This window comes from Eublepharis macularius, chromosome 18 (assembly GCF_028583425.1).
Source record: "Eublepharis macularius isolate TG4126 chromosome 18, MPM_Emac_v1.0, whole genome shotgun sequence".
In the NCBI taxonomy this organism is placed as follows: domain Eukaryota; kingdom Metazoa; phylum Chordata; class Lepidosauria; order Squamata; family Eublepharidae; genus Eublepharis; species Eublepharis macularius.
In genome coordinates this window covers 34,582,952-34,850,124 of record NC_072807.1, presented here as the reverse complement: position 1 = coordinate 34,850,124, position 267,173 = coordinate 34,582,952, and the positions used below count along the sequence as shown (strand labels likewise).

At 44.2% G+C, this 267,173-nt stretch overlaps 4 protein-coding genes across 4 annotated transcripts; 2 read left to right on the top strand and 2 right to left on the bottom strand.

The window, feature by feature from the left end:
* Window positions 1-24,378: 24,378 nt before the first annotated feature.
* TSPAN3 (tetraspanin 3) lies at window positions 24,379-49,764 on the top strand. Its single transcript, XM_055002971.1, has 7 exons — window positions 24,379-24,529; window positions 38,964-39,155; window positions 40,651-40,725; window positions 42,103-42,204; window positions 43,173-43,325; window positions 43,766-43,849; window positions 48,876-49,764. Exons 1-7 carry the CDS (start codon window positions 24,467-24,469, stop codon window positions 48,966-48,968), a joined length of 762 nt encoding a protein of 253 aa, XP_054858946.1. The 5' UTR covers window positions 24,379-24,466; the 3' UTR covers window positions 48,969-49,764.
* A 4,317-nt stretch (window positions 49,765-54,081) lies between these two features.
* PSTPIP1 (proline-serine-threonine phosphatase interacting protein 1) lies at window positions 54,082-94,182 on the bottom strand. Its single transcript, XM_055002680.1, has 15 exons — window positions 94,014-94,182; window positions 86,291-86,391; window positions 83,795-83,869; window positions 71,251-71,285; window positions 70,631-70,737; window positions 66,301-66,363; window positions 64,469-64,567; window positions 63,593-63,638; window positions 61,946-62,025; window positions 60,499-60,597; window positions 59,761-59,857; window positions 58,413-58,500; window positions 57,270-57,340; window positions 56,697-56,794; window positions 54,082-55,258 (listed from the first exon to the last, which is right to left on the bottom strand). The coding sequence occupies exons 1-15, from the start codon at window positions 94,044-94,046 to the stop codon at window positions 55,127-55,129; spliced, it is 1,224 nt and encodes a 407-aa protein (XP_054858655.1). The 5' UTR covers window positions 94,047-94,182; the 3' UTR covers window positions 54,082-55,126.
* Window positions 94,183-97,204: 3,022 nt separating this feature from the next.
* RCN2 (reticulocalbin 2) lies at window positions 97,205-109,817 on the bottom strand. Its single transcript, XM_055002124.1, has 7 exons — window positions 109,551-109,817; window positions 108,157-108,262; window positions 107,173-107,369; window positions 103,442-103,555; window positions 102,200-102,296; window positions 100,991-101,133; window positions 97,205-98,032 (listed from the first exon to the last, which is right to left on the bottom strand). Exons 1-7 carry the CDS (start codon window positions 109,695-109,697, stop codon window positions 97,880-97,882), a joined length of 957 nt encoding a protein of 318 aa, XP_054858099.1. The 5' UTR covers window positions 109,698-109,817; the 3' UTR covers window positions 97,205-97,879.
* A 2,525-nt stretch (window positions 109,818-112,342) lies between these two features.
* On the top strand, window positions 112,343-263,875 carry SCAPER (S-phase cyclin A associated protein in the ER). The gene is made up of 32 exons (XM_055002805.1): window positions 112,343-112,405; window positions 118,130-118,205; window positions 119,808-119,925; window positions 120,642-120,712; window positions 126,364-126,540; window positions 134,959-135,059; window positions 136,439-136,555; window positions 137,565-137,725; window positions 144,050-144,312; window positions 145,844-146,071; window positions 146,642-146,803; window positions 147,848-147,923; window positions 148,089-148,206; window positions 151,200-151,311; window positions 152,480-152,620; window positions 156,809-156,964; window positions 157,749-157,891; window positions 160,770-160,851; window positions 161,707-161,859; window positions 162,867-162,974; window positions 174,083-174,219; window positions 181,915-181,980; window positions 184,692-184,803; window positions 203,968-204,083; window positions 213,355-213,478; window positions 227,353-227,582; window positions 234,136-234,291; window positions 240,514-240,751; window positions 243,844-243,993; window positions 258,677-258,868; window positions 261,962-262,013; window positions 263,077-263,875. The coding sequence occupies exons 1-32, from the start codon at window positions 112,350-112,352 to the stop codon at window positions 263,178-263,180; spliced, it is 4,296 nt and encodes a 1,431-aa protein (XP_054858780.1). The 5' UTR covers window positions 112,343-112,349; the 3' UTR covers window positions 263,181-263,875.
* Window positions 263,876-267,173: the final 3,298 nt, after the last annotated feature.

The following is a 267,173-nucleotide window of genomic DNA, read 5'->3' as shown; positions in this document are numbered from 1 at the left end:
GACAACTTAATGCCCACTCAGAGCAGTTTACAAAGTATGCTATTATTATCCCCACAACAATAATCACCCTGTGAGGTGGGTGGGGCTGAGAGAGCTCTGAGAGAGCTGTGACTGACCCAAGGTCACCCAGCTGGCTTCAAGTGGCGGAGTGGGGAATGAAACCCGGCTCTCCAGATTAGAGTCCTCCTGCTCTTAACCACTACACCGAACTTGCCATATTATCTTCCTCAGTAGAATTACCCCACCCTGAGCTTATGTTCCCTGCACCTGAGCTGCTTCTGGTTCTGATGCCCACCTGGGGGGCTGTAAAATTAATTCACATTACCAGGGGAGAGTCAAGCACCACCCCTCTCCCTGCCTCCATGTTCTCTGACCTAAGGTTGGGAACACTACGTTTGACACTCCTCACGTCTCCCTTCGCTTTCAACTATATCCCACGAGCATCACCCACTTCTCAGGCTGAGTCAGTTGCCCTGTTGTCCAGCCATCGGCCTGTGACCACTTCCAGCATTCGCAGGATTCATGTCTCTTTAGATCCCTTTCCTCAAAGTATACGGCTGCATGAAAGGTAAATGAAAGATGATGAGATAATATGTATCCTCTCCAATCAGAGTGATCCAATGCCAGTGACAGCAATATAAAATGGCTCACTCAACTGCAATTACTCTGCTCTTCTGGGGGCTGCTGCCTGCTTGCTGACAAGTTGCACTTGCAAACGGGTCAGTGAAATCGGGCAGTTTCTTCTGGAACTTTCCTTGGGGTGTTTTTTCTGAGATTTGCCAAACCCTTCCTTCCTTCACTACTTTTTTTCCTTTTAGGCTTACAGTCTAAATAAACATAAGGGGGGAAACCTGCATTTCTGGATCAATTAGAGTCGCTCTAGGAGAAAATGGATGTCTGAAAAGCAGGATATAAATGTAATAGACTTCAAAGAGGGCCATAAAAGGAAGAGCCACTGCACTTAAAGGAATGAGTGTATCAAAGAGTAAAAGGAGCCCCAACATTGCAGAAGTGTCTGTTATAACAATTGTACCTACATTAGCACAATAAGCCAACACAAATGGCTAATGGGCCATGAAATCAGAGGACAAAAGTTCTAGGATAATTATGTCTGCATAATGTCACAAGGATTAGTGCCAAAATGCATCTAGGTCCAGTTTTCTTGGGGTTCAACAGAAGGCCGGTCCATATATCAGCTTCAGAGAAGAATTTATTCATGAGCCATAAGCATTTTTCCAAACAGAAGATGCAACGTGTATATCCAAGTGGTCGCTGGCTGTTTCTCCTGTATCTTTTTTCTTGTGGGCTCAGTTCTTGAGCCAGGATTCACCGGTAGAATTAACTCCCATTTTCCACAGAAAATCAGACAGTGCCCAGCCAGGGCAAAAAAGATGGCTGACACACAAAGGTGGGTGCATGAATTTTTTACCACTTCAGTGTAGCTTGCCACCTTTCATCCTCAGTATGGGGAAAACAGTGTTTAGGATTGCCAGCGTAACATTCTCCTGTATACCCCAAAGCATTACAAAATAGACGTGCATGCAGACATTTACTGAGGGTTATTAGACAGAAGAATCCTGCAGAGTATATTGGATTCGACCCCTTGGTCGACCCCTTTCTGATTTTAATGACAAATGTTCAGGGGAAATGGAGAGCTTCGAAAGGAGGACTAGACAGATTCACAGAGGATAGCTTTATCGACTGCTATTTGCCATGACAACTAAACAGAAGCAGGTTCGCAGTCAGCATCTCTCTGAATCTTAGTTGCTGGCAGGGTAGTGTTTTACCTGCTCGTTGGCTTCCTGGGGGCATCTCTCTGACCACTGTAGGATACAACATACTGGATTTAAATACTCCTTTGGACAAGTCCAGCCGGGCTCATGTTCCTGTGGGAGCCGTATTCTTATCTGCTGGCCTCCTTCCCTGAAAGGCAGTTGCAAGTAATTCTGGCCCAGTTGACCTAAGTGCTATTTTGTTGGCATAGGAAGTTCACGGCAACAGTGCCAGGAGAACCAGTTCTCCCTTTTTTGGGTTACTGAAGGACTATTAATCATTGGACCAAAAAGGGTACTGATTTAATCAATCTGTATGGTAATGGAAGTCTCTTGGTCTGTGGTGTTCACTGAAAGGAAGATTTGTACGAAGACAAGAAAGGAAGCAGAACCTTGCCCTGTGGCTCCGTGGTAGTGAATGCAATTTGATTCAATCCATTCAAGTCTTTTCCTTCAATTATCCTACTTCCTATTATCTAGTAGCAACCAATTTGGATAACGTAGACTTCCCCAGTCCGATCCCCACCTTGAGCAGGCATAAAGAAGACCTATATGACCTGTGTTTGTAGTTTATGATGCCACCAGACAACACCAAAATAGTGGGAACTATTTTTCTGCTGTTTCAGCATCAGGTTCTTTGATAATGTCGTGTAGAAACCAAGATCAGGATTGGATCAACAAAGTCCCATACCACCATACTGAATGCGCTAACAGCGCTCTGGAGCAGCCAAGTGTTGTTCTCAATTTTCTTTTGAAAAAAAATCACAGCTGGCCACATCCACTTAGGTGTCAGTCTGTGGAAATCTGACAAAATGGCGGGTGGGGGAGGGGCGATTGGCAATGCATCTGACGAAAAGAACTGTGATTCTCGAAAGCTTATGCTACAGTAAAGTTAGTTAGTCTCAAAGGTGCTACCGGACTCTTTTTGATTTTACTATTTGCTATGGTACTGTCCAGAATTCTTCTGCCTAGTTCTGTGTAATGTCTTTCACGCAAACAAAGCAAAATCAAAAAGAGTCCAGTAGCACCTTTAAGACTAACCAATTTTATTTTAGCATAAGCTTTCGAGAATCAAGTTCTCTTCGTCAGATGCCTGATACAGAGACTGGTCAAACACAGAAGAGCAGAGGGAAGAGGCAATTAGGGGGGGAGAGGGAGGGAGCAACCAAAACATTCCTTTGCTAGTATATGTAAACATCTCCTTTTGGTGTGTGTATCAGTTGGCTTCAAAGGAGTTTGCCCTGTTAGTTTGTAGAAGCCAAACAGCTAGACCATCCAATTCCAATGCAGTATGGGCCTTCGATAACCACAGCTCTCCCTGCCAGATGCATCTGACAAAGAGATCTGTGGTTCCCGAAAGCCCACGCCAGGTACCACTGAGCTCCCCCAGACCCCACCTCTGTAAAGGAAATCTGTTACCTGTGGTAATGTGATAACCATTCATAGTCCCTATTCAGTCCCAGCTTGACAGAGTCAAATTTGCATATGAATTCCAGTTCATCTACGGTCTTCCAGTGCAGTCCCACATGGGGACTGCGCACGCGCAGGCCTGCCGATCCGGACATTTCCAAGCTCAAAAAATTCACCACCAGGGGGCGCTCTCGCCTCCCACCGCGCAAGCGCGGCAATTTCCCGCCGAAAAACGGCTCCCAAGAGGCAGAGCGTCCCCCCACATACCCTCAGTTCCTTTTTCGCCGCCGATCGAGAAGGTTCTTTCCAGCTCTTCGCTATGTCGGACACTGCCCTCTTCAAGAGATGTGAGTCATGCGATAGAAAAATGACTCGGTCTGATGGCCACGCTCATTGTTTGTACTGCCTGGGGGAAACCCATAATACGCAGGCTTGCAAACACTGCCGAGCCTTCACCTCCAAGGCTAGGGCGGAGAGAGCAGGCCGGCTGCATGCTTCTCTTTGGAAGCGGGCAATGGAAGTCCACGATCCACCGGGCGCGACTGGTGATTCGATTAGGCCCGGCCCGAGTTCTGCGGCCCATAGATCTGGCCCGGGTTCCACATCTTCGAGAACTTCGCGTTCCCGTCCCTCTCCCAGCCACTCGGAACCGAGGGCTTCTGAGCCCCCGACCACGTCATCCCGGAGCGCGTCGGAACCGGCAGCTTCTGGTCGGAGATCGTCGGGCTCGAAGGCGAGTCGGAACCGTCGACCCTCGACTTCATCTGTGGCCTCGGCGCCATCGGCACATAAACCCTCGGAGCGACACCGACCTCCTTCGGTTCCGAAAACGGTTCCAACATCCGCGCCGGCTGTGCCTTTGTCGGTTCCGAGAGCATCGGAACCATCCTCGACGTCGAAGGCTCCGGAACCGACTATTGAAAAGAAAAAGAAGAAGCGGAAACACTCTTCTAAAAAGGACACGGCAGTCTTGGAAAGTCTTATTGTGCCTCCTACCGCTCCCTCGTCGGAACCGTTGCAAGCGGTTCCGACTGAGGACCGACGTGCGGATTCGGCTGATCGTGGCTCGCCCAGAGGTTCCATTCGGCGTTCCAGTCCGGTGGGTGATGTTATCGTTTTAGACAAACCCTCCACTCCGACGGGGCGCCCGAGGTCGACTTCGAGAGAGGCACGATCATCTGCTTCATCGGGCAGTCGCAGGGGTCGACCCCACAGGCGCAGTCCACGTTCCTATCGAAGTCGGTCGCGGGACGATCGCCTCAGCGATGATCCGGCTGGATCGTATTACAGTGAGAGAGCCTCCCCAATCTCGGACCGACCTTATCAGGAGAGCCCCAGGTCGCCTTCGTGGAGGTCTTATGGGGACTATCGCAGAACACCTCTCCCTTCTGATACCGACTTCCATAGGTCTCGTCGGCATTATAGTGATTCACCAATCTCTGATTCGCCTGACAGAGAAATTGGCCCCACTGATGAGGCTTCTCCTACGGATGATTTCAGGGCGTATAATGACCTGTTACAGCGCATGGCCAAAGCTCTGGACCTTGAAGTTTCTGCAACCGAGTCCAAATTTACGGACAAAATTTTACAGCACATCTACTCAGGATCCACTCCGACAGTGGCTTTTCCTTTGATTGATGGATTTGTGGATTTGTGGAAGGGCCTTCAGTCTAAACCGGCCTCTACGCCCGCCACTAATCGTAAGGTTGAAAATCTCTATCGTCTTAGAGATGACGCTCATCCTTTTCTATCGACACATCCACCTCCATCATCTCTAGTTACTGAAGAGATGCAAACTAGACCTAGACAAGGTTCTGTTTCCACACCAGTCGATAAGGACAGCCGAAAGATTGATGCTTTAGGTAGAAAATTCTATACTTCGGCTGCCTTTGGGATCAAGATAGCAAACTATGCAGCGATGATGGCCGCATACCAATTGTTGCTTTGGAAGAAAGTAGCTGCCTTCGTACCAAAGCTCCCAGAAGATCAGAGAATCTTCCTGCGGGTAATACAGGAGGAGGCGGTACGGCTGTCTCGCCACCAGATCAATGCAAGCAGAAGCATGGCGGACACATCGGCCAGGTCACTCCTCTCGGCAGTAGTTTTGCGTCGTCACGCCTGGTTGAGGACCACGGCGCTGCCTCCTGAGACTAGGAATAGAGTAGAAGATCTCCCCTTTGAAGGAACGTTACTGTTTTCTGAAAAAACGGATGAGTTCCTTTCAAAGAAGAGGACGGACCGCCTGACTGCACGTTCGTACGGTGTGCTCCACCAGAATCCTCAGCAGGCCTCTCGTCCATATTATAGGCCTTTTCAACGAAATCGGCAGCAAAGATACCAACCATACTTCGGGTATGCGTACCAATCCCGCAGAAATTATCAAAGTCCTCAGCCTTCCTTTTACCGGCGCCGGCAAAATCAGAGGGGTAGAGCCAGTTCACAACAGCGACAGGCTAAAGACCTACCTCAAGCAAATAAACAATTCTGACAGTTACAGAGCCCTGACCCCATTTTCGGGACCAGGCTGAGCACTTACAAGGCTGCATGGTGTTCTATTTGTTCGGACAGTTGGGTTTTATCAATAGTTGAAAAAGGTTATAAAGTTGAATTTTTGGATTTACCTTCCTTGAGTCTCCCTGTGTTTATTTCTCAACCACCTTCACAAGAGGTGTTATCTGAGATTTCTGCATTGTTGATTAAAGGGGCTATTGAGGAAGTCCCTGGCACATCATCCTGGTTGGGGTTTTATTCTCCCCTTTTTATGGTTGAGAAAAAGGATGGAGGTCTCCGGCCTATCCTAGATCTCAGAAAACTAAATAAGCTGGTTCGAATTAGGAAGTTTAAGATGGTAACATTACAGACGGTCTTAACACTGTTACCCTCGTATTCATGGTTTGCCGTCCTTGACCTCAAGGACGCTTATTTTCACATTTCAATTTTTTCCGATCACAAGAGGTACCTCCGGTTTACGTGTGGTACCAAGGTTTTTTCAATACAGGGTCTTGCCCTTCGGTTTGGCTACCGCACCGAGGGTATTTACAAAATGCATGGCAGTTGTGGTGGCCCATTTGAGACTCCAGGGATGTTGCATTTTCCCGTATTTAGACGATTGGTTATTGGTGGGACACTCCCCTGAAGAGGTCGATAGGCAGATCGCCCTCACCTTATCTGTATGTCTTCAGTTGGGTCTTGTTGTCAACCAGAAGAAATCTAAATTGACCCCGGTAAGGTCCCTCCTTTTTATAGGAGTGGTACTAGATGGTGTTAGGAACATGGGTTTCCTGCCTGAGGAGAGGGCATCAAAGATTAAGACCCTTGTTCGTAAATTGAGGAGATGCCGTTACCAGCCGGCACGGTTCCTTCAAGGTTTGTTGGGATGTATGGCGTCCACGACGGCTGTGGTCCCCCTTGCCAGGCTTTTTATGAGAGACCTACAGACGTGGTTCAATTCTGTTTACTCCCCTGAACGGGATTCCCAGGACAGGAAATTTTCCGTCCCCAGACAGGTTCTGCGGTCGCTGGATTGGTGGTTGTCTGACGCCAATCTTATGAAGGGTGTTGAGTTTGGTTATAAACAACCTCAAATCGCTATTACAACGGATGCCTCACTGTTGGGGTGGGGTGCTCATTGTGAGGGATTGTATGCTCATGGGGTATGGTCTGAACTAGAACGTATTGAGCATATTAATCTGCTTGAGTTGAGAGCGATCTTACTCGCTTTGATTTCCTTTTCAGATACGGTACAGAACAAGTCCGTCCAGATCTTGACGGACAATACGACAGCAATGTTTTACGTGAACAAACAGGGGGGCACGGCGTCCATGTCCCTGTGTGCAGAGGCAAAGAAGTTGTGGACTTGGGCCATAGAACATTCGGTGTGGCTCCAGGCAATGCACATACCAGGGGCCGAGAATTCTATGGCGGATCATCTGAGCAGATTGGACAGGGACAATCACGAGTGGTCCCTGCAGGACAAATATCTGCTCGCTGTTTTCTCCCGATGGGGGTTCCCGGAAGTGGATCTCTTCGCCTCGGAAGAGAATTGCAAAGTCCAAAAGTATTGCTCCAGGGGAGGAGTAGGCCTAGGGTCTCGTGGGGACGCATTTCAACTTGGGTGGTCGGGTCCCCTGATGTATGCATTCCCCCCGTTTCCGCTGTTGACCAGAGTCGTCAGCAAGATTCAGAGAGACGGAGCATCGATCATACTGATAGCCCCCTTTTGGCCACGCCAACCGTGGTTTCACGCCCTCTGGAGGCTCCAGGCACAGTGGATTCAGTTACCGGCGGTGCCGGACCTGCTGATTTGGAGGGGAGTGTTACATCACGATATCGAGAGGCTCAAGCTCACAGCTTGGCTGATCACACAAGGCCCTTTTTTTCGGTTGATGTAACTAATGTTTTAGAGAACGCTAGGCGCTTTTCCACCAGACAGTCATATGTGTTTAAGTGGGAAAAGTTTTCTTTGTGGTGTCAACAAAAGGGATCGCATCCATTTCAGGCTTCGTTGCCGGAAATATTAGATTTTTTGTGGGAGGTCAAACAGAGGGGTTTGGCTAATAGCTCCGTAAAAGTCTATTTGGCGGCTATCTCAGCCTTTCATCCTCCCATTGATCAGAGATCGGTTTTTTTTCATCCGATTGCGAAGATGTTCCTGAAGGGTCTGAATAACCTCTTCCCCCCAGTGACAGCTATCGTTCCCCAGTGGTCATTGCCTCTGGTGTTGTCTCGTTTGATGGGAAAACCGTTTGAGCCCTTGGCCACTTGTCCTCTTCGACTTTTGTCTCAGAAGGTCGTTTTTCTGGTGGCTATCACCTCGGCCAGGAGGGTGGGGGAATTGGCAGCTTTGTCTCATGAACCCCCTTACCTAAAGGTCCATAAAGAGAAGGTTGTTTTGAGAACGAAGGTGGAGTTTTTGCCAAAGGTGGTATCAAGGTTTCATCTTTCCCAAGATATTACTTTACCGGTGTTTTTCCCTGACCAATCTACGGAAGCTGATAGGGCGTTGCATTCCTTGGATGTTCGCAGGGCACTCCTGTTTTATCTGGACAGGGTGAAACCATTTAGGCGTGACTCTAATTTATTTGTGTGTTACGCAGGGCCCAATAAGGGTAAGAAAGCGTCATCTTGCACCATTTCTCGTTGGGTGGTTCAAACAATTGGGACCTGCTATGCTGCAGCAAATCAACCTTGCCCTCTGGGTGTACGTGCTCACTCTACTAGGGCGCAGGCGTCTTCTGCGGCCCTGCTGAGGGGAGTCCCTCTCCATGATATTTGCAGGGCAGCAACGTGGGCCTCGGCTGACACGTTTATAAAGCACTACGCTTTGGATATCCTGGATAGGAAGGAGTCTTTAGTGGGAACTGCAGTGTTGCAATCCATGTTTTTGTGAATTTCATTAACAATAAATAAATAAATAACTGAATAGATTAATAAAGGACATGATTACAGTGTCTAATTGTGTTTTTTCTTAGGTAATGCCACCTCCCTGGCGTTAAGCTTTGTAATCTTCCCATGTGGGACTGCACTGGAAGACCGTAGATGAAAAACAGGTTTTTACTTACCATAACTGTTGTTCATCTAGGTCTTCCGTGCAGGCACACATGCCCTCCCTCCTTCCCCGCTGAGTCTTTTGGTATTTTTTCCTTGTAGACAGCGGCGAGAAAGGAACTGAGGGTATGTGGGGGGACGCTCTGCCTCTTGGGAGCCGTTTTTCGGCGGGAAATTGCCGCGCTTGCGCGGTGGGAGGCGAGAGCGCCCCCTGGTGGTGAATTTTTTGAGCTTGGAAATGTCCGGATCGGCAGGCCTGCGCGTGCGCAGTCCCCATGTGTGCCTGCACGGAAGACCTAGATGAACAACAGTTATGGTAAGTAAAAACCTGTTTTTCAGCAGCCTCCCGTTGGATTTTGTTTTTGAAAGGTTTCTGTTGAACTACAGTGACCTTTAAGTCTTTGATGGAATGTCCTGGTAGGTTGAAGTGTTCTCCCACTGGTTTCTGGACGTTTCCATTTCTAATGTCAGATTTGTGTCCATTTATTCTTTTGCGTAGAGGTTGGCTGGTTTGTCCAATGTACAGAGCAGAAGGACATTGTTGGCACATGAGGGCATATATCAGATTGGAGGATGAGCAGCTGTAAGAGCCAGAGACAGTGTAGTTGATGCCATTGGGTCCTGTAATTGTATTCCCTGGGTAGATATAGGGGCAGAGCTGGCATCTGGGTCTGTTGCAGGGCCTGGTACCTGTGCTGGTGACTCTGCTGGCTGATTCATGGTTGTGAGTGAGAAGTCGTTTAAGGTTGGGGGGCTGTCTGTAGGCAAGGAAAGGTCTTCCACCCAGGGCTTCTGAGAGAGAGGTATCATTTTCCAGGATGGGTTGTAGCTCACTGATGATACGTTGGATGGGTTTGAGCTGGGAGCTATAGGTGACAACCAGTGGTGTTCTGTTGTTAGTTCCTTTAGGTTTGTCCTGGAGTAGGCTGTTTCTGGGTACTAGTCTGGCCCTGTTGATTTGTTTCTTCACTTCATTTGGTGGGTACTGTAGTCCCAAAAATGCTTGTTGTAAATCTCTTAAGTGTGAGTCTCGGTCGAGAGCATCGGAGCAGATACGGTTGTAACGTAAGGCTTGGCTGTAGACAATAGACCGAGTGGTATGTTTAGGGTGGTAGCTGGAGGCATGTAGATATGAGTATCGGTCTGTTGGTTTCCGGTATAAAGTGGTATTTATTCGTCCATTATGTAGTTGTACAGTGGTGTCCAGGAAGTGTACCTGTTGTGTAGAGTGGTCCAGGCTTAGGTTGATAGTAGGGTGAAAGTTTGCATCTCTGCATCTGCAAACAAAGCAGAGATTGAGAATATGCAAGCTGACCTTTGCCAGGAAGATGCTATATGCATTTCTCAAGGTCATACAAGCGCTAAAATTCTCCAAAAGGGGCTGTGGATCACTGGTGGTGAAGAAAAGTTGAAAGCAAGACGGTCTCTGGTTCATTCCCTCACAGTGTGCATCAAATAAGTGCTATTAGGCAAGCCACAGGCACGCATGAAACTTCCTTATATGGAATCAAAGCCTTGGTCCGTCAAGGTCAGAACTCTCTACTTAGACTGGTGGCAGCTGTCTGGGGTCTTAGATTGAGGTCTTTCACTTCACCTAACACTTGATCTTTTTAACTTGAAGACACCAGAGGTTGAAACTGGGACTTTCTGCAGGCTGAGCAGATGCTTTACCACTGAGTCATGGTCATGGCCCCTCCCCATAGACCTTTCCCTTTCCTCTTCACACTCAGTACTGAGCTATGTGGACCTGCGTCAATTTAGTCCATTTTTATCCTGTCCTTCCTTGAATGAGCTCAGAGAATAGAACGTGGTTATCTTTCCCCTGTACCCTGGGTTCCATCTCTTCATAGGACAAATACATAAGAACAAGGGATTGACGCAAAAATATGCTGAGCAACTCCATGCTGTGGCCCGAAGCTCATTACTGAGCTACCTGATAGCCTGCAGTAGAGAAAAGAATTCAGTTTGGTCAGGCCTCTGACTACTACCTTATCTCATTCAGTTCTGAAATCCTGCTTCTCCACTGGTTACTGATGAATATCACAGAATTATGCAGCTGGTAGGAACCAACAAGTCATTTTGTCCATGCACCTAAATGAAGGAAGGCGTTAGATGTGTCCAGTGCAAATTGGCCTCTTCTCTGAATTCTAGTGTACTCAGATTGCAAGTTTTTGCTCCTGATGTTTCTGGCATCTGTAAAATACAAAACGCTGGTGGACAATGACAAAAGGCATAAGATGAGAAACTAGTCAAGCAGATTGGATTAATAACAACAACAACAACTGCATTTATACACTGCTCTTCTAGACACATTAGTGCCTCACCCAGAGTGGTGAACAAGTTAATGTTATTATTACCCCACAATACAGCTGGGGAGCTGGAGCTGAGAGCAGTGGCTTACCCAAGGCCACCTACTGAGCTCATGGCAGTAGTGGGAGTCGAACCAGCAGAATGCTGATTCACAACCCAACCACTCACTATGATATAATAACTGTGCTTTTATACTGCTCTTCTAAACACATTAGTGCCTCACCCAGAGCGGTGAACAAGTTAGTGCTATTGTTATCCCCACAACACAGCTGGGGAGCTGGGGCTGAGAGGAGCGGCTTACCCAAGGTCACCTACTGAGCTCGTGGCAGTAGTGGGATTTGAACCAGCAGAGTGCTGATTTGGAGCCGAACAACTTAACCACTGTGCTACAGCAGCTAAAGGACACTGATCCCCTGTTTCCAAAGACAGAGGAATGTATCCATCCCTCTTGACATAAAACAAGTTGCATCTGTGTTTAATTCACAATTATCCTTTTAAACTTTGCTGCTCTGTTTACTTGGTTTGAGAAACACCCACGGAGCAGGACAACAGGCTATAATTAATCAGTGCCATGTTTTGAGGTTTTAACTAATGACTGAAGGCTTGTAAACCTTTTCCTAACATTTCAGGGGAGGAGGGTGTTGTTTGATATATCCACCCAACAGTGCATCTATTAAAATAATACGTTACGTTCTTAATTTGTGGTGTTTCTTCCTTTTAGGAATCCACGGGGCATGCCTCGGATATAATGTGTGGAAGAAAGATATCCCGCCTTAGTCCCAATCCGACACAAAGGTTAAACCCATTGATCTGAAAGGGTTTAAGCATGGGTAAACGACTGGGCTCTTAGCCAAGAGGTTTTTCAATTCCCCTTTGCTCCAAGTGCATCATTAGCTTGCCATCTAGGGGTCACAGTGAGAAAAACAATGGCTCTGGTCAATTTTTTTTAGTAAGGATGGACCAGGCTAGCCCGATCTTGTCAGATCGCAGAAGCTAAGCAGGGTTGACCTTGGTTAGTACTTGGATGGGAGACCACCAAGGAAGTCCAGGATTGGACTTGTCATAAGTTGTCCATTTCCACCGCCAGACAGGCTGTGTTTTCTGTGCAACAGCAAACAAAGAATTTCTCCTTATTGCTTCATGGCTCCGTCCTGATCCAAGGGCAGCAGCGTGTTAGCATTCCAAGTGTTCGAATGGAGAAGAAGCTTTCATTGCGAGTGGTTGAGCCTGTTTTGCGAAGCGCAAAATTCCCCCCTCCATAGAAGTCACCCAAACGTTGAACTAGATGAGACCAAAAAAAGCTGCTAATTCCTAAAGAAAACTCTGTATGCTTCTCTCTCTTTTTAAAATGGTGTTTGTGTGACTACGCACCTGTTCTTCAGCATAAATACTTATTAAGTCTTGAATGTTTTAAATAATATGAGGGCTTCCCAAGTGGTATTTTTGCATCTTCGAGCATCCCAGGGTTTGGGCTATAAATGTTGTTCTCCCTACATCAATGGCGGAAAGTGAGGATGGGGCCAGTACAGAGTAGGGGGTAAGAAAGATGCCAAAATAGTTCCTCCCAGCATCCACTTCAAGTCCCCCAAGGGTGCACTGGTCAAAAAATTCATTATTTCATTACATTTCTATTCCTCCCTCCCCGCGAACGGGCTCAGGGCAGATTACATCAGTTAAAAAACATAATCAGCAATATAAGGAGGACTTACAAATTCATAAAAGCATATTAAGATTACAGTTTACATATAAATAATTTAAAAGGTATCAAGAGGGCAGCAACCACAGTATAACTTAACTTATCTTTGCTCAGTTAAAACAGATTTCTAAAACAGAATGGTGGTAAAAACATCTAGAGGGGGGCATTCATTTATCGACTTTACTTTCATCCCCAGCTACATCTGGTGCCTCCGCCTTCCAGTAAACTGCCTCTGGCTTCTTGACGATTCTCTAGGAGAAAGAAGGCAGTTTGCTTTCTAGAAAAATAAAGCACCTTCAAGCCTAATGATATTTTATTTCAGCATGGACTTCCGTGAGTCCCAGTTCACTTCTCCGGACAGATACATAAATGGAAAAAATCGTACTGGGAAATGGCACGGGGGGCTCCCCTTTTGCTTTCTTGACAAGCGACGCTTGCTCCTCCAAGAAGCATTTAGATCCAGGAATGCTGAGCGCTTAGCCTCACACCTTTCCACCGGGCATGAAATCCATTAAGTCAAATCCTTTACACTTAACAAGGCAGCACTACAATTTCTTCAACCAAAGTCCCAAAGATTCAAAACACAAAAAATCTTGTTCCTCTGCACTGATTAGGTTGCTGGTTTGGCTGGTTTTCCACGTGTGGGACATCCTTGAAGGTCTGATCCGACAATTATGCAAAATCTTATCAACTGGCTGTTTTGTGCAAAGGTCTGTTCAACAACGACTGCTGCAGTGAAAGAATGAAGAGTCCAGTAGCACCTTTAAGACTAACCAACTTTATAGTAGCATAAGCTTTCGAGAACCACAGCTCTCTTCGTCAGATGCACCTGACGAAGAGAGCTGTGGTTCTCGAAAGCTTATGCTACTATAAAATTGGTTAGTCTATACTATTTTGCAACTACAGAGTAATACGGCTAACTCCTCTGGATCAGTGAAAGAGTGGAATCTCTCCGGTTTTAACATTTATTGGTATCGAAAGACATGTACTACGCTTAGCAGTTACCTTTTTTAAACGTACACGTAGCCAAGATCTTTTGGTTCTTGTAACTGATCAGAGCTCTAATCAAGGACTGTAACTTTTAATGCTGGTTTTCTCGGGTTACAGGAACCTTTGGCAGGGGGAGAAGACCGCTATGCTTAGAGGCAGATCTGGGGAAATGGTATGAAAGCCTGCTTCCCATTCATCTCAATGGGCTTGTTCAGAAATTCGTGACAAATTGGGCCCTGGGCCACTCATCGTGACCTGCTAATGGAATGGCATCAAATCGTCTTCCTTCAATAGCTCATCTCTTTGTTAAGATTTAAATTCTTTTTCCCTGCCACCCTTTGACTATGACAGTGCCCCATCCCTGTTTAATTAAATGTCGGCTTCCTATTGCCGCTAATCAGATTATCCAATAATACCTGCTCAAAGCAGTCAGAACTGATTAAAATAAAGACTGGCCACTGTATTTTTTTCTTCCTCTCTCTCTGTATAAATCATTTGATTCCTGAGGCTTGGATTGAAATAAATTGGAGATCAAATTACCTGGTGAATTAATTAAATCAGGAGAAAAATCTTGCCAGGTCTTTCAGACAGAGGTTGCTGGCTATTACTGTGAATTCAAGGCCCATAGAAGAAGAGTGTTTTTTTTTTAAATCACCACTGCACATGGGAATGGACTAACTTGCCCTAATGGCTGAACATAAGGTCTGCTAGATTGGACCAAAGATCCATTCTATCCAACATCCCAGCCAGTCGTGCACATTGGGTGTGGGGCCCTTCCATTCCCACGCTGAACCTTGTCTTACTGAAACCACGACAGGAGGAAGGTCCCTATGATCTTGGGAAAGGCAAAGCTTTCCGAGATCCTTTAACTGAAGATATAGAAGAGGGAGGCCTTTCCAATCCATTTTAGATTTTCAAGAAGGAGAGAGAATGTTCTTCAGAGACATGAAGGGGGCAATGGATCTTTAAAAAGATAGGTGAAAAATAACCAAAGAACAGGATATGGGAATAACAGATACTCTGGGATAAACAGAAAAACCAAAACAAACTTTCCTATTATTTCTTAAACTTGATGGTTTCAGAGAGTGTTATTTGCTCAGGCCACACACACAGTTTGCCTGCTTTAGATAGAATGGACGGTTTTCTCTCAGACGCACAGAGTTCAGATTTCCACCCCAGGTTACATTTCTTTTTAGAAATTCAGAGACACTCTCAGGCTGCACACAGCTTGCCTGTTCTGCCCAGACTGAAGGTTCTTTCACAAACATACACAGTTCAGGCTTTCACACAGTTTGCCTAATTGAACTAGAATGAGAATCCTTTCAGGCTTCCACACAGATTTGCTTTGCCCAGACTCAGTATTGCTCTCAGAAGTGCTTAGACTTGCTCAGGCTGCACACAGCTTGCCTGTCAAAACCCTGACTAAAAGTTCTCTCTCTGCTCAGTAACTAAAAGCAGCAGTTCACTTTGCCCACCCTCTCAGTCATCAACCCATCATCTCACTCACTCATCCCTCTCTTTTACCCCACTCTTCCTCTGTACCACACCAAGCATTCAAAGACATACACCTACACTTAAAATCATTACAGAGACCAATAAGATCTTGCATGAAGATCTGAGTGAGTGAGACTGTGCCTAAGTAAAGTAACTTTAAAAACAAACAACAGAGAGATGCCTTGGTAGGAACAGGGACTGTAGACTATACTACTGAGTACTGGCTGCTGATGTAGATATGCACCTACTAGTACTTACTTCTGCTGGAAATTGGTTAATGCTTTGTTTCAGATAGATTTCATCTCTGTGCTCAGCTTTATGCTTGTTTATGCCACCATTCCCTATTGTATCTGTTTTCCGGAATGTCCTGTTGTTCATTATTTTACTTTGCTCAGTGAATGTCCTAGCTGTTGATTATACTGTATTTTCACTTGCGCTGTGTAATCCACCTTGGATCTCAGTGAGAAAGGCAGACATTCCCAAGATCCCCCTCTGTCCCCTCTTCCAAAATCCATGTTAGCATCATAAAAACTCCTATGTTTTGTTGTTAGCTCATATGGTGACTGACCCCAGGTCACCCAGCTGGCTTCAAGCAGAGGAGTGGGGAATCAAACCTGCCTCTCCAGATTAGAATCCTGCCACTTTTAATCACTCATAGCGTCATGAGTTTGCAATCCATGCGGGGAACAGGGCTGGCAGAACTCTTGGAAAACTGGGCTCTTAGGTTGTTCTGTTTGCTTCCTCTTTGTGATAAATGTTAATTACATAACTAGGCAGACTAGGGTTTTTTTCCTCCCCCTGTAGCTATTTGGCGCCCTCCCCAAATGCATAAAACTGCATTGGAACGTATCCCTTTGTGTGAGAAAAGTAATCCAGCAAAGTGCAGAGAGTGGATTATTCCCTCTGGGACATTTCCAGTGCAGTCAAGGGCCTTTAAAGAGCTGTAAGTGAGGCAAGAGGGAAATCTGGGCATTGCAAAGTTGTGACCTGGTTTCCTCCATTCTTGCTTTCATGCACTGCTTCAACTCTGCCCCCCCTCCCCCACGGCAGAATTATCATAATGGAACAGCAGGCTCCCAGTTTTTCTGATCCAGGGGTCCCATCAGAAACAAAGCAAGCTTGGAAAATTACCTCCCAGAATACAAATCAGCCCCAAACACCACAACGGCATTCTTTATGACATGCGATGGGGATGCAGCTTGAGATGATACAGCCAAAATGGCAAAGTGGGCTATTTATAACCCAAGCCTATGCACGTGGGCAAGGAATTGGGCCCTGCCATATCTACTTTGCTCCCAAATCACTGTAGCGTAGCGTCATGCCACACCAACACTCCTTGTCTAATTTCTATTTGTATCTTGGAGAAGTAAAAAAGCTCAGGAAGGGATGCTAGAAGCAGAGTTTCAGGGGAGGGGCCATGGCTCGTGTTTTATAGGCATCGAGTTGCCAACGTCCAGATGGGGCCTGGAGATCTCCCGGAATTACACCTGATCTCCAGCCTGCAAAGATCAGTTCCCCCCGGGAGGAAATGGTAACTGGTATAAGTTGAGGAGAAATGGAAGGCCTTGAGTGGTACACAGACATCCCCTCTGAGCTCCCTCTCCTTCCCAAACTCCACCCTCCCGGGGCAATGCCTCCAGATCTTTAAGAATTCCCCAAGTCAGTGTTGGCAACCCTATACATGCAGCTCTCAGATGCAATCTCTGGAATCTCCAATTTAAAGAATAGCAGGTATTGGGGGAGACTTTTCTCTACCCGAGACCCTGAAAAGTCACTGCCAGAGATAATGCTAAGCTAGAGGGACTGTAGCTCAGTGGCAGAGCATCTGCTTTGCACGTAGAAGGTCCTGGGTTCAATTCCCACAATCTCCAGTAAAAAGACCTCAAGGAGCAAGTATGAGAGGGACCGTTCTGGAGAGCTGCTGCCCATCAAGATTAGACCAGTACTAGGCAAGACAGACCAATGTTTGGATGTGACATAAAGCAGCTCAATGTGTTTACCTTGTTGACCACAAATATTCCTCTGTGCGTTTACCTCTCGCTTCTGTTAGGGTAGGTGCTCAAAATCTCACATGGCCTCCCTCTGAGCATCAAAGGATTGCAGATCAGGGATCTTTCTAGCAGGCAGTGGAACAGGATGCCTCTCTGGGGTCTCTCAACAAGGATTTTGGAGAGCCGGGTTTGATTCCCCACTCCTCCGCTTGAAGCCAGCTGGGTGGCCTTGGGCTAGTCACAGTTCTCTGGAGCCCTCTTGGCCCCGCCCACCTCACAGGGTGTTTGTTGTGGGGATAATAACATACTTTGTAAACCGCTCTGAGTGGGCATTAAGTTGTCCTGAAGGGTGGTATATAAATCGAATGTTGTTGTTGTTGTTGTTATTCCAGGCTATATTGCTAGTGGTCTTCCTCAAGCCCTCTGGTGGCGCATGGACCCCGCAATGCCTGCTAGAACAAGAGGGGATTTTTTTTTTCCATCTGAATTTTTAAAGAAATCCTTTACTGTTTCTCGTATACGAAAGAGCAACCACAATAAATCTATGCACATCACTTGTTTTCAAGGCACCCACCCCATAAATGAAAGCTGGTGTGCCCCCCCCACTCCTTTTTTAAAAAATTAGAAATACGTTCCAAATTCCCCAGGGTGGTGAGTTTGGATAAAATAGCCTCCATTTATCATGCAACTGGAAATGAGAATGGTGAAAAATTATCTTCATGTCGCTTTTGGATACGTAGAAGTGTGATGGATTTTGCAGCAGTTACGGTGAACTTTCAGTGTAAGGTCACATGCCTAGTTAATAGTTCAAAATCGCTTTTCCTGTACAAAATTGCCTCCTGTTAGCTTGGGACAGCTCTGAATCCTAAGAATTTGTCTTTCTTTATATACCTGCCACTCAGTCTGCAGACCTCATCCTAGCTCTGTACTCATTGACAAAGCTAGCACTTCGACTATGTCCAGATTAGAGATGGTGACAAACGGGGAAAAAACCGAACCATGCGGTTCGTGGTTCGTCAAATTTCATGAACCACAAACCATGAACTTTCATGAACCTGCCCCGGTTCGCGAACCGGTTTGTTTGGTTTGTGAAAACGTCACATTCAGGTCAGAAAGTCACCACTTCCGGGTCAGCAGGTCACTTCTGGGCCAGCAGGAGTTCAATTCCGGGTCAGCAGAAGGTCTGCAGGAAGTCCATCTCCTGTTGCCTAGGAAACTGATTGATTGGCACCAGGCTGTCTGCAGTGACAAACCAAAAAACGAACCAGCCTAAAAGTTCGTGGCGGTTCATCTGAAATGGGATCTGATGAACCGTGGTTTGCGAACCACAAACCAGCCTGATTCATCAATTTTGGTTCGTATTTCGGTTTGTGCCCATCTCTAGTCCAGATATAACAACGAACCGAGGTTTTGCTATTACCAAAACAGGCCACTTTGCTATAAAGCTCTTGCCGTTTTCTCCCTCCGCAGTTAAATGTAACCTGCCCAGTTCCTTCAAGGCAAATGCCTCTGAACTGTTGCCATTCCATTCAGTTGCTAGTTTGAGTGTGTCATCATTTTACGTCTGTATCGAACAGTGAAGCAGGTGGCTCATGCTAAACGCAAAAGCAGCAAATCCAGGTCACCCACAATCAAGAAACAGGTTTTGTCATTCCTGGGAAGGGGGACTCGCCAGCTATGCAGAAAAATATGACATTGTAAATTAACCAAAAGAACAGGGACAAAAGACTTTTCTTTCGAGAAATACCCAAGCTGTGCCATTCTGTGGTACTTTCGGGAATATCCTGTAGATGGCAGCAAATAGAACAAGTTTCCTTGTGAAATTCAGCCGTCTACTTCCAAACCACCCCTTGGAATTCCTTGCCTGAACTCCTGCAAGTGCCCCACTTTAGGGTTTCTCACGATTGTCCTGTAGGCCTTGTCCAAACCATGGAGAAGCCAGATTCAGTGAGCAATCTTTTCTATGGCTTCCTACAGAATCAGTTTCTCAACTGCTGTAAGTATCTGGTGGATAGCTGTGTTAGACTGTAGCAGCAGAACAAAATGGGGGTCCAGCAGCACCTTGAAAACCAACACAATTTCCCAAGGTATAAGCTTTTGTGAGTCAAAGCTCATTTCATTCCCTGGAAAACTGTGTTAGTCTTCAAGGTGTTACTGGACTCTGTAGCTGTTATGATAATAGCTACTCAGGCTGGCAGGTTTCTATGGGCCCTTGGGTACGTGGTATGCCAACGATTCCCTAAATCACAGTTCTCTTCACTTACTGCTTTTACACACATTGCTGCCAGCAGTTCTAAAAGCAGCACGGAGCAGAGAGGACTCCATTCCACTCCTTATCAGTTCCTGGTGGTGATGCCTGGAGGAATTAGGGCAGTCAACAGTTCTCGCATGCTGTGCTTCCTTGATTTATGCCAGGAATTAGATCACCTAAGCATCTCCCACTGGTAGCCAGTCTTATACCCGGCTGTGGGTGCCTCACCATGCCCACACCTGATGTCAGCATTGCTCCAGAATGGCATCTTGACATCTGTAATGATGAGGGGGGAAAGGAGGACTGAGAGGTGGGCTGCTGGAGAAGAATGCCCTTTCTCCTAATTTTTAACTTCTACTGGACAAGTAACCACTGTATCGTAATGCTTAGACTGTCAGACTAGAATCTGGGAGACCCAGATTTGAATACCTACTCTGCCGTGGAAGCTTGCTAGGTGACCTTGAGTCAGTCACTCTCTCTCAGCCCAGCCTACCTCACAAGGTTGTTGTGAGGATAAAATGGAGGAGATTAGAATGATATCAGCTGTTTTGACTACCCATTGGGAAGAAAGCTAGGGTCTAAATAAAGTAAAGGGTCACATACAGGTAAAGGGAGTTGCGAAACTTTCTGAACCACATGATTACACAACTACTGGTCTACTCAAAAGCAGGAAAAATGAAAATGTTCTGGAACCTCATAGGGCGGGACAAATGATTAAAAGAAAAATGGATTCTAAAAAGGAAGAAATTATAGGCCATGGAGGAAGGAGCAGGTAGTCTTTTTTTAAAGCTACGCAATAAGTAATGAATAGGTGTGCCTTACGTGTATATATGTTTAAAATAATTTTTAAATATGCATCAAGCCTCGGAAAGGGGAACATGTTACTGATCAGCTACAATGTCAGTAACTGCAGTTGTCTCCTTTCTCTGAAGCAAAACATGTTAATAAGCGAGGCGCACAACTCCTTTTTAAGAAACACTGCCCCAGGCTGGGGCGAAGGAAGAAGTGCTGTTACTCACTGTTGGAGAGGTTGGAGGCACGGCTGAGACTGCTTTACTCATGTCTGTGGCAAGGATGCTGCTTGTATCACAGGGAGTGAGTTTGGACTTTTTTGGCAGGTTACTTAAAGCTTAGAGAAATCTGCAAAAATAGTTTGATCAGTAACCATAGTAGGATGGGAGAAAAGAGGCAATAATGCCTAATCTTTGAACATCTGTCTTATTATTCTTGCACCCTTCCCTCCCAGAAACTGAGGGGAAGTCTATGTGGTTCTCCCCTCTGCTATTTCATCTGCACAACAACCCTGTGAGGTGGGTTAGTTTGAAAGGGAGTGACTAACCCAAGGTCACCCACAGGGGATTTGAACCCAGCTCTTCTCAGATCTAAGTCAGCACTCTGACTGCTGTATCTGTACATGTTTTGCCCAACGTTACAAAGCCTGAAGCCAAACAAGCTTGGCAGCTGAGGGAATGAAAACTAATGTCCCTAGACTCACACGGAGCTGTTTTATACTGAGTCAGCCCACTGGCCTACGTAACTATGTCTCCTCTGGAGGGTGGTGCCAGGAGTCAGATCTTTCTGTACCCATGTTTCCTAAGATCTTTTCATTGGAGGCGCCAGAGATTAGTCCTGGGATCTCGTGCCTGCAAAGCACGTGCTCTGCTGTTGTGTTATAACCGTACTTTAATCATTAAACCTGGCATGCCCAAGGATTTGTGGCCGAATCAGGCAATTTATGGTGTTAAATATTTAAAACGAAAACAGGCTGTGAAATAGTCCCAGGCTTGTATATGGGAAGGCAGCTTGTGAAGCAGACTGCTGAGCCAGACAATTCCACACACAGACACCCACTTACACTCCACACCTAGGATTGCCAGCCTCCAGGTGGTGGCTGGAGATCTCCCAGAATTACACCTGCTCTCCAGGCAACAGAGATCAGTTCCCCTGGAGAAAATGGCTGCCGTCAGGGGTGATCTCTATGACATTATACCCTGCTAATGCCCCTCTCCCCCCAAACCTTGCCCTTTCCAAGCTCAGCCTCCCAAATCTCCAGGAATTTCACAGTCTGAAGCTGGCGACCCTATCCACGCCGCAGCCCTTTTCCCAACACAAATGGTGAACCTGTGTGTGTTCCACGGTGAAAGGGCAGCATACCCCCAAAAGTTCCAGGTCTGTGTAATTTGAAACAACATGAATCATTTATCTTTCTGTTTTAATTGGGTGAGTAAAAGTTGTATTAATCACTATGACCATTACAAATATTTTTAACCAGAAACCAATTTGTATGACGTAATGAAGGTTGAACTCATTAGGTCCCTGTGGCAGGAATCTTTACAGCAACCCAAGACAAATGTTTTAATTCTAACAATCATTTCTTTTTTTTCCCCGGTAGCCTATTGCCTCTAGAATCAGATCTGGAAGGATCTAAAAGTGAGCAGAAGTAAGAGAGGGGCTGTATAAAACACCCATTGGACCCTAGAGAGTAGTATATTGACACAGCTCGTAAAAAAGGATTCAGAAAACTCAAGATACTTCTTACCGAAAAACAAGAGAGGCTGAGAGACATTAATTCTGAGTATTTATTAGTCAAAGTGTCCCAGTTATATCAGAGAGACACTCAAATTTAGGCTGAGTAAAGACCCTAAAAAAAAAGAGAAGATTCTCAAAAGGAAATTGCTAGTTCTTGGAATCACAGATGAAACAGAAGTCTTCTCAACTAAAACACGAGTACTTTCCTCATTGGGCTGCCAGTCAAAAAACGTATTTCAGATCCATCTCAGTCACAAGAATGTGCAAGGGTGAAGCTGGCCTCAAAATGACTATGCTTGGAAAAGTAGGTCACTAAGAATCATAGACTCATAGGGTTGGAAGGGACTTCTAGGGTCATCTAGTCCAACCCCTGCACGATACAGGAAATTCACAACTACTTCCCCTCCCCACACTCCCAGTGACCCCTGCTCCATGACCAGATGGCAAAACCCCATCAAGATCCTTAGCCAAAAAGGCCTGGGGAAATAACAACAACAACATTCGATTTATATACTGATTTAAATAATTGTTACCTGACCTCAAGGTGGCAATCGGTCTCACCCTGGGCATGTAGGAAGGGGCCACGAGAACTAAGCACTGATGTAACCCTTCCTGCCCTCCCTCTCATCAGCTGCCTAGGTTCACAGAATAAGCATTGCTGCATTGCAATCGGTGTCCTCTTCTACAAGTAGGAAACATCCACTTTGTACATTTCCTGATGTGTCAATTTTGTCTGTACACGATCATAAAAATATCCTAACAATATCAAAATGCACGTCCCTATCAAGAAGCATCTCTAAAAGTACCCCAAATACAAATTATGCATTTCCTTTATATCATATAACCCAAAAAGCATGCAGACACCAAGAAGCCTTTGAAAATATTAACCACAGGGCTGGGCTGGTGAGGCAATGTTCTTACTGACTTTGACTAGCCAAAGGCAGGGAGGATCAGTCCATGCATGGCTGTATGCCATGCTGACTAAATGGAACCTCCATGTTCAGAAGCAGGGTATCTCAGAATATATGAGTTACTCGGAGGACAACAGCTGGGGAGAGGCTTTTGCCTCTGTAGCCCAGTTCAAACGATTGGCCACTGTGGGAAACAGGATGCTGGACTGAATAGCCCTTTGGTCTGATTTGGGAAGGTTACTGTTACAACAGAAATACTAACTCAGACAAAACAGAGGGGGGGGGACCCCTCAAAAGGTCCAAGGTAATGGGGTCTGGGGGGGGAGTTGTTTTTTTAAATTTATTTAACATAAATAAATTCTATTTAATAGGTCCCAACACTTAAAAGCAACAACGAATTTCTCTGAAGGGGTTTGCAAGTTGTATGGTCCTAAAGGAAAGAATAACTACTACTAATCTCAGCATGGACTAATTTCCTTGAAAATCTTGTTGGTCTCTAAGGTGCCACTGGACTCCAATCGTGCAGTTTTAACTTCCCTGACCGACCTTGGTCCAATCACACTGCCAGCCAGCCTACCCCACAGGATTATTGTGAAGATTAAATGGACGGTTGCCAACTCTGGGTTGGGAAATTCCTGGAGATTTAGGGGTGGAGCCTGGGGAAGTGAGGGACCTCAGTAGGGTTGCCTACCTCCAGGTGGTGGCTGGAAATCTCCTGGAATGACAACTGATCTCCAGGTCACAGAGATCAGTTTCCCTGGCAAAAGTGGCTTCTTTGGAGGATGGAGTCTACGTATGGTTGCCAGCTCCAAGTTGGGAAATTCCTGGAGATCTGGGGGGGGGGAGGGGTGAAACCTGGAGAAAGTGGGGTTTGGGGAGGGAAAGGACCTTGGCATGGCATAATTCCATAGAGTCCACCCCCCAAAGTAGGCACTGTCTCCAAGTGAACTGATCTCTGTGGCCTGGAGACCTGTTGCAATTCCAAGCGATATCCAGCCACTACCTGGAGGCTGGCAACCCTAAGTCTATGGTATTGTCCCCTGCTGAAGTCCCTCCTCCCCAAGCTCTACCCCCAAATCTCCAGGAATTTCCCAACTTGGAGCTGGCAACTCTAGACCTCAGTGAGGCATAATGCTATAAAGTCCTTCCCTTCAAAGCAGCCATTTTTTCCCCAGGGGAACTGATCTCGGTGGCTGTAGGGACATCTCCAGGAGGTTGGCCACTATAGGAGCAGGATGGAAGCCTCCTCGGGAGAGAAAGGCGAAGCACAAGCGCAGCAACTCCACACAACGGACTCCCCCAGGGCCATCCCGCCGCCTTCCCTTCCCTTCCCTGACAGGACCAGCCCGCCGCCATCTTGGCGGCCGCCCCCCTCGGGCCGGCGAGCCAATCAGCGTCCTCCCTCGCAGGCGTGACGCGACGGCGGCCATCTTAGGCGCCGGGCCGGCCGGGCCTCCTCCCTCCTCCCCGCCGCCGTCGTCGTCGCGAGGGGCGGAGCCGCGGGGCGTCGGGCCGGCTGGCGCGGCGGCGGCTGAGGCGGAGGCAGGGCCGGGCGGGCAGCGGCGATGGGGCAGTGCGGCATCACCTCCTCCAAGACCGTCCTCGTCTTCCTCAACCTCATTTTCTGGGTGAGGCCGCGGGGGTGCGCGCGGGGGGAGAGAAGGAGGCGGTGCGCATGCTCGGAACCCCCCCCCCAGTCTCTTCCCACCCACTCCCCTTCAGGGAGGGGGGTGGGGAGAAAGGGGGGCTCCCCTGATTTGGGGGGGGGCTTCCAGTGTTTTTAAATGACCCCTAGGTCTTCTCCCACCCCTGTTTTCTTTTTGCAGTGACCCCCCCCAGTTACTTGTATGGCTTCCTGGTTATTATGGGGGGGGGAGGTGTACTGATATCTCCATTCACTCTGCTTGACTCCCCCCCCCCCCAAGTACATGTATGGCTTCCTGGTTATTGGGGGGGGATGTACTGAAGTCTCCATTCACTTAGCTTGATTTCTTCCCCCCCCCCCAATTGCTTGTATGGCTTCTGGTTCTTAAAATTAGGGGGGAATGGACTGAGCCCACCCCCAAGTACGTATATGGTTTTCTGCTTTTATAAAATTTGGGAGAGGGGCTGGACTGAGGCCCCCATTCACTTAGCTTAACCCCCGCCCCCCCAATTGCTTGTCTAGTTTCCTGGTTCTTAAAATTATGAAGGAATGGACTGATGTGCCCCGTCACTTGGCTAGATTTACACCACCACTACCCCAAGTCCATATATGGCTTTCTGGTTTTATAAAATGGGGGGGGGGAGACTGAGGCCCCATTCGCTTGGCTTGACCTCCACCGCTTAGTAGTATGGGTTCCTTGTTATTGAGGGGGGGCATGGACTGACACATCCTTTCACTTGATTTGGGTTTGCCTCCCTCAGTAAACACACCCACATTTCGTTCGCCCACAATAGAAGTGCCCTTGTTCTTTTTGTGGGTCACTAATGGGAAGGAGTTGTAGCTCCCCTCCCTTTCTTCTCCTCTCAACATCACTGAAGCTGTTTTTCTTCTCCCCCACCCTGCTATTGTTGAGTGATGTGTTAAACTCCCCCCTATGCACACACACACAGAAATTATTATGGATGGGTTTGAATTTTTTGTTTTAATTTTTCCCCACCCAAATTATTGGGTACAGAACTGACACTCCCTCCCTTCTCTGTTCTACCTCCTCCCTCCACATTAAAACTTTTTTTTTCTTTCAGGAGGAGACTGAAGCTTTTTTTTCTTGTTATGGCGAGAACTGAAGCTTTTCCTCCTCAAAAGCTCCAGCTTGGTGGGGGAGGCAAGGGGAGAGTTGGGGCAGATTTTGTGGGGTTCTCTCTTGCAGATAGAGCATAGTAGGGTTGGGAAGGGGGTTGGGATGTTTCTCCCCTCACCCCCTTCTGTTTTGATACCTCTTACAGCTCCCCCCTGCCCCCCAGCTCAGACTGTATACATTAATGCTGCAGCTGATTTTTAAAGCCATAGTCGATCAATGCAATGAAGTCAGTATGAGCAGCCGGGGCCTCTGTAGCAGTCTTGGGGGCAGGCCTCTGGTGGTGCATTGGAAGACCAAGGTGTTGTTGTAGCATCAGTCCCGCTCATTCACACAACAGACACATGCCAGCCTGCGGTTGTGTCCTTGTCGCATGCTCTGGTGACCCAGATTTGGCAAAAGGAGGGTGGGTGGGCTGGGAGAACAAATCTCAGGGCATTTTTCCCCACATGCGCATAAAGAACACCAGGCAAGCTTTGAAGCTGTCCCTTGTCAATGCGGGATAGCATCTGTTTTGAAATGGATTCTGGATTCTGGCCAGTGTAGGGAAGCCGTTCGAGTTGCAGGTTCATTGATGTGCAAAAAGGTATTTTGCTTTCTGTAAGCAGCCCATGAGAGCCGCCGTCAGGGATGACCTAATCCACAGTGATGCGCTTTGATGTGTCACGTCGCTGAGAACATCGGCATCATCCCTTTTAAAAAATTTTATTCCCCCCCCCCCTCTTAGCTTTGTATCCTGCCTCACTTCCCAAAACTCCCTGGTCTGTGCGTTGGAGGGAAGAGCACAGTTTCCGTCGTGGTGAAACTCAAGCTGCGAAGGCATTCAGACTACTTTATAGCAGTGCATGGGTTTGGCTCACTCTTTAAAGCCGATAAAACCCTCCCAGGCTTTTAATCTGGTGCCCAAATGTGTGTGTGCATATTTGGGGGAAGGGCAGAGAAAGACTGGAGTATTTTGGCTAAGTGAGGATTGGGTGTTTTAAGCCGGGGAGGAGGTCACAGGAGCACGGTCATAACCAAAACAGCTGCGTATAGTGTGACACCCCCCCCTCCACCTACTGCTACAAACTTTTGAGGAGTTGCTGCAAACAGCTCAAGGTGCCTCAAACTGTATTCCCTTGTTGTGCAGCTTTAACACTTCAAGTGTGTTGCCTTGTTCAAAATTGCACAATGAGAGTATTTACTATGTCGCTGCGGGAAGGAGAGAATGCAGTGGTGGGGAGTAGCCAGGTTTTGGAGGCCCATGCGGGGCTCCCACTCTCTCCACAATTTTGCTTTTGCCTACCGTTCCAATATTTTTCCTAGTCACCACTGTATTTTGGCACTGCATAGCAGGTGCACCTCAAAGTAGAAAAATGTGGAGGGTGGAATTGGGTATGGTACCGATCCAAACATCGAAACTGGCCATGTGTCTGTTTATGTTTGCTTTGCATTACTGTTGATCTCGTATTCATAAATAGGACTCGGCTATAGTGGTTCACGTCTCTCCCAATTTTATTTTTTGTGGTTGTTATCCCAACTGTTAGAACAGTGTATGTAGGTTAGTAGAACAGCAGTTCAGCAAACGTTTTTGAAAGATGGATGAAGTGTAGCAGAAACCTTGCACGTCAGGTCACGTTAGAAGTAAAGGAAATGCAATCTAAGACGGCAGGTGGCTTGTACTGTACAGTCTTCCAGGGGTGGTAGCTTGAAGTTTAAGTTACTGTAACGCCAGACCCATCATCCCAGCTGTTCAAAAATGTTAGGCTTTGGGAAGGGGTGAGAGAGAAATGTGGTAACACAATATTATAAACAAAAATAACGTGACTATAAATAGTGCATTTTCAAGCTGCTAACTCAATCCCCACCACCATTCCAGGGTTACACAGTATGGAGATTTTCTTTTCCTCCAGCTACTATATGGCATGATACAAAAGGTGTCGCTATCTGAAATACCTGATTTTAGAGAGTCTGTTTTTTAAGTATCCTAAGCAGTTTAAATAGGTTATGGGTTGGAACGATGAATGGTAGTTTTGTAGCTTCTGTGTTCTTCAGTGGCCACAGCCCTTTCAGGAGGTGCAGAGAGAGTGATTCTAACATAAAAGAGCCCAGTAGCACCTTTGAGACTAACCAACTTATTAGTAGCATAAGCTTTCGAGAGAAACAGGTCTCTTCGTCAGATGCATAGATCCTCTGGATCTATGATTCTAACATGTTCGCTTCTGTAAAGTGGGACTCTTATAGTTATGCTAGTATACGTTGGGCCTATTCTGAAGTTACTCAAAGGGATAAATTGCTAGTCCCAGGGAAGAGTGGGGGCTAACATCTGTGCTGGGGAGATACTGCGTTCCAACAGATAAAGAGCAACCTGGTTCCAATAATGAGGCCCCCCCATCCCCCCCAAGGTCATAGTGCTATATTCTGGCCATGTTTCTCCCTGTAATCAATCTAAACAGTTGTTGTGACGAGCATGGAACTAGGTTATCAGAGTAACCGTAACAGACTATGCCTGTGTACAGTTCTGTTCGTGTTAGTGGGATTTTAATATTCTCTAACAACTTGCGACTGAGCCGTTTTCAGCTTCTCTGTGACAGCATGTCCTCTGGCTCATCGGCCGAGTATTCTAGATTAGATTTACGTGTTTTATGACAGCAGAAACATAGCAACAGAATGAAACACTTAAGCTGGAGTTTCACGTGGCACAGGAATTTAGTGTCTGGACTTTGGAGGTGATTCAGGGTCGAGCAGAAACGTATTTCACGTAGTCTTTTGAAGGAACGCCTTGGCGCAAAAATGCAAAATAGTTACAGTTAATTAACTATTAATCGTCTTAGCACGGCGTACGTGGTTTTCTCCCCTCTCTTTATCATTGCAACAACTCTGAGAGCTATTGACTAGTCCAAGATGAGCTACAGAGTTTCATGGCAGGATTTGAACCCAAGCCTCTTGATCTTGGTGCAGCACTGTCGCATCATGTTGGCTGTATGAGTTTAGGCTGCAGAGGGACACAAAACCAGGGTTGTGATTAGGAGTCCATGGCTGAAGCTAAGCATCAAACCCCAAATTCTTCCTTTTGGGCATCTGGAAGAAGAAGCGGCAGCTAAGTGAATGAGGACACAATGAGAGTCTTTCATAGAGACGTGCTGCTTTTGAGCGCCATGAGTTATGGCAAGAGCGCTGTGTATAGCCTTGGCTTTTCAAGCTAGCGCTGTTCTGAATGCGGAGGTCATGGCCCTGCCTAGTTCACTGTAGCAGTAATGGTGAGACTTAAGGCTGTGCCAGCCTGAAACCATTTAGAGCTAGTGGAAAACACAGCCTTTCAAAATGCTTATTGTTGCTGGCTTTTGAAGAAGGGTGCTGCCTGTTTTGTTAAGTTATTTGCAAGAGATTTAAGCCTTTGAGCTGAGGCTGTTGCCTGAAAAGTAGTGCTAATATTTATTCTGAAAGGGGGAAACGGAGGCCAATTCCAAAACTCTGATATTAACAAAGACCAAGCCCCCTCCACCCCAAAATATTGAGATTCGGGGTTACTTTTCTCTGCAGCTATAGAGTTGCTAGATCTTTAAAAATGAGCGCTGAAAGCCCCAGATGAGAAGGGGGGAAATCTATAAACTTATGCCCTTATGTGAGAATTTTTCTCCCAGTAACGCAAGAGGAAATCATTAGAGGCGAAATTGGCAAAACCTTTGCGTTCTCTAATTTCTGAATCTCTTTCCTGTCACAGGCCACTCAAAGCAGCTTACAAAGTTACAGATACGAAGCAGATTCCATGTAGGACTTGAAACATTCTGCACAGGCGTTCTGCTTTTGACTTCTTTGCTCTTTCCTCATTTCACTACAACACACTGAGCAGAGATGGGCTGAATCAGATACGGTTCGTTGGTACCTAAACCCTATGAATTATTCCAGCGTTTGGAACTGGAGAGCTGCAGCTAACATTTCCCTTTGAAGCGAAGGAGAGAACAAGTGTAATTTGAACGCCATTGGAAAGAAGTGAAACCCTCTGGGCAAAGAAGTGCACGTTAAAATGCACCAGTGAAGGCTTTCTGATCTGGGATTCTCTCCTCTCTTGACTCTACCCTTTGGGTATCTGTCTGGCTACCACAGCCTGGGATTTCTTAGCCGCTTCTTGGAAGGAGCTTTCAGTAGCAGGGCGTGAAACTTTTTTTGTTCATGTACAGCCCAAGGGATCTGGTAGCACTGAAGTCAGTTCAGGTTACAGAGCCATGTGATCCGGTTAGTTACAAGATAATGGGGGTATTGTTAGGCCTGTCTTTCTCTCCGTTCCTTTCGCTCCCCTTACCTTTCTTTTTAATTCTTTCCCCGTTCCTCTTCCACGCAGGCCGTAGTTATTTTTATCTCCGGCACGCCAGAGATCTTTATAGGATAAAGATGCCTTTGTCAACTATGCGGCTGGTAATTCTGATCTGTTTACTTGAGGCAAAATATTCCTTACTGGACTGTCGACGAAGTGCGAGGAAAGGCTACTGGGTTCCAGTGTAGAGTGGGAGTTGGTGAGTAGAGAGCTGCTCTCTTCTACTCTCCTTCCCTCCGTTTTTGAGGAGACCTTTTCATAGAATCACAAGAGTTGGAAGGGGCCTTACAGACCATCTAGCCCAACCCCCTGCCCAATGCAGGAACAGCCTAAAGCATCCCCGACAAGGATTCGTCCAGCCGCTCCTTGAAGACTGCCAACGAGGGGGAACCCACCACCTCTCTAGGCAGCAGATTCCTCTGCTGAATTATTCTTAACATGAAGAAGTTTTTCTTAAATGTCCAGCCGGTAACTTCCCTCCTGTAGTTTAAACTCATTGTTTCAAGTCCTGTTGTCAATAGGAACAGCCCCCTCCCCTCCCCTAAGTGACCGCCTTTCAAATACTTAAAGAGAGCAATCGCATCTCCCCCAAACCTTCTCTTCTCCAAACTAGGCATTCCCAAGTCTCTCTGTCCTTCGTCACAGGGCTTGGTCTCCAGGCCCCCGATCAGCCCCATTGCTCTCCTCTGCACCCGTTCCAGTTTATCCACATCGTTTTTGAAGTGAGGCCTCCAGAACTGCACACAATACTCCAGGTGGGGCCTGACCAACGCAGTACGCAGTGGGACAATGACATCCTGCGATGTGGATGTGACGCCTTTGTTGATACACCCCAAGATTGCATCCGCCTTTTTTGCTGCTGCATCACACTGACAGCTCATATTTTACTTCCTATCCACTCGTATCCCAAGATCTTTGGCGTAACATCCAAATCACAGGATGTCATTGTCTACAGGTGTCCTATTTGGACCCAGTGGGGTGCCATCTCGGTTCTCCTTCCCTTCTGCTGGGTGTTTGACCAAACGTAATGGATGTACCCTTCTATGCATATGAAGAGGTGAGCCCTTAGTCTCTAAGCTGCTACTGGATTTCTGGGCAGTATGGCCTAGAGTTAGGTTTAACTTTTCAGTGTTCTCACCTTCAGGCAGGGGAGAGTTCTACTTGACAGCCATTGTTAATGGCTGACTTGGAAGTTACTCGAAAGGCCTCCCAAGACTTCTGTCTGTTTGCAGGTTCCATGTTTTTTTCCTCTATGCTCACCTGCAAAATGCCTATATCACGTACACACTAAATCAGGGTTCATTTCGTAGAAAAAGAGCTGGAGGAACTCATTAGCATAACTCATTAGCATATGCCACTCCCCTTGACATCACCAGAAATGTGGCATTAGCACAACTGATTTGCATATGCCACACCCCCTATCACCTATCCTGGCTGTTTTGGATCCAATCCTGGCCATTCAGGGCCGAAATAGGACCCAAAATGGCAAAAAGGGGCCCAAAATGGTCAGAACTGGGCCACTGCTGAGCAGGAGAGTGATCCACCACCTGTCAGAGGCCCAATCCGGGCCATTTCAGCCCCAATCCAGGACTAAACAGGCCTAAAATGGCCAAGAGTCAGGTGGGTGGGGCCACCTGACATGTGACCTCTCTAGAGAACTGCCGGAACTGCGTTCCTGCACGTTCCCCCTCGAAATGAGCTCTGCACTAAATGGCTTTTAAAGGAACAAGCAAACCAGTTGTCTTAAGTAGCATTCATTTTTGCTCAGCCAACTTTTTCTTCACTAGCCTCTCCAGTGATTTACTGGTGTCTTTATAAAGTAAAGATGCATACTTTGGATCTCCCAACAGTTAAGGCGCAGCCGGATACGTTAAGCAATCCTGACTACGTGCTCTTAAGAACAGAAGTGCTTTATTCGGTCAGACCAGTTTCTCCCACCCACCATTGTGGCTGACCAATGGGCAATCTGCATCCTGCTAATCCTTGACCCCAGAGAACAGTCTTCTCATTCAAAGAGTATCTCCCTGGACTCTATTTTCAGAGCTTAATACTGCTGCAGTCAAATATTTTTGGACGACGGTAGTTTGCTGTACATGCTTAGCATTACATGAGAAGTTGATAACACTGCAAAAAGCTGTGATCAGATGTTATGGGTCAGTGGTGCAGAGATGGCTTATAGCTTCAGGAACGTTTAGGAGGGACCCGCGGGCAGGAAGGTGGAGACTTCATGTGCTTTCGCAATCCCACCCTCAGGTCTTCCCACTTCAAAAAGGGAAAACTGAAGAGGGCAGAAAGAAACAAAGAGTTCGCGATAGAGATCTTTTAAAAAAAGATTTGCTGCTGCCGCCGTTTGTGATCCAGATCTCTTCTAACACCCCCCCCCCCCCACACACACACACACACACCGCAGTGGCTACATCTGCTGACCTGCCCCAGTTCTCTTTTAACTGGGTAACCTGAATGAGGATAAATAGCCCTCTGGGCCCCACCACCTGTTGTTAGGACAGCCTTGGCTATGCTAGGGAAGGGTCAGTGGCAGCCGTCACACATATATTGCTAAGTGTTTTCCCAGCATGGCTTATTGGCCAGCGATTCCTGTTAGTCCGTTTATTGTTTCCTGAGTTTATGATCCACCTTTCTCACTGAGGTGGGTTGCACAGTGTAAGTTGATGTGATGATCGATAAGATGAGACATCTGATAAGCAAAGTTCTAGGATTACAGAAATTGGAAGCAAGCATACAGTCCGTTTCCCTTTATAGAAGCACCTTTCCAAACAATTCCGTTACAGTATAGCCTTATTACCTTTCGAGGAATCCCTCCTGAACTATTCTGTTTACATAATTTACGGAATGACAAACACGTAAGAGTCTTCCTGACCTCATTGGATGGGCCCTTTCACAAGGTGGGGGCCCAACAGAGAATGCACATGTTTGTCAATCTTGCCCATTTTCAGGATGGCACCCGCAGTTATCTAGGCGGAGCATAGGAGAAGAGGCAGTCCTGCAGATCTGAGGGCCAAGACCCTGCAGGGCCTTGTAGGTGATGGCCAGTAACCTGAATAGAACTTTATGACTGCCTATTTTCAAAGGAATTATGACAGACCTGGGACATTTTTTTTTCTTCAGCTCAAAGCAATACATTCCCGTTTCATAGTTTATGGCACTTTAGTGCCCTGACCTGGATAGCCCAGGTGAGCCTGATCTTTTCAGATCTCAGAAGCGAAGCAGGGTCGGCCTTGGTTAGTAATTGGATGGGAGACCTCCAACGAAGACCAGGGTTGCAGAGGCAGGCGATGGCAAACCACCTCTGATAGTTTCTTGCCAGGAAAACCCCACCAGCAGTCGCCATAGGGTCCAGTAGCACCTTAAAGACCAACTAGATTTCCAGGGTATGAGCTTTTGAGAGTCAAAGCACTCTTCATCAGATATGACTCTTGAAAGCTCATATTCTGGAAAATCTAGTTGGTCTTCAAGGTGCTACTGGACCCTAATCTTGCTATTCTACTACAGACCAACACGGCTTAATTTGCCCTTTGGCGTCTTAAAAGATATCTTACAGAATTCTTTATTCATGTATGCTGCCCCTAAATGTGACTGACCAACTTTAACTTCAGCTGTATTCTGGTTAGCTTTGAGGGAAGAGCTTTTAAAAAATTAAATGCTTCAATTGGAGGCTTCCTTTTCAAGCTGCCTCTCTCCGACTACATTAACAACTGGCATTGTTTCATTAAGCTAGTGTGAGAATGCAGCAAAATGCCTTGTGAAGTTGACAGCGTCTGTACTAATTTTATTGGCTGAGGTACGCGAACTACATGCCACCTGGCTTACTAGCACTGAAACTGGCCTCCTTCTAAGTGGCCTCCTTAACAGAGTAAGGGATGGACATATTCTGGAATTGGCATGTGGTATTTTGAGGGGCAGAGCTAACTTGTTTTTTTAAGACGTAGGCAGGTTTGGGGTTGGGGCAGCTGTAAATAAGCTGCCAGTATCTGTGGAAGCCTATGAATGAATATGAACAGCATCACAGTTCTAATACCAAAAATGGAATCGGGATCCTGCCCCTTTATCTACCCGCACACTATTTAGGAGCAAGTAACCTCTCCCTTATACTGTGCACACCTAATTGGGTTACTGAGCATTCGTAGTGGTCCAGTGGAGTCACAGCAGTGGCTCATATTGATGTGCCATGTCGGCTTCATCACTTCGCCCTCCTCTCCTCTCGCCCCCCTTCCTTTCGCTTTGCAGGGTTATGATGCCAGCTGCTGCTGGCTCCACTGACCTTAACACTAACTGTGGCTAGCTCAAACTTGAATTTGCAAACTCTGTTCTGACACTGATTGTGTTCCAGTGTTCAGCGAAACCATTCTTAGCTTTAAGGTCAGTGCACATATAACGCTGCAAATGGAAGGAGGAGGAACGTGTTCAAGGGGGAAAGAATGTGCAAGGTACTGCTGACCCCTTACCCTAGTTAGAAGGCCAGGCAAATGTTGCATCGGAGCTGGCAAAGTCTGCTGTTTGTGTTGCGTTTAGTGTAATTTTTAATTATCCTTGTTTGATCTGTCCCTGAGGTCTGTATCGCAAAGAGGTCTCCGACTCTCATTCCCATTTATACGTGCATAACATCGTTATAAATCAGTGATCTAGAATTTTTCATGAATTAACAAAGTCTCTTATAAACTGATCAGGTAAAGCTTTAACTATTTGACCTGGTTCTCTGTGGGTTAAAATGATCCGCTCAAGGAAAAAGTGAAGCGGCTTAATGTGCCATTAAAATATTGTAGGGGAAAAGGAGAGGCTGCCCATTAACCTAATTTTGGATTTTCCTTTATGCTTCTTTTCCGACAGGCATCTCGAATCCTTTGGTGTGGAAGATGACATCATTAGAAAGCTATTTCTGTGCTTCATTGCTAAGCAACAGTTAATAATTACAGTATTCCCCATCTCTTCTTGGGTGGTTCTCCGTATCCAAAATGTGCCCAATATAAAATGTCAGGCTCCACAATTGTGTTCGGATTTCCATTAAACACCTGTTCAATTATGTTCTTGTGGTGATGTTTCTACCTGCGGTTTATATTTTAATCTACGATCGTTTCCCCCTTACTGTTCTGCTAAGTATTCTGTCGGGCCGTTCCAACTTTCTAAATGTGATTGGCAGGTATTAGGCGTGCGGCAAACCTGTAGCCAACCTGGTGAAATTTGTCAGTCTGAAACTGTGCCCCAGAGCTTGGCCCTGTATGGGTGCCCAGTTGAAACCCAGGCCACCCGGGCAGACGCACTTGGCCTCTTCCCATTCACGTTGTTCTGATTAGTTGTGGCGTTTGTGCACCTAATATTGTGGATTCATACACTAAAGAGACCTTAGTGGTTACCTCTAATACTGATAATTTGTTAGCACCGTTACTGCTGAAATTTTGAATCCGAGAAGGGCAGTGGTGGCAGCATGCAGTACCACTTCGGACTGCAGGTGGAACAGACAACGTTTAAATGCTCCCTATATTCCTAATATAAGGAAAAATTTAATAGCAAATGTTCTGGCAGCAGGTAAATCAACAATAGCTGCGTATTGGAAAGAAAAGAAGAGCCCTACAATTTCAAACTGGTTAATGCGTGTTTGGGATCTATTTACCGTGGCAAAACTTATGGATTTTATAAAACAATTGGAGTTGCCCAATTATAACTCAGATTTTGTAGAACAGTAGAATATAGAAGACGATTCTATTTTAAAAAATCCAGTCAAAAGATTACTCCTCAATACTCACTTGTCTTTGAGAAGATACGATTTGCCATAAAGAACGTTACTTTGCTCTTACTATTATCATACTAATTTTGTTGTGTACAACAGCAAGTAATATGCGCACCATACTGTGGTTCTCAACTCTGTATATAGTTTATTATACTACTGATAATCATTCCGGTTGCTTTGTTATTTGTATTATCCTTAGCAAAACTAAATAAATATTATAAAAAAATGCTCCCTGTGGCAATAAAACATCGCCGCACCAGGAAACAAGGTGTTTCTCAGCCCCTCTTCCTTCATGCGTTCTTCTGGACACTCCCCCCCCCCCCACACACACACAAAGGAGCATTCAGAAACGTGATCCACCACCTCCATCCTACATTAGTATTGTCAATTCCACTGCTTCACTCTGCTGCATGTATATGACCCCCTCCATTTAAGGAGGTGAGGAGGGTCGACCTCCTATGGGTCAGATGATGTCCACTGGCTCGGCTCCCAGGCTGTTGCTAGTCTCCATCAACCACTGCCTTTAAGGCCTTATGCGGGGTGGGCCTATTGAATGCTCCCTCAGATCCGTGTGGATGAAACTCTCGTTGCAAGGACTTTGCCATAGCAGCCTGATATTCTGTACCCACTCCTCCCCTTGAAGCCAGCTGGGTGACCTTGGGCTAGTCACAGCTCTCTCAGAGCTCTCTCAGCCCCACCCGCCTCACAGGGTGTTTTGTTGTGGGGATAATAATGGCATACTTTGTAAACTGCTCTGAGTGGCCATTAAGTTGTCCTGAAGGACGGTATATAAATTGAATGTTGTTGTTGTTACCCTGACCTTGTGGGAGAGTCTGGCTAGAATGTCTCCTAGAGATGTTTAGGAAGAACGCACAACACATTTTTATGTAGACGAGGCTTCGAGAGCTGAGTTCTCACTTGTCCTGTTATAGGCTGGTTGCGAACGAGTGCATTTCGGATGGACGAATGGAAAGCGTGTGCTGAAAGCTTTAGGGCGGATGTCTTTGCCAAATAGGAAATACCCTGCGTGAGAATTAGACACATTGAGGAGGTGATGACATGCTAATTGCCGTAAACAACCTAGTACCGTTGGGTGCAGTTGCAGATGTGTAGCAGCACATACTTAGCAGCGTTAAGCTCGAATTCACACTGCCGAAGAATAGTATCTTGTAATAGGATCGCAGCACTTGAGCCAAATAAGTCCCGGTTATTTTAGGATTGGGTTCTGGTTTGGGGCTGTTCATTGTTTTTTTGCAATCTATATGGCTTGGGCTGAGATTAAAAACGGGCTTCCTGTCCACCTAGTTTCTCGCATCCTGGAGGGCCTGGGAGGAGTAGAAGCTGAGATCAACTTCTAATTGTAGCGTGCTGCATTCAGAGGCCCTGAGTCACATTCTCGTCCTTGTTTTCTGAAGCGCTGCTGCAGTCAGCTGCAGTCTCGATGCAGAAAATTTGACACTTGGAAGCACACAGCGTCTGCAATGCTTGGGACTCGAGTGCCTTGGCAGAGCCTGCACCTAGGGACCACTGCTTGTCTTGCTGGAGAGCCAAGAAGATGGAGTCAGGGCACAGATTAGGGAAACATACCCAGGGGTTGCGTTTAATCTGTTGAGTGCCTGTTGGTTTTAAATAGGGGCACGGATCTCAAAACCCTTCTGTGCAGTTCTCTTGTTTTGTTTTGACTTACCTTGTTTTTATGAAGAATTCAGCATAATTATTCTTGAACTGTGTATGGGTGGGTGAGCTAGCAGGGTTTTTCTGTGTAAGGTCCCACGGGTCCTGCTTTTTCCCGATAGTCCACAAAAGTTGGGATACATAAACCTCAGCTAAATCCATCTGAAAGTACAACTCCTTTCGTTCCTCTCAGTTTGGCCAAGCGATTGTTTATGCAGTGCCACACGCAGTGCCAATTAAAACAACTCAGTGCTGAGACTTGCTCCAGTACAGTCAGCATTCTTTGGGAAGATGCAAGTATCCTGTGAAAATATAGTTGCCTTGCTCCGCCTAGGCAAACTGGAGAAGGGTCTCCAGAATGATTTTCCAGAAGGTAAATAATGGCTGTTGATCTAGAAGTCTAGTCCAAAATCAGGAAACTTAAGGGATGACCTCATTCAACATGAAAATGACATAATTTCAAAAAGCAGATGTCCAGGACGGAGGCAATAAATTATATTCTTTTTCCTTGCACTTGATGCTCAAATTTCCATGGCTTGGAATTCTAGACGTGTAATTTGGCTTTAAAAATCAGCTGTAATCCCTTGCCCCCTGTTTTAAGTAGGGCAGAAGTGAACCAGGATGATTATTAGATTTCTATTCCATCTTTCTGTTAGCATGCTCAAGACGGCTAACGTACAAATGTGTATTTGTCTTATCCTCTCTGTTTCCAGGGCTAAAAATGGTGGGATCCTATCAGGGCTGCCAGTTGATGCCCCCTCCAGCCATGGTTTGCATTTAGGGGCCCAGTTACTTGCGTTCCAAACGCCGAGTACTTTGTATAGTTTGGCTCTCGGTAGTTGACATTCCAGTTGGATAAAACTGTCATGTACATGGTTAACTTTAGTAAAGAGTCCAGTAGCGCCTTTAAGACTAACCAACTTTATTGTAGCATAAGCTTTCGAGAACCACAGCTCTCTTCGTCATGCATCTAACAAAGAGAGCTATGGTTCTCAAAAGCTTGTGCTACAATAAAGTTGGTTAAAGGCACTACTGGACTCTAGTATTTTGCAACTACAGATTAACACGGCTAACTCCTCTGGATCGGTGGTTAACTTTGTATTTTCACTTTGTTTCTAAGTGGTACCAGCTGCTCAAAGGGAGGGTTGGTGGGTTTAGATCTTTCCTCTAGTAGAGTATATCTTATCACTGAGTGTTAGGGTGAAAAAATGTTAACGCCTTCCTTACTGTTATAAGTAATTTCGGTTAACGTTTGTGGCCTCAGAGTCGTTCAGCAGGAAAATGTAATTTGTGGCATTCGGCACCATTCCCACATTGATGTCTGCTCTGGTTCCTAGTTCCATTTACGCTTATCTGATTGCTGTCCTTCCGTTGTATCTTGGACCATACGAATATGAGGGAGCACCAAGCTGGTGCTATAACCTGTGTTTGAACGGGGGGAGGTTGAACTCGTAAGTGTCGAATAAAAACACGGAGACATGCAAACCAGACGAGGTACTTGGTTTCGTACAGGAACCCAAAAAAAACGGTCAGCGCGTGACACCGCTTTGATTTCGGTGTTGTCTCGACAGGCGGCGGCAGGCATCTTGTGCTATGTGGGCGCCTACGTCTTCATCACGTACGACGACTACGATCATTTCTTTGAAGACGTCTACACGCTTATCCCTGCCGTGGTTATCATAGCCGTGGGGACGCTTCTCTTCATAATCGGCCTCATCGGTTGCTGTGCCACGATCCGAGAGAGTCGCTGTGGGCTTGCCACTGTAAGTAGGCGCTGCTGTTTGGAGCCACCTTTCCATATCTTGCATCCACGCCGCGGTGTCCTGTGCATTCTTTCAAATTATCATGAATCGAAAATACTTGCGGGCATAATAATCTTTTCAACAAAGCCCGCTTGTGCCGGCTGAAAGACAGTTGGGTGAGCAAAACATTGAACTCCGTAGCATTTGCTGGTGCTTTAGCTGAAAAATGAATCTCCAGTTTCTGTGGTGCAGTGTAATCTTCTTGCCTCGAGCGCCCAGCGGCCTCAGTTTCTGAGGAAGGGGCAACAGCTTAGCCTCAGTTGCAGCCTCTAAGTAGTGGAAGCTAGGGGATGCGTTCCACAAACAGCTCTGTGTCTGCTCTAAGTGTCAAAGTACAACAGGGACTTGGGTTCAAATCCCCTTCCACCTTGAAGAACTCTCTCACGGCTTCATCTGCCTCTGAGGATGGCCGCAAGAATAAATCAGGAGGAAGGGAGAACGATGCACGTCATCCTCACCAGCTTGGAGGGTGGGTGGGATAATATTTGGGCAGATGGAACAGTGTAGGCCTTTTTCTCTCCAACCACCATCTTTGGCTAAGTGAATGAGGCCTTCTTGCAACCCGCAAGAGGACAGCCTGGCAGGAACAAAACATACACAGGACAACGTTTTCTTGCTGTGGTTAAGAACTTGGCTTCTCTGTACCTGCATTAAGGAGCAGCTTGATATTACCCCATTGTTCTCAGCTACCTATTGCAACCTGATACTATTCTTTAGCCAGACAAGGACGCTAGGGTTTTATTGGCTCGTTCTTCGTCTCTGTTGAAGCTTACACCATTCCCTTCCAAACAGGAGATAAAGGTGGATTGTTGTGTAGGCAGGAGTACCCAGGCCAACCCAGTTCAACTGACCTGAACAGGCCCCTACTTTGAAATTACCTGCTCATCGTGACCAAATGCTGCTTTTTGCCACTTCTATTAACAATTTAAATATTGATAATAAAAGTTTTCTTAACTCTTTTGCTCGAGCATTTAAACCACAGCAGGGGAAAAATTGATTACGGCAAAGCAGAGCTTGGTTGGTATTTGAGACGGTGAAATATGTCTCCTGTAATTTGAGCAACCAGTTCCAAGGGTCAGAGGTACGCTTCTGTTAAACATGTATAATAGGGTAATTTGGCTCCAACAATTCAGCTGCAAAATATTTTATTACACGTGCACAGATGTAACGTAAGTTTGCCGTGGAGTTGAACCTTGAAAGCAGTGCTTGAATCTTGACAGGGTCTTTTGATCTCTTTGAAGTGGAGCTCAAAGTAATCCAGCAGTAATTTGAGTCCACAAATTACTGCTAGATAAGATAATGTAACACGCTGGGATTCTATATTCCATGTTACTCGAAGATCTTCGTTAGGTTTATCCAGGCATAACCTATCGGTGTTAACAGTTATATTTATATCAGATCTTCACATTCCCTGACTACCTTTAAAATGGTGTCTTCTCTTTTTTTTTAAATATAGTTTGTGATCATCCTCCTGTTGGTTTTTGTCACAGAAGTTGTGGTCGTGGTTCTGGGCTACATCTACAGAGCGAAGGTAAATTTGGTCTCTTAGAAAACACTTAAAATGCAACTTGCTCGTAACTGTCCTTAGAGTTTTATAAAACTGTATACCCAGCAAGTGAAACTGGAGGAGGCTGTCGTATCGGAATGACAGAAGTAAAAATAACACAGCGCACTTGCGAAGGGAAGTAATTAGGAATCTTTAAAGAGATAAAGAGCTAGGAAGGAATAATATGGTGAGCCAAGAAGCTGGGTCACCGGCGGGTGACGGATTGCCACTTGAGACCTACCAACTATTTTTAAAACCGTTCTTTTTCTTGGCTTTCGCCCTGAGCTCCAAAACCGGGCGGTGCGGCATGTGCTTTACAAGGATGTCTCCAACCCCCCCCCCTGGTCCATGAGGAGATAGGATAGGACTCTTCTCTCTTTCTCTCCGTATGGTTTCTGATGACCTTCACCATGCCAGCCTGCTTATTCCTGGCAGAGATAAATAGTCAAGGTGAGAGGAGATGCTGTATTCTGATAAACCAGCTTTGGAAGGAAGGAGGACATACAACTGTTTTAAATCAGTGCCCATGGTTTGGGCACTCCTTCCTGTAAGTGGGGGCAAGCATACATGCCAGTAGCTTGGTTATGATCCTGCCATGCACAGAGTAAAGTACAAACAGCTTACTCCTCCCCCCCCCCCCCAGGTTCCGGAAGGCCGGAAGGGAGATGAAAAGAACGTCATCTCAATACTCTTTACAGACAGCCTCTTCCTTTCTCCTGCCCCCAGGATACCGGATGTTCAGTTCGCAGAGTTACCTTGTCCTAAGACGCGCTGGTGCTGCCATAACTTCCCAGCTAACCCCCTAGAACAGGGGTGGGCAATTGTTTTGGCTCGGGGGCCACTTTGTGGGAGCGGAGGTTAGCGGAGGGCCGCACCTTTTAAAATGATTGCATTCATTAGTTAACTTTGCATTTCAGAAAAGGTATAAATTGTATCATAAAAATCAATAAATATAAATTAAATAAAATAGTGGTAGTTTTATTCAATTTATTTATTGTGCTAATTTCATATCATCTAGAGCTGCAAGCACATTTAATTTTAGAATCAGTTTAATGAGACAAATGTACCCTATCACACTTTTCTACTGTCTTGGCGGGCCACAAAAAACTCTGTAGCGGGCCGCATGTGGCCCACGGGCCGCAATTTGCCCACCCCTGCCCTAGAATGATCATGTAGGCAAATAGCGGCAGTTTCCGTTCTCAAAGCAAGTGTGTGCTGTAAAGTATTTCATTGAATGAGCCTTTAAGGACCAGCTTACGTCAGGGCCGTTTTTTACATGCATGCTGTTTCGCAAAGTTACCTGTTGAAAACCAAATTGATGTATGCATTTTGGTTTTTGGGTTTTTTTCCCCCTCAAACCAGGTGGAAGATGAAGTCAATCATAGTATTAAAAAGGTGTATGATGCGTACAACGGGACAAACCCAGACGCCGCTAGCCGCGCTATTGACTATGTGCAGAGACAGGTGAGAGCTGCTGCTCTTCTGCCACCCGTATCTTTCTTCTAACTTCAAAGTCCCGATGGTTTGCTGAATACTCTTGAGAGAGGGGCTTCCTTATTCCCTGCAACAAGGCACCACCGGAAAATAAGGGGTCTCGCCATTCGGGTCTCTGGCCTGGATGGTGCTGAAGCCCCCCTACACCTGTTGGTGTGATCGCTTGGTTCGGGAGCCTTTGACATTCATACATTCCATTGATTCTCCATAAGGGTAACACCGAGGGAGGGTCACACAAAGACCATCCAGCTGATGCCCTGCTTTTTAAAGGGAGGGCATCAAAAAGTGAGAATAGGCTCTACTCTCCAAGTACTTCTTGAAGCTCATGTTGAAGCTCTTCTTTTGAGCTTTTTTTTGGTATGAATGGAGAAGGAGTTGCTTAGGGCTGGAAAGCAGTCTCGGCAAGGTCTGTGCAGCTGGGGTCTCCTCCAGGCGCAAACCATTTGGGTGGTGCGCAGTCCTGTGCCCCTGAAAGCCAGAGCCTTGGAGAGCAAAGCAGTGGCTCGTGGATTTAGTGTCTGCTGTCCAAGCCAAGACGGGGGAGGCAGTAATGCAGACAAGGCTTGCGAAGGGGGAGGTGGGACTTTGGCAGCACTCGGTGCAGAGCACTTTGGCGTGGGAAATTCCAAGGAATGTTGTGCAGCTGAAATTCAGAGGCGGCCCTCTTGCTTGCAGCGAGTTAATGCCTTTCTCTGTTTGTCGGGAAGCAGCAGAGGAGGGTGTAGAGGACAGGGAATGCTTGTTGCCTCCCTAAAGCCTGTTCAGGCGCTGGGGGAAAGAGGGACATCCTGTGAGGGTAATGCAGCAGTAACACCTGCTTAGCACGCCCCAAGGGTCTCCCTGGGTGTTGGAAGTGGCGGAGTGCGCCGGGGGGGGGTGAACGGTTTAACTTTTCGCAACGCTGACTATTATCCCCATTTTTTAATATATTTATGCAGCTGCACTGCTGCGGCATCCACGACTACACGGACTGGGAGACGACCAACTGGTTCAAAGAAACGAAAAACAACAGCGTGCCCCTGAGCTGCTGCAAGGCCACCGTCAGCAACTGCACGGGGATCCTGGCTCGTCCCACAGACCTTTACGGCGAGGTCGATACCTTTTTAGCATTCGGATTTGATGCATGCCAAGTACAGGCTAAGAGAACTCTGGGAGAGCTGTGGCTGACCCAAGGTTACCCAGCTGGCTTCAAGCAGAGGAGCGGGGAATCCAACCCGGCTCTCCAGATTAGAGTCCTGCTGCTCTTAACCGCTGCACCAAGCTGCATGTTTTGCAGAAAGCTTGAGGGAGTGGGCTCGAATCTGGGGTTGCCTTGGGAGAGGCCTGGCTAGTATGATTCCACATGGGAGGCAGAGTTTTGATCCTAGGTCTTCCTGACCTATACTCCAGTCTCTGCCCCATAGCGGTCAGTTGTAGCTGCTGCTTTGCCCCGTATCTCATCTTCTAGTTCGGTTTCCCTTCCAAAAACTTTCATAGGTTCTATGAATCTGAGTTGCCCTAAGCGGTGCTGCTGACGCGTGTTGTTTTTCAGGGGTGTGAGGTCCTGGTGGTGAAGAAACTGCAAGAGATCATGATGTATGTCATTTGGGCAGCGCTGGGCTTTGCTGCCATTCAGGTAGGTCTATAACTTTTTAAAACCAGAACAACCAGATGGTCTCTGGGCTACTGCGGTGTAGACACAGCTCTCTTTCCCCCCCCCCCCCCCAATTTGCTTTGCGCCATTTGACCCAGGAGCGTGCACCGGTCATAATACTTCACTTTGCAAACAATAGAAATGTCACTCCGGCTTCTCGGTTGCATCACCTGAATACACAAAGCGTGTGTTTCCGGAAGGGCGTTCTTGCCGCTTCTAGAAAGGCTACATAAACAGTGTGTTGGACAGAAGACAAGTTTCAGGGCAGGGCGTTGGCTAGTGCTGAAATATTGACCTAAGGTTTGAAGAATTCCACCCCTTTGTAGAACTGGTTTCATGTATAGCTGACGCACACCCCACCCAAAGACCATCTGTGGCAAATGGCGCAGAAGGAGTGTCCTCAGGAAAGGAAATGGGGCTGAAGGCAGCCCAGTAGGGTTTCGACGGGACAGGCAATTTCCATTTATTTATTTGAGGGATGCATATCCCACCTTTCTATCTCCTGATGTAATGCAGCTAATGTAAGCTAACCTAGCTGTTAAAATAATATGAGAAGCCATCAAAGCAGTTGCGTCAGAATAGACCAATAGTTAAATTTCAGATTTCCCTCTTTTGGACAGAGAAGAAGAACCTATGTGAGAAACTTTGGTCTCTGCGTCACTGATAACAAATAGATGCAGAGGAGTTAGCCGTGTTAGTCTGTAGTAGCAAAATCAAAAAGAGTCCAGTAGCACCTTTAAGACTAACCAACTTTATTGTAGCATAAGCTTTCGAGAATCACAGTTCTCTTCGTCAGATGCATGGAGGGCAAGAAGAAACGGAGTCTGAGTCAAATTTGACTCAGTCAAGCTGGGATTAAATAGAGACTATGAATGGTTATCTCATTATCAGAAGTAACTGACTTTCTTAACAGAAGCAAACTGATCTCCATATCAGAAGCTACTGTTTGCATCTACTCCGCCCTCCCCTCTCCACCTATATATCTGACCAGTTTCTTCTTGCCCTCCATGCATGATCTGATGAAGAGAACTGTGATTCTCGAAAGCTTATGCTACAATAAAGTTGGTTAGTCTTAAAGGTGCTACTGGACTGATGACAAAACCATTGAATCAAAAATTTTATATGTAGCCTTGTGAACTAAAAACTTGCCTTTAAAAAAACGTTTTAAAAATTTTCCTCTCTACTGGGTTGGCGGGGGGGGGGGGGATACCAGCCACCTGCCTGTGTTTGCGCAGTGTACCAAACCCAACACCCACACACCTTTTGCCTGACACTTGGTTCTGTTTCTAGAGGCAGTCTTCTCCTCAGAAGATCATGGTAACTGCTTTGGCTAGCTAGCTGCTCGTTTTACTCCCTTGCCACTCCAGATAGGGTGCAGAGAGCCAGTCTTCCCCCAGTGGTGGCTAATCAATAAAACCAGGTGGGGTCGCCATAAGTCTGCTGTGACTTGGGGGCGCCACACACGCACACCCCTGCCTTGTGACCTGAGATGGTCAGGTGATTGCAGATCACTGTCTTCCTTTGTGCCTTCCTGATGGGGCTGTTCGAGAAGGAAGCTAGAAGTATATGCACCAGCAAGTATCCCTTCACCGTCTTGATGTCTCCCTCCACAATGTTTCAAGAAGACAGAAAGGGACAGGTATTCGTAGCTGAGGACCTGAGTTATACCCCTCCAAGGCAGAAGTGAGTCAGTTGGCATTCTATAGAATATATAGTTAAATGAACAGTGGCTGAAACAGAAACAAACCTTGAAGTCAAATGGCTCCTTCTGATGGAAATCTGAATGTTTCTACAGCTACAGTTCCTCACTATTGAACTTTCTGATACGCCCCCACCTCAAAACATTCTGGGCTTGTGTTGCCTGCCTCCAGCACGTGTGCCCTTGCAATTGATTACGGCAAGCGTTTAGCCCAGTGTATTTGACCTGCTACCCACTTTGGTTAGTTCCGAGCAAGCCGGACTTTGGTATTTGCTCAGGTTTGAGTTGGCGAGGAAAAGAAACGACTAAGGCTAAGGTTGGGCCGACAACACCAACCGGAAAGCGTAGATCACCAAAGTAAAGAGAAGTTGAAAGGATAGCAGCTGCGCTTTAATTGGAGATAAATGTTTGAATTTCAATTCCGATACCGCTTCCTCCACTAACTGGTCAAACCTGTGAGGTTGTTTATCTTTCTGTACTCCCAAGAAAGCGTTTTTACTGAACTGGTATTGAAGAGCAGACCAGTAAAATCAATATTTTCAGAAGGGAGGGCGTTTGAAAATATTAAAAAGGTTGTTACCAGCCCAACAGTCATATTTATGCCGCGGCGACCCTCTGTCTGGCATCTGTACTGGTGCTTTCTTCTTAATCGATACAGAAAGGCTGTATTAAGAGCACTAGCAGCATAAACCAACATCGTGCTGCCAAGTGCAATCTTTTAGCTTGTTTGGGGTCACTTTAGACATACTATGTTTAGTTTTCCTTGTTCTTGTTGGGGTTAATGTGGCCTCTATGTCCTCCTGATGAAATTCTCAATTTTCAAAAAATGCCCCTGTATTTTCTCCCCTCCCGCTTCTGGACTTTGGTGCCTTATGAGTAGCTGCATAAATGCCTGTTCACCTGGATTCAGCCAGTTCAAGGCAACTGTAGTTTTTGGTCACCTCTAGGCTAGACTACTGTAACGCACTCTACGCAGGGCTTCCCTTGAATCTGATCCGGCGTTTGCAACTGATCCAAAATGCAGCGGTGCACGTCATCACTAGAGTGCCAAGAAGTGCACATATTTCACCGGTATTGCGCCAGCTGCATCGGTTACCAGTGGAGTACTGGATCAAATTCAAGGTTTTGGTATTAACCTATAAAGCCCTATGCAGATTGGGACCTGCGTATCTTCGGGACCGCCTCTCCCCGTGTGTGCCCCAGAGGACGCTTCGATCCGGTGAAAAACAACTATTAACGGTCCCTGGCCCCAGGGAAGCCCGCCTAGCGTCGACCAGAGCCAGGGCCTTTTCAGTCCTGGCTCCAAACTGGTGGAACGCTCTTGTCTAATGAGTCCAGGGCCTGGCGGGATCTGCTATCGTTCTTCTGGGCCTGTAAGACGGAGCTGTTCCGCCAGGCGTATGATTGATGCTGGGCCAGGCCCCTGCGGGCCGAATAGGGTAGAATGGGGCCCTCCCTATCAGAACATCCTCCTCCAAAGACATTTTTAAATGCTTAATTATCTTTAGTGACGGTGGAAGTGGTTTAACTGAATTATTTCAGTACCGCTCTGTATTTGTATTGTTAAATATTTATATTGTGTTTATTGTGTTTTAACTGTAAATTTTAATACGCATAAATATAATCCACCCTGAGCCTGCCAATGTGGGGAGGGCAGAATAGAAATCGAACCAAATAAATAAGTAAATGTGGATGTGCCATCCTTGAATACTAAGATGCCGTGGCCGTTGTGTGGCTGCCCGTGGCTCAGCGGAGGGAACGTAGCTCAACGGTGGGACATCCGCTTTGCGAGCAGAAGGTCTCTGGTTCAGCCCTTGCCACGTCTAGTGGGAAAAGGTCAGGTTGGTGTAACAATCCTCTGCCTCAGACCCTGGAGAGGCGCAGCCAGTCTGAATACACAGTGTCGAACTTTGATGGACCAGTGGTCTGATGCACTGTAAGACCAAGGAGGTTGGAACAACAGGAACAAAATAAAATGGTAGAAAATAACTAAAAATATGAATTAAAAACACTGGCATGAGGTTTAATTAGAAATACAGAAATCAGCTTAAAAACAGATGGTTCTACATATACGTACTAAAACTTTGCATATAAATAAAATCATTTAAGATAGAGGTATTATAGTACAACTCATCGCCATATGTACAGAACCAATAAAACGAGACCCATTTCAACCCAAAGGCCTTCCTCGGCAGTATGAAAATATCACAGAACACCATGAAAGATAGTCAGGGCAGCATATCGTATTAGGAGTTGTAATTCCTTTGCCTATAAATCTTTACATAGCCAGGTCAATAGATCCAGAGGAGTGAGCCATGTTAGTCTGTAGTAGCAAAATAGTAGAGTTCAGTGGCACCTTTAAGACTAACCAACTTTATTGTAGTATAAGCTTTCGAGAGCCACAGCGCTCTTCTTTACAATATAGCCAGGTCAAGAATATAAAATTCAAGGTGGGATACTGGATACCAACCAAAGCTGAGACAGGTTTTCATTTCTCCTCCATGCTGTTCTGGGGTAGAATTCTAAGGAATTCACTCCATGCTATTTTCAGTTTCATCTCAGCATTCATTGAGTCTTGTAGGTTTCATTTATATATTTTGTTGATGGGGTGTTGTCTGTGATTTTTTCATACCACTAAGGAGGGCCTTCGAGCAGAAACGCTTCTGGTTTTATTGGTTCTGTACATGTGGCAATGAGTTGTACTATTATTCCTGTATATTAGTAATTTTATTTTATTTATATGCAAGGTTTTAGTACGTATATGTAGAACGATACGATTTTAAATCTAATGTATGTATTTCTAATTAAACTTTATACTATCATTTTTGATTCATAACTCTAGTTCTTTTCTACCATTTTTTCCTGTTGTTCCAACCTCCGTGGTTGCCTTTGGTTTGCAGGGCTGTTGTTTTTCTCCCCTTTCTGTTGTCCCAACTCACTATGTTCACATCGAGGCTTGTGAGCATGCCAAGCAAAAGCCACTCTGCCATTTCGGCTCGTGGCAGCTCATCAAGATAGCTAACCCACAGCTGATACTTGAAGTCATGGCAGTTGCGGGAATAAACCCTTATTAATAAAGGGAGGAGCCATACAAAGACTTCGGTCGCTGAATGAAAGCCAAGAACAGCCAGGGCCGATTCTTGCGGGTGTGTTAATGCAGCCTGCGGAGTAGCTTGAGGAGCGATCTCACAGAGTCGTCCTGAAATGCCGGCAACATTCACGTTTCTGATCGACTTGCAGAAATACAGTACCTGGTACCCTCTGTACTTCTGCGCATGCTCAGTTTGGCTCTCTTCCTCTCCCCCACAGCTGTTGGGCATGCTGTGTGCCTGCATCGTGCTATGCCGGAGGAGTAAAGATCCTGCTTACGAGCTGCTCATCACTGGAGGGACCTACGCATAGAAGAAGCTGTGAACCCAAACTTGAATTTTGTTTCCTCCTCTTGGAAAGGTGGTTTGCTTGGGTCTGTTGCAAGCGACTTGCCATCGGCTTGGTTAAGCAATCCAGGACAGCGAGCGCATACACTGGTGACAGGCAAAGACGTGGCTTTCCCCTTATTACTATGACCCTCCCCCCCCATCTATTTTAGCCAGCTGTCCACATATCTGTATGTTTCAAGTAACCAAATAAACACTAATTTTGGAACTATTAACAAAAAAAACGAGCAGCGTGACGTGAGAGCTATAGAGTGTGTTAGCCTAAGCATGGTAAATTGCCTCTGGACACCGTCCTGGTTTTGATGGTTGCGTATGGAAACCTTCCAGTCTTTGCTGTATGGAATAATTGGCCAAAGTCGTACAAAAGAAGGTTGGCTGCTTTTTAATTTTGCAACAGCTCGCGTGTCCCACGTCTTGCCTGTTACCAGTGTTTGTCTTCACAAAGCACTAAGCGAAGCCCAGAACACTACAAAACTACTACTAACCAAAATTTTAGAATCTCACAAGCGCATCTTTTGACCTTCTTTTTAAAAAAAAAATCAAATGAGCAAATCTTCCAAAACGTCTTTTGTGTTTTCAATTACAGGCTGGCTTTTCAGGAGTATAATGTATGCACTACTGTTCTATAATGAATATTTTCATTTTTTTTCTATGAGAAGCTGTTTTACGTGTCGAGTGAACTGTTCTTGTAGAGTAGCAAGATAGTATGTGAAGGTGAATTGTGTAAATAGAAGACCTGATTAAATAAATCTTCTATACAACTCTCCAAACTAAACTATGGTTAACATATTTGGGGGGTACTTGTTCGTACATAGTTCTTGGCAAAATAAAGTGAGTTCCCTATTGGGGAGAGGCAGGCAATGGCAAACCCCCCTCTGTTAGTCTCTTACCATGAAAACCATACCAGGAGTCACCGTGAGTCAGCTATGGCAGTCTCCATATCTATTGGGGATCCTGCCACTAACTGTCACAGGTAAGTTTTCAACTGTTACCCACGTTGATTGATTTCCTAGATCTTTCCGTCAGCTCCCTGCTGATCTTTTAATCGGTTTTTATCTACCCCTTCCCCTAAAGAACTCGGATTTACATACATGAAATGCTCAGCAATCCACACCCATTTTGTCTTCATAATCACCATGTGAGCTAAGCTAGACCGCAACAGTGGCTGTCCCCAAAAGACTCGGCAAACTTGGTGGCAGAGTAGAGACTTGGGACACAGATGATTGAGGCCCTAGACCAGGGGTGGCCAAACTGTGGCTTGGGAGCTCTTCTAGATATACTGTGTGGCTCCCAGAGGTCTCTGAGTATCGCCGTGGCCATACATTTTATTTTAGACTAGTTTATTTCCCTCCCTTTCCTTCTGTCTTTCTCTCCCTCTTCCTTCCTTCCTTCCTTCAGATGTTTGAGAGCCGCAAGACATGATGCATTGAAGTGACTTCAGATGACTCAGAAAATATCTGGGGACTTTGGGGGTGAAGCCTAGCAAGGATGTGATGTCACTTTTGTGATGTCACTTCCAAGTCAAAGGTCAGGTGATGGCTCTTCCCAAGCACCACCCCTTCCTGTGATGTCACTTCAGTGCATCATGTCGTGTATTCTGTGTGGCTCTTACATTAAGCGAGTTCGGCCACCCCTGCCCTAGACTAGTCCTAGTCACCATGCAACACCAGTGTTGATAGGGATGGGTGGTTGGCAGAGTTGGCTTGATCTTCACAGAGGTGTGGAGGTGGGTGGGTGGGTGGAAGAAGTACTCCTGCCTACTGGGGGGACCAAAATTATTGTGCCAGTGAGTAGCAACCAGAGATAATTTCCTGGTAGATGTTTGAGAGCAGATGACAAATCCCAGTGTAAAACTTGGTCTGTGGACATTTGATACTCTGAGAAGCAGTACACCCTGAGTCATTCTGTGGCATAATCTTCAAATGGGGGGGGGAGATGGGTGCAGAGTAGCTATCAGCAAATTGCCTTCTAAGAATATTCATCTTGCTTTCTTCTACTCCTAACTTCGGAAGGCTTGTGTCCGGGGCTTTTTTTCAGCTGGAACGCAATGGAACGGAGTTCCAGAACCTCTTGAAAATGGTCACATGGCTGGTGGCCCCGCCCCCTGATCTCCAGACAGAGGGGAATTTAGAATCTAAACTTCCCTCTGTCTGGAGATCAGGGGGCGGGGCCACCAGCCGTGTGACCGTTTTCTCCGAGGGCAACCCGCTGAGTTCCACCACCCCCTTTTCCCAGAAAAAAAGCCCTGCTTGTGTTGCAGTACTGTTTGCTAGCTGTAGAAAAGATCAAGAGTCCAGTAGCACCTATGAGACTAACAAAATCTGTGCTAGGGTATAAGCTTTTGTGATTCACAGTATCTGGTGTATCTGAAGAAGTGAGCTGTGGCTAACGAAAGCTCATATCCTTCCGCAAATTTTGTTAGCCTTATAGTGCTACTGGATTTTTGCTCTTTTCTACTGTTACAGACACCCTGACCTGGATAGCCCAGGTGAGCCTGATCTCAGAAGCTAAGCAGGGCCAGCCTTGGTTAGTAATTGGATGGGAGGCCTCCAATGAAGACCAGGGTCGCAGAGGCAGGCAATGGCAAACCACCTCTGTGAGTCTCTTGCCATGAAAACCTCAGCAGCGGTCGCCATATGTCAGCTATGACTTGAGGGCACTCTCCACCACCACCATTGTTACAGACAGACTAACCCGGCTACCCATCTTGATCTGTTTGCTAGCTGTATGACTATCCATTGCAATAGTTCAGAGTTATTAAAATAGTGTGGGACGAAGGGTTTATGGGTTAGGAGCTATTAATTAATTTCCACTGATTCAAGAAGTGACTACATTTACATGGTGATAAAGGGGAGGAGTGTTGTGTGTGTCAAAGGTGAGCTTGTGATGGGAGATGAAAACATAAGATTCAGGAACGTATAATTCAGTAAATCGACCTGGCAGGACCACAGTCTTGCAATTCGGTCCTCATAAATTTGGGAACGGGGGGCTATGCACGATGCTGGAAGAGAGAGAAGATCAGAACAGAAAGTCGTAATCTGTCACAGTAAAAGTTCATTTTTTCCCCCAGCCTACCAATAGTATTCCTCTCTCTCTGCTAACCGGGTCTCCTACTCTAGAACAGATGGATAACTTCTAAAGACGCCCATTGCAATTGAACTATACATAGGTAAGAGATTTCATGTAGATTATGGTTCTCTGAAGGCTCATCAGATTGGTTTGCTCCTTACAGGAAACTTTGGGTCTGTTGAATGTCGGGAAAGGGTCGTGGCTCAGTGGCCGAACATCTGCTTTGTGTGCAGAAGGTCCCAAGTCCAGTCCCTGGCATCTCCAGCTTAAAAATCACTGAAAAGGCGTTTACCTGAGACCCTGGACAGCTGCTGCCAGTCAGAGTAGACAATAGTGACTCAGCTTCCTGCGTTCAAAATAGTAAAGAGTCCAGTAGCACCTTTAAGACTAACCAACTTTATTGTAGCGTAAGCTTTTGAGAGCCACAGCCCTCTTCGTCAGATAGCATCTGTGGAGCTGTGGTTCTCGAAAGCTTACGCTACAATAAAGTTGGTTGGTCTTAAAGGTGCTACAGTTTACTGTTTTACAACTACAAACTAACACAGCTAATTCCTGTGTTCTGCAGCTCTGCATGTATGGATGCCTGCTAAAGCATCTATAGCAGGCAAGAGCACCTTGGCGCACAAGCAGACACTGAAAAAGCTCCCTAAAACTGGCTTTGAAACTCACTGGCTTAATTTTTTTAAAATACCTGATTTGTTTGAGAATCTGTTCTCTCTGCAACTGAAGCAATAGGGGTGAATTTATACATTCAAATGATTTTGATCTGGAAAGCTGTGCTGACGGAATGCTCACTTGGACGGCAATGGGTCACCCAGCTCTGACCCAGTATCCATCAAGTACTGTCTGCTGCCCTGTGCTCTTGAAGCTGACCCAGGCCCCATTTCCCTCTCCCCCCTCCCCCCCCCCCCGGTCCTGTGCCAACAATTTTAGCACAAAATGTTGCAGATTTGCAGTAGGCGCCCATTGAAGCAAAAATCGCTGTCGAGGAGGCTAGGAGCACCTGCTGTTTCCCCATTCAGAGGTGACTGCTGTTCTCACATCCGCCAGCGCATTGCGCAGTCCCCCTTGAAAGCCGCTAGCTGGGAGAAGGTTAAAGGTCGCCGCTTTCCCAAGGCTCTTCTGCACCCTCCTCTGTCAAGCTCTGCGTCGCCACATCTTTCCTTGCCTGAATGCAGCTGGCAGATATTTGCTGCCTTGGGAGTAAGGAGGAAACATCCAATGCATGAACCTTGTTTCAAAGTGCAGTCCACGGCTCTGGCCCCGTCATCCATCAAATCAGATTACCAAAAGCCGACGAGAGCTTTCTTTCGGGTGTTTTTTCCCCCAATTGTCAAGAAATGGGCTCTAAAGGGACTTAAGTGTTGAGCTGAATTAGGGATTAAGCGGTAACAATAAATCTTCATCTCTAGAGCTCAGTGCCTAATAAAGAGCCAAAGCTTTTATTCCCAGGGTAGATCACGCCCCTTTTTTGCTGATGGAGGAATTGGCATGCATGCGTTTCAAAGACCCAGAATTGCAAAAAAAAAAAAAAAAACCCAACCCAAAAACTGGCTAGTTCACTCATGCAAAAAGAAAAGAGAGATAAAACTGATCCTCCGGCAGTTCTTGCAAAGTTCTCTGAAATGTCTCAGAAATCTGCAGTAACAAAACTGGCTCACCTGCGTAACGTCCATACAGTAGCTGCACAGCTACTGCACCATGTCTCACCAGGGAATGTGCAATATGGTTGTATGTGGGTTTAGCTCCAAGGTCTGTGAACTCACACGCTTCCTCTTGTGCAAGAGGTCAGACAGGGAGATCATCTACCTTCCTTGATTGTTCCCCTATGTAAAATTTTAGATTGTAATCTCTTTAGGGCAGAGACCCGTCTTTGTCCACTACAAAGCACCGTGCTCATTGATGGTACGGTAAAGGAAGAAGAACAGAGAGTGGGGTGGGGTGGGTCTGCAGGCCCAAAGGGGATGCCCGAGACTTTTTTCAGTACGACTGAAGCAACAAAATCCAGTGTTAATAGAGGTTTTATTCTGTAATATGTACAGCCAAATTAGGAATTAACGTATGCAAAAACGGCATCATAAGACTACATTTTTTCCTCCAGTTTGTTTTTTTCTCATAATCTGTTAGTGGGCCAGCAAGAAAAGCCCCCCCCCCCCTACTTTTGTCCCTTAAATGCCAAACGAGAGAATGGAATGGGGGAAGGGTGGGATGAAATTTGGATGAAAGTTGCATTTTGAGTCAGGTGGCAAGGGCCCCGTTCACCATACAGACAACTAACAGCCAAATGCTTGTAGCTCAGCGTGCATGGGTCGGAAGGAAATCAGATTATCCAAACCCTTTGGAGCCTTAGGGAAGATTCACGTGCATAACTGCAATTCAGCTTGGTTTCCAGCAAGGGGTTTTCCTGAGGGGGCCAGAGGAAACAGTCAAACTGGCATTCCCAAAACGCCTTGTGCTGCAGACATTTCATAGGCCCTGTCCATGTGTCGTATTCAGCCAGTGTTTAGATAATGTGTTAACTAGCCCTTACGAGTTCAAAGCATTGACGAGTGATTCTGATGGAGCCCGTTGTAAGGAAGGGTGCATCCGGAACAGATTGCTCGTTTCTTGGCTCTTCCACCTGCTTCTTGCTTTCAGATTCCCAGCGGCTGAGCTCCAGAAGAAGGGGTAGTATCCTGTAGCGACCCAAGTATTTTGTTCCCCTGGAAGAATGTTCTGCTCCGAACAGCTGGGAACTGGAATGTTAAATGTAGCTCCCTGTTGTGGTTCCATTGGCCAACAGCTGATCACAACGGCCCCTTTCGAGAGATTATAGAATTCCTTTGCAGTCCAAAGATCCTTGCCAGTGTGTAGAGGCACAAATGTGGCTCAGAGAAAGCCTGAATTTCCTTGTAGATCAACAAGCCAAGTACTTGATTCTGTTGCTGCACAAAACTGGCGCCTGGCTCTGTGCTAATGGGAAGAGTGCCAAGGCATTTCCCTAGAGTAAAAAGGTCGTGTTTTTGTTGGAGAGTGATTTAAAAAACCCAAGCCATGCAAAGAGTGCTGATCTCATCAAACTTTCTCCAAGTAGGACCCGGGCACAAACCCCTGCTGTCCTTTCTGTTCTGCCGTCCACCAGCCGTCTTCGCCTTCTTCGGTGACGACAACGACATCACCTGCTCGGATATCCAGTTCATCTTCGTTCTGGAAGGAGAACAGTTAAAGGAAAGGGAAATACAGATTAGCCCAAAGGAGGGGTGTTCTGTACCTGTCCCTCTTTTTATTATTTGATTGGGTCTCAAATGATTAAATACTGCCAAACTACTCCTCCGAGGTCATCAGTGTAACCAGTCCCCTTCCAGTGAAGCAACATCTATGCTGGAGTGGGAAATGTTTGGCCCTTAGGCAATGGGGTTCCTGCGAGAAAGACCTAGTGCAGTTTGCAGTTCTGCAGTAAGGCATGAACTGCAGTGAACAAGCAACTTTGGATTGCGCTTAAGCTGAGGACCAGTTCACCCCAAGCAAAAACAGTTTTACGGCGTCCACCTCCTGCCCCTGGCCTGCACCCCCCAGAACAGTTGGGGATGAGAAGGGAACAGAGCAAGAGTTCAAGTCGGAAAGAAGGGCAGAACTGCTTTGGAGGGGTGTCTTAAGCTTTGTTCTCAATAGCTGGAACTGATCTGCCTGTTTTTGGGCTCTGCTACAGATTGCAGGCGGCGGTTCACGATTGGATGCTCTTGTACGCAAAAGGGGGAAAAAATCCCTCCACAATAGCGAGCAAGTCAAGAGGAAGGATTTTAATTCAGTCTTCTCCCCGTTCTAATTTTCTGCATGTTGGTATCTTTTATGTAATTTTGGAGGAGAGTTAAATGATGAGAGCACCCCATGTGCAATCCGAAATGAGATTGTAATAGGAATATACTTGACTTGAAAAGATCTGTCCACCACCCTATATATATCTATAGATATGGATATATGGGCCATGTCTGAAATGAAGTAACTCTTCCATCGCCATCTGAGAAGTTTTTACTGTATGTAGTGTTTTAAATTTTATTGCAATGTTTTATCTGCTTTTATGTGTTTTTATGTAAATTAAAATGTTGTGCTCCACCCTGCGCCCGCTCAGTGGGGAGGGCGGACTAACAATCTAATATAATAAATAAATAATATCTATAAAGTGGACACAAGCCCAAAGCCTCATCAGTCCTGGCTAGCAGGGGGCTTGCTTGGCATTTTATACCACGTATCTCTGCTTTTAAACATGGACATTCGGTGTCTGGAGAGGGGGTTCCTGTGGTGGACAATGCTCCAAATACCCCCCACCTGAGTCGTGTGAAATTCAGTTTTCCTGCACGACCTTGAAACTCAGGCCTCTGCTAGCTCCACGCTGGTGCTGTCACTGGACTTTTCCATTAAGTGAGTCATAGATTTGTCTGTTCTGCACCTGGGGAGGGCAGCGTACATTCTCTTTTATGTCCCCATCTTGTATGTCCCCATCTGGATTGTGCGGCTCCATTTAATGCTTTTAGCACAGAAGCGATTTTATAAACCTTAAACATGCCTTCCTCCTAAACCTTTGGATCAACTATGCTGTCTTGTACAGCCAGCGGTAGAAATGACTCATTAGAAGTTTGGCTTTTACCTGAGCTGTGTAATCGTAGAGGACTCTATACTCCTGGGGAAGAGCAGCTTCTCCATCCTGGCCCGTGTGGACTGCTGCGTAAACACCGTCTGCTTTGTCTACGGAAACAAGAAAGGCAACTGCTTGAGGATGCAGAAGATCAGGCAAAATTGCTCAACTGCAATAGGATCTACTCGGGGTAAGGACGGTCGCAGCTGCCGGGAAGGAACATTTGGCAATATTCAAAAGCTGCACGCCTGGTACATAAAATTAAATCCATCCCTCTACGTTTAATACTCCTTTCATGAAGTTTATGTCTTTTAAAGGAAAACTGTACCTGCTCAAGAATCTGACGATTGACGAGATCACTCCATAAATTCTCAATACAACATCTCTCTGTCCCTGATAGTTTCGCTTTCTCCCTTTTAGAGCTCTTTGGATAACGGGGGGAAATATCCACCAGTTTATTCTTTTAATTACCTTGAGTGGCTGAATGGGCTATGTCCAGACTGAAGAACTAATTTTGCGTATAACCCAGAGTTTGTCCCGATAGCATTTTAAAAATGTAAGTCTGGCTTAAAAAAACACACATACCAAGGGGGGGAGCTGTAGGAATAATGCCGTCTGTGGCATTGCGGTTGTTTCCATGGAGCAAACCAGAGAATCTACAAATCAACGAGAAGGTGGTGAGCGGTCATAAAACACATTAGACACACAGTCAGACATACTGCCGACCTTGCCTAGAATTTCATCTTCCTGCGAGTCTTGTTTTTCATTATATATTGTTTCTGTAGCATTCAACATGTACAAAGTACTTGACAGTCATTCCATCCTGTGATATTAGTTAGGCTAAGGCTAAATTCATATGCTCATTTTCAGTAGCAAAGCCAGGCAAGACAGGCAAGTTTACCTCTGAAAAATCACAGCAGCTACATTTAAAAAAAAAAAAATTAAAAACGAAGCGAAAAAGGATCACAGATCTAACTTGTTCCATCCACAAAGCGCTAAGTGTGCATGTTTGAGTATCCTAAAACTTCTCTCTGGTCCTCTGCCACAGTTGCATGTATGCAGAGAATATCCTGAGACATTTTAGTTCCTGAACGGAACACCCAAATGGCATTGCATGCTGGAATGCAGGGTTTTTAAAAAAATTGTTATTTTATAGTCCCCCTTTCTCACTGAGACTCAAGGCAGATTACACAGCGAGAGTCAATACAGCCCATTACAAAGACATTTCAATAAACTGTAATAGGGTCTATAAATGCGAATTTGCAAAGCTTTAAAACTAGCAATAATCTACTCAAGGAAACTGCAGAGCGATCCAGCTCATTATGAGGCATAGAGACTTCTTTCCTTTGGGCCAAGAACAGCCCAATTGTTGACAGAGAGACCATCTGAGGATCTGGCTCCCCATTAATAGAAATTTTGAAATTTTAGGAAGTGCAGTTTAATATAATTTAAGTAGGCCATCTTTGTTCTGAATGTAGTTGTACTGGAAAGTTCAACATACCATAGTGGGTTTATGGTTCTGGAAGTCTTCATTTACTGTACCTGACCATGGGAACTTCTTCGATCCAGGGGTTAGAAGGGTATAATTCTTCTTAGGATTGTACGGTAAGTCTCTAGCCGCTGCCTAGAGGGAGTTTCTCCTGCCCAGAGAAGCAACGTGCTTTCCCTGTCCTGAACTACTGCATTGATCCCCCACCCCCGTTAAGATCCCGATGTTCTTTGCTTTACCTCTTCATCATTCCACAAGTTGGGATTGGACTGCTGCAGTTTTTAGTTGGAGTTACTCTTTCGTAATAGTTCTCATATCCGATTGCAACTGCATTGGGAAGAGAAAAATGCTGCTTAATAATAGCCCCCCTCCCCCCTAAACAAACTGACCACAACCATAATCTGTATTGTTTCCTCTAGAGCAGATACAATGGCTGTTTTCACATGCCTGTAAGCCTCTGGAAAATCGCGCAAACTCACGGCACAACAGTGTCTTCATAGTGCGATTTCCCTTCATGATCCCGTTTAATGGCGCGATTTCTGATATCACGCCATTAAATGGGATCATGATGGGAAATTGCACTATGAAGCTACCATTGTGCTGTGAGTTTTGCGCAATTTTCCAGAGGCCATGTTTTGGTACAAATCCAAAACATTTCAAGTGCTTCTTGCACAGGAGGTATTTCTTGCAGGCTGCGTAATGTCTTTCTATGTTGTCATCATCACAATGCCATCTACAGTTGTGATCCATGACTGATTTGAGAACAAATAGGTAGTCGGCTCAAGGTTGACTCCGCCTTCCATCCTTCCGAGGTTGGTAAAATGAGTCCCCAGTTTCCTGGGGGTAAAGTGTAGATGACTGGGGAAGGCAATGGCAAACCACCCCATAACAAAAAGTCTGCCAAGAAAACGTTGTGATACGACGTCCCCCCATGGGTCAGTAATGATTCAGTGCTTGCACAGGGGACTACTTTTACCTTTAGGATGTCCGTGAAATGCAAGAGCATTGCAAAGCAAAGAACATCTCTCGGGTTCCATCAAGGAAAGCAGCAAATAATTCGGTATATGCACAAATATTCGATCCAAAAGGAGCCTTGATCGATTGCAACAACTGGTTTACATCTGCGTACACTTGGATATGCATACAACATCCGTTCTTTCTTTGGTTACTGATGGTGCTAGCCCCCGTTCAGAAGAGAGTTTCTCTTCCATGGGTGAGAGGACAAGGCCTCTTCGAGGAAGGGGCCTGCCACCCACATGGATTTGTAAGTACATGCATTTAAAAAATTACAAACCCTTTTTTAAAAATCTGCTACACGGCTAATTGTGCGTACCAATTAAAGATTTGCAAACAAGTGGCCGCCCTGCCACTTGTTACACCCGTCGAAGGCTTAGAAAAGTGTAACTTTGCTTAGGGTGGCACTGAATCCGTTCAGTGTTGCAGCCCTAATTATTATTATGATTTTGTTCTTGACCATGCTAAACAACATCCCACATTTCAAGGGCTCTGCCCTTATTTCTAACCCTCATTCCAAAGTTCAAAATTGAAAATCAAGCCGAAAAAGGCCACTATTCTTGGCTTGGTTACCTGGCGGCTCCGTTCCGGTCGTCTTGCTCTGAACGAAGTAGTTCATATCTGATTCCACGTCGCATTTCTCCAAGCTCAGTCGAATCTCTTCATATACCTATGCAACAGAGGAAGGGAAATGTCAGTGGTGCAGATATTTAAAACACTGTTGATTACTGTTGAGGTCCATCAGTGGCTATTAGCCACAGGAGATAGATGGTATTCTCTTTGTGGGGAGGTGGTGCTCTGTTGTCTTGGTGCTGGAAGGAAGGCAGTGGGAGGGCTTCTGGTGTCCTGGCCTCACTGACAGTCCTTTAGATGGCACTGGATTTCTAGCCACTGTGTGTGACAGAATGTTGGACTGGATGGGCCACTGGCCTGATCCAACATGGCTTTGCTTATGTTCTTATGTTCTTATGTACCTTTCAAGCCGATCGCCTGGGTTTTCTTGCAAGGGGCTTTCAAAAAAGTTTCCTTTTAAAAATAAAACCGTTACTTAATTTTAAGTTGTGCTCCCTGCCCCCATACCTCCTTATTTAGAAGCTGAAGGACTCTGTCACTTTTTTAGCCTAGCAGAAAAGTGATTCAGGCCATTGCTATTGTCTATTCAGCTTGGCAAAAGCTCTCCAGTAGAGACCTTTCCCATCACCTGCAGCCTCATCCTTTTAAAATGGGAATGCCGGGGACTGAACTTGGAACCTTCTGGAGGCAAAGCAAATGCTCTACCACTGAGCCACAGCCCCTCATCATTCCACTAACCTCATCATCTTTCACACACTGCATGGAAAGCTGATTGCAATGAACCCACAGAGAATTCCGCAGAATTGTAATCCGGTCACATTCCTGGAGCTGGAAAGCCTAGATTAAATGTTAAAAAAAAACAGATTTCCTCATGGATGCAGAAGTCAAAGCTGCCCTTGTCTGCCACTGAGAGTCTCTCTGCACAAGATGCCTCGGTGTGTGTTCATCAAGTGTAAGGAGACACAATGTTAGCCGGGAAGCGTAGTTTAAAAAGACAGAGCAGACAGAGATCACTCCACAGAGGGATTGTTAATTTCATCTTTGCTTCCCTGAAGGCTCTGTCAATTTCACCTCTCCAGTCTAAAACTATGTGGGATGGCAACCAGAGGGCAGCAAGGAATGGAAATGGGCTGGAGCTGCCTTCCAGAGCCAGGCTTGGACCTGGAGAGGTTATAATGGACTGAAGTTTCCCTTCTGGCATTTCACAGCCCCTTCATACAGCTCCATTGTATAGCAAAGCCTTTGCCCTGCCACCGGCTCTGTCTTTTTAAACTACCCTTCCTGGCTACCATTGCATCTCCCAAAACGTATTCTTCACATGTCAGATGTCTCGTGTAGAGTGACTCAAGAATTCAATAAATACTTCGTCCTGACTTTCTTCGTTATTATTATCATCCCTATGGCAGAGTAACAGTGCAGTCTTAAATGCAGTTACACCCTTCTACGTCTATTGAAGGGCCCAACTCTGCTTAAGATCTTACTATACGAACAGGGAGAGTCATGAAGCCATGCAGGTAGGGGTGTGACACTGACAAACCCACACCAAGAGAAATGCTGTGTCTTAAAGCCATAAATGCCATCAAAAAGCAGAAATTGCGTTGAGCTCCTCCTTAACACTGAACCGAACTTACGGAATGTCTCCTAATACAGACATTTGCCTGTCAAGTTATAGCAGATGCTTTGGAGTATAGAGGATGGAGTGACCTTGTTACACAATGTAAGTCCTGGACCTTCGGAGAAGCTAAACACACCTGATGCCCAATGTGGACTCAGTCATCATTTTGAGATGACTAGGTGTGGATCAAACAGAGTTTCCCATGTCACCTACTGGAATTACATGCATATTTTTAAAAAACTGGCATACAGAATTTAAAAGAGTAGACTCATTTACCATTAAAATCTAAATGTTTGCTATTTGCCTGAGCTAGAGGGTAACTGGCTTGAGATTGCCCGTGGCAGTGTGGGGATTTGAACTGAGGTCTCTTAGATTTAGTCTCTTAGAACCTAGTCTGATACTATAACCACTGCACCATGTTGCCCCAGAAATGGTTTAAAAATGTGATCTGAACCTGCAGTGTCATAACTCCATGCTGAAATTTCATCAAACGTCCCTTGCTGCAAAACCAAATGGCCGTCCCTAACAAAGAAGCCCGCCCAAGTTGCTGGCCTGATTCGAACCCCTTACCTCACACGTGCTGATGTGCTCTTGCTCCCACGAAACCCTCGCTGCATCCAGCAACTCTATGTTCTGTTTGTATACTCTTTCTGTGTAAATAAAGATGTGAAAGGCGAAAGTTCGCCTATGAAATAGAAGTCTCAGCTTATGGTTAGGCGTACATATGAAGCAGATCTGAGTCAAAGTATCGTACATTGAAAAGGCCTGGAAGGGGTCATTTCGCTGGCAGGAATTTTGCCTACTTCCAAACTCTGAATCCAAGCCTTAGGAATATAATGGAGGAACTAACTGTATCTATATACTACTGGTAAAGATAGAATACACCCAGAAAAGGTCTATGGACTTCTGCTAGCTGGCTGAATCATGGTAGCATTTTACCAAAGGAAAGGTATACTTCTATATATCACCCATAGCCCACTGTGATGCTAAATGGCTAACAAGCGGCTTTCCCACATGCTCAATTTGTTCCTGATTTTCTTAGCAGCCCATCTCTAAGCATTGGTTTGGGTACAGTTCTTCCACATATCTGCCCTCCCACAGCATTTTTAGAGTTGTGGAGTCGGTTTATTTTGTTCTGCACGTGCCTTAGATAATCAGGATTTTTCAAGTGAGGTGCTGGCGTCATCAGTAATGTCGCAGCGCCCCTCCCCTTTTATTTTTGGTGCATGCTTATATCGATAGATGGATACAGGGGCTGCATTTTTGATAAGGAGCATATGGGGAAGTCTAAAAGGGAATCAGTTCTACCACCCATATCTAAGCCCCCCACCTCTGGTCCAAACCAGAGAGCCCTGGCTCAGGCTGACCCAGAGCCGAGAGACAGAGGCCATCTGTCGGGACAGAGACACCAGAGCAGCAGCAGCAACTGCTTTTCAAACCGTGCTGCTCTTTCCAGCTCCAGAAGTGGCAAAAAACACAACCCTCCTCTGAGACACCAGGACTTTTGCCATTTTTTTTAAAATCGTCATTTTCATATTGATAGATCGACTGAATGTTGTAATAAAAGGTGCAGCCGCTTCTTTGAATTCGCAGCTTTCACTGTAAAAAAAGTAAGTCTCTAGCCCCTTCTCTTGTGCAGATATAAGGGGAAAGGCTGAGAATTCAGAGAACCTGCTGCACCTATTATTACAATGGTGGGTCAGTATATCGATACATGATTGATTATTTTAAAAGGTCAAAACACAACCAGGAAGGAGGGAAGGGAAGGCAGGGGCAGGAGTGGTTCGATGATGATGATGAATGTCCACTTATCAAAAATGGGACTGGAGACGAGCGGGGCAAACAAAACCAAAACAAACATTACACATGAGAATAAAAATCGACTCAAGATCAACTTACAGAAAAAAAATTGTGATAAAAGTGGTCTCAAAAGAACTAGGGAAAAACCGAAAAACTCACAGTGAAAATTGAAGGCAAAAAAAAAACCTCCGGGGATAAATCAAGGGACCAGAAACAACAGAAAAACCCAGTGCACAAAACCAAAAACTCTTCCTAGTCTCTTAGAAAGCTCTGATGTTTTAAAATAAGTTTCTAGCCCTCATGTACATAAAGGCTTGAACACATGAAGGCAGTGGCATTTGAAAGGCACTGTAAACAAAGTTAAAATTGTACATGCTCTCCATTGAACCTCAATTTTATTGAACCATCAAGGGGTACCTGCTTCATTTGCGGCTTCTTTGCATTGCTTTGCTTTGGTCTGGCTCTGAAATACAAAGAGAAACCCATTACAGGATCCTGCCTGGAAATGCCCACAGCACCTATGAGCACGCTCGGTTCTGGGATGGCTTGGCATAGTGTCATCTCCTACTCCTACTTCTAACAGCAGCTGGAAGCTTTTCCTGACGTGAAGCAGTGGGTAAAACATCACCTGCTGAGTTTCTGCCTGTCACAGAACCTCAACTAGTAACAGTTCTCCCTCACAGCAAGTATGTATTAAATGAAAAGCTTTTAACTCTACAACGTTAACTGGAATAAGAAATCCAATGAGTACGTTTTAGGGTTTATCGTCATTGCAAAAGAAGTATTTTGCCTTCATTGAGGTGGTCGGCCTGTGTCTCTAGGTAATAACAACAACAGCGAACTTATATACCACTCTTCTAGACAGATTAACGGCCACTCAGATGGGAGAACAAAGTCAGTGTTGTTATTATACCCACAATACAGCAGGGGAGCTGCAGCTGAGAGGAGAGGCTGAGCTCACGGCCGTCATGATGGGATTCGAACCAGCAGAGTGCTGATTCCCAACCCAACCACTCAACCACTATGCTACAGGACTGAAAACTCCTTATTACAACAACAACAATCCCCTCTGCACAGAAAGCTAGCATGTCAGGGAGAAAGATGCTGGCCTAATATGCTGGTTTTCAATGTTTAGGAATATTTTTCCTGGGAGTCCTCACCTGCAGTCTTAAATGGTTCAACCCAGTCACGGGTTGTACTACTGCAGTGAGAATTAAGCCCTGGTGGCAGGGCTGAGCGCTGAGCTCTGCTTTTGCAGCCCCTTAAATAATTTGTGAGTGATTTGGGGGATACCTTTTCCGTTTGCTTCTGGTTGCCCACGGCGCTGATCCGTTCGAAGGCTTGCTCAGCCTCATCCGCGTCTTTGCACCTCTGCTCGTACGTCTTCTTGGACTGTCAACAGAGATACAAACGCAGGCAGTGTGATTGTAAGGCGGGAGAGTGGAGAAACTGAATTTCTGGGGAAAGGACGGTCTCAGCCGGGTAGCCTTCCTATGGCTCAAGTAGAGGCCATTGTCCAGCTCCGAGGCTTCGGTGTGGAGGACTCTTGGCCTGAGGCAGGAAGCTTCAGCATGCTTCCCTGGTGCTGCACTGCCCATTGGCTGCCGTTCAAAACTTCCCCCTGAACAAGGTAAGCACTTTCCTTTTTTATGTGTTACAGAAAAATGGAGCTGGAATTGCTGCTCTGGCTTGTGAAATGTCTGGAGATTTCGGGGTGGCGTTTGGCGAGGGGAGCAAACTCCACGGAGATGTGATGTGCCATCAAAGAAACACATCTGGGATGTCACTGCAACGTACGCACCACCAGTCCCTTCCACTGGTAGGCAGCAGAGAACCTCTGGATGTGATCACGTAACATCACATTTGTTTTACATGAGATTATTGGGGAGACGCATAAGGGCGATGACAGCCAGAGGCAACAAAAATGTCCCACGAGGCATTTACTGAAATCAGCCAGTGTTGTTTAGTGCAATAGAACTGGGAACATGTAGATTCAATCCCCAATCCATCCATGAATCTCTTTGGGTGCATTTGAGCCAGTCTTGCACTGTAACCTGACCCGCCTCACGAGGTTGTTGTAGAGAGCCATGTACATTGAACTTCTAGGAGATAAGGAGACTCTACATGAGATGCCTCAGGGTCAGAGGGGATGCTTGGCTGTTTCCTGCCCTCCCTTGGATGACCCCACAAGTAGCATAAGGAAGAGAGAAGGGTACTCTCAGCTGGGAAATCCAGATATTGCTACTCTTGCTTGCTTGCTTGCTTCTCTACTTACTGAGAATCTCTCTAAATGAGACGCCTCAGTGTGTGTTCATCAAGTGTAGGGAGACGCAACGTTAGCCGGGAAGCGTAGTTTAAAAAGACAGAGCAGGCAGAGATTGCTCCTCAGATGGTTTGTTAATTTCATCTTCATCTCCCCGAAGGCTCTGTCAATTTCACCTCTCCAGTCTAAAACTGTGTGGGATGGCAACCAGAGGGCAGCAAGGAATGGAAATGGGCTGGAGCTGCCTTCCGGAGCCAGGCTTGGACCTGGAAAGGTTAGAATGGACTGAAGTTTCCCTTCTGGCATTTCACAGCCCCTTCACACAGCTGCCGGGTACAGAAAAGCCTTCGCCCTGCCGCCAGCTCTGTCTTTTTAAACTACCCTTCCTGGCTACCATTGAATCTCCTGAAATGTGTTCTTCACGTGTCAGATATCTCGTGTAGAGAGACTCAAGAATTCAATAAATACTTGGTCCTGACTTTCTTCATTATTATTATCCTTATGACAGACTAACAGTGCAGTCTCAAATGCAGTTACACCCTTCTAAGTCTATTGAAGACAGTGAATTTAGAAGGGCTCAACTCTACTTACGATCTTACTATACAAGTCTTAAACAGTGTTTTGAATGGACTGTTAATTTTAACTAGATTTTTATCCCAGTTGTCTTCCAAGGAATGCAAGATGGTTTTTGTCCTCACAACAACCCTGTGAAGTAGATTCAACAGAGAGGCTGATGGCCCAAAGTTTCCCTGGAAATTTCATGGCAGAGTGGGGATTTCAACCAAGGTGTCCCCATTGCTAGTCGAGCACTCTAACCACCTCACTGGAGCTCAGATATCCACTTTCAAGCTCATAAACTTACCTCCATGGTTTTCTTGTACATCAAAAGCTTGTTTTTGTGTATTTTGTCCATGGTACTTTCGTACTATAAGGAACACAAAAGGCTTTTGTCATTTTGTTGGCCTTCTAGAGAGGAAACCAGAAACGCAGTTTTTCAAGCGTTTTTGTGAATGCAACATATAGTGGAATCCTAAGTAGAATTATTCCAGTCTAAGCCCACTGACTTCAATGGATTTAAAGTGGAGCAACTCTTCTTAGGATTTCACTGATACCTGCAAGAAAAGTTACTCTGTGTTGCTTTTATGAGATGTATATATTTATTAATAGTCCATCTTTGTCATTGAGACTCAAAGTGGATTACACAGAGAAAATTGATAGTCTATACAGAGAGACATCTAATAAGCTCAATGCAGGTCAATACGATCGATATTAGACGACCTCTAATGAGCAATGTAATAGAACTAGGATTAGAGACATCTGAGTGCCAGTGGCATATTGGGCATGGAACAGCATGGATATAATGAAGAAAAATAATATTGCATCAGTAGAAAACAATGTCAGTATCTGTATTGGGTTTACACTTCCAAAGCAATGCCATCTGTAAGGATTTAACTCTTATTTTAAATAAGGATTCGTTCCATGGTGACTAATATACCTCATATCCCTTCTGCAAAATTACAGGTTTGCTGGGGGGGGGGAAAGGTGCTGCCATTTTAATCAATGGGAAAACGCCTCTTCCTCACTTAATATTCAGTGAGATGCAAATATTCTGTATCTGAAGGCGGGCCAAAATGTCATTAAGAGATAGAATTCTTTGGAGGGTTTTCTACGTAGGGTGTTTCAAACTAATGAAATAATAACTAATGTCAAGAGGACTTGGGAACAGGGTTGGTCTTGTCTAATAGAGAGATGGAACTTTTCCCCCCCTTAAGGCAAACCATAAAATTAGGAAACAAGACAATTAAAACAGAGGCATAGAATCATAGAGTTGGAAGGGTCATCTAGTCCAACCCTCTGCAGAATTCAGGAAATTCACAACTCACACACACACACACACCCCTAGTGACCCCTGCTCCATGCCCAGAAGATGGCAAAAACCCCTCCAGGATCTCTGGAGTATAAGGCATGTCACAAGCAACGCAAAAAGGGGCTTACAAAAGTTAGAAAACAAATGCTGCGAAGCAAGATAATCCGAACAATAAACAGGGTAATAAACGACGACCATATTGCCTGTATAAAAATGCTCTCTTGAACAGTTCCATTTACTAAAGCTTTATGCCCGCTATAAAAATGCCTCCGTGAATAATTTTACATTATGCATTCTGTGGAACGATGGCTGGGTGGGAACTTTCCTGGCCTCCCCAGGCAAGCCGTGCCAGCAGGCAGGAGCTACAATAGAGAATACACACAGGAACACATGAAATTCCCTTATACTGAATCAGACCCTTTGTCCATCAAGGTTAGCAGGGCTTTTTTTCAGCGGGAATGTGGTGGAACGGAGTTCTGGCACCTCTTGAAAATGGTCACATGGCTGGTGGCCCCGCCCCCTGATCTCCAGACAGAGGGGAGCTTAGATGGCCCTCCGCGCCACTGGGGAGAAGAATATTTAGAGCAAACCAGCAGGAAGAGGAGAAAAGGGTTAAGTGGCTGCTTCTCCAGCAGGTCTTCTGGCCCCGATTCCAGCCTCCCCGACTGCTTTTCATCCATTGGCCTTTTAGACACGGAAATGCCTCCTTCCCTGATGTTTGGCCCTAACTCTCTTTGGAATCAGGGGAACAAGCTCCTTTCCATGTGATTCAGTAACCACCAATCTGAGATGATTTGGAAGCTCTTATTTGTACAGTGCCCCGGCCTGTCAATTTTTAAAAATAATAATAACTGTTCTTATATACCACTCCTCTAGACAGATTAGTGCCCCACTCAGAGCAGTGAACAGTGTTGTTATTGTCCCTACAATACAGCTGGGGAGCTGGGGCTGAGAGGAGCGGCTTCCCCAAGGCCACCTGCTGGGCTCACGGCAGTAGTGGGAGTCAAACCGACAGAATGCTGATTCGCAGCCCAACCACTTAACCACCACAATAGCCATACGCTAACAGTTGAGCTAGGCACAAATGGGACTTCTGGTGCATTTACTTCCTTTAATTATGCATCCCTCTTAAACCTTGCATTCCATTTTGGAATGCTGCGTTTTAAAGTGAAGCAAGATGGTAATGAAAAACAGAATAGCCGGAAGGAGGGGGAAAGATCCTTTCCCTGGTACATAAGCAGCTTTGTAGATTCCCATTATGGCCTTTGCTGCCTTGGATGACTCAAAAAGAGACTCGAGAGTGAATAATGTCTCTTGAAGCAGGCATAATGCTTCTGCAAGGCTGGCTGCACCTTTTTATGGGCCCTTGGGCACATCTCTCTCTCCCCTCCCAATTGTGGCTTCCTTCTCCACCAGTCACAAAGCTCTGCTGAGCTCCCTGCTCAAACTGCAGCTATGATGTGACAGAGAAGAGACCAACTCAGCTATCTCATGCCGCTTTTAGCCCCAATTGTGCCAGCTGGTCTAAAAGGGGTAGTGAAAGAGTCACACCCCCTGGGACACTGCCCAGAATAAATCTGGTTCAGGCCCGTCTCTTCCTTGGGAACAACCAGGGTTAGCCCATCAAACCCACCAGGAACTACCTGTTTGGCACCAAACTTGCATAGCGCTCCAAGTGGAACGCTATTAGAGTTTCTCCTATTTCACAACTGATTCTAGGTACCATTTTAACTGGGAGGCACTAGCCTCCCAGACTTGCCAATGGGGTTGGGGCAAGAAGGGTATAACTGGATAGAACTATTTGTTTCAAACTGTGGCATACTGGCCATATAAAAGATTTTTCTTGCCATGCATTTAGCCTGGTTAAAAATCAATAGCTGGCTTAGCAGCTATTCTAACATCATAGGTCTGCAGCACAGCATACTTTGACACCACTCCAAACTTTTTAAAAAGCACCTTTGCTCTCAATGCCTGCACACTTAACAACATTCGATTTATATACCGCCCTTCAGGACAACTTAATGCCCACTCAGAGCATTTTCCAAAGTATGTCATTATTATCCCCACAACAAAACACCCTGTGAGGTGGGTGGGGCTGAGAGAGCTCTGAGAGAGCAGTGACTGACCCAAAGTCACCCAGCTGGCTTCAAACGGAGGCGTGGGGAATCAAACCTGGCTCCCCAGATTAGAGTCCTGCCATTCTTAAGTGACTGACCCAAGGTCACCCAGCTGGCTTCAAGCGGAGGAGTGGGGAATCAAACCTGGCTCTCCAGATTAGAGTCCTGCCATTCTTAAGTGACTGACCCAAAGTCACCCAGCTGGCTTCAAACGGAGGCGTGGGGAATCAAACCTGGCTCTCCAGATTCGAGTCCTGCCATTCTTAAGTGACTGACCCAAGGTCACCCAGCTGGCTTCAAGCGGAGGAGTGGGGAATCAAATCTGGCTCTCCAGATTAGAGTCCTGCCATTCTTAAGTGACTGACCCAAGGTCACCCAGCCGGCTTCAAACGGAGGCGTGGGGAATCAAACCTGGCTCTCCAGATTCGAGTCCTGCCATTCTTAAGTGACTGACCCAAGGTCACCCAGCTGGCTTCAAGCGGAGGAGTGGGGAATCAAACCTGGCTCCCCAGATTCGAGTCCTGCCATTCTTAAGTGACTGACCCAAGGTCACCCAGCTGGCTTCAAGCGGAGGAGTGGGGAATCAAATCTGGCTCTCCAGATTAGAGTCCTGCCATTCTTAAGTGACTGACCCAAGGTCACCCAGCCGGCTTCAAACGGAGGCGTGGGGAATCAAACCTGGCTCCCCAGATTCGAGTCCTGCCATTCTTAAGTGACTGACCCAAGGTCACCCAGCCGGCTTCAAACGGAGGCGTGGGGAATCAAACCTGGCTCCCCAGATTCAAGTCCTGCCATTCTTAAGTGACTGACCCAAGGTCACCCAGCCGGCTTCAAACGGAGGCGTGGGGAATCAAACCTGGCTCCCCAGATTCGAGTCCTGCCATTCTTAAGTGACTGACCCAAGGTCACCCAGCTGGCTTCAAACGGAGGCGTGGGGAATCAAACCTGGCTCCCCAGACTCGAGTCCTGCCGTTCTTAAGTGACTGACCCAAGGACACCCAGCTGGCTTCAAGCGGAGGAGTGGGGAATCAAACCCGGCTCTCCAGGTTAGAGTCCCGCGCTCTTAACCACGACACCAAACTGCCTCTGCAGGAGGAGCAGCAACAAAGGTGAGTTTATAGGGATGTGTCGCCCCACCAGTGGGATTCTACAGCCCACGGTACGGGCCATTCTGCAATGCCGGTGTGACCGTTTCTTCTGTGCCTCACTTTTTTCCGTTGCTCCTTTTGTCTTTCTCGGAACTCTTCCAGGCCTTTCAGCTCGTCCCTCAGCATTGTGGCCAGCTGGATGTGAGAGTTTCCAACACTTTCGATTTCTATGGAAGATCAAAGAATCTGTTGAACAAACCTTTTGCGAAGGAACCAAGCTAGGACATCCCAGCGGGCAACAGTCATTTCTGTTGCCGTTGAAATTTTGCTTTCAGCAAGAGAGAGGGGTCATAGCTCTGTTGCATCTATTTGACTGAGAAAAAATGCATTTTGTATTAACCTTTTTAAAAAATGTTCCTTTTAATAGAGAGATGCGACATAGCAATGTGCGAGGCAGATTGCTCCATAAAAGTAGCTGGAAGCACAAACGATTCCCTTCATTGCGCCTCCACAATTGAGAAGCATTTGTGCCAGAGACCTGTGATAAAGGACTTGCTCTCTGATCTGTTACTCTGATCCTTCACATCCTGGCGACAGGTCAGATTCGAACGTGGGGCTCCCAGAACTGACTCTGACACTCTAACTGCTATACACACTGGCCATTTTCTGACCAGTTAGCTTTTTACTCAAGGCCAAGTATACACAAAAGTATACAAAACAAAGTTCACTAGAACACTTACGTTGCTTTAGAGTTTCAAATGAAGCCTTCAGGGTGCTGAAAAGGGGAGGGAAACAGAGACACTTATTAAAGCTTCAAATATAGTTGCAAAACATTTTCAGTCTAACAGTACAGGCTTCTCTCTCTCTCTCAATTTTAGTTCCACCTTCCTGAAAGCAGCAGCTCATAGCATTGTGTATAGTTCTCTCCTGCTTTATCCTCACAGCAACCGTGTAAGGTAGACTAATCTGAGAAATCAGGAACACCAAGCCAAGGCTGCCGAGTCTACTTCATGGCAGAGGGAGGACTTGAACCCATTTCTCCCCACTCGTAGTTTGACACCCTAACCACTGAAACCACATAGCCTTCCACTTTCATTACTGGGAACACTATGACACTATGATACCATAGAGCTAAACTGCCACCAGTACAATGGTTGCAAACCATACTTTTAACACGCCCGCAATGGGAATTTTGACTTGTTTTTTCCTAATATAAACATTAATATCCATGAAAAAAGAGAATCTGGAGGAAGACTGAGAGAGAGAGGAATTGCTCACCAAATGTACGTTGTTATTACGATCTTGTATCGATCTAGCTGCCTGATAACACCAGGCTCTTACGTATAACCTTAACAGTTCAGGCTAATTTGATCAGTTGCCTCGCCTAAAGGCTAACTAGCCTTACTTGATGTATTAAAATCTGCCTGGTGTTCTACACAGAATGCAGATGAAGAAGACTTACAATCAGGAGGACATGAAATACACACACACCAATTTTTTTAACATCCAACCTGAAGAAGAGTTCTGCAGAACCTGAAAGCTTGCATATGGTGTATTATTTAGGTTGGTCCTAGTAAAAGATGCTCTTGTTTTTTGCATCCTCCAATCTCTGTCTAGCCCTGCTGTATCTGACTGCTATTGTTAGGAGCAATTAAAATGCTTAGTGAAGTAGACTTCTCTGCCTGAGGTAGATGCGTCCCTGTTCATGTATTGTAGGAAAGGGGTCCCAGATGTTTCGCTAATGAGTTAGAAACCATAGATTTCACCATGATGTTGCCTTACATATTATCTGTTGCTTTAAATATGTACTCCTATATACTACCTGTGCTTTATGTTGTTTAATGTATGTCCTAGAGTTGATTATGTTCTGTTTCAGCAATTCCTCAGCCCCATACTGGATCCTTGCTAATAGTATGTCTTTGTAGACTTATATTCATTTACCCCATGGCAGTGACATTGGTTATGGAAATGTCCTTGACGCTGTATGGAAATGCCTGCCCTTGTCCTTGCCACTGATTGTACTTATCTCACTCTATGTAATCTGCCTTGAGTCTCAGTGAGAAAGGCGGAATATAAATGACATACATACATACATACATAAAATGATTCCAATCACATTTTATTCAACGGTATCGTCAAACCACCTTTCCCTTCTATGCCAGGATTTCCTCTGTGCTCAGCAGCTTTCTGACCATATCAGAGCATTGGAATATTACAAGAGCATCCGAATCGATCGTTTGAATAGCGTTTTCCCCTCTCCTGAAAAGAACTGCTCTAAAGATGTTTCTCTATCGCCCTCATGTGGCCCTATTTCAACATTATGGGATTTTTTCCCCTATTTGGAGCATTTAAAAACATTTTAACATTGGAATTCAAATTAAGTTGCAGTGCATGGCTCAGAAATGCCTGGTGGTACTCTTTCAAGATGAGAGAAGACAGCCGAGATGAATGGGAGAGGTGAGTTTTGCTCCAGATGTGCACACACCCCATTTTGACAACGGGAGGGAAATGCAAAAGAAAGGTATAAAATTTTTGAGGGTGGAAAAGGGACCGTTTCATCCCTTGACCAAGGCAACCACGTCAATAATAAGGCCAATAAGATAGGCAGGCACCTGATCCAAGTAACGAATATCTTCTCCAGATACATGAGATGGGCAATTGGCAAGTAGGTAAAAAGCAAAGGCAAAAAAGTTACCCCCTACCTACGCTCGCTCATTGCTCATCAACACAGCTCCTGTACTTATGTACATATATACGTTACTGTTCACACTCTTGGGAACAATGCTGTATTGTATGTAAGTTGTACACACATTTGTTGTGTGTACATGACTTCAGTCTTTAAGATGCAACAAGACAACTTGTTTTTCCTGCAATAGACTAGCACAGCTACCTCTATGGAATCTGTCGCACTTTGCAACTTGTCACGCAATCGGAAATGGTGACTTGAATTTTGCACTGGAATGATTCACATCCCGCCCCCCGCCCCCCTCCCCATCTTATTCTCTTAATCGCTTTTGTGGAGGGCAGAGAGGGAGAGAGATTCACCTGGCTGGGCCTAGTTTGGCAGGACTGGGGCGCTTGCCACCTTCCTCCAATCCCAGCTTGTTTCTCCTTTTCTCCATTTCTGCCCCTTCATCTAGTATCATTTTGTGAAAAACATTACGTGATGCAGAAACTGATGTCGGCTTTTGAATGAGAGCCGTGGTGCCTTATATCTCATAGCCTGTATCCAACAACCAAGAGCAAGTTTGGTTAGGATCAGGGGGTTGAATACACGCAAATAATCCCGACGGTGTTGATGTCCTCAGTCTCCAGAATGCAAGACAAAAAAAAAAAAGGATCCGAAGCTTAAACCCTCTGCTTCAACACAAACATGAAACCAATGTTGGCTCAAATTTCGTGCTACAAAGTAAAGACTGACCTGTCATTTCGTAATAGGCTGGAAGTGGTTGTCTGGAAGTCTGTGGCATCTCAGACCCTAGACCATCAATGTAACATGTCAGACACCACAGACTTCCTAAGAAAAATACAATCTATTGACAATCTTCCAGATAACCAGGGCTTTTTTTCACTGGGAACGTGGTGGAACGGAGTTCTGGCACCTCTTAAAAATGGTCACATGGCCAGTGGCCCCACCCCGATCTCCAGACAGAGGGGAGTTTAGATTGCCTTCCGCACCACCAAGCGACGCGGAGGGCAATCTAAACTCCCCTCTGTCTGCAGATCAGGGGGCGGGGCCACCAGCCATGTGACCATTTTCACCAAGGGCAATTTAAACTTTAAAAACTCCCCCCTTGTTCCAGCTGACCCAAAGTGACGTCATCGTGCAGTCTTGAGTTCCACCACTGAGTTCCACCACCTCTTTTCCCAGAAAAAAAGCCCTGCAGATATCACTGTTTTGGCCACCGTGGGTGCTGATTCTCTATACACCAACACCCCCCACCCCAAAGATGGATACAAAACATTAGGAACACCATCTTTGACAACACCACGGTTGGCCTTGCTACCAAACTCCGCAAGTTTGTCCTCACCCACAGCTGCTTCAGAGCTGGTGGTGATTTATTTCTTCAGATCAGTGGCATAGCCATGGGCACCCACATGGCACCACAATACACCAACACCTTTATGGCTGACTTGGAACAACGCTTTCTCAGCTCCCACGCGTTGACACGCCTCTTGTACCTGAGATTCATTGATGACATTTTTAGCATCTGGACATATGAGGGAAATGCACTGGAGGAATTCCACGAGGCTTTCAACAGCCCTGTGGCGCAGAGTGGTAAGCTGCAGTACTGCAGCCCAAGCTCTGCTCACAACCTGAGTTCGATCCTGGCGGAAGCCGGGTTCAAGTAGCCGGCTCAAGGTTGACTCAGCCTTCCATCTTTCCGAGGTTGCTAAAATGAGTATCCAGTTTCCTGGGGGTAAAATGTAGATGTCTGGGGAAGGCAACGGCAAACCACCCCGTAACAAAAGTCTGCCAAGAAAACGTCATGATGCGACGTCCCCCCATGGGCCAGTAATGACTCGGTGCTTGCACAGGGGACTACCTTTACCTTTTTTCAACAGCTTCCACCCCACCATCAACCAGACCATGAATCATTCCCCCCAGGAAGTACATTTTCTAGGCGCCACCATACAAATACATGACGGAAACGTAAGAACCACCCTGTACAGGAAAACTACCGATCAACAAACATGCCTCCACTTACCACCCTAACCACACCAAACAATCCATCGTTTGCAGCCAAGTTCTACATTACAATCGCATCTTTTCCAGTCCCTCTGGTAGAGACCCTCAACTGCAGGATCTACAAGAGAGATTTCTGGACGTGCAATACCCACCAGATGTCGTAAGAAAACAAATCAACAAGGCCAGAATGAAACCAAGGGATAACCTGCTACAAGATGGGCCCAAACAAAACAGCAACAGAACACCACTGGTAGTCACACACAGCTCCCAGTGCAAACCAGTTCAATGCATCATCTGTTACTTGCAACTTATGCTGGATAATGATACTCTTCTCTCACAAGCATTGGAAGACAGACCTTTTCTTGCCCCCAGACAGCACTCTAACCTTAAACAACTCCTCACTCACAATAATGTACTTCATAACACAGACACAGATTCTGGGACCAGGCCTACAATAAACCAAGATGCCAACTCTGTCCTTGAATTCTCTCTGACAATATAATCACTGAACCTAACAACACCAGTTGTAACATCTCAAGTCCATTCACTTGTTCCTCTTCCAATGTTACATATGATATCAAGAGTCAGCAATACACGTCTCTACACATGACAAGCAGGCCAGTCCCTACGCAAAAGGATGAATGGACGTGAACTTGACATTAAGAATCACGACATGCAAAAATCAGTGGGAGAACCTTTGGATCTGCCAGGATATTTCTTTGCTGACCTAAAAGTGGCTGTCCTCAAACAGAGATGCTTCAAGGGGAGATTACAACAGGAGATTGCCAAACTTGAGTTCCTTTGCTGGTTCAGAACAGGGAACTCCCTGGCTGAATAGAGAGATAAGGTTCATAGCTCACTCACTACAGATGCTAATTTCTGCTCTCATAGAATGGGAAGGGGCCTTACAGACCATCTAGTCCAACCCCCTGCCCAATGCAGGAACAGCCTAAAGCATCCCCGACAAAGATTCGTCCAGCCGCTCCTTGAAGACTGCCAATCAGGGGGAACCCACCACCTCTAGGCAGCAGATTCCACTGCTGGATTATTCTTAACATGAAGAAGTTTTTCCTAACATCCAGCTGGTACCTTCCCTCCTGTAGTTTAAACTCATTGTTTCAAGTCTTATCCCCAGCTTCTTTCTCTCCCCTAAATGACAGCCTTTTAAATACTTAAAGAGAGCAATCGCATCTCCCCCAAACCTCCTCTTCTCCAAACTGAACATTCCCAGGTCCCTCAATCTTTCCTCGTAGGGCTTGGTCTCCAGGCCCCCGATCAGCCCCATTGCTCTCCTCTGCACCCGTTCCAATTTGTCCACATCCTTTTTGAAGTGAGGCCTCCAGAACTGCACACAATACTCCAGGTGGGGCCTGACCAATGCAGTATACACTGGAGCAATGACATCCTGCAATGTGGATGTTATGCCTTTGTTGATACACCCCAAGACTGCATCCGCCTTTTTTGCTGCTGCATCACACTGACAGCTCATATTTAGCTTCCTATCCACTCGCATCCCAAGATCTTGTTCACACACACTGCTACCCGTCCAGTGTGCATGCTTTGTATTTTTGTTACTCAGGTGCAGAACTCGGCACTTAACCATATTAAATAGCATCTTATTCATCTGCCCACTTTTCCAGTGCGTTCAAATCTTGCTGAATTCTATCCCTGTCTTCAGGGGTGACTGCTACTCTTCCCAGTTTGGTGTCATCTGCAAATTTAATAATGATGATGATGATAACTGCGCTTATATACCGCTCTTCTAGACAGGTTAGTGCCTCACCCAGAGTGGTGAACAAGTTAGTATTATTATCCCCACAAGACAGCTGGGGAGCTGGGGCTGAGAGGAGGGGCTGACCCAAGGCCACCTACTGAACTCATGGCAGGAGTGGGATTCGAACCAGAAGAATGCTGATTCACAGCCGAACCACTTAACCACTGTGCTACAGCACATTAATGAGGAATCCATTTACACCCTCGCCCAGATCATTTATAAAAATATTGAGAAGCACTGGGCTCATAACCGAGCCCCGTGGCACTCCATTTCATACCTCCCTCCAATCAGACGTGATACTTTGACAACTACTCTTTGGGTGCGGTTTGTTCTGCCTGAATACCATTTATTTATTTGTTTGTTTGGTCGCTCATTCGCTTCATTTATACCCCACCCTTCTCCCCAATGGGGACCCAAAGCAACTCATGTCATTTCTCACAACAATCCTGTGAGGTAGGCTAGGCTGAGTGTGTGTGGCTGGCCCAAGGTCACCCAGCAAGCTTCCACGGCACAGGAGGGATTCGAATCCAGGTCTCCCAGCTCTGAGACTTTTATCACTGCACCATACCAGCCCCCTCCCACTGTGGTCTTCCTGATGGTGGACAGATCTACATACAGTGGCCTGCTGTTTTCTGAGCATTGGTCCCATGCTGCAGAGAGGGAATGGAAACAGCCTTCCTGGAATCGGCTGCCCCGTGCAAGTGGGCAAGGTTGGCTCTGATCTGAGAGAGGCAGGAACTTCTTCTTGTCACAGGCCTGTTCTTGAAAGAGAAGTTGCCAGTGCTTCCCTAGGCAACGGGGAACAAACAGTCCCGATTTTCTGCCTTGCTCGAAATTCTGCTAATTTTGCATCCTCACTGTTGCTGCTGACCACTTCCTGTGGTTCAGATGGTGAAGATTCCTCCCCCCCCCCCTCCCAAGTCCAGTTGGCAAAACTGGGAGGGGGGAAAATTGCTCCGGGTCAGCCAGAAATGTAGCCAGCATAGTATGGTGCAGTGAGGCCCAAGTTCGAAACCAGTTTCGTTCAAGATGCTCATTGGGTAACCTTGCGGTGAGGGCAATGTGAGGAAGGAAGAACCGTGGATGGAATCCCGAGCTCCTTGCAGAAAGGTTGGGATAAAAATGGGATGGATGGATGTTCATATCGTGCAATCGTAGCACAACTAGAAAACAATTTGTAGGTCACAACCTTCATCAAGGTTCGTGCTCTTTACTCGTGCATCCCGTGATGGTATGCAGAGACAGCATGCTGGCTTTTACATAGACGTGGTTTGGTTTCTCTCATTTCCCTAGTTCCACTCACAACCTCTGCATTTCACAAATGAAAGTTACCAGACCTCTCTAAAATTTGTAGGCGGGGCTTGCTTCCATTCATTTGCATTCCTTCTCACCTGAGATTGTTTTTCAATTTGATGCAAGATGCTTTAAGTCCCATTGATCCGGAGAACAGGAGAATAATTTTTTTTAAAAAACAGTGCTGCAAAGCAGTGAAGTAGGAAGCACAAAGCATGCTCAGTCAGAGAGCCAGTTTGGTGCAGTGGTTAAGAGCAGCAGAACTCTAATCTGGAGAGGCAGGTTTGATTCCCCACTCCTCTGCTTGAAGCCAGCTGAGTGACCTTGGGTCAGTCGCCGCTCTCTCAGAGCTCTCTCAGCCCCACCCACCTCACAGGGGGATTGTTGTGGGGATAATAATAACACACTTTGTAAACTGCTCTGAGTGGGCATTAAGTTGTCCTGAAGGGCGGTATATAAATCAAATGATGTTGTTGTTGTTGTTAGTCACCCTCTCCCACTGTCGCCCTGAGGAATGGAAAATGATAAAAGCCGATAGCTGGATGTTTTGGAGGCCCCACATACTTTGGCTGGTAAAGGCAGAACCACATTATGGTTTCTTCCGTGTTCATTTAAAACAAAATGTCTTTTTCCAAATGCGGCCTCGGGATTTGCTTTATCAAGGAGGAGAATAGCGTGGGGACAAATGGGGAAAACTTAACTCTTTCTTCCCCTGCATCTTTTTCTGGTTGGAAAAAAGGGCCACCGCAGAGCGTTTTTTACTCCCCCAGAGAAAAACTTTCCAGTCCCCATCTTTGAGGCCCTTTGCCTGGGAAGGAGTTGAAGATTTAGGCACGGAAAGCTTGAATGACAGGCTCTGTCACTCATAGTACTTTACAAGCTTTTTCCTATGTGGAAGTGATATCTGTGCAGGAAAATTGGTGCACACAAAGCCACCTTTGTTTGATCGAAATGTTCCCCTCTCTTGTTTAAAACCCAGGCAGTTTCCTTAGCAATTTGGTTTCATTTAAACTGTTATTCTTAGTTTAGATTTTGGGATAATTGTCATTCAAGTCACAGACCTTTATCGGTGCCGTTAAGTGAAAGTGACTACCCGCCCTCTTCCCTGCTTCATGGGTTCACTTATTCTAGTTCTTTTGAAACCTTAACACGACACTAACATCCATTTGGGGGTAATTTCTTCTTCAACCCCCCCACCCCAGACAATCCAAATCCAAAAACAAATAATAAGTTTGGGAATTGAGAAATCGGCTCCGCTCTCGTAGGCCATTTCTGCTCACGATTCAGATGAAAGTGTGTGTGTGTGTGTGTGTGTGTGTGTGTGTGTGTGTGTTTTCCACCATTGCTTGCAGGGAAGCACAAAGTGTGGTTTTCCTGTGAGAACATGCATCTTTGCAAATGTATCTTCCTGCACACTGGTCTTGAAAGAGCTCTTCAAGCTGAGGAAGCAAAAGGCAGGCAGCAAAACCGAGCTTCGTCCAACTGGGGCGATGAGGCTTCACCGGGGACAATTGCTAAATCGGGTTTAAATTGGATTCAGGTGGCGGATATTTGAGCCTTCCGTCATGGAGGAACTGCTGAGGAATCAGCATGTGCTTATAAGGTCAACCTAGGAGTGGGATGTTGTAGACCTGTTCCACTAGTGATGGTATTTTCACCTGGGGAGAAAGGCACTTTTTGCACCAGGGGAATATTCTTTGTGCCACAGGAAACCACCAGAATGGGTCAGCAGGATCCAACTAGGGTAGCCAGGCGGGGCGTACAGATCTCCCGGAATTACTACACTACAGAGATCAGAGTAATTCCCCTGGAAAAAATAGCTTCTTCGGAAGGTGGGATCTATAGCATTATTCCTCACCGGGGTCCCACCTAAGGACTCTTCCTCCCGCTTATGTGGCTCTTCCTCCACTTAACTTGGAGGAAAGCCTCCTTAGACTGGAGGAAAACTTCAAACTTGAGCCCAAAGACATCAATGTTTTAATAAGTGCCCGGAGAAGTGATCTCCAACTCTCGAAAGCTTGCACCTTGAAAATCTTGTTGGTTTTTAAGGTGCCACTGGACTCAAATCACGCTGTCCCACTGCAGACCAACACGGCTACCCACCTAAAAATATTTTAATAAATAAACTCAGCTCAGTGGAGTGGAGTGGCAGGATAAGGTTAGGAGCCACCCGAATAAGAGCCTCTATTTAACTCAGAACCCAGCCCTGTAGTTTATTTTGCATATTCATTAATCGCCCCCTCCTCCCCCCTTCTAGGGGGTCAATCTTCCACTAAACGGGAAATAGTTCAAGATTTCCCCCCATCCGTTGCGATGAGTCTATATAAAGCATAACACAGGAAGTCTTTACAAACCATGTTTCCCCCCCTGCTAGTGTGAGTCACAATTTCTGTCACTTTGAGAACTGTCAGTGAAATCCTGAGCGGAGTTATTCCAGTCTAAGCTCATTGAAATCAACGGGCTTAGACTGGAGGAACCCGGTTTAGGATTTCACTGTGTGTTCTGAACACGTTTGCTGCAGCCCAGAACGGTTGAGACAACCTTGGGTCATCTTCATTCTGTTCAGAGTTTAGGAATTTACACACGCCAGGGGGGCCCCTGAAAAGTATCAAGGGGAGGGATAACCAGTTTGGAATTCAAACCCCGCAGCTCAAAATCTCTAGAAATTCTCCATACTTGGAGGGGATTCAGCAGGCGAAGCCCCCAGTCCTTTTTTTTTCCTGTGACTGACTCTAACTTCTCTCCACATTACATAACTCCTGGAGAATATTAGGCCTCATCAAGCCATTTTAAGTAAGGTTTGGTGAGAGACACTGAGAGATCTCTGTCTTTTGGTGCTACACCTCTGAAGATGCCAGCCACAGCTGCTGGCGAAACGTCAGGAACTACAATGCCAAGACCACGGCCATACAGCCCGGAAAACCCACAACAACCATCGTTCTCCGGCCGTGAAAGCCTTCGACAATACATTTGGTGAGAACGTTGTGTTTTTCTGCATACTTGAGGAGCATCCCGCCCCAAATAGGTAGACCCCTTGCCTTTATAGACAAGGTTCAGTTTAGCAGCTTTCACCATCCACATAGAGACTAATACGTTTTCTTAGATATCGTGATCGCAGGCTCTTGGGTCAAACTTTTTGACCAGCTTTTGACCAAAACATGGGCCATTTGAGCCGAGATAATTGTTTTAATATCATTTTTAATCCTGAGTATTGGTGTGAACTACCCCTGGTGATTATTACTTAATAATTCCCAAGCAGTTTGGGAAGTGGCATTGTAAAAAGCTCATGGAGGCCTCAAGGGAGGGAGGGGGCACCATTTTTATTACAGTGAATAATGTTTTACTGCTGAAGGACAGCCTAGGTAATTTCTGATAATCGGAGTGTGGCTGCAAAGGTTGATTTTTTTCAGTTTTTTTTTAAATTAAAATTATCGGTATAGCTGGGGCTGAGAGGCTGACCCAAGGCCACCTACTGAGCTCGTGGCAGGAGTGGGTTCAAACCAGTAGAGAACCCAGGCTTTCAACCGAACCCAGTTAACCCAGCCACCTGGGTTAACTGGAAGGAAGCAAGGTTTTAGCCCCAGTTAAGCCACCTGGGTTAACTGGAAGGAAGGTTTTAGCCGGGATCACACAGGCGGCCTCCCAGCCCCCCACGCTGCCTTTTGCCTGTCCCACAAGACAGGGGGCGAGCAGCAAGCCAGCTGCCCCCTGTCCTGCGGGGCAGACAAAAGTGGCGCCAGGGGCAGACTCCCCCCCTGTCCCCCCTCGATCCGGCCCTGCCCAATGGCAGCAACTCTTCAGGGTCTCAGGTAAAGACAGATTTTACCCAGCTCCCGCTACCCAACATCTTATTCTCCTGAAGATGCTCGAGGATAACCTGGGACCTTCTGGACACCTTCCAGGTGCTGTTTGATTCTTTGCTCTGAGTGCAACATCCCAAGCGGTTGCAACGTTTTCAATTACTTCTGCGGGGGAGGATCTTTTAAAGCACTTTGAAAGGCAATAAGTTAATATGATGCCTTATTCGAACAAAAAGGTTGCCTCCTGTGCTTTTACGTTTCCTTTGCTACTTTTGACAGTCGAAGAGAGAGAAAAGTGACATTGAGAAAATCATGCCAAAGGCACCGTTAATTCAAAACTGGTCTACTTCGGAGTTCAGTAGACCCCCTTTTCATATTACGGTTTATATTCTCGGCCAGATTCAAGGGCATGGCTTTTCTGCCGACCTTTCCTTTCGCTGGGGGTGGGGTGGGTCAGAGGACTACAAAGGCCAGATGTCCCCATGATTGATCGATATGTGCCCTGAATGATGCCCCCAAGATTTATCTGATGTATAGCTTAAGGTGAAAAGATTAATAAATAGACCAGTCCGGAAGGATCCAATTAAGAAATTGGTTTGGGAATGGACTTGGGGAGGGGTGACCTGTTAGGTTTACAGGGCATTTTTTTTACCAAATGGCCTTGACTCCAAGCCTTAACTCCGGTGACCCCAAATCTCCATCCTTTTTTCTCTGATTACTCCATTTCTTATGATTACACTTTGCAACAGACGGCTTCATTACCACCCTCCCACTCCACAGCAGCATGTTTCGTGACCCCCCCTCCCCAAGCAAACGTCCTGGTCAAAACAAGCCTATGCCTTCTGTTTGTCCTGTCTGGGGCCTGCCTTGCAGAAAAGAAGTTCTTACTCACAAGTTCCCCTAACCTGGACAGGCCAGGTGAGCCTGATCTCGTCAGATCTCAGAAGCTAAGCAGGGTCAGCCTTGGTTAGTAATTGGATGGGAGACCTCCAACAAAGACCAGGATTGCAGAGGCAGGCAATGGCAAACCACCTCTTGTTAGTCTCTTGCCACGAAACCCCAGGGGTCACCACTGTAAGTCAGTTCTGACTTGAGGGCACTCTCCACCACCACCACTTGCAAGCTAACTGTCTCTTTACACAGGGCATCCTAGGATGTGAAATATCTCTGAAAATATGCCCATTTTGCCCTGCTCCCAGTTCTGGTTCCATCTTCTGATCTCTACAGAAGTCCCCGGTAACCTTTTTATAAAAGAAACACGATTCTATCGCTGTTCCGATTCCTACATCAGTCTGGAAAACTGAATTCGAACACGGCGTCCTACACAAGGTCCAAGCTTAGATTATTGAAATGCGCAAATTGTGGTTCGGTCAGTTTGCCATATGAGTTACACCAAGGTTCTGGCAATGGAAAGAAACATATTACATTTGATCTGGGAGACATATATCCCCCAAACCCTTGGAGATATGTGTCGGGGGGGGGGGGCAGTGAATGGCCATCACATTTTTCCAAAAAAAAAGCTAAGGGGGCTGTCACATGGCACAGCAGAGAACTGTGTAAGCCGCTGTGTAAGGAATGGAAGAGCTCTGAGCGGTGGCAAGATTGCAAACAGCACTGAGTTGATGCACCCATCGGAACTTATACTTTTGGCACGGACGATTCAGGGAATCTGTTGTTCGGATCAGCGGAAACCCCGCAACGCTTAAGTCACATCCAAAATGGCTTACTTGATTTCCGTTTGACCTCCCGCTTTTCGAGCAATCTGCACCAGCTCCTTCCCATACCGTTCTTCTGCTTGTGCCCTGTTGACAAAACGCTTTGATTTATTTCAAGTTCAACGTACGTGCTTTCACGTCCAGTCCTTTGAGGTTTGTACCGAGCATGATTGGGGAAAGCAGTGGAAACTCTCCCTCCCCCATAATTCTTACTGATTCTGGGGCCCTGGGCAAAAGTCAGGTTGGGACCCCGGAATCACTGCCACCACCCTCTTCTCCCACACCGAGCCATGTGTAAGTCTGCTTTGTGCATTCAAAACCGCTCGTACATTCAAGTCTTTAAGCTTGCTCTCATAATGCTGACATTGATAACATTTCAATGCATGGCAGACTAATGCACAACGGAGTTGACTTCCATTTAGGGTGAAGTAGATGCTTTAAAATGAGACTCCGGTAGTGTGGAGATGCCAAAGATTGAACTTTGGACAAAACTTATTCTACTGCAGGACCACGGCTAGATTCGCTTAGCAGGTGTCCCAAAATGAAAAACAGTATAGGGAAGGATGGTTGTTGTGGATTTTCCGGGCTGTATAGCTGTGGCCTTGGCATTGTAGTTCCTGACGTTTCGCCAGCAGCTGTAACTGGCATCTTCAGAGGTGTGGCACCAAAAGCATAAGCACAATTTCAACAGGAAAGAAGAGACTTTAAGAATGAATAAAGCATGGTTTCCAGTCCTGAAAAACACCAAACTAACAAAATACTCTACATCCTACAATAGCCCTGCAGAGAAGATTAGCATATCAAGCACCAATCCATATGCAAAAGAACCTCCTCAGGATACAGTGAAGCCTCCCTCCATTAGCATTTCACACCCTGGGAAACGCTTACAGGATGACTCAGCCCAAACCGACCTCCCAGAGTAGGTATAAATTACCTGCCAACATCTTCTCCACACTGTGACACTGAGAGATCTCTGTCTTTTGGTGCCACACCTTTGAAGATGCTAGTCACAGCTGCTGGCTAAACGTCAGGAACTACAATGCCCAGACCACGGCTATACAGCCCAGAAAATCTACAACAACCGTCGTTCTCTGGCTGTGAAAGCCTTCGACAGTATAGGGAAGGGGTTAGAAGGTTAGACCAAAATCTGGGAGACTCAGATTTGAATCCTTGCTCTGCCATGGAAGCTCGCTGGGTGACCTTGGGTGAGTCACACTTACACAGCCTAATCTACCTCACAAGGTTGTTGTAAGGATAAAAAGGAGGAGAGGAGGAAAACATGAGTTTGGGTCTCCATTGAGGAGAAAGGCGAGGTATAAATGAAATGAAATAAACACTCAAGAAGCATTCTCTTGCCCTGTGAGCCATATTAGTCAACCCAGTCTCTTTTCTTTCCCATCCCATTCCACCCTTCTTATCTCTCCAGCACCAATACAAAGGCATCATTTCCACTGATTGGGAGAAATCTTTGCTCACATCTTTTAAAATAGCTCCAGATCTAAGGCAAGGGGCTGTGTCACCTTTGACTGTATGGTGATTCATTTAGCTGTACAGTGTTTGTAATTTTTTTTTACCATAAAAGATTAGCTCAGAAAGGACAATGAACTAGGTACAGAGCCCTGGGAATGAGAGATTTGAATTTCTCTGGTTGTAAATTTGATTCATTGGCCGATCTGTGCAATTCAATACATGGTTATCTAACTATCCATTGAGGGAAGAGCAAGAGTTCACAGATGCTTCTCTTAACCATATGCTTTGGACAGGGCCAGTTATTCAGTCCTTATGGGAGGAAGCCATCATTCATATTGATTTTGTATTAGAATATGCATTTATTTTTGAGGATGTTCAAGGCTTTTTTTCTGGGAAAAGAGGTGGTGGAACTCAGTGGGTTGCCCTCGGAGAAAATGGTCACATGGCTGGTGGCCCCGCCCCCTGATCTCCAGACAGAGGGGAGTCCATGCTGCTCGGCAATCTAAACCCCCCTCTGTCTGGAGATCAAGGGGCGGGGCCACCAGCCATGTGACCATTTTCAAGAGGTGCCGGAACTCCGTTCTGCTGCATTCCAGCTGAAAAAAAGCCCTAAGGATGTTTATGTACTTTTAAACTATTTGCCTGTCCTTTGGAACTGATGATCAATGGAAATGGAACCCTTGTGCTCTTATAGTTGCTAAAAGACTTCAACATTGGGGAAAAGCCCACTTCCCATAACTTATTGGACTGAAGACCTTATAAACAGATCAATATTATTTATTCATTTATGTATTTGCCATATACGCTGCAGCGCCACCATATTTAGTGCTCAAGGCGGTTTACAATATTCAATAACACTGGGATGTATCACATATAGACAGCAATTGCACATGGACATTTTTAGATATTTTGAGACTTTTTATAGACGCTTATGTATAGATTTGGCAGCATTGTTTTTATTTTATTTTTGTTTTGGATTTTTTTGTTTTGCACGAATAATTTTTTTTAAAAAATTCGCAGACTTTCCTTTTTTATTACCTCTGTTTGATTAAGTCCTCCACATCCTTACACATCTTCCTCCCGTCGAGCAATCGCTGTAGAAGTGCATCGTATCCAGCGTGAATAGTGAATTCTTTGCACTGGGAAATGGAAATTTTGAATACCCATTAGCAAGCATAATCCCTGACTGTTATCAATGACAGCAGGATGGGGTGGGGTAGGGAGTTATGAACCTGTGTATGATGAAATTTCAAACAATTCTATCGCTACTGCAGAATATGGAGTCTTGAGTACGTTTCCTTCCAATGTTTAAGTTTCCAGACCTCCTGGCAGTGACTATTTATCAGGAGACATTCAAGCAATCCATTGTAAGTCCTGCCCATATGTGTGTCCTGCCCTATTCTTTACTGCAAGTGGAAGAATTTTGTGGAGTTATTCAAGCTCCCTGAGTAACATTCACAGAACTCACGAAGGCTTGTATGCGTCTTGTTCCAAATGCAAATCAAATTCTTTTCAAAGGAGTTTGCTCCCATGTAATAACAACTAATAATAATAACTGCACTTATATACCACTCTTCTAGACAGATTAGTGCCCCACCCAGAGCGGTGAACAAGTTAATTTTATTATACCCATAATACAGCTGGGGTTGAGAGGAGGGGCTGACCCAAGGCCACCTACTGAGCTCGTGGCAGGAGTGGGAGTCGAACCAGCAGAGTGCTGATTCACAGCCAAACCAGTTAACCACTGCGCTACAGCAGCTCTCAGATAAATATGCCCCTGAACTGGACTTTTATAGTTCAGTGCTATGGCAATTACAGATGTGTTGGTCTCAGAAAAGCCCTTTGGTTGTACAGTGGTGAAAATGGTATGGCTGATGGAAGGCAAACGGTGTCTACGTGCATAGGATCTTTGAAAATACACATCTGCCTATCCAGACAGCAGTATAATGCCCTTGGAATATGCTCTTTTCAAGGAGATCGGAGAAAAGCAGGTTTGGGAAAGAGTGTATTGAGGATGGGGAAAGGAAGATTGGAGTACAAAACCGTGTACAGTCCCCCCAAAAAACACTCCTGTTTGGACAGCAAAGAGGGGCAAAAACTCCCTGTGGGAGCAAGCTTTCACAAAATCTTAATGTAAATACATCAAGCACCCAAACGACAGAGTAGGAATTCTTTCCAAGTGATCTGATAGCAAATGACATTTATTCATCTGATACATGAGTAAGAGAGAGAACTGCTGGCATTTGTCCTTTTTAAAGGAGGTGCCTTCTCTCTTCCTTCCTTCCTTCCTTCCTTCCTTCCCTCCTTCCTTCCTTCCTATTTAACATCCGGCAAAGGAAAAATTCTGTGTAACTCCAAAACTTTAACTCAAACATCGTGAAGTTTGATTGATCCTAATAAAGGCATCGCTTTGCTGTCCCTCTCAGGATTTTCCCCATAGTTACAGAACTGGCTTGGGGATTTTGACATACATGCGTCTTGAGGGCACGTGGATTCTCTAATTCATCTCCCTCTCACCCTCCCTTTCACAGCCGTAATGGGGGTAGCTGAACCTCTGAGGCTTAAAATTTACTCTCATTCAAACCTCTGGAAACTGCAACATCCTGAGATCAACGGCGCTTTTCTCTCTGCTTTGTCACACACTACCTCCTGGCCTTTTCTCTCTAATAGGCAGGGCTTTTTTTCAGCGGGAACGCAGTGGAATGGAGTTCCGGCACCTCTTGAAAATGGTCACATGGCTGGTGGCCCCGCCCCCGATCTCCAGACAGAGGGGAGTTTAGATTGCCCCCTGTGCCACTTGAGCAGCGCGGAGGGCAATCTCAACTCCCCTCTGTCCGGAGATAAGGGGCGGGGCCACCAGCCATGTGACCATTTTCACCAAGGACAATTTAAACTTTAAAAAACTCCCCCCTTGTTCCAGCTGACCCACAGTGACATCATTGTGCGGTCCTGAGTTCTACCACTGAGTTCCTCCACTTCTTTTCCAAGAAAAAAAGCCCTACTAATAGGCATTCCAACCAACATGCAATGGGATGAAAGGAGGAACAGGGGAAAAAAAGAATTAACTGAATGGCCCGAGCTAGCCACAATACCCTAAAAATCCAAAATATATAGGTGCATGGATAGATATGGATTAGATTTCTTAAGAACAAATTAAGCCAGGAAGCTACACAGCCTGATTCACTACAAGGTTTCAAGACCGGCTCACTCATATCTTTTAAATTAAATTTAAATATTTACATAAATTTAAATACATACATTAAAGAATATTTGTTGTGTTTCCTTTTTCATTCCACCTAAAGGTGTTCCTGAGCAATAATTGTACATAATCTGAAATGTAATAAAAGATTCCCCTTTTCCTCCCACAATCCCATTTCCTTTAATGGCCCCCTTGGAGCCAGATGATTGGAAGAAATTTATTTCTGCTCTGCCTTGCCGCTAAAAAAAAAAAGTCTCCAGGGCAGCTTCCATATGTGATGCAAAATGACAATAATGTTAAACGAAAGAACAGCAGACCTGCATAAAACAGCACAAAGTAGGAGACAGACTAATGCCAATAAATGCACAGTGGAATTCTAAGCAGAGTTAACCCAGTCTAAGCCCACTGAAATCAACGGGCTTAGACTGGAGTAACTCTGCTTAGGATTTCACTGTTAAAATGGCCCTGAAGCAGAGTGGGGCGAGCAGCCCCATGGTACTAAAGCAGAGGTTTGGCCTCCCTTGTTCCTGGCAGCCCCTCGGCAGTGGCCCTCCGGGGCCCTGCCCTATAAATTGCATGGCCAGTTCACCCCTAAAAACATTAGATGTTATTCACTGCATGGATAAATAGGAAACACACAAGTAGATTTGAGAACCAGAAGCCAAGCTTCATACTCAAGAGGACGCTTCTAAGTAAGTCTGCGATACTAGACGCTTTTGGAAAATATTTATATGCTATCTGTTATGCCTGACAATAACAGAAAATTCATATACATAAAGAGGAGGGTGTCGCGACAGAAACAGTAAAACCCCAAAGTGCCAACCACAAAGCAACAAAAAACATTTAAAACTTTTTCTAACAATGTCGACGGTAGCAAATGAGAAAACAGCAGCCCGTAGGTGCCTGCAACTCCGTCTCTTTAAAGAAAAAATATAACTCGTCTACAGAAAGAGAGGGAAAGGAGATGCTCCAGTTGCCAGCCTCAAGTGGAGCAAAGAAGTCTCCCAAAATTACAGCTGATCTCCAGGCTTCAGAAATCGGTTCCCCTGGAGGAAAAGGCACCTTCGGAGGGTGGACTTTATAGCATCGCATCCCAACTGAGCTCCCTCCCTCCCAAACTCTGCCATCCCCCGGCAATGTCCCCAAATGTATAGTAATGTCCCAAGCTGCATTTGGCAACCCTAGGAGATGACATTCTGGCCTCCCTGGGGAGGGAGAGCCATGGAACGAGGGCCCACTGTAGAGGAGGCCCTGTCTCTAGTATTAACCAGCCACCATGCGAACTTCCAGCAAGCTACAGACTTGCCCCAAACACCCGTCTGATGCCAAGAAAGCAGTAGATTATGCCGGCCACCGTGCACACAGTTTCCTGTCAAGACAAAGCTAGTGCTCCAGGTGCATTTTGCAGCTCTGCAATCAAATCGTTGAGAGTGAAATCAAAAATAACAGGTCATAATGCAAACCTACGCTTGCCATCCCAGGTTGAATGCGGGAGATAATGGTGGCGGCTTGAGTGTCCGGCTGCTTCTAGTGTCACCCTTTGATCTCCAGCTGCATCACACACCCCTTAGAAGTGTTTTTTTTTCCAGTTGGCTGATTCATCGGATGGAAATCAAAGCCTGACGGCTGACCGTTATTTTCCCCAGGGAAATATCATTGCATTTGAGAATACGTGAAGCTGGTTTGGAATGAGTCAGACCCCCAGGCTATAGTGCTTTCATAGCCTGGATTCAGTCCCCAGTGTCTCTGTTTATGGGGTCTCTAATAGCAGTACTGGAACCTTGACTGGTGGCCAGTGTGGTGCAGTGGTTAGAGCAATGGACTGGGAGACGATGCAAGGCCAGCTGGACTTACCTTACAGGGTGTTGAAAGAACAAAATGGAGGAAGGGGAAACCCATGTATCCCACCCTTGAAAGAAGGATAGGATCAAAACTGCTTTCCAAGGAGATGCCGGAAATTCCACTTGGGACTTTCTACATTCTCAGGAAATGTGCTGGAGAAGATTTCTTCCCGAGACCTTGGAGAGCTCTTTTCGGCCCAGCTTTCAAGCAGAGAAAGTTTATTGATTTGGGGGATGAATCTAGAAGCAGGGAAACTCTGTTCCCCCTCTCAAATTGAGCCCCAGAACACGTGCATGGCCGGCCGGTTTTCACAATAGTTTCCCCACATTTGCGTGTCCCGAAATCATTCCAAGATTCAGCCGGTAAATGCTATCCAAGGATCGACTACCACCACCACCACTCCACCGCCATGTTCTCTTACCAAGAGCTTCCCAGAGAGAGAACCAAAACATTAGGTCTTCATAAGTAATTTTTTTTAAAAGCTATTGCAATATGAAAGTTTTCATGCACATTCTGTGGTCTGTTACACCCTTGCAAAGGAAGTGAAGTGGCTGTACTCCACGTCAGTTGTGCAGTGCAACTGAAATACTCGGGTTCTGGTAATTGCTACATCCTGCTATTGGCCAACTGATTCATTTCAGCAAACCGAGCCATCCACAAGTACATTAGCAGACCTCAATACTCTACAACAGTCTCCCTCCACTGTTCTGGAAAGCCAAGATGGTCTTTCTACTTGACCTGAAAGATGCACTAGAAAAGCTGGGCCATCCTGCAGTTATTATCAGTAAAATGAGCTTTGCTAGTGTGCAAAAAGAACACACACGCACACACACACAGCTGCCCGAGATCTGTCATCATGAATGCCTACAAATCAGTAACGAATTTCGCATATGATGGAAAGGGGGCAGCTATTCAAGAGACTCCCCAGAACTCTTCCTTCTTTGCTATCAATCCATCTTCCAGGCCTGTACTACACACAGCTGGAATACAATTTCAAATTTTGTGTGACATTTCATTTGGGAAGATTTTTTGAAAAAAACAGACACACACAAGAACTTTAAATCTTGATCAGTTTTGACCTAGAGAATCTTGGCAAACTGAAACATCCCATTAAAAACAGACAACCGAAAAAAGAGCAGAGATCTTAGCCTATATTTTCCTTGGGGGTAGCAAACAACTTTCTAGGAAAGTAGAGAGACAGAGGCGGGGTGTGTGTGTTTGAGTGGTTTACACCGAGGTAATTGTGCCACACACACACACACACACACACAACACACACACACACACACCACTTGTGCCTTCTCTGGGAGGGAAATGTTGAGGTCATTACTGCACATTCGCACCCAGCTCTCAGCTGTCACAGCTGGCTGGCCTTTGCAAAGAGGAGCCGTCCACTGCTATTTCCAGCGGTAGCTGCTCTAAATAGTTTCAGTGTTTTTTTTGGGGGGGGGACAACCACAACCACTGAGGACTACCAGATGAGGGGAAAGATGCAGAGGTGGCTGGGAGGGGAGGGAGCTTGAAGGTGGTTCTCCTCCATGGCTGTCAGCCCCACTGAGTTCAACTGCGCTGACTTCTGCATAAACATGTATAGGCTTGACCTGTAAGCTATGCTACATGCAAAAAGCAGGGAACATGCAGAGAAGAGGAAGGGGTTGGAAAAGATGGGTGATGGCAAAGGCAGCTATGGCACTTCTAAGAGGCCTTCCAAAATCAAAATAGTTTTACTTAACGGCAGAAAACCAAAAGGGGTAATGGGGTGAGGGGGCCTTAAGGTCCCAAAAGGTTGGTATGACAACTCAGAAAGCCTCATTAAATGATCACGCCTCATTAAATGAAGGAACAGGGCCTCCCCTGAAGGGATGGAGACACACATCTGAGAAGAGTGTTTCCATCGGACGTTTTCTGGGTGATCCCTTCTTCCTGCCTCATGCTTTGTCGTTTTTTTATATCTTTGTTTTTATTTTTTTATTTTTTATATTTATATTTTTATAAGTATATTTATATTTGTTTGCCTATGTTTTTATATCAGTAGAAAAGAGCAAGATACCTGGTACCTGAAGAAGTGAGCTGTGACTCACAAAAGCTCCTACCCTGCCACAAATTTTGTTAGTCTTCTAGGCGCTACTGGACTCTTTTGCTCTTTTCTACTGCTACAGACAGACTAACACAGCTACCTGTCTTGATCTATCTCCGTGTTTCTGTGGGTGTATTTTATCTTTGGTTTTAAAGATATGTTGTTGTTTGGTTTGTAATAGGTTGAGATGCATTTTTATTATGTATGTTTTTCCTCTGTTATACCCTATTTTTTTGCACAGAGGCGGGCAGAAAGGCAAGGTATGAAATTCTGTAAATTAAAAAAAAAGGCCCCCTAAGGGACATGGAGTCCAGAGCATGCAAAGCCTTTTTTGAGTCAAGACTTGGTACCTCTCTGGAACCAGCTGGCTGCCCATGCAGAAAACTTAATGCAAATTCTGACCCATCTTTCTTTTTTCTTAAGTGGGATGCTACATTCCACACCACCCAGAGCGGCTGAACCATCTTCAAGAACAGCCCCACAAGCAGCAGATTGTGGAGGTCCAGCCAGGACGATACCAAAGCAAGTCCACACTAAGAAACGGGGCCTCCGGTTTGGGTGCTGAACACAGAAGTGTGGTGAGCATCTCTCTTGGACAGGTGTTTCAGGCCCCCCCCCCCCAGGCCAAAAGCTGGCCTTTGTACAGTGCACCGTTCTCCTCCAGTGGCCCTTCCTGGTCGGGGCACTGGTGCTGAATGAATGAAGGCCCATGATCAGAGAGACAAGTGTGGCTCTGGTCCAATGCCTAAGAAGGAGGGATCAGGGAAGTTGCTTTCTGCTAACATAATCGTAATAATTTCAAGCGACTCAGGGGTGAGATGGAAAACCAGGGTGGGGCAATCTTACATGATCTCTTTTGAGTTTTGCATAAAACACATGGTTAGCATGCGAGTCTTTTTCAAGATCAAGGCTACACACCAGCAACAGTTTTATAGATGTGCTATAAAAACAGAAATGTAAAAGGTTAACACTGTTGTAATTGTAAAAACAGATCTATGTACCTGCATTTTGGAGAAATACCCCTTGAGAGTGGTTTTTATTTTTTATTATTAAATTTATAGTCCGCTCTCCCCGCAAGCGGGCTCAGGTTGGATGTTCATAGTAACCGTGAATTCTATGGAACCACTGGATTCTCTGGTGTTAAATAATAATAATAATATTTGATTTATATACTGCCCCTCAGGAAACTTCATGCCCACTCAGAGCGGTTTATGAAGTGCGTTATTATTATCCTCAAGACAATTACCCTGTGAGGTGGGTGGGTAGGGCTGAGAGAGCTCTGAGAGAGCTGTGACTGCCCCAAGGTCACCCAGCTGGCTTCAAGTGGGGGAGTGGGGAATCAAACCTGGCTCTCCAGATTAGAGTCCTGCCGCTCTTAACCGCTACACCAAACTGGCTCCCACCACCACCAACAGCAACAACACACACACAGATGAGCTTGAGTATTTGGGAGGACCAGGAGCGCTCAACAGGTGCATCCAGTTCTCCCAGCTGTCAGTTTGCAAGTGTGTGCCCCCCAAATACTCCCACTATAAGAAAAATCCCTGATCTTCAGCACCTGGGATTCATTGCATTCTTGAATTAAACGATAAAGCTTCACCTCTTATCCCTGTGAAGATTTAACACCAGAACTGAACACTTACCCAGAAGTTATCTTTAAACTGCAGCTGCGTCATGATGATAAGACTGGAGCAGTTTGCTTGGGAGCACACAAGTTTTCGAAGGAGGTGCGCTGCTTGCGCCCTGGAGCAGAAAGAGAAATGCTCTCCTTTTTTTTACAACTTGCAAAACAGCACTGGGCAGTTTGAGGAAGCCTGCTGTATGGTGGCTTTCTGAAAGAAAAAAGAAACAGAGGACCAAACTTCACACGTCTCCCCCCTTCCTCTTTCCCTCCTCTGGCCCCACCCCCAGATCTCTGCTCTCAACCCCATTTCAATTTCTGGCAACCAGTGAATATATTGAAATGAGGAAGCAACAGAGTTGTTGACGCCTTATCATTTAGGTGCAAATGAGACACACATTTTTAAAAACGACAAAACGGGGTGGTCTGTGCTCACGAAAGGAATGGGTCTGTCTTAAAGAAATGAAAGCACTGCAGAAAGAGAGCTGAGCTGGGTAGCACTGCTGTCAGCCGTGCAGCAGGTGTTGTTATCTTGATGCAAGGCATACTTGTGGTGTGTGTGTGTGTGTGATCTGTTGCTGTGGGAAGAAATCTCTTTCATACACACCACGTACAGGAAGCAGAGTTGCAGCGGCAACAGACAAATTTTCCAGCTCTCATCAAAATCAAGGAAACGTCTAGGATGCTTGCTCCGGCTTTGCCTGTCCCAGGCTCAGATTGGCCTGTGGTTTTCTGATGTTGCTGCATTCATTCGGCGCAATTGTGAATATGAATGAACAAGCAAGCACATGCCGAGCACTACCAGAATGCTAATGGAGCACCTTCCCCGATAGCCTGGCACCAGGCGTTTTAGAATGGGATGATTCAGAGCTGCCCAGCCAATGGACCGAGAGCTTCCACCCTCCTTCATTATGCGGTTTGCAAAGCTGAGGGACCATTGCCTGGCTACGTAGTCGAAGAACCAGAACTCTGGAATACATTGCAAACGTTTTCATTCCTCGCAGAAGTGGAAGGAAGTAAGGTGCTATTAGGAAGTGACCCCTTAAGCATTTTTACTCAATAAAAAGGACATTTAATTCACAGTACAGCCTACCAAACCCATTCTGAAGCTGAAGGAAACTCCTGAGTTAATTCACATTTTTATCCATCTCCTGCCTTTCTTGCTGCAACTTGAGGTTGCCAAGTGTTTGCACCAGAGAGGCCTGCCATATATCCATATAAGCAGAAGGCCAGAGGCGAAAGCCTCCCCCTTGTTTTTGCCCCCTTCACAGCTGGTATTGTAGTGCAGTGCCTCTGGCTAACAAAGTTTCACTTAGGTATTTTGGGGAAATAGCCACTTATAGAGATATCCTCCAGGAATTTGTCTCATCCTCCTTTTTAAAGCTAGTGGCAGTGAGTTCCACAGATGAATTATGCATTAATCTGAAGCCCTTTCTTTTGGTCAGTCCCGATTCCATCATCATCACTAACTCTCTGTAAGTCTGCCAGCCTGGAGGATCGACAGTTGTCCTGTGACTTACAAGAATGGGCTGCGTAAAATCAGCACAGTCAATAACCACACACTCCACTTCCTGTCTCACCCAGTGCCGTTTCAACAGAATCTTCCCCGCCCGTCAGAACGTTTAAAAGGTGACTTGATTCGGGAGGGAGGAGAAATGGATTCTCTCTTGCGTCTGAAAGCATGGAGTGAGGAAAAGAACTGGTTTGAAAGGGAGGAAATGGCTCCCACGCAAACACTGACTCCAGCAGCCATATGGTCTGACGGGATGGAGAAAATCAACCTGTTGTCTTGCTCACGATGAACTGGGGCAATATTCCCCCCCCCCATACACACACAAAATCACTCATACTTCCATAACATTCACATATTCCAAATCATACACCTTCAATCCTACCCGTCAACGCAACCCATCCGTAAACAACCAGAACATTTGGTTTGGAATCTGCAGCTCTGGCAGCAAAGCCTATTTCTTTCCTATATAATTCTAGACTTAGCCAGTGTCAAGGAACACCCCTCACCTTTTCAGCCTGAATGCTTGGAACTGCTTTAAAAATGGTTTTTAATAACTGTGTGTCATTGCCCTATATCGAGTTACAGTATTGGGTCATCTAGTTTTGTCTACTTCAATTGGAAGTGGTTGTCAAGCAGAAAAAAAGGGTTTTTCCAAATACCTGGGATCCTTTAACTCAGGGGGTTCCCGACCTTCCATAGCTTACATCCCACCTATCGCTCTTATCAAAGAACCTGGATCCTGCCCTGATAGAAACAAAAAGCCCACTTTTAAGGTGGGTGATTCGCAGCAGGTTCAGGCAGCAGGAGACAGCACATCACCCTTGCAGGGCTGAGTCTCTCTCTACACGAGACATCTTATGCAGGGGCGCTCAAGCGTAGGGAGATGCAATGCTAGCCGGGAAGCTATGTGGCCCCTTCTTACATGCCCAGGGTAAGCTCGATCGCCACCTTGGGGCAGGTAGCAATTTTCGCCAGGCCACTTTGGCTAGGGATCCTGATGGTGTTTTGCCATCTTCTGAGCATGGAGTAAGGGTGTGTGGTGGGCAGGTATTCGTGAATTTCCTGCACTGTGCAGGGGGTTGGACTAGATGACCCTAGAGGTCACTTCCAACCCTATGATTCTAAGCATAGTTTAAAAAGACAAAGCAGAAGCTCTGTCAATTTCACCTCTCTACACAAATGTAGTTTAAAAAGACAGCCTGCTGAGATCACTCCTCAGGGGAATTTCTTAATTTCATCTTCGCCTCCCCAAAGGGGAGGTGAAATTGACAAGAGCCTTCTGGAAGGCAAAGATGAAATTAACAAACCCCCTGAGGAGCAATCTCTGCTGGCTCGATCTTTTAAAACTATGCTTCCCGGCTAATATTGCATCTCCCTACACTTGAGCCTCCTCGTGTAAGAGGTCTTGTGTAGAGAGACTTTGAGAGCAAGCTGGACACAGGGACTGAGAGCAAGTCAGGTAATAGTTATGAAAACCCTGTGTCCCAATTACACAACTACTGCATCCTACCAGTGTTTGACATGCCACCAAATGAGAACCACAACTTTAACTGTAAATGCTAGGGGGTGGTACCAGGGCCTTCACAGCAGGCACTCTACCTCTAAGCTGAAGCCTAGACATCATGCTATACATTTTAGACAAGAACTTGTCCCCCATATCTACACACAAAGCCCTCTAAAGTAACATCCCACCATTTAAATACAATTTGAAAAACAGATTTAATAAATTCATACCAAGAAAGACACAAAGAGGAAAACCCACAGGGCATTTGGGGTTTTTAATCTGACAAGTAAATAAATGTTTTTACTTAAATACAATAGATTCTTTGATGCTATCTCATTACAATAATCACTATCTAGATGCAAAAATAAGATCTCTGGATCGTATAAACACCCTCTAGAGAAGTGATTTAATATACACGGAAGCCTTAGAGATAAGTTAAGGCTTTTACCCTGCCAAATAGTCCTACAAAAGAATGATTAAATCAGGTAACCAAACCAACTCTTCTTTATTTTTCCTCTTCACAAAATTCTAAAATCAACCATCACAAACCAGTAGTACTCCTCTATCTTACCATCAAGTCAAATCTTTGCATTTTCAAGGATGTTTCAAAAAGCAGTATTAAAGCAAGGATGGTTAAGAAGTTTTCCTCTTTTTTTTAAATACTAGTTCTGTGGCACCCAAGTTTTGAAAGGTTAAAGACATTCAAGGCAACACACAAGTTAAGAAAATAAACTCAAGAATGCAAAAGGAACTGCAGATTCCACTATATTACAGCCACAAAAGGTTTTCAATTTTTGTTTTTATTTTTTGCTGTTGAAGCTGAAAATCCAGTTCTGGAACAAAGAACAGTCACAGGTGAATCACTTGGAAATTAAAGTTCTTCATGGTAGAAACGGTCATCGTGGAGCTGCCTGCCATAATCTGTGGCTTCGCTGTTGAGAAATAAATCCTGGTTGCTGAGAATCTCTGCCTCAGAAAGCTTTTTGTTACCATCAGAGTCCATTTCTTCAATAAGGTGGGCAGCCTTTCGGAATAAAATAACAAAAGTTTAGTTTGGTTACATGTGACTAAAGACTGATTTTGGCACTTGTAAGAAATCTACCGATTATGGAGTTGAGGAACAGCACCGCCTTAAGTTAAAACCACAAATTCTGACAAGATGACAAGAAAACTGAGAGATCTGGACTCAGGGCAGTTCAACACAGACTGGGAGAAGCTGAAACAATACCTGGAGAAGAAATGGGAGGTGGGAGGAAAACTGTGGCAGTTTGAGAACTACTGAAGTATTGAAGTAGAGGGGGGAGACTTTACCGGGGGGAGAAGAGATAAATGTGAATTAATAAGCAGTCAGATTAATAGATTGACATATATATAGATATATATAGGTTAACAAACAGAACATAGAGAAAATAATTAATTATAAGGACTAAATATAAGGAGCGATTAACTAACAATATTTTCTTTTTTTTTCTGACAAGTTTTGTACCAAACTGAATGTCTGAAGATATAGATGGGTCAAATTGATTGACTACGTGAGGAGAGATATATAGTACTATTATAGAAAGATAGAATGAGTAATATATAGAGAGAATAAGTCAAATTGTTTGATATAAACGAATGTATGATCTATATGGTTTATGATATATAGAAATACCTGAAATTGAAAAATTGGGATAAATTGTTTATCTAAGATGGAAACAAAGGCTTACAGTTTGGGCATATAATGTTAAAAATAGTTAAGGATGTACTGCTTAGAATAATGGAGAATATATATTTGTTTTAGATAGAGGAAGCTAATAAAAGTAAGGGAAAGGGGACAAAGGGTTGGAAAGCTGTTGGAAGTCAACAAAAAGGGGGGGGGGAAAGGGAGGGGGTTAGAGATGAAAAAATTGGGGAAAATTGAATGTAAATGTGGAAATAATGGATTCTAACCCAATAAAAATTTTTCAAAAAAAAAAAAAAACCACAAATTCTATTCCCTTGTCATCCTTTATTATCCAGTACTAATTATACTGTCCACAATCCAATGCAAAGTTCTGCACTTATACACACTTTGTGTACAATTCTAGCCTGAATGTTAAAGAGTCTCATATTATTCCAACAGTATGTGCTTTCATATAAGTACGCCTAAAAGCACGGCCCCATCTTCTGTCACGGCAGAAAGGTGTGCACTTTTTCAAGTCACCATGTGGTTATTTTTAAAATTTCACTGCTTCACTGTTTTTCAACGGAATAAACTGCTTCTTTTGTTAATTAACATTTGGAAGAATAGTAAAGAGTCCAGTAGCACCTTTAAGACTAACCCACTTTAATGTAGCATAAGCTTTCGAGAACCACAGCTATCTTCGTCAGATGCATCTGACGAAGAGAGCTGTGGTTCTCGAAAGCTTACGCTACAATAAAATTGCTTAGTCTTAAAGGTGCTACTGGACTCTTTACTATTTTGCAACTACAGACTAACATGGCTAACTCCTCTGGATCTATGATTTGGAAGAATCACACAGCACTGATTAGTAATTACGTAATATTATACTCGTCTTCAAAATGCTTCTAGGAACCCCATTGATTTCTACAGAATTGCTCCTAAGGGGGCTCTGATGGCGGCGGCAGCCTGCACCCCCAACTAAGCTTCTAAAACAAAATATAAGCAGGGGGACAAATACAAACCAGGAAGCAGAGGAATCCAACTTCCTGTAGAAATGTACAAAAATTGCTTCTTTGCATTATTTTATTTATTTATTTATTTATTCGATTTATATACCGCCCATCCCCAGTGGCTCTGGGCGGTGAACAGTTAAAATCGATAAAAACAAAAACTAAAATCAATATACAAATAATAAAACAAATTAACAATTTATAACAATTTATAACAAATTATACAGCTTCACTGCCTTTTGAAACTGGAGCATGCAAACTGCACAGTTTTGCTTTTTCCTACGCACAGATTTCTGCTTTGCTTTTTATGGTAATATACACTGCACAACTGGGAGCGATCTTCATTTTCCTTCAAATACTCTTTAAGTGAACAATACCATCCCTGTAGGAGGTTATAAGCACACACTAAATGTCCTACACAGTTCAGATGAGTGTTCAATATAGATATCCAATGCCATATTTCTGACTGGTGATACTCGAAACAGCAAGAATAAAAAGTGGCCACAAACCAATGCAGTTCAGTTCAGAAGAAGAGCCTCTTGCAAAAAGAAATACCGGCGGACTGATTGACCCCTCCGTTCCGCGTATCAGTGCCTGCTCCCACCACAATTCCATCCTCAAAAATAATCACTGATATGATTTCCAACTGTTGTTCACCATAAATATAATAACATTCGATTTATATACCACCCTTCAGGATGACTTTACACCCACTCAGAGCAGTTTACAAAGTATATCATTGTTATCCCCACAACAAACACCCTGTGAGGTGGGTGGGGCTGAGAGAGCTCTGAAAGAGCTGTGACTGACCCAAGGTCACCCAGCTGGCTTCAAGCAGAGGAGTGGGGAATCAAATCCGGTTCTCCAGATTAGAGTCCTGCCGCTCTTAACCGCTACCCCCAAACTGGCCCTGAAATACTTATCCCAGAAGGAAAAATTGTCTTTAACATGCCATAAGACTATTTTCAACGTGCCTTCTGCTATTGCTACTCGGTCACTTTTCTACATTGCAAAGAGCAGAAAAAGAAATGAATACATCACTTCTGAATCCGTATCTGATGCTTGCTGTAATATTCAAAGATGCCAGTGTATGCCATTACATTAAAGTTAGAGCTTCCTGTTCCAGGTTTTCCAAAATCCCTTTATCTTGCTGAGATCCCATTATGAGTGGGATAAACTGGATAGTGGTACAGAAATCTAGAGTGATATATAATGAACAACCACTAGTAAATGTGCCAAAGTCTGCTGGCTCCTAAAAGGAGCTCAAATGCAACAAAGAACCGGATTCAGGTCGTCAGGTCAGTACTAAGTTCTTCAAAGCTCCTACCTCTTCCTGCGCAATACCCTCATTATTGGGTACCACCCAACTTAACAGCTCTTTCGAGTTGAGTTTTCCATCCCGATCTTTATCGTAATCGTTTTTGAATCGATCCTTCTCGACGAGTATCCATTCGGGATCTTCACTAGCCGCTAGGGGAGAAAATTACGCAGTTGAAGCCTTTTTTAGTTGTTGCTGTTTAACGTAGCTTTCATTTAGCTTTACAGACATCTATAAAAATATAAATTTTGAGTAGGAAATACAAGCTTTAAAGCATGTACGTTTCAAGCATATTGCCTGAGTTAACAGAAGAATTAATTTTAGCAATATATCAAGGCTGTGTTCGGATCTAAGCAAGGAAATGTGCCTAGCACAATCAAAGCAGCGGGCTTGGCTTTTCAGACCTAGAACCTACTGCAAGCGACGTCAGAATCACATGACAGGAAGAGGGGAGCTAGAGTTATGACCTCACTTGTGTCAAAGCCAGGCCAGCGGGCAGCAGACCAAGCAAGCTTGACAGAGGAAATACAAGCTGAACACCAAGAGGAACTGTTGGGAGGAACAAGCCAATGGTCGGAAACACAGAAAAATCCTACCCAACACTGAGTGGCCTTATGCTGAAAGAAACAGGAGCAGTGGTTATTCCAAAAGGCAGACAAAAAAAGGTGGTGGCTGTAGAGGGGTCCCAGATTTAGCAGGAGGGGCTCCCCACCCGAGAATCACAAACGATGGGTGGAAGACCACTGAGATGCAATAAAGAGGACCTGCTGGATCTCCAAAGCTTGAGGACTACGTCAAAATGACTGCCCTAAAGAGGAATTACACAGATCGCTGGTTAAATGCTCACAAGGTGAGGGGCAAGGAAGGAGAACAGCAGGAGAGACAGAGGCCTCAATCCAGGGAAGCACCCAGGTAGATTCCGGCAAGTAGCGTGGGCTCCCACTGCGACGGCTCAGCACTCAGATGGCAGCTTGAAGAACGAGGCAGTCAGGAGCCCTGATATTCATTAGCCTGGAGTGAAAACAATACACAAACTACAGGGAAAAGGCTGCCTAAGTGAAACGGCCGCTGTCGAGGGGGCAGAAAGCAAAAAAAGCAAAGGTCACAGTGCAGCCACTTACATTACTGAACTGCAAAGTTCAAAAGAGCTCAAAAGAGACATACTTGGACAAACACAATGTAAAATGTTGGTTACATTTCCAACTCAAATCCACTCACTTGGATCTCTTCTGTAGTCTCCAAGGAACTCTTCCAAGCTCACAAATCCGTCACCATTTCTATCATGGTCTTCCAAAGCCTCCTGGATAACAAACTCCTGGGGGTGGGGGACAAGGCACAGCTTAATGGATGCAAAACTGAGTTATTCAAAAAGGCTTTTTTACTCAGATAGGAGGGCTGTATTGTAGGGAGGGGGTCTCAGATGCTTTGCTAATGAGTTAGGGACCACAGACCTCACCACTATGTTGCCTTACATATAAATACTACCTGTGCTTCATGTTGTCTAATGTCAGTCCCAGGATTGCTTGTGCTGTGTTTCAGCATTTCTTCGACCCTGAACTGGATTCCTGCTAATGCTACGTCTTTGTAAACGTGTATTTATTATCCCTATGGCATTGTTTATGGAAATATCATGTGTTATCCGCCTTGAGCCTCAGTGAGAAAGACGGACTATAAATGACATTAAATAAATAAATAAATCCCCCCCACTGCTTAGGGGATAAAAGCTACATATGAAAACTGACAGGTTTCTTCAACCTCTAGATAAGGTAGAGTCATGTCTCAAGACAAAGGCAGCGCTAATGTGAGCAAGTATTGAGCAGTAGAGCACGAGATTAAAGAGGGCTAGTGGAGACTTTGTCCTGGGACTACCATTAGAACAGGGTGGTGAGAGGGGTGATCGATGAAAAGCAGCACTCTGACTGCAGGGTGCGACCTTTCTGCCTGTTTTTATCCCCCTTGTCCTCTAAGGAGCTCGGCTCAGCATGTACGGTTTACATCTTGTCTGCTATACCGCGCTGGCTCTCATGGTATGGCCAACGCACACGGGGGAATAAGATAATCGAAAAATGGCCTGCAAAGGCATGCAAAGATTACCCCTTTTCCTTTATTGCTGACGGCAGCTCTGCACAACTTGCTTTCGCTGAAATTTCCTACGCACATCACTGTGCCTGTAGTCTCCCGCTCCACTGAGCAAAGCCTGAACTCTTCCTCCACCTTAAGTGGCTAGTCTTCTGATGCAAAAGCCATGTAAGTTGGGAGGAAATTCAGATTAAAAATCCACATCTATGTACTTCAAATCCCGCAGATGGCTTCTCAGTAAGCAAGAGGTAGTTTTGCACAGAGAAAAATCCAGTGACCGAGCCAAAGGCTCTCCTGCCGCAATGCACAAAACGTGCTTCCTAGAACTATTTAAAAGGCATTATCCCCATAGTACATTTTTAAAGCAAGCTGTGACTGTACCTTCATATATTCTGCTTCCTCAGGATGTTCAAAAGCAATGAATTCATTCAGATCCAGGCCAGAAACCCCATCTTTGTCAGCCTTTTCAAACCTCCTCTTGTCCTTCAAGTGGAGCTTACAAAACAGTTCGGAGAGGAACGATTACATGAATTGCTGGCAGAAGCCTTAGCAAGACGCAGTACAGTTTCACACTCGACGAACTCAATGTGCTTGAACGTTGATATAATTAACACTTTTATTACATGATCAGTTTTGTACAAGCTAAGAGGAATCTAACAGAATATCACCTTAACCCCTATCCGGATTACAAAAGGAAAGTGCAAAGGCTCTTCTCAGACACTCACTGAACAGAAAAAAAGGATAACATTATCAAAGATAAACTGAGCATTGCCTTTTGTCTGCCACATCTGCTAGTGACATTTAACATATTTTGTATTCTGTAAGAGCAGTAATTTCTGTAGTGATCAAACAAAAAAATTTCATGTAGATCCTAGTTTAGAATACATATACTTGAAAAGGTGCTCGAGAGAATAAAGCAGGTGTCTTAGGCAAAGCAAAAATACTTAAAGCTGTTGTTCTCAAACTTGCTGCGGGCCTGCCATCGGTGCCAAGGGCTGTGGGCAACATGGCATCAAGAAGCCATGGGCCAAGGGTTATGTCTCTTCTCCTGCGCCATCAGTAGCTAGGAACAAGACAAGCTCCTGGAAATGAATGAAGCTACAGGGCAAAGGAAAGGAGGAGGGAAGAATGAAGCAATTCTGGCTTTTCCTCTCCTTTTCCTACTGCAGGGAGGACAAGCGCCCAGAACTTCAAGGCGTTTGAACCTCGCAACCCACCTGCACAAGAGATGCTGCCCCCTTTGGAACCGTGACCCACAGTTTGAAAACCACCGATTAAAGGAATTCTCCAGAGAAAGTGCAAGAGGACCATCTGTCCCTCTGCTAATGTTTCCTGCGACATCCACAAACACCCAAAGATCCCTTAGTTGGAAAACAGAGCCCACCATATTCTGTTTGCACATATTCCATGGGCTAGCTTATTAAAATTCAGTTTCCTGGATTTTCATCTTGTCAAATTGTTTGCCATCCCATGTGCATTTACTTCTCCATGAGCCTGGCAAGTTTTAATTTCGAATAAACGTGTAGGAGTCGCCCACAAGTTATGAATTTTCAATATGCTACAGTTTGCGATCCAATGAACAGCGTCAGTATTTTGGAAAGAGAATAAATAAATAAAGCCTTCAAAAGTCCAGGGTTTTAAAAATGCATGCAGATAGGAAAGAACCCCACAAACAGCCAGAACTTTGTTTGCCGTTTTCAGCACAAGGTGGAAGAAATAAGCTGCTTTTAAAAATAAAAACATTATCCGATCAGCAGCAGGAACTTTGTTACTAGAAAGCTCTTGAGCAAACTGCTGGCTATGCATGCCTGCGTGTAAGAGATCCTCCCTCACGTCCGTCTTGTGGATCCTGGCTTTAATAAGCTCGCTGGAGAAAGAAGCCAACAAAATGTAAAACTTGCCGACAAAAGACCTGAAATGGTTTTGTCCCACTTTTAAATCCCATGTTTAACACTTTTTTAAAGAAAAACCAGAGCCGCTTGGGGCATGCACAACACACCTTTAAATGATTTGCAAATGCTCAATGTGAATCAACAGTGAAATCGTTCAAGTTCATAAGATATTAAGCCATGAGGAAAGCCCTAACTCCTCCTAGACCATTTTTTATGTGGATTGTTATTTTTATGTGCAGATACCAGGTTACATGCACTCCTGCACCATAGGTTAAGAAACCAGGTGCAAGGTTTCTTCCCCTTGCAGTAATCTCACAAATCTCACAGACTTGGACGCATTCCTTGTGATTAGAAATTGTTGTTATTACACATTAAACAAACCAACAGTATAACTTGTGTTATACTGTATAACTTGTGTTATACTGTATATAAATTGCCTTTATGTTAAACTGTATTGGGTCCCCATTTTTGCATATGCATCATAATTGTTGATTTATAGATTGTATATATTTATTTTCATTGTCAATTTATTACATTTCTGACTGAGTAGTATACTTTTTAGACTGTGTTGCTACCTTCCCTGTTTGTTCTGTTTGTAATCTCACAAAGAACAAACAGTTTATTGGGATGAAGACTGAAACATTTTAAACAACAGGCTGTCTTTGTGGACTGACTTGTTACGAAACTAGAAACAAAGACAACGCCTGCCACCTCTTGGTGAAACCAAATTTTGCTTTGCTGATTGGTTTTAAATAAGGATGTATATGAAATAGCGAGGGGAGGGGAGGCAGAATGGAATAGCCCCATCTCGTCAGATCTTGGAAGCTAAGAAGGGTCAATACTTGGATGGAAGACCACCAAAGAAGACTCTGCAGAGGAAGGTAATGGGAAACCGCCTCTTCTTCTCACTTGCCTTGATAGCCCCTTGCTGGGGTCGCCATAAGCCAGTTGTGACTTGATGGCACTTCACATGCACATGAAATAGCAAATCAAGCAATGGGTCAAAACTTGGGAGGAGGAGCTGAGGCTCCATGGTACAGCGCCTGCTTTGCATGTTGGAAGTCCACACTTTAGACCCTGGCACCTCTGGTTAACAGGATCTCAAGCAACAGTAGTAGGAAAGACTTTGTCCTCCCTGGAACAAGAGGCTACCAGTTAAGAGTAGAAAATATGGACTCAGAAGGGCCAGCGGTCTGTCTGATGGCATGTGACTAGAGTGGGTCACAGGGACAATAGCGACTCCAGCCATGGTTCATTTGCTTTTGGGACCAATTCAAGGTGCCAGTGCTGACTTTTAAAGCCCTGTATTGCTTGAGACCAGTCTACTCCCATACAAACCTACCCAAGTGCTAAGTCATCTTCCAAGGCCTGCTTCAGGGGCCCCCAAATACTGAGGTGCCCCCACCCTCCAGCAACCTGAGACAGGGCTTTTTTCAGTTGCGGCACCAAAACTTATCCCCAGGGATATTCGTCTGTCCCCATCTATCTTTGTCTTCCAGCAGCAGGCGAAGACTTTAGTTTTGGCTACCCTCTTTCTGCCCTGTTTTAATTATTGACCTTATGTTTTCACATATTTTGGATCTAATTGGTTTTATGTTCTCTTTTTATAATGTTCTGGTTTCATTTTTTAGTCACTTCGGAGGCCCTGACTGGGCAGAAATGTGAAATATAAATTTTGTAAATAAACACGTTTATTTTTTTTACTTCAATTTTTACCCTGCCTTTTTCCCCAACGAGGACCCAAAGTGACTCATATCATTCTCCTCTCCCCCATTTTAATCCTCACCACAACCCTGTGAGGTAGGTTGCGCTGAGAGTATACGATGGGGCAAGGTTACCCAGCAAGCTTCCATGGCAGAGTGAGGATTCGAACCTGGGCCACCCAGATCCTATTCCAATACCCTAACCATTACGCCACGCTGGCTGTCATGTCATTAGACAGATTATGTGATGTCTTGTCCACAATTTTGAATTAACGTTGTGGTGACCATCTTTTCTGGCATACTGGGAGCCTGTTTAACAAATGGGTTATTGTTGCATAATTATTGTTAGCAAGAAAGGGGAAATGTGGGCAATGAATAGGGTTAAGAGAGGAATTCTTACACTTTGGACTTCATTTGCAGCATACTGGCCAGCCATATACAGTGGTATGTGTAAATGAGATGGGGACAAAAAGGTTTTAAAAGTTCAGAGCTACCTGACAGTACTTTGGTGACTCACCTGCCGGAAAGATTCTTCTTCAGTGTCCTCCAAAGCAGAATCTTCTTCGAAGTCTATCATACGGTCATACATCTGAATATTGTATTCTTCCCAGGATATATGTCCATCACCATCTTTATCATATTCGCCAAACTGCTGCTTAGCTTCTTCGGCAATATAATGCTTGAACGACTGCTGGATCCACAAACTTAGCTCCGCTGTACAGATGCCACCAAACACAGTTAGAACATAAGGCAACTGCTCCCTCAATTCCACCCCCCCCAAATGTTAATAAATAAAGCCAGTATCATCTAGCTTTCTCTAAAAGAGAGTTGTCCCGCACTACACTTCCTTGCCAATTGCTGCTAGAAAGAGATAAATACAAACACAGAACTTGTGAACTTTATCCACAGGCACAGATATCTGGGTTTAAAATCACTCTGCTGAGAAGACAGACTCAAGTAGAAATCTTTTTGTAATAACATCTCCTCCTGTTGCTTCTATGCGGAGCAGCTCGCTGCCCACTCACATTGGTATGAGAACACAAAATTAGCTCCAAAGGGCTGCACGTGTGACAAGTACATCTCAAACTGCTCCAATGTTAGCACCACAAGCCGGATTGTGATCTCATTCCAGAGTAAAGGTATAGATTGCTCACTCCTGCAGACTTCAATGGAATTGATGTAATATTCCTGAATTACTTTTATTTTCTTCCTGCTCTTCCGCACACCATGCGACATTCCCCAATGATTTAAAGAACACAATGATCATACGTACATTGAATGCAACCCCAAATACACAGAGCCAAGCGGCTTTACTGCTTTTCCTGTTTAAGAATTTGATCTATAATTCTTTTACTGCCCCATAACAACTAGGCTTACACGCTAAACAGAATCCATTACATGTATTTCATCATTACTAGCTGTTAAGTTTGCTTTTCATAACCTGTATTTTTTTAAAAATTAAAAACCTAAATCACTGTCAAACTTCACACATCCTCCATACCCTCTGTGAGAAAGCCATCCGAATCCAAGTCAATTTTCTTTATAATAGCTTTCAGTCTTCTCTGTTGCTCATCTGGACTCAGTTTGGAAAACTCATCCACTTCTTCCTTTGGAGAGGAAGGGAAAGCATAAAAAATTAGAACCGATCCTACAGTGAAATCCTAAACAGAGTTACTCCAATCTAATCCCATGGAGATCCACCATTTTGCATGACCTGAGCAAGTGAATTAATGATATGACATTTGGGAGGATTTTCATTCATAGGGTTGCCATAGATTGGAGATGACTTGACAGCACATAGCACACACGCACACAGAAAAGAAATAGTACTATGTATATAAACACAAACACGTGCCCATATAGTATTGTATGTATTATATATACATACACACAAACACACATATACATACGTAAACACAAATACTATAGAACCACAGATCAAATGAGCATGGGTAATATGCCTCCATAGTACACACACATAAACATACCCCATTGATATAATGTACATATTATAATGCTGTGTGCACGTCAGAATATCTTTACAATTTGTATGAAGCATGTAATTCCACAGCACTATCCCAACATACATGTATATACAATGCAATGCAATATATAAAACATTCCCCTTGTGTGTATGTGCGTATAATAGAGATAGTGAGTGAGTGTAATATACATCATATAAAACCTCTCCAGAGCTGTGCATACATGTGCACAGCACATTGCACGGATAAACACACCATACTTACATGAACATGTAATATAATCAATATAACATATTGATGCTCATACATTAGCATCACAAGACATTTAGTATTCAGGCATATATGCACAGCCCTGGGAACGTTTTATCTACTGCATGTAGATGTACAGTGTATGTACAGTGTATGTACAATGTATGTACATTGTATGTACAGTGTTGTGGGTTTAGTGCATTGCAAGCGTACCCACAACATTATGTATTATGTACATTCTATTGACGGGTCGGGGAATGTATAGAATAGTGCTATGGAACTAGATAACATTAGCAAGGATCATATGGTGGCGTCAGTTGTGATGAAAGCTTATGCTACAATGAAGCTGGTTAGTCTTAAAGATGCGACTGGACTCTTTGCTATTGATGAAGAGAGCTGTGGTTCTCAAAAGCTTATGCTACAATGAAGCTGGTTAGTCTTAAAGGTGCTACTGGACTCTGCTATTGATGAAGAGAGCTGTGGTTCTCAAAAGCTTATGCTACAATGAAGCTGGTTAGTCTTAAAGGTGCTACTGGACTCTTTAATATATATATATGTATCTATAGAGCCTATTCTGCTCCCACCCACCGCCTCCCTCGCCGCCCGGGCCCCTCCTGGGGCGGCCGCCCCTTCCCTCCCCTCGCCTCCTTCCCTGCCGGCCCACCTGGCCCCCCAGCAGCGCCTCCTGGTCGAAGTCGGGCCGGTGCTCGCCGTCGCTGCCGAAGTGCTGATGCGGCTCCCCGCCCAGCGCCCTCAGGAGCAGGCCCAGGCCCAGCAGCAGCGGAGGCGGCGGCGCCCACGGAGGCCGCATCCCGGCCCGTTGAGGAGGAGGAGGAGGAGGCGGCGATGAAGCCGGGCCGCCGCTTCGCCTCAGGCGCCGGGGGAGGAGCAGGAGGCCCGGCCCGGCTGAGGCGCCTCCTTCCCGCGGGCGGCCCGGCTGCTGGCTCCGCCCTGAGGGAGGAGAGAGCCGCGGACCTGGGCCGCTGAGGGGGCGAGGCGAGGCGAGGCGCCAACGGCTCCCTCAGCAGGCCGGCGGTGCCCGGGCAGTGGCCAGGCCGCCCGTGAGACGCAAACGCTTAAACTGACCGAAATTGGGAGTTCCGTCATTTCGCGCACGGGGCGCTTGCCTTTTGTTTAGTTCTTCTGCCAGTATTTATGGTCTAGAAGTCCGCCTTTCTCACTGAGCCTCAAGGCGGGTTACACATTTTTCTTTAAAATATACACCTGTTTATTTATTTTCCTTTTTTGTGGTCCAGAAATCCACCTTTCTCACTGAGCCTCAAGGCGGGTTACACATTTAATATCTATCTATCTATCTATCTATCTATCTATCTATCTATCTATCTATCTATCTATCTATCTATCTATCTATCATCTATCTATCTATCTATCCGTTTCTTTCTTTGTAGTCCAGAAGTCCGCCTTTCTCATGGAGCCTCTAGGCGGGTTACACATTTTTTTTTACACACGCACGCACGCACGCACGTACGTTTATTTATTTATTTATTTTCCTGTTGTATGGCCCAGCAGTCTGCCTTTCTCACTGAGTCTCAAGGCGGGTTACACATTTTTCTTTAAAATATACACCTGTTTATTTATTTTCCTTTTTTGTGGTCCAGAAATCCACCTTTCTCACTGAGCCTCAAGGCGGGTTACACATTTAATATCTATCTATCTATCTATCTATCTATCTATCTATCTATCTATCTATCTATCTATCTATCTATCTATCTATCTATCTATCTATCTATCTATCAGTTTCTTTCTTTGTAGTCCAGAAGTCCGCCTTTCTCATGGAGCCTCTAGGCGGGTTACACATTTTTTTTTACACACACACGCACGCACGCACGCACGCACGCACGTACGTTTATTTATTTATTTTCCTGTTGTATGGCCCAGCAGTCTGCCTTTCTCACTGAGTCTCAAGGCGGGTTACACATTTTTTAAAAAAATGTTTATTTTCCATTTTTATAGTCCAGCTTTCTTACTGAGACTCAAGGTAGATTACGTAATTTTAAAAATTGATCTGTTTGTTTATGTTAAAGTGGTTGTGTCAATAATCTTGATTTATGTACTTTATTTACAGAATTGGAAAAAACAATGGAATAAAGTCCAGTCCAATCTTGAATATTTTGTCTGTGTGATTTGTATGTGTACTCCGTTAATGGGCATAAGAGGGGTTGTCGGATAGCTCGAAAGCCTTGAAAAATGGTCAGAGAAGCAAAGCCTCCTTTCTTACTCTCAAGCAGCATTTAAGTTGCTTGCTAAGATTAACAAACTGTTGCAAAAGTGGCTTTGAGCCCCAAAGAGCCAGAAGATGTAAGCCACACACAGGGGTTTTACACTGCGGAGTATCCCAGGAGTACCTTCTCAAGGTGTCTGTTTACTCAGAGCTCAACCACACTTCCTTAGCAACAAAATAACTCGCCTGTTTACAGCCATTCCTAGCAGGTAAGATGTTTTGTGACTTGTTGATGTTCTCATTCGTTGGCACTGGATTTTTAGAGGGGGATATTGCCAATTAGCAGTTCCTTTTAACATTCTTTTAAAAAGTTTCCGAAAGCTTATGTTGTTACTGGTTCTGTACAGTACAAACTGGGGTTTTAGAGGGGGAATGCTGCGAATTTTCTCTTTACATTGTTTTAAAAAATAGTTTTCCAAAGCTTGTTTCTACTGGTTGTTGTGGTTTAAAGAGAGTGGTGCTCCACAAAATAAGGATGTCAGTGAAGAAACTCAGCGGATGAGGGCTGGCAGGTTGGAGGAAGAGGCCAGTTGTGAGGAATTAGAAACCTTTCATCTCGTGGAACAAAGGGTAGCCAACTCTGAGTTGGGAAATTCCTGGAGATTTGGGAGGAAGGCAGAGTTTGATGAGGAACGGGAGCTCAGTGGAATATTTCAGCATTTCTTCAACTCTGTATTGGATTTCTGCTGGTTTTAAACCTTTGCAAATTTGCAGGTATATACCCTACTACATGTGTATTTAAACGTCTTTTAATACTGACTGTACTGACCGACACTTGTAATCCACCTTGAGTCTCAGTGAGAAAGGAGGACTATAAATAATGTAAAAATTGACAAGAATCCAGCCTCCAAAGCAGTCATTTCCTCCAGTGGAACTGACCTCTGTCGTCTGGAGATAAATTGTAATCCCGGGAGATCTCCAGCCACCACCTGGAGATTGGCACTTCTCTGCAATCCAGCCCACCCCTTTTCCGAAGAGGGCAAATAGGAGAGGACAGGGTGGCTTCAGACGGCGCTACTGCGCACGCTCCAGGTGAACCGAGCACGCTCAGTGCCAGACCTTGCGAGGGCAAAAAAAAGGGAGGGAGGGAAAGGCTTCACCCGCGGCGATTGAGCACGCGCAGAGCGGACAGCGCATGCTCCGTCGCATTCGGTGGAGGGGCGGGGACGCGGCTGCCAGCATAAGTGTGGCCGCCGCCGCACCGGCTACCGGCGGGGAGAGATGACGTCACAGCGGCGGGACGTACGCAGGCGGAACGGCGCGGCCAGGAGGAGAGGGTGAGAGCCGGCGGCCCGCGGCGGGGAGGGACGGGAACAAGATGGCGGCGGGCTGGCTGCCTCTCCCTCACCAAGGCAACCCGGGCAGGGCCATGCCCGAGGCAGGGCCTCTTCGGTGCCTGCCCCGCTGACACACGGCGGGGGAAGAGGCCCTTTCAGGTCCTGCTCGGACAGGGCGCTGCGGAGAGCCTCGGAGCGCCCTCAGGAGTGGCTCACAGTGGGGCTGCCAACCCCCAGGCGGGACCGGGAGATCTCCCGGAATGACAGCTGTGATCTCCAGCCCCGAGGGTCAGCCCTCTTGAAGAAAATGGCCGCTTTGGAGGGGGGGGGGACTATAGTATTGTACACGCCCCTTTCCAAATCCTAACCCTTCCCAACTTCCAAGAATTTCCCTGCCTGTAGCTGGTAACCCTTCTCAAGCCCCTTATTTAGTTAGTGCATCTTCCTCCAAGGAGTTCAGAGCGGCTTCTACCATTCTCCCCTTCTCTGTATTGTTTGCACAACAGCCCTATGAGGTTGGTTGCTCTCTTTTCTTCCTTCTCTCAGAAGTGGGTTCACACGTGATGCCTCAAGCCCCTCTTGAGCTTCTGTTATTTGCTAACTGTACCAACTCAGGCTGAGTAATATGCCTTGATTCTTGGTGAGAAAGGTGGACTATAAATAATATAAATGAAATAATAATAACAACTCTGGTTATGTACTTCTAGAGAGATTTGTGCCTTGCTCAGAGTGGTGAACAAAGTCAGTGTTGTTATCCCCACAATGGTACTGGGGCTAAGAGTGCCTTACCCAAAGCCACCTACTGAGTTTATGGAAGTTTTGGGATTTGAACCAGTGGAATGCTGATTTACAGCCCAACCACTTAAAAACTACACTAGAGCAGCTCTTGAAATAAGTTAAAAAATTAGTATATTTTCCTGCCACGCTCTTCTCCTAGGGAGCCTGGTGTGGTTTATGTATCCTCCTTACTGTCTCCATTTTATCCACACAAGAGCCCTGTGAGGTAGGTTGAGCTGAGAGTGTGTGACAGGCCCAAGGCCACTTCACGGCAATGTGGGGTTTTGAACCCTGCTGTATCTTCCAGTTCCCAGTCCATCACGCTAACAATTACGACACTCTGGTGCACACACTCTGCGTCTGAGCTACGTGTGTGTGACAAGAATGTGAGCACTGAGGATGCTGTGTGTGCCTCTTGTGCCATTAGTCCTCAAGTTTACTTGGTTAGGGTATTAGTAGAAACAAATAAAAGTGGTGTGAAAGATTTACAGGAGCAATGGTTTTCATGGGCTGAAGCCCTCCCCGTCAAATGCATGAAGTGCAATTTCAGTCAGTGTTGTTATGGATATAGATGTGTATATCTATTTAATCTCTGCAAAGATTGCATGTTGGTCTGTGTAATCTATGCAGAGATTGTCTATCCAGTCTATTTATGTATCAGACTCTTATAATATATAATATATATATATGTATATATGTATGTTATGTATGTAATATATGGATGCATAATACACTTAGGGATAAAAATGTTGCTGATTGTGTATCTATCTCCCTTCTCTAGTTTCTCCTCCTTTTCCACACCTGTGGGTCTTTACAACACAGTAATTTCATTTACCATTCCACCCTTTGTAGCCGCAAGTTAGGGAAGATGTTATCCATCGTTAGTATGGGTTTGCGCATGTTTGTTCCCCTTTTGAACGACATGCAGGTAACAGATGTACATTAATGTTGTTGCTGATATTACTTTATCATTCATTGTTCTCATTGAGATGCAAGGGGGACTATGCAGTGAGAGTCAAAGCAATCAGTAGGACGAATCTAATAAGCAATGCAATAGGGCTATGATTAAAGTAGTTTGAAACAAAGCGTAACGTTTTAGACATGTTAAATGGTGAATAAAATGGTATCACATAAATAGAAAACAACACAGCAAGAGTTCAGCAGACAGATACCGCTTACTATGCACAGTGGTGTAGTCCACAGTCTTTTATAAAAGTGCCTTCCTGAACCGTTCCATTATGATACAACCCGATTACCTTTATAAATGTGCCCTTCAGAAGAATTCTTTTTTGCATAGTTTGCAGAGTGACAGAAATCGGGGAATACATATCTAAGGGAGATTGTCGATAGTGCCCATTTGTAGGTTGGTACCTACAGAAGGCCCTGCTCAGAGGAGCGAAGTTTTTGTGGGCAGCATAGGAGGAGAGGCAGTCCTGTAGATGTGAAGCTCCAAGATACCCCAAATATTCAAATACTCTGAAGTCCTGACAATTCTGTTAGGACTTTGTATGTCGTAGCTGTTAAAGGAATTTTAAAAAGGTGCAGACATGAGTGAAATTGGCAAGTTTTTCTCCTGACTTTGCCAGCTTGAAGAGAAAGGAAATCGGCTTAAGTGAAATTGAAGAGACTCTCCCCCCCCCCAGCCATGTCATTTTTACAGTGACTGTGTACATAGTCAAGGAAATGGCAGTGGGGCAGGTAATCCAGAAAGGGAGGTTATGCAGAGATTGTCCCTAATTTTGTCACGATGCCATTGCATTCTAGTGCAGACATTCACAAGGAAGCATCTCAGGTAGGCAGGCTGGGTGGCATCTTCTCCCTCGTAACTGTCCCACCAGGTAAACAACCTTACCTGGTGGATATATGAGAGAGGACCTTATCAGGGGCAGTCCCACAATTACGAAACCGCAGCTGAAAATGTTTTTGCTTGGGACTGCTTTTAATTAACTTTGTTTCTATGTTTATTGGCAGCCTTAAACTGTGCTTTTAATTAATTTTATGATCGTTCTTGTTTTATATTGTAAGCTTCCTCGAGTTCTTGCAAGGTAGAAAGGCAGCTAATAAATGGCTTTTTTTAAAAAAAGAAAATAAATAAATGACCTGGAGAAGTTGCACTGCGTTTAAAGCAGGGGGGACGTATATTGTGAGCGTTGGTAATGTGCGTTCCCTGGAACGCCGGAAAGCTACTCAGTGGATCATTAAAACGCTTGTTGTGTGTTTCTGTTGTGTTTTCTGAGGTTTTTATGCCATCCTTGAGATCAGTTGCTGTGGCTTGGGGGGAAATCACATGAATGATGGCTGAGTTCCTTGGGGAGGGGGGGTCCATTTGAGCCGGGACAGCTGCTTTATTGGGGTTCCATTCCACACAGTCCCTGTTTCTCAAGGAATATTCTTGTTAGTTTTCTTGAGCATCGTTTGCAGGCTCTTACTTTTCCAGTTTTTAGTGCCTGTACAAAGCTTCCTTGGACATGACCGCATTAAGAGTGCACACATACCCGCAAAAAATGTTTTCAATTCTGTAACTGTTTTTTTTCCCCTTCCTTTTCCTTGGAAGTAGATGCGCAGGTTATCAGGACTAAGCCTTAGTCCACTAACGGATAAAAGCCTTGACTTTCATGGTACGAACTGTACTTTCCCCCCCGTTTCTCTTTGAGACAGAGTCCTGTGGCACCTCCGGGTCTGTCTAATTTGTTGTGGCAGGACAGGGTGCGGACCTAAACATTTCGCTGCCTGAGGTAAAGGCTCCTGCACGGCACCCTCCCCTTCTCCTGGTTGGCATCTTTGGCCACTTGCCTAGTCAGTCCCTGCCCTTGCTTCGTGCATGTTCTCGGCAGTAGCTGCGGGCGCTGCATCCCTTGCTCCAGTATCTGGTCGTTTTCTGCAGCCCCCAACGCCCCCCCCCCCCAGCATGATGCACCCATACGGCAGTCTCCTCTCTCTTTCTCCTCCTTTGGTAGCTGGGCGGACTGTACTAGAAGGCGCTCATAAAGCTTTCATAAATGGCCAAGAACATCTCATTCAAAAGATCAGCTGCCTTGGGAACCTGGTACCATCTTGGAGGCTGTTGACTGGGGAAAAGCTTGTAAGACAGCGCTAGCGTCCTGGATCACACGGTTCCTTGGGCTCCTGTGCTCTTCCCTGGCCATCAAAGGAGGAGTAATTTTGAGAAGACGGTTGTGTTGGGTGCACTTTGTGTGCGTGTGTGTGTGTGGTGTCACCCCTTTATCTCTGCCGCCCCCTCCCTAATGGGCTTTGTCTGCCTCCTGGTGGGCCCTGCTGTGTGGCATGTGCTTTTATTGACGGAAGCCCATCTTGTCGGGATGCGCAGTGTGAGCTGGGCCGGTGGTGTTTCTGTGTTCTCGTGGGCTGGCCGGAGGAAAACCATGCTCGTCCAATTTGTGCTCTTTTTCCCATTAAGGTGTATATTATAAATTAAGCAGTTGAATGTGCAAAGCTGAATGATACAAATGTATACCTTCTAAGGAGGCGAGTGAGGGGAACCTTAAGGATTAAATTCCAGACAGTGGAATTAGGACCGGACTTTATTTGGAGGGGGGGGAAACCTCAATAAATTGACTTTTAGTTGACTTGTATGTGTACTGGCATACATGGAGAGGACAAGGAGGAACAATTTTACCGCTCTAGGATTGTGGAAAGGAGATTGTAGTAGTTTTTAAAAAAAAGTAAGCAGTATAGAATTTTATGTTCCGCAAAACCAATTCTTGTTGCGAAATCACAGGCATTTTAGCACTAGCATTGCTTGACCTGCATTATTGTGCTTTATATATTGAATTTTCTGAAATGTCGAATTTCATAAATAGAATTCAGCTTTTACAATGCATCTGTTTTATTGCATCATTAAAAAAACACAATTCTCTTAGAAAAACTGGATTCTCACGTTCTGGTGAAGGAAGATTAGGGTAGACTACATTTTATATAGGAAGGAGAATGTGATTTGGGCCTAATTCCACAGTCGTGGAGAAATTGATATTGTTAAATGAAGAAAATAAAAAGGAAGATGTGTTGTGTGGCTTTCTAAGTACAAAGTTAGCTATGTGGCACTGAATGCCCCCTTAATGATAGTGTTTTTTCCCACAAGAAGAAATAAAAGTTCCTACTATCTTGCATGTGCAAAAGAGAAATTCTGTTAGAGAATCAGCTGATAATGATTCTCTGGTTACCAGTTTTCATATTAGGAGTTTATGTTCTACTAGTGGGATAAAATTATGCTTGGCAAGGGAAGAAAGAACCTCAACTCCACCCCTTTTAATTCTTGAACCAGTTAAAATTGGACAAGAGGATGGTTTGTGTCCAGTCTGGAAACATGGGGCTTAAAATTAAGAGCCAAGCTAGAAAGAGGTTGATAATACATTTGAAAGCCACTTGTTTTTCCTTTCTCCCAACTTCTCTGTTATGAAATGACAGTTTTAATCATGGTTGAAAGATAGTTTATGGCGGTAGCTAATATAAGAAAAACTTGCATTCGTATTCCAGAGGGGTAGCCATGTTAGCCTGCTAACGTCAAAATAGCAGAAATGTCTTGGGGCTCTTTAACGTCTAATACATTTGTTAAGACGTACACTTTTGTGAGCAGCTTCAAACAATACAATCAACATTAAATATTTTTCAAGGAAACTTGGGATCTATTTTGGGTTTTTTTTACTAATCAACCTGATCATTAATGAAGAAACACACCATTCATCTGTGCGTGTGTCTGTGATGCCTGGCGTATTGTCTCAGCGATGTTATCATAACATCAGGGCTTCTGCTTTGTGCTGGCGCTGCCGTCGGTGGTCCCTGTCCTAAGGAATTATCTGCTGGCCCGGCAAAAGCTGAATCCGCTGGCAGTATAATTGAAATCAGTGCACGCTGCGAATGCCCATCATCCAGCCGTCTCAGACCTCTGCTTTTTAAATATTAAAATACTGTGTGTTTCGTGTTGCACAGCTATGACGACTTCATGGGGTCAGCCAAAAACGTGATAAGCGAATCTGTTGATGCCGAGGACGGTTATAACACGATGGTAAGTCAAGCGTATATATTACTGTGACATTTCAAGACCCTAATTTTGTGCAGCGGCTCTAATCCTTCCTGCTAATAGTACATTACAAGGTGAATCCCATACTAGGACCCATGAGCTTCGTTCTGGTCAAACATAGTGTAGTAACATAATAAAAACAAGATAGGCCCTTTAAAAACAAGTTAGGCCCTTTGGTCACGTCTACTGTCCACAAGGGGTGACTGCCCTTGATGCAGATACAATAACAAATTGCTTCCCCTGTATTAAAGCTCATTTTGGAAAGCAGTAAGGGACATTTGCACCAAAGCATTAGAATATTGAGATTTTTTTTTTTAAAAAGAGAATGCCGTTGCGGTGATAGTTTTTAAATTTTATTTTTTTGTTTGTCAATCTGCCCTTGATAGGAGTCAGCCTCTCAAATGGTCAGGCTCTGCAGATGTTCTCTTGCTGCCCTCATGTTGTCACGGGCACTTTGAAAATTGTGGAATTTATAAGGAGAGAATCGACATTGCTTCCCTCCCCCCAGAACTTGTCAGCGTGGTGAGGAGCTGAGCAATGCGCTGTGTTTGTGCCTCCTTAAAAATCTGGTTGTGGCTATTGCTTAGAGCATTGCAAACGCGCTGTTTCTATTTACAAGCCCTTTGGAAAGCACCTTGAAGAGCAGCGCGTTTTTTAAAAAGCCCATTCACACGCAGATCTGTCTTTTATCAACAAAATTGAAGGGGAAATGGGGCTTTTAACAGTCTTGCCTCTCAAGTTCAGCAACCTACTGACAGAAGTCTGACCTCCCTTATCTCTGGATAAGGTAGACGTTGTCAGCTGGTTCATACAAGATATTTTCCTTGATGTGTGGAGCAGGCCCAGTTGTCCCTGGGTACGCAGTTCATTCCCCTGAGCAACAGTAAATGCTGAATCAGGCAGTCAGCAACTGAAGTTCATTTGTCTATGCATTTTCACGCATAGCACTAGGTGGCACACTGTGGCTTTAAATCCAAATAGTAGAGAATGATCTGGGGATGAAGAGAACAGAGGTGTGCACAGCACAGTGGGGTATGTCGCAATTGTACAGTGAGTTTCTTGTCATGTTACGTCACTCAGAAAATACTTTGAGAGAGGCAAGAGTGTTTATTTGCATGTGTACACAAGTATTTTATGATGTGCCTTTGGGTAAGTGCACATGACAGCCTTTCTTCCTCTCCACCCCCTCCCCCCCGAGACAGTTTTCCCAACCCCGTGCTTAAGCTTCGGGGCCTTAGTTATCCAACAAAGCTGGAGAAGTTTGCAGAGACCATCCTAAAACAGCAGCCGCCTTTTCACAGAATCCCTTTTATATTGCTCTTGGGACAGAGAGGCTTTGAATATAGGTGCGATGTTGTGGGAAAGATCTCTTTGGGAGATCTTGTGCTATCACTACACAAAATCACATTTTAAAACCCTCTCTTTGTTCACTAAAATGACGGTAAACTTTTTGAGACTGGTCTGGATCATGACTGACTTCTGTCACTCCCTACCTTGGGGAATAAGCTCCGCGCAGAAGAGTAGGACTTGTTTCTGACTATCTACAGATAAGGTTGGGCTGTTCATAGGCGTTGTCTCTCTCTTCAGGCGTCTTTCCAACGTTCCAACAGCCATGACAAGGTCAGGAAAATAGTGGCTGAGGAGGGTCGTACCGCGAGGAATCTGATTGCGTGGAGTGTCCCACTGGAGAGCAAAGAGGAGGATGGTCTGTATTGACCGTGTGTGAGATCTGTCTTACTACATCACCCTTTCACCAAGTAGCTTGCGGCAGTGCTTGTGGTTTGTCTGTCATCTCCATCTCTGTCTCATATTTTCACACCCATCCTTTCTGTGACAAAAGGCATCTATCGTTTGCCAGAGGTGGTCATTTCCCGTTACTGAATCTCAGCGGGGGGTTTGCCAAGAGAAGAGAGCTTTGAAATTTGAAAAGGGCATGAAAAAAATTCTCCTGCCCCCAAAAATCTGGGGAGCAGAACTACCATCGGCAGGTTTCAGTGCCAGCTCTGTTGCTACAAATATAAGAAGAGCCCTGCATGATCTGACGCACAGTCCAGCATCGTGTTTCCCACAATAGCCAGCCTGATCCCCCAGAAGGCCCACAAGCAAGGACACAATGACCAAGGGCTCCCTCAGTTATTGCCCACCCGAAAGTTATACTGCCTCTGGATACACTGATTCCATCTAACCATCAATGCTAATAGCCGTTGATGATGGACCCTATCCTTCATGTTTTCATTTAATCCCACTTTGAAGCTGATCTAAGCTTGTAGTAGCCTATATCCTGTGGCTGTGAGTTCCACAAGTTAATTATATATGAAGTGACTTTTCTCAGGTCCCAACCAGAAGAGAATATTTAGATTGTGGTGCTGTCGTTCAAGAGTTACTGGTGCTGAAATTTTGCTTTTTTTTTTCTCTTCTCAGGAAAACCTAAATGGCAAATTGGAGGAAAATCCAAGAGAATAACCCAGGGAACTCAAAAAACAACTAAACAGGTATGTTTTTTTAGTGCGTGTGTGTGTGTGTGACTATGTTTAAGGATAACTTAGCGCCCACTCAGAGCGATTTACAAAGTGTATTATCTTCACAACAATCACCCTGTGAGGTGGGTGGGGCTGAGAGAGTTCTGAAAGAGCTGTGACTGTCCCAAGGTCACCCAGCTGGCTTCAAGCGGAGGAGTGGGGAATCAAACCCGGTTCTCCAGATTAGAGTCCTGCCATCCCGATATCCCTGGTTTGAAACGAAGATGCTCAGAATTGCAACATGCATATACTGTGTTTTGTAGGTGAAGCTACAGGGCCAAACAAATAACACTGGGCATCTCGACTTAGGCAACCTGTGTTATTGACCACTAGAATGCAAATGAGATGAAATCTTCACTCTCCCAAATAGGACTAAGTTGATCCATGAGTGTCATGAAAGACCAATAGACTTCCAAGTGTGTCAGAAAGCTTTCTGCAACTTCTGACACAATTTGGATGGAGAACAACCAATAACCCATCCACCTACCACCATCCACCCCCACCTGCAAAACTTGGTTGAAGAGTCTCAAACGTGAATTACAAAATATGATGATAAATAGTTGAATAAAACAGCAAACGTTTCTAAACAAAACATTGCAGTGGGACTAGTATTGAAGCATTGGAAACCAAGGCAAGCAAACAAAAAACCCCTAAGGAAACTAAACAGTCAACGTAGGCAAAGAATGGTCTAAGGCAACAAAACTATTAAAATTTGACTTACTGTCCTGAAAAGAGGGTTACAAAGGTAGAAGATAATGGATTGCAGTAAAAAGGGGGGGGGGTGTCATATGTATAATCTGCATTACTAGAATGTATGCTGTAATACTGTCCCTTATAGAAGCATCCTCCTGCAGTTGTAAGTGTAGCTTACATGTACTTTTGAAACTGAGCAACTGGTACTCTACTGACAACATTACATTGAACTATTCCAGGGGAAAATACTAATACTAATAAATAGCTGAAAGGAAATCAACAATTAATGCCATCATTGCTTAAGGGGATTGAATGCTGGATCCAAATGCGTTTGCCGATCCAGTTGTGACCAAGACGGCTTAACAGTCTGTTCATTGTGAGGATTTTGGAGTTGCGATCGAAAGCGAAGTGCCAACGATTGACACAGCCCGTGTTGGTTTCTAAAAGCTTGTCTCCTCTCCCTGGAGTGGCTGATGTCAAACTGTGCTGAATTCAGATAAACAGTGTCAGGAATGGCTGGGTGCCAGGGGACCTAAAATAAACTTTCCATTAACTCTCCACTGCCTCTAAAACCTTACTTTTTGCTGACGGATACATTCACAAGGAATCTACAGCGTCCATTGAAATTTAGAATGGCAACCCCTTCGTATAAGTCTAGGCAGAATTATAACAAAATTATATTCAGCAAAATAATAATATTTAAAATAGGGCAGGGTTAAAAATCAGGCCATATTACCGGGATATTACAAAAGGTTCTAGAGTAAAATGGAATATTTTAGAGTTTTTAAAAAATAATTACAGCTGCATTTCTTTGTACCTTTACTTGGGAGTAAGCCCTGTTGACCTCTGTCAGACTTCCTTCCTAGTAATGAGTAAAGGTATGTGATTCGCACATCCTGCAGATGTAGCACAGACACATTGATCTGTTAAATGCAAGGATAATGTTACCTCCCCCACCCCACCCCGATTACCAGTACTGAAAGTAATAAACATAGCCTTTGGGGTTTTATTTTTGCATTTTGCTTTGTATGCACATGTCTTTGTGTGTACATGGGGTGCCTCTACGGCTTAAGAGCTCTGCTGGGCCTCGCATATGTGTAAGGGACATCAGAAATGACATAGTAGATGTGTAAGTAAAACTCTGGCAAAGGCGAACCTATGAAAGATTTTGGTTTGGTTCAGATACCATGGTCCTTCAGACTATGGGGTGAGGAGCTGGGAACATGCCAAGGCACAAATCACAATTTGCTTCCAAACCCACGATTTCGCTTGATTTGAAGTCCAAATTTGGTTTGCCCAATTCAAGTGTTATTGGAAACAATAGTTTGTGCAAACAAGGTAGAAAGTCAGAGCATTTGATGAGGAGTGTGTGATTTGATAGGTCAGGAATGGAGTTAGGGTTGGCAGTAGTTTCCAGGCGTTGCTCATGCTCACAAACAGAAAGGAAAGTCCAAACCATGCCTGGCAGCTCTGGTCATCATGGTATCTGGCATGGGGGGGGGGAGGAACTTGTGTCACCTGCTGGTAGAATGGTTCTCAATAAAGAGGATCAGACCGGATTCACAGTGCTGTGAGGAGCCTCTTTCAAGAGCTGTCAGCCAATCAGGGCACACTGAGAGCAAAAACAGGCGAGACACCTGACATGTGGAGGACACTCGTCCGTTTCCCACAAGGTGCCACGGGAAGTGTAGCGAGAGAGAACCCCTCTTCTCCCTGGCAGAGGTTCTTTCTCTAAGCATCTCATCTAGTCCACTCGGCTCCCCCTTGCCACCATCGGCTCCCCTTGCTCCACTAAAAGGACCCTGCAGCCAGAGGGAGTCGAGCATGCAGGCGGTGGTGAGTGGTAGCCAATTGCGCCAGTGGCTGTCAGAGGGAGCTGGCAGCAGTAATAGGCTCTTTGTCCCTCTCACCCCCACTAGTGCACTTGGTTCGGCTCGGCTCCCTCTGGCTGCTGGGTGCATTTAGGGGAGCAAGGGGAGCTACCTTTCCCGTGGAACCTTGTGGGCAACCGACGAGACGCCTGGCGCGTGGAGGACACTCATCTGTTTTGGCTCTTAGGTAACAGTGTTGGTAGCATGAGGAACTGGGGAGGGTGGTTGGAGTTGGTGCTCCCTTCCACCCAAGGACTTCCCTTTGGAACAACAAGCTGCAGGGGCAGCTAGTTAAGAAACCTGTTCATTCTTTTCTCAGGGGCCAGGCCAAAACTGGGCCTGTGGAAACTTACACTCCTGAACCAAAGTTACTCGGGCAGGCCAGTCATGCAGGTTATAAGGCTGGTCTAGATGACATTAGGCCATTTTCTTTCGATGTGATGGACCTGTGATGGAAGTTGAGGTTCTGGTAATGCCTGTGTTTTATCTCTGTGAAATGTTGGTTTGGATTCCCCCCCACCCCCACCGCCCCGGCTTTGGCTGGTGATAGAATTTGCCATCAGTCACCCCAAATGGTGAGAAAGGTGGAACAAAAATACTTTAATAATTAAACTAAAACAATCAAAGTTCATCTGGGACATTTAGTGCAGGTACTTTTTTTTCCTGATTATCATTTGACAAAACCTCAATTTAGAGTTTTTAAAAATGCTTTTTCATGATGCAAAAAAACAAAATTCTGATTACACCTACTTTATTGTGTGTGTTTTTAAAATTGTTACTATCTGTGTAGCTTGATCCCCCAAGATCTCATTTTATGGGTCTGGTTTCCTACAGAAAATTTAAATCAATAAGGATGCCTGCATATCAGTTTTATGCCAGATTTGCTAAATGTGCTTACTTGCCTGAGTAATGAGAAATAGAGTTTAAATGCCCTGTATTAAAAAACAGGGGGGGGGGATTATTCCCGTTGAGGTTGGGAACTTGTGGGGGAGGGGAGAATTCGTATCCTGATGCTCTTGAGTATACATTTCACTCTCTGGGGAAGGCGGCCATTTATACTGATATTTCAAACCACCAGGAGATTAGGAAAGGGCAGCGTTAACACAAATACCCAACTGTTCCCCATCAATAATTATACTATATTAAACACAAAGCCAAGAAGTGCAGAAGTAAAATGATAGCTGAATATCGCTAATGGGAACTTAACATCTTCCCTCTTGGGACCATTCAGTCACTTTTAATGCCGGGACGGGCTAGCAAAGGGAAGATTCGTTAACATATGTCGGAAAATCTCCAATAATCAATTTTCAGGCCATTTGGCTGTCCCACCTGCTCTTTGGCGACTTTAAACAAGAAGCAGCACCCGCCCAGCTCCTGTGTGTGTCTGTAACAGACAGGAAACTGGGGCAGGGGTCTCTCCTGGATTCTTGGAATCTTTTTCCAGATTGGACAGCAAAATTATAAACACATGATTGATGTTTACTGTGAAATGTATGCAAGGGCTTTTAGAAACATTAACGACGCAGTCCTAAGAAGAGTTATTCCAGTCTAAGCCCATTGATTTCAGTGAGCTTAGACTGGCATAACTCTGCTTAGGCTTGCACTGTACGAGCTGGTGGGATGTTGTGATCACAGTGTTAGGCTAGGGTGTGGGAGACCAGTTCACACCCCCGCTCTGCCATGGAAGCTTGCTGGATGAACTTGGGCCAGTCGCATACTCTCCGCCTAACCCACGCCACAGGCTTGTTGTGAGCATAAAATAGAGGAAAGAAGAATGATGCTAAACCGCTTCAGGTCCCCGGCAGGGAGAAATGCAATAAATAAACATGCATTGGTTGTCCACACTGACCCTTGAGCGCCGCGGAGTCCTTGCCTGTGGCTTCTCGGGGTTTGTACTGGCAAAAAGTAGGCCAGGTTGATGGATCGGATTGTGGCATTTGACACACAAATTAACTTCGATCATTCCGTATCCTCACCACTGACAGTTGCGCCTCGTGTGTGCTCAGGTTTTTGGGGAGGGGAGGCCGAAAGGGTAGATGCTCAGATGGTATGAGAGGGGAGTTCCAGTGAGAAAGGAGGACTATACGTGCAAATAATAAATAATTACACCTCTTGTCTAGTTTGGATTTTTCAGGCCCAGTGCCATCTCAGAGTACAGTAATTTTAAAAAGTAAGTTTAATCTTGCCTTTTCAGTGTCCATTTTAGAAACTGTCATCCTATCAGAAAATTTGGCTTAATATACATTCTCCAATCAGATAGGGAGAGATTTGTAACTTAAAGGCGGCATCGTTTCCAGAAAGTGGGGTAAGATTGATTTGTGCAGCCGGCGTGATGGAATATTAAAGATCAGAGAAGGGAAAGCCACCATGCATTTAATATGTTTATGGTCCTGGAATTACTTTGGCAAAAAAGGTCAGTTTTTTTAAAAAAAATAATACTAGTTTATTTCTAAATCATTCTCTTTCCATTTACGGAATTGATAATTTCCCTCCTAAAGTGTTCAACTTTGCACTGTTTTTGGATTTCATTGGCAGTTTTATAAAGTGGTCGTTGTCTGTGCTGAATGGTTATCAACCATGAGTCTGCATACAACGGGCCTCTTATTTTCATAAGAAAGTTCTCTTTATTTATCTCAGAGTTTTGCCCTGTCTTTTCTCCAAGGAACTCAGTGGTCTTCCCTCCTTCATCTCATCCTCACAACAGCCCTGACTGAGAGAAAGTAACTGGCCGAAGGTGTAGCGGTTAAGAGCGCAGGACTCTAATCTAGAGAACCGGGTTTGATTCCCACATTGCTCCACTTGAAGCCAGCTGGGTGACCTTGGGTCAGTCACAGCTCTCTCAGAGCACTCTCAGCCCCACCCACCTCACAGGGTGATTGTTGTGGGGATAACAATGACATACTTTGTAAACCACTCTGAGTGGACATCTAATTGTCCTGAAGGGTGGTATATAAATCGAATGTTGTTGTTGTTACTTGTGGCAGAATGGAGATTTGAACTCAGATCCTTGTCCGACACTCTTGGTCCTCCCCTCCCCATGTTGTTTTGCCCCCTTTGCAGAACACCACAGCAGCCACCAGCGAGAAAAACTTCGACAAAAGCCCCGCCAAAACGAGGCAGCCTCGGAAAGTCGACCTGAGGGCACGTTACTGGGCTTTCCTTTTCGACAACCTGCGACGTGCAGTGGATGAAATCTACGTCACTTGTGAATCGGATCAAAGTGTGGTAGAATGTAAGGTAAGACGCATTTGGCAATTTGTCACCTACCTGAATTGTGCTCTGTCATGGCAAACGGTTTGTCAGGAACAAATCCACAAAATGTTGTGTCCTGCCTTTTTAATTATTATTATTATTTTATTGAAGCAAAAAAGGGGTACAGAAAAGGAGGGGAGAAAAGGGTGACAAGCAGATGTGAAACTGTGTGCTACAAGGATTATTAAAATACAAAATACTAGAGTCATGACTTTTATGGATATTAAAATAGCTATTGAGTATTTTTCCAGAATAAGCAACACATGCAAAGTTCAAACTTATTTCTACTTGTTATTCTAGTAGTAATAAAGAGAGAAAAAATTGTTAACACTTACACTGCTTATTACCTAATATAACTGATTATCACAACCTTTGAGAGCCTTAAGATGAAGTACTATTAAGAGTTCTAACCTATTTCTACTCCATATTTTCATTACCTTTTACTTCTACTTTACATAACTGTAACAATGTTGACTTTTTGCCAATGTTTCAATATTATAAAATCTATTATCTTTATGTAACTAACTATCTTACAATCAGATTATCAAATATATCACTATGCAGTCGTTTTCAAATCTGCAAGACTAAAGCATCTTGTAATTTTTATCAGTTGTAGGCAAAGTATTTTCCCCATTTCTCTTCAGATTCTTTAATTGGCCTTCTATTTATGTAATTTGTCAGTTTTGCCATCACCGCATATTCTGACATTTTATCCTTCCAAATTTCCCTGGTTGGGCATTCTCCACGTCCTGTCTTTCAATGAAGAGTACAGTTGTGACCAAACTGCTCTTAATGCTGTGGGTGGGTTTTGAGTAATCTTGGTCTTGAATCAGTATATGATTTTGTTCTCATTGCTGTGGTGAGATTAATTTGTAATAGTCTCATTTGAATTTGTAATAGCCTCATTGTATTTTTTTTTTTGTAGAAAGAAGTTGATAACAGGCATGTAGGTCCCAAAGTAAAATCCAAAAAAACAGAACAGAGTCTCCATAATACCTTCTGTTACCCGGAGCAACAAACCATACTTAAGAGTGCGCGAGCTTTCAAGTTTCACTAGCACCTTTCATCAGACTGGATGTGTTCAGTCAGATTGAAGGTTCTTGTGAACTTGAAAGCTCACACATTCTTATATGTGACTTGTTGCTTCTAATAATACAAAGTATTATGAATATTGCGTTCTGATTTGTGTCGTAGGCAGTTTTCTTTGTCTTTCAATGCTTGCTGTGTCCTGTAGGTGGAACTGTTGGGATTAATTTCAGCCTGGGTGCTTGCATTCTTTCGTTTCCTGTTTAGTGTCTTAATTACACATTGTTCCCTTCATGCAGAGATAGTTATCTCTCTTCTCATTCACTTGCCTAGCAGTAAGCAAGGGAGATTGATGGCCCGGTATAAACAGTGTCTGGGTGGGACGTAGTCATAAGTCCCCCCCACTCCAGTTTAGATGGAAAACAGACACACAACGTGATGGGTTTTCACCAATGCAGCTGGGAGCTGGTTTGCTTTTTTATAACAATAAGTAAAAACTTGGGGATTTGTTTTTTTAAAGACCTGGAAAAGCCGTACAGTGTGCTCCAGGAAAAAAATCAAGAGACTCAGATTTGTTTTTCCCATTACAATGTGGTTGCAAAGTTGCCCAATTCTGAAACTGGTAAGCTAGCCATTGCTCATAAAGAAAACTTGGCCAGTGCCACTTAAAAGAAAGCTTGCCAAATTGGCTTGAGAGCCGTGTACAATATAGGGTTCGTTGGCAAGCGAGTCTTGAAGACTTTCTTTTCTTTTACAAGATAAGGACCCATACATTACCAGGTCACTGGCATCCTACCTTTTAGTAATCCAGCCTAAAATTAGGAAATTTTCATGATTGGAGTGAGCTTCTTTTATCACTATTATTGATAATAGTAGTTTTAGTATTTTGGTTTTCGTTTGTTAATGCAGGATCAGGCTTAAGGCTATGGCCAAAAGTTCTGTGCCAGGAAAGGAAAGGAAAGGAAGTAGTGGCTTGTGACTTCGAAGCTGTCCCTCGGTCTAGCACAGTTTATTATTTTGAAACTGAATGGCCTTCTTACTCAGGAAATTCCCCTTCCTCCCCAGTGAATGTTTGTTTTTAAGAGAATCAGTATGGATTTCTAAATTTGTGTGACTCCAAGGAACTGTAGTTTATTTCTACAGCATCGCCATAGATCCAAGACCTCATCCAAAGTTCCAGCCTTGCGCTGTAATGGAAAAGAAATACTATGAACCTTCCTTCATAGAACGAACACTTCATTTCACGAAGAGGGTGGTTGGCGGTTACGTTGCTTGCAAACCCTAGTCATTTAAAAAATATATATATATACACTCCGTTCTCGAATTGCAAAGGTACATTTAAAAAGGTTTATTGTATTGATTTGATTTTGACTCTTCCGGTCCAGAAGGAATACCAAGCTGGTTTACCCAGAATAATGAAATCTAATTACTAAGGTTGCTTCCATCCTCCCTTCCATCCACAAGTCACGCTGGTTACCATTCAGGGAGCTGGCCTAGGTAGTTTGGGCCACAGAATTTTGTGTCTTTTTCACCATTCCCAATTGGTGATGGTCTCTATCAATGATGTTTGTGCTGTGAACTGCTTTAAGAACTTTTAACTATGCAGTGGAATAAAAATAATATTTCAAAAATGGAGTAAACAGAATGAGAATTGTTAAGTAAATGATACCTTCGTAAACAGCTTGCGCTACATTTGCAGCAGCCCAAGAGAGAACGCCCTTTGCATATGCTTTTGAAATAATACAGGTTGCATGTTTGCGATTTGATGCGATTGGGGGGGGGGTAGATTATTGATCACAGTGTTGCCGAGGATAATGTTTACTGTGTTTGAAGGGGACATGGCTCTGGTGACTATTTTGCGGTTGAAATCGCAGACGAAAGGTTTGTGGCAGAGATGCAAACAGTGGCAGTCTGTCGAAAGGAAAATTGGCTGCCGTGTGTATAATTTCTCCAAGCTTTGGAAGTTGCATTGAGGGTGCCTCTCTGACTACTGAGTTCCCTGGTTTGAAACTGAGATGCTCAGAACTGCAGCATTAATATACTGTGTTTTATAGGTGAAGCTGCAGGGCTAAATAAATAATGTTGGGCTTGGGCAACCTGGGTTATTGACCACTAGAATGCAAATGAGATGAAATCTTCACCCAAATAGGATTAAGTTGGTCATGAGTGTTATAGAAGCCCAGTAGACTTCCAAGCAAGTCAGAAAGTTTTCTGCAACTTCTGACACAATTCGGATGGAGAACAGCCAATAGCCCATCTACCTACCTTCTCCCTCCTTGCAAAACTTGGTTGAATGGTCTCAAGGTTCTCTTGCACATAAAATATCTGAGAGATTGCCAACACTTGTTCAAAGCTATGCCTGGACTATTCTGGATTCTTGAATTTTCTGGGTTTTGAGGTACTTGATCTACTTTCTTGATGTTGGTCTCCTACCAACGTTGTAAAGGTCGAAACATGGTTTTCATGTGTACAGGATTTTTGTGCATCGGATTTAAAGTCGTACCGCTGGAAGAACTTGATAGTGGTTCCAAGTGTTCTCTGGTGACACTCATGATAATGCAGTGTCAACATTTCTCATGGATCTGCCTTGAACTGAAGATTTTTTTCCCCTTAGTAGCTAGGGTCTAGAGGTTTCTTTGAGAAAAATGTACTAGAAATAAACTCTTTATTTCTTGCATTTTCCTGTATAGGTGGGTAATAGTGACGCTGCATAGTTTGCCTGTGTATGATTAGGTTTCTCTTCTCACTTTGTCCCTTTGTTTAGAGGATTTGAAATGGTTGTTTGTAAAGGTCAGAATACAATTTCAGAAAGCCTCTTCTCCCTGAAGATGCATTGTTGCTAAATAAAGTGATACCAGCCGTAAATCTAAGCGCTTTAGGGTATAATCTGAAGAGGAATTACATGCAGGCAGAGCTGCTCCAGAATTTCCAGCATGCTTAGGTGCTGGCCTGTGCAGAGTTGCATAAATAAATATTTCAGTTTAGACACTAGAATCAAATTACTGCGTACTCAGGGGACCTAGGGTTTCTCCAGACAGGCACGACCCATTGCCTTAAATAGGAATAATTGTGTGCAGAATCAGAGTTTGAAAAAGGTATGGCCTCAGTCCCTTTGTTTAGTTTTTGCTGGGGTCTCTGAGCTGGGACGAGTGGACGGGAGATGGGGGGGGAGCAGTGGGGCTTGTTCAGAACTCCTCCCCAAGCATTTTGCACTGGTGACATCCATCCTTCTTCCCCCTGCACGCTTTCTTTCTTATCTGTTGATGTTGCCCCGGATTCCATTTCAGAAGTGCTACTAAAGGTCATCGGGGAAATGCCAGGAGAAAAGAGTGAGAGGGAGGGATAGAGAACAGAAGAGAGGATGCTGTTAAGAACAGCGGATCTTTTTTTAAAAGCTTACCACATATTTAACATGCTTTATCATGAACTGTGCTTTTTCATTCAACTGATGCCTGAATATATTCTTAAGATACTGATAATAATAAAAAAGAACAGCTGATCTACAGCTTTGTAAAGAGGGGACTCCTGTGAGTGTTGTCTAGGAATAATTGTGCCCAGAATTGGAGCCTGAAAAGTACGGCCTTGTATCCCATTGTTTAATTTTGTTATTTGCTGAGAGGTATTAATGTAGCAGAACATCCCCAAAAGATGCAGTCTAACACAGTGCTCTCATTTCTAGCACCTCATTCTGTTACATGGCTAAATCAGACAATTTAAGACATGTCTGTACAAACATAGATACTGGCAGTAAATCGGAAGGGAGTAGAACTAAAACTCCTTCATAGCCAGCATTCTGACTTTGAATTAAGTTATTTTCTCTCTCCGCCTCTCCCCCCATCCTCCGTTCTCTTCTTTAAGAATTAGTATAGGATGCCCTTGACCTTGACAAAGAGTTTGGGATTTTGAAATGACCCTCCCTGACCGTACCGCTGAAACAGACTGCCCCATAAAGGTTCCCTTTTTGTCAGCACCTTCTCAAGTGGTACGTTGTTTTCCCCCCCTTCTTTCCACCCGCCTCAGCACCACAGGGTATATCTGCTGCACTTAGGACTGTAGGTGAACCAGAGAGCCGTATTGATGGCCGAGACCCCTTGGCCCAGCGCTCTGGTATTGTGTGTCAGGACGACAAAGGGATGGCGCCAACCATCCTGCTGTGTGCGCCAGTAACGAGAATTAATTACAAACCAATCGAATCCGTTGCAGCCAATTGGTAAACTAATTGGTAATTTTAGCTGTACATCTATATGTAGTTATCTGGATGCCTGTAGCAACGCCTTGAGAGCCCCTTTTGTTCAGCTGCCTCCCGCTTGGACAAAATGGCCTTCATAGCTTTAGGGGGAAAGATGTGCATCAGTGGATATGGGGCCAATCCAGCTGCTTGTCTTGTTTGTATTCCCTTGTTCGTAAAACAGGACTCGGATTTCAGCTGCGCGGCAGGGCTCTGATAATTTTGGATAACGCAGGAGCAGAGCATTCCTTAAAATAGTTCTGGGAAGCCATAGAACGCAATTTCCGTGTGCCGACCAGCCCATAGAAATAAACTTTTGCAGTTTCAGGCAGGCTGAATTTTGTAGGAAGGGACAGATCAACAGGTCGGGACTTTGCAAAAACGAAAAAAGCAAGTCTTGCTTTCTGTGCATTTATGGTTCTGCATAAACAGTTTCAGACACTTCACCAGGAGCTACTTATTTTCAAGAAGTATCTGGAAGGTCCTTGGTTCGTTGTTTCTGATGAGAACAAAGTTTTCAGGCTTCATGTGCTGACATTGCCAACCAGGAAGTCTTTGGGAAACGGTAAATTTGTCATGCTGGCTAACTCAGGATGACTAACAAGTTGTGGTTTGTTCCTTGCTTACAAGCCGAGATTCTAAACCCTGGTTTGGAAACTTGATTTTATAAACAAGAAACAAACCACAGCATCGCAACAAACTGCAGTTTGATGTATTGTCGAAGGCTTTCACGGCCAGAGAACGATGGTTGTTGTGGGTTTTCCGGGCTGTATTGCCGTGGTCTTGGCATTGTAGTTCCTGACGTTTCGCCAGCAGCTGTGGCTGGCAGATGCCCAGAAAACCCACAACAACCAAACTGCAGTTTATTGAAGGCTTCCTGGTTTTGCAGTGCTGGCACTAGGCGGGGCAAGGGAGGGGAGTATGTGAATTTCCCGAAGTTTGATTTGTTCTTATCACTAGCAAACTCAACTTCGTTATGACTGGAATGTAGCCTTAGTTTGATGCAATCAAATAACAAAATAATTCACTTTCTTCAGTTCAGCTTGGGTTTGGGGCCTGCCTCCCTCCTGAGTCCTTGAGATGATTCTGTGGCAACATCTGCTGCCTGAAAGCAGTGTGCATTGTTGCTGAATCACACTGCTGCAAATCTGTTGTAAAAGTCGCTTGACATCATTAGTGCTGGCTCCAAGAGTTCAGCCGTAAAGCAGATCTTTTTTTTAAACTTCCTATCCCAACGATTAAATTTATCCTCAACAGTAATTGAACAGTAAGCAGAATAGTGGCCTTTGGAGATCAAGAGACTTTTTCAGGTTGGGGACTCCCTCTAAAACCTCAAAGGGAAGTAACAGCAGCATATCCCGAAAAGTTTTAGTTTGTCGTTGTTCCAAGTCTCTGAAGAATCTCCCAAGTCCTGGGCTTGAGCAAATCTCTACTGAACATAGGGGAGGGGTTTAGTGGGGAAACACTCCAAGAGGAAGCGTCACATTTGGAAGTTGTCTCTCAGAAGATCACAATTAAAGGAAATCCCAGTTGGCTTTGAAGTCCTAGTAACAAGAAACAGCTATTAGCAAGAGCATGTGTGAAATACCTGATATCCCTGGGGGGCACCATAAAACGAATACGGCCTATGACTAATGGTAACGTTTCAATAATGCATTGCATATAGACTTTTATTCCTTTTACCTTTTGAAATCAGCCTTGGCAACATCACCTGCGAAGGTGAAGCAAAATATTTATTCAGATTGTAAAGGAATTCCAAGGTTAGGACAGAAAAAGGAACGCTGCCTCATTTGGTTAGCGGTTTTTGCAGCTTGAATTATGCCATCTTTGGTTCTGTGCGTGACTGTGCCGCTCTTAATCCCATTGGTTCTGCAGGGGATGAGCAACATCTGGGCCACCAAAAGGGGTCATACTAAAATATTTGGAATTAATATAACCCTGGCAGCTCCTTATATGTTCATACTTAATAATACAAATTACAGTCTTCAAATGGAACTTCTCCTGTGTATGCATTTTTGTGTATTGCCTCTAGCAGACCTTCAGCCATGAAATGAATTGCGTAAATCATGCTGAAGTAGTTGTTATAGAATTCTTCCCCAACACCTCATTTTGGATTCAATTCCTGTTTACTGGTATGGCTACCCTTTTCCCATGGCCATCTCCTGTGTGATGCACTTTCTCCTAGGATTGGGGTACATGCAGACAGAGGGGAGTTTAGATTCTAAACTCCAGACAGATTCTAGATTTAGATTCTAAACTCCCCTCTGTCTGGAGATCAGGGGGCGGGGCCACCAGCCATGTGACCACTTTCAAGAGGTTCCGGAACTCTGTTCTGCCGCGTTCCAGCTGAAAAGAAGCCCTGGGTACATGTGAGCAATGTCTTTCAGGGATGATTCCACAGCACTGACCTCTGTTACTTCTAGTTCTCTGTTGTTGGAGGGGGGGCACAATTTTGAAAGATCATGGCTTGGAGGAAGGCAAAGCAAACTGATGTTCTCCGTCATGGAGTATTTTTCCACCCACCTCGACCTTGTGCTTCACAGAACTTCAACCCAGCATTCTGAAATGGGCAACAGAGAAGTCTGAAAAGTCTTTCTGAGATAAATCACAGAACAGAAGGGACCAAGAAGCCGTTTTAGTATAGTTCCCTGAGACAGTGCAGACCTGTTAACTCGACAATCAGGTGTCCTATTCCAGAGAAGGGTGCTCTAAAGTTGGAGGACAGAACTAGATGCTACAAGTGACATAAGGCTGCTGCTGAAAATGACAGCCCTGCGTCTTGTTCCCGTACTCTTTCCCAGAATCTGTATTTCTATGCTGTGGAGAAAGTTGTCTGCAGAGCTGAAGGAGTTGGGTTAATTCATAAGGTGTCTTATTTGGCAGAGGATTTTACAAGTCTGTTGAACTTTGATGCATCCCCATAGAACTTGACTCCGTGGTCCATGGTTTCCAATAAATGAATTGTCCGCAAGGGCTGCTAAAATTTTGCCCAGCATCCTTTGCAAACATTGTTAAGTCTATGTAAAAGTACACTGTGCTAGTCCAGCTCTATTAGAATTACATTTTGTGTCGACTTCTAGGCAGAACTTTTAGAGTTATTTATTTCACTTTTTTATTGTTGCTGTTTCGGGGTCTGTTTTGTTACCTAGGAAGTGCTGATGATGCTAGATAACTACGTACGGGATTTCAAGGCTTTGATTGATTGGATACAGCTACAGGAAAAACTGGAGAAGACAGATGCCCAAAGCAGGTAATCTGAAATGTGTTTCCACCCATCGTGCCCCTTTCCGTTCACTCTACCTGTGTAGCTCCCAGGTCAGAATGCCTTTAACTTCTGTGCCTTTTGAAAAAGTAACAAAAAACTCCTTTCAGACAACATGGACTGGGTTGGTGGAGGGCGAAACAAGATTGTGACCTACGGAACAATCATTTTAAGACATATGTACAGTGCACATTCATGCAGGTCTCTGTGTTACTAATGTCTGAAACGGGCTTTCATATTGCACTGTTGTGTTTCCTGGCACTCTGTATCAAGTGAGTGTAACCAGATATTAGAAGTGGACAAACTGCTGCTTTATACATTTGCGGGTATTGGCTTCTCAAAGTTCAATAAAATTTTAAGGTGCCACAAAACTTTTTTTTTATTGCTGTGGACTAAACAGTCCAGAATTTTTTTTCATTAATGCTGCTTTCATATTTCCAGAAAACAGCCGTTACACTGATTTATCTTTTGCTTGGGCAAAATGGGACAGATGAAATATTTCTTCCAATGCCAACATTTCTTCTGATGTTGTTTTTTAATGTTCAAGTTGTTATGGTCTTGTAATGTGGTGTTCTCGATCAAAGTTGTTACGGTCTTGTATGTGGTGTTCCCGATCCTGAGATCGAGATCTTGGGAGTGCAGCCTCCACTGAATTTCTGCATTCATCTTTGGGATTTGCTTGTAGGTTTTCATCCCCCATACTGTATTGGCCACTGAAAAGAGATTAATTTTGGTCAGAAAGAAACATCAGATGATACACACATTTGAGGCTGAGAACGTTGTCTAAAAGAAGCAAAAAAAAAAAATACTCGGATAAAAATGTATTGATGAATTTTAAAGGTATTTCCACAGGATTTTTTTAGAACAGAGAGCGCTCCCTGTGTATGTTCTTTATGTAGAGTTTTTTATTAGCTCTGTGTCTGCTTGCTCAGTTGAGTGAGACGGGTTCATGGAGGATGGGTCTGTCAATGCCAGGTAGTTGTGATTGCTGAGTGGAAGTTCCAGTTTTAGAGGGATATGAATGTTGCATGTTTCAGGGGTTAACAATGGGAGAAAGATGTTACCTTCATGCCCTTCTTGTGGACTTCCTGTAAGAGAGGTAGACCGTGGGCCTGGTAGCAGCAGGGCAGTTCCAGGGAAGGTTGTGTTCCAGGGAAGGTTGGCTTGCCCAGTCTTACACTTTGGGGAGTCAGGGGCCTTTAAAACTGATGTTGGATTCAGTGTGGGTGAGGCCATTGAGAAAAGGCTGAAGGCAGATTCCAGAGCCAACTACGTTGAGGAAATAATGTGGTTTGTAAATGTCAGCAAAAAATGGGGATACTTATTGTTTTGCTATCATTGCTTAGTATTTTATGTTGAATTTGCAGACCTACTTCCCTGGCCTGGGAAGTAAAGAAGATGTCTCCAGGACGCCATGTAATTTCAAGCCCGTCCACGGATCGAATCAATGTATCGCCCAATGCTCGCAGAAGTCTAAATTTTGGGTATGGAAAGCTAGAACCACTTCCTTATTTTGAGAATGGAAACCAAGCCATTTCAGGAAGGTCCAAATTTCTCAAACATTGGTTGCGAATATTGTCGAAGGCTTTCACGGCCGGAGAACGATGGTTGTTGTGGATTTTCCGGGCTGTATAGCCGTGGTCTTGGCGTTGTAGTTCCTGACGTTTCGCCAGCAGCTGTGGCTGGCATCTTCAGAGGTGTAGCACCAAAAGATAGAGATCTCTGGAAAATCCACAACAACCATTGGTTGCGAAGCTTCATTGATCTAGAATATTGGTTTGCATTGCATTGCATTGCAGTGTTTTAATAATAAAAACACTGAAAATAACAGTATTTTATATTCATTAGGCAGATACCTTGCAGTCTAGCGTAGTTGAATGAGTTGGTCATTTTAAAAAAAATGAACTGAGGCATATTGTGTTGCCTGTTTAACAGGGTTGATGAATAAAAGGGTTAAACCATTTCTCTACCCCGCCCCACGGCTCTGATCTGGATTATGCCTGTGAAGAACATAGAGAAGATTGGATAGCAAATCTCTCAGCGGGCAGCTTCAGCTCATATATTAGTTTTCAGGATTCACTGGTGCATTTGGACGCCATGCAATATTTTTAACTTTTGTTATGCCATGGGGAAACTTGCACAAAAAATGCTCTCCAGGGAAGTGGCCATATTCACTGCAGTCAGTGGTCAACATGATTCCAGCTAACCTCAAAAATTAGGTTTGGTGTGGTGCTGGATCTCTCCATGTAAACTCATTCCACGTGGATCTCTCGTTCTAGATGGCTGAATTAAGTCAGCTTGCTGCAAAGGCAGGAACCTTATTGGTCCAGGTTCTATATCAATGACGTTGACTTGTACATTTGGAGTGGTTTAGGTGATGCTACTTCCTAGTCTGAGCCAGACAAAAAGTGTGAGAAGGTAAGAACCTGAAGAGAGTTATCAATACAGTGTTTTAATACTGTGTGTGTGCACATGATTTCTGTTCTTCCTTAGGAGTCCCTCTGCGGCAGTGACGTCGAATCGTCTCGCTCCATCAGGGGTCAGCTGGGCAGACAAAGTCAGAGCAAACCATACGGCACCAGCTGCTGCTTCAGAGACGGCAACAAGGCAAACGTCCATGCCGACACCAGTGCCGAAGCCTTCGCGGAGAAATGGTAAGTATCCGTAAGCGAGCAGGTCACCTAGAATTTGTTCTGGAAATTCAACATTTGAAAATAGGGCATAGTGATGCTTTGGCTGGTGGAAACCTTCTTGGGGATGAAAGGAAGTGCTTGGATTAAGCCATGAACAGGAAAGGGGGGGAAATCCTCTGTTCTTTGTTTTGTGCTCAAAATACTACATCTGGGTATCCAAGATTTTTAGCACGTCCAAATGTGATAAAAAGATCCAGCTTGTTTATTTACTTATAAGCAGGGCTTTTTTTCTGGGAAAAGAGGTGGTGGAACTTAGTGGGTTGCTGTCTGAGAAAATGGTCACATGGCTGGTGGCCCCGCCCCCTGATATCCAGACAGAGTGGAGTTTAGATTGCCCTCCAAGCCACTGGAGTGGCGGGGAGGGCAATCTAAACTCCCCTCTGTCTGGTGATCAGGGGGCGGGGCCACCAGCCATGTGACCATTTTCAAGAGGTTCCAGAACTCTGTTCCACCGTGTTCCAGCTGAAAAAAAGCCCTGCTTATAAGCTTCATTTATAGTCTGCCTTTCCTCACTGGCCTCCAGTCTGATTACAACTATAATAATTCAATCAATCAACAAGCGAATTACAGGCTCCATTTAAATTTGGGAGCTTTGTGAATGAAGGTCCGTGCAGTTTCCCCCCATAAGCAATACAAATAAGGTGTGGACCTTATTTATACTGGTGCTATCAGGGCCAGATGTTGGGGTTAAAGTAGCCACTTACTGGGGGTGGAGTGTCCAAATGCAAACTGTAACGAGAGACAGGCATGCTCCACCCAGGTCATCGCCATCTTTTTTCCCTTTACTTCCTTCCTCCGGTGAATTCTGGGAACTGTAGTTCCCAGAATCTTTGTTATTAACGAGGAAGTAGGGTGTCCCTAAGATCGTGAAGTCCAAAGTCTAAAATGACGTGATGGTTAATAATAATAATAACAATAATAACATTCGATTTATATACCGCCCTTCAGGACAACTTAATGCCCACTCAGAGCGGTTTACAAAGTGTTATTATTACCCCACAACAATCACCCTGTGAGGTGGGTGGGGCTAAGAGAGCTCAAGAGAACTGTGACTCGCCCAAGGTCACCCAGCTGGCTTTGTGGAGGAGTGGGGAATCAAACCCGGCTCTCCAGATTAGAGTCCCGTGCTCTTAACCACTACACCAAACTGGCTCTTAGAGAGGGGTTAACTGGTTAGAGAGGGGCAGAAGAGTTGATCCTCTTTCCTAAGGTGGCCAGCCAGCCCCAGCATGAGAAATTTCTGGAGATGGTGGGCGGGGTGGGGGGTGGTGCAGGAAGCCTGGAAAAGGCGGACTTTGGAGAGGGGAAGGAGCTCAGTGTAGATGCGTTGCCATAGAATCCACCCTCTGTGCCTGCCGTTTTCTCTAGGGGAGCTGATATTAGCCATCTAGAAATCGGTTGTAAATTGGGAGAACACCTCCCCAAATGGAGGCTGGCAACCCTACTCCTGTGTAACATTCTCCTGACCTTATGGAGTTGCTGTTACTGCATTGTGGAATTATTTGGGCTCTGATTCAGGTTGGCGCACATGTGCTGTTTAAAGGGCCACTGGAGCGCCAGTCATGGATAGCCCAGCGTGTCTGATTTTGGCCTTCAGCGGTGCCTAATAACTATTTCCGTGGGGTGGCCTTGTTAGTCTGTTACAGCAAAACCAACCACTGTCTTGTGGCTCCTTAAGACTGATGGCTTTTTATTGCAGTATGTGCTTTCGTTGATTAGAATTTATGCCGCAATAAATTTGCTCAGGATGGATCCAAACTCCAGTAAATGGAAAAAGGTTTGCAGAAGTGGACCCCCCCCCTGCTGCCCTTGCTTTCTTCCCGGAAAGCTTGCTGTCCACATGCAACAGAGAGGGGTGTGACTTGATGTCGCTTGATTTCACCCATCTTTGATACAGGCCCTTCTGCTGAATGTTGTGTTGTCTGGAAGTCTCCTCCGTCCCTTAGTAGCGGCTTTTTCTGTGGCACAATGAGCTGTTAAGGGGTAATTAGGGAATATGCACTTTTGCAGCTCCCTTCAATTTGTGAGAATTTGGATCCAACCCGAGTCTGTAACTTGCTGCAAGAAAGATTTTGTCGTTTTTCATTTGAACTGGGTTGATGATTCTCCTAATGATTGAAACTGTTAAGTCATGTTTTGTCAGTGCAAAAATGTTGTTTGTGGGCATATGGCATGTGATTTCTTTTTATATTTCGTGCCCATCTGGGACTACTAGTTTTAAAAAGAAGTGTTGAGATTCACAGGTTTAGAAGCGTACAAGAACAGTGCAGGTAGACGTGTGTCTCTGTAGACTGGGCTAGAATAAAAGAACAAGGTTAAAAGCGATAATGGATAGTTTGTGTGGTTTGGTTGCTTTTTAGCACAGGTGGTACCTCGGTTTGTAGTTTTTCTTTCATTTGAAAAGTCTCTTTAGATAAGAGATTTTTATACTGGAGACGAGACAGTCCCTCAGAGATGAATTTCCCCGCTGAGCTTCTGCTGTTGACCTAATGAGCCACACCTGTTTACTCAAGAGTAATCCTGTGACTAGTAATCGAGTGTCTTCACAATAAATGAGTTTTGGATTGCAAGACTGTTACCCCTCTTGATCAGCCGTAAGCAAGTTGTTGGCTATCAACCTTCCCCATAGCCGCTCTGCTGTGTAACGTAACACCTCTTGTCCTGGGAAATGGGGCCTTCTATGGAGTAGTTGACTTCCTATTGCCCCCCTGCTTCTGGCATATCACTTCTTGCAGTGAGCAAAATGGACTCTCTTTTATGACAGTTTATGCCACAATCCGGAGTTCCCTCAGTGATCCTTCCTGCATTGTTTTTACGTATATGCATTCTCTTGTATCCATATTTTAACTTGGTTTCATTGTTTGAATGATGTGTTTTTGTTTGGTTTTTATGGTTTTTATGCTTTTTTATTATTCATGTTTTTATTTTAGTTATTTATGTCATTTATAGTTCACCTTTCTCACTGAGACTCAAGGCGGATAGTGTGAGATTAGTAGTATCAAGGATGTTTCTATAAACAGTGCCTTAGGATATATAAATGGAAATTTGCGAAGGCATAACATCAGCAAAAATCAAGTACAGAGCTGAAGAAATTATGAAACAGAGAGAAAAAATTCTAAGATTGGCATTAAACAGCATAGAACTACCCAGTAAGATAATACTTAAAGCAACAAATAGTGTATAGAAGCACATACTTAAAGCAACAGTTAGTACATAGTAGTGAAGTCTGTGGTCCCTCTCTCTTTAGAGAAGCATCTCCTTAAGACAGCTTCTTTACAATACAGCCCTCCTATCTGGGTAAAAAATCCCTCTCGAATAATTCAGTTTTGCATTGTTTGTGGGAAGCCAGGAGTGACCTCAGGCAGGCCATTCCTGGTAGCCCTAATGAGTTTTGTAAATAAATTTTAAAAAACTTTGTTAATCTTTAAAGTGCCACAAAGCTTCTTTTGTAATTTATCTACCAGCTGTCTTATATAATTTTATGAGACCAACAAAGAAAAGAGAGGGGCACATAACCACGCGCATATTAAAAATTGCATTTGTCTTTATTCTGATTTGACGGGGGGGGGCGGGGGGCGTTGCACACCTATTCAGGTTGAGTGCACGTGTCGCAATATGGCCACATCTGTGGATTTGGACGGAGGACAAATTGCAAGAATATTACCACATACAGCAGGGGGTGATTTATTCCCCCCTTTTTGGAGAAGATTTATTGCATTGTAAAGAGACATAATCCCTACTGGAAACTACACGTCCTCTCCCTTCTCTTTGAAACACACTTTTATTCTGCTGCCAGTATATTTATGTCTTTTGGCCTTACATTTTTTTTCAACCAACCCCTAGGCTGAGCGCCTGGGCTGTATGGTTCTTACCAGTCCCCGGTAATAATTGGTTTAGTTTGGTCTGGCATCCTTAGTCACATCACATTCTTGTTATTCCCCATCTTCAGGAGAATGGATTGTGGGCCTACGGGCCTGTACTTCACATCGCCATCTTGCATTTCTTTTTTTTTTAATACTCTTGTAGGGCTTAGACACCAACCAAAGTGATAGTCGCAATGTTTGAACAAACATAAAGGTTCTAAATTTTAATACAGATACTCCTCCTGTGACTCTTTTCTTTTATGATTGTTATGCTTCATAACTTGCTAATGTTTATGTTGGCAGTTTCTTCGGCTAATGGACGAGTCTCAGTTCCTAATCCGTATTTCTTATGAAACACTTTTTCTTTCCAAAGATCTTTTCAACAAGTTTGCTTCTTCTCTTAAAACCTCAAAATCATGGCCTCAGTGCTGACACGTCAGTGTTCCTTGCAAAAATGAGTCTGGGATATCTCCAAGCTCACTCTATCCTCTCCATCCTTTCTTCCCTCAGTTATTGAAGACTTTTTGGTCCCTGAGAAATCTCAAATTGTTACGATGTTTCAGTTGGAGGAAAAGACAAATTATTCTCTTGCCTCCGAAATAGGATTAAAACCCAGCATGTGGCAAGAGTCAGCACCAGTTATTATTTAACACTAATTTAACAAACATCAGAACAGAAATGAAAAGGACCAGAGTATTTCTAATGCCTTTTTAAAAACTGAAGCGGTAAAAATACATCCCTGGCATAAAAAAATGATCAATCTCCAGACTTCTCCCTACGCTTTATGAATGATTTTATGATGTTGTGTTAGGAACACCGTAACATGAACAGGGCTGAAGTCAAAGTATGACAGTTTCCCTCCCTGAAAATGTAAATGTGAAAAATGAATATTTATGAGTCGGGGAAGAAAAAGGAGAACAACGCAGCAGGATCCAGAGAACTTGCAAGTGCGGTTCTGCTTTCGGAATCCGTTTTTCTTGTTTTCTTTTTTCTGCTGTGGTCCCACTCCCTGCTGCGGATTTTCCTGTGAGTTGGATTATTCTTGTGACCGGCACAGGATAGAGCGCGGGGGAATCTGCTGTGTACGCACAAAAAGTGCCTTCCGCTTGCACAAAAGCAAACAGAAATGGATCCAGCCTGAAATGTGGAGGAAGAAAGCTTTGCATCTATAAATCAAGTCTATGAAAGCAGTGAAAATGAAGTGTCATCAGCATTTTGAGTCTTCGCTGTTGACTTTATTTATAGGACAGTTTGCTCTCTCGCAGGTGATAGCACAGCTAATATGATAGTACTTCTCGGTTTTATACGGGAGATAGTCTAGTACAGGGCTTTTTTTCTGGGAAAAGAGGTGGTGGAACTCAAGACCGCACAATGACGTCACTTTGGGTCAGCTGGGACAAGGGAGGAGTTTTTTAAAGTTTAAATCGCCCTCAGCGAAAATGGTCACATGGCCGGTGGCCCCGCCCCCTGATCTCCAGACAGAGGGGAGTAAACTCCCCTCTGTCTGGAGATCAGGGGGCGGGGCCACCGACCATGTGACCATTTTCAAGAGGTGCCGGAACTCCATTCCACTGCATTCCAGCGGAAAAAAGACCTGGTCTTTTATGTATTTTTCCAGCTCTGTATAGAAATGTCACAGATGTGTGGTGGCTCCTTGATGTTTTGTGGCTTTCTGGCCCTGTTCTGACCCCCCCCCGGCCCCCATAACCATAGACATGCTGTACCTACGGACATTTATAAATCTACTAGCCCTTGAGGTACCACAATATGTTGTTTTTTAATCTAGTGCACTCTGCATGGGTTCAAATGCTGTCATGCAGAATTAAAGCTTAAGCCCTTAGCAAAGGTGTTTGGCTCTTTTCGCCTGAAGTATGTGTTCTCGGCAGCCTTGATTTATGCACATGAGACCTTGAAATCCCAAAAAATCAGTCATAATTCAAATGTATTTATTTATTGAAGATATTTCTATGCCTCCTGCTTAAGATAGTTTACAGTTACAACATTAACAATATAAAAACAAGACATTAAAAACTATCCGTTGCAAATAAGCACCATAAAAACTATCCATAAAGCAGAAGCATAGCATTTTTAAAGTCAGTAAGACAAAATTAAAAGCCTAAATTAAAAAGCATGTTTTGGTCCAGCACCTAAAAAAAGCAGAGTATTGTGCCTCCCAGAGGCAAGGGTGCCACCACAGAAAATGCCCCGTCTCTGGTCCTCTCTGAAGGTGGGGGCAGAGCGGGTTGGCCTTAACTAGCAGGTTGGATAGCGCAAGAGACAGTCCACTCATGTTTGCCTCATAAGATCTTTTTGTTTTAGTAATCTGTAAATGACTTATAACAAGATATTGTACTTGTCTGTATATAAATATTTGTCCTGAACTGGATTTGCAATTTCTTGGCTTTTTAATAATTCAACACAGAACTAAAAGATGCTGAAGGTTGGGAAACGGTCCAGCGGGGAAGACCTGTGAGATCCAAATCTTCCACTTCGGCAATAAAAACTACTTCATCTACAGAATTATCGAGGCTGCAAGATGACAGTAACAAAGAGAACGTTGTCCTCCATCAAGCAGGCAATAAGCAAAAGAGTTCATTGACCGAAGACGGTGTACCTAAAAATGTAGACCCCATCCTAAAAGAGTCTTGTTGCCTGTCTGAACACCCTCACATTGAAAGGACTCAAGTAAGTGGGACTTTTCTGCTTAGTGTTTAAAAACAACAATGTTTTTGAAAGAATATCTCACGTTGACTGTATGGTTTTAATCATTCTTGGTTAATTTGATTGTGTCTGAAGTACTATCACGTATATAAGGACCCGTTGGACACGTATATAAGTAAAACGTAGGTGTGGAAATGCATTGTTATCAATAGATTTCCGCTGTTATCATCAGGTTGTTACAGTCACTGTCGAAACAATGCATGTAGATGTTTCTGTATCTACAAGGATATTTTCTGTTAAAGTAAGACATGTTGATGTCTTTATCAATATTCTCTGGTTAACGGGAGGATTGATTTGGAGCGGGGGAACTGCACTGTATTGATTTTTTTTCATCATCAGCCGCATGGACTACATTATATATAAATCAAATGTTGCGGTTGCATGTCGAGGCATGGCTAGAAAGAATTCCGTCAGTCACTGATTCACAGAATCCGCTCATGTCATTTAAAAAAAATCTGTAAAATAACAAAGTTTTTTAGTATAATCCTTGAACGATGGCAGGCTTTTTCTTCATTCTGTTCTTGAAAACGTGTCTTATTTTCACACAAATTGAGGTGAAGCAGAGGTTGGCTTTCCCAAATAAATATCACGCCTCACTGTCATATAAATCATTTTAGTCAACTTTCCCCTTTTTATAAGTCCTATTTCTGTCTTTCCTGAGTCCTGGAAGCTAAATTTTAATGTTCTGATTTTGAAGTCCTGGCTCTTCCTAAAAGATTTTTATTAGATGTTATTAGAAGACAAATGAATATTTTATGAGCTTTAATTTTAAATGTAATATAGCTAAATAATACTGTATTGCTTCTGGAACATTGTCGGACAGGATTTATTAGGAGTTAGATTCCCTTTATGAATTTATATTTAAGAAGGGCATCTAAAAGTCATTGAAGGAAAAGTTTTGGTTAAATGGGGCAAATTTATTGATGCACCATACAGAATGTTTTTGATTTTCCATTGAGTCTATGAGGAAATGTTTTTGGGAAAGGCAGGTGTTGTGGCTAGTTCCAAAAGAAAAGTTAACAGGTCTACACTGGGGGAGTGGGGTTGTGAGGGAAATGTGGAGAGTGAACGTAAGAAGAGCCCTGTTGCATCAGACCAGTGGTCCATCTAGCCCAGCAAACAACCATCAACCAGCTGCTCTTGCAGGGCCAACCAACAGGGTATAGAGGTCAAAGCATCGAGGTCTGAGACTATTACTCTGTGATTGTAAAAACAGAGAGATGGGTTGCTTTGATTATAGCCTCCTAAGCATAATTCACACAGCACAAAGCGTAGGGTTGAAACATTTTTGGTTTTGGACTTAAGTGTTTGGTCTTTGGAAAATGAAGTATTTGATCATATAAAATGATGTCCTTTTTTTGGTTTAAAAAAAGACCTTTATTATGTCCTTCAGCCCCAAATCTCCCATCAGCATAAATTTGCTCTTGAGAAAGCATACAGTTTCACTTCTGTTTGGGGAGTTCAGTGTTTAACCCTTGCACCTGTCTTGTCTTAGTTCTCAGGCCGTGTACTGGAGGACATCAAGATCTCCGACAACAAAAGCTCACAAGAGGGTTCTCCACAGCCATCTTCTGACGTGCCCGTGGTTCTCATCGATGCTGAACACGTTGCTAAAAATCCACAGGTGGACAAAATCATCTCTGCTGTTTCCACTGGCGGAGAAGAGACTCAGGCAGAAAAAAATAAGGTGGAGAATGAAATGGACCCCGCAGATATTTCCAACGTGAGTGCCAGCACGTTGGCAAGAGTGCTTGAAAATCCAAATGCGCTTTGCCAGTTCTAAAGTTCGGTTATGCTTCTGAATGACTGAGGAATGGAGTGTGGGGAGGGGCTGGATCAGTTCTTTATGGCTCAGATTGAGTGTGGTAGACCAAAGTAAATTGGTTCCAACATAGGATGTAGTCAAGAGGAGAAGGCCTGGTATGTTCTCCTGGATGCTTGGCAACCTTGGCTGTGACGCCTCAGCCTTCGAGATCAAAATACCTCATTTTGAACTAGATAGGCCCTGTGCATGTATGATATAATACGTGTTTGTATAAAGCTTCCCTACATGGTGTCAATACTACCATACCACAGGTGATGAAGCAAGGAGAAGTTTGCAAGCGTGAAGTAACTGGGGTTCCTACCCCCCTACCCCCCCCCCCAAGATTTGTGGAGGCAGTCTCCTACATTTAATTCATTCTCAAAATTCCCACAGGTCGAAACAGAACATTACTGTACAAATGTTACACAGTCCTTCAGCAGTAACGTGCTTCCAGCCTTTCAGTTTGATTCTCCTTTTGGGTTTTTCTAGTCTATGGCAGAGGTTCTCGCGAAAAAAGAGGAATTAGCTGACCGCCTAGAAAAGGCCAATGAAGAAGCCATTGCCAGCGCCATCGCGGAAGAAGAGCAGCTGACCAGAGAGATCGAAGCGGAGAACAACGACATTGAGACGGACAATGACAGCGACTTCTCTGTTGAGTTGCCTGTTTAGTTTGAACTGAATATTTCTCGAATTCATGTTTCCAAGGCACAATCAGAATTTGACAGGAAACGTACGTTTTTGTCATGTTCCTGAGGTAAAAAATAGCAGCGCAGTAGCGACGAGGTCTGAAGAAACTTATATATGGTTGCATTGCAAAGAGGGAGACGTATTAGTCTGTTCTTGAAAAATAGAACAAAAAATTCTAGAGGCGCCTTAAAGACTATAAATATTTTTTATTTCAGTAGGAGTTTTTGTGAACTACAGCTCACTTCCTATAGTAACAGAAATATGCCTGGTATAATAAAGATGCTTTGGTTGGATTGTACTGTAGGCATCATGATGACAGATCAGAAGTGTTCAAAATATTACCACATTTGCAAGTTCCATTTTTATAAGTGGGAGATTATGACGTGTCTAAAGTTTTGAAAGCACTGGGACTTAAAAGTGCTAAAATTTGATTGCTTTGTGCTTATTTTGAGGCACATTATTCTCAGTTGCTATTTGTCAGGCGAGGACAAGCTAGAAAAGAGGGATATTGTCACATGCAAGATTTATTAAGACACATGACCCTGTATTGAGGGCCCTCAACTGTCTCAATGCTTTTGAAATTTTGAAGGGGAAGCCGTTGCCAGCGCAAAATGGCTGCCATGGGAGACAGGCCCAGTTGCAAAATGGCTACCCTGGAGGACGATTACAAAATGTGAGGCGGTTGCAAGCCAAGCATGTTCCTCTGAGGGGGCATCTGTTTTGAAATGGGCTCGTGTGCACTTCTGAAGAACCTCCTACTCCATTGAGGATAGCCAGGATTTGCTCTTTTCTTGGTGGCAGAGAAAAGTTGCTGAATGGGCACCAGGAAACCTGTTGGTTGGTGTCACATTGGGAATCACTTCCCTATATTAATTACTTCATTCCTTTTTTATCGTTTGCATGGAATTGTAGGTTTAAAACCATAATTGTAACTTTTCTCTTGCCCTAATGGTGGGTTTCTAAAGTTCTGTTTCTACTTACTTTCTGTTTTTCATCGTTTAATTTTAGCCCAGCATGGGTAGCGGAACCATATCTTTCTGCGGCATTTCCATGGACTGGAATGACGTTCTGGCAGATTACGAAGGTAAACATTCTTGTATGGAAGTATGGAATAACCATACTTCATGAGTCTTGAAGTTTTCCCCCCTTAACATGATTTGAAGAGTGCGCTTACCCTCACTCCTGTTTTGTGCATCACGGCATGTAGTTGGTGCTTTAGCTTTTACTGGCTTGATCTTTTTTTCTGCAGCTCGCGAATCATGGCGTCAGAATAACACTTGGGGTGACATTGTGGAAGAAGAACCAGCTCGTCCTCCTGGCCATGGAATACACATGCATGAGAAACTCTCCTCTCCGTCTCGCAAGAGGTCTTCCGTTTTTATACATTTGATTGGAATAGTCTCAGTAGAATCGTTTGTTGTCATTTTATAAACTACATCATTTCATATTTTATATAATACCAATCCAGTCCTAGCCATTTAATCGTGTCCGATCCTTGGCTACTCTGTAGATCGTATCCCTCCAGGCCTTTCTGTCTCTGATTGCTTCTTTCAATTCCTTCATGTTCAGTCCAGTGTCTTTCATGATGGTATCCAGCCAGCGGGTTTTTGGTCTTCCTCATTCCACTCACCATTCCTAGCATCATTGATGTTTCTAGTGAGTTGGCCCACATTACGTGCCCGAAATAGCTGAGCTTCTGCTTTGTAATCTTCCCCTCCAGAGACATGTCAGGTTTATATAATACAGTCATTTTATATATAATACAGTGGAAAGCCAGTTTGGTGTAGCAGTTAAAAGTGGCAGGACTCTAATCTGGAGAGCCAGGTTTGATTCCCCACTCCTCTGCTTGAAGCCAGCTGGGTGACCTTCGGCCAGTCGCAGCTCTCTCAGAGCTCTTTCAGCCCCATCCACCTCATAGGGCAGATGTCGTGAGGATAATAATAACACATTTCATAAGCCACTATGAGCGGGCATTAAGTTATCCTGAAGGCCGGTGTATAAATTGGTTGTTATTATTATTCTTAATAGTCTGTGGAAGAAAAGTTTTATATAGGTGCTTCTGTCTCAAAGCAAATATAGAGGATGTTAATTTGCTGCCCATAGAAAACTGCTACACTACAGGAAAATAACAACATACCCAATCTTGCAAGCTAATGTAGCAAAGTGGTTAAGAGAATAAGCTATGATCTCAAAGGTTACTGCTTCAACTCTTGTCTCAACCATAGGTGGAGTAGCTTTAGGCAGGCCATTCTATCTCAGCAATATGGATGTAATAAGATAGGCCTACTTTGTAGGGCCTTTGTAAGGATTACTGTGATGATCTCTCTTAGCACTGAAAGCTGTATACAAATCCAAAGTACCAGTATTACAAATCATCATTGTTCATTCAGCCTTTTAAAAACATTCCTCTGCCTGTATGAAACGCCTAGTGTGTTTTGCAGCATGTGGCCTTTTTTCTCAAGGGCAATGAATGGTCAAACATTAAGGTAACAACCCTTCATGTATTTAGAGATGTCCAACAGCCATTTCAAACAGGAAATATTTTTGGGATAGCGTAGATGTATGACATTCTCCAAACAAACACCGAATGTTTTCTGTAGTATCAGCTCGGGTTCGATCAGTTTAGCTTGTTTATTTGCATCAACCGTCAGTCATTGTGAAAGCCCTTAAGAGCAAAGGACAAGGATGTGAATTCAGTTGATCTCCTGCACAAAGAATGGCTGTGTCTTTCAGCAACTTACTACTTAATATCTTAAGCCACTTTAGCAAATGCTGCTTGATTTACAGCTTACAAAAACATCAAGATCAGTCAGGAGATAATATATCTAGGTTTCAACAAAATCCAGTATTCTTTTTAATTTTTTTCCAGGAGTCATCCACTAGGGCAGGGTTCCCCAACATGGTGCCCAGGAAAGTAGGCAAGGCCATTGTGAGGGTAGAAGCTGGTTACTTTCATACAAATAAAAGGGGTTTTCACTTGATCCTTCTCACTGCTCGCTGGAGAAGGGTCCAGGATTCTGTAGATAGGATCTATCAATCAGCTGTCAGGTGATGAGGAGTAAAGAGCACCAGAGCAGAGGAGTGTTCCTTATACCCATGCACATGTTTTATCCTCCCTTTTCCCCTACTGGTCATTGCCTTCCACCTGTGTGTTATCCCCCACTTGGGCTTCTTGCACATACGCTTATATTCCCTCCCCTCTTCCTTTTGTGTGGGTGTGTATGTGGTGCTTGGTTCTGCTTCCTGTGGTAGCCATTTTATAGTGATGCCCAAAATTTTGCTTCCAAATTCCAAAGCTGTCCACAAGCTCAAAAAGGTTAGAGACCCTAGCTCTAGGGCAGTAGGTCTCAAGTTTTTGGAAGTGGGATCTAAGCTTGTATTTTGGAACCTACCCCCACAGTGCCATGGGCTGCCAGCAGTGTGGTCCTAGGAGGCACTATGCATGAGCTACAGTCCTCACCCTACACATCTGACGGTGGATAGGTATAGACTGAGCCCCTGGGAACAAATGGGAGTGCATAGTGAATGGTGCAGAAGTGTGACATTTCCTCCCTCTCTTCTCATTTTCCCTCCAACGGGAAGAGGGGACACCAGACCCTCCTCCCCCAACTTAGTGTCACAGTCCTGCAAAAGAGCCATGAGTGACCCCCTGCTCTAGGGTCTTTATATGATGACAGTAAAAAAGATAATGCAATAGATTTTCAGTTTTGCTACAGTGACATAGCCACGTCTGAAAATTATAGAACAATATCCCTGATTGCTCTTTGACAACACACTCGGAATGTTTGGCTAGGGACCCGAAGAACCAGGGATGCTGAACCTCCTATCGGTTGTTGCCTCCCAAGCTGCAAAGTACAGTTTGCGCTCTTCCCTAAAGGCTTTGGTCTACAGTTTTAATCTTGGTTGGTATCTGTCCTGTCACAGGCAAACGATACTGACTGTAGTCTGTGATACAGTTGTAACAACCATCAGCCGTTTTTACAAATCTGGAAGTCTTCAGATAACTGGCTGCACACAAGCACATCAGCCCAAAGATAAATTTGGTAGCAACAGACCATCGCTATGTCCGAATGATGCCTGGCTGTTTGAGATGTTGTGGTTGCCGTGAATATCAGACTTCACGTTTTGTGGGTGTTGCAGTTTAGATGCCTTGCACACGATGTTTAAAATATTCCGAAACTGCATTATACGCATAACTAGGGTTTTTTTTGTAAATAAGATGTTTCATGACTCGGGGCTCGTTGGTTTGAAACTTGCATTTCCTTAATTGAGTTCAGTGGAATGCAGAATGTCCACATAGGTTTTTTTTTCTTTTCGGTTTTCGGTCTCACTGGGTTCCCCCTGATGTTTGTTTTGCAAGGACGATAGCAGAATCGAAAAAGAAACACGAAGAGAAACAGATGAAGGCTCAGCAGCTGAGAGAGAAGTTGCGCGAAGAGAAAACGCTAAAACTTCAGAAATTAATGGAGCGGGTAAGCGGGCCCGGTGCCAGGGTGACTTTGCGTGTATTGTTCCCACATTATATTAAATAATGGGGGTTTGTTGATATAACTTGGTCGCACACATTCAAGAGAGTGTGATCTAAAATGTACAGGTTGGGATCCCAAGTAGTGGTTCAGAAAGGGTGCCATCTCTGCCTGCGACCCCTTGTCCCGTACTTCCGCTCCCTACCTCTTACGCTTGCACAGTACTGCACTACCTTTCGGGATAGAGTTGCCGGCCAAAAGGAAGCGCTAGTTGATGCCATCAGCAGTCCAGGTCCGAAGAAAACGTTGCAGAGCTGTGCTCCAGTCTCACCTGGCCCGATTACACTCCTGCTCTTTGGGATAGAGCCAGAGAGTTGCTGCATCTAGCAGATGGGCCTGGCGTGCCGTTCAGCACCCGTGCCAAAGGTGGCCTCTTCCTGATCTTGACTGTAAATTACCGAGGCGTTGTAGAAATAACGCTCTTTCGGTTTTGCTGATCTTTGTCTTCCTTATGCAAATATTCTCCGAGCTGGAGAAAGACGTCGGTAAATATTACCCACAGTTTCAGGGTTCACGCGATTGTCTTATATTCAGTGAAGTGAGAGCTTTTGTTATGTTAGGTGCAACATGACATTTTCGCCCTCTAAAATTATCGACACCCATTTAAACTTCGAACGATTGCCAGCTTGTAAAACGATAACGAGATTTATGACCTCTCTCTCCCTAACTCCGTTTTCATTATGATTGAAAGGCTCGACACGGTCTGTGGTATTCAGCTTGCCGCGGCCAACATTTTGTCATTGCATTTAAATGGAGGATGAAAAACAGGATGCAAATGTGCACTAGGATCCAGGGAGGAGATATGGCTCAGTGGTAGATCAGCTGTTTGGCATGCTGAAGGCCCCAAGTTCTAATCCAACCATCTCTAGTTTAAAAAGTGTCAGGTGGTACGTGATGTAAAAGATCTCCGCCTTCGAGAGCTGCTGCCAGATTAGACAATACTGAGCTCAGCAGACTCAGGATCTGACTCAGTAGAAGGTAGCTTTGTGTGCGAGTTCATTTAACAGTAAGTTACATGCATGTTATTTAATGTAATAAAAATTTCAGCATAAAAAGATAAGCGTGGGGGGGGGGGTTGCCTGCTCGTTATGGCCTGATTCCTTTTTTTCCGTAGGAAAAGGATGTACGGAAATGGAAGGAGGAATTACTGGATCAGAGGCGGAGAATGATGGAAGAGAAACTCCTCCACGCCGAATTTAAGCGAGAAGTGCAGCTGCAAGCGATTGTGAAGAAAGCGCAAGAGGAAGAGGCAAAGGTGGGCCTCAGGCGTCAGAAACTATTATTTATGTTGCGTGGGCAGAATCTGGAAAGAGTTCGCTTGTTTCAACTGAACTTATGCAGGTGAACCTCTGGCTGGATTCCACCCAATATCTGTACTTGAACATGGCTGTGAATGCCACTTAATGTCTTTATGGGAGCTTTTGGGTTTGGTGGCAGCTGTACAGTGGCTCAGATGTACCCTTCTTCCTCCAGATTTGCATGAGATGATTCCATCCCCCACCTCGCAACAGATCTGTTCCCTCTGTCTGTAACTAGTACTCCCAACCCTACCCCACCAGGCTGCATTCACTCCTTGCTGTTTGGCTAAACATTTAAAAAGTGATTCCCCCCCCCCCACTCCAAACAAACAAACCAAAAAGGACAGCATCCCACAATATCTCAAGGTAGGCAATGGCTAGTACAGAAAGGAATTTTTTAATGTGTTCCCCAACTGTATTGGGGGGGGGGGCTTAGCTGTGGTTGACTTTGCAGCAGTGAAAGGTTTAATTGAGTATGCTCAGTGGCTGTAGGTTGGTCACTCAGCTCTTGACCTGCTGGAGAAGATGTGGATTTCACTGGGGAAAAGCTGCTGATTTGTGCCCCCCCCTTCCCCATATGGTTGGATCATTTTAAACAGCCTCCTAACCTGGAGGGGAGCCACTTGCAGATAAATTGCTTTCATGCCATTGGGGGAAAGGGCAACAGAATGTGTGTATATAAACACCGCAAGCAGTATAAGTCTTGGAGGAATTATTTTATTTATTAAGATCTTTTTATACCGCCTTTCTTTGCTAACAACAAACTCAGAGCGTACTTTGCATCTCAGAATGGACTCTGAGACGTCAGCAGTTTCCCGCGAGTCTGCATGGAAGAATGCAAGATGTGAGCTTTGAAGAAAAACAAGTCCGCAGTTACCGAAGCTCCTAAGGACAGCAAAATTGGCTTAGTTCGTTAACATAATGGGTGCATCTGTCACAATGTTTGCAGTGGTTTCCTAATAGGGTTTATCTTTGTTATTTTGTTAAATCCGTGTGACTCCTGTAATCACATTAATTAAATAACGTACCATAATTCGCAACTAAGCAGATGTGTTAGAAGCGTTGCATACGTCCATGTGATGAAAATCTGTTGTCCCTTGGTTGAGCGAGATCAAGATTAATTGGGCCGGAAGTGCAGGCTAGTTGGTGAAGCAGAGTCGAAGGCCATGACTCCCCGCCACCATCCTCTTTGCCGATTTAATTCCCACTGCTGGATATTCACTGAGCTGCAAAATCCATTCTGTAAATGTGTTCCACTCAGTAAACAAGATTTCAAAAATCTGTCTTCCATTTGGCCATTTAGTATTTCTGTAGGCCATTTCTTTCTCTGGCACCTGTAGTAAAATAGAAGAACGTGTTATAAAATGTGTTCTAGTTGGTTCTTCCTTTCAGGAAGTTTTCATGCTATACCTTTTTTAAAAAAAAAAATCATGGCTCATTTTACAAAAGGGTTTTCTTCTTGATTTGAATAGCTTCTTGGGAATTATTTGCATTTTACAACGGCTGAAATGAAAAACTGAATTAAGACATGGAATAGTTTTCCACGAAGACCTGCAACATCAATATTTTTGTTTATTTATTTTATTTATACCCTGCCTTTCCATTAAGGGGGAACCAAAGCAGCTTGCATCATACTCCTCTCCTCCGTTTATCCTCACAACAACCCTGTGAGGTAGGGTAGGCTGAGTGAGTGTGGCTTGCCCAAGGTCACCTAGCGAGCTTCCACGACAGAATGAGGATTTGAACCTGGGTCTCCCAGGATCCTGGTCTGACAGTAACCATGCCACACCCCCACCACTTTTCCAGCACCCTGCCATTGTGACAGATTCTTCAACCTTAGTATTCATAACTAGCCACTGTATAATATGTACATACCAACATCTGAACACAAATGAAGCCTAAACTTTTCAGTATGTCAGATGCAGCTCCTACCAAGTGGAGAAGGTCCCTGGAGCCAGGGGGGGAAAGGCACGAGGCCAAGCTGTGCCTGGAAATGGCCGTAACAGCTGAAACCCCCTTGCTGCTCAGCTCAAAGATAACATTTGTTTTCTTTTTGTGGCCTTTCTGGTGCTCACTGGAAGTAATTTAATTAAAGCATTTTGTTGTGGCTCGCCAAATAAAAGTCATACAGGCCCTGTCGTTCCACTGCAACCAAGAGACGTTTGGAGTCTTTCCCAGTTCATGTACCAGGCCTGTTCCAAGAATTTAAAAATATCACCAAAAGAGCTGCTGACTCATCATCTGGGACTTCTGTAATGTCCAGCGAGAGAGATTAGTCAGCAGTAAGGAAAATATTTACGTTTAAAGCTTTTTCCTTGGCACTACTGAAGTTAGATCTGAAAAGGGCGAATTTTGGTAGCTTGGAATGTACAGCTAGGCTGTCTAACACCCCAAAATATGTGAATATTCTACTTTTTTCGTATGCTGCACAAAACTAAGCAAGCAGAAGTGAATGAGAACCGTGCTTTATTTGTGTCTAGTCCTAAACTGCAAAAAAGCTTTTCTCTTGCGGTGGGATCAGTGTGAGGCTAAACAAGCAGCTGTGCACAAATCAGCAGTTATACCAAAGACACAAAAATAATTAAGTCATAAAACGTAAAGCAATAGATAACAATAAAACATGATGAAACCCCCAAAGAGTTGCAGGCTGTAAAACAAAAAAGGACAGGTTTTTCCATGTGAGCCTGTTACAACCCCTTCTTTCTCTTGGGTAGATTTTGCCTTTAATCTTTCTCTTACACCCTCTGGGTAGATTGCTGCCACCAGGATAAATATATTCCAAGATATTTTCTTTAAATTTCCCCTTTAGAAACGTGCCCAAGCGTCAGGCTCCTTCGTGGTACTATGTGGCCCTGAGGATAGGAATGGGATATAGGAATAACAGATACTCTGGGATAAAAAAAAAAGTAAACTTTTATTTTTATAAGAAGCGTATTGGTTTCAAGTTATTTCTAAAATTTGATGGTTTCAAAAGAGTAGTTACTTTACTTAAACCCAGTCACACAGATCTTCTCTCAGGCTTCACACACAGATTGTCTGCTTTTGATATTATTTTCTCTCTGTTACAAGTAAGACTTTTTCTCAGGCCCACACACAGCTTGCCTCTCTTTACCTGACTGAATGTTCTTTCACAAACACACAGTTCAGGCTTCCACACAGGTAATATTTCTCTCTGACAACATACACACACTCAGGCTGCACACAGCTTGCCTGCTAAAACCGGACTCAATATTTTTCTCAGAACTGCTTAAAAATACTCAGGTTGCACACAGCTTGCCTGCTAATACCACACTAAGTATTTTTTTCAGAAATGCTTAAACATGCTAAGGCTGCACACAGCTTGTCTCTCTTGCCCTGACTGAATCTTTTCTCTCCTTCAGTAACTAAAAACTGCCTTCACTCTGCCCACCCTCTCAGTCATCAACCCATCATCTCACTCACTCATCTCTCTCTTTCACCCCCACTCTTCATCTGTACCACACCAAGCATTTAAAGACACATACACACATTTCCTTAAAATCATTACAGAGCCCATCCTGAAATTCAAGTTGCTATCTGTCGCTTCTCTGTCCCCCCCCCCCCCACACCAGGGAAGCTTAGGGGGTACTAGAGACACAGGGCCTTTGCTGTGGTAACACCTCAGCTTTGAAGCTCCTATCCCACTGAATCACTCACTATGTTACTGTAGGCATTAGGTGAAATCACAATTTTTGGTTTGCTCATAATTTTAGCCGGTGTGTTCTGCTTTACCCCATCATCTCCCCTTCTCCTAGTTTTCTGGCTACTGTTCCCTTTGTTATCTGTTTTTATTACTTTTTACTTGTGCCATCCCAGATGTGGACTGCCGTCCTCCCACCTCGAGCTGCTCAGCTGGTACCAGGCAAAGGTGTACTTTCCCCCCGCCAGGTCTTCTGTTCACCAAAAAGCCAAAGTGGCGTAGTGGTGAGCGTGAGGGACTGGGGAGGAGTATAGAGGAGAAAGGCAGTTGAAACAGTTTCACATAAAAACTTGAGCCCTCTTGCTAGTTCATTAGACCACAAGCTTCTTTCAGTTGTATTGTGTAGATGTTGTGCATAAGATGCCCAGCCCAAGAGACAGATATTTGATTCCTCATTTCTCCTATTTGAACTTTGCTTTAATTGCAGGTCAACGAAATTGCCTTTATAAACACTTTAGAAGCCCAGAACAAGCGTCACGACGTTCTGTCCAAGCTCAAAGAATATGAACAGAGGCTGAACGAGCTACAGGAAGAACGCCAGCGAAGGCAGGAGGAGAAGCAAGCTCGGGATGAAGCTGTCCAGGTATACCTGGGCTTCAAATGGGGAACAGATCAGCGGCAAAGGAGTACCAGTGGTCCTGTGTGGGCGGCTTATTAATTAGTGGGTTGGATCACAGGAGGATCGTGGGATCTTCTCAGGCTTTTCTGAGCTCTGCTTACAGAACAGAAGGAAATAAGGGATTTTGTCCCCCTTCCCACTGCCGTTGCCTGACTATTGAAGCTGTTAGAACGGGCAAGTCCCTTAACCCTGGGGATAAGGGGCTGGAGAAGGGAGGGGAGGGCAAGGGGTGGTCCTGCAATGTCAGCACTCCCCTTCGATGGTTTGTAAGCTCCGAGCCAGTGTCACTTTTGGTCCACAAACTCATGGGGGAGGGGGCAGGGTGTCAGTTCCTGCCCATCTATTTTGCTAACGGTGGTGCTTTCCTCTGGCGCTCATCCCAGGGACAGTTTTGCATCAGAGGAAGACTTCTTGTGCCAGAGAAAAGCGTTGCCATTAATAGAACAGTCTAAGAGATCTAACACAAAGTTGTGGTGACAGCAGCCATTTCATTCAGGGAGTACGAAAAGGCCAGCTTCGATAGTTGTTTACAGGTGCACCGAAAGCTGTAAATCTGTGCATGCTTACTTAGGAGTAAATCTCCATGGAGCATGGTAGGACTGACTTCTGGGTAAATATGTCTAGGGTTGGGCTATCCCATTGTGAACATGTTGGTGGAGATATCCCAGAGCTTTGGTCCATAAGAATTTTTTTTAAAAAATCTAATATTTTAAACTGAAGTTTAAAAAAAATAATGCTTTCTCCTTAGGAACGTAAAAGAGTTTTGGAAGCAGAACGGCAAGCTCGGGTGGAAGAGCTGCTGATGAAGAGAAAAGAGCAAGAAGCTCGAATTGAACAGCAGCGTCAGGAGAAGGAGAGAGCCCGTGAAGATGCGGCTCGTGAAAGGGCCAGGTAGTTTATGGTTATCCTTTGGACCGCACCAGCACATCAGTGCCTTTGCTTAAGATAATAGACCAAAGCTGGCGACATCACAAAACACAGCATTACAGACCAATCACGTTTGCAATCAGGTTATAAGCTAGATCTTTGTGGGTTCCATGCGGTCTCACTGATTGGACTGCATCTTTACAGAGTGCAACAGATGCCTAAGAGGTCCCCGACCCCTCTTTCCTCATGGGCAGGGTTGGAGCTGCTTAGTTCCCTTTATGATCAATTGCACGGGAAGAAGTAGGTAGGAAAGGGCAGCCCTCTGGGGCGTTTTTCTTTATTCATTGTGGGGTCATTTCTGCAGCCTTCCCTCAGGGAACACTGGCGACCAGGGCTTTCCCGCTGCTTTGAAGGATCAAACAAGTAGCGAATTCCTTACCTCCTGGTACTCCGGAGGGGAAAGGTTTTCATTGAGAAAATATTACAGGGGAGTGAGTCAAACAGCCCCAGCACAGCTGCTACAGTTGAATCTGATTCTCTATTTGGGTTTAATTTCATTAAAAATGTGTAACAGGTAGTTCAGTCTTCTGTGTGTTTTAGTGGCAGAGGCAGGGCTTTTTTCAGCTGGAACGCAGTGGAACGGAGTTCCAGAACCTCTTGAAAATGGTCACATAGCTGGTGGCCCCGCCCCCTGATCTCCAGACAGAGGGGAGTTGAGATTGCCCTCCGAGCCAGTGGCGCGGAGGGCAATCTAAACTCCCCTCTATCTGGAGATCAGGGGGCGGGGCCATTTTCTCCAAGGGCAACCCACTGAGTTCCACCACCTCTTCCCAGGAAAAAAAAGCCCTGGGCAGAGGTGTGTCAAATTTTGGTGGTTTTAATTTCCTGACGCATGAGTCATGTAAGGTTGAGTCCTACCAGCTTTTCCACTCAGTCACAACCGGTTTCCCTCTTCATGGAAGGCCTGTCCCACATGGTTTTTGTCCACAAGGGAGGGCGGGGTTTCACCTGATTCCCTACGTAGTCTTTGGTGGTCGAAAGGGAGCCCTCTTCCATCTTCTGCGAGCAGAACAGCTTGTAGGAGCCGTTTTGTGAAAAGGCAGCCCAGTGGTCATGTCTTCTGAGCAATAGGCTTCTGTTGTACACGGCACCAAGCGGGTAAGTGAAGCAAGCACTCAGCTTGGAGAACGGGGGCAGAACAACCCAGCATCATGCTCACCAGTGAGCCACGCAGTACTTTAAGTAGAGACAACATGCTTTCATGCTAGGATGAGCACTAACCATTTGGAAGAATTTCTGCCCTTTTGGAAACTACATACCCACCTCTGAGAGAAAAATTGTCCCCGAGTACATGCTATTGGGTTTTTTTTTCAGAGAGACAGAAATAACGGAAAATTTCACACATCCGTGGTGGCAATTAAGGGCCTGTTATGAAAGGATTAATATCTGTGAAGCTGCCAGCTTGGATTCTTTCTGCCCAGATGGTGCATCGAACTTGATTATTGGAGATATTTCGTATGCTGTTTCTGAACAGCTTAAGATCCAAAAAACAGAAATGCAGCATTTTTAGCTGCTGCCTATTCGAGCAGCCTTAAGTTAGGAAATCTCCCGTATTTACTTAGCTTCTCTCCCTGAAGTATATATTTTTATTTATCAAAATCAGTCTTATTAAAATTAAAACAAATAATGTGCGTCCAACCATCTGTGCTCAGAAGTTTTCCTGAGTTCCTCTTAATTCCTGCAGCCTCTTCTGATCCCTGGAAAGATCATTCCCGGAGTCAAGGGATCCGTGTGAACGTGTAGCAGCAGAGGTTGGTGGGCTGGAACGATGAGGGACAAGGTGAAGGAATAGCTCCCTTTTCTCAGGGGAGCAGCACTTGCAGAAGAAGATTTTACCCCCTTGTCTTTCCTCGTTCCACATCCCAAACTGCACAACAATCCTTCCATGTGTGTCCCGCAACCTTGGGAATTCTCTTCCTGGGCGGGTGGGGGAAAGGTTCTGCAGGGATGGAGCGGAATGCAGGAAAACTCTGTATTCCGTGTACAGAATGGTAGGATAATACATTGAAAGGTTTCCAGTGCTTGTTAGGTTTTGAATTCGATTCCCAAATATTGATGCTGGGGAGAAACGAATCAGTTGCCCTCGCTGGTCAAAACGCTTTCTGAATGAGGATTCACTCTCCATCTACTGCCGGAGGTAGTCAGTGCCACAACCGATATCAGGGTATAGGCAGGGTAAGTGGGTCGGGCATCTTTAAAGTGGAGTAGAGACCTGTGGTTCCATTCTAGGACACATGCTTTGAGTGCAGAAGGTCCAAGTTCTGGTCCCTGCATTCCAGTCAAATGATCTTGGATGTGGTCTACACATGTAGCAGAAGGAGGAGGTAGTAAGTGGGGACTTTAAAGAGCAGGGCTTTTTTTCAGGGGGAACGCGGGGGAACAGAGTTCCGGAACCTCTTGAAAATGGTCACATGGCTGGTGGCCCCGCCCCCTGATCTCCAGACAGAGGGGAGTTGAGATTGCCCTCTGCGCCGCTCAGCAGCGCAGAGGGCAATCTCAACTCCCCTCTGTCTGGAGATCAGGGGGAGGGGCCATTGGCCATGTGACCATTTTCTCTGAGGGCAACCCACTGAGTTCCACCACCTCTTTTCCCAGAAAAAAAGCCCTGTTAAAGAGTGTGTTTTGTTGTGGGGATAATGATAACATACTTTGTAAACCGCTCTGAGTGGGTGTTGAGACATCCTGAAGGGCGGTGTATAAATCAAATGTTGTTATTTTTGCATGCTCCCTCACATTAAAAAGAAAATCTCTGCAAGTCGATATGCCATTTGTTTCAAACTGGTGTGAATGCCTTCTTCGGATCTCATTCTACTTTTCAACATGTACCTTCTTATTTTGGTAGAGATCGAGAGGAGAGGCTAGCTGCTCTGACAGCCGCCCAACAGGAGGCCATGGAAGAACTCCAGAAGAAGATTCAGCTTAAGGTAGATAGAGATATGATAGCCTGTTAAAGGGCGAGTTCCTGCCTTTTTCTTCATTGTTAAGTGTAGTGGTCTTGGGGGCAGTCTAGAGTAGTTTAGTACAAATAGACCACAGTTGCGAAGCAGGGGAAAGGTGCCAGCAGGCTATGTTAAGCATTCACCTACCCTGATCCTCTATATTCGTTGGAATTTCTCTGGCTTCTAATTTTTATTACATTTATCCTGACTTTCTACCATCATGGAGTTCCTTTTGTAGCCATGTTTAAAAGCGCTTCAGTCCATCATTTATTTACGTTATTTATAGTCCGCTTTTCTCATTGGGACTCAAGTTGGATTATACGGAATAAGTATAATCAATAGGTGGATTACAAGCACACCCCGCCTACTTGGTCTTGCTGTCCAAAGAGGGGCAAAGAGGATATGCGGCAGTTAAGTTCACCGTCCCTTGAGCACAATAGCTCGAAAGTGTGAAGCTGCAATACCGAGCCAAATCAGCTGAATTTTTTTGCTGTGCACACCTCTATTTGATAGATTTGTTGGTGGCAGCAAGTAATACTCAGAGAGAAGTTAGGCACCCTCTTGGAGTAAGAAAAAGCAGCAGAGTCACTGAGCAGAGACGTGGGATGGCCATGGGGCTTTTCTGACCCAGAACCAAGAGGCAACGGGGCTTGCAAAGTCCCGTTCCTTTTGGAACCATTTGGATACCCTTTGGAAGGTGTCTTTGAGAAATGGAGAATGACTCAATTAGTTCTCAGACTTTTGCAAATGTGCCATTTCTAGTATAGTTATTTAATGCTAGTGGTCCAGCTTTTCTTTGTGTTTGTGCCTCTATCTGAGTTTTCTTCGATTTTTACCTAGCACGATGAGAGCATTCGGAGGCACATGGAGCAGATAGAGCAGAGGAAAGAAAAGGCAGCTGAACTGAGCAGCGGAAGACACGCAAACACCGACTATGCCCCCAAAATGACACCGTACGAGCGAAAAAAGCAGTGTTCGTTGTGCAACATCTTGGTAAGGTTACTGTTACAGAGGGCATGTGAAGAGTCCCCTGGTACTGTGTGGTTTGGGGGATAGATACCAAAATGCGAAACCAAATGCCACATGCTGTTGCTACTTTTGCGCAACCTGTTTTGCTGGGGAAGTAGGAGAGGGACGTGGCTTATTGGTAGTGTCTCTGCCTTGCGGGTGGGAAGTCTCGGATTCAGTTCCTAGCGCCTTTAAAAAGGATCAGGTGCATGACCCCTTACCTGAGACTCTGGGGAGCGACTTGCAGTCAGTCGATGACATTGACCCTGATAGACCGAGGGTCGGATTCTGTGTTAGGCAGCTTTGCGTGAGTTCAAGAGTAGTGGCTTAGAGCGTAAACTGGGCAATCTCACCTGCGCCATGAATTCACTAGGTGGCCCATATGATGCCCATATGTGACCATGCAGCTGCTTTGTAACGAGTTAGATCATTGATCCGTCTACTTCAGTATTGACTAGCAGCCGTTCTCCAGGGTGTCCGTCACAGAAGGTTCTTCCCAACTCCCGCAACCTTTGGATTGTGCGGCAGATAGTCAGTGTGCAACATTGAACCGTCTGCTCTCAAAGCACACAAAATGCCATATACTGAGTCGGATCCCTAGTAGGTCAAGATCAGTATTGTCTAGACTGACCAGCCCCTCCCCTGTGAGCCACAGCCCCTCCCCTGCTGTAAATGGAATAACCAGCAGCTTATCTTACAGGACTCTTGTAAGATTGCAATGTAGTATGAAAAACATCTTGAACACTTGCAATAGGCTATTCTGGTCATTATCTTAAGTACTAAGTCTTATTACTCCTTAATGTAGTTCTCTTATAAAGAAATAAATTAATGTCCCGTGTAGCGAGTGATAGCAGCCACAGCCTTACTAATCAACACCACCCTCTTTGGCAGCTGTTTGTTTGTTTGTTATAAGCTGCATGTAGAGCACTAATAATGCATTGTGGTTTGGGTGTTGTTGTTTTTTACAGTTTGTCTCAATCCCTTTTTTCCAGATTTCCTCAGAGGTCTATCTTTTTAGCCATATTAAAGGGAAAAAACATCAACAAGCAGTGAGAGAGAATAGCAGCATTCAAGGGCGGGAGCTTTCGGACGAAGAAGTGGTATGTACTGAAAGAGAAATCCTTTATTCCCCTCCTTCACTGTCTTTGCAGTTTCAGCTTGTTATCTAAATTGTAGTATTTTGCCAAAAAAATTAATCAATTCAATGACAAAATAAATTTGGGTCAGAAAAAATAGGTAGAACGGATGGATATTTTGGAGAATTGCAACATGGCCTGAAATTTTATGTATTTATTTAGAGTCTGACTTTCTTCCTCAAGGAGGATTACAAAAATTACCTATGCAAGGGTGACCGGAGGGTCTAGCATATGTTATGCTATTATATCTATCATAATAGGGTCTATTATATAAATATAATTAATAATAATAATAATAGCAGGAGGCCCTGTTTCTGTTTAGAATGCGCTCCTGCCAAGCCTAGAAAGATTCTTTTCACAACCAGGAACAATGAGCCAATTCGTTTTATTTATGTCATTTATAGTCTGCCTTTCTCACTGAGACTCAGGGCGGATTACACGGTATGAGTTAGTACAGTCAGTTTCAAGGACACTTCAATAAACAGTGTAATAGGATATAGAAATGTAAATTTGCAAAGATTTAAAACTAGCACAATACACAGAGCTGAAGAAATGCTGAAACAGAGCATTAGCAATTCTAAGACTGACGTATTAAATGACGTAACCTCCAACCGACTTGATTGCCTTTGTCGGAATAGTGAAAAGGTCCAGTAGCACCTTTAAGACTAACCAACTTTATTGTAGCATAAGCTTTCGAGAGCCACAGCTTTCTTCGTCATATGCATACAGAGAGCTGTGGTTCTCGAAAGCTTCTGCTACAATAAAGTTGGTTAGTTTTAAAGGTGCTACTGGACTATTTTTACTATTTTGCAACTACAGACTAACACGGCTACTCCTCTGGATCTTTGTCGGCATAGGGGAGATCTGAACTTAGCATTCCTTTTGCTCTGCTTTAGCTCTCAAGGAACTCAAGGAAGAGCTGATGTTGGAAAGCTTCCCTTTCATAAAACCTGTTTATTCATCAGACTATCCATCAGGTTTCCTCCAAGTAGCTCAGAGCAATGTGCATGCATCTCACCCCGCCCCCCCCCCCATTTAGCCTCACCAAAACCCTGCCAACTCCACTCTCCTGTGGAAGAGTGAGTAGCCGAAGATCATCTTCATGGGTGGCAGTTTGAATCCAGGTCACCTGTTCTTGCCCTCTAGACACTGCACCACACTAACTTTACTTTCCAACCCCTTTATCCACTAGCATATTCCTCCCCGAGGATGCATGTGACAGAGCAAGTATTGTTTAATTCTCACAAAACCACCGTGTGTTGTTGTACCTCCCGATCCTCTGGTTTTGCTCATATCAATAGCGTCCAAGCAGCCAATTCAATTCAACGACATTTCTCTGGTTTTGGTCATGGAGTATTTTTGAGCATTTTTATGTAAAAATATCGATGAACCTGAGGCTGATTTTTAAAAATTCTGGGCAGTGTTTGCATCTGTTGCCAATAATACATTAATGATTTGGATATTATTATTTTTACCTGTGTTTTTGAAAATTATGTGTGTATGAGTAAGGTTTCCACTTGTAGCTGGGTTCTGTTTTATTTTTAATCAATGGAGGTACCTGTGGTGAACACACTTAAAGTTATTGCTTGTCATTTCTGATGTCTCTCTATTAAATGGCCTTTCTCCTTTGACGTATAAGATTTTATTTATACTACCTCTGACCTAATAAAACTTCACCTTTGGCCTTCTGCACTTGACACTTCAGATAACATACACTTGATCTTTGACATATTTTGTTTTGAGCTCAGTAGGGATAATAGCCTCTTGTCTAGAAAGAAAATGTCATTGAATGGAACCTGGCCCCAGGATTTTCATCTCTTTTTAAAGCTACCATAAGAACCAATAAAATCTACTTGCCATAGATTACCAGAAAATCCTATTGGCAAAAATTTATTTGTATTTACTTCATTTGTAGCCTGTCTTTCTCACTGAGACTCAAGGCAGAGTACACAGTTAACACTGTGCAATAAGACCAGTATAAAACATAAAAGCAACAGCAAATAAAACTAGATCACCAAATGAGAGCGCAGTGCGCTAAGAACACTGCAATATGTTCAGTTGAAACAGTGTGATGTGTATAAACAACACAACAGAGCTGGATTTCAAAATTGCCAAACAGTGGAATAAATTAAAATGCAGTAAAACCGTGAAATACATACAAGCAATGAAAACTGTTCAGACATTGACGATGGACTCCTGAACAATTCCGCTTTACACAGTCTGCAAAATGGTAAAAGCCTGAGAGCGTTCCCTGTCAGAAGTTGGTGGGTTAGAAATGATCCTAAAAAAACCTCTTTGGAATCGAAATCAAAGTTGCTGTGTTAGAAAATGTTTGGGAATGTCACTTCCATGTTGTATCGATTGGATCGTTTTGCTGCCTGGAAAACAGCAGGCAATTTACCTGGGTACGTTCTGGGAGGCTTATTTTGCTTTTAGGCTTGAAAGTTGGCCAGAGATGGTATAACGGAGGCTCCAGAACACAAATAATGGGAACTGAGAGGCAATTAATCCCTCCCCGAGCTTTCCATCATCCTAGCCCAGCAAAGAAACACAGCCTTATTATCACACAGCCTGACCAGTGGTGGCTTCTTTCCTTTCTTCATTTCCTTTCTTCATTGTATTTATGCTGATATGTTCTAGTAATCCTCTAGTAATGTTGCCTTTGTACATTAACTTCGCTCCTGAACACTGCAGGAGAAACAGAATGGGCTGTGGTGCACAGGTGCCCTATGCATTAGGAAGTCCCTTATCTCATGAAGGGAGCTTTGACCCTTGAAAGCGTATGTGCTGAAAATCTTGTACTGGACTCAGGCCCTGCTGTTCTACTGCTGACCTACACAGCTATCTACTTGAAGACCCTAGTATGAATCTTACTTATAAAATGGTCTTATTTCTTAACCTCAGCCCCGCCCCCCCATCTGCAATAAGGGGCTGAATTACGCCCTCTGGCCCTTGTCTTCCAGTGAGCAGATGGTGGGAAAGACCACACAAGGAGAATTTTCTTCATTATGCACCTGCTTTCTGTATCCACTTTTGACTTAGACAAAAGAGATTTCCCAAGGTGCATGGTCCAAAGGGGGAAGGGAAAGGAATGGTGGCTAGAACTGGCAACTCTCCACTCATCCGTAGTATCAGATGTCAGGAGCTTGACTCTTGAAAGCTTGTATCCTCGAAATCTTGTTGGTCTTTATGATGCCAGTGGACTTGAATCTTGCTGTTCTCCTTCAGACCAGCACTGTCTCCACTTGTTGATATGTTGTGTGTCACACAGCCTCTACTTGGGTAAGATGTCAGTTCATGCTCGCATCTCATGGAGCGCCGCGGAATCCCCTTTCAGACCTCCCTCCATCATAGTTCTGCTGGGAAGAGGTCGGCTCTTGCATGGCGAAGAGACGGAACGGACGGCAGCACTGTTATTTGTCAGAGTGCATTACTTGTAAATAAACCATAATTCATTTAACATTTAAGAAGTAATCCTTAAAAACATGCAGTTTATCAGGAAAAACAAGGACCAGCAGGTATTACACAGCTCTGCAGGCAGCTGTTTACCATTCCACTCGCCCGAATAGCTGAAGTGCAGCCCGTCAGTAGCAACAAGGGTAACTTTCTGGAGCACAGAAATTCTGTTGAAATCAGCGTCTTAATGAATGAATGAGAATGCACTTAGTGTAAAAAATGAAGTTCTAATGGAGAGGTTGATTAAAGTAATTGATCTAAATGAAAGGCTAAATCTAAATGATTTGTCCTGATCAAAATCAATCCACTCTGGCAGTCGGAACGCCTGAACTTTACCTAAGGAGTAATTACACTGTGAGTAAATGGTTGAGCAGACAAACAGTTGTTTTTCTATCACAGCTTTGTTGATCGTAAAAGAAGGGCTTTGTTATTGTGTCCAGGAGAGAGGGTTCTTGCTCTAAGGATCTTGTTTGATACTTGTTGAAGATATTCCAGTGAGCTAGTTTTATTTTATTTTTTTTATTTATGTCATTTATAGTCCGCCTTTCTCACTGAGACTCAAAGCGGATTACCTAGTATGAGGTTAGTACAATCAATATCAAGGACATTTCCATACAGTGTCAAGGACATTTCCACAAACAATATCATAGGACAAATAAATACAAGTTTACAAAGACATAGCATTAGCAAGGATCCAATACGGAACTGAAGAATTGCTGAAACGGAACATAATCAATTCGAGAGCTGTTCAGATGAGCAAAGCTGCCGTGGAGGGACATAGGGAGGGAGGCGGTCCCGTAGGTCTGCCGGGCCAAGGCCGTGCAGAGCTTTGTATGTAATAACTAATACCTTGAATTGAGCACGGTGACTGACAGGTAGCCAATGGAGTGACTGTAGGATGGGAGTGATGTCCATGCTCCTGCTAACAGTCGAGCTGCAGCATTTTATACCAACTGGAGCCTCATAGTTAACTTAGATGGGAGACCAATGCACAGTGCAAAGTTCTTTCTTTGACATTTTGTACTTGGGTATTTATTACCAGAGTACAAGATATAAAGTGGGAATGTATATGGTATCTCATTATCGTGTGTGTGTGTGTGTAAACCTATAACGCTACTGTATACTGAGCCAGATGTTTCACTTGTTGAGCTCAGTTCTTCTGCTTTGACTGACAGCAGCTCTCCAAAGTCTCTGGTGGATTAAAGTATTTACTGGCATCTGTTAGCTGAGGTCCTTTGAACTAGAGGTGTTTAAGGCTGAACCGGGGACCTTCTTCTTTCAAAGTATGTTATCTACCAAAGTTGACCTCTTCCCACGTAAGAGTTGAGGAGGTTACGTTCCATATGTTCTCTCGGAGCTCATGGGCAGGCAAGATGTGCGTGCAGCAGTAAAAATCTGGCCGCGATAAATTGCATACATGGAGAAGACCGCTGACCTGTCTCTCTGATGGCGCATTGCTTTATCTAAAATGTTTTCTAAAATTTCTAGTGCGTGAATCAGATTTGAATGGATTTTACAGTATTTGTATCCTGTCCTTTCGGGGCAGGGAATTTTAAGGGGGAAGGGGAGAAGGGCTCACAAAAATGCAGTGATAAAGCATCTGTTTTAAAAAAAATTCTAATAAGCAGCACTTAAAGGGAAAGCAGGGGTATAAAGCATCACAGTGATTGAAAATTCTGGACCTGCGGCATGTTGTTCCACAAGAAACCAAGCAAGTGTTTCTTGGGCAGGCTTTCCACCACGGCTAGGGTACCGCTGCAGAAAAGACCATGTTGCAACCTGCTGAAGGCAGGGAATGCAGACAACGGCCTCATTTAAAATTCTTGGAGAGGGCAGTCCTTCAGGTTTCCTGATCCCAAACCAGATCAAGGCAAAAACCAGAACTTTAAATTGTCTTTGGAAAGTTCATCAAAGGGCTTTCAACATTGGAAGGATATGAAAACCAGCGGCCTGTAGTGGTTGGACTAAGATTGAGGAGACCTGAGTTTAAATCTGCACTCTGGTTATGACTTTGGGCCAGTTACACTCTCTCAGCCTGAAGTTCCGTAGAGGAAGGGTGAGATAAAAATGTTCCGGTTGAGAGATTCGAGTCAGCAGTCTAGTTGCTGAGATGCACAAAATCCACCTCTTCAATTTCAAATGCATTAGGATAATTATAAATGCGTTAAAACGATAAACTGGGATTTATGTAAACTTTAGATGCATCAGGCGTAGTGGGGAAACCCATAAATGCTTCTGCCTTGAGTTCCATTGATGGATCCAAAGCAGAGGTTCCATTAACTTTTGTTATTTATTTTGGTCATTTTTCTTTCCCTGTAAGCCATTTTATGTAAAATAGCTTCCTTGTTCAAAATCCCTTCTGGCTTCATGACAATTTCTGGGTTTCCGAAAATAGTGTTTCATGATTCCATTTTCTTTTACAAGCCGTTTGTGATTGTTAATAGAACCATGAGTATAACGTAACTCTTGCTTTATCTAGAGCATGTTTGTGATATTGAATGCTACAAGTTATCTTTTTGTTAAGTGTACAGAGAAGTGGTTTCATTTTAAAAAGTATGCTGTAGAGGGGATCTCTAAGGACTGCTAGTATGAGTAATTTTGTCTGTGAGCGTTGTTTGAAACTTTTTTGAACCTTTAGAGCTGATTGCTGTTAGTTCTAGCAGGTTGCTGTCTATTCTAGCACACTGCTATGTCCTAATCCAATGTTGGAGATATTGGCTTGGATACAGTATTGTGCAGGCAGAAACATAAATGGACTTATTCAAAATCTTGTTCAACTCCTAGCTCTTTTCCCCATATATGTTATAATTCCCCAAAATTACTTGCACAAGATCTTGCGAGTGGAGAGGATATAGTAAGTTTGACTTAGTGCAAGAGCAGAAAAAGCTCTTGCACAAGCCCAAATTTTGTGCTGGATCCAATCCATAAATTTAGGGGATGATTGCCCAGCTTCTCTGAAGTCCGCTGAACCATTCTCTTCCTCTGTCATTAAAGCCAGAAGGTCTTAACGCTCATCTTGAAACTCTTAGGTGAGGATGCAGTTATTCAGGGATCATACCTGAGAAATGCCCACCACAGCCACTCTAGTAGGCCATTCCAGAGGACTGAACCTACCTCAGAGACAGCCTGCTGCCTAAGTGTTGCCATGTAGAAATGACAAGCCAAAAAAATCTTTATATAATTTGTGGGAACAGCCAACTTGCTCCGAGACATCTCTTTTAACTAGGAACTGTTTATCTGTAGAAAATTTGGCAGAGCAAAACAGTACTGTCCAACATCAAAACACTGCTTTTAATCCAACTTAGGGTTGCCAACTCTCTGTTGGGAATTCCTGGAGATTCGGGGTGGAGCTTAGAGAGGGACCTCAGCAGGGTCCCTCTCTAAGCCCATCCTCCAGAGCCACCGTTTTCTCCAGGGGACCTGATCTCTTTCATCTGGAGATCAGTTTTGGGAGATCTCCAAGTCCCACCTGCAGGTTGACAACCCTGTTCTAGCTGCTTCTTTTTTTTTTTAGTCCAACTCTTCCTGTGTCCTTCAGATGAAAGCAGTGACTGGCTACTGCAGTATGTATCTTGCTGATCCAAAGAACTGCAGAACTATTGCAAAGCTACCATAAAGAAAACTATTTAAAATTGCCATAAGATACATTGGCCCAAGTTTAGTAGAAGGTTGCATTTAAGTGAAGATAACTCTGGGTTCCAGTCATTGCCTTCATTGGAGACTAATCAGTAAGTGGAGCTCTTTTGTAAAAAAAAAATACTTTTTGCAGAAGTATGATTAAAGCAGCTCATAGAAGAAAATGATTCTGCTGTAGGGCCAAGAAATACTTGCATACCATCTTCTGTTTGTTGGTGTTTCTCTTCCTTACATTATCACTTGGAGTGACGTGGTTTGCAGCATTAAACTCTTGTGAATAGTGCAAATTATATCACCTGCTGCAAATATTAGACATGTAGGTGTACGTGGGGGGGGGTGTAGCATAGTGTGGCAAACTGCAGTCTTTGTAGTGTCCTGTGGACATCTGACACCTTCCCGAGCTACTGGTTGAACCTCTTTTTCACACATTAGATATTAGACCCGGCCCCTGCTCTAATCCTGCTCTTTGATCTGTTCTTTGGAGAAGTGACAAGTGATTAGTGATGCAACGTGTTATTACTCTAGTTTTATTTAGATGCGTTCCAAGGATGAAGTTTGAGATTAATCTGAAAGCCGAGACCTCTGAGAAACCTTTTTTGCGCAGCAGTCTGAGTCTGACCTGCGTGGCATATTCTGTAGCCAATACCACGCTGTGCATAATGAAAGCTCTTTCCCATTCAGACACACACACACACACACATGGAGAAAGGTGAATGAATGAGTGCGCTGAATTCTTATCATTGGTGATAGAGATGTCTGTTCAATCGCAGATTAGAGCAGCCAAGAGCCTCTGCCTCATTCATGATTCCTAACTAACAGACAGTGAGCTTACTGTGCCTCAGCCCAGAGGGATGAAGCGTCACCTTATATTTGAAGGCAGCCACCACATGAAGGCATACCTTTCAAAAGGGAGGATTAATGTCTCCTTCCTTCTGCTGTCAGAAGAAACAATACATAGGTGGTAACGCCAGTCAGCACAGTCAAGGTTGGCAAGCTAAGAGGATGGCATACATGGTTGTTGCTAGCTGTCTCATAACTTGGAACAGCAGGGCTTGGGTACCAGTGTTCTCTGTACCAGTACGATGTAGCAGTTAGAGCACTGGGCTAGGATATGGGAGACCCGAGTTGAAATTCTCACTCTGCTTTGGGTGACCTTTGCGCAGCTCACAAACGAAATCGTATCCTACAGAGAAGGGCAGAAGTCTTTTAACTAGCTTCTCTTAAAAGGTACTGCAGAATATCTTTTGTTCTCACTGTCTGTGCATGTATCAGTATATTAGAACTGAAGATCACATCCGAGCGTTCGTACTCCAAGAGGCTGGGCTCTGTGTAAACCCCGCTCTAACAATGCAATCTGATGCAGAGCTGTTACAGTCCCAGCCCCAGGGCTTTTTTTCAGCTGGAACGTGGTAGAACGAAGTTCCAGCACCTCTTGAGAATGGTCACATGGCCGGTGGCCCTGCCCCCTGATCTCCAGACAGAGGGGAGTTTAGCTTGCCCTCCACGCAATCTAAACTCCCCTCTGTCTGGAGATCAGGGCGTGGTGCCACTGGCCATGTGACCATTTTCGCCACGGGCGATTTAAACTTTAAAAATCTCCCCCTTTGTTCCAGCTGATGTCATTGTGATGGTCCTGGGAGCATGTCAGGTGACATCATTGTGTGGTCCTGGGAGCATGCACGCACTTTGTGCACACGCATGTGGTAACAGGGGCACCACCTCCTGCCAAAAGTTGCCCCCTGTGCTGGCAACCCACTGAGTTCCACCGCCTCTTTTCCCAGAAAAAAAGCCCTACCCGGCCCACTGGTTTCAACACATTTATATTGGAGTCACTCTGCATAGGAATAAGCACAATAAGGAAGCCTAAAGCATTTGGGTACTGGCAATTAGGCTTATTTAGCGTTTCAGCAACAAGCTGGCTTTTGAGTTTCACAGAACTCTTCTGGGTCAGTCCAGCATCTTTTCCTTTTATAAAACACCAAGCTGAGGGAGAGTTCTGTGCAACTGCTTTAGTGTGTTGTGGCAAAGAGATTACAATGCTGTTCCTGTGTGGATCTGGGTCTGCAGAGATCCTAGTTCCTAGCACAACCTTTACGTGGAGACTGAACAAGAATGCGAACTTGCCCTGAGCTTAGAGTGATTCCATTATTTCTCTTGTGTGATGTGCATGGACAGGCTATTCATAAGTCAACAGGCATTTCCTCCTTATCTAGAACTAATAGATAGTGATTTATTTCTTTTTAGTGTGGGGGACGGGGATGCTGAATCTAAAGCCAGTGGAAATACACTGAGCATCCACGACTCCCTGTGACTCCCATTGAACCCAAGTATATATAAGCAAATTACTTACTGTAGTAGCCCAGGTGAGCCTGATCTCATTAGAGCTCAGAAGCTAAACAGGGTTGCCCTTGGTTAGTAATTGGATGGGAGACAGAGGCAGGCAATGGCAAACCACCTCTGTTAGTCTCTTGTCATGAAACCCCCACCTGGGGTTGCTATAAGTCAGCCATGACTTCAGGGCACTTTCCACCACCGTGGAAATCATAAGACCCACGGTGACCAATATTGGACAATATCAGAATATTGTCCTGCTAGCCCACCCCTACCCCATGGTGGCCTTGGAAACATAACATATCCATGTTAAGTGGAGGTTTTTAATTGAGTTTTATTCATTTATTATTCTTTATTTAAAGGATTTTTACCCCATCTTTTTGCCCTCGCAGTGCTACCAAGGCAGCTGACTAATTAAAACATACAGATTAAATTCTCAGCTTAAAAGCCATTAAAACCGGCACGTAAATAAGTCATTAAAACCATCATTAGGCCAGAACTTAAAATATATACAAAAGACAGAAACAACAGTTGAAACATTGGGGAGAGAGGAAGGATCCTTGAGGGAATGTGGCGCAAAACAAAAAAGTCTTCATCTGCTGGCAGAAGGCAGCAACGGAAGCGAATCTCCCTGGGGAGAGAGTTCCAGCGTTTTGGTGCCACGTCTGAGGAGGCCCTGTCCCAAGTTGCCACCAGCCTAATCTCAGAAGGCAGGGTCACTTGAAGCAGGGCTTCCAAAGATGACCGCAGTGGTCGGGATAGGTTCATAAGGGACTAGGCAGTAGTCCTTCAGGTATGTTGGTTCCTAACCATGTAGGGCTTCAAAAGTCAGCACCAAAATCACGCCCAGAAACGGACTGGGAGCCAGTGTAGATAGGCCAAGACTGGAGCAATGTGTTTCCTGCGACCCACTCCAGTCCACATCCTGGTTGCAGCGTTCTGCAACCCCCCCCCCCAAACTACAAACCTGCTCCTTATATGGAGTTCTGTGGACTGTCTTTTTCCATCATTTTGCTTTCCTGACAAGGTACAGGAAATATCTTTAGCTTGCTGTTTTGTTTATTGTTTCAATGTTTTTCATTGTGTGAGTTTTATAAGACTTTATTGTATTTAATTTTAATGTTACCCACCTTGGGTCCTAACTTCATCAGGAGCAAGGAAGGCATATCAATATTTAAAGTTCACCAACTTATTAGTGCCGCGCCGCCCCCCCAGATGTGTATTTATGGTGTTGTTTAATTGCTTTAAATACTTAATATATATATTTGTATTTTAAACGCTGTTTTTAATGTTGGAAGTGTTTTACTGTTTGACATGTTTTAATGTTTTGATGTTCGCTGCCTTGGGGATGAAAGGCAACATAAACATGGATTAAATAAACAAATAAAATTCCACATTGTGCTTTTAAGTGTTTTAGCTTGTTGCCATTTATCTCAATGCTGTTGGGTTGCTGCTGCTGCTGCTTTTAGGTTTTTAATGCTTTTACTGCTACTTTTAAAATTCTTTATTATTGAATGCTAATTCTTTAAATTACCTTAATTGGTTTTTAATAATTGTTTGGGTCAGCCACTTCTGGGTCCTTGAGGCAGAGGTAGTATTTTAGAAGCAGATAAAATAAAACAATCCATTGGTTTCCCTGCTTTCCCCAGGAGCACCTGTCATTAAAGAAGTACATTGTGGATATCGTAGTAGAAAGCTCAGTCCCGACAGAGCCCTCGAAAGATGGCGAGGAGCGCCAGAAAACCAAAAAGAAGGCCAAGAAGCTAAAGGCACGGATGAGCTCAAGGTAGTGAAAAAAATGCACGTTTTTTTAAAAAATAATTTTGTCCTTCAAAAATGCTGTGAACATCTTTAAAAAAAAACTTTCAAGTTATTTGCTTCAGGAACATCTTTGAAAATAACCCCGATGCGCCTAATTTATGGCCACTTTCTCTGATTGAGGAAGAAAACGGAGTATCGATCCGGAGACCCAGTTTTCACCTGTTAAGAGCTTTCCCCGTAATTGGATGCCAGATCCCTGCCAAAACTGTAGCCTCTTCTCGCATACAATGGTATGTTTAAGTATGTGTAAACCAGGCCTATTTTTCTTCTGAGCTATTGATTTTTGAAATGAAGTATCAAAGAAAATCAATAGTAATCAACAAATAGAAGCCAGGCGGCTGGCGTGTCAAATCCCCTGGCTGGCTTTAATCAATTTTGTTGCCTGCCACACAACATGGGAAAAGTTAGAAATATCTTGGCATGGAAAGTGAGTTGTCAGACCTGCCGTTTATCATGGGACCTAAAATGTGACATCCCACAGATCAGATACACAATGAGGGGCATCGCTGTGTCATGGAGCTGCGGCGCACATCTCGGATCCGAGACGTTCCCTCGTCGGAGGTTATTGCCACTCCAGCACAATTTGTCATTGATGTTGTTCTTTAAACGACTTCCTATTCACAGGATTCTTTTCACTTACTTGAAATCCATTAAGAGCAACGAAATATTGCCACTGCGTTTAATTGTCAAAGGACTGGGCCCAAAACCAGTTTGATCACTTAATTATTGTGGCTTTAGCAGTTGCTATTATATTGTTTAAAAAAGTGTTGCATTTGTGCAGCCGGTGTCCTCACCTTTTCAATTTACGTCCATTCCTTTCTTTCAGCCTTTCATTCTTTCTCTCGTTGTTTGGCATTTCAAACAGGCTTACCATTTAGCATGCGTCATTGCAGAGATTGTGCAATAACTTCTAGATACTTTAGCATGTTAGTAAGTATTTGCTGTTGCAGGGCAGTGTTAAAGACAGCATCCCTGAGCATATTTATATTCCAGACGACTTTGCAGCACAAAGAAATGGCTGCAAAGTATAGCCCAATGGTGTGTGTGTGTGTGTGTGTGTGTGTTTTGGAATAAATAATAATTTAGGAGCCTGCAAAGAAATCCCATGAGATGAAGAACAGGGAACAAGCCAAGTCTCGCCTCCAAAATATGATCAGCTATTAGGAGCCCAAGCGAATTTCTTAATTATTCTGTTTTCCTTTTCTTTGACAAATGCAACTAGTGCAAAACCGTAGTCCCTGGTCTGTTGTTTCTGGAGAGCAGTCCTCATCAAGCTGTTTTGGGGTAGGGGTTCAAATTTAAAAATTGTAATACCCTTCTACATCCCTGGAGGGACCCCCCCCCAAGTACGTAGTTTGTAAGTGGTCCTGATTTTTTAGTCATGATGGGTACCCAAATACCAACATTGTCATGAGTGGTTAACATTTGCCATTGACTGCATTTTGCACATGTCATCACAGTGGACTTTACCTCCACCCTGTAAGGTAGGCCATTCTTAGCCTGTTATTTCTGATAGAGCAATATTGAGCTTGTAATCAAGATGAGATTTGAACTGGTGACCTCCCAGCATGTTCTTTTAGTCCCGCAACACCAGATCCCCTTCTTAGCGATCCATTTCATTTTTAGTGTCGGCGTCTAATCAAATTGTTGTTCGGGGTCTGTTAATTTTGAGCAGAAAACGTAGTTTATATGAAACAATACAGACAAATCACCATAATTCATGTTCAGCTATAAATCCTCGGAAGAGAACAACGCAAGGGTCGTGGCTTTGTCCAGCAGGAAAAATTAAACAATGCTTGTTCTTCCAAAGGAGCCACCGTGTAGGACATTGACTGGTGTCCTACTGTTCTGTGCAGTCAGGTTTAAAGATCTTCCTCCAGCCTAGGGAGACTTGCTCCAATGGAAGTCATTTTTCCTCTGGCAGAAATGCCATTTCCATCCGAGGAAGTTTTCTCAGGCTGAAGAAAGGCTTCCAGCTGGGCTGGACGACATGGTAGAGTATGAGCCATTCGTTTTAGAGATTCATGTATTGCTTTTCTGCCTGAAGTCCTATTAAATATTGTAGATACTAAAGGAGACGTTGCCCATACCCCCCGATCAATTAGGGAAGTAATAGTAAATGCAGCATTTAACAGCGAAATCCTAACCAGAGTTACTCCAGTTATGAGCCCGTTGACTTCAGTGGGCTCAGAACGGAGTAACACTCTGGTTAGGATTTCGCTGCAAGTCTCTCCTTTCAGTTTGAAGTGCTGCCTAGTGCACATGAACTGTTACATGTCTGAGAAATTGTTATCTAAATTGGGAAATAGTTGGAGATTGTTCCTTTGGTTGCTAGCTAGAGTTTAGATTTAAAGATGTCAGCTAACTGGAAGTATGTAAAAAGAGCAAAACAGCCACTCTTAAATCCATCTAGCATTTTACATTTGGAAGCCACTTATTTTGACGTGCATCTGAATCGTCCGTACACCTTTAATTTTAAGACTATCTTGATATAAGACTTACCTAGCTCAAGAAGTCAAAATTTGTAAGTAATTTGGAAATTAAGATATACAAAAATTGCAAAGAAACGTCTCAATATGCTCAAGCGGGTTTTTATTACTGGGCAAGTTGTTAGATCTTAAATCAGAATTGAAATGTGAAAGTGACAGAGGTGAAGGAAGGGACAAACTGTAATCAGTAAGATTATCTGTTTTCTTAAAGAAATTTCCTTGCTCTTATTAATAATATTTATAACCCTAAGCCATTAAGCAGGTACCGTTGTCGCTGATATATAGCAAAGTAAATGATTCCATATTAACGTGTCTGCGATGCACTGCAAACAGTGCATAGCTGATTGGTGGCTGGTGAAAACTAAATTATAAACGGAAGACACACGTCTTGGTGCTGATGGAATTGCCCACTTTGTGTGTAAGTTAGTGCGTATTAAACTCCCCAGTTTCCAAAAATGGATTTGGACGTTTTAGTTCAGTGGCTAATTGCTTTGCTTCGTTAATTTCAGATAGCATTGCTTTTTTTTTCATTGTCTACAAAGAGTATTTAGAAATGTACTCACCCTTTTTAAACAATGTAAATTGAAGAAAAATGGATCGAAAACAGTCACGTGTATCATCAGCCCCCAAAAATGTTTTCAACCAAACAAGTCTCCTTTGCGTTAATCCTACTGTTGGATAGGGAACTGGTGCTAGGTAGGCGAAGACAGAGTTTGTACTGAGTATCTTGGGTTAGCCAACAAATAGCTTACGATGTACCATCCAGCCAGTCGAAGGAAAACGATGAGCTATATCAGAGAGGTAATTAAGGGAGAAAAGATAGCCTGGGGCTTCTGCCTTGGTGGAGGGTAAATATTTGCAGAATGTACAAAAGCCACTTCTGGCCGCCGACCTTGTGCAAACTTGAAAATCAACTTCCGTGCTTGCCATTCTAATGTCTCTTTCTGAATCCTTCCTTTCTCCTCTTAAATAAAGTTCAGGCTTTTCATCCCCGTCTTAAAAGCTTTTCATATTTTTGCCTCTCCCTACTCAGCCACCCATGTCTGTCTGTCTGGTACAGCCAGAATGTAAAAAGGCTTGCGCCATTCCTTCAAACAAAGAGTAAATAAGTGTCATTCAGTCCCTCCTGCATAACATCAAAGGAGGAAGTCTTGAAGGAACACTAATGAGTATGTAATTAGGACTTCTAAAGCTGTAATGCTGTGTATGGGTAGGGAACATGGCTGAAGCTTCTTCACTCAGCCAGTGTCCTCGATACTGCATGTTCTAAAATTCTGCACTTTTTGGTTCTGTAATGTTCTCCCAATATTAGCTGTTTGTAAAGGGTTGGGTAAAAGAAACAAAAATCCAGCAGCACTTTAAAGACTAACAACATTTCAGTATCAGCTTTTGTGAGCTACAGTTCACTCCTTCAGATGTGTGGAGATAACTTCTTAAGGGGGAAGATCACAGGGTGGAAGGAGGAGTTAAGGCAGAGAGTGAATTCCATTGATGTTGACGATGACGATGATGATGATGATTTTATATATTGCCCTTCTGGGCAGCTTAGTGCCAGACAGATCAAGATGGGTAGCCGCGTTTGTCTGTAGCAGTGGAAAAGAGCAAGAGTCCAGTAGCACCTATAAGACTAACAAAATTTATGGTAGAGTATGAGCTTTCATGAGTCGTAAGCTCACTTCTCAGTGCTGTGACTCACAAAAGCCCATACTCTACACAAATTTTGTTAGTCTTATAGGTGCTACTGGACTCTTGCTTAGTGCCAGAGTCAGTGTTGTTATTACCCCCCACCTATTCAGCTGAGGAGCTGGGGCTGAGGGGAGTGGCTTACCCAAGGCCACCTGCAAAATCCATGGTGGTAGTGGGGGTCAAATTAGCAAAGTGCTGATTCGTAGCCTAGCCACTTAACCACTATGCTACAGCAGCCCTCAAGTGACATAACAGACCTTCAAGTTCAAGTCCATGGGGAGGAGAAAAGTTAGAAACAGTAGGCGTGAATCTATCCACATCTAAAAGACCGCTTTCTCCTACATGAACCCACTTGGACACATAGGGAATAATCACAGGTCTTTCCGCACGTACCTCTGTTGAGTGTGGTGAGGTGGGTGGTTTTGTAACAGAAGGGTCTTTTATGTATTGTCGAAGGCTTTCATGGCCAGAGAACGATGGTTGTTGTGGATTTTCCGGGCTGTATCGCCGTATTGCCAAGACCACAGCGATACAGCCCGGAAAATCCACAACAACCAGAAGGGTCTTTTCTTTGGGGGTGCCGAGTTTATGGGTTGCGTGGCCAAGGGATGCTCCTTGTTGATGTTTCATCACAAAACTAAATCCATGCTTGTTCTGTGGGCTTTTGGCTCTTGAGTTTGTTGCTCTTCGGTTGATGAAGTTCTGCTCCAATTGTGTGCGCTTTGGTTTGTGTTTATTTTTCATGGAGCAGGTTGCTCTTTTGGGTTTGTGTGATTTTAACTGTGTTGGTCTCCCCTCTCTTATTTCCCCCAGTATGTTGACTACAAGCCACCCTGGGGATCCTCAAGGGTGGGATGGAACCAGGAGTATTAAATAAGTTACACTACGGGTCACTTAACAATAGTTAATCACACCAGGATGAAGAATTGTGCATTCTCCTTCCCTTCTCTAATGCCCTATACCACCTTTAACCTGCAGTTGAGTGTCACTTCAGCAACAACTTCAACCAGAGTTTTTAAGCAGTCAGTTGCACCATTTCTGTACTTGTCCCTGGCTTCATTGATTTCGGTTATCTATTGTCTGGTGGAAAATATGAATGACCTCAGGAATTATGTAATAGTTTATTGAATTAATGCAGCTGTCTTGAGTGTTCCATCTGTCAAATTCATCACAATAGCACTTTCTCTCAATTTTTTTTTAAAAAAACTGATTACCTAACTGAGCTTTGGCAGACACATCGTTCTGTAACTATTCTTCTATGATTGTTCCAGTCTTGGTTGTTGGTTACCCAAGGTCATACATGAAGCCCAGTTCTTGACGTACATCTAGTAAATAGAACATTGCCGTGCCTTCATAGTGGTCCAGAGAATGTCTTCAACCTTTCCAAACCTGGGACTCACCTTTAATCCCCAAATGATAGCACTAGACCTTCTGAACCACAGTAAGCACAAGGCAGGAAGGGATGCAGGAGTTACACACTTAGTGGTGTTGGCCAAGACGGTGGGCAGCAGTCCAAGAAAGCTGAGAATAGGGAATGCAAACCAAGAGGTGTACCTCAGTGAGGAGCAAGCCAAGGGCCGGAATCATGGAGGAACCCTCTCCATTGCTGAGTTAACCTCTTGAAACTGAAAGTAGCAATAGTCATTTTCTTCTAGCAAGCTTCCCCCAAATAGAAGTTGTTTACCAGGAGACGCGGTGCTCACTCTCTGGTATGCTATTTCCATTTTAGTCTGCGAGAGCTTTCTTATCCTAAACATCTAGTGCTGTCCAGAAATTCAGCAACCTTTTCAATGCATTCTAGCTTGATACAGGGCAGTGGTTCTCAAACGGTTGCAATCGAGAATGAATGGAGCCCTCCCCTAATGTAGAGAGGAACTAAATTCGGCTCTCGAGATCGTCTAATAACTTTTTTTCTTGGTTGCAACAGCAGTTCCAAAATAGTTTGCAAATATTTCCCAGGTGTGCCAAATACCACATTGGGATTTGCCTAGAAAAAGAAATGAACTAACTGAAGATAGTATTCCAGAGAGGCTGGAAACGCCATTTGGAAGCCTCGACAAAATCTGTGTTCAAAGATAGAAGTCAAGGCTGCACTTTCGGGTGGCTTCTCAGGGTGCTACTGGACCCAAATCTTGCTCTTCTACCACAGTCCTACACAGCTAACCACTTGAAACTAAGTTAAACTAAATCTCTCTTATAGCTAGGAGCCATACAGTTCCTTTCTTCTTTATATTTTGGTAACTGATTGGTGTGATCTTTTGGCTTTTGTTGGACGATTCTGTTTTGCATTTGGGCTTACGAATATTTTTCAGTTTTGTGATTTTAACATTGATTTTATACATGGTTGAAGTCTTTTACTCACATCTCCTTGAACCGTGGAGAGAGGGTGACAGTCTACAAGCACTTAAATAAACGAGCAGCCCAAGAACAGTTTTGAACATGAAAACAAAACATTTTTGCTGAAGTTCCTACGTTGAGTTTTGTTTGCATGGCATGACTGACAGCGATAAGGTATTTTAAAGGAATTGGCTTATTACCTTTCATTACCTTGTGGGCAAGAATTACGATTGCAAGGTTGCCTGCATCAGCGAGGTATCTTCTGAGCTTAGTTTTGCCAGACCCGTTCAACCCTGGCACGTCATTCCACTGGATGGACAGGCAGTGGTTATCATCTTTTGGTCCCAAGTTAATTCCAGGCCCAGTTAAGCAGCGTCAAAAGAAACATTGTCTCCGTCTCCAGCATGTCGGCACATAGCCAACACAAGCTCGAATACTTTTAATTGTCTGGACAAGTTTGTACAGCCAACTTCTGCTTGCCTTTCCCTAAAGCAAAACCGAATTCATAGGTGGCTTTGTGTGGTTGTGTGCAGAAAATTTGCATGATACCTACATTAGTAGTATTCAATCATTAAATGTTAATGAGACCTGAATAAATACGGGGTCACATTGGCATGAACAAGTCCCTTGGGTGCAGGGAGCCCTCCACCAGCACACAAGTATTTTACGTTGACTGACGTCTCCTTGCGGCGCCAGAATGCACCAACACCAATGGAACAGCCTAACAACAGCCAGTTCTGTCTTTTGGTTGGTTATGATGGAATCGGCACCCACTTTGGAAAATGTTTTCAAATTAAGTACTTTGATAATTAAATAAATTTATGTACCGTTCCGTTAAAGTCGGATCAAAGTCTGTGTCCAACTTCTGTAGCTAACGGTGTTGACAAAGAAAACTGCCTTAAAATTAATCATGTTTTCGTAAGCAATGGGGGGGGCGCTCAGCCCCTGCACCCTTTTTGTTTGCAACTGGTTGGCTACTGTATGAAAAAGGACCGCCGGTCTGTTCCAGCAGGGCACCTCTTATGTTCTTACTCACAAACTTCTTTTTCATTTAATGTGTATTATATATACAAGACAAAAAGACTGATATGCAGAGTAGTAGGATGTAGTTTGTATAAATGTTAAGCAAGATTTTTTTCCCCCTTTAGGGCCAAGGAGTACGAAAGTGTCATGGAAGCAAAAAACACCTCCTCTGAATCCCCGTATAAAGCAAAGTAAGCATTTGTGATCTTTCAAATTCGGCCTAGAACAGCGAGTTTAAAATAGTGTTACTAGATGGCACATCTCTCAGAAGGTGAAGTGACAGACACGTAGGGCGAGAGGGAGAATGCCTGCAATGTTGAATATTTTAACATGTCTTTATATTGATAAGATGCTTCTTTTCTGTCTCGTGAAATTGCATTAATACCGCGAACATATGTTTTAAAATAAGTAGATTTATAACATACCTATAATTTTAAGGGGGGGGGGGGAACCCATCAGATTGTGATACCTAATCCACGAGTGCACTGTGGGAAGAAAGGGGGTTTACTTGCAACATTAGCTCTTGTGTTTCCAAAGGCCTTGGTCGGTCGCTCGCTCAGTTCACATGTGACCATGGTTTGGCACCAGATCTGTATCAGCTCTATATAATTTAAAGCTAAGCATGGAATCCACATTTTACTAGAGGCTTAATAGTATTTTTCGTTTTCCTTCCGCTGGCAAGCCCATTCTGGACCTCAGCTGGTATAAATCTAAGCTAAGTCCCATGGAGCGGTGCCAGGACAGACCAGCTTCTTGGCCACGCTGCCTTTATTCATCCACTGGTGGAAAGGGGCAAAGAGTGGCGGAGATGAAATAATTACAGTCTGTATTCTGTGGTGCAGCTGTAATCTCCGTGCAGCAGTGGTATTTTTTCTCTCTGCTAATGAACAATCAGAAATAATGTAATATTGTGGTTCCATTCATTTTAGGTTCCCAGACAGCATGATATACGCGGGGAATAAAATGATAACACGTTTCAGTTTCACGAGCTTCAGATGAGGAGGGTCAGTAGCTCAGTGGTAGGGCACATGGTTTGCTTTTAAAAAGTCACAGGATCCGTCCCTGCAACTTCCAGTTTAAGCATGTCTGAATCTCAGGTGAATTGGGAACCGGGCCAGCAGACAGGATTCTCCAACCTTCCAAATATCAGTTTTCCTTATATTTTTAGCTACGTACACAAGATTTCTATGTGATACTAAGGAGAACCCATTGGACGATAGACCAACTTCATGCACTTACATGGCTTCTAGAGGCTCTGTACCACTGATACTCACACAGTGAGTTAGGAACCGCATGTGGCTCTTCAATACAACCATTGGCCCATATTTCAGAAAAGGGGGCCTTGCCCAGTTAGCAGGAGGTTTCCACCTTGAAACAGCTGCTTCCAAAGGACTGGGTAAGCAGCAAGCTTAGTAAATGTGTCTCTTTTAGTAGGTAATTGTGAATATGGCTCTCCATGTGCAGCAGAGTGAGTACCAACAGTCTTATACACAGATCAAGCACAGATCAAGATGGGTAGCTGTGTTAGTCTGTCTGCAGCAGTAAAAAAAGAGCAAGAGGTCCAGTAGCACCGATAAGACTAACAAAATTTGTGGTAGGGTATGAGCTTTGGTGAGTCATAGCTCACAAAGAAGTGAGCTGGTATCTGAAGAAGTGAGCTGTGACTCACCAAAACTCATACCCTACCATGAATTTTGTTAGTCTTATAGGTGCTACTGGACCTCTTGCTCTTTACTGCACATAAGCAGTTATGGATGTGTTTAATGCAAGTTATGGTTGCAAAGCGTCTCTGTAAAGAAAAAGGAATGTTCACGTGTCCAGAGCTATTGCAAGATTTGAGAAACGGGATAGATACTTACGTCAACGGTAATAAAATCGAGGGCACAATTAAATCCCTCCTCTGCATCAAAAACTTAAGTTTTCTTGATAGTGACTGAATTCAGAATAAAATAAACATCCTACGCAAATCCATCGCAACCTGAAGTTTGGCAGATGGTTTGAAGACCCCGCAGCCACAGCTTGAACAGCGGGCTGAGTGTGCTTTTAGAATGAGGGAATAAGATTACCTTCTTTGAGTCAACAAACAGCTCAATTCAGCGTTTAGCTTCTGCCATGCCAAGAAATTAAGCAATTCTGTAACAATTGGAGTAATCTAGGAGAAGGTAACTCTATATTCTCCTGTAGGAAGGAAAACGGGAAATAAGAACCTTTGTGTTTCAGAAACTAGAAGCTGCATCTATAGGGCTTTTTATAAAGAATTTTAAGGGGGGGGATTATTCTGAAAGGGCAGGCATAGGGTTCTGCTTTGCCATACTATAGTTGAAAGGGGGGGGGACCTGGAGGAAAATCCACAAAGCCAGCACTGTATCTGAGATGTGTTTTCATAAGGAAAAAAACCAGTTTTAAAGTGTATCCCTCCCTTCAGCCGTGAGACATGGACAATAAGTGACCATATACAATTTGTTCAGAATTTGGCCGCTAAACAGCAAAATTCCATGCTGATAGCAGGGATTTCTGATCATTTTATCCAGCTTTTATCATTAAAATTTTATAAAATTTGACCCATTGGTGCTAGTCAGTCACGAGTAGAGATGGGCAAGAACCAGGAAAAAAAACCCCGAACCGTGCGATTCGTGGTTCGTTGCATCTCACGAACCATGTTCCTTGCAGTGCCCATCTGTGCTGGGCACTGACGAAATGCACTTTTTTAAAAAAAAAAGCCTTTCTTTCAGAACATTATGATTCATTGATCACAAAATTTTTTAAACAAAATAAACTGTTGTCAGAATGTACTCTTTTGTTTATGATTGATAATGGTTTCATCCCACCTTTCTGTTATCCCAGTGTCCACAGAACTTCCCCGGTTCATAATCTTTTATTTCTTTCTCTTTTATATGGAAAGGCTGCAGCGATTGGTAAAGGATCTGCTAAAGCAGCAACAAATTCAAGACAGCAACAAAGTTTCCGCTCTGGATAGGATTTTAGGAGAGATTTCGCGCATTCTGGAAAAAGAGGTACCACAACTGTCATTGTGTAGGGGGGGGCATTTGTGAATCCTTCCCACTCTTCGGTGGTTAACATACTTCCTGGCCCCCTCCAGCAATGAAATCTGGCAATGAAGTCTGAACCCAGGATGCTTTTGCACCTGACTAAAAACCCAGAGCATTAAATTTTCCTCCTGGCAGAAGCCAGTATTCCAGCTCCAAACCAGTCAAACTATACAGTGTTGTCGTGAAAGCCTTTTTACCTTTTCATGCTTTGATTTAGAGGATGAGATGCTTACAGTGTTTATAGAATAACAGCTTCCTTGTCAAGCCATACAGAGAAAGCTGTAGATGATGAAAAACTGGCCATCTTCAAAACTGACTCTTCTGGGCACAGTGGTAACATATAGAGTGTATGGCTGTCCGAGATGTAAAACCAGGCCTTTTTTTCTGGGAAAAGAGGTGGTGGAACTCAGGACCGCACAATGACGTCACTTTGGGTTAGCTGGAACAAGGGGGGAGTCTTTAAAAGTATAAATCACCCTCGGTGAAAGTGGTCACATGGACGGTGGCCCCGCCTCCTGTTCTCCAGACAGAGGGGAGTTTAGATTGCCCTCCGCACCGCTGAGCAGCATGGAGGGCAATCTAAACTCCCCTCTGTCTGGAGATCAGGGGGGGGGGCCACCGGCCATGTGACCATTTTCAAGAGGTGCTGGAGCTCTGTTCCACCACATTCCAGCTGAAAAAAAGCCCTGCGTAAAACCAACCAATTCTTTTATCAGTGGCAAAACATTTGTGAAATACTGCATCCCCCATTCTTGGGACCCTCGCTGCTAGCTCCCTTCTGTTCTTTAGAAAACAGGTCACAGGCCTTTGAGGTTAAGTCTGTTTGCAACGTTCAGAAAAATAAATGTAAACGTTTAGACCCACAAAGAATCTTGGAGGGAATAAACTGTTGGGAAAATTCCCTTCCCAATCCAACTCTCTCTCTGTACCACACTGTAAGCTCTTAGATCCCTGAGTGAGCCAGTATATCCACCTCCTTGCCTTTAAGTGATGCTTCACTGCGTTCTGTTTCCTAGAGAGCAAGAAGCATGCTCAGGTGACAAAACGGGCAATCCTGGGCTTAGACTGGAGTAACTCTGTTTAAGATTACGCTGAAAGTGGTGTTTAGTCAGGCCTTTTCCTAGGCAGTTCGAATGGTGCCTAATTGGCATCGGGCTCCTGGCCAGCTTTAAATTACTTGTTTTACTGTAAACCACTTCGAACAACAAGGGAAAAAGCAGTATAGAAACATAATAGATAGATAAATAAATAAAAACCAAAATCAGACCATCAGTTTGAGCCCGAAGTGTCAGTTCACATTTGTTTTGCTAATTTTGTTGTTAAAATGCCTGGCTTTTTTCCTGAATCCCTGAATGCACACCACTATGTTCTGCAGTTATAGTTTCATTGCTCGACTCCCTTGTTTTTGTAATTCTTGAGGCAACAAAATGAGCAGGGCCTTCTGCGGATCTTAGTTCAAGGAAGGACAAGGGAGCGGGTAAATTTATGGAAGAAAGCGTTCTCCAAAGTGTATTTTCTTGGCCTTATAGTAGTTAGTGTGTCGGACTAGCATCTGGAAAAGACCCAGGTTCGAAACACCCTCTGCCATGGAAGCTTGCTTGGTGACTGTGGGGCAGTCACATACTCTCAGCCTAACCTACCTCACAGGCTTGTTGGGAAGATAAAAAGAAGAAGAGGAGAATGTCGTGAGCCACTTTGGGTCCCCATTAGGGTTGCCAGGTTCCTCTATCCTCCCAGTGGGAGGATTGGGACCTGGCACTTAACGTTCCCCTGCTCCATGGTGACCTCCCGCATGTGCAATTCGCACATGCACACCCTGGAGCCAGCGTGATGATGTCACTTCTGGAAGTGGCGGCAACAGCGGAGGCTGCGTGGGTGAAAGGGTGCTCCCCGCACTCCCGAGGGGCTGAATTGACCACTGTGGGGCCCAATTCTACACGAAACAGGCCTGCTGTGGGACGCGATTTGGGGTGCGCCACGCCACCTGTGGAGTGCAAGTAAGTGGGCGTGGGGGGGAAGTGTGGGAGCAGGCGGGGGGATGGCACTCCCAGTCCCCATTGAAATAAATAAACATGTTTGTTGCCAGAATATATATTTCTCCCATTTCATACAGCATAGTAGAAATCGTCAACACTTTTAAACACACAAATTGGAAACCACTGCATCTTGATGTGAAACGATTCCTCTGGTTATTGGTTAAAGATGAGTTTAACTTTTGGGGGCGGGGGTCGAGTAGCTACTGAGTAACATAAGCTCGGTGCGGCTTATCAGCAGCTTCAGACATGTGATTGCCATTACTACAAATAAACAGAATTTAAACAGATAGACTTGACATGGAATTTTCTCCCTCCCCTGCTCCTGTTGTCGAAGGCTGCCCGTTTTCGAGCTGCAGTTTGGGCTGCAAATCACACAGAATTCGCTTATTTAAGTTCATATCTGCCAAAGTTTATTAGTTGGTGGAAGTGAGAAGGGCAAGATACTCCATGACCCATGTCGCCGGAGCCGTAATGTGGTACAATATCAGATTCTGGCAAACCCTTCCTCAGTTCAGGTTCATCGAAATCCAAACAGCACAAACAGTGGAAGAAAAATAAATCCGGGCTGTTGAAAGACATGCTGGGAGAGGGGTGGTTTGTGTAAGGTGCTAGAGAAGACCCCTGTATCTTTACACTGAGGTGGAGCAGCACAACTGAACCGTTCTCCGAAGCTGCCTTTCTCCATCCAACCTGGGAGATTTGCTTGAGCATACTCCAGAATCTTAATTCTGGCTAGAGTTCTCCAGAACTAAACTGACGGGCCTCTCAGGCCTTCAGAGGTGACAGATGTCAACTAGAGACAAGGCTTTTTCTGTGGTGGCACCTTGCCTCTGGAACACCCTCCCTCTTGAAACTCCCTCAGCACCTATTTCACTATATTTTAGGGCATCTTTTTACCTAGGATTTCAGTTAGGGGTTTTATCTTACCAGCTCTTTAAAGTCCACTTTTATTTTGTAGATAGGTTTTTTGTTTATGTTCAATGGCTGGTTCTTATTCAGTGATGTTTTAACTGTAAGCTGCTTCAACTAGGATTCGGAAAAGGTACCACTTAACACTCTGCCTGTGGTGCAGAGTGGTAAGCTGCAGTACTGCAGCCCAAGCTCTGCTCAGTTCAATCCTGGCAGAAGCCGGGTTCAGGTAGCCGGCTCAAGGTTGACTCAGCCTTCTATCCTTCCGAGGTCGGTAAAATGAGTATCCAGTTTCCTGGGGGTAAAGTATAGATGACTGGGGAAGGCAATGGCAAACCACCCCGTAACAAAAAATCTGCCAAGAAAACGTCATGATGCAACGTCCCCCCATGGGTCAGTAATGACTCAGTGCTTGCACCTTTACCTTTATTGGCTGGTTCTTATACAGTGATGTTTTAACTGTAAGCTGCTTCAACTAGAATTCGGAAGAGGTAGCATAGAAATATCCTAAATAAATAAGAGCCCTGCTGGATCAGACCAGTGTCCCCCTCGTCCAACATCCTGTTTTACCCAGCAGGTTGCCCTGAAAGGCCAACAAACGGGGCATAGAGGCCGATGTTCTGCCCTGCTCTTACCTCTCAGCACTGTTATTCAGAGGTTTTCTGCATCTCATTATGGAGTCTCCGTTCACTCACTGTAGCAAATAACCATCGGTAGATTTCTCCTCCATGAATCTGTCTGACTGCCTTTTAAAGTCATCCATAGGCCCCTTTTAAATGTGAGGATACCTACGGCCACTGTAGAATGTATTTCTGGGTCTGTCGACCACTGTTAAAAAAATGTGAGCCAGTCTTGGAAATATGATCTCCCTCTCCCTACTCACTAACCTTGGCCCAAATGCTTTAAGGGAAATATTGGCACCGAGTTTAACCATGGTTAATGCTAACCATTCTTCGGGGCCACCAAGGGAACTAGAAGTACAAAATCCCAGGGGCTTTGTTCACTGTGGTGGTCCCAGGATCTTGTAAGATCCTTCCGGGGGATACCTAAGCAAGCATCTCCTGTGTGTGAGGAGGGGGCTAAATGGGGCCTAGATTTACCAAGTTTCCCAGCTCTTAGCATTACTGTGCTTATCTCTAAGTACTTTCTTCAAACGAGGATTTTGACTTTTAATTTTCTGCTCTCAGCTTCTCTAGGGAAGTCTGATTTCTTTGAGCCAAGGCTGAGAAGACACTGGGAGTTCAGTGCGTGGAGCTCCCAGTGTTTTTAAAAATCCAGCTATCAAGTACATGGGGCCCAGTTTCAATCAGGACCACCACACGAGGACACGAGTATCTACCTCCCCTATCCCGCTCCGTTGCCCAACCAGGGAGCCAACATTATACAGCTTGTAGTTTTGCCCCAACAAGCAAAACTACAAGAGATTACTGAATTTTTTAAAACATTTGGAGCTCAAGATATAGCGGTCCCAGCCTCTTATCTGATATGGTTATTACTAACTCTTGGGTTCAGATACCATTTCCTCAATTAATGTGTCTAATCAGATGGAAGATGTTGGCTTTTCACTTTTCATGTTGATTCTTCCCCACCCATCCCAATTTTCTCCTTTGGGTTTTCTGCTTTGGGAGCGAGTATTGTGGTGGCATGTTTATGTGGTTCGGTTTGCTGTCTCAAATGGCGGGAAGGATGGGATTAAAAATGGTTTAAACGAGTTAAAGAAATTGTTAGAGAGCTGCTGTTTGCTTAGATTGGGGAAGGATAAGAGAATTTTAAGCAGCTTTTATGACGCTTCGTGTAACCCAGCGGTTTGTTACGATGAATCTGGCCATATAACGGGACTTTGTTTTGCTATAAACAGTTTAAATCTTGCACAGAAGACAAACTGTTCTTTAGGCCTCAGGAAGTAAGGAGAAGCAAACATATGTACAACATTACCAATATCTGTTCTTAATTGGTCCATTTAAGGCAAGAGAGTGTGTATATTTTACCAGGAAAGCATAGATTTGTGTTTGGTAGTATTGATAGCAATCGACTAATAGAATAATAGGTATAACTCTTTTCAGGAGCTGTTATAAACATGAGTTTTAAATGTTTTTTTAAAAAGAAAAATCTTCCAGCCTGTGGTTAACTCAAATGTGTATTTTTCCCTTATCACCAGCATCTCCCTTGCCGTGGCAGAGCTGTAAAGAGCGTGGATTGTGTTTCTGTCTATAAAATCATACCATTGCTAATTGTGCCTTTACCCAGTAACCTAAACAAATGTTATTGGATTTTCCTCACAAATTCATCGCGAGCCATTTTATGACAGGGAAAGCTTTGTAAGCTGCAGGCGTATTTTAATTTTTTAAAAGTGTATTAATACAAAAAAGCTGCAGGGGTATTTAATAAAAAGTCTATTTGTATTAATAAGCACCGGAGAATTAATACAAGATTTAGCAGAGCTTTTAGATACCTCTAAACATCATAGTCAGTTCATACTTATGGGTCTGTTTGCATCTGTTCCTAAGACTGCACTGGATGAAAATGACAAAATATTGCAGTTTTCCAAATTAGCTTGGTAAATCAACATTAACATGCAGAGCTCTGTATGTGCCATGTGTCAGGTGACAGGCTGAGAGCCCCTTGGGTCAGAGGTCGGCTGCCTGCACCACCAGAGCTCATGGTCAAAGGAGAGAAGTGCAAGCAGTTCCCACTGAGACACTTACACCATAGCCCACAATTCTGCTGTCCTGGGAAGTCTGGTGACATGGAGTGACCAATCCAGCGCTGTTATGTAGTATAAAGTTCCCAATCTGCTGCCTTCCCTGAGTCTGGGCAACAGAGAGAGGCTAGCAATTTTTCTCCGTGTCCAGGAAGATTACAGGCCTGCAGTGCGTCCTTCCCAGCATAGCTGCCAGTCCTTCCAAACAAAGGTGGCATTTCTGGCCCTTGTGAATGCCAAGATACATTTGGAAAGGTGTAGGCTGTGGCTGTTGAAATCTCAGAAGCCAGAGAGAGGGTTTGGTAAGATAGCCGATGTTTGGAAATTAAGTGGGGCATTAGATGCAAGAAGGAACCTGGCCTTCCGGGGGGGGTGAGAATTGAGACTTGGTAGTCAGTCTATGAAAACATCCTCAGAAAACAAAATTCAAGTTAATTAGAATTTTTTTATTTATTTATTTATTTCGATTTGTATTCTGCTCTCACCACAAGCGGACTCAGGGCAGATTACATCATTTAAAACACAGTCACAACAATAAATGCAATAATCCGTAAAATTCATAAAACATTTAAAAATCTTAGTTAATTAACATAATAGAATAAATATCAAGATGGCAGCAACCACGATAAAGTAGTTTGCTTAGCTTCACTTGGATAAAAATCTGTAGGCAATGCTGGTGTAATTTCCAGGTGCAATTAAACTGTTAAAACAGGGTGGTGGGGGATTAAATCATTCATTCACTCTTTCCTGATAGATAGGCAGCTCACAGTTCTGAATCTACTGCTGGTATGTTGGTAAAAATGACAGTTTTCTATCCCACGTTGGAGCTGTACCATATGCTGGATGTTGACGATCTTGCTGATAGATGATCAGACACTCCACTTGGGCTTCTGTACTGAAGGCATCACAGATAGTTTGTCAGTATCGCAGGCTTCATAACCGTTGGCACGGCAGAGGATGGTCCAGTGATGAACGGTATTATCACCCTCTTTACTGATGTAGTCAAAAGAGTGCTTTACATTTTTAAGAATGTTATTTTTCTCGCTCCTATTAATGCTGCCAAAGGCAGCCACTTTAGTGTAACAAGGAAGGAAATAAACTGTCAGTAATATAAATGTAGCTCCTCCACCCAATAGCCCCGTTCTTCCTTTTGTAATTCATAATCAGCAGAACACCAAGAGCTGTAACATACCAAGAGCTTTCTTCAACTCTCGGTTGGAAGCACTCAGTATCGTGTACACACAGGTGTTAGGTTAAGCTGCATATAAGTGTCCATAATTACATAAGATCTCGTAGTGAGTTAATGATTACATGTTCTAAATGGCATTTAATTTTTTTTAAAAATGTAAAATGTTGATAGCCGTCCTTCGTCGCCATTGCTGTTAGCAGCAAGTCAAGTCTTGCAATGCTTACCTTCGTTATGGAAAGATGAGTCTATGAACTGTTAGAAGCAGGGTCTTTACTGCAGGGGCCCCAAGGCTCTGGAATGACCTCCCTGTGGATGTCAGGTGGGGCAAGTCATGGGGGAAAAGGGGTTGTGGCTCAGTGGGCACAGCACACAGTTTGGTATCTCTACTTGAAAGAATCTCAGTAAGGACTCTCTGTAGAAGATCCGAGAGAGCCACCAGGAGCCCATAGTGCACTGGATGGACCAATTATCTGACTTGGTGTAAAGCAGTGTCATACGTGTATGTCTACCTAATACCTAGCCCTGACCTGGATAGCCCAAATGAGCCTGATCTCATCAGATCTCGGAAGCTAAGCAAGGTCAGCCTTGGTTAGTAATTGGATGGGAGACCTCCAACGAAAACCGGGGCTGCAGAGGCAGGCAATGGCAAGCCACTTCTGTTAGTCTCTTGCCATGAAAACCTTGCCGGGGGTCAGATATGACTTGAGGGCAACACACACACCTAATACCTAATAATATGCCTGCACATATACGCACACGTCATCTGTATTAGTGAACACACACACACACACACGAGAGATTGACAGATCATAGATTAGATTGAAATCCCTGATAAGTGTCTGCAGTACTATATTCATTTATTAATTTGTACGCTGCCTTTCCAGAATCTTGACTGAGGCACCGGCACAAGTAAAAACAGTACAATGAAATCATAAAAGGACAGCATAAAAATGAGCCATAAAAACATAGCATAAAAACAAGCTTCATTTCAAAATGCTCTAGAGTTCCACAGAACTCAGAAACACTCATAGTATGGGTTTTTAAAAAATCTTATGAACAGAAAAATGTGATTCCTGACATTTCCCAGTTACTTATTTATGAATTCGATAAGCTCCGAACTATAACAATGACTTGTGAAAGATCAAAATATTCTAAACCCATTTTAGGGTGTGGGGAAAAAAATTAATTATAGATTCTCTGAAGTTGTCCATTTTAAATGCTGCGTTGTTTCCTGAAAGTGGGTTACATTAAAATCATGTTCAAGGATGGAGAGAGAGAAAGAGAGAGAGAGAGAGAGAGGAGAGAACTTGTTTTCTAGCTTTACAATAGTGTTCCGCGGCTAATAGGAAAAGGGCAAAGAAAAGACAAACACAACGAATTTAGAAGGACGGGATCTCTCTTCTTTCCCTGTCCCCCTTTCCAAAGCATTATTCTGCCACCAGTGAAGTCTCATTATTTCTGAGCGTCCTCCTAATCAATAGGGTCATGAAAGATTGATTCCCGTAGCTGTCACGCTGTTTATGATAGAGATCATATACAGTCATTTCTAGAGGCGGTCAGTAATGCTCTTGTTAACTGGCAAGTCGAGAAATCAGTAGACACATCTTGCTTGTCGGGGGCGGGGGGGGGGCTGCGAAAAGAATCTTGATAGCGTCACTCGCTGACTGGGAGGAGGAGACTGACACTCTTAATTGAATTTCCCCGGAGAACGTAAAAAACAAAAGCGATAGAGGGAAGGGGGTCAGGAACCACACAGGCTGTCAGTGTGGGGGAGCTGCTTGCGTTGATTTAACTCTGCTAATGGCTGGGCCTGGAGAAAGGCATTGCCCAGAGGGAGAGCGGAGTTCAGGGCAGTAGCTCCCTACCACTTACTAAAAATCTTTCCAAACTTGCACGTTGCAACAGATTGCGTTTTAGAAATGGCAGTATTACTGGGGGAGCAGGAGCTCTTTTTAAAGATGTGGCAGGGGGAGGGAGGAAACGCAAGACTGCAGGATCCATACAGATCTGATCTTTTAATGATGGCGCTCCTCTCCTCCCCCCCCCCCCCCCCGCACTTGGCCTTGTGTGTTAGGATCCTGTTGTATCATCGTTTGCAGAATGGCTGCAAGAGATCCACCCCTGTGTTTTCTGTTCAAAGATTGGGCTGCAGCGAAATAACGTTTGTTTCCGGCAGCGATAATTATCCTTCACGTGCCGGGTCGGTGACTTGTGCAACTCCCTGCCACCAGATCTGGTGATGCCTGCAGGCTTAGATGGATTGAAAAGGAGGGTAGACTGATTTACAGTCTATCGGTCACACCAGCTCAATGGGAACTTTGGGTTCAGAGGCATAATGCCTCTGAACGTCAGGTCCTGGCAGCTGTCAGCAGGCCCTGCATGCGATCGTTCCCCTGGGCATCTGACCGGCCGCTATCGGGAAACAGCATACTGGACCCTTTGGTTTGATCTCACGTAACTACTCCTATATGCTCTGGAAGCACCATAAAATAATTTTGAATAAAGACATTTCACATGTGTATACCTTCGGGATGCAGTCAGGAACATTTCAGACGCATCAAGTAGTCTTACCACTTTGGTTTCAGTCTGCAAAGAGAGCAAACGTGTTGCTTTCTTAATACAGAAGCCTGATGGAGGAAAAAAACAGCTCCTTCTCAGACCTGAAAAAGTCTTAATCTCCAGCCATGGAATGACCTTGCTGTCCTTCCTTGATGCATATTTTTATAAGATTGAACCACAATACTCCTGACCTCTGACGGGCATTCCCTCCGTGGCCAGTCGTGGTTTAAAAAAAAAAATGTGTTAAACAACATTTTGGGGGTTCTTTTTATTTTTAGATAAATTTGCAGCCTGCTGACGGGTCCAGTCATGATGTCAGCTATTTACATTTCAGGCCAGTGTTTGTCGTATCTTTCAAATATGGGGGACGCTTGGCAGACAATGTTTATCGCAGCACAGAGACAGTCAGGAGCGGCTGGCCTCAACAGTGCAGGGTCCACCTCTGATATTTACTTTAGAATCGGTGCATTGTTCACCGTACGGCAAGTGACCTGCTAGTGGCGCAGCTGTCCCATGAGTGTAGCCAGTGGTTTGTTGTAAATGTTCAAGTTTAAAGCTTGGGAGGGAAGAAAAACTTCGTTTCTGGAGTCTGGGGGGGTACACCAAAACCTCATTTATTTAAAAGAAGAAAGAGAGATGGGTGCTAAGAGTTCTAAGGGGGTCACTGTGTTAGTCTCTTGTAGCAATATTTCACAGATGTTTGGTAGCACTGTAAAAATGAACAAAATTTATTTCAGCATGAGTTTTTGTGAGTCAGAGCTCACTTCCTCAGGTGTATAGAAGCAGGGCTTTTTTTTCTGGGAAAAGAGGTGGTGGAACTCAGTGGTGGAACTCAGGACCGCACAATGACATTACTTTGGGTCAGCTGGAACAAGGGGGGAGTTTTTTAACGTTTAAATAGTCCTCAACGAAATGGTCACATGGCTGGTGGCCCCGCCCCTTGATCTCCAGACAGAGGGGGATTTAGATTGCCTTCCGTGCCACACGGCACAGAGGGCAATCTAAACTCCCTTCTGTCTGGAGATCAGGGGGCGGGGCCACCAGCCATGTGACCATTTTCAACAGGTGCCGGAACTCCATTCCACCACGTTCCAGCTGAAAAAAAGCCCTGTATAGAAGTATACAATCTTATTAGGCTTGGTTAAATACCCAGCCCTGGGTTGGGGAGGGGGCAGTGTGTGTTACCAGTGACAGGGAGTTAACTGTTAAAAACAAACTCTGCATCTTTCGAGTGAAAAAAATTGCAAGTTTCTAGTAGGGACAGTATTCATTTGCTTTAAAATCTACAGAAAGGAGAGAATTTTCAACAGGTGCAGCTTCTTCCATCACATTGCTGCCGCCATGGGAAGTGTTGCACCTGCCGGGGGCGGCCTTTGCTTAGCACCGGGCATGCAGAAGTTCTGTAGTTCAGTCTCCGGCATTTCCAGCTAAATGTAGCAGAGTTGAGAAAGAGCCCTCGACCGGAGACCTTGGAGAGCTGCCAGTCAATATCTGGGTCCTTAGTGTTATGCATTAAGAGTTTCCAGGTTGGATCCTTAGAATCTCTGGTTTTAAAAGGCCTCCAGTCTTTCCCAGCCGTGCTCCCGATAACCATTTTCGCTGGAGGTGCTGGCATGGAGTGGGTTTCCTGAGCCAAGCAATCCAGGTTGCTGTCTGCCAGCGCACTTAATAATCTCCCCCCACCCCCATAAAGAATCCAGACTATTATTTATTATTTCTTTATTTACCATATTTATAGCCTGCTTTTCTCACGAGACTCAAGGCGCACTATTGGTTGTAATCATGTGATTCTGGTTCTGGTTTCAGACCTGGTTTTAAAAAATCAAGTGCCACCAGATGTCATTATTGACTGGAAGGTTGTAATTTCTTTTCGTGACTTAGGAAAGTTGACAAGAACTAAGAAGCTCTTCTGTAAAACGGTATTTTATATTCTTGAGTTCAGTAGTTTCTTTTTTTTAAAAAATCTTCCCAGTAGCCACTAGAGGGAGCAAAACAGCACTATACTTGGTCGTGCTTAGAAATTGTAACCTGTAGGGAGAAATAAGAACTAGATGCCTGCAATCGTTATTCAGCATAATGCAAACATTATTCCTGTGTGGCAAAGAAGTTCCTTTGTGTTGGTGTTGAAACTGGGGATTTTTAAGATGGGATGCTTTGGAAGTATTTTGCATTTTTCCATGCAAGCCCTAATCTTGCATAATGTGAGGGTTCATTGCTCGAATTGGCAAAAGCTTACCGTTATCATTCTCTTTAATGTAATAATTTATTAATTAAAATTTAGTTGGATTTTTAAGTGCCAGGGGATCCAAACTCACGGTAGCCCTAGATTATAGGGTGAGCGCCGGGAGAGATTCCACGTAAACCAGACTGATTTGATCTGTCCCATGCAGAATTATCTGACAAAACAACGGGGTGGGGCAGGAGGACTTTCACAAACACAAAACGGCAACCTCCTTAGTGGCAGAAACACAGTGTTTCGTCCTGCTTCATATGAGAGGCTTTTTAACTGTTAGAGGAAGGGCAGTGATAGAGAATTGGGAATAGGGCATTCCAGAAAACCTGAACTTAGATTTTCAGTTAAGGAGAGGAAAGGAGGACAGCAGCCCAGCCAGTGGCAAATGCAGTACTTGAGTGTATCTTCAGCAATGGCGTACTTTCCTTGGGTGTTTTATCTCCTGTTGTGTTAGTGATTAGTGTTTACATTTAATTTTATTTCCCTGTCTTCTTGTCTCAACTATTGCAGGGCTTGAGGTAGTGGGGTGGGGTGGAGTTTAAAGCTTTACTGAGTGCCCCCAGCCATGTGTCCTTTGTAAGTTGCCTGGATATTCTCTTCCCAAAGGACTTTTTTTTCCAGTTAGGGGCTCTGAGATTGATTTCGTGTCTAATCATCATCATCGACATTATTATTATGCCTTTCTCACTGGACCCAAAGTGGATTGCAAGTATGATTATTTATTATTTGTAATAAATGTATTATTTATTTGTATACCTTTATTATTTATAATTATTTATTATTTGTTTCCTTTCTTCCCATTGGGAACTCAGAGCAACTTTCATCATTTTACCTTCACAACAACCCTGTGAGGTAGGTTAGGCGAAGAGTGTGTGACTGGCCTGAAGTCACTCGGCAGACTTCCATGGCAGAGGGGGATTCCTACATAGGTCTCCCAGATCCTAATCTGACACTCTAACCACTACACAGTTCTGCCTCACTTTCCCTGTCTTATCAGTAAGCAGGTCACAAAATATGTATAAATAGTATGAAGGATTCCTGAATGGTCGTGCATGTCGGTTCCCTGGATGGGCAAATAGGCTTTTGTCAACGAAGACAAGTGCACAGTATTACATCTAGGCTATAAAAATGGGAAGCACAAATACTGGATGGGGGATACACTTCTGGGCAGTAGTATATATGAAAGGGATCTTGGGGTAAGAGTGGACTGTAAACTAAATATGAGCAGTCAGTGTGATGCAGTGGCAAAAAAGGCTAATTCAGTCTTGGGTTGTATCAAAAGGGGCCATAGCGTCGAAATCGCAGGAGGTCATAGCCCCTCTCTATACTGCCTTGGTCAGGCCGCACCTGGAGTATTGTGTGCAGTTCTGGAGGCCTCACTTCCAAAAAGGATGTGGACAAAATTGAGAGGGTGCAGAGGAGAGCGACGAGGATGATCAGGGGTCTGGAGACTGAGCCCTATGAGGAAAGGCTGAGGGCCTTGGGAATGTTTAGTTTGGAGGGGGTTGAGGGGGGACATGATTGCTCTCTTTAAATGTTTGAAAGGCTGTCATTTGGAGGAGGGCAGGGAGCTGTTCCAGTTGGCAGCAGAGGGTAGGACACGAAACAACGGACTTAAATTACATGCGCAAAGGTACCGGCTGGATATTAGGAAGAACTTTTTCACAGTCAGAGTAGTTCAAAAGTGGAATCAGCTGCCTAGGGAGGTGGTGAGCTCCCCCTTTAGGCTGATCCTGCACTGGGCAGGGGGTTGGACTAGATGGTCTGTATGGCCCCTTCCAACTCTAAGATTCTATGGCCCTGCTGAGCAGCTGCCCTGACAGTTGAAAGTGAAGAACAAGCCTGTGTGTCCAGTAACTGTAGGTGACGTGATCCGGTACGTCAGCGTTGTGAAGTCCTGGAGCAGTCCCCCCCCCCACACACACACACCTGTTTGTACCCATCTAAAGATGTCCACTTACACCTTCCCTCAATACACAACATGCCGCAGTGCCCCAGCTGCCCCTTTCCCCGTGTTTTCTTGCTGCCATGCTACTTCCATGTGGGGGAAGGGTGGCTGGCTGGGGGGAGGAGGGAGGGGGGTGTCCCAAAGTCTGCCAGAACTGAAATGAGCTCCAAATAAAGTGTGCCTGATTGGTCGTTCTTTGTAAAATAAGCATTGCCGAATATACATTATCAGCTTGCCTCGTTTATTTTAAGCGGAGGCTTTTTCTTGGCACAGGAGCTGGATAATTAGTTTTGTGCGGCTGCGGTGATGGTGTTGGTTTGGTTTTATTTAGAACACGGTTGGTCTAGGATCCCTGCCAAGAATAATCCTTGAGCCTTCAAGTCGTAGGGGTAATGAGTCTTAGGGAAGGGCTACATTTTTAAAAAGAGAGAAACTGAAGAACTTAAATGTCTTGAACTCCGTCGATGGTTTCTTCTTGTTTATTGGGTATTAATATGGTTGGCTGCTCAGCGGATCATCAGGGCTGCAGCCTGCGCAGTTGAGCAAGGCTGGGCGAGGATTTGGCGGCAGAATGAGGTTTTGAGTGGAGTTCCTTCTGTATGGCAGATCAGAAATCCGTCTATCTGTTTGATGCGTGCGCAGAAAGTTGCGCAGGCACCCAGAGAGCAAGAGGCCGCGATGCAATCTGCCTAGTGGGACTTAGTATTCAATTCCATTCTGTCTTGTACTTTAGAGCTTAGTTGTAGTGCTTAGAATTTAAAAAAAAAATTAGGTCCAATTCTGCCCACCAATTAGGTGACATTCTCACTCAGGTCACTAGTTTTTTTAAAAAACGGATCTAAAAACCAGCACTCCGGACAAGGCAGCTTTATTTATATAGGTATATTTATGATATATGCATGTGATACACAAATCTCAGGCATGCATTGAATGAGACCCTTGTGCCTGATGGCTAGAAGCCAGCTCCTTAATGCTAGGTTTGATTCTCGTTGGGACGTGTGCCACTTTTTTAAGGGCCTGGGGGAGAAATCTGGAATTTCATCCTTAGGGCTGGATGAACGGTATAAAACATTTCCTCCGCTTGCTGTCAGAAGCCATTGCAAATGGGGCAAGAAGGGGCTGCCTAGACTCCCAAATTTGCCCCCATTTGCTTCCAAAAATTCTAAATTCCCCCCCTCCCTTCCAGATTTGTAGATAACCTCAGTTAAGAATCATTGGTTGACTGAGTCAAGAGACCTAGGTTTAAATTCCAGCTCCACTGTGAAGTTTGCTGGGTGATGTTGGGCCAGGCTCTTTTTCTCTCAACATAGGGCTGTTGTGAGCATAAAATAGGGAAGGGAGAGCTGTTTGTGTTACCCCGAGCACCTTGGAGGAAGGGCAGGATAAAAGTATGCTAGATAGACACGGCATTAATACCCCACTGTGGTCTTTCCCCAATCCTTTCCTCCCCAGGTTACACCCCCTCCAAATCTCCAGGAATTTCTCAACCTGGAGTTGTCAACCCCAGTTGGAAAGCCTGGAGAAGCCCCCGGTGAAATGGGAGAAGCGATTCAGTGGCGAATTTAGGTTTTTTCCTCTGCAAAATATTGCATGAAATACAACCTGTTGCTCATTTATGCTACATATTCAGAAATACTAAACAAAAGAAATAAAATACAAGCTAGTTCAGGATCCCACACTGAAGGGGATCCCAAATTTAAAACAATAATCATAAGAATTACTACTTTGGGGCTCCTTGGAGGAAAACCGGGTTAAGAAAGTAATAAGATTTAACACATGTAATTGCTTAGAATCATAGGGTTGGAAGGGACTTCTAGGGTCATCTAGTCCAACCCCAACCTTCTTTCTTCCTTCCTCCATTAAAAGATGTATTCCCAGCTTTTTCCTCATAGAGGCGTCTTTTAAAGAACCCGGACATTGTGCTTACTATTTGCCCAAAATGGCCAGTCATTGACCAACATTGGCTCACTGAGGCTTTCAAATGACTTCATGAGATCAGAGCTTCTTCCTGCGGGTCTTGCCAAAAGGAAACGACATCCCGTGCAAAAATGTCACTGCCGAATGAAAATCCTGTTCCAGGATCTTGAGAGTCGAGATTGCTTCCTAATCTGAAAGCACCATCATTTTTTAAGACCATGGTTGGAAATCCCACTGGCTAGCATTTCTGTGCTTCTCAGAGAAAATATCCTGTTGCAAAAGCAGAGGAGCTTTGGTAAAATGTTCCCGTGCAGTCAGTTCTGACAGACAGACACACACACACACACATTTTAATTTCTGAATGTATTAGTTGACAGCAGAAATTGTCAATAGCCATGAGGAACTTGGGGCAGTGAAGATGTGAATTTGTATCTTTGGCTGTAGTCGGGGCACAGGACAAGCATACTTGGCATTCCTCTCTTAGGCAGTGAGGTTGGTCCCGTATTCTTGCAGGCCTTCGATAACAGCCAATAGACATTCCTCTTCGAGAAGGCCTTTGAATGCCATCAAATTAAGGGAACTGCATTGTGGTTTGGTTTCATTTTTTGTTCTCAGTTTTGCTTGTTTTCATTGGCTTGATTGCTGATGTGTCTTTTTTTCCCTCGAGATTCCACTGTCAACTGTGATTTCATGGAGATGGACGTCTATTTTAATTTTGTTAGCTACCTTAGGGAGTCCGTGAAGGGCCAGAAGGAAATGTCCTTAATAAATATCTCTGGGACAAACGAGTTAGACTGGAGGAGGGGGGATTCCAGAGTTCTTTGAATATTCACAGGTGTTCTGATGCATGCCATACAAATAAACTGGAAATTTGGGACTGGACTCTTAGCATCTTGTTAAGACTCTTTGAGCGTTGCCCAAAGTTTCCTCTGTATTGCTGCTGACCTCTGGTGTCTGCTGGCAGCATTGAACAGATTCCTGCTTCCTTCCCTTTTAAATTGAAATAGAACAGAGTTTCTTGACTGAATTCGGATATTTACCCCTGGACAGCATTCTTGCATTTTTCTGTCCAAGTTTCTTTTCTGTTTACAGGAAGAAATCTGCAAGCAGGAATTGAGTGTACTTGATAATTAATGTGCAAGTGATGCCACACTGAAAAGGCAAAGTTGTAAAGTCACTTCTCTGTGCATTCTGCATCCCCGCCCCCCCCCTTGCAACCAGAGTGCGCGTTTACTACCATCTCTTTCCAGGAGGTTTAAAAAGCAACCTGTGTGCTTGAAAACAAAATAGAATCACCTTGGGAGGCTGTGGGGGGGGGAGGGTCTGGCAAAAATAAATGACATCAGAGAGACAAGATGATGACATGCATTTACATGCTTTAATAGTACCTTCATAGTATCCCATTCAGTGGTTCACAAATGAAAACAGAGATGCTATTTTGTTTAAGTAAAGTGCCCTTATTTTCTCACTGGGCACCACTGCCTATACACTTGACACCTTTTAAATATTCCTGAAAGTTTATCATCTGCCTTCTCTATTAATTGACTTGACAATAACGTCCCCTTTTCTGGCTTAGAAGTCAGAGTGGTTCAGTAAACTTGTGCGTACACACACGTGCATGTGTCTGTGTCTGCTTGCGCACACGTGTGCGCATGTCCCATCAAGTCCCAACCAACTTACGGTGACCCCAGCAAGGGGCTGTCAAGGCCAGTGAGAAGCAGAGGTGGTTTGCCAGTGCCTTCCTCTGCAGATCCAGAGGAGTGAGCCGTGTTAGTCTGCAGTAGCAAAATAGAAAAGAGTCCAGTCGCACCTTTAAGACTAACCAATTTTACTGTAGCATAAGCTTTCGAGAACCGCAGTTCTCTTCGTCAGCTGCATGGAGGGTATGAAGAAACTGGTCAGAGATATATAGGTGGTGAGGGGAGGGGGGAGTGGATGCGATCAGTGGCTTCTGATAATGGGATTCTGGTAATGCGTCCTTCTCGAGAGTAAATGTGTGCGGGACCACCACCTCCCATAAAACAGCAGGCACCTCGCCTCTCTGCCGTCCTGGCATTTAAAAAAAAAAAAACATACCTGTCGTTCTTAATAAAAGATATTCCCAGGCTTCTGAATTTTGGATTTTGCTTTGGGCCGGTGCAGATACCGGTAACCTCCAAGAACAAGCCCTCTCCTTAGATTAAAAACGCATAATTGAAGCCTTTGTTAACTGACTTATTATTCCGGTTGAAGCGTTGCATACTTCTTAAAGCAGGACTGTTAAAAGGACGCCGCAAGCTAGCAGATTTTCCCAGGTCCTTAAGTCCCATCCTCCTTAAGTCCTCCTTAAGTCACGATGCAGCAGCAAAAGTGTTTTCGGAGGTGCCACCAGGTGCCAGCCCTGGACAGGTCCGCCTCTGTGCCTTCCTAATGAAAATGGAAGCCATTGTTCCCCATCTACTACTGCCTCGGCCGCAAACGCAAGATACCTCTTCCTGCTTGGTCACAAAGGACGTCATTATGGTCTGCAAAAGAGTCCTGTACAAAGACAGTTCATCTGGCCTGACCGGGGCTGCACTGCAGGCCACCAAAGATTAACAGCAGCTTCTCCTTTGATTAGGTTAGGTAATAACAGTTGCTTTAGTTAATAATTGGATGGATTCCCGAGCCATGTAATTCAGGTTTTTGGCTGTCTTTTTTTTTTCTTTTTTTTTCTTTTTTGCTGGCATGGAGCTGAGCTGTATTATTGGAAGAGAGCCTGTAATCCTATTAGTTCTCACTATAGCAGGAAAGATAAGGGGGATTCACGGCCATTAAGGTGTTGTATCAGGTAGGAAAATAAGCGAGCCACACGCATTCAGGGAGCAAGTGAAATTCTGCGTATATAATCACATGCGAACAATAAAATAAACAAAGGGAGTTTTAAGTATCCAGCATGCTCCTACAAAGAGGAAGGCAGACGCTCCAGCTGTTCCTAGTAAATCGCTCTTCCCGTTTTTGCCTAGTAGAGATGGCTTGTTGAAATTTTTGTTGGTTGCTGTTCTTCAGGGTTTAGAGTCCCTACCCCACCTGCCAAATCTCTAGGAATGAAATCTCTGGGTGGAGAGATGCATCATGCCCACTGGACATGGATACAAATGCCTGCCCATGAGCATTAAAGCGCCACACGGTGCCCATCTTGCAGCTGAATTAAGAGATTCTGGATTGCAGGACAATTGCGTTTTTCATGCCTGTCTTTCACGCAAAGAAATTTTTTCGGGCTTCTTGGCTTTTTAACCAGTGAAAAGTAAGCTGTTGCTTTGTGGAGCAGGCTTCTAAAATAGCACACATAAATCCCCTAAATAAATAGGCAGGCAGAAAAAGTGTGTGTGTGATGGGAGAGACCGATGCCCTCAGACCAGTGGCCTTATTTCAAAAGAGTTTCTGCAACAGCAACCCTATTTCTCCTGCAATTTTGGAGGGCGTGCTGAAAAGTTTGTACGCTGGGACCTGTTGTTTCAACATCGTATTACAGGTATAAAGTTCTTATGCTCTGGTCTTGTGTGTTATTGAGAGAGCAACAGAATTAAACAACAAACCTGACAAAATCTGATCAGACTTTTCCTGATTCTGCAATTCAATATTTTGAGCAATTTGTTGTTGTTGTTTTAAACCCAGAATGCTGCTGATCTGGTGATGTTTCACGCGGCAGGGGGATTTACAGCTCTGGAGCAGATCCTTCAAGCGGTGCTCACTTCTACCAATCTGAACGCCGTTCCACGAATTCCTCTGAAGTAAGTACAGTGCTTCACTTGCCTTTTTTGCGTGGTCAGTAAATTACGGCACCCACAGTTCAGACTGTTCTTCTGGCTCTCTTTCTGTCTGGCTGTCGCAAGGCAGCTGAGAAATAGGTTTACAGAGACTTCTTTGGACGTGTCTTGCTGTTGAAATCTTATATGGGATTCGAGTCTAGAGTGAGCTGTGAGTAGATTGCTTAGGGGGAGTGTCCATTTCACATCCATGCGAAGAAATTTCTTGCCTTATCAGGCGTGTGACACAATCCTTCCGTCCGAAACGCTGCTAATATGAGGGGGGTCAGTATTCTGGCCATACGTGAATGTACTTTTATGCTGAAACCTATCTCTGCTTCTGCAGAGAGGTGGCTGTAGATGGCCAGTCAGCTGGGAAATCCAGTGGCAGGGAGTTCCAAACAAGACCTTTCTGACAAAAGCAAAGAATGAGGATGTTACGGGGAGGTGAACCCATTGAAGGGAACCACCAACTGGAAGCTTTTTAGTTGGCGGGATTTTGTGAAAGCTCTGCTGAGAAACTGACGATTGAGCCAGCCTAGGTGGGATGAATGCATTTCTGAATGTGACTTCAAGAAAGGGAGTGGAAAGTCAACTTGTTTCCTAGTAACCGGCCAACCTCTAAAATTCTGAGGCTTGGACCCAAGCAACTGCAAATGGGACAGAGTTATTCACTGCTGTATTATTTCTCTGCATCCCTCTGCACACCTCAAAGCCATTCCCAGGAACAGTGTGGAATGATGCGTAGGAAGCCCTGGTGGGAAGGGGGAATAGACAGAAATGTTCCTCTCTGCCACCCTGATGCAAGCCCTTGCTCCGTCTGCATACAAGTAGAAGAGATTTGTGTCCTCTTTCCACTGACAGACAGACACCAGTTGCAAACACGCTCGAGTGATTTTGCTCTCACCAAGGGAATGCTGAAGTCCTTTAAATCTCTCTCAGGATCAAAAGAAATGCAAATATTCTGATATATTAGAGAGTTACAAGTATAGAGAGAGTACTGGGGCGGGGGGAGGAGAGAATCAGATGGGAATACAAGAGAAAGGAGGAACTTAAAGAAGGAAGTTCCTAATGAATGCTGAAATTCCTTCCAAATTGTGTGAATAGAGCCCTTTGTGAGGGTTGCTGCATTTCTGCGGCGCCTTTGGCAGTGATTCCACTTAACAGGTTTAGGACAAGCATTCAGTTAATCGTAGATGAATTTTGGCAGGGACTTATTCCATGGCTTCAAAAAGCACTAATCATGAGTTAATCCGAATAGGAAGCATCCAATGTAATTCCAGTCGAAATGGTATGGTATCCAAGTGAACATGGAAAACAAAATAAAAATCTGTATTATTGCGCAAGCTCGCACACGATGAACCGGGGTTTCCTTAGACCCAGGGACTCAGGCTCCAGGCTTCAGTACTAATGGCAAAACCAGAGCTTACTTTCACTATAGAGTGCTGGCTTCAGTTTGAACAGCAACGGGAAATCACTTTCTCCTTTGCTATCATCCCCGTTTTGCACAGTCTGTTATGCATGCAGGCCGCTGAACGTGGGGAAGCCGCCAGCAGCTGGTGCCGTTCATGGAAGTAGGAAAAACAGACCACCCACAAACGCAGCAGGGGTTTCAAATATACTCCTGGGACTCCCCAAGTATACAGAAGAATTCTGTAATTCAAAACAAAAAGATCTCGTCCTTTAAAACAACCAAATCAGAACTGAGCATGCTCCAGGGGGCAGCAGCTGAGAACGAGGACCGAAGTCGACGAAAATGTTTCTGCAGTGTCTGCCAAAGGACCCACCCCCATTTGGCAGAGTGGAGTTCCTTTTTTAAAAAAAATAAATAAATATTGGATGGGTCATTATACAAATATAAAAAACATACACAGTTAACTTTCCATCATATTATAATACCCCCCACCATTTCCCCCTCTTTTCCATTGACTTCCGACAGTTTTCCATTTCCTTTATTACCTCTTAGATAAAATCTTAACCAAATTAAACTCTATATAAAATAATAATACCTATCTAATGATAAATACCATTATCTAACATTCCATATCCTTTAGTACTATCTATCAATAGTATCCAATAACCTACAATATAATATGCCCCCTATATTAATAGCTATATACTACATTCTAAGAATGGGTCATAGTAATATATTTTATACCATTGCATATCTTTAGATAGCACTATTACACATATCTATCATATCTATCATGTTCAAAGTTATTAATATCCTTTATATTGTTATCCAATTCATGATGTTATAACCTAGTAAATTATAACATATTATACTTACATATATCAATAAAATGGTATATTATCACAGACTAGATTTTTTACCTCTAATATAATATAATGATTACTACCTCTGTATTAATTCAAAGTAACAGAACACCATCCTCCGCTCAGAAAGTATCCAAAGACCACACCTTCCCTTTAATGTCCCACTTTTTTTCTATATAGTTCTTAAATTTCCGGCAGAGTGGAGTTCCTGATGGGAATGGTACCGCAGGCGCTTGATCTGCCGTGGGACAATGATGTGGGTGGACTCATGCCTCGCCCCCGCACTGTTTTCCTGGGCTCTGTAATGACCCTGCCAGACTTCCGCTTGGGAAAATAATGGAGGGAGGGAGGAGCTCCTCCTTCACCTTGCTGCCACCACACAACCAATTCAGGCCCCCCCCCATGGCGCTCTTAAAAGACGTTCCCACCTGGAACGCCATACATCCAAAATGGCGGTGAGTCCTCGTTGCAGACTCACGGACACAGCATTATCGAGTTCGGCCCACAGTTAAAGCGTAAAAGGGAAGGGGAAAGTAGTAGTGCTTTGCAATGCCTCAAGAGGAGTCAAGATCTGCTCGTTGTAGCGGGTAAAAAAGAGACAGCATGAATAGCCAGCCTCATCCACGTCACATCCTTATAGCTCTGTGGGTTGATTGTTGCGGAGATTATCTCTTTCACTCGAGATCGTTTTATAAGAATCAGAAGCATTCCAAAACACTCCAACTGAAAGAAGGAGGCTAATGCCAAACATCGTCTCCGTGCAGTTATATAACTTGAGAGTAAGTAGGTGCTCGTCTGCCAAATACAACAGAACTGGCAGATTTATAAACCCCTTTTAAGCAAGTGGTTTAGACTCGAGCCTTAGCAGAGGCCCCTTCCTAGCAACTTTTTGGACGTAAATTACTTTGGCGTTCTAAGAAAATTAGATAGAGATCTTACGCAATTCACACAAAGATTAAAAACACAATTATAAATATTGAAGGCATGCATCAACCGGGGAGAAGCCTCCAGGTTATTCAAGAGTATCGTTTGGGTGGCGAGGAAGCCGCAGACGTTAGCCAGGTGTCACTGGGAAAGGCCCGAGGAAGTAGCCTCCAGGCTTCTTCTGCCAGTGCCAGTATTCCTCACCCCTCACACACACACACCCCGAGTTGAAGGAAGGTGGGACTTGGGCAGATTTGCATAGGGCCTGAGCACAGTCGAGGCTGGGAGATTTCGACCTGAATTAAGTAATGGACAGTGGAACTTCAGAAGAAAGAAAGCCCAGAATTTCTATTGGTTCTAAATCCAGCATCTAGATTGCGGCTATTTCGCCTCCAAGCACAGGCCAAACTGCTGACATTAACCTATAAAATCCTACACAGTTTGCAACCGGGGCTCTGAACGGTCGACTTTTCCCATACATACCTGCACATCAGCTGAGGTCATTGTTGGAGGCCCAACTCTCTGCGTTCCCCGTCTTCTGGGGCTGGGTGGGCATGCATCAGGTGGAGCTAAAACTCTGGAACCCCCGCCCCACTGCGACTCACCTGGTCTCCGCTTTACGTTCTTTTAGGCCCCAGGTGAAGTCTTTGAATACACTACCGTGGTTTTCCTTCCCTTCTCTGCATCATTAGTTCAATGTTTTTAAATGCTCTTTTTTGAATGCTGCTTTTTAGGAGGTTTATCATTTTATCCTGCTTAAATTTGATGCGCCTGCTGTTTTTGATTTTTGGTTTTGACTTGTTCTTACTGGATTTTAGCATATTGTGATACTGTTTTTTGTACTGTAAGGTGCCTTGGGTATAATGATACAAAGAGGAGGTGTGTAAACATTTCGAATAAATAAACGGAGAGCGCAAGGTTGGGTTGTCAGCTCCATCCATCCTGTCCCCAGCTTTTCAGGGGTGTTCAGAAGGAAAAGAAATTGTGTTGGTGCAGTTTCTCTTCTGGCGGCCACACCAACGGGAAAAGCGACATCTTGTAGAACTTTCTAGGGACACCTCTTAGATTGATACGGAACTTCACAGGGCCAGAAGTCCAAGTTTAACGTCACAGATTAATTTGAACTAACCAGTAAAATCCTCAGTAAAGGGGAAACTTGAAAGGTCACTTGCTTCAAGCAGGCTTCCTCTGCAGGACTGGAAAGCCAACCGCTGTGGTGCCAGGCTCCATCAACACTACCTTCTGACAGTCAAGATCTCCCTACAGCTAAGGAAAGTTAGTAACCCTGATACAGAAACCTCCTTCCGTCCTCTTGCGTCTTCCTGTCCTCACCTCTGTAGGCTGGCTGCAATGGTGGCTTCTTAAATTGTACGTAAAATACTCCTGCAATGTTTCTGTTCTTTCTCCAAACATATAGGACTTTTTTTGACTCCACCCGCCCCTGGTGTTTTCTGCATTGCTCCCCCCGCCCCCGCCCCCCAATCTTTACTTTTCATTCCTGTAAAACTGTTGGCTCTTTTCTTCAAGATTTTTTTTAAACATTCACAAAGCAGTTCCCCTCATCTGACCCTTGTTCCCCTATTTGTCATATAAAGGTTTAAATCGAAAGCAGAATGCGCGTTTTCTGAATGAACTGGACAGTTGAGGGAAAGTTCAGGTTTCATGGACTGTGGCTATTTTTGCAGACAAGCTGAGACTTGCTGGTTTGAGGGCAGTTTCCTACTCTCGGCATTGTGGATTTGGTGATAACAGTTTGCTGTCCCCAAAGCTGCCTTCAGGAAAATTAGTCCTTTAAATAGGGTTCCTCTGTGAATGCAGACTGCGCCCTGAGAACCAAATCTTGGTTTAGAGAATGATGCAGTTATTTCTTCCTGGTGAGAAATTGCATAAGATGGTGCCTGATTTTTATTCTTTGTGTGTCCCCATAAGTTTGCGTACAGTATCCCATGCAAATTTGACACCTTCCACACACAAATAAGGGCGTTATTAAGCGCTACAAAAAATGTCTTTGATGGTATGTGAACAATTTAACTCTTTCTGCTTCTCTTTGGATTGGAATTGAGGAGACTGCCTGGACTATTATCTCTGTGTCCTTCCCCAAACTCCTGGCAGTGTGTAGTGGCTCAAAATTTTAATCTCACATCTGCAAGGTAAAATTTTATTGCAAGAAAAAATTTGGTGGGCCTGCGTCTGCCAGTGTTTTAGACCGGCAAGGCGACCAGCAAAAGTTGCATTTATTGATGAATATTAAGGATTTTTCCCCCAAGTAAAACATTCAGAAGAGATGCATTTGATTACACAGTTGTATAGAACAATATTTAAATGTTTAATAAAATAGATGGTATTGTATTATTGAGGAAGGGGAGGACTGAGAGCCAGTTTGGTGTAGTGATTAAGAGCGCAGGACTCTAATCTGGAGAACTGGGTTTGATTCCTCACTCTTCCCCTTGAAGCCAGCTGGGTGACCTTGGGCTAGTCACGGCTCTCTGGAGCTCTCTCAGCCCCACCCACCTCACAGGGTGTTTTGTTGTGGGGATAATAATAACACACTTTGTAAACCGCTCTGAGTGGGTGTTAAGTCATCCTGAAGGGCGGTATATAAATCGAATGTTATTATTATTATTAAACATTTACTCGGGGTGTGTGCAGGAAATCATCAAGGTAAGAATGCACATATGAGCAAAGCAAGACTTTTTGTGTTGCATCTGGGACTACTTCACACATCAACACAGCACCACACCCAGTTTGATTAAAGAGTCGTAGGCAGTCCTGGATCGTTGACCTGGAAACTGTACAAATGCATGTATTTATAAACATTTCTTAAGATTCCTTCTATATGGCATTGGGATTTACCTAGGGATTATGCAAGATGGGATTTTTTTTTTAATTAGGTGCCTTTTGGTGACTAGGTTAATATGTGGATGAGTACTAGTGAGAAGTTCAAGGTCACTCGATAAGCTTTGTGGCTGAGCAGGGATTTGAAACTGCGTCTCCCCTCGGTCTGATTTAGACTCTGACTTTCTTATATTGGCTATTTTTATTGCCGATATTTGTATTGATATTGATTTCATGGGTTTGAGTTTTTTTGTTGTTATTGATATTTCTTTTTAATTGTTTTTACTGTTTTGGCTGTGAGCTGCCTCGAGTAGGTCTGGAGAGGTCGCATACCGATTTTCTAAAAAAAATATGTATGTTCATCACTCCCATTGATCGTTCGGATTTTTGACATTCAACCCCCCCCCCTTTGAATGGCTGTCAATCGGCCATATCACCAAATGCCTTGGAAAGCAACCTCCCCCCCCCCCTTTCAAAAGAAGTTTGCCTCATAGCGAAGTTTGGCTGCCAGTTGAAAGTCTGGTCCAAAGTCTTACTGGGCGTGTGAATTACTAATATGATACAAACTACTAATGTGTTGCTCTGGATCCTGACCTAGAGAGAGAGAGAGTAAAATGGCAGATTGGGGCAGTTCAGCTATGGAAACATTTCAGTTTGCAGGAGTTTTTAATCACTTCATCACTGTGGATATTTCTTATTTCATTGAATGGCCGAGAACATAATCAGCCTTCGTATAAATCATAGAGATTTTTATGTGCCGTAGTTGCCAGCTTCAAATTTTTAAAAGCCGTAAATTAGGCAATAAAGCACGAGATTAAGAACTCTGAGGTTTCAGAGGGAGGAGGGGAGAGAGCACTGAGCATGTGGTGCGTACATAGAATTGTGTGTCCGAGCTTTTGAATCGTCAGGGAACAGGGCTGCTGACAGTTCAGACTTTTTGCTCAGCACTTGCACTCAGTTGCAGCGTACTTTCTAAACAGGTGAATGTAAAAGTATCATAGGATTTGTATTCTTAGAGCGTAACTGTCTTGCTTCCCCCTTCTGCCGCAGCCCCAAATACCACACACCCACCCCAAAATGCTGTGAAGCAGGATCACCAGTCCCACTGTTGGTTCAGCTCAAGTAAACTAGGAGTACATCGGTTGAAACTGTACAGACATTAAAGTAAAGAAAGCCCCCAAATAACAACTATCCTCTTGTGTCATATGCTAAGAGTAGCATCTTACATACATCTTTATTCAGTAGGTGTATGAATATATGTCTCCCTCCCTCGTTGAGATCTGGGTTTGGGTAATGTTATTCGTATGTGCATTTCCAGAAACATTTCCTTCCAACATGCACCTGTATATACTGTGAAGGACGTCAGGGATACAAAATTTTGTGTGAAATAGCATGTTAAATGCAAATGCCAGTACCCCTCCACAGAGGCGATACTCTTTTTACTGTCCTGTGAAATAGGTCATGTAAATGTTTTCTACAAATAGCTTCCAAATAGTTCCTTGCAGCCAAGTCTTACGAAAAAATAAGCAGGGCTTTATTGGGATTTGCTATAGTTAAATACAAAATCGTGGATCGGAAGCAGACAGATTGAAACACAAGGATTTTTATGCCTTCCAGCGGGGTGCTAAAGCTGATTTAGAAGTCCAAGACAAAGGTTAGAGCCACTGCATCATACTGCATTCAGAAATAACAACCTGTTTGTGTTTTGGCTATATTGGTTTTTGTTTGATATTGTGAAAATAAATTGAAAATGGAGTTCTACAAATGGAGGGGTTCGCGTTTAGATGAAAAATCGTGCTTAACATTTGAGGCCTTATGTAGAAGTGGTGACGGTTGACAGCTGCTGTTGCCTTAATAAGATTAAAATAAAGAAATTAGTTGTGCCGACTTTAATCTGCCATTTAACACCATAAACCACCTGGGGCCCGCCTTGCAACCGACACTTCCAATTTCTGAATTACGAAAATTGCATAACTCGATCTAAACTATGAATGCTTCTAAACGCGTTCTGATTATCGCAGTCTGTTGTTAACAAGCTTATTGCACTCTTCCGCCAGGTTTTTAAATCCCTTCCATGGTGTAGCGAAAAATCAGTGATACCTCTTTTCCTGGGCTTTCTCATCCCCTTTCCTTTTCCGACATATGATTCGTGTAGAAAACCATGGATTGGGGGGGTGGCGTTTTCCATAGCAGATGCAACAGCAGGACTCCAAATGCCATTTGCACATTTTTTTCCATCCCGGATGAAGGATCTGCCTAACAAATTCTGAGACTGCAGAGATGAAGTTCTCATGAAGTCCATGTAACACCCACATATTTGGAAGGCCAGGACATCTTGTCCTATTGCCCATTTTTGATACGTGTTGGGACTCTTGGGGTTATGAAACCACAAGGTAGCCCCTGTTATCCATTCAGGACTCTGCAAGATCAAGCGTAGCTAGCCTGTCGGCAAACTTTTTGCCAACCGCAACCTTCCTATGTATCATTTTAGCCTTTTAAAGTGAAATTGCAACAGTGCTCTCTCCAGCCACTGCGTCTAAGGAACATGAAAAGACTAAATGTAACGTAACAATATAAAACGTATTCTGCTTGACTGCTTTCAAACACTGTTATTTTTGAGTTCGAAAGAGCTGCTCTCGGTTTCGGGCACTCTGCTTCCACACTCTTCAAAGGAAGTGTTAATGGCTCCCTGAAGGTTGTGGCAGAAAAAAAACTATTCCCTCTTGTGCATAACAAAACTGTTTATGGCCTGTTCTATTCTGGACAGTCATTCAGGTGCATTGGTCTCCCCCCCCCCCGCTCTCCCCAAACACCCCTCACTCTTATATCACACCTTGCTCCTCTCCAGCTTGTGTGAGAATGCAGCCATGCCTTTATAAACTGGTCCCAGTTGAGTGTTATTGATTAGACTGGAGGATGGGGGTCTTGTATCCTTCTTCCCGAAGACGACTTCTCCTTCTGTAGCCTTCTTCTCCTCTGACCACAGATTGACTCCTCTCCTAACGTTGGGAATCTCACAAAAGAGCCAGTCCTTTAGTCAGCTGGTTTTAAAAGTGGCATTTTCCTTTTCTTTGGAATTCGCTCTTCTCTCTCGGTGACGACCTGCCCTTAGCTTGTGGCATGAATAAAACTAAAAAAATAAATAAAATGGTTCCGTGTATCATTCTTGATGATTTTTGGTTGGCTCGTAATTAAAAATATCATTTCTTTTTCTTCCTAGGTCACTCTGTGGCGCAGTAAACGCTTACCACCTGGCCTGCAGCAACTGTGCGGAAAACTGCACCTACGTTTTGTTCAGTAACAAGATTACTTTTTTGACGGACTTGCTGATGCACCAGTTAATGGTATGTGAAGTTTCAACTTCCAGCTTGCCACAAGAATTTCCTAGTTCCTGAGCACTGAGTATGAGTCATACTTGCTGCGGCTGGACTGCTGACAGCTGCGTCCTCCCATAAAACAGAATAAAGAAGAAGAGTTGAAAGGCATTTCCAGTTCTGTATCCAGGGGCTGGACGCTAAAAAGGATACTTGGATATAACTAGCAAATAGAGCCAGATGGGTTGTAAGGGTTAAGGTGTCAGAAAAGGCCTGGAGTCACTCTGGTTCAAATCCCCCAGTGTGACCCATTGAATGACCTTGACCCAATCACTAATTCTTAGTGTAGCCTACCTCCTAGGGTTGTTGTGAAGATGAAGTGAGGAGAACCGTGTATGAAGAAGGAATGGCAGGATGCAAACGTGACGGATAATGTATTGCGCTTACGCACAGAACTCTTGGGTACTGGGTTGCATGCAGCATAGTCCAATCCAGGCATCCTTAATTAATCATTTCACGCCATTAAAAATGCAGCCTTGTGATTATGGCCACAATGATAAAGGATTTCCTATAGGAACTGCAGAATACTGCTTGTAATCCAACTGTTTTCAATTTTGTACAGTTTGCCTAGATACCCTTCATAAGTTCAGGGTTGATTGTGGCTAGTAAGATTTGTGCTCCCACCTGGTAAAACTTTTGGATGACTTCTGGGGTGTAGCGCATACCTGGTCATTTGCCAGGACTAGTTACTGGGACTCCTCCTACACTGAACGGGGGACATTAGCGCTCAATAAGTAGTGTCAGCATTATGCTTCATCATGCCTTTTAGGAGAGCAGATACTAATTGTTCTCTCCTAGGTTACTCTGTCCCTTTCTCCAAGGAGTTCAGATCTGGTTCTCTCCCCTTCTCTATGTTGTCCTCTTTGAGAGAGCGACGACAGTCCAGTCTTGCCCACTGAGCTTCATGGATGAGTGAGGATTTGAACCCGGGTCTCGCGTGGCCTAGTTCAGTGCTCGAACTGCTACCATCCCTGTGGTCTCCGGTGCAGAGCTTAGCATAGCCATGGAGGCAGGGCAGCTGTTCTTAGTCCCTAATGGATTTACCTCCAGTGTTGTCCTGTGTTTGGCAAAGGCACTAGATCAAGAAGTGAATGGAGGGGTGGATGGATGCTCAAATGATGCATATAGAAACTTGAGTCTGCTCCAGTAGTTCATAACATGGGAGGGAATCCAATTTTCAGTGCAAAAGGTGGACGCAGACAATTTTAACCCACCTCTTCACTCCCTTCTCTATAAGCCTTTTGCCCCCTTTTTTTCCCAGCTGGGCTCATTTCCAGAATTAAAAACAAAGAAGAGACCTTCGGCACCTTAGAGACTTAGAAGTTATCTAATTCTGGGTAACTACTTTTGTGAACTAGATGGATGAATGCTCCATCAACGCTTATGCTAGAATAAAAATCTGTAATCCTTTAAGGTGGCACAAAGCTGTAGCATAGTGATTTAGTGGTTAAGTGGCTGGGCTGCAAATCAGCAGTCTAATAGTTTGAATCCTGCTATTGCCATGAGCTTAGCAGGTGGCCTTGGGCAAACCACTCCTCTCAGCCCCGGCTGAATCGTGGGGATAAAAATAATACTGACTTTGTTCACCGTTCTTGAGTGGGGCACTAGTCTGTCTAAAAGAGAAGTATATAAGCACAGTTAATAGTATATTATTACAACAGGAGGAATACGTCTACCCCTTTGGGATTGGTTTCCAGAATTTGAAATGGGGCGGAGGGGGGGCCATCAACCAACACAGGGAGGAGGAAAGCATTTAATAGGGGGAGGGTTTAGTTCCAAAAATTGAGTTTCTCTGCTGCCTCATTTCAGATGCTGACAGGCAGACCAAACTGGTCCGTTGCCATGGCGTGTCATTTGAAACGTGGCATTAGCCTTCTTATCTTCTAATTCAGACTTGTTTGAATTCCTAAAAATGTATACCGTCTTAAAGTGTGTGTCTTAACAGATTGGCAAGTCATTTTCTTTTTAAAAAAGGCATTTAATGGCAAAACTTTTTACTTTAATTTCTGATGTCATTAAATATTTCATTAGAAGCTCATTTTTAATTCATCATGGGGCCTGCTCATCATGAGATATTTAGTCTAGAATTGCTACTTATAAATTGTATGTGTATATTTTCATGAGCGAAGCGGTTTGTTAATTGAAAAGTTATGTACGCGCTTTAAATAATTCACATTGTGCTGTTAGAATCAACAAGCCATAGGACGGTTGACGTACGCTGAAGAAGCAGGCATTCCCAAAGACTGCTGCGTACACAAAGGGAACCCGAATGCCACCTGTAAATTCTGCTGTTTAGTGTTCTCTGCCCATTGTGTTTTGATCAGATTTTTCTCTGAGGAGCTGTGGGATACTAACTAAGAGATGCTCCATTTCGTAGCCACAACACAGGGCAGGGGAGAATGTGTACCTCGCACCCTCCCGAATTCTGTCAGCAATTAATAAGGTCAGGTAGGCTAATTTCCTTACCCACCACCCCATCATATCAGGTCAGGTCAGGGGAGTCGGTCTGCAAAGGAGAAAAAGTTGCACGTCGTCGTCGTCATCATCATCATACACCAGACATAACAGTCGTGGAAAATAAAAAAGTCTGGATAATTGACATTGCAATTCCTGGGGATGCCAGAGTCGAAGAAAAAATGATTAAATATAGAGATCTGGCAATAGAAACCACCTGACTGTGGAAGAAGACTGCAACAGTAGTCCCCATTGTCATCGGGACACTTGAAAAACTTTGCAATTTATATGGAAAAACTGCAGCTTTCTGACATAACACCAACAGAACTGCAAAAGGCAGCACTAACTTGGAACAGCATACATAATTACGCTGATATCTGGTTGATACTTAGGTCTCCGGTGGAAACCTGTATCAGCTTAGCAAGGCCAATCAATAATAACATGTGACCTCTGCTTATTGTTGATTGTGTTTTAGATCATTTGAATAATAATAATAACAATAACAATAATAAACATTTTATTTATATACTGCCCTTCAGAATAACTTAATGCTGCACTCGGAGCAGTTTATTATTATTATGATCCTCACAGCAATCACCCTATGAGGTGAATGGGGCTGAGAGAGCTCCTAGAAGCTGTGACTGACCCAAGGTCACTCGGCCGGCTTCAAGCCGAGGAGTGAGGAATCAAACCTGGCTCTCCAGATTAGAGTCCTGCCGCTCTTAACCACTACACCAAACTGGCTCACACTACAACAAATTGGCTCACATCAGCCTTCTAGAATTCCAGATCACGAGTGTGGCTCTGGAAATAAAAGGGCTGGGACATCCCATCTCTATCTGATAATAGCACAGTTGTGGCCTAGATGAGAACCATCCAAGAGGAACAAGATCCCCCTACCTCTAGCGGGAAGCAAAAATCTTTTTTACATAAGCAGTAGTTCTTTCTGAGTAATCCCCATCAGAGGCCATAGGATAATAGAAGGTAAACTCTAAATCCTGGCACCTGTTATCTGCACCTTTTGAGTTTTTCATACCTTTTACAGTTACCCTTGGGATCCTGTTAGCAGTGCAGGGAAATATAATTGTGAAAAGGTTTCTTCTTCAGGCACAAAGATCATAGCAAAGTGGGAGTGGATGTACTTCCCCAATGCTGGCCAAGAAGTTTGCTGTAAGCAATTCCTTTTTTTCCGTCAATTCCCAGAGTGACCCAGGCCATTGTGGCAATATTGCTGTTGGATAATCCCCACCTGCACCGTTTTGGCCGGGGTTACCCTTGAAGTCCAGATATTCTGAGACTGAATGACGGGCATCTTTGGGGGGGGGGGACGGAGTCTAGACCTGCTGACTCAGAGCCCTGTATGGGGCAACAATCTGCTTACCCTTCACCTAACCGCTTAAGTTCTGAATGGCTGTCATATTGGAGACTTAGCGACTCAGACAAAGTAGTCTCCGCTTTAGCCTCTTCACAAGGGTATCTTCAGGAAGGTTCTGTTAGACCAGCAGATCTTTACAAACTGGTTCAAGGACTACGTAAATGAAACCGTAGAGCAGCGTCAGCGAAAATTCTGTCCACTCCTTGAATTTTTTTTTAAGTTCAAAAAAACAAACATGTATATAAGATAATTGCTTTTTTATTTTTGAACCACGAGCTTGGATTAATTATTGCAGCAGTTTAGCAGCTGCATCTTAGTCAGTTGGTTATTTCTTGGCTTTCAGAAAACACTGTCTTTCCATTCCTAGAGAGGTGTGTGCATAAACCTTGTAATTCATAATGCAACCTTTAAATCCTGTATTTTAGTTTGCGTTTTGGGTTTGGCAAGACTCAGGCACTGTATTTCGATACTCATTCTTTTTCATGTTTTAAAAATAACCTCCACGGGCCATGACAGATTAATTTCTAATCATATGTTCTCAAGTAGATCAAAGGGGCCTTCCCAAATGCTTTTGGAGAAAAAAACAAGCTGACCCAACCAGGAAGCAACCTGAGCTCACCTGAACTTTGTCTTAGGTGCTTTTGTTCATTCAAGTTAATGCTTTTTTTCCCCCCCTCAGAAGTAGCATGGCCCACCGTGGGTTAAATGATTATACTGTATTGTAAGCCAGGGAATAAAAATAAGGAGAACAGGATTCTTCCTCTCACTGCTTCTTAAGCATAGCATTTAAACTGTTTTCACTTTATAGGCTAGTTAGGCACAAGCACTGTGCATTCTAGCTTGGACAAAACTAAGCTGCACACTTAGTAGTGGGAAGGCACCACACATGTACAGCGTAATTCCACTCCATAAAAGGGCCAGTCCATTTAACAATTCTGTAAAATACACCCTGCATAGATTTCTATGTATAGTTTTGAAGATCTGTCAAGGAACAGGTCTGGGAAACAGCTTCTTATACATGTGGATATTTTATTTCTTATATTTTAAAATAGTAGTAGTAGTTTATTTTTCACGGTCAATGGCCAGCAATTAACAAAGACACCAATAGAAGGTACCACAGAAGGGAATAAAACATCAATAAAATCATTCGCAATACATGGGTAAAATCATTCATAATACAATAGTATAAGCTTTAAAATTCTCAGTGGTACAATAAAACCATTCACTGAGCCACTAAGGATTTCCTGATCCTTGAAGCAATCCGACCAAATCTGGCTACCTGATGCGTGATCTTAGGGTGTCTATCTGAAAAGAAACCCCTCAGAATGCATAGCCTTTGTACTTTTAAAATACGTGTTTCTGATATAATAGCATGAATGGCAAAATATCGGTATTCCATAAAAACAAATAAATTACTGATGTACCGCCTGTTTGTATATGAACGGTTGCCCATTTTGTTTGTTCGTTCGTTCGTTTGTTCATTCGTTCGTTCGTTTGTTATTTTTGATTATTCTGCCCTCCCTGCACAGGCAGGCTCAGGGCGGATTACATCCAATAAAAACATACATATAAATTTATTATTTTAAAACAGTTAAAAATTGGAGAAGTATAACAATACAATACAGTGCAATATAGATAATTAAAAATTCACAAAATGGCATGTTAGGATGTTCCGGGGGGGGGGGCTTCTGTGGGTTCCTCCACCATCAGAAGTGCAGCATTCAGTATCCAGGGGCAGGGACTTTGTGGTTGTGGCACCGTGCCTCTGGAAAATCCTTTCCTGTGCAGCTGGACTTTCCTTTTTGCCCCAGGCAAAAGATGGCAGGGTTCGGGCTGAGCTGGTTTTCTCCTTACGTGCTTCTGCTAGCTCAACAAGTATTGTTTGGAACGGTGGTATACAAAATAATGGGATCCTGTAGAACTTTTTTGCCAATGGTAGCAAGTATTCCTCAAGCACCACCACTTGCAAAAAAAAATCCCTGCCTATGTTACTAATTATAATATCTTTCACCCTCCAGGCCCAAGAAGCAACTGAAATTCCCCATCTCTTTTTGCTTTTCTCAAGCTATCTTTTTACAAAAAGAGCTTCCGAGCCATGTTGTTCAGTGGGGCTCACTCCCAAGCACAAACATGCCCAGGATCGCAGCCTTGATTCTCTTGTTGCGTTTTGTGATTAAATTGCTGGATATATTTGCGGTACATCTCTGATAGGAATAAATTACGGCACTTGAATGCCCTTGTTTTAACACTTGGATATTTTCTTCCGCTCAAAACCTTTTTTTTGGTTTAAGTTACAGAGTACACTTGAGAGCCTGATTGAAATAAACGGCCTGGGTCCGATCAGTGGCATTTTTCATTCTGCATCAGTAGGGCTGACTCTTAATATTCAGGTTTTACTCGCCATTGTTCTTCTCCGGGTATTTCTTTTTGTTCCCGTTGGAACGCTGAAGGACTGGAAATGTCAGGAGCTAAAAGCTTTGTTTAGTCCCGGCCAGGTAATGCCAGCCAGCTTTATCTCCCCCCCACCCTCCACAGCCCTGCTATTAGCCTCAACCCTGACCTCGGCAGACCACCCACCTTCGGAAGGAGCCTCAGCTCCAAGCTTAATTGTTCAGTTTGTGGAGAGGGGCCAGCAGTATTTACTACAAAATACACTCCAAAAGCGCACCTTTTAAAAAAAAAAAGTTTCTGTTTGGGCAAGCCCAGAGGCTTTACATCTACAGAAACTGCTGCAGCAGCCCTGCTGATTGGGTTCAAACACAAGGAACGAAACCATCAGAGATAAAAACCATGCAAGGTGTACAACATTCCCTCCCCCCCTTCCATACATGTCCCCTGAGGGGATCCTACTTAGAAGTACTTTCTGCTTTTAAGAGTAAATGCAGTTGCAAAATATTATCTTGTTATCCTGTGGCGGCAGCCAAGAGATACTTAAGGTAAACCTAGGGATTTTTTTAATAACACAGCCCTACTAACATTTCTGTTCTGTCCGTCAGTCTGCCATAAATTGTTCATACAGTGCTTAATTGTGTCTGTGTGTGAGGGGGGGAGGATGCAGGGGGAAATCTGAACTTTGGATTCGTAGTTCTGAAAGACAAAAGTTTGGGATCTTCTAGCGTCTCTACCCCATCCTCCACTTCCCTTCAAGGTTGAGAGCTGTAGTTGACATTGGCAGGGAATTGGAGGACTTGTAGATTTTTACCTCGCACGTTTTACCTCGCTCGCACTTACAGCCATGATTCTAGTTCAGTGTATCACCTCCATCTCCCTTCTTGGGGATCCATAAATTTGAGCTGTTACTTAGCTAGACTGCCCTACAGCGATGTGTTTTGCAGGGACACAGAGATATTGTAACATCTCTAAACCCCAAAAGTTCAGCAGACATCGTTTGAGCCAGACCAGTAATCCTTAACACAGAGCACACTTCCTTCTTCTCTAAAGCAAAGAGCCAGTCTTGGCTTTCCTCCACTCAGAAGAGCCCAAGAGTAGACACCATCTTTATGTCTCCCAGGAAACTCCATTCTAAAATGGCTGACTCCATCATGGAATGGCGCTTGGTTTGGAACCTCCCAACATCATGTGATTGGCTCCAGCCTCTGTGGCAGCCATTTTGTGATTGGCCCCAGCTCCCACGGTGACCGTTTTGTGGTTGGCTGTGCCCCCAACCAGGCAGCCATTTTGTAGGGGCATCCTCTACTTGGTTTTAGAATTCCAAAAGTGCTGACAAGTTCAACGAGGGAGGGACCTCTGGGCCAGTGCCTGTCACATCAAGAAAACCAGTGAATTGGTCACAGAAGTACTAATGCAGAGCATAGGTGAAAGTTAATGCTAATATATATTTTTTTACTTATTTCATTTTCAATCCCTTCAGTGGCTGGATTATGAATAAAACAGAAATAGAATTCTAATATCAGAATCCTAGAATCAGCCGTGGTATCTTCTGCACCTATTTTCCCGCTGATGCGGGGAGGGCGGAATATAAATGTAATAAATTTAATTAAATTAATTAAATTTTCCCCGCCACCAGACTTGGAGTCAAACGGCATACCATCACGTCCCTTGGTGTGTCATTTATCTGCACAGGAAGGTTCGTGAGTGAAGTTTTGAGAAAGAGAGGATGTCCTTCTTGTTGCTTATGCTAGTTATCTGATTGAAAATTGGGTCTACGTTTGATCTTGGGCTACGTTTGATCTTGCAAGGTACCCAGGTTTCCTCTTTTCGCCTATCTTTTTTCTCATGCTGAAACTTAAAGCATTGGTAATTGAGGAAACACCCCCTTCTACAGCATGACCCCCTTGATCTTCATAAGGGACCCCCTGCAGATTCTGAGCCTGCTTGCAGGGAGAGCGGAATATAAACTGAATAAATAAATACAAATAATTTTTTGCAACTAAGTTACATATTAGGAGGATCTGATCACAGATTTCCAGTGCACCCTGAAACTTGACTCAGCTGAAGAAGAATATTTTCAACAGTCTTGCTGGCCCAAGTTTTCTGCTACCAAAACACAGCCATCTGCCTCCTTTGCTAGCTGTGCTCAGGGACCACCAAACACTTGCCTGGGTGTGTGGCAATAGCTATCAGCCATCAGTGCTAATCACAATCTTCAGTTATCATTTTTGGGAAAAGTCAATTGCCTTGCTTTGTGCAGCCATAACACGGCAGTAGATTTATCTGTAGAGCATGCTTTCTTAGCAAATAATCTGAAGAAATATTAGCCTACAGAATAGCAGCTGCCACCACCATTGCTCATATTACTGCATGTGGTTGTGTGGAAGAGACAGCAAGAGTGAAAAATGGGTGCTCTCTGGCACACACAGACAGCAATATGATATCTCGCCTCAACCCTAGTGGTACAAAGTGAATCATTTCAGATTTCCAAGTTGCGTGTCGTTTCTGCCTGAACCGAGCCCAGAACTATCAGTAAGGTTTAAAACTTACTGCGCTGGCACTGTCCAGGAGGATTAAGCTCTTTCCACTCTCTTTAAGAGTTTGCTCACTTGCATCTTCTAGCATGGATCAAGGGCTGCATGTAGAACTCAGCAACATTCTTACTGGGTATGTGTCAAGTTATAAACGAATTGGAAGAGCTGTTGGTTCAGTCAGCCAGGAAAGAAATTCATAGCTGTGGCCTCTCCTCCTCCTCTCAACCTCCTCCTCCATCTGTCCCATGCTTTGTTTATAGGATATGTGATCACTTTTCCACAGTGCGGGGCGGGGGAGCAAAAGAAAGCTAGTCCCCTGTCTTGAAATCTAGTCTGTGAATGGATGGGTGCCCAAAACCAAACTCGTGTAATCCTTTTTATTAAGACTCAACAAAATGTCACCAAAAGCCGTGTGCGTCACAAGCTTTTGAGTTCTTGAGAAAAGGGTTCTTCATCTAAGAGGTCGTGATACTTAATTGTGGGAGATTGCAGAATGTCCCCTATAAGGCAACTATATGATGCTTTTTTGGAAGGATCTGCTGCTAGTGCGGCTAGACAAAGAGCAAGGATACCACATTTCTGCCTGTCTCTGCTAGTGCGCTGAGAGAAGCAGCAGGCTAGCAATGTGAAGTCACTCAGCAGTGGAGAATATTCCTCCATGGCTCTGACCTTTGACTTCCTCATCGCAGTAGACCTCCTGGCACTGCGTTGGGTTTTCCTGTCTCCAGCCATCTTGGACCGCAGCCCATGGTCCTGGCCTTGCCACTACAGAAGTCAAAGTTCTGGCACGCACCTCTAATGTCACATGACTTCTGGTCACATGGTATTCTGGGTTCCTCAGCACTCAGAACCATTTTCAACCTCCAGCCCACCCAGATTTCATCAGGTGATCTCAGGAGGTTGAGTACGGTTCTTTCCCACAAGACTTGCTTGTCTTCAGAGGCTCCAAGCCATTTCTGCCTGTCTAAGGTGAAGAAAGCAAGACTCAGTATCAAGCAGTCAATGCCTGAAGTTTGTAGTCATCAGGTGTATCACAAGCAGATTCCGTGAACCGTAGAAGGCCATACCCTTGACGACAGTTGGCCTTTCATCCTGGATGACAAAGATCTCAATGTTGTTTCAGCTTCTTCGAATATTTCAAGATTTTTGTTGTTTGTGAATAAGCTGAAGGTCACTTGGCACAGGAGCAGTCCTACGTCTCAGTTTTGTGAAGACTTTTTATAATTTGCCTTCTGGGTACAAGCCCGAACCCATCCTAAGGATGACTAACAAGTAAGCCTGTCTTAGAGCTGCACATTTGCACTGCCTTTAAAAGGGATCCAGACATGCCAAGTGATTCGACCCTCATTGGCCTTGCATGAAAAAGACCTGATGCGTACATCTCTCCGAATTCATCCTCGGGGGCTTTCTTGGGACCAAACAAGAGATGCTGAGGATTCTGGAACTGGAAGACCAAGCAGGTTTTTTTTTTAAATTGCAGTTATCAAGCACACGGGGGCCTGATTCAAACCGAAACCAGAATTGGGGGAGGGCAATTTAAGCCTCCCCCTCCCAGCAACTTTTCCCTGGCTGAAAGAGTCCGGGGGAGCTGCTGTTTGTTCCATTGTGGAAACATATACATACTGGTCTGTATGTTTAGCTCAATGCAGCATGTAGCAGCCCCCTGGGGGGCATTTCAGATTGGAGAGGCTTAAAACCATTCATATGTTGTGGCCCTAATCTGAATTGAGCCACATGTACCTGATAACTTTTTAAAAAAATTCCAGAGACTCCCATCACAGCACTCCCAACGTTGCGTCTGGTTTGGCCCTCAGCACGCTTTAATTTGCCCCTAATTGCAGCAGTAAAGGGGGAAATGGTAGCAACAGCATATGATTATTTTATGGTTGGAGGAGTCCATTCCAAAGTATCCAGTATTTTGCTCAGCCAGCCTGACCTTTCTCTTTTCTTACCAACAATGAGCTGTCGCCAATGTTCTGTAGCTGGCAACTCTGTTCCTTCAGCTGGTTTTTTACAGCATCACATCAGCTTAGCCAAAAGGTGCCAGAGATTTAGTCGCCAGGTAAGTGCATTATAAAAGAGAGGGATGTTTAATGCTGCAGAGAGGAAACGCAACCCTCTCACCGCCCCCCCCCCCGCCACCCATCTAAAATTACATTCACTGCCTTCAAAAGGGAAACTGCTCTTACAGAAATGTTTTCAGATACATTTCGAAAACTTCTCAGGGAAAAAACAGCAGAAAGCGCGGTTGCTGTGCGAGCGGTTCATGCTGTTAATTGCTTTGAAATTACAGTATCTGACTTACTAATTAAATAGGTGCGCATGTTTTCAATATAATCCATCGACTTTGGTAGACAATTAGAATCATTAGGCATGAATTACCCCAGTCTGTGTAAATTACAGAAGCAACGTAATCTCCTTTCTTCAGCCGAACTTGGATAAGCGGCCAAAGACTTCTCACTTGCTAGCTTGGCTCGCTACCAGGAACAGACTATTACAATGAATTTTAAGTACCTACTCCAGGCCCAGAGCTAATGAATAATAAAAAAATGTGCATGTTTCTCTATGTTGCTGAGTGTTACCATATTCCCACCGAGAGGGATACAGCACTAAGCTAGGTTGCATGAATGCGTTGCCGTACCATTAAGTGGGAAGACCTTTAAAGAGAAAAAGTGGTCCAAGTCTGCTCGATTGTCAACAAACTGCGGTTCCCAGAGTTTGGTTGGGAGGCCACCCAGTGTAGCCACTTCACTGCAACTGGACAGCAATACTGGGTCTGGTTATTGTCTGGGATGGAGACTTTCTGGGAAACCCCACCCCACATGCCATCTTGTGGTTTGTGATGGGGGTAAATTAATAAATAAATCTACCAAGTTGAGAAGTACAGTAATTTGTCTGTTGCTCATTGCAAAGTTCCCATGAGGCTTTGTTTCCTTTCCAGACAGGCACTCGGGTCATGAAAAGTTTGAAAACCCCAATAGTTAGGAATATCTCCAGAAGAAGGCAGTCATCCTTATTTTTTTAAACTAACATAGAGTCTAGGGAAACTCTATGATGACCACCAGGAGCACTTCCTGTGATCACTCCAGGTGTCTTGGGTTACCATCTAGTTCTCCTCTTGTCCTATAAAGCATTGAACTGTGTGGTACGATCATCTTCCTTACAACACCAATAGAACACCAAGCAAAGCATCTCTTACTGCTTCGTATATACTGTTTTCTAAATTGCAAACCAAGCGTCTCCAACTCCAATGCATTTTAAGTTCAGCCACTGATTCTCGTTTGATCAGGTGCCATTTCAGCACTGAAGAACGGTCCTGCATTGGTCCCAGCAACCTCCACCCCCCCCCCCACCCACCCAGAACTGCAATTGTTTCAGCACTTTCTCCTAGCTGGACAGCTCCAAGTTGAAATTGAGCAGGTCCAGAAAGGGGTTTGAAGGCCATGTCCACCAATTCCATTTTTTTATAAACAAAGTCCCAAAGAGGGTGAGAGGAGAGACCAGTCTGTCTCAGAAGCTCCCCATTTTAGTGAATTAGTTTGATTTCTCAGGCACTGTTAAGATAGGGAGGGACAAGTCCCCCCTGCTCATTTCTAAATGACCTGACCTGGATGGCCCAGGCTCTAGCACAGTCTTGCCTGATCTCAGAAGCTAAGATGGGTCAGCCATAGTTAGCCTGGGATGGGAGACCACCAAGGAAGTCCAGGGGTCGCTACACAGAGGCAGGCAATAGCAAACCACCGCCGATGGTCTCTTGCCTTGAAAACTCTGTGGGGTCCCCATAAGTCAGCTGCAACTTGGTGACATTTTATACACACAGTTCTAAACTGGAGTATGCAAACTGAACTAGTCCCATCTCACCCACTCCCTAATGTCTGAGTCCAGTTCAGAGACCCACCCCATCATGCTCCCAGTGTTAACCTGGGTGCCTCGTTATAAAACAAAATCCAAACCTTAAAGAAAAATTCCTAGATGGAAGCAAGTTTTAAGTACATTTGCATCTGTATATTTTTATGATCTTTTCATACAGCACCCACTTGACTCAGGACTTCTAAGAGCATAAGAGAAGCCATGTTGGATCAGGCCAATGGCCCATCCAGTCCAACACTGTGTCACACAGTGGCCAAAACCCAGGTGTCCTCAGGAGGTCTGCCAGTGGGGAAGAGACACTAGAAGCCCTCCCACTGATTGCCCCCCCCAAACACCAAGAATAGAGAGCATCACTGCCCTAGACAGAGAGTTCCATCTATACCTTGTGGCTAATAGCCACTGATGGACCTTTGCTCCATATGTTTATCCAATCCCCTCTCGAAGCTATGCTTGAAGCTGCCACCACCTCCTGAGGCAGTGAATTCCATGTGTTAATCACCCTTTGGGTGAAGAAGCACTTCCTTTTATCCGTTTTAACCCGACTGCTCAGCAATTTCATTGAGTGCCCACGAGTTCTTGTATTGAGAGAAAGGGAGAGAAATACTGCTTTCTCTACCTTCTCTATCCCATGCATAATCTTGTAAACCTCTATCATTGTCGTTTCTCCGAGCTAAAGAGCCCCAAGCGCTTCTACAGGAAATCATGGTGGCCACTGATATGAATGGATTGAAAAAAGGGCATGAGACAGCAGATTTAGTTGAGATCAGGCTGGAAATCGCTTTAAGATGTTTAAGTGTCACAATCTAGGGTCTGATAGCAAGATAGCTATGTGAGTTAACTTTAGAAATAATTAGGAACGGTAACGATAAAGGTGTGCAAGCACCAAGTCATTACTGACCGTGGGTGGACGTCACATCATGAAGTTTTCTTGGCAGACTTTTTGTTACGGGGTGGTTTGCCATTGCCTTCCCCAGTCATCTACGCTTTACCCCCAGGAAACTGGGTACCGACCTCAGAAGGATGGAAGGCTGAGTCAACCTTGAGCCAGCTACCTGAACCCGACTTCTGCCAGGATTGAACTCAGGTCGTGAGCAGAGCTTGGGCTGCAGTACTGCATCTTACCACTCTGCGCCACAGGGCTCTTTAATTGAGAATGTGCTTATTTTAAAAATGAATAGAAATACACTTACCCTGGTTTTGTATGTGTGTTTGGTATGTAGGTTTATGTTCCAGATGACCTTAATGCCACTTTGGGAAGGATGGCCAACAAGCAAGTGTTTGAAGGTCTAACAACAGGCGTTCTAAAAGTCGTGGCTGTTGTGTTCCGGTGTCTGATCTCCAGTGTACCTTACGGAAACAATCAAAACTGTGCCCCAAAGTGGATTCAGGAAATGAAAAACAAGACTTCGCCTCTTGAAGCCTTTAACAGTAGGATACAAGACCTCATCAGGTAAGAAAACAGATGTCCTTTAGAATGATGCTGCCTTATCATGAGTTAGTCCTGATCGGTCTCTTTCCGAGCACCTTGCAACCTCTCCTTTATCTGGAGATGGTAGAGATTGAGCCTGGAGCCTTATGCAAGCAGACCAGTTGCTTCGCCACAGCATTACAGCACCCTGTTTACAATTTCAGGTATTCATAGTATGGCCAAAGGTGAAAGAAAATGCCAGAGGTCCAATAGCAGTGTGACAGCCTGTGCTCAAAGCCCCTGATTGAATTGTGGGAGATGGTTGGGCCTCGGTTGGTCATGTGGCAGAGTTTAAATGTGCCTAGGAGAGCATCCAGAATGCAGAAGAGTACATTTGAGTGGTGTGTGTGTGTGTGTGTGTGTTTCTCCTGGAATTTAAATCACTAAGTGTTCCGTTCGCTTGCAGCCACCTTGCCTGGTGTAGTTACTATGCTCTGTAATTCATGCTTTTTCTTCAGAGTCATTGAATGAAGTAAATGTCCTGTCCCTTATAAGAATGTGCCACATGCCATCTGGTCGCTTCCTTCCATGTTGATTTGTTGTTCTGTGCAATTACTCTATTGTTTAATATCTAGTCCATTCTTCATTTGATCAGATAGGTTGCTGTATTAGCCATCCGTCTCCCTGACTTTTTGAGATTCACGGCTGATATGCTATATTTTTAAAAAAATTAATATATCCACTAGGTGACAAGCTTTTTCTCCTTTTCTCATCAATTTCAGCAAAAGCTGAGGACGCATCTCAGTAATAAATAACACAGGGAGAATGTCTGGTCCTCCTTTAATTCTCTTGTCTTGCAACACTTCTAGATGTTGAAACTTTGCAACAATACGTGAGAATCAAATCAAAACCTTCTTGAGGCATGTTCCTACAACTTTGAAGCCCAGAGAGGACTGGCAGTCTTCCTGCCAACACTTTGAGTAAATATGGGGACGCTGGTATGAATTCACAGTCAAAAAAGCTCTCTTGCTGCGTCTCTGTTTAATATCAGTGACATAATTGCTGTTAAAATAAACAGGAGTCTGGTGACCTTTTAAAGGCTAACAAATTTTTATTTCAGCATAAGCTTTCGTGGAAATAGACTGAGGACAGACAGTAGGAAACGAATAATTAAACTGTGGAATTCACTGCCAATGGACAGCCAGGAGCACAAATGGCTTTCAAAGGGGGTTAGACAGATTCATGGAGGAAAAGTCCATCAGTGGCTAATAGCCATGGTGACTAAAGGGAACCGACAGGACCGTCTCCCTCCCTATGTTCCTCTACGGCAGCTTCATTCATCTGAACAGGGTCTCCTGCAGGTGCCATGCTGCACCCAGATGAAGTCAGTAGCAGCCCATACACGGGCTTTCTCTGTGGTGGCCCCTATCCTGTGGAATGACCTGCCTGAGGAAGTCAGAAGAGCCCCCACTCTCCTGGCCTTTTGTAAACAATGCAAAACCAAACTATTCAAAAAGGCTTTTTACTCAAATGGGAGGGCTGCATTGTAGGGATGGGGTCTCAGATGCTTCGCTAATGAGTTAGGGACCGCAGACTTCGTCACTATATCGCCTTACATATTATCTGCTGCTTTAAATATGTATTCCTATGTACCACCAGTGCTCCATGTTGTCTAATGTTAATCCTAGAACGGATTATGTTCTGCTTCAGTATTTTTTCTACTCTGTATTGTATTCTTGCTAATACTATGTCTTTTAAACTTGTATCTGTTTACCCTATGGCATTGTTTTATGGAAATGTCCTTGATACTGTATTGAAATGTACTTGATACTGATGGTACTAATCTCATACTGTGTAATCTGCCTTGAGTCTCAGTGAGAAAGGCGGACTATAAATGGCATAAATAAAAACCTCCATATACAGAAGCAGTTAAACCTTTGAATACCAGTTCTGGGAGGCAACATCAAGGGGAAACCTCTAGGCCCCGTTTGTTGGCCCTTTAGGGCAACTGGTTGGCCTGGCCACCAGTGTGAAACAAGATCCTGGAACAGATGGACCAACCACTGGGCTGATCCAGTAGGGCTCTCCTTACACTCTTATGACCAGAGTGCACTTCCTCAGATGCAAAAAGCATATCATTCAGTCGTCTCTGTCTCTCTCTTGGGAAACCTTGACCGCTGCAGAGCTATTGGGGGGATGTTACCATGCGGAGTTCTTTTTTTAAAATCCATTTCGTTAGAATAGTCCTCCATTGTTTGCCTCATCTCTTTCCCAGCCTCTTTTCCAAAAGATAATAAAGGATGCATTTAATTTTTCGAGAAGATCTTAATAAATTACTTTTTCTGTCTCTTCGGAACCCCTTCTGCCCCTGGGGTTGACCCTGTCTGCCCTTCTGCTGTGACCTCTGGCACTGTATATACTTGTGCCTTATACATTAATTGCTAGATGGCAGATATCACACATAGAAGCATAGTTCTTAGTCTGTACTTTTCTCGTATTCATCATTTCTGCTGTGCTGCCTTATTTTTCTTGAAATAATCACTTTTGCTTCTTTCTCACTTTTTTATTGGGTGGGATTCCATGTTTCCTAATTTTATCTTTATGTTCTTCCAATCTTTGATCTCTCCCTGATAGTTGCCTAAGAAATTTAACAAACGCACCCTTGAAATTATTAAGCCACGGGGCCAGATGGTTGTTTTCCATTCAGTTTTCAGAAGTTAAATATCTCACATAAGCCGTATTGGACTGTGGGCCGATGGAATCATTACCAGTGACTCCAGTTGAAATTACGGCTGATACTAATTTGAAATGGTCTTGTACAGTCCGAGAAATACAGCATAGAAGGGAGAAAAGTGAATTTTCTCCTCCTCAACCTCCCATCTTGTTACGATGCTCTCCCAGTCCACAGAGGTGTTTTGCAACAGGTGGCCAGGTACTTACGGAAGGTGAGGAAAGGGCCATTTTGCCAACAATTTCTGTGAATTCTTCAGCTGACTCTACCCTGGAGAAAGGAATTTGTGAGTCTTAGGCTCATATACAAAACCACAAACCATGCCCTTTTTAAATTTATCAAATTTTTCATTGTTCTAAAGTATATTTTTAAATTCCTTCCCTATCTCAAGAGCTTTGGTTTCTAACTACCCAGTCAAATAGAAAACATTAAAATGCTATATTGAATTTTGAATGGCCCCATTAAAATTATGAGTTCCTCATTTACAGTCACGGTATTGAATGAGACTCAGTTTTTATGTGCTGTTAGATATGAAGATTTGGGTTCCACAAAGCAGTGACATTATGAAGATTGTATTATTAAAGCAGTTACCCCAATACTTTCACAAGCTGATCACAGTCACTAACGTGCCAACTTGGTTGCCTGAGGCTTTGATGTAACATGGTGTGATAAACATAATGTAAAGGTCAGCATCAGATTCAAGGAGATCTCTGGGTGTACACATTCCAACTGCATACATGGAGATCCCCCTCACGTTGAAGTGACCCACAATATTTCAATATCGTACAAGCCTCCCATTAGTTAAGGTCAGCATTGGAGGTACCACTTCTGGGTGCCACCAATTTCCAAGGTCCCGTGGGCAGAGACCAGAGATAGGGCCTTTTTTGTGGTGGCTCCTTGACGGCTGACTAGTTCCCTCTAGTGGTTTGTCTAGCACTTGACCTGTTAATTTTAAGCACCTGGTGAAAGCTTCCTTATTTGTCCAGCCATTCTACTTAGTGACTTTCCCCCCCCTGCCCTCACACTTTTAGTGTCTCTGTTTACTGTTGTATTCACTATTTTATTTGTTATTTCAGTCTTGCAGGTCTTTAATATTTTGTTTCTTTGTTTTTTATTCATTAATGTTTGGGATTGTATTTTATTGTGGTGTCGAACTGACTGTTCTGAGCCACCTCCAAGCATTTTATGAAGAGAGCAGCCAACCAATATTTTAACTGAGTAACTATCAGCACAAAATCAAAAAGAGTGCAGTAGCACCTTTAAGACTAACCAATTTTATTGTAGCATAAGCTTTCGAGATTCCCCCCCTCTCCTCTATATTTGGCCAGTTTCCTTCTGCCCTCCATGCATCTGATGAAGAGAACTTGATTCTCGAAAGCTTATGCTACAATAAAATTGGTTAGTCTTAAAGGTGCTACTGGACTCTTTTTGATTTTGCTACTACAGACTAACACGGCTAACTCCTCTGGATCTATCAGCACAAAGGGTACAAAGTAGAAAAGGGCAGTGTGTTTGAGAAGAACTGCTCTTAAGTACATCAGGTTAAATCATTTATTATAAGTGAGTGCCTTTAAATATGAGGGGTGCTCTGGCATAATGATGATGGGTCTAAATTAAGACTGCAACTGTAAGCAAAGCAGACAACTGGTTATCCAGACTGGTGACCTTTCAAAAATCTGTGCGCGTCCACACACCCTTTCCAAACAGGTTTTTCGACGAGTGTGAAATTTCAGGCCGTTGTGTTTTTAAATCGGGAGGTCAGCTTTTTGATATTTTTGTGCCTCTTGACACCTGATGCTGGCTAGACCAAGTGCAGGCATCTCCCCTGAGCTGGGGCAAAGTATGAGGATCAGGTCAGGCCTCTCGCCTGAGGCATTTTCAGGGACCTGATTCTAGCGGAGGAATGAAAGACACGATGACAAGGTAAACAGGACAATTAGAAGGCATTTCAAACAGGCAGGTTCGTATTGTCAAGATGAGAGCCATTCACTTCATAATCAGTTTATTGTGTGTTTTGGAGCACAGCTGAGGGAAGTTGGCACATGCTGTGTAATTCGGACCTCCTCCTAGCAGTGGAGAGAAGCAGCCAATCAAAGGGGGACGGGGAGAATAGAGAGGCACGCTCATGCACACTTACAGAAAGTGTAGTCGATATTTTCCTACGTCTCTCCCTAAAATAGCTTTTCTGTGCGTTGTTTACTGCCGCTTGTGACTTAAGGCAAACTATGAATTAATGACCTCCAAAATGTTCTACCTTTTTATGGTCTACTGCCTCAAGAGATTACTAAAGAAAGCCAGTGTTTCAGATGCTCTAGTCCATGGAATTTACAAGGTAGACTTTAAGATGTCGCCACGCCCTTTTTAACTGTCGTAGGCCAGCATGGCCACTTTTGTGGAACTGTTGTAAATATGGCTTCAGATAGAGCATTTGAAGGCTCAGAAGTCCTGAAATGTAGATTTGTTTCAATCTCCGTTCTTGATATTGTCACTGCCAAACAGAGTGGGTCGCAAAAACTTCCTTCCAGCTTCCTCTAATGAAGGATGATTCCACACTTGGTAGAAGGGGAACCTCTGGATCTTGCCCGTAGTCTCCAGATGATGTGCGTGGTTTGCTAAAATTAATTTAGGTCTTAGGATCTTGCCCTTGGTTTCCCTGTGAAGTTCAGCGTGTTTCCCAAGCGGTCTTTTTATCCGAGTTATTCCTAGGGACGGTAATACTATAACTGCTTCTTCATGATAAATTCATGAACACATTTTCTGTGTATTTATCTCATGCCCCCGAATCTTTTCTTGCACAAAGTCTTCGCCTGTTGAGCCCTTCACTTGGTCTGCCCACTAGAACTTAACACAGATCACAAGGATTATTTGCAGAGACTATTTTTGATCAATGGGAAGGGGAAACGCTGCTGTCCATCATGATAGAAGACTTGGGGAGGAAGGAACTAGTCTCTTCCCCCCTCCCCCCAAAAATCAGCAGCTTAGTTTTATCGAAGAAATGTTTCTGCTGATAATAAGATGCCCCAGTGCTGCTTATAACATAATAAGAAAAATACATTTTAACAATTGTGAATTGCTATTTTGTGGGTTTAAGACAATCTCAGTTTAGGGGCAATGTCAAACTATCATTTGTTGCTATGGGAAAGAGCCTTGGAAACCTTGGGTCATGTGCTCCCCTTCTGCCGCACATATTCAATTCAAGAATTAAAGACTTTGTGTTCCCAACAAACCACAGCTTGTTACAATGGCCAAATTGGTGGGCTGTCTTGCCTGCCAACCAGGATTCCAAACTGGGATGGAACAATCAGTCCACAGTTCTGTCTAATTGCAGTCTAATGAAACAACAAACTGCGGTTTCTTGATAACCAAGAAGTTTTCAGTATCAGAGTGTGCCTGCAGAAAGGGAGGGAAAACGAGCTGTCTTCCAAGCTCATTTTTGGTCATGACAAACCATGAATTGGAGTTAAACCTCTGAAGGCAGTCAGAATATACTTACTGGAGTTTTGCAGGATCGTGTTGTAGTCCAGCTGCATCTGAGCAATTTTATCCTTCTATTCGTGTCTTCTGGTTGATTTTTTTTTCCTTGTGCTAAGTGGCAGAAATATAAAAGTATTTATGCATCAATAGCTGTGGCAGACCTGTACAGTTTTATTCACAGGTAAAACAAATGCTTCAGTTTGTTTTGAAATATAGCTTAGAAATTGTGCTAGAATTTTCTAGCAAAAACAAATGCAATGGCCACAGTCTAAACCAATTTAAGATCATAATATTTATGTGCTGATTCTGTCGATGAAATGACAGGATTAGACAGTGAAGTGGGCAATATGGCAGGCATTGATGCTATATTCTCTCTCCCCCTTTGCCTAGCTATGTGGTGCATATTGGATTAATAGAAAAGCTGAGCTGCTGTTTCCTATCTGTCCAAGGCCCGATTGATGAAAATCCCAAAATAGCAACTTTCTTGCAAAACGCCACCGCAGCCTTGCATGGGATGTGCCAGTTGTGTTTTGCTGTCAATGGAAGGTGAGTGGGTTTTGCGATATTCCTATCAGATTGATATCTCTGTGTTTGTGTGTGCACGTTCGTGAATAAAAACAGGACAATTTGGAGCTACAGATGTTTCTCTAGTGGCACCAGCCTCACAAAGCCAGATCTGAAGCAGATTAAAAACCCCACTACATTGCCCAGCAAAAAGAGTTCCTTTATAAAATCTGACCAGGCCCGTCTCATCACTAATTATTTCTTAAAACTAGCTCTCACGTCAGCTGTAAGTCATTTTAAAGGGTTTTGAAGCAGGCAGATTTCTTTCTGTCGTCCTTATGGTCGGCTTCAGTCACTGGGAGGATTCCAGTTCCATAGCAGAACCAGGGCTTTTTTTCTGTGGGAACGCAGTGGAACGGAGTTCCAGCACCTCTTGAAAATACTCGGCAATAGTGCGTGAAAATAATAATATTTCAAAGAATCCCATCTATTTCTTCCTCATTTCCCTCTTGAGATTTCTACCACCTCTTTTCCCAGAAAAGAAACCCTGAGCAGAACTAATGGCTTTGTATTATCATCTCAGCTGTAAGCTGCCTTCAGCTGGTCTTTGGAGAGGCAGCATATACATTTTCTAAACAAACTATGAGTGGAACAGATGTTATGAATGGCTCTGGGAAGTTCCTCAGGCAGCATTCTGGGCTTGCCCTTAATCCTCTCTGTGCACACAAACTTTAGTTTGTTCGTGATTTGGAAGTCAGATTTGTAGGGGAACCACTAACCATAGTTCTCTGGTTTGGATGAAACTCCAAATTGTGGCTCACTGACAAGCAGGAAGGCTTGTGTGTGTTCATGTGATGCCAGGCCATTTGGTGCTCACATTTGAAGCATTTCAGAAGGTTTCCAATAGACTTACCACAACCTCTTACCATCCTCACACACTGGAACAGTGGGAGCAAAATGGGAGGGAGGGCAGTGTCATACAGCCCTCTAGGACTTCCCTAATCTCTGTTATTTCCACCATAAAAATAGGGGGTTTCCTAGAGTGTCATGTGATGCCATTTCCCAGATCTCTGCCCCTTACAAATGCTCCCACCTGCCAGTATCTCCGTGGTCTCTGACTCTCAAGGCCTTGATAATTTCCCTTGGATCCGAGCTAAGTTTGAGATCAATCAGCAGGTTGGACTGGTCTTCACAAACAAATTCATTTACTTGAGTTCTTGCTAGATAGATGCATAATAATCCCATGCTAATTCGCTCTCAAAAAATAACCTTTTATTTTCATTTACTTTGTTTCTCGTTGGTCTTTTTCTCATTGAGACCGAAGACGATCTACAGGATTACAAAAGACAATGCAAAGGCAATACTTTGAAAAGACTATACTTGATTGCCGTCTCTCTTTAGCGCACGCTTTTTCACAATGTGCTAAAACAGAAGTGGAAGCAAAAGAGCAAGAAGCGTTGTGTAAAAATCATGTAATAGGAATGAAAAGGAGGTGTGAACTAGGGGTACCAGCTAGCAGTTTATATTTAAGATGTTCAGAGTCAGGTTATGAATTGTATTCTCGTGACAGTCTTTAAAAATGATGATTGTACCATTAGAGATATCAAAAGGAACTTCCCACTAATCGGACAGCATAAATTCATATCGTTCTATAGAACTGTAAAAGTTGTGCTGTTGAAATGAAGGAATCCATAACTGTGAAGATAGGAGCGTTTATAATGAAATATGAGCTCTTTTTCTTTAATTGGCAAGGTCTTATAGATTTAGCTGTATCTTGCCTTTCCAGTTATTTTAAATGTATTGCTAATAATAAATGTTTGAATTTTTTCTTTCTTTTTTTTTTGCACCTAAAAGGAAGACATTCCGTTTTCTAGCATTTTTTAGTAATTAGATTGTCAGCTTTGAAGTTGCCTGTGTAGGCATTTTGAGGTTGCAGCAATCTGGTACTTTAAAAAAAGGAACGTAACATGCCTTGAAATGTAATGGAGTTGATTTTGTCTAGCTTTATACGAATAGTTCAGGTTATGTGGCTGACATCAGCAGAGTTAAACCTTTCTATTTAAGTCCATTGAAATTAATAATTTTAGAAATGTTTAACTCTGCTTCCTCACTGTTAAAGTAGCAGATCCAACCAAGATTACCTCTATTCTACATCTCTCAGATATCCCCTAATCTGTTCTCCTTAATACCTTGATTTGAGAGAAAGCAGAAAATTGTCTTCCACTTTGTGGAAGGAGAGAAAGCGCAATTAATCTTTAACATGTGAGTACCAGCTTAAAGATAAGGATTTCTCTATGGGGACCAAGATCAAAATAATCCACACTGCAGTATTCTCCAGTACTACATAAGGATGTGAAAGTTGGATAGTGAAGAAAGCTGACAAGAAGAAAATTGATTCATTTGAAATGTGGTGCTGGAGGAGAGTTTTGCAGATACCATGGACTGCCCAAAAGACAAATAAGTGGGTTCTAGATCAAACCAAGCCTAAATTCTCCCTAGAACCTAAAATGACAAAACAGAGACCATTGTACTTTGATCACATCATGCGAAGACATAACTCAACTGGAGAAGACAATAAGGCTCGGAAAAGTGCAAGGCCGTGGAAAAATAGGAAGACCCAAAATGAGATGACTTGACTCAGTGAAGGAAGCCACATCCCCCAGTTTGCAAGATCAGAGAAAGACTGTTAATGATAGGACTTTTGGGAGATATTTCATTCATAGAGTCACCATAAGTCGGAAGCAACATGTCATTTAACACACACACCAGATATTCAGGGCCAGCCAAAGGGGTTTTGGCGCCATAGATGAACTGTAACGTTGGTGCCACATTCAATATTAGAGAAAAATAAGAACAATTTTTTAACCTTTATTTATTTGGCATGAACGATGTAAAAATAAAAATAGAAATGTACTCCCATCTAATTGCGCACCCCTGAAAGCTTGGAGCCCTAAGCAATGACATAGTGTGTCTGTATGGTCGGGCCAATGATGAAGCTCACAAGCCAGAGCTGTTGATCCAACAGCACTTGAGAACAGAGACCTGTTAAAGTCAAAAGACTAGTAGTTTCTTAACAGTGGTAGACGAAGATGTTCGATTGTATAATAGACAAAAGCGTTATAGGCTCCACCACTTCTTGGGCTTGATCCAAAGATCGCTGAAGTGACTGGGAACCATTCCAAAGGTGTTAGCAGCCTTCACGTCCAGTCCCACAAGAACATTGCGCCAATGACTATAAAAGAGACTTAACGGGAACAGACCTTTCAGCGAAATGGCTTGGCAGTGCAGAACAGACTCGCTCAGGCTTAACCGCATGCGTACAAAACATCTCCAGACAGTATATCTGCTAGTCCACCTCGACGTCTCCGAGCCAAAATGGGAATTTTGTTGTTGCATCTTATTTTGAAAGGAAAAAAAATAGGACAGCGTCTGAATCCTCGTCACTCGCCAATTAATCTTGAGGTTGAATTGTTGGCTTGTGTATCCTTGGAATGTGCTGGGAGTTTTGTGCACCAGAATAATAATTAAAAAAAAAAGGTCGGGTCAAAAGGGTGCGAGGGATGCAGACTGCTTTGTGTTGTATTTTATTACAGCAATTAAGATAATGCCTGTTTTGGCTGCTGATCGGCAAATAAAATATAAGCAGCTTGCTTGGGGACAGTTTGTTCTGCTCCCGGTTGCCAGTGGACCACATATTCAGCAGACAACGAGACTTCAGGTGAGAAGGGGAATCAGAAAGAAGGGAAGTCAGAAAACCACTGGGCCCCTTGGTCCCAGTTTGCACTTGACACACAGTCCATCTCGCGTTCAAGGGGAATACAGGGGTCTATAGCAGAGAATATTTAGCATGGAGTGTCTGACCAGGACCACCGTTCAAATCCCCATGTTGTCACGAAGTTTGCTGGGTAAAGCCCCAGGCCAGTCGCACACACTCAGCCTAACCTACCTCACAGGGTTGTTGTGAGGATCCCGTGGAGACTGGAGAACCACGGAGGAAGGATAAGATAAAAATCCACTTCACAGATTTATTAAAAGGGGCTGAAGACATTTTCGGCATGGTTCAGTGGTCCTCCTTAAAGCCACTGCCTGCAGTACATGTTAGGAATATAAGTGGAGTGTGCAGTTCATCTGTTTATTAGTGTTGGGTGCAGTCCAGGCGTAAACTAAATCTTGTGGATAGCAGTGGGATTTCAGCTCCCCAAGCGTAGTTATATTCCTGTTCCCTCTACTAGTCCTATTGAATCATGGTTTCCTCTTATGTCGAACGTTTCTGTGTCCCCCAAGAATTGCCAAGGTTTGCTCTACTGAACTTGGTATCCCTGAACTTGATATCCCAGACCCTTGCTGTTAAATCTTTGGTAATTAAACTTGAAAAACACATTAGCGAAAACGCATTTTATGGCACAAATGTTTATTTAGGAAAAAATAAGAAGAGTAAGGTGGGGGGGGAGTTGATATCCCACATTTTCCCCTTAAATTATCAGTCCAGTTATTACAGATATTACATATATCTGGGGGAGCTTAGGAACATAACTTGAAAACCAGAAGAAGGTGCAGTGGGGCAGGCATGCAAGGTTTTACTGATCTTAACCACTATTTCTCTCTCCTCCTTTTGCACCTGGCCTGCCAATCCACATCCTTTATTTTATGTCCTCCGCCATTTCTGGCTTTGCCAGATTCTCAAATACTCTTTGAGCTGTAAATACATTTATACGAAACCAGAAAAATGCTCTCCTAATCGACATAATTCATTGTGGGCCTAAAACATGCTCTTCATTAGGGTGGGTTTTTATTTCACCATATTAATTTGAGGATAGAATGCACACTCAGCCTTGGTCCTTTAAAAAAGCCACTTAGAGAATGTCCCCTTCCTATTTTTTCTGTGGTTGCAAACACCTTTTCCCCTGAACTAATGAGGACCATTTTTGTCCACCTTGACTAAAAGCCACAGTTCCAGATAAATGAAGATCTGTTGAGCTCACAGACAACAGCACACTGAATACATCTTCCTTCCTTCCTTCCAGTAGTGTACTATTCCTAGTGAGCGATAATATCACCAAGTCCTTTTTTGTGTCAGAAGATGATCTGCATTTTCATTAATGGAGTTTGGCAGCTGTTGTGACTGGGTAACTTAAATTCTGCAATGTGCTTTTTATTTTTGGAAACATCATACCAATAACTAATCCACCCTGTTAGAAAGTAAGTGACGAAGTCAGCAAACATGTCTGGGAACCCTCGTTCTTTTATTGCCATTCTTTATGCTTTGCTCATGGGTTTTAAACAGAATACAATTCATGGAGAGTTCCCAGTTAGTTCCACTGTGGTTTCTTAACATTTGACGGGTCTCTTAATCCAAAATGTATTAAACCTAAGGGATTCACTGTTTGGATCTAAATTATTCCCATAATGGATATAAAAGTACTCCCCACCACCACCACATCTCTCATATTTGAGGGGGGGGGGCAATGCTGCTGGAATGAATAAGGTCTCTTAGGGTTTTTGTTGTAAACAGTTAGGTTTAAAGTGATTACAACTGACAGTTAACGCCGGTGGGAGCCCACGGCCTGTTCACGTACCAAGTTATGTGCACTGCGAAAAGTAAACATTTGGGCAAGCCAAATGCAACAGGCAAGCTCGGTCTTCTCATGCCGATCTTGCTGGACTGCAGACTTCCGATTTGGTTTCACTTGCTGTTCAGTTTCTTCCAAAAATACATATTTCTAACTTTCATTGTTCTAGCAGAGCTCACTGAAAGGGGGGCAGGACAAATACGTAGGAAATGAATGCATCAGCATAGGCAGTCGATTTCGGCATAAAGGCCTGCCTTGTTCTAGCGGACCTGCTGCCCAGGGTGATCATCACATGGACCCCCATTCAATATACATGGTCTTCAGAAAGATGCTTGATGCTGACTGAAAACAACTAAAAATTATTTAAGCAAAGCTTGCAAGTGGCACTGCTGCAAAATTGTAGAGTATTCCAAGTTGGAGATCATGAGGCATCTCAGGAGAAAGAAATCATTAGGAAGTTTCCTTGACCTGCTGTTCGCTCTCTGGGACACTAGGGCTAGAGCAGGGAAATTTCCTCATCTTCATTTCCCTCCTTCCTCCCCATAACTGTTCTCAGCTTTTCTCAGTAGCCCCAAAGCAATGAGCATGCTTGGTCCTCATTATATATTTTCAATCTATGTCCTCCTCTGCAAATCGCAGCATCACAGGTTCCCTCCCGCCCCCAGACTTCATATCTGTTTCCGTTCTTTGACAGGTCTTGGAACATATTTGATAACCCCCGTCAAGATCCCATGGGATTCACGGCAGCTCTCGAGGCCACGGACCTGGTTGGAGTCTTGCACATGCTATACTGCATTCTCTTCCATGGCACCATTGCGGACACAAGCACCGCATGCCCCAAAGAGAGTTACTCAGAGAACACCATCCAAGTGGCTCTTCAGAGTTTACGCCTCTTCAATAGTTTTGCTATTCTTGACCTGCCAGCTTTCCAGGTAATACCACCTCCTCGCCATGTGCACACACACCCCAATTTAGAATCAGGTTGCAAGTTGTTGCATGTCTGCTTCTGCCAAGGAGGAGTCTTTGCAACTTGGTATGAGAGCATACAGGGTGATGTCAGTGTATTAATTTCAATAAATGGATATTTTAGTTCATTTGGGAGGCCAAGCAGAAGTGAAGGTTATTTGGCTGCGAGAATCTCCCTCTTAATTAAAAAATCTCCAGTTTTAATAACTTATGATGAGAAATGCAAAACAGGGGGGGGGGGGTGTTCCCAGCCAGGCCAAGCCAAGCCAACGAACAAACCAGTGTGTACCTATTACATTTTGCAGGTGACCTCTGCATATGCACTGTTTTTAGCTTTGAAAAGCACTCAAAATCTTTTTTTATGTTCAACAGCTGCTAGTTTCTCTCTCGGGGGGGGGGGAGGATTGGCTGAGTAGTTGAGGCAAACAAACTCATTCATAGAAGGTTGTGAGCTCAAGCGCCGCTGTCTTACTCAGGACAGCCGACATGAAAATTAACATGTGCTCGGATGGTCCCATGGCTTGTGGGTACGTCTTCCATTTATCTTGAGAGTCTAAACAATTGGAAGGTGTCAGTGAGAAGCAGTGCAGGATACCAAACTGCCACTTCATTTGGTTAAAGAGGAAATATTGTTTTCCTTGAAAAATGACTTCAGGTTTTATATATAAACTTCAGATACCCTGATGGACTGTTGTTATCAGAGGAGCACACGTGAGTATGCGCGGGCGGGGGAAAGCACTGTACTCAAGACGATATTGCCGCACAATATAATATCAAGTAATAAATGATTGTGGGGCACAGCTTCCACCCCCAATGAAATTCAAATCCCGACAAAATGAATGGGAGGTCTATGCGCACATTTCCCATTTGTTCCAATTGTGTAGGAGTTCTCCAAGGGTTGTTGCCTGTGATAATATGCCACGAAGACCGAAAATTATTACTGGGACATATTTTGGACAGCTACATTTCCGCTGTTCCGCGTAATGTTAAGCACATCTATTTCATGCAGGCCGTAAGGCAGGGGAGCCAAGAAACTGTAAATGGCAGATATTTTCCCACAGGCCTGTAGGGTTGTTTCGTTCAAGTCAAGTCGACTTTGATGTTCGTTCCTCATGCATCACTTTTCCCCTTTGACCTCACGCCGCTTTTTCTAGTTGACATGTTTATTAAATAGAGGCTGTAGGCTGCATAGATAAAATGGACTTCTCCCGAATCTCCCCACTGGAAGCAGTTTGTCTGTTTTCAACAAGACTGTCCTCCCAGTGCCAAAAAAAAAAAAATTAAACCCCTGTGGCTCACGAGGATTTTGCTCTTTCCAATATATCTAAGCAAACAATTATTTTTAAAAATATTATTTGCTGCAAGTGGATGTCTGCGCAGAAATCCAAGATTGGGGTTTCTCGAGAGGGGGGGATTTGTGAAGGGGAGCATGTGACCAGCACCGGGAGGCAGAGGAGAGAGAGATTCTTAGGGGGTTGGGAGACTGCTTAGCAATGTTTCCCCTGCCCTTGCACATTTTGCTTGGTCGTGGCAGGGGGTGGAGAAAGGGGCACTAGTGAACTTAAAGATTGATCTCCAGCCCATCCATCACAATGGCTGGGTTGGGCTTCTTCCTGTGTTAAGCAACTGCTTCAGGTCTATCAAGCTCAACAAACCAAGCCAGCAGCTCAACTTCACGTAAAGGCTGGCAGGGGGAGTCACGGTCAAAGGACAAAAGCGCCTTACGGCAGGGGTCTTCAGTGCATGGGTCGGGGCTCTTGGGTCACAGAGTCCACTCACTGCATTACAAACCCCAATAAAACCTCTCTTTTAGCTGCTTGTTGGAAAAATTTAGTGCAGATATGCATGTACAAAGAGCTTGGTCACCATACCTCCTGGCATTCTCGCCACACAAGCTGGGAGAAGCTGCAGTGTGATGTCAACACGCTGGGATGACACTCTAGCATTTGCCCAGAACTCTGTTCCAAAACCATAGAGTCTCAGGAACAAGCTAGAGCATTGCCCCAATGTTGATGTCACTTTCAGTACCCACTAGAAAGTGACATCATAGGTAGGTCCTCATCTCCCCAAACTCTCCTGCTGGTTTTGAGCTTCCAGGACGGGGGGGGGGGGGGAGGCAAAGCCTGTGTCACATGACAGAGGTGTTAATTCCTGTTGTATGCTTGCATCTCAGTGGGCTCCATGCTTCCAACTAGGGATTAAAGGTGCACCATAGGCAGGGCTCATTTCAAGGGGGAACGCGCAGGAACACAGTTCCAGCAGTTCCCCAAAGAGGTCACATGACAGGTGGCCCCACTCACCTGACTCTCGGCTATTTTGGGCCCATTTCGTCCTGGATTGGGGCCGAAACAGTCCGGATCGGGCCTCTGACAGGTGGTGGATCACTCTCCTGCTCAGCAGCAGCCCGATCCTGACCATTTTGGGCCCCTTTTCAGCCATTTTCAGCCCCTTTTTGCCATTTTGGGCCCAGTTTCGACCCTGAATGGCCAGGATTGGGTCCAAAACAGCCAGGATAGGTGATGTCAGGGGGTGTGGCATATGCAAATAAGTTGTGCTAATGACACATTTCCGGTGATGTCAAGGGGCGTGGCATATGCTAATGAGCTATGCTAATGATTTCCTCCAGCTCTTTTTCTACGAAATGACCGCTGACCATATGTCTGGAAAGCTTAAAGAAGAATTAGGAGCTAGCGTTCTCTCCCACTTGCAGTGGCTTCCACAGCCAGCAGAGGGCAGTTGTTTTATAGTGCTTACCCCACCCTGAGGCTTCAGCATAGTTACCTAGTCTGGTCAAGTTTCAATGTTCTGGTTTCTGATTTTGTGGCTTGGGGGGGCATTCGACGGTAATCCTCTCTGCATAGTAGCCAGTAGCGCAGGAAAGGTGAAGAAACACTGCCCTAAGCGCGAACAGTATTTCTTTCAATTCAGTGAAGTCAACGTGCGTATAACCCGTGCCCAGCTGGCAGAGCCCGTGACTTACAGCTGCAGCTGTCCGTGTTTTATCTGAGCGCTTGCATGCTGTGAATCGTAATTCTTTCTATATTTTATCCCCCTCCAGTCCATTGTGGGCGCCGAAGGACTGTCGCTTGCGTTCCGTCACATCGTGAGCTCTCTGTTGTGGCATTGTTCCCAGCACACCTGCGAAGTTCTGCTCCACGAAGTCATTGTTTGTGTTGGGTACTTCACCGTAAACCACCCGGATAATCAGGTAAGGGTGTCCGCTGGAAGGAAGCTCCACGTGTGCTCCAGTGCCCATTTGGAACGCTTGCGTGTGCAGGTCTCCCCTTCCGTTTATTATTGGGTCAGCTCTGCGTGGGCAAAGGGGGTTGCTCGCCATTCTCACCTGGATTATAAAGTTGCCAACTATGACGAAAAGAAGGTCTCGGGCCTTTTGCAGCAAGGTGGCATATAGATGTTTTGGCAAGTAAGCTTTACCCAATTTTGATGCCAAAGAAACCACACCAATCTTTCCTCTGAGAGTCCGTGGGACGGCAGCTGCAGTGCAAAGCTCCAAGCGTATTCCCAGTGTCTACAGTCCTCCCTGTGCAGTTGTCGCCAAGGTGGCTTTGCATGAGCTGTTGAGTTGTCCCATGAACAAAGTACCTAGGGAAGCATGCATGTGTACACTCGGGAGCCCCTGTGTACGCGAGGAGCGGTCTCAGTCAGAGCTCCAGAAAGGTCAGAGAAAAATCTTCCATTTAAAAGTCTTGAGTTCTTCAGGATCTTGCGGTCACTGCAGAATATGCCTGTTCTTCAAGTTGCGTTACTCCTTTCGTGTTGATTGATGGTGCAATGAAGCAATTTCCTCCATTTCTGCAAGTTCTTCTCTGCCCTGTGGTTTCTTGTTTGGAGGGAGCTTGGATAATGTCTCAGAGCAGCAGGGCCGTCCGTCGTTCCTGCAAAAAAAAAAATTATTATTTTTTTTTGCATCGCTCCATCTGTTCCCAGGACTATAGCAATAGCTGCCAGTTAACTGTTCATTTTCCCCCCTCTTAGGCACAGTTGGGGAAGCTTGCATTGTTTCCTTGCAATGTTTTCATTGCAACAAAGCTGTTGTTTGTCTTTATCATGATGATGCTTATTTTATCGTATTGTATATATTGTTGTTTTGCACAAGTCATTTTCTCTTGCAATTACTTTAGGTCTTTATGTCTCTGTTCCTTTTCTGCTGATTGATTTTCTTAATAATACATAAACATCAAAGGCTGTCATGTCCCATCCCCCCCACACACTTTTGAGCATCTCAAGAGTAGTTTCTTAAGTTACAGTTGCTTTGGGCCAGTCGTGGACAGGGCACAAAATGTCTGTCATCCTTGAAATTGCATAATAGTTTTAAAAAATAGTTCTAGATCCTTCCCATGTTTTGGCTTTTAGAGTGCTTCATAGGGCAATGTTAAAACAATATTTGGAACCTAAAGCAGAATTTTATTTCTCCGAAGCAGAGGTCCACAACCCCTGCTGAGCCCCTGCTGCTCTTTTCAGATGCTGTTCCGTCTGGGTTTTGGTAATGCATTTCTTTCCACTCCCCAAAGGTCCGCTGGCGCTTTTTGCATTCCCACTGCAATAGGACCAGCCTTCTTGGCATAGAGCAGTATCCAGAAAATGCACTTTTCTCTGCAGTTTAATCATTTTGTGTTTGGCACAAGTTTCAAGACAGATGTGACTCTTTGGAACGGCAGCGTGTGTGCCAGCAATAGCACACGACTGGGATTCCAAGGAAGCGTTGCTTGAGTGCCCATCTCTGTTGGCATTTGAATCCGGGGTCACGGGTCCAGCTACAGTGTGGGCACAGGCACCGTGCCACACTGGCAGGTGGCCTTGGTGAATCAGCCAGGCGGCAAAGTCAGCATCCAAAGACTCTGTTTGGTTTGCGGGTGGGATTTGAGATGACGCGTTCATAGTAACGGCCTTTTATCCACCCCTGCCACGAACTGTGGGCTGTTGCTTGTCTAAAGCTGCTTTCTTGCTCCATCCGCAAAACTAGGCAAAATCTGAGCCCGCTCATAAAGCTCCCTTTGAGATCCTCAGAACAAAGAGAAATCCCAGGCCTGCCTCTGCTTTGGGTTCATGTTCCTGGATTAAAAAGAGAGCTACGCTCTAAACCTCGCTAAAGCATCCAAAGGACCCGGTAGATGACGTTCAGATTATGTATACATTAATTCATATGTAATTTTTGTGTAGGAATGGTGACATACCATTTTATGCTTTTTCCATCACGTTTTTTCAAATAGAAGCAACAGGGAATGCAAGTCTGAAACGGCATCTCAGGTTCAAGCTCCGTTAATTTTTTTTTGTTTTCTTCCTCTCCTCCCATTCGCTTCTGTTTGAATCGATCCAGCCCGCGGACAGCCGCTTACTTGCATCCATCCAATGCTGCTTCTTGCGGCTTCTCACCCTTTCTTCCTGATCAGCTTCCCTTTTCCGCATTTTCCTTCCTGAAGAGCGTGTAGCCCATTTATACAGTTTCCTCTCCTACATTCCTTTCAGCGCCAAAGCTTAAACCCAGAATCTGAACCAAGATAGAAATACTAGAGAAACGCACTCCCATTGGTTCCCAGTTTGATTTGGGGACATCTCTGACTGATCTCCGTCTGCTGATAATGGGAGAGTTGGGGAATGAGATGAAGTACCACTCTGGACACATTTAAGCGTATAAAAGAGAGACTTCAAAGTATTTCGTTTTCTGCAGGTGGTTCTTTTGCTGATTTGTAGACTAAGAAACAGCATTATGTCTGTGGACCTGTAAGCCCATCTCTGTGTAGTTAACATTTATTTGATCTGTCTCACACACAACGTTCTTACTCAGTAGTACTGGGCATAACATTTGATATAAGAGTTCCCACTAGATGGGATAAGAGGTCTGTTTTTGTATCCTAATTATACTAGTTGCTGGTAAAAGTTTTCTGCCGTTTCTTCCCATATTCCTCCATTTACATAGTTGAGAGGAAAAAACCCTCCCCCCCCACTTCTAGTTTGTGTCTGTACATACTCTGGTGCGTTCTCCTCTAAACAAGACCACTCAGGCTCCAAGAATTTAATTGCATTCCATGATTTTTGGAAATTTGTGCAACGCTGTTAAGCAGAGAATCTTTCCATTCCCGTCAACAGCGACCGGGGGCCAGTCCCCGTTTTCACATTAACAGCCACAATCCTCCCTGTCCAAAAGGTACGAAGGTAATGTGTGATATTGCCTTAGACTGAGTATTTGTCATCCAGTGCAGTATTTTTTTAAGTTTTAAATTTTATTTGAAAGGAGGGAAAAAACTAGTAAACAGTGAAGACAGTAAGCAGTGCATAAAACAGCATAAGCAAAATATATAACTGTACACGAAGACTGTAGAAATAGAATATGGAACAGCGTATTATACTGTCATCCAGTTCAGTATTATCTATCCTGGTTGGCAATAGCTCTCGGGCCAAGAAAACTCTTTCCCGCTGCCTGCAGTCCTTGAGTTGGAGGTGACGGAGGTTGAAGTTGGAACCTTCTCGCGTGCACGTTGTGCTAGTGAGCTGCAGATTCTCCCCTGTGATGGGAATTTGACCAAGAGAAAGAGGTTCTAAGCCCAAATCATCCTCCCAAGCGATCCATTTGAAGCCGTAGCAGGCTAATTCCTCCCTTGGCCACAAAAGCGACTGCGGGTGGACAGGAAGCTTGGAGAGAGATAGAGTCGTGAGCCCAGATACCACCACCACCACCCCACACAAATACAAAGTTGCTTCAGTGGGAAAGAGCAAGAGTCCAGTAGCACCTATAAGACTAACAAAATTAGTGGTAGGGTATGAGCTTTCGTGACCCAGAGCTCACTTCTTTGGATACCCACAGCTGTAGCTCACAAAAGCTCATACCCCTAATTTTGTTAGTCTTATAAGTGCTACTGGGCTCTTGCTCTTTTTTGCTGATACGGACAGACAAATACAGCAACCCATCTTGATCTATCTCCAAAGTTGCTTCAGAGAGGCTCAGATTTCCTTAACCCTCGAGGCAGCTGTTGGGGAGGGATTTCTACCACCTACCATCGTTGTGGGCTTTATTAGCCATGGTGGGGTTGCTTAAAAAAACGGTCCCCATGATACCACGGAAAGGCTCATAAAGGAGGGCTTTGCAATCAGAATAATGTCCATGATTAAGCCAATTGGAGGGGGAGGTCTACTTTAGGATTATACTTTCCTAATTAAAATATTGCTGTTAATGAATCTCCACCTTCCATCTTCTGATGCTCTCCATATTCTCCTCTCTACCCGATCTAATTAATACAATAAACCCAATTAGTATGTGTTGTCAACTGTTGGCTTCATTTGCATTTTATATTGGATAATTGAATGTGGCCTGATAATTAAATTAACATGAATGACAGATGAGTTGGCCTCCCCCACATTACCGCACTGAGAATTTAATTTTTTTTAAAAAGCCCTTTGCATATTCATTGTTGCGTGTGAATATTTTTAATTTGGCAGATCTTTGCAAATGGAAGCGCTTTGGCGCATGGTCGTGCGCGGCCGGGTGCAAAGTTAGTTGGCCTTCTTCACTCATCCTGCTGTTCGTCAAATCAGAGCTACATGGAGCCAGATACACATAACCAGACAGGTTTTTACAATATTTTTTAATCCACTCTGATTTTCAGGAAAGAAAAGGTCACGGAAAAAGGACACGGAAGTAGGACAGGAGATTGGACGTATAATTCGGGATTGTTGCTGGCATGTAAATTCTTTTTAAATCACATCAATTCCAGGAAGTAAAAAGAGAGAATTTTGCCACCCTAGAAAAGCATCTAAAAATTAAATTCTGGTAATGGTCAGAGAGCTAGGCAGAGTTAGGAAGGTACTGATTCCTGAAAAGCAACTCATGGGTCACAATAAAAAACAAATCAATTTAGGTGGTCCCTACGTAGTCCTTAAGAGAAAAGTGTCCACATTAAAAAAAAAATAGAAGTCGTGTTTTTTGCACTCATCTGCTTAATAGATTAACCTTAGCAAACATTTTGGGCCCTGAGCGTGAGAGGTTCTGCCACGAAATAAATCTTTAGCCGCGCTGTGAAGACCTCGCCTTTTGCTTGGGTTCCACCTTTCACCAGGCCTTGTTGGTCTTTTATTCTCAAGGCACTCGGATGTCATCCAGTAATTTAGAGCTAAGCCAGAAGTCTTCAAACCCCTTGACACGGATGCAGCGAGCCACAGGCTGTCCCCGTCCTTCCCTGCAGCTTTATAGCCTGTAAATCTTCTACTTTCTCTCTGATGACAGCAGCTTCAGCGAAGATAGGAAGACAGTGGCTTCCTCTGTCATTTGGAACAGTCTGCTCTCGCAGCCAGTATATGGCTTCGTAGTACAAAGTCTCCAGGCGTTGATGGATGGACCGACAGCTTCAAGGAGGGGCTTTATTTTCTGGACATGGCGTCCTTCCAGGTTGATTTTGGGTATCTGTCTAGTTTTGACTCATTTTTCGTGAAGCCAAAGGATATGGACAGAAACTCTTGTTTTTATTTATTCTCCCCCCTCCCTCTAGCTGGTGCCACACACCACGTTCTGTGTCATCTCAGAGCATCTCCTGAGTGCCTTAGGGAAGAGCCCAGTAAGGGCTAGACGGAGCGGAGGAAGGAACACAGAATGAAATTAGGGGGTGGGGGGGAAAGCCCCTGTACATGAATACTCATGCCTCTCCTGATCCAAGCCTGCATAGAGTGGGGAGTGGGTTCCCACCCAGCCAGCTAAGTACACATCCTATCTCGAGGCCCACCAGACATTTTTGTAGAGACAAAACATTTCCATCAGGCCCACCTGTATAGAATCCAGTGTTGGGACTGGAACAGCCTATATAAACTTGCCCACCCAAATGACCACGTAGTTCAGACCTACGTGCATTGGATTTCCCATGCTAGGGCTGGACTTTGGGGCTAAGCAGGTCGTCCCTCCCCCAAAACAAGCTTTATCTAGAGAGAAAGCCTCCATCTTTATCCCTCTGCTTCCTTCTTCCCGGAATGTGTTACATAGAGGACCCTAAGGTTATTAAGTCCAGAGTCTACAGTTACCTAACTGTGGCTTAGGCTTGTACATAAATGTTACATGGACATTGACTCGGGGATGGGACAGGGATGTCCAGTGGGCAGGATGAGCAGGCTCTGTCCGTCCACTCTACCACAGCTAGCCTTGACCCACAAAGAGTTTGCCCGAACCACACTTAATGTGAAGACAGTCATCTGAATCATTCAGTTTCCAGTAAGCGCACACCAGCAATATTTTTAAATCTTTTTGCAGCGGTTTGCTAAATCTGGTCCCGGGGAACTTTCAGACAACCGTCATCGGATCAACATCCAGTCTAGACTGGACTGGGGAGGGAAGTCCCCGTGGATGGAAAACGTGAACGAGGCCCATGTGCAATCCATTTCACTTGTGAAAGCACTAAGCCACAGAACATTTCACATACTCTGGTACAGCATGGACATATTTAAATAGCTCACGGAGCTCGCTGGACGAATATGAAGTGCAACCGCATTGTATGATAACAGATAACGGTCATGCCAGAAACTAATTCACCCTAATCGCCTCTACAACCCTACTGCTTTTCCCATGGCACTCACACAAGAACTGAGAGCGCAGGACGTCGTTTTTAAGTCAGCTGCCTAGGCGCAAACACATGCTCCCATTAAAACTGGAAAGCCTTGAGGCATCGTTCTTTCTTTTCCATTTCCAAACTTTTTTTTTCTCGCTTGCTGTATATTTTCTTACATCTGTTACTTATATATTCTTTTTTCCCCGCAAACTAGTTTATCTGTTTTAAATGCAGCATTTGTTTATCCTTTTTAAAATTTTGTATTAAGATGGCTATCTAAAGAACATTTAAAAGGTGTCACAGTTTTCTTTTGTCATACTGTCCTAGGGCTCCGATCCGGCATGTAGCATAACTGATAGAAGTCAGTAAGATTCAAGCAGTGTCATTGCATACAGCATTGCAGGTTTTAGAGTGCCACACACGGCTCATGTACTTGGAAGGAGGTTTCATGGAAACTGGATTTTCTTCAAGAGTTTTAACACTGTTCTTCTATAGCAGTGTTCAAAATACGGAGAACTTGTAACCAATCCCTCCTCTCAATTAATTCTATGTACTGCATGGTCATTGTATTTAGGATAGCAGTATCAGAGAAGTAACACTTGGAATTTTAAGATTTAAACAGCTTGTATGTGAACAGGAAGATTATGAAATGTATATTTTAATGTACATTTCATATGTAACCACCTTCCATGTGAATAAAATCAAGGCAGTTGTCCCTTCTGTCTGAAATTTGGCCTGGAGGATATGCTGATTCATTTCTGCACTAACCAGCAGATTCGTTTTGAGCTGTCCGTTGGATTTAAGATTGAATTTAAATCTGACTTTCAATCATCCGCTCTCGTAATGACATTTAAGCATTCAAGGCTAGCCTTGAAATGAAAATTACAATGAATTGTTCTTACAGGAAAACTTGAAGGTATACTTACTTCCATTCGGGGGAATAAGTTGTGTTCAGTGATCCTTTTAAAACTTGAAAATATGGTTTTACTGTAGGACAGCTGATATCAGTGATAAATACTAGAAGAAAACTACTTCCCCCCCTTTTTTTTTCCCTGAAAGATCCCTTACTAATGGTAGAGGAAGAAAAATGAGACAGCGTTTGACCGGAGTGATGACATCTCCTTCTGATTAAATGCTTACAGTCTGGGATTTGTTTATAGAGTATCAAAGAAATAATGCAGCTCTGACTTAAGAGAGAGCAAAAGAGAGATGGACACTCGCTGTTCTTATCTATCAAGACGAGAACGAGTTCTTTTATGTAGTTATAAATAACCTCCCGTAAACCCAAGCATTTTAAGCATATAGCGGAATATTGTACCATTCGCAATAATATATTGCCGAAGTTCTGTTCCCGCTTGTTTAAAACTGATAACTACATTACACCAAGCTGAATTTGTAGAGTAAATGGAAGGGCGCTAACCGAAGTCCGTCCACAGCGGAGTTCTACCGGCTGATCACGTTTCGGTTTGTTTGGCAGAATTGGAGAATGGCAGCATTTGGCCTTTTAGACCCATTCGCGTTTTAGCCCAAGCGTTCCTAAAAGAGTTGCATCTCTATAGGGAATAAATAGTCGCAGAAAGTCAAAGAGAATGGAGTTTCCACACATCGCTTAACGCAGAATTCGGTTTTTTGCTAGCAATAAGACTTGGCTGTAGTAGGTAGCTTGGCCCTCCAGGAATAAGTAGCATATTTCACGTTGAATATCTGTGGGAGGACCCAAACAGTCTTAACATTCTCACGTACGGTTAGAGACGCACGTTTAAATTTCTAGTATAAAAGTGTTCCATGTTTCTCATAGGGCTTTTGCTGTACAATATGAGAGGGAGAGGATTCATCCATACAAACAGTTGTGTGGCTAAAATGTCATTTGGAATATTTAGATTGTTGTTGGTAGGTTCTGCATGTTGTTAAACGTTACACTCTTGTAGCAATTTGCCTTCTGGATATTCCTTTCCAGATTGTAGTAATTTGCCTTGTGGGTATCCCTTTCCAGACAGGAAAATCCCTGATGTGAACAAATATTTAGTTTATTTAGGAAATTTACAGTCACACAATATCCATGCTGCTCTAGTCTTATATTGGATTAGATTATATAAATAAATTCCGGTTCTTTTATCAAAGCTGCCTTTGAACTTTATCAAACCTTTACAATTTGGTTTCAAATCAACTATTCTGCTTTTTTTTTTAAGTCCATCTCCAATCAAATGACCATCAAAAGAAAACAAACTTGTGGATAGAAATGACAGTCACCCTGTATTTGCAATGGAGACCGCCAATAATTACCTGTCGTTCAGACTCATAATTTTCCACTTTTCTGGCTTCTTGAACTGCCTGCCCATGATCTTAGAATATTTTTTTTCTGAATATACAGTTTCACATCTATTCCATAGTAACGGTAGATTAAATTAACCTCTTTGTACTTCTTCTATTCCAGTCTGTTACTGCTGCCAACAGATGATTTTTTTTAATACAAGTAATTCCTCTGACTTTTGACAGATTTTTTAACAGTTATTTATCTGTGAGGCTGCTATGAAAGCTCTGTAGTGGACATAGTGCCCCATAAGGACATAAAATAAATGTATACCTCCTAAAGGAATCAGAACAGGTTCTCTTAAGTGTGAGCTGATTTACTATAACTGTAATTAATATATATTCGCAGTATCACACATATATATCACAACACTTGCATATACACACACAGACACACACATATTTTTTTTCTCGCTATGTAGCTATCAAGAGTGACTCTCACAAATATCAAGCTGCTCTCTTGGCGTCCCCAAAGACCAATTCTACAAAAACACCAAAATTGTACATTAAAGGAACTCTGGATAATGGATTATTGCTGCAAATGTTACTCGCAAAGATGAATGTGATTTTTTTTTTATTAATGGACCATAGTGGGTGGGAGGGAATCGTCTGGAGAGTTCTTTGATAGATGGGGAAACAACTTGTCTAATTAAGATCAAATGCTCTTTGCAAATGGACTGTTTTGACCAGCCTTGAAAATCTTGTTTACCCTTCAGTGACATGTAGCACAGCACCAGATTCTCGCAAAGGCCATTTTAAAGTGGGATTTAGCAGATTTATTTTAAGCAGGCGATCATTGAGGATAGCGGCGAACATGTTTAGCTGCTGCTCCAACGTTCTCAGGCCAGTGGATTCATGCTAGAATATTTTGCACTGTTGCCACTGGCTGCTTTTTTGAGATGTGTTCTAGAAATAATTTCAGCTGCACAACAAATTGGGATTACATCAAACCAGGAAGTTTTTGATCTTGGTGTGATGCTGGAAAATATTAAACAAGCTCATGTTTGTCACAAACTCCTTTTTGTTCATAATGTCTGAATGCATCTTTTGAGTGTATGTCTAATGGGCTAGTAACCTAACTTAAGATGGAGTCAGGTGATAGGGGCAAGTTTTTTCAGAGATGTTTGAAAGTGGAATAAAAGAGAGCCACTTTGGTGTAGCAGTTAAAAGCGGCAGGACTGTAATCTGGAGAGCCAGGTTTGATTCCCCGCTCCTCCACTTGAAGCTAGCTGGGTGACCTTGGGTCAGTCACAGCTCTCTCAGAGCTCTAATCTGGAGAGCCAGGACTAATCTGGAGAGGCAGGACTCTAATCTGGAGAGCCAGGTTTGATTCCCCGCTCCTCCACTTGAAGCCAGCTGGGTGACCTTGGGTCAGTCACAGCTCTCTCAGAGCTCTCTCAGCCCCACCCAATTCACAGGGTGATTGTTGTGGGGACAATAATAGCATACTTTGTAAACCACTCTGAGTGGGTGTTAAATTGTCCTGAAGGGCAGTATATAAATCGAATGTTGTTGTTGTGTTTTTACCTACTCAAATTACTTCCTCCTAAATTTTCTGTAAAATGCTTTTTTAGGGATTTTTCACCATTTCCAAAACCTGCCGGACCTTTATGTGTGTCTCCTGGCACCCACTTTCTTTCCCAAAACCTTGAATTAATCTTAGTTTTCCTCAGCCTCACTTGAACAGAAGATGCTTCAGAAGAGCCCAGGAGCTCATCATCTTGCATCTGAAAGGGAGCTCCCATTCAGCAACACTGTCTGCATTGTAGGAGGATGCTTGGCTTGCAACCTCAGGTTTTGTGATTACAGCAGTCCCCTGTGGCAGCCATTTTGTGATTGGTCTCACCAACCTGTGACAGCCATTTTGTGGTGGTCCCCTCTACCCATTCTCAAAATTCCAAAAGTGCTCGACAAGATTGTGGACCACTGAACTAAGCATTTTACAAAGATCATTGTTATAAATAGGCCCCTCTTCACAAGGTTGCCTTCAAAAGGATTAGACACAGTGGGGCGAAGAATGAAGGAGGAGGGGAAAGATCATTCTGGAAAGGTCTGGGGAAACCAGATCGTTTTTCTTTTTTAAAACTTTGCGGGAGACATTTGGATGTCGTGGGAGAGCATTCCAATGATAGGAAGCAGCCAAAATGAAATGGCAGAGGTGGAAAATGGAAACAGAGTTTCGGGGCTTTGAAAAGAGACTTGTGGCAGAGGAACAAAGAGACTGAGAGAGTGCATGAAGAGAAGAGTGCGTTAAGGGTATAATTTGGAATTTTTAGATAACGGTGCTGCTTGCCATATGGAGCTATACAATCCAGTGAGGAGTGAATAGATACATCCGCAAGTATTGTCTAATAAGAGGACATGAGTGATCCAGGAAGAGGAAGAAGAGCTCAAAGGAGAGGAACTCCTTTGGGCAGTGATTGTCAGACTTTTTGAAGGGGGGTTATTTTCTAAATAGACTCTACAGTTTGGGATCCAGTGCCACAGGCCAAAATTAGGCTCTTGTGACATGGCTGTGGGAGACAGTGGATAAATTCTGTGCCCACCGTAGGCTGGCCAACTTCCCACAATTGGTCTTTGTCCCCTACTGCTGCTAAGGCAGCAGGGAAAAAATGAGAGGGGCAAAACATCACCCCATGACACTGCAATGCCACTTCTGCCTACATAACCAGAAGTAACGTCACCGTGTCGTTAGGACATTCTAGGATTTATACAAAACTCTGTGGTTTTTGCCATTCAGTTTCAAGTGAATCCTAGATTGACTCATGATATGGTGACATCTCTTCTGGTTAGTTGCTGCAGGGCACCTTGGCTGGAAACCCTATCCCATTGCCTCCCAGACTGCCGGTGGCTCAAACTGAGTCAAGTTCTTGGCTCTAAATGACATAGCAGGAAGAGAATGGGCAGCTCTTCCTTCTCTTTTCCCACTGCCAAAGGGCCTGGAGCCTTCTGTCCCAGCTCAGAAGTTTGAGCCTCATGACCCACCTGTGACTGTGAGCATGTCACAACCCACTAGAGGATCACAACCCCACTGCTTTAGGGTTTCTCTAATATATGGGGCAATACCAAACCCAGTGATTCCCAAGCTTAGAGATACTTTCTGGAAAGGTTATCGTGTGAGAGAAGCAACTAGATATGAAATTGTTAGAACGTGGCGACTCACTGGAAATAGGAACACCCCAGACAAGATCAGGATTTCTGCATAATTCCTTAGGTGTACAGAAAAAGTTTAAAGGGGGGGGGAGAGATGAGGCCTGAGCATGCTAATTGCCCTTGGAAAGTTGAGAGCAGCTGGGAATCGGTTAACTAGGGGAGGAGAGAGGGACATTTGAGTCATGGGTCGGGGGAATTGACTTACTATTCTTTGAGCAATTTCTCCCAAATTTTAGTATACCTAAATAAAACTAAGATATGCCTTCTAAGTTTGGTTATGTGCTATTTCTTAGGCCGCCTTCAGCAAAACTCTTGAACCTTCTTAGCTGGTCTTTTGATAAATTGTTAGACTGCCCAGTCCCCTGTAATACCACCTTCACCTTGATGCAACTAAACTAATCTCTGTCACTTGTGGTGAAATGAGGCAAAGGCAGTGGTTGTTCCTATCCTCTTTCAATAGACCCCCAAGGCACAGCAGCTGATTCATACTGTGTCCTCTTTAGCTGAAGTTAAGCAAGCCCTTAACAAGTAACCATCAGAGATAGATACAATAATTGTGCGTGTGTAAGGTGCTGTCAAGTCTCAGCCAACTTATGGCAAACCTATAGGGATTTCAAGGCAAGAGATGAACAAAGACGGTTTGCCATTGTCTGGACTGTCTTGGTGATCTCCCACTCAACCAGGGGTGACTCTGCTTAGCTTCTGAGATCTGATGCAATCAGGCTAACCTGGGTCATCCCGGTCAGGGCAACAAAATAATTACAAGTGCCATTTTGGAGGAAGAGAGAGTGCGGATTTTCTTCCTTTCTAACTTGTCTGAGCCCTTGCCAGCAAAGAGGAGGACTGGTAGTACCTGCCCAAAAAAGCCATAAATGAATGTCATGTTGAGATGGCATTTCTATGCCGTAAACAATGAGCAAGAGCATGGTGCGTTCGAATCACATGCAGCTTTCCCTTGCACTCCCTAACTTGGAATGTAAATGTTTCATTGTTCTTCCTTGTTATTCGTGATGGAGATATCTGGTCCTGTTGTAGCCCTATGGGACATGAGGATTTTAATAGCCGTGTTGGGTAAGTGAACTCCAGTCACTGGACTGGAATCTCATGAGGGATAAGTGCCAGGTCCTCCTCTTTTTTTGCCAGATCTATGAGAGTCAGCATGTCTGAAACCCTAAGAAACAATGGTGTCAGAGTAGACCAGCTTTAAATATGAGAAAGGGGAAGATAAGATACGAATTCTGGTTCCCTATGGATTTGTTTTAGGAAGATGCTACAGTTAGCAAGCATTGGATTTGACAGAACACATAGTGGAGTTCGTGGGAAATTTGTGTAAAATTAAGGACTCTGGAAACCGCTTTGATTGTAGGATTTTCTCATACAACACAGAACGTAGTCTTTATTAGTCAGAGGCCGTCACTATCCCCGGGCCAATTCAAACTTACAAATAATACATTTTCTGCTGTGTTCTAGGTCTGAAGGCTGTTAGATCCTATTTTTAATCATTCAGGGCAGTTGATCTCTCCCCCTCAAAACCCTCCCCAAAATACATATGATCACAGAAATTGCAGCTAAATTATGAATTTTAAAAAATAAAGTTGGTAACCTTGATCCCAATATAGTTTCGGGGGAGTATCCTTAATACCTTAGTGACAGTCTTTGCTCTTTTGACATCTTTGAGGAAACAATGCAGAGCCTGGCTTGCTTGGTATACGGTCGCATATTTGGTTGTCTTTAAAATTCCATTTGGATTTAAGAGAATTAAGGGGTTCCTATCTGCAGTCCCCGGCGGGTTTTCAATTTCATTTTGGCTATTGAACTAAAAAATGTGAACTATTACTTTGTTGATCTTGTTCTTGACCCGAACTGCATTATGAACAGAGAATGTGTTCTTAACGAATTGTTAAAAGTTCTTTGAAAACTTGTAAATCCCTGTAATTTATGTTCCTGTAGTCTTGGCCGCTTCTTTGTGTCCTTCTGGTTTTAATTTGAGCGCAGTCTTGTCGGGGTGTGTGTACCTGTAAAATGCCAGGGTTTTTTCCCCCAAGTACCATTTGCAATACTGACCTTTTTAGGTTTTGTACCGTGTTCCAAAACTTCTAGGGGCTTCCTCCAATGCAGTGAAGCCAAATTGGGTCAAGTAGCTCTTTTATGTTTTTGCTGTCAAATCAAGTATCATTGGAGCAGATCTGATTTTAACAATCTCACCATAGATCATCCTGTCTTTTGTGGATCAAGTAAGTAACTTAAGAGAGTTGCTCTGGCTTGGATGAGGCCCTTAGTGGCGGGACTCCGTCATTTAAGACGCACACAGTTATGAACCCAGCTTCCCTGACAGCAGTTCCATTTATGTAAACAATTCCCCTTTTAAAGTCAGTGGCACCGATAGAAATGCAGATAAAAGAGCAGACAGGAGGGGGATCTTTCTGAGTCTCTGCTTGCCCAACTTCTTTGCTATGCTGTGCTCTTTTTCTTTCCAGTTCGGGGTTGATCATTGGCGTTTGCTTTCCAGGACTCCAGTTGTACATGAAGAATGACTTTTTTAGCAAACCCTTCTAGAAGTCTGTCTTCTGCTTTCTGATCCTGCATCTGTAGGTGTTCGAAATCCTCCGTGCTGTATTTCTTTGTCTCTTTTATAATGTAATAGGTACAATCTCCTTTACTATTTTTAACGTAGATATAATAGGTTTTAATAGTCTTTGTGTTGCTGGTGCAATGGTTGTATGGTAGAAGAAATTGTAGTGGTCAACTGTGCTCTTAATTAACAAGCTCAAATCCGTCGACTTTTAAAATTCACAGTAGTGGTTCTCCCCCCTCTCCCATCCAGCTGATTTGGTAGGTGAGTCACCATGGCTCTAATGTCCTTCTGTCTGCATTTTTTTCCAGGTGATTGTCCAGTCCGGTCGCCATCCCACCGTCTTGCAAAAGCTCTGCCAACTGCCCTTCCAGTATTTCAGTGATCCTCGCTTAATCAAAGTACTCTTTCCGACGCTAATAGCGGCTTGCTACAATAACCCGCAGAACAAGATAATTCTGGAGCAAGAGATGAGCTGCATTTTGCTTGCCACATTCATTCAGGTACTTTGTCTCACAAGAAATGATTGCATATTGGTTGCTTAGCCCTTTCTATGCATTGGAAGCTTTAAAAAATGCACTCACTTCAAATCAATCAGGTGATTCTTCTTCCCCTAAGAGACAGCCCCCCCCCACCACCATTTTTTCCTTTAAAAGTAAACCTCTGCAGAGTAATTTAAGTTTATGCTCAATGTTACGATGTTGTATTTTTACTTAAAACCAGTGAGGCATGCTGGCAGAATTTTGAATGACATCAATTTAATATTGGACAGCTTTTGAAAAGTAAATATTAAGGAGTCCACTCCGTAGATGAGTGCAGTTTAATATCACCTGGAACAAAAGGATTAATGTAGCTTAGTATTTGTACAGAAAACAGCACATTTTATGTAACGGGTATTAACCGTAGTGTGACAACCTATTCCAAATATGCTCGAATTCTGAAAATTCAAGTGGAAGTCTTTCCTAATCACTTTCAAATTGCTTTGTGTTAATCTATTTATTATTTAAAACAGTTCAACATGTACCCTCTCCTTTGCCTGCAGAGCATTTACTTTATTTATTTACTCGTTCATTTGTTTGTTTTGCCTGCCGGTATTCTATTTTGTGCAATACCATCATGACAGTACTGTTGTGTTTTGTATATTCACAATGCAATCAAATGTTTCCCTTCGTTTTAAACCCAATGGAGTTCATTCCTCCTCTTGCTCCACATAGCTGGTGGCCCATTTGTATGATCTACCATGTGCTCCTCTTGTGTAACTCTCATCTATTTTGGTGATGCTTCATGGATTGGGCCCACATAAACAGCAATGGAAAAAATACCGTTGTTTTTTTTTCTAATGTGGAGTACTTCAAACAGTGGGGCGTTGAGGTTTAAATATCTTAGCGGTCTCCAGGGGGCCACAGACTTCTTTTCGTTGCTCAGGATATTAAAAATATTCCTTGTCATCATGCAGTGTGCTAACAACTGCAGTATTTTGCCTCTGTAACTTTGTTTTTGTGTATTGGCGGCGGCATTTGCTTGCATAAACAGTTGCTTCGTAGTACTGCTGTCGCTAGCAGCACCGGAAATGCCAAAGCATGCATCCCCAGATCAGTTCCGTGGATGGTGACACTGTCCGGTGGCACAAGGAGTCTTCGCCTGGCACAAGAGGTTCCCCCATAAGTGGAAGTCTCCTTGCGCGTGAAGGAAGACACCACGTCTGTGGGATCCATCCCCAAGCTGCTGGTCCTCAGAGGCAAATGAGTCATTCCCTTTCTTTCCAAAAGCAATCGGCACAGTGGTGTAACATTTCATTGTACAGCATGCTTGGGGGTTTTTTTCACATTTGATTTTACCAGTGCTTGGATTTCTGGTTTGCGTGAACGTATACAGCTTGACAGCCCGAAGACATGTTCATTTCCACTTTTGGAAATTGTTCGGCCATCGGAATTTTTTTTAAAAAATCTAATATAATAATAGTAAACCAACAAACAAGCAGGCCGTACGAGGGGCAGGGTATTCCCCCCCTCCCAATCAGATATCGCAAAATGAGAAACAGATTTGCGTTTGTTCTTACATTTCCACTTGCTATCACAGAGAGACGCAATCTGTGTGCCTCGCGCAGACAAATATCCTATTTGTTTCAGGGAAGGTTCTCCCTCCGTTGAGGGAATGTGAGATACCTGACCCTGGGATTGGAAAATAAATGTGTGCCATATGGGAAATTGGGGAGGGGGGTGTTTTGATAAGAAATCGATGGTGTAGCCCATGTTGGTAGATGTATAAGAACAAAGCAGAAAAACAGGAAGTAAGGATGTGTCTGTTATTACAAATGAAGAAGAGAATCACAGAAGCTGTTTGGGGTGGGCGAGGGCGTTGCCGTGCTATCTTCGCATCCCCCTCTTTCCAAAATCTCGTGTATGGGATGAATTCTAACCCAAATGATCCCAGTAGGGTGCTTCTGGAAGATGACGTCCCAGAGCAGTGCCTCTTTGGGTGATCAGCCACATGATCTTATTCACGGCAGAAAGAATCCGAACCGAAAGCCAGGGAAAGATCTCAAGTAGAATTATGCTGCACACACCCTCCACCTGTGTACCTTGTAGGTCATGAAACCAACCAATCCAGAGTACTGGGCTAGTTTAGGCCCTGTGGGGGAATGCTTAGCTCTCCAGCCTTCACCCGGGGGCTCAGGTTTAAGAACCCAATGCTTGTAATTATTGGTTGTTTGAGAGACTTTGAGCTTCTATTACCACAATCCTTGTTAGCAGTACTAATTAATTGTTGAGTTCAAAAGGAAGTCGAAGGCAAAACTCTGGAGTAAGCCAGGTCTGCAGCCAGGGTACAAAGAGGCTATTATAGGCGTGCGTGAAGGGCTTGCATGCTCTCAACACACTGGCATCTGAGCATTCAGATCTACTTCAAAGGCCCTGCTATGTTCACAAAGGTGAGACAGGCCGTCCCAGGGGTACAAGGCCTTTTCTGTGTTGGCACCATGGCTCCTACGGTGATTACAAAAGGGGAACAAATAATTTCAAACAGTAGTAACAACCAGCAAGTGCAGCTTTGGCTGGCTTATTCAGCAATCCATATCTAGTTTGGATAAAAATGCTGTCAAGATGCTTAAAAACAAGAACCTCCCAGCTCTCTTATGGAGCATGATTCCATGGGCTTTATAAGAGGGGGAAACCCTTCTGGCCTTTGTTAGTGTGGCCAGCCCTTACAGTAAATTGTGCATTGCTGAGAAATGCTTGTGTTTTCAAACACACTGCAGAAATCTTTGCACTCCTTCGATTAGGACAAAACAAAGATTCAGAGAAAGGATTCTTGCTACAGATTGGATGGACGTCATACACAAAATCTACCTGCCTACCTATTATATCAGTTCCACTTCCCTGCAGTACGGCCAGAAGCTTGGGAAAATGCTTCCCAGATGTAAAGAAAAAAGATCTTTTGGCTGCTTCTAAAGCTTGCACAGAACCTCAGGATCTGGATTCACTGTGTTGCAGCCGCAGTCCGGCGTCTCTTTGATTTGTGTAATTCGGTATTTTAAACAATTACTTTGAAACCTTCTCTCTCACAGAAACTGAATGCCACTGGTTTTGTTTCTGTAGGATTTCACGCAAAATTCCAGCCAAGCAGACAAACAGCCTTCTCAACAAAGGGGTGAGTATATTCTTTCAATATATCAAATCACCAGTCGTGTGGGGAAACCGTACCTTGCTTCCAGGAGAACAGACTCCTGGCTGGTTGGTTGGTTGCATCCTGCCCACTGAGAGGAGAAGGAAACAGGTACATCTTGTGGCTCTTCTTGGGACAGAATAAGACTCGGACGAGCTCTTCTTTGTGGATTAAGTCGTAATACAGGAAAAGAGGCCGTTCCGTTCTTATAAACCACATTTCAGTGTTTGATTTTGTCTAGGAAAGGTCTATTCTCGGCAGGATCAGCTTGAGAAAAGAGATTTTAGCTTTGCTCTCTCACCTCCTGGAGAAGAGCAAAGTTCCGCTAGATTTGTAAGAGTTCCTTCATTTAGACGTCACGACTAGCCAGAATTCGTACAAACTGAGAATGGCTAGCGTGGGTGTACTCCTGCTTTGGCCCCTTGAGGCGAGGCCCTCCTGCTCAGCAGAGTAAGACGAGCGGAGCGGCATTCAGACATGACCTTTACGTGCGATTGAGTGAAACCACAGTTTATAAACTGTGATTAAGCACGATGTCTGTGTGCAGTGTAGTACTTAAGAGTGCCAGACTAGCATCTGGGAGGCCCCAAGTTCGAATCCCCACTCTGCCATGGAAGCTTGCTGGGTAACCTTGGGCCAATCACATGCTCTCAGCCTAACCTACCTCACAGGGTTGTTGTAAGGATAAACTGTGGAGGGGGGAAGATGTCAGCTGCTTTCATTCCCCACTGGAGGGAAAGACAGGGACTAAATGAAGTAAGTGGGTTCATAAATAAATGGCTGGATGCCACCTAGGTGTACTTTCAAATCATGCTGTTTTTTTCTCTCGTGAAGGTATTTGTGGTGGGCAGGGGAGGTAACCCCCCCTGTGTCTGGCCATTGCCCTCATGTTCCCAGGGCAAAACTGGCAGTGTGGTAAAGCTTGGTAAACTCTTGTTCCATACAACAACCTTAATGGAGCACAACCAAATGCATTAAAGAATGTGCTAACTTTTGGGGGTTCATTGTCAAACTACTTCCGGCTCTCTTCATTTTCTCTGCCAAACAGAAAAGATCTTCAGCTCCCAAGATTTTCTCGAGCTCTCCAACCGGTTCCCTCAGCAGACTTGGGAAGAAGCTCGGCAGTTTTTCTTAAAGAAAGAAAAAAAATAAGTTTTTTATTTAAACTTTCAAAAAATCTAGCATTTCAAGTGCTACACCAATTTCTTACATTCTTCAAGGAGCTGTTCTAAAAATCCTTTTTATATTCAAAATGCATATATTGTAGATATATATTGATTATATATATATATATAATATAATTTGCACTATTTGTGTTCATAAGAAGTGTACATATTTAAAACTCAGTGTTGTCATTTTGAAAAGTTGTTTTTTGCATTAATATATTTGACGTTACGGTTCCTGGCACCTTAATTCCTTAAGGCATAACATCTCTTGCACTGTAAAATTGCTGATACTCTAAAGCTTGGAGGGTGGGTAAGATTCATAGGAAGTTTCTCCTGCGCAGACTCAGCCAAATGGAACGAGGACAACGCTAGCTTGCGTAGAAGAACTGCCTGGTGGATTGGACCCTGCGTTCCATTCCGTATAAACTGTCAATAAAATAACTTATTCCGTTTGCGTCATGTGCCCCAATACAGTTTGTTATATTTAGAAAGCACAAAGTTGATAAAATGTAAATGAATCTGAACACTAGAATATTTAAGCTTGTTGAGACATGGTTTCCAGTTTACTGTAAATGTTGTGCGTTTTTGCAGGAAAATCTGTACAGTTTACAAGAGTTGTTTTCTTCGACCATCAACTGGTCAGTTTTCACTAAACTTATTAAAAGAAATATTTCAATTGTTGGGGCTGTTTGGTTTTTTCCCCACTATGCTGTTACTAAGCATTCCTCTTCAGGTGCTATAATAATAATAATAATAATAATAATAATAATAATAATAATAATAATAATAATGTTTATTGCTTTTCCGGCCGAAGCCATAAGCCATACAAACACCAACAAAATATGAACTGTACACTTGAACATACCCAATTCACATAGACATAACTCGTCATTATCACTTTAAACTATCTAAACTCATGAAAATCTTGTTTCTTTATCACCGTGGCTAGAAAGGAAGCCACTATAGCAGAGGTTTGATTGTCAGGAAAGTTATCAGACAATAACACTGAGATTGCCCAAGGAAGGAAGGGAAGCTTTTCTTTTAACATAATAGGAATAATAAATCTCTCTCTTTCCTCACTCCACTTAGGGCAAAAAACTATTATATGATCCAAGGTCTCTAACTTTCCTTGTCCACAGTCACAAACTCGTTCAGAATAAGGGAGTCCAGAGAAACGACCAGAAAGCACTTTAGAGGGGAAGGAGTTAAGTCTAGCCAATGTGAAGGCTCTGCGTTGAGCTGGAATCTTTAAAGAATAGCAATAAGATGGAATAGCCTCTGGGGCAGGTGCTATTATAGTGATTCAGCTCAGAACAGCACAAAACGGGAATGAACGCCCTGCGAGCACTTAACTACCCTTCGGAGCAGCCAGGCAAAAACCAACCGTTCTGTAGTCTGTAATAAGGGGGCAGCCTGACCTATCGTCGGGCCTCCGTAAAAACCCCGACCAACTTCCCCACACGGCTACGAGGCTAGGGGAGAGACCCACATCAAACAGCGGATTAGCGTTGCCATTCATGACGGCATCCTGGAAACTATAGATCTGACACATGTCTACAATTCCACAAATCGCACGGAAAAGAACAGGAGACAAACAAGGGTGCTTCCGGGCTCCCGGTTTTCAGACTGTGCAGGGACAGAGTAGCCAGCTTGCATCGGCCTAGAAATATACATGCAGCAAATCGTGGCCGTGTTCAGAGACAGATTCTGCTCCCGATTGCACTTAAAATCTATCTTCTAGCTCACAAGACAGCCACCTAGAGAACATCAGGGTTTGATTCATAAAATTGTCATGTTTGTTCTGACAGCTTAAATTGTTTGTGCCCCGCGTTTAGTCCCCGTAACCATCTTGTGAAGCACAGAAGGCTGGGAGTGAGTGACTGTCCCGAAGTCACTCTGTGGGGCGGGGGGGTCAGTTGCTCCTGAAGGCTTCTTCCGTATTTGCTGTAATTTTTTTTTCCTTTTGCAAGTTTAAACTGCCAGAATTGGTTTATCGAGGAGGAGAAAGGGAACTTTTAGCCCTTTCCTCCCCGGCTATTGTCTTGCTAGAAACCCCCGCTGCTAAACTGTTCTTGCCTCCACTGGGGTGGGGGGGGAGGTACCTGAATGCTTTCCCCAGTGGGGATAAAAAGATCTGGGGGGAGGGGGGGTCGATTTTCCCAATGAGAAAAAAGCAAAGGAGGAAATGTAAATGTCTCCCTCTCTCCCCACACCTCTCTCCAACAAAGCAAAATAAACAGGATAAACCTTAGCACGTAACTGGGCCTGGAACGTCATATCTAAGCTTGGTTTCCTCATGGCTAGTCCAAAACTAACCATTACAACACATTCTTTTCACCTGGGCGGGGAGGGGGAGAAATCAACTCGTATGTATTGCCTGATTTGGGGACTGAAGATACCCATTTATGGCGGCATTTATCTCCAAGTTCGTTATTCATAGAAACGGGGGCCTGATTCACGCAGGCAAAAAAAAATTGTTTCCTTCACCACCTCCACGGTTGCATTTGCAAGTATCGGGTTGCCTGGTGAAATACTCACATGAACCAAAGTGACTGCCACTTCTGGTTATGATATAATCGGTGCATCTTTTCTTGACATTTCTGTGCTGCTGATTCCATGTTAACTCCACACCTTCCTTCCTTCCTTCCTTCCTTCCTTTTTCTTTCTTCCATTAATATTTCTGCATGTGTGAATTGGAGAGTTGAAACAGACTTCACTGAGGTGCCCACCCTCCCTTGCAGAATCCCCCCAAAGGAATCCAACCAACCCCTTAGCTCAGTGTGGCATAGCAGTCGAAGTGTTGGACTAAGACGGGAGACCTCACTCTGCCATGACACCCGTGGATGACATCTGTTCACTCACTGTCCAGGCTACCTCGCAAGGTGGATGTGAAGATGGAATTGAAAAACCACTCATGCCGTCCAGAGTTCCGTGAAGAAAGGACAGGATAAAAACATGAACACTGGATCAGACTTAGAAGACTTGGTGCAATAAAAGTTCTTCTCCCTTCTTCCCGTGCTCTTCCTCACCTGGCTAGGAAATTCTTACTGCAAAGGAAACAAAATGGAAATACCAGTGTTGACTTCAGTATCACACTTCTGTCCTCAACAGTTACCTTATGCCTGTTCTCTTTGAGGCCATTCCTGTAACTCTTGGTTTATTTTCTCACTACCAGGAAATTTTCAGCGGTTTGATTACGCCAAGGCGACAGAATGGGAGTGGAAAAGCCTAGATCAGGGGTCACCAACCTTTTCTTTGATGAGAGCTACTTCTGAGTAATGAAAAATATCCTGAACTACTTCCCCTCCCTCCCCCAACCCAGCATGTAACCAAGTTGTTTTTCCTGTGCTAGAAACAGAACATGGTCTAGGAAAAGCACCCGAAACGAAGCAATCAATTAAGCATCAGAGAGAAAAACTGTATCATATAAAAAGCATTTTTTAAAAAGGTGGTTGTGGATTTTCCAGGCCGTATCACCGTGGTCTTGGCATTGTAGTTCCTGACGTTTCGCCAGCAGCTGTGACTGGCATCTTCAGAGGTGTAGCACCGAAAGACAAAGATCTCTCAGTGTCAAACAGAGCAGCAGTCTACAGGAGGGAGAACATGCAGTCGGGAGGGGAGTGCAGGCGCCAGGGTCTCACCAGGTGCCCCCCCTTCCCCTCCGCTTGGTGTGTGTAAACTTCAATTAAATGGAGACCCAAGCTGTAAGACCAGGACGCCTACATTTCCCATCAAAACTTGAGGGAAGCTGACAAGTGTCCAACCTGTGTCAGGCATCACTTGTAGCTTGGCTCTTAGTTTCCCCTTAACTCTCGCCCTTCCCTTAGGCATCTCAGAAGCGCCACGATGGATCTCCTGAAAAATCTGATCTGGCTGGAGGTTGCTGCATTGTCTGTCCGTCAAATATGACTGGTGGGGATTCATCACTCTTTCTCCGTGAGCAAGAAAGAAGCCAGAATAAACAGACGCAAAGGGCAGT

Bases quoted from the DNA above. Each gene is read 5' to 3' on its own strand.
- TSPAN3 (XM_055002971.1), top strand. From the start codon at position 24,467: ATGGGGCAGTGCGGCATCACCTCCTCCAAGACCGTCCTCGTCTTCCTC. The intron at 42,205-43,172 runs GTGAGAGCTGCT...ATATTTATGCAG, and splicing joins TTGACTATGTGCAGAGACAG to CTGCACTGCTGCGGCATCCA. The intron at 43,850-48,875 runs GTAGGTCTATAA...TCTCCCCCACAG, and splicing joins TGGGCTTTGCTGCCATTCAG to CTGTTGGGCATGCTGTGTGC.
- PSTPIP1 (XM_055002680.1), bottom strand. From the start codon at position 94,046: ATGACGCAGCTGCAGTTTAAAGATAACTTCTGG. The intron at 83,870-86,290 runs GTAATAAAAAAG...TTTTGTCAACAG, and splicing joins GAGGACTTAATCAAACAGAG to GGCACAAGCAGAAGAACGGT. The intron at 56,795-57,269 runs GTATGTGTGTTT...TTGTTTCCGTAG, and splicing joins TCCTACAGCTCCCCCCCTTG to ACAAAGCAGACGGTGTTTAC.
- RCN2 (XM_055002124.1), bottom strand. From the start codon at position 109,697: ATGCGGCCTCCGTGGGCGCCGCCGCCTCCGCTGCTGCTGGGCCTGGGC. The intron at 103,556-107,172 runs GTGAGTCACCAA...CTGTTTTGTAAG, and splicing joins AAGAAGAATCTTTCCGGCAG to CTCCACTTGAAGGACAAGAG. The intron at 101,134-102,199 runs GTGAGTGGATTT...TTTCTCCCCTAG, and splicing joins AGACTACAGAAGAGATCCAA to CGGCTAGTGAAGATCCCGAA.
- SCAPER (XM_055002805.1), top strand. From the start codon at position 112,350: ATGACGTCACAGCGGCGGGACGTACGCAGGCGGAACGGCGCGGCCAGG. The intron at 156,965-157,748 runs GTATACCTGGGC...CTTTCTCCTTAG, and splicing joins CTCGGGATGAAGCTGTCCAG to GAACGTAAAAGAGTTTTGGA. The intron at 258,869-261,961 runs GTACTTTGTCTC...TTGTTTCTGTAG, and splicing joins TGCTTGCCACATTCATTCAG to GATTTCACGCAAAATTCCAG.